Below are 288,358 nucleotides of genomic sequence, written 5' to 3'. Positions count from 1 at the left end.
ATGGTCAGCCAATATGCAGAAACAAAGATAGGTCCACCAAACTTTATTCGTCAGAAGGCCAACAATTTTCAGAGAACAGTAAGAGTAGCCTCTCCAAGACTATTCTGTTTTTCCATTTCCAAAATCAGTTTTACACATAAAAGTTAAAAGTAAGGGGCCAGGCTCAGTGGCTCAGGCCTGTAATCCCAGCACTCTGGGAGGCCGAGGCAGGTGGATTGCCCTGAGCTCACAGGCTCCAAATCAACCCGAGCAAGAGCAGGACCTCATCTTCTAAAAATAGCTGGGCATTGTGGCCGGTGCCTACAGTCCCAGCTACTCAGGAGGCTGAGGCAAGAGACTAGCTTGAGCCCAAGAATTGCTGTGAGGTAGGACACCACGGCACTCCACCCAGGGTGACAAAGTGAGACCGTCTCAAAAAAAAAAAGAGTTAGAAGTAAGAATCATACTAACCCTTATCTTAAACAATAGTAATCAACATTTTTTTTGAGACGGTCTCACTTTTTCCTGGATAGAGTGCAGTTGTGTCATAGCTCACAGCAACCTCAAACTCTTGGGCTCAAGCGATTCTCTTGCCTCAACCTCCAAGTAGCTCAGACTACAGGTGCCCACCATGATGCCTGGCTATTTTGTAGGGACTGGGTCTCACTCTGGCTCAGCCTAGTCTCTAATGTGTGAGCTCAAGCAATCCCACCTCCTCAACCTCCCAGAGTGCTAGGATTACAGGCATGAGCCACCGCCCTGGCTAATCAACACTTCCTAAACAACAGTAATAGCCATAACTCATGAGGCATAGTAAACAATTGACATAACCCATGATCTCTGTAACAACACTCTAATTCAAAAGTTAATCTTCTAAATCAGCTGTCTTAAACTACTCAAGATATACACCTGTAGGTTAAAGCCGAATTTACAAAACAAGGATGGAAGACAGGAGGTGAAGGTCACAGGATCTAAAGTGGCCACACCAGCCGTGCTGTCTCAGCCCTAGTCTGACCGACTCCATCTTAACTCTCACTACACGCGCTCTCGGGCCAACCTGGAACCTCTGCAAACTAAGATCAGGGGAACCTGGGGCAGCAGCGCTTGGTCTAGGGAGTTTGGAGCTGTGGGGTGGGGTCCCCGTGGGTGCCTGGAGTCTTGGGTCCGCGTGCACCCAGCAAGCGGGGAACGCCAGGACGCACGGGAAAGGAAAGGACAGAGGGGTCAGGTAGCGAGGAGGGGCTCGGTGGCCCTGGCGGTGGCTCGGCCACCAGGCAAAGTCCAGGCTGCCCCGCCTCTTCCGTGGAGCCCCCACCTCCTCCTTCCACAGACTGTTGCAGCCGTTTGTTGCTGGAAACTTCCGAAATCTATTCCCAAATCAGAAACCGTTTCCATAGCAGCCAGCTCGGAAGTGGGGCCTGCCTAGGAGGAGAAAAGCCAGAAGCAAACAAGTGTGTGGGGGCGGAGCAGACCCAGATGCAGTCTGCTCTGGAAACTGATTCTAAAGCGACGTTGGGATTTTGAGCCACAGGCAGTGAGCTGGGAATCAAATCCAGGCTATACAACCCACCCACTAGATGTGTGATGTAGAAACTGGTTGTCAGGTTTGCAAGAAGGAAAAATAAGACTTGCATCAAAGGGTTGTTTGATTGCCTGGGCTGGTGGGTGTGGAGTTGCTCTGCTAGAGCTGGTACACGGTTACTCATTCACTGAACAGTCAGTACACAACCCTGATGTCCTCCATGGAACCTGATACAGATGATAGCCCAGCAGAAGACCTGCCCTCAACCAATAGCTAAGAGATAAAGATGTAAAGGAAAAATAAAAATCTCAGAACCCCTCCCCCAAATTCATTATGCCAAAAGGCAGAAATAAGTCACACAGCACTGCTATCCTCTCCCCAGTGAAGTATGAAGTAGCTACGGAAATTTCACCCCAAAATATGACTCCTTGGTATAAATGAGAAAGGAAACCCGAGAAAGGTGAGGTCTAGGAGAACAGGTCTTCTTAAGGAAACCACAAGGATACACATGCAGGGTCCTCTCCCCGTGACTCAGCTCTTGGGAATTTGTAAACTTAACTTCCTGAAACTTGGAAATTTCCAAGTTCTGTGAAATCCTGTAGTTCTGTAGGGGTGGGAATAGCATCTCCCACTTGATTCAAACTGGCCAATGAGAAGGGTACCTGTGGGGTGGAACTTTTTGACTGTCAATAAAAAGGGAAAGACCAAGGCAGTCAGAGAGCGTGGCCATTTGGAATTCTTCTATGCCGTAAGCTCCCTGCTGGTGAATAAAGCCCTTCCTCTTATTTTTTTTCTTATACAATTATTAGAGAATATCATATGAAATCATATATAATCAAAACAGTGAAATCATACAGACAGTATCATATAAAATCAATACAATTACTGTTTTCTCATGGTTTAATTATTCTTTCTGAAGAAAGAGTCAATCTTGATCTGTCTCTTATTACAAATGTTAAGTGCACTCTCAACGCTGGCCACACCACTCACCATACCTGGGCATTTTTCTGCAGCAAATGACTTCAACTGCATTATCAGATGCCTGACATCCTCTTCCTTCACAAGAGCAATTAGCAATTTTTCCTTAACAAAGCAAGTACAATCTACAATGTCCTAAGGAAATGCAGGGAGGAGGACTTACAGGTGGGGTCATAAATAGCATGATCATACAAAGCGATAATCACCAGGGACATAATCCAAATGCAGTCAGTAATTTACAACACTAACAATTTTAGTTGAATGCATTTACAGTTATACAATGGGAGGGCAAATAAGAGGAACCAGTTTTGAAGGTAATGGAATGTAACAGAAAGGGAATGAACAGTAAAGAGAAGTCAAATTTGCTCATTTGACATTTCCATATCATATACAGATGGTCTGAAGACCACCTTAACATCTCTTTCGCCTTAACATCTCTTTTCTGGCTTCACAGATGCTCTTAATCTCTATTAGCTCTACTCAGCCTGGTTCCTTTTTTTTTTTTTTTTTGACAGAGAGTCTCACTGTGTCACCCTCAGTAGACTGCCATGTCATCACAGCTCACAGCAACCTCAAACTCTTGGGCTTAAGCATTTCTTTTCCCTCAGCCTACCAAATAGCTGGGACTACAGGCGCCCACCACAATGCCCGGCTATTTTGTGTATGTGTGTTGCAGTTGTCATTGTTTAGCAGGCCCTGGCAGGGTTTGAACCTGCTATCCTAGGTGTATGTGGCTGCCACCCTACCCACTGAGCTACAGATGCCGCCTGCAATACCTTTTGACTTTCGAAACCTAACACCTTGTAGTACCCAGCAGAAGGACCCCTAAAAGCCCCTAACTGTCTCAGCCTGAGTCCCGCACATGTCAACACCCCCCTTGGGTAATTCTGAGAACAGGTTTCAGGACAAGGAAGTTCCCTGAGTTCCCAAAGACTCCTAGCCTCAGGTAAAACAATGTTAGAACTTACCCTAACCCCCTAGCAATGGATAAACAGTGGTGGAAAGCTTACTCAAGCAGAATTTCCCAAGCTACTAAGTCTCCCAAGAGCTGTCCCAGTGCCAGCTGCCACGATGTAACCCCTAGAGCCAACTCATTGTAACCCTTCCACGTTGTAGCCCCCCTGACTATAACTCCACCCCTGAGCTAACCAACCGCCACATTCTGCTTTTGTTTTTGCTTGCTTGCTTGCATGGCAACAAAAATGGTATAAAAGTCAACCTGGAAGAGAGGCGGAGCAAGATGGCAGCTGAGTAACAGCTTCCTTGCATCTGGGCACCGTGAGTCTGGGGATATAGGACTCCAGGCATCTCTGGCTGCTGGGATCTGCCTATCATCACCCCTGAGAGGATACAGGGAGTCAGCGAGAGACTTCTGGACCCCAAGAGGAGGACTAAAACAGTGGAAAACCGGCAAGTGGTCGCGTGTGTTCAATCCGTCTAAACCCGCCCGCAACTGCACGAGAACTTAAAGAGCAAGAGGAAGAGAAAGGAAAATTAGGGCAAGGAAACAGATAAAAGAAATAACCCATGAGGAAGAATCAGCAGAAAACTCCAGGCAACATGAAGAACCAATCCAGAACAACCCCGCCAAGGGACCATGAGGTAGCTACTGCAGAGGATTCCACCTATACAGAAATGTTAGGAATGACAGAAAGGGAATTTAGAATACACATGTTGAAAACAATGAAAGAAATGATGGAAACAATGAAGGAAACTGCTAATAAAGTGGAAAATAACCAAAAGGAAATCCAAAAACAGAATCAAATAAGAGATGAACGATATGAAGAATATAAAAAGGATATAGCAGAGCTGAAGGAAATGAAACAGTCAATCAGGGAACTTAAAGATGCAATGGAAAGTATCAGCAACAGGTTAGACCATGCAGAAGAAAGAATTTCAGAGGTAGAAGACAAAGTTTTTGAGATAACTCAGATAGTAAAAGAGGCAGAAAAGAAGAGAGAGAAAGCAGAACGTTCACTGTCAGAATTATGGGACTTTATGAAGCATTCCAACATACGAGTTATAGGAATTCCAGAAGGGGAAGAAGAATGCCCCAGAGGAATGGAAGCCATACTAGAGAATATTATAAAAGAAAATTTCCCAAATATCACCAAAGATTCTGACACACTGCTTTCAGAGGGCTATCGGACCCCAGGTCGCCTCAACTCTAACTGAGCTTCTCCAAGACACATTGTGATGAACCTGTCCAAAGTCAAGACAAAAGAAAAGATTCTGCAAGCTGCCAGGAGTAAGCGCCAGTTGACCTACAGGGGCAAATCCATCAGAGTGACCGAAGACTCCTCTAAGGAAACTTTCCAAGCAAGAAGACAATGGTCATCTACCTTTAATCTACATAAACAGAACAATTTCCAGCCCAGAATTCTGTACCCTGCTAAGCTAAGCTTCAAAATTGACGGAGAAATCAAATCATTTATGGATATACAAACATTGAGGAAATTCGCCACAACCAGACCAGCTCTACAGGAAATACTTCAACCTGTTCTGCACACTGACCACCACAATGGATCAGCAGCAAAGTAAGAACTCAGAAATTAAAGGACAGAACCAAACTTCCACACTGATGCAAAAGATAAAACTAAGCAATGGACTCTCACCAAATAAGATGAATAGAATACTACCACATTTATCAATTATCTCAATAAATGTTAATGGCTTGAATTCCCCACTGAAGAGACATAGATTGGTTGACTGGATTAAAAAACACAAGCCATCCATTTGCTGTCTGCAAGAAACACACCTGGCTTCAAAAGACAAATTAAAGCTCCGAGTCAAGGGTTGGAAGACAATTTTTCAGGCAAATGGAATTCAGAAGAAAAGAGGAGTTGCAATCTTATTTTCAGATACATGTGGATTTAAAGCAACTAAAGTCAAAAAAGACAAAGATGGTCACTTTATATTGGTCAAGGGAAAAATACAACAAGAAGACATTTCAATTCTAAATATCTATGCACCCAATTTAAATGCTCCCAGATTCTTGAAACAGACCTTACTCAGTCTGAGCAATATGATATCTGATAATACCATAATAACAGGGGACCTTAACACTCCTCTTACAGAGCTGGACAGATCCTCTAAACAGAAATTAAACAAGGATATAAGAGACTTAAATGAGACCCTAGAACAACTGTGCTTGATAGACGCATATAGAACACTGCATCCCAAAGATAAAGAATATACATTCTTCTCATCACCCCATGGAACATTCTCCAAAATTGATCATATCCTGGGACACAAAACAAATATCAACAGAATCAAAAGAATTGAAATTTTACCTTGTATCGTCTCAGACCATAAGGCACTAAAGGTGGAACTCAATTCTAACAAAAATGCTCGACCCCACCCAAAGGCATGGAAACTAAACAATCTTCTGTTGAATAACAGATGGGTGAAGGAAGAAATAAAACAGGAAATCATTAACTTCCTTGAGCATAACAACAATGAAGACACAAGCCACCAAAACCTGTGGGATACTGCAAAAGTAGTTTTGAGAGGAAAATTCATCGCTTTAGATGCCTGCATTCGAAAAACAGAAAGAGAGCACATCAACAATCTCACAAGAGATCTTATGGAATTGGAAAAAGAAGAACAATCTAAGCCTAAACTCAGTAGAAGAAAAGAAATATCCAAAATCAAATCAGAGATCAATGAAATTGAAAACAAAGGAATCATTCAGAAAATTAATGAAACAAGGAGTTGGTTTTTTGAAAAAATAAATAAAATAGATAAACCGGGCGGCGCCTGTGGCTCAGTCGGTAAGGCGCTGGCCCCATATACCGAGGGTGGCGGGTTCAAACCCGGCCCCGGCCAAACTGCAACCAAAAAATAGCCGGGCGTTGTGGTGGACGCCTGTAGTCCCAGCTACTCGGGAGGCTGAGGCAAGAGAATCGCTTAAGCCCAGGAGTTAGAGGTTGCTGTGAGCTGTGTGAGGCCACGGCACTCTACCGAGGGCCATAAAGTGAGACTCTGTCTCTACAAAAAAAAAAATAAAATAAAATAGATAAACCATTGGCCAGACTAACGAGGAATAGAAAAGTAAAATCTCTAGTAACCTCAATCAGAAATGATAAAGGGGAAATAACAACTGATCCCATAGAGATACAAGAGATCATCTCTGAATACTACCAGAAACTCTATGCCCAGAAATTTGACAATGTGAAAGAAATGGATCAATATTTGGAATCACACCCTCTCCCTAGACTCAGCCAGGAAGAAATAGAGCTCCTGAACAGACCAATTTCAAGCACTGAGATCAAAGAAACAATAAAAAAGCTTCCAACCAAAAAATGCCCTGGTCCAGATGGCTTCACACCAGAATTCTATCAAATTTTCAAGGAAGAGCTTATTCCTGTACTGCAGAAATTATTCCAAAAAATTGAGGAAGAAGGAATCTTCCCCGACACATTCTATGAAGCAAACATCACCCTGATACCAAAACCAGGAGAAGACCCAAACAAAAAGGAGAATTTCAGACCAATCTCACTCATGAACATAGATGCAAAAATTCTCAACAAAATCCTAGCCAATAGATTACAGCTTATCATCAAAAAAGTCATTCATCGGGTGGCGCCTGTGGCTCAGTGAGTGGGGCACCGGCCCCATATGCCGAGGGTGGCGGGTTCAAACCCAGCCCCGGCCAAACTGCAACAAAAAAAATAGCCGGGCGTTGTGGCGGGCGCCTGTAGTCCCAGCTGCTTGGGAGGCTGAGGCAAGAGAATCCCGTAAGCCCAAGAGTTAGAGGTTGCTGTGAGCCGTGTGACGCCACGGCACTCTACCCGAGGGCAGTATAGTGAGACTCTGTCTCTACAAAAAAAAAAAAAAAAAAAAAAAAGTCATTCATCATGATCAAGTAGGCTTCATCCCAGGGATGCAAGGCTGGTTTAACATATGCAAGTCTATAAACATTATCCACCATATTAACAGAGGCAAAAATAAAGATCACATGATCCTCTCAATAGATGCAGAAAAAGCATTTGATAAAATCCAGCATCCTTTTCTAATTAGAACACTGAAGAGTATAGGCATAGGTGGCACATTTCTAAAACTGATTGAAGCTATCTATGACAAACCCACAGCCAATATTTTACTGAATGGAGTAAAACTGAAAGCTTTTCCTTTTAGAACTGGAACCAGAAAAGGTTGTCCTCTGTCACCTTTACTATTCAACATAGTGCTGGAAGTTCTAGCCAATACAATTAGGCAAGACAAGGAAATAAAGGGAATCCAAACGGGAGCAGGGGAGGTCAAACTCTCCCTCTTTGCTGACGACATTATCTTATACTTAGAGAACCCCAAAGACTCAACCACAAGACTCCTAGAAGTCATCAAAAAATACAGTAATGTTTCAGGATATAAAATCAATGTCCACAAGTCAGTAGCCTTTGTGTACACCAATAACAGTCAAGATGAGAAGCTAATTAAGGACACAACTCCCTTCACCATAGTCTCAAAGAAAATGAAATACCTAGGAATATACCTAACGAAGGAGGTGAAGGACCTCTATTAAGAAAACTATGAAATCCTCAGAAAGGAAATAGCAGAGGATATTAACAAATGGAAGAACATATCATGCTCATGGATGGGAAGAATCAACATTGTTAAAATGTCTATACTTCCCAAAACAATCTACCTATTCAATGCCATTCCTATCAAAATATCAACATCGTACTTTCAAGATTTGGAAAAAATGATTCTGCGTTTCGTAAGGAACTGGAAAAAACCCCGTATAGCTAAGGCAGTTCTCTGTAACAAAAATAAAGCTGGGGGCATCAGCATACCAGATTTTAGTCTGTACTACAAAGCCATAGCGCTCAAGACAGCATGGTACTGGCACAAAAACAGAGACATAGACACTTGGAATCGAATTGAAAACCAAGAAATGAAACTAACATTTTACAACCATCTAATCTTTGATAAACCAAACAAGAACATACCTTGGGGGAAAGACTCCCTATTCAATAAATGGTGTTGGGAGAACTGGATGTCTACATGTAAAAGACTGAAACTGGACCCACACCTTTCCCCACTCACAAAAATTGATTCAAGATGGATAAAGGACTTAAATCTAAGGCATGAAACAATAATAATCCTCCAAGAAAGCATAGGAAAAACACTGGAAGATATTGGCCTGGGGAAAGACTTCATGAAGAAGACTGCCATGGCAATTGCAACAACAACAAAAATAAACAAATGGGACTTCATTAAACTGAAGAGCTTCTGTACAGCTAAGGAGACAATAACCAAAGCAAAGAGACAACCTACACAATGGGAAAGGATATTTGCATATTTTCAATCAGACAAAAGCTTGATAACTAGGATCTATAGAGAACTCAAATTAATCCACATGAAAAAAGCCAACAATCCCATATATCAATGGGCAAGAGACATGAATAGAACTTTCTCTAAAGACGACAGACGAATGGCTAACAAACACATGAAAAAATGTTCATCATCTCTATATATTAGAGAAATGCAAATCAAAACAACCCTGAGATATCATCTAACCCCAGTGAGAATGGCCCACATCACAAAATCTCAAAACTGCAGATGCTGGCGTGGATGTGGAGAGAAGGGAACACTTTTACACTGCTGGTGGGACTGCAAACTAGTACAACCTTTCTGGAAGGAAGTATGGAGAAACCTCAAAGCACTCAAGCTACACCTCCCATTTGATCCGGCAATCCCATTACTGGGCATCTACCCAGAAGGAAAGAAATCCTTTTATCATAAGGACACTTGTACTAGACTGTTTATTGCAGCTCAATTTACAATCGCCAAAATGTGGAAAGAGCCTAAATGCCCACCAACCCAGGAATGGATTAACAAGCTGTGGTATATGTATACCATGGAATACTATTCAGCCATTAAAAAAAATGGAGACTTTACATCCTTCGTATTAACCTGGATGGACGTGGAAGACATTATTCTTAGTAAAGCATCACAAGAATGGAGAAGCATGAATCCTATGTACTCAATTTTGATATGAGGACAATTAATGACAATTATGGTTATGGGGGGGACAGAAAGAGGGAAGGAGGGAGGTGGGTGGGGCTTTGGTGTGTGTCACACTTTATGAGGGCAAGACATGATTGCAAGAGGGACTTTACCTAACAATTGCAATCAGTGTAACCTGGCTTATTGTACCCTCAATGAATCCCCAACAATAAAAAAAAAATAAAAAAGAATAAGAATCCAAAAAAAACAAAAAAAAAGTCAACCTGCTCCTCATTTTGAGGCCGTTTGCCCTTTGAGCAATGACCCACCTGCACAGGTGTAATAAATCACCATCTGATTTATACCTTGCCGCGGACCACCCTGTCGGTGGGCTCCAGTCCGAGGGAAAGCAGGGAGAAGGAACGAGGAAAGTTGAGAGGTCGGCGCAGGAATGACAGTCTGGCACACTACGGGTTAAAGTATGCAGCTGCAAATTTTACTGAGAGTATATGTTGGTATTTATACATTTTCTTTCCAAGGTTCAAACAATGCAATCTTCATTCTGCTTATGCTTGTAAATTATCTTTGTGTCTGCATATGCGGTTTATCATGCATTACATGTTTTCAAGGTTTTGCTCTCCGGAGGGAGGTGGTTTATCAGTAACACCTGCTTACTCCCTCTTTAGGAATGTCAAGGCTTACAACTCTTCTCAGTTCTGTAACTCTTTTCAGTTTCTTATGATCTTATTTTTAAAACAGCTGGACATATTCTTTTATGTATAATGCTTGACTACTTTTATATATATTTTCTATATATTTTTACTCTTATTAGTAACTATACTTTGATTCATAATTGATTGTTTGTCAAACATTAAAATTCCCTATTGATTTGTATTACATATGAAAATTAGTGAAGCAAGATGTTTTTCTAAGTAAAGTTTTACTGCAGGTGGTGATGGTGCATGTCGTGATGGAACATCTTGTTTAAACGTCTTGTTTGCTGTGCCTGCATTGTCTTAGCCCACTGACATTCATGGTGGGAACGTGCTGTTGTGCAGGCTTACTTGGAGCCACTGAGTCTGGCACAGTCATACTTCTTGTGCTGTTTCTGAATCAGCTATTATTGTGTTCATTCTGACAAGACTTATTGCTTACTTATCAGGACAAACAGACATTCAGCATAACATACACGTACACTGTAACAGAAAGCCATACCCTTAGGTTAATGCGATAGAAAACAGCATGCTGGGCAACATCTCTGTTGCTGCGCACACTGGGGGTGCTGGGGGCTTCGCTCCGGGGAGCACAGACCTCCTTTCCGTCGCTTTACAACGCGGACAGCGCCACCTCGCTGCGGCTTGGTGCCGAGGGTGCGGCAATACCTGAAGTGGGGTCCGAGTTGTTCTTCAGGTGGCACATGAGTACAACAACCTTTAAATGTGAAATCCTCAACCTCTTCTCCAGAATGTCCAGTCTACAACAAATACTTTGTGGGCTTTTCCCAGGCACTCCTTAAAACTTAAAATTTTAGCATAATAAACCTCAGTTGACTGTGACTCTTTTTTTTTTTTCAGTCACTTATTATTTAAATTAACAATGAAGGAGCTTGTTAGGTTGGCCAAGCTAACCCCATCTTGACTGAAAAGCCAATTTTTCCTTAACAAAGCAGGTACAATCTACAATGTCCTAAGGAAATGTAGGGAGGAGGGCTTACTATCTGATCAAAACTCAGATAAGAGAGACGAGAGACATGCTGCAGGCTCAGTCAAGTCTTTGCACCATGAGAAATATGCTGACACAGCAACCCTCTGATACCCTGATCAGAAGAGCCTGCTGGAGAGTCTCAATAATGAGAAGCATGTCTTGGGTCCCCTGATAAGACTTGTCTATAAAGCCAGCTACTTTTCATCCTGCCATAAAAAGATGTGCCTCCCTCCCTAGGGCTGCTGACATTCTTTAGATCTTAGCCCACTTGCACCCAAGTGTCAAAATAAACATTACTGCCTTTGTTAGACCTTGTGTTTTCTGATCCACTCTTTTCAGTTTTTACCTATCAGAGCTTAGGACATTTTACCCCAAAATGTGACTCCTTGGGATAAAGAGTATTTTAAATTGCAGGCCCCTAGAGCATTGGAAGAGACTTTCCCTCTATCTGCATAAACTGGACTGACTTGACCAAAAGATCAAAGGGGCAATTGACTTCCTGTCCCTGTTATCTCAGTAATCAGAGGGAAAAAGATCAAGAATACAAGCAGAGGCTCAGTGCCTGTACCTCAAGCAGCTAAGGAGCCAGCCACACTCACCAGAGGTGGTGGGTTCGAATCCAGCCCGGGCCCACCAAACAACAGTGACAACTTCAACCAAAAATAGTGGGTGTTATGGCAGGTGCCTGTAATCCCAGCTACTTGGGAGGCTGAGGCAAGAGAAATTGCTTAAGCCCAAGAGTTAGAGGTTGCTGTGAGCTGTGACACCACAGGCACGCTACCCAGGGAGACAGCTTGAGACTCTGTCTCAAAAAAAAAAAAAAAGAGAGAGAGAATACAAGCGAAAATGGCTCGCCGCCCGTAGCACAGTGATTACAGTGCTGGATACCTACACTGAAGGTGGCAGATTCAAACCACCCAGGGTCAGCTAAACAACACAACAACAACAACAACAAAAATAGCCAGGCATTGTGGCAGGCACCTGCAGTCCCAGCTACTTGGGAGGCTGATAAGAGAATCACTTAAGCCCAAGAGTTTGAGGTTCCTGTGAGCTGTGACACCAAGGCACTCTACTAGAGTGACATAGTGAGACTCTGTCTCAAAAAAAAAAAAAAATACAAATGGAAGGGAAAAAAAGAAAGAAAGAATACAAGCAGACCTGTCCCAAATTATTTTAAATTAACCTGCATCTCAGGTTAATTTAATTTGCAAAGAGAATCATTTGTAAGTTGATCTGTCTCCCCATCCATTTGTCCTTCCTAGCACCATTTGTCACCCCTAAGCATAATTACCTGTGCTCCATGCTAGGGGGCCTAATGCAGTCACACGTAAACCCTTTCCCCTTCTCTTCCTTCTCTCCTCTAAGACAAAGGCACGAAGGAACTGGCTAGTCCCCAACAGAAGTTCCCACCAAAGACCCTAAAGTTCCAGGCAAGCTGTGCACTGTGCCCACCCACTACGGCCCCATATAATAGGGAGTCTCTGCCAGCCCTCAGGGCACAGATGCCACCTTTGCACTGCCCAGGAAGATCACCCTCCCCTTTTAATAAACTTGACCTGACCATTTCCACTCTGATCTTCTCCCTGGGCACCACCACTTACACCTTTCGCTCCACATTTCCCCTGCCCTCCAAAAAGACAGGTATACAAATACACAAACTTCACTGGTATTTTGGGTAATCACTCTGTGATTGTCCCCATACACATGGTATAGGTAAACCTTTCTTTTATTAATCCACCTTAATTATGAGTAGATCTTTCAGTGAACTTAGGAGGAAAGGGCAAGATTCGTCTCACCCTTACCATGAGAAATATGCAAATAAATAAAGTTAAACATAAATATGACACACGAGGTCATTTCAGATACCACTAGATGCTTATAAGAAAAGAAAATTGGGCTTGGTGCCTATAGCTCAGCGGCTAGGGTGCCAGCCACATACACAGGGGCTGGCGGGTTGAAACTTAGCCCAGGCCTGCCAAACAATTACAACTACAACAAAAAAACAATAGCTGGACATTGTGGCCCCTGCCTGTAGTCCCAGCTACTTGGGAGGCTGAGGCAAGAGAATTGCTGAAGCCCAAGAGTTTGAGGTTGCTGTGAGCTGTGACACCAGGGACTCTACCCAGGGTGACATAGTGAGATTCTGTCTAAAAAAAAGGAAAAGAAAATTGGAGAGTATGATAGTTGGGGGAGGGATGCAGAACTTCAATTAGGATGCTGGGGAGGACCTTCCTGAAAAGGCAACTTTTGAGCCAGACCTTTGCCCACAGATATCCTTGTTGTTTATAGTATTGCTATGGGTCTGTGCCCTACAGACACAGAAACTTTGATAACTTCAATGTATCACTTTCCATATCTTTTCCTATCTCACTCAAATAATTATATACTGTACTTTTATACATATACATATATATATATATATATTTTTTTTTTTTTTTTTGGAGACAGAGTCTCACTATGTCACCCTGGGTAGAATGCCATGTTGTCACAGCTCACAGAAACCTCAAACTCCTGGACTTAAGCGATTCTCTTGCCTCAGCTTCCCAAGTAGCTGGGACTACAGGCACCAGCCACAAAGCCCAGCTATTTTTTTGTTGCAGTTGTCATTGTTGTTTAGTTGGCCTGGGCTGGGCTCAAACCCACCAGCCTCAGTGTATGTGGCTAGCACCATAACCATTGTGCTATGGGCCCTGAGCCTTTATTTTATTTTATTTTATTTTATTTTATTTTGGAGGCAGAGTCTCACTTTGTCACCCTTGGTAGAGTGCTGTGGTGTCATAGCTCACAGCAACCTCAGATTCTTGGGCTCAAGAGATCCTCTTGCCACAGCCTCCTGAGTAGCTAGGGCTACAGGTGCCTGCCACAATGCCAGGCTATTATTAGAGACGAGGTCTCATTCTGGCTCACACTGGTCTCAAACCTGTGAGCTCAGGCAATCCTCCCACTTTGGCCTCCAAGAGTGCTAGGATTACAGGCATGAGCCAACTCACCTGGCCTTACTGTACTTTTTATATACAAACAGTCTCTCCTTGAGCAGACTTTAGTCAGGCTCTTCTTTTTTTTTTTTTGCAGTTTTTGGCCAGGGCTGACTTTGAACCCGCCACCTCCGACATATGGGGCCTACACCCTACTCCGTTGAGCCACAGGCGCCACCCCTAGTCAGGCTCTTCTTAATCCTCTTCACAACGAGGCCTCACCTTTAGGACTTCCCTGGCCTCCTTTGAATTGCCCAATTTTAGCAAAAATCCTGCTCAGTCAGTTTAGCCAGAATTCTCTTCCCTCTATATCTGCTCACCCTGGATATCTGATGAAATTCCTCTCCTTCATTCCCCAGGTGATATCTGATCACCTCAGCCTACCTTCAGCAAGAGTCTTGTTAGGTCACTTTAGCAAGGAATTACCCTACCCCTTTAGTAATCTTGCATCAAGCAACCAGCCCCCTTCCAAGCCCCACTCTGTTCTTTGACTATAAGTTCCCAATTTTCCTTTGTTATATTCCAGGTTGAGCCAAAACTGTCTCCCCAGCTGCAAAATCCCATTGCAGTTGTCCTTATACCTAGCTGTAGAGGTAGTCCTGGGTAAGCCTGACTTACCATTTCTACCTTACCATTTAAATGTCACAGGGAAATTTTTTTTTAAAACACAGTGTTTTTTACTAATACAAACAGGATCAATCTTCAAAGATCTTGGTGCAGTGGCTCATGCCTGTAATCCTTGCACTCTTGAGAAGCTGAGGCAGAAGGATCACTTGCGTCCAGGAGTTTGAGGTTGCTGTGAGCTAGGCTGATGCCACAGAACTCTAGCCCACGCAACAGAGTGAGATGCTGTCTCAAAATAAATAAATACTTGGAAGATCTGTCCCCACACCTCTCCAACCTCTCTCAATCTGCCCCTGCCAGGTGGTCTCCTTACCAGACCTTAGGGCTTTTCTACTGGCTATTTCTCTACATGGGATGATCTTTCCCCATAGCACATGGCTAACTCCCTTCCCTCCTTCCCTCCTAACCCTAAACCCAAGCTTGACTCCAATCTTGCATTCTCAGTCAGGTCTACCTCTTCTAATATTTCAATATACCCCACTCCCATATCCCTGATCTCTACTCTGCCCTGATTGTTTTACTTTTTCTAATTTTTATGCATAAATCACTGATGCATCTCATGTGTCTAGAGAAGTCTCTGTCACATGATAGCACTAAATAAATTATTAAAAAACACATACATAATTTACATCATGGAAATCAGCAGCAACTTCTAGTTAAATATAGATTCTACATACACAATCATCTACATTCCCTCCAGAAATATTGCTAAGACATTCATAAAAGAATAGAGAAAGCACAGTCCCAGAAGAATAACGAGAATTGCAGATAAAACAAGACGTAGGAAATGTCAACAAAAATTTTGGAAGATGGAAAGCAGATGAATACAAGCTCTGCTTTAGCACAGCAGGGAAAGCTGAAACCCAAGCCTGCAGAGTTCCGGAAGAATCCCAATTGTCCTGCAGAACTCAGGAAAGAGTTGGGAATTAGACGTGTGTGGTCTCTCCTAAGTAGGTCTGGGGACACGGAAAGCAGCACGATTTGTTGAAAGTCTGTATTAGGAGCAGGTAGGAGGTATGCCCTGGACCTCTCCCACCCTTGCCAGCCCACAGAGCTATGCCAACATACCCCTGCAGAATGCTGAATGTTTGGTCTTTACAGAAGCTGAACCAGGCCGACTCCAGGTTCAGGAAAAGCAGCCACAAGTGAGGGAGCAAGAGAGGGGTATTGTGCTGTGTAGAGAGGGTTTAAAGAAGGTCTGTATCCTCCCAGTGAGAAACCCACACACTGGCACCCTTCCCTGACAGAATTTCAGGATGCTGGCAGCCAGCATTGTAACACCATCCTACTCCTTGGTGCTTACCTAAGAGAAATGAAAGCACATATCCTTACAAAAACTCATACACACGTGTTCATACAAACTTACTTTTAAAAGCCAGAAACTGGAAACAATCCATTAACAGGGAAATGTATAAACAATTGTGGTATACTCATAAGATGGAATACTACACAACAAGAAAAATGGACAAACTACTAATACGAATAACAGCATAAAAGAGTTTCAAAATAATTATGCTGAATTTTAAACGCATAAAGGGAAAAATAGGACCCACCATCTGATTTCATCTATATAAATCTAGAAAATGCAAACAAATCCAATTAATGGTGTCCAGCTAAAAAGAAAGGTAAAAAAATCTATAGATGGGCGTGGTGCCTGTAGCACAGTTGTTACGGTGCCAGCCACATACACCCAGGTTAGAGGGTTCAAACCCGGCCCAGGCCAGCTAAATAGCATAGACAACTGCAACAAAAAAAATAGTCAGGCATTGTGGCAGGCGCCTGTAGCCTCAGCTACGTGGGAAGCTGAGGCAAGAGAATTGCTTAAGCCCAAGAGTTTGAGGTTGCTATGAGCTGTGATGCCACAGCACTCTACTGAGGGTGACATAGTAAGACTCTGTCTTGAAGAAAAGAAAAAAAAAATCTATAGATGAGTGGTTGCCTGTGGGAGGGAGGAGGGGCTTGGAAGACCCCAAGAAGGGGGTATTCCAAAGAAACATGAGAAAATTGGGGAGAATAATGGAGATACTCACTATTGTGATTGTGGTAATGGTTTTACAGGTAAATGCACATGTCAAAATACAACATTTTGCATATTAAATTAGTATAGTTTATAATATGTAAATTATACTTTTTTTTCTTTTTTTTTTTTTTTTTATTGTTGGGGATTCATTGAGGGTACAATAAGCCAGATTACACTGATTGCAATTGTTAGGTAAAGTCCCTCTTACAATCATGTGTAAATTATACTTTTATAAAGCTATAAAATATCAGTGCAGGCAGGAAGTTATCCCATGCCTGAATGTTTCAAGCAATGAGAAGCTCATCATTACGATCTCTGAACCTCCCCCACCCCCCATTGATATACACCTGTTGAAAGTGATTCCCCAAGGTATACATTTACTGGTTATTTCTGGAGTATTTAAAAAATAACTCCAGGCGGTGCCTGTGGCTCAGTGAGTAGGGTGCCGGCCCCATATGCCGAGGGTGGCGGGTTCAAACCCAGCCCCGGCCAAACTGCAACAAAAAAATAGCCGGGCGTTGTGGCGGGCGCCTGTAGTCCCAGCTGCTCGGGAGGCTGAGGCAAGAGAATCGTGTAAGCCCAAGAGTTAGAGGTTGCTGTGAGCCGTGTGACGCCACGGCACTCTACCCGAGGGCGGTACAGTGAGACTCTGTCTCTACAAAAAAAAAAATAAAATAAAAAAAAAATAAAAAATAAAAAATAACTCCACACAAATATGCAAACAAAATGTATCGATACTCCTATATAGGAACTCACATACTTTTACATGATGTTTTTCACAAATAGTTCTTTTAACTTTAATATTTACACATCGCTAGCTTAAGTTATTTGCAACGTTGAAAGTATATTTTTAAAAAAGGAAGGATGTAAAAAAATAAACAGACTCCACAAGTTTTTTCTCATCATATTTACTAAAGTAATGTGCTTCAAACTGCAATGAAGGTTATTTAGTTTCTTTAGTTTGGAAATAGTCCCTGAGCCATAAATGGAAAGTTACTAGACCTCCATATCCTCCAAATATTTTCAACTATCCACCAGAACATTTCCTGAGACATTTCCCTTTGCTTTAGTAAATGAATACCTTTACTTTCTTTGTCCTCAAGTCAAGCACCTAAAAGAGAAATTTATTTTTATCATGATTTTATGTTTACCATGATTAAAACGTAAAAAATATGGAGTGCATACTCAATAATTACTGCTAGTATATCAGACATTATATAAATTGGTTCATGTGTAATGTTTATTTTTAGACAAACAGTAACCATGTTTCCCTGGATTTACAGAAAAAACTGAAAAAACTGACACTCTAAGAGCTTGATTAATAGGCTAAAGGTCACACAGGTGATTGCAGCCAGAAATTCAATCTGAATCAGCTCAACTCTAAAGTTCAAACTCAAGCTCATAATCACCGATCTCCTATCATTTGTGTACTCCATATTATTGGCTGCATACCAATGGGGGAATTCAGGGATCATGAACCACCATACCTAACATCCCGCATTGGTATGCACCTGTTGAAAGTGATTCCTTAAGTATACTTTTACAATATTTTGTTTTTTTCTGGATTATTTAAAAAATAATTAGCCAGGTGTTGTGTCAGGCACCTGTAGTCCCAGCTATTTGGGAGGCTGAGGCAAAAGGGTAGCCTGAGCCCAAGAGTTTGAGTTGCTATGACCTATGATGCCACACACTCTACCAAGGGTAACAAAGTGAGACTCTGCCTCAAAAATAATAATAATAATAATAATAATAATTGCAAACAAGTGTGCAAACATAATTTACTCATACTCATCCATGGAAACTCCTATACTTTTATATTATTTTCTTCAGAAATACATTTTTAGCATTAAAATTTACACATTGCTAGCTCAGGTTGATGCAAATTTGAAAATACATAGAACAACAAGAATTAGAGCATTTGGAGAAGGGATTACCCCCCAAAATGGTTCTAGAGCCTTAAGTTGCATCTCATTTTATTTGTAAAAGTAATGTGGTACAAAGTGCAGTGAAGTTTATTTACTTTGTCTGGTCTGGAAATAGTTCCTGAGGCATTGAAGGAAACTATATTAGACCTCCCTATTCTCCAAATTTTTTTTTTTTGAGACAGACTCATTTTATTGCCCTCAGTAGAGTGCTGTGCTGTCACAGCTCACAGCAATCTCCAACTCCAGGGCTTAGGCAATTCTCTTGCCTCAGCCTCCCAAGTAGCTGGGACTACAGGCACCTGCCACAATGCCTGGCTATTTTTTTGTTGCAGTTTGGCCTGGGCCGGGTTCAAACCCACGACCCTTGGTATAGGGGGTCGGTGCCCTACTCACTGTGCCACAGGTGCCGCCCTCTCCAAATATTTTCAACTATCCACCAAGGACATTTCCTGAGGCCTTTCTCTTTGGTTTAGGAAATCTATATGTTTGCTTTCTTTATCCTAGAGTCAAGTATCAAAATTGGTTCAGATCTTTGAGTATCATTTATTTTTCACCTATAAAGTCAGAGAAAATTCTTACCGTTTATCTAAAATGAAATTTTACACATGAATCAAATAGGAACAGTGATTATTAAGTATGCACTGTATATTTTTCATATTTTAATGATGGTTAACATAAAATCATTTTAATCACAAAATCATGGTAAAAATAAATCAAATTTCTCTTTTAGGTACTTGACTTGAGGACAAAGAAAGTAAAGGTATTGATTTACCAAACCAAAGGGAAGTGTCTCAGGAAATGTTCTGGTGGATAGTTGAAAATATCTGGAGGATAGGGAGGTCTAAAAATCTTTCCCTCTACGGCTCAGGAACTATTTCCAAACTAAAGACACTAAATAACCTTTATGGCAGTTTCATTCACATTATTTTAGTAAATGCAATGAGAATCATCTTAGGCCATAAAACCATTTATGAGGTCATTTCTTCTCTAAATAGATAGAGATATATTCAATCTGGATTTAATCTGGATCGGCTCAACTCTATAGCTCAAACTCAAGCTCATAACCACCCATCTACTATCATTCTTGTATTCCATGTTATTGGCTGCATACCAATGGGGGATTCAGGGATCATGAAAGTATATATGTATATACACTTTCAACATTGCAAAAAAACTGAGCTAGCAATGTGTAAATAGTAAAGTTAAAAAAATGATGTAAACTATATGAGTTCCTATATATGAGTAGCGATATTGTGTTTGCATACTTGTGTGCATTCATTTTTTTAATGTTCCAGAAATACCCTTTTTATTTTTATTTCTTTTTTTTTTTTATTTTTTTTGAGACAGAGCCTCAAGCTGTCACTCTGGGTAGAGTGCTGTGGCATCACAGCTTACAGCAACCTCCAACTCCTGGGCTCAAGCAATTCTCCTGCCTCCGCCTCCCAAGTAGCTGAGACTACAGGCACCTGCCACAACACCCAGCCATCTTTTTGGTTGTAGCCGTCATTGTTGTTTGGTGGCCCAGACTGGATTTGAACCGCCAGCTCAGGTGTATATGGCTGGTGCCTTAGCCGCTTGAGCCACTGGCGTTGAGCCAAACCATTTATTGGAACTATTTTTATTATTACAGAGTGGTATTGGGGTGCTATAGACTAGGATTTATTTATTTGTTTATTTACTTTTTGCAGTTTTTGGCTGGGGCCAGATTTGGACCCGCCACCTCCAATATATGGGGCCAGTGCCCTACTCCTTGAGCTACAGGCGCTGCCCTCAGAAATATCAAAATAAATAAGTAAAAGTAAAATTTGGTGAATCACTTTCAATAGGTGCATACCAATGATGAGGTTCAGAGATCATTACAATTGGTATACAGCTTATAACATAGAGTACAAATTGAATTTGACCTCTTGAGTCAAACTGATCCAGATTCAATTTCTGGCTACAGTCACCTATGTGACCTTCGGCAGATTAATGTACCCCTTAGAGTGTCAGGTTTTTCATCTGTAAAGTGGGGGGAAAATGCTTACTGTTTGTCTGAAATGAAGTATTACAAATGAACCTATTTATATAATGAATGAGGTTCCAACAGTAATTTTTTTAATTAAATCATAGCTATGTACATTAACACAATCATGGGGTACAATGTGCTGGTTTTATATACAATTTGAAATATTTTCATCAAACTGGTTAACACAGCCTTCATGGCATTTTCTTAGTTATTGTGTTAAAACATTTATATTCTTCATTTATTAAATTTCACATATACCCTTGTAAGATGCACCATAGGTGTGGTCCACCAATCACCCTCCCTTCACTTATCCTTCCCCCTCCCCTCCCCTCCTTCTCCCCTTTTCCCATATTCTTGGGCTATACTATTTCATAGTAGGACTGAGTACATTGGATACTTTTTCATAGCCTTAGGCTAATGTATTGCTGTGTTAAGCTATTTATACATTGCTGTATTAAGCAATACAGTATTGCTGTACAAGGCTAATGTATTTGAGATACTTTGCTAAGAAGAATATGTTCCAGCTCCATCCATGGAAACATGAAAGAGGTAAAGTCTTCATCTTTCTTTAAGGCTGCATAATATTCCATGGTGTACATATACCACAATTTATTAATCCATTCATAGGTTGATGGGCACTTGGGCTTCTTCCGTGACTTAGCAATTATGAATTTGGGCTGCAATAAACAATCTGGTACAAATACCTTTGTTATAATGTGATTTTTGGTCTTCTGGATATATACCTAGTAGAGGAATTGTAGGATTGAATGGCAGGTCTATTTTTAGGTCTCTAAGTGTTCTCCAAACATTTTTCCAAAAGTAACATATTAGTTTGCATTCCCACCAGCAGTATAGAAGTGTTCCCTTTTCTCCACATCCATGCCAACATCTCTGGTTTTGAGATTTTATGATGTGGGCTAATCTTACCAGAGTTAGATGATATCTCAAAGTACTTTTGATTTGTATGTCTCTGATGATTAAGGATGATGAGCATTTTTTCTTTTTTTTTTTTTGTAAAGACAGAGTCTCTCTTATTTCTTTTTTTTTTTTTTTTTTGTAGAGACAGAGTTTCACTTTATTGCCCTCGGTAGAGTGCTGTGGCGTCACACAGCTCACAGCAACCTCCAACTCCTGGGCTTAGGCGATTCTGCTGCCTCAGCCTCCCGAGTAGCTGGGACTACAGGCACCCACCACATCGCCCAGCTATTTTTTTTGTTGCAGTTTGGCCGGGGCTGGGTTTGAACCCGCCACCCTCGGTATATGGGACCGGCGCCCTACTCCTTGAGCCATAGGCGCCGCCCTGAGCATTTTTTCATGTGTCTGTAGACCTTGCATCTGTCTTCTTCAGAGAAGTTTCTCTTCAAGTCCCTTGCCCACCCTGAGATGGGATCACTTGTTCTTTTCTTGCTAATACGTTTGAGTTCTCTGTGGATTCTGGTTATTAAACCTTTGTCGGAGACATAACCTGCAAATATCTTCTCCCATTATGAGGGCTATCTGCTTGCTTTACTTACTGTGTCCTTGGTCCCAGTAATGTATTTTTGGTGTTGCTTCAATTGCCTGGGGGGACCTCCTCATAAAATATTCACCCAGGCCGATTTCTTCAAGTGTTCTCCCTGGACTACTTCTAGTATTTTTATAGTTTCATATCTTAAGTTTAAATCTTTAATCCAGTTAGAGTCTATCTTAGTTAATGGTGAAAGGTGTGGGTCCAGTTTCAGTCTTCTCCAGGTCGCCAGCCAGTTCACCCAGCACCATTTGTTAAATAGGGAATCTTTTCCCCACTGAATGTTTCTATTTGGCTTGTCAAAGATCAACGGTAAGTAGCTGGACCAACAGTGATTTTTAAGTACACACTCCATGTTTTCCATATTTTAATCATGGAAGTCCAGCTGAGCTTCATACATTGATCATGGTAAACATAAAAACATTTTAACCATAAAATCATGGTAAAAATAAATTAATTTTCTCTTTTAGCTACTTGATGTGAGAATAAAGAAAGTAAATGTATTGACTTTCTAAACCAAAGAGAAATGTCTCTGGAAGTGTTCTTGGTGGACAGTTGAAAATATTTGTAGTATAAGGAGGTCTAATATATTTTCCCACTATGGCTCAGGAACTATTTCCAAACTAAAGAAACTAAATAACCTTCATTGCAGTTTGAAACACATTACTTTAGTAAATGTGAGAATCAATTTAAGACCCTAGAACCATTTTTGTGGTAATTTTTTTCCACATCCTCCAATATTTTTGTTTTATAATCTTTCAACTTTGCAAATAATTTGAACTAACAATGTGTAAATATTAAAGCTAAACGTACTATTTCTGAAAAATATGACCTAAAAGTATCCGAGTTCCTTTATATGACTATCTTATAAATTGCGTGTTTACATACCTGTGTGAAACATTTTTTTTTTTTGAGAGTGTCTTTTTCTAGATACAGTGTTGTGGCGTCATAGCTCACAGTAACCTTGAACTCTTGAGCTTGAGCAATCCTCTTGCCTCAGGCCTCCTGACTAACTGGAATTACTGCAATTATTCTTTAAATAATCCAGAAATACCAAAAAAAAAAAAAAAAAAAAAGAACAGTGAAAATACACTTTACCATGTCCCTTTCAACAGGTGCATACCAGTGTGGGGTGGGGTTTCAGAGATCATAACGATTGGTATACAGGCTATAATGTGAAGGCAGCTTATCCTATCTCTGGGCAGCTTTGTCTTTGAATGTTCTGCTGCAAATAGAGCCCTGTCTTCTTTTTTCTTTGAGACAGAGTCTCAAGCTGTTGCCCTGGGTAGAGTGCTGTGGCATCACAGCTCACAGCAACCTCAAACTCTTGAGCTTAAACGATTCTCTTGCCTCAGCCTCCCGAGTAGCTGGGACTACAGGCACCCACCACAACACCCGGCTATTTTGTTGTTGTTGTCATTGTTGTTTGGCAGGCCCAGGCTGGATTCAAACCCACCAGCTCCGGTGTCTGTGGCTGGAGCCCTAGCCGCTGAACTACAGTCACCGAGCCAAGCCCTGTCTTCTTTTTGTGGGGTAGCTGTGTTGAACTACATGCACAATGATACCTTTATGCCAGCTCAGCAAAGCCCTGTGGATCAGATAACTTTAATCGTACATGCGATGCCTGACATGTTTTCTCAGCAGGCACACCCAGCAGCTGCAAAATGTCCTGGCAGCCAGATGCTGGTCTACCAGGGATAGAAGAACTCTGACTGTGCTGGAGGATTTTGTCCTGCAGTTGGGATGATTATACTGTTGAATTGCCCGGGGTTCAGTGATTCTTCTGGATTTCCAGCTGAGTTTCCTGCCTAGTTCCTCCATGTAACAGTGCTCTTCCTTATTTCTAGTTGCCCACAGTTCTAGTTATTATAGCTGAATAACAAAGCATCCTCAACTTTAGCTTAAACAATAATAAAATTTATTTTGTGTGACACTCCTCTTGGGGGCAAGACACAACTGTAAGAGGGACTTTACCCGACAAATGTGATCAGTGTAACCTGGTTTCTTGTGCCCTCAATGAATCCCCAACAATTAAAAAAATAAAATCGTCCAAAGTGCAGATGGAGTGAACAATGTGGGACTCATCCCACAGCAGTAGCATTGGTTGCCCCAAAATAAAGCTGCTGCTTTTGCACAGCGGGTAGTAAACACGTGAGACTTACTCCCCAAAAGACAGTATAGGCTGAAAGCATGGGACAGTTTTCAATAAACCCATGGATGCCAGCCCTGGGGTCCTGTAACTGAAAGAAGTTGAGGATATTTGGAGGGTATGCCCCAACCTTTCAATGTGATTCAGGGTAAAAGTCTAGTCTGTTTAGAGACATATATCTTGTGCCATGTTGGGACATAGACTCTTGATAGGCTGGGCCCTACCGAGTAGCTCAGATGTCTCTGGACTCCATCTTTCTCATAACTTACACTTCACACTTTTGGTGTTTGTTATGTTAAACAAAATGCAAACTTAACAGACAGAATTATTATATTTGTGGGCTCGGCACCCATAGCTCAGTGGTTAGGGCACTGGCCACATGCACCGGAGCTGGTGGGTTTGAACCCAGCCTGGGCCTGCTAAACAACAACAAAAACAAAAAATAGCTGGGCGTTGTGGCGTGTGCCTGTAGTCCTGGCTACTTAAGAGGCTGAGACAAGAAAATCGCTTAAGCCCAAGAGTTTGAGGTTGCTGTGAGCTGTGACACTGTAGCACTCTACTGAAGGTGACATAGTGAGACTCTGTCTCAAAAAAAAAAGAATTATTATATTTGTGGATTTCTTAAAAATAGAAGAGTTATATAGGATACTTCAAGCATATAATCACACTTTCTATTTTCTTTTTTTTTTTTTTTGTAGAGACAGAGTCTCACTTTATGGCCCTCGGTAGAGTGCCATGGCATCACACAGCTCACAGCAACCTCCAACTCCTGGCTTAAGTGAGTAGCTGGGACTACAGGTGCCCGCCACAATGCCCAGCTATTTTTTGGTTGCAGTTCAGCTGGGGCCTGGTTTGAACCCGCCACCCTTGGTATGTGGGGCCGGCACCTTACCAACTGAGCCACAGGCGCCGCCCATATAATCATACTGTCTTCTTCTTGACCTGCTTAATAAATAACTTCCCCAGCCTGAGAAACAGCAAGACCTCATGTCTACTAAAAATAAAAAACTAGCCAAGTGTCATGGTAGGTGCCTATAGTCCCAGCTACTCAGGAGGCTGAGGCAAGAAGATGGCTTGAGCCCAGGAGTTTGAGGTTGCTGTGAGATATGAATGATGTCATTCAATCCCAGAGTGAGATTCAGTCTCTAAATAAATAAATAAATAAATAATTTCTGACTTAAATGGTCTTTGCTTTTCATAGAATGTTTCAGGCATAAATACATAAGCATAATTTCAATGAAACAAAACTGACAAAGTGGCTTAATATTTAAAGGATTTCTACTGAAATAAAAGGTCAGTTTGTGAAGTAAATGCCTCTTTGCAAACTTGTTTTGCACATGTGGATAGGATTTTTTCATGATGCTCGAAGAACTAGATATCCATTTGTTTTTTATTTGTTTGGAGTTTTTTGTTTGTTTTGTTTTTTTGAGACAGAGTCTCACTTTGTCACCTCAGTGGAGTGCCATGGCATCACAGCTGGCAGTAACCTCAAACTCTTGGGCAAAAGTGATCGATCCTCTTGACTCAGCTTCCCGAGTGGCTGGAACTGCAGGTGCCCACCACAATGTCCAGCTATCTTTGTTGTTGTTGTTGTTTGGGATTCATTGAGGGTACAAGGAATTAGGTTACACTGATTGCCTTTGTTAGGTAAATTCCCTCTGGTAATGGTGTCCTGCTCCCATGTGGACTGGATTTTTGTTTATTGAGTAGCCTCAGAGTAGAACACAGTGATAAGGCACTACAGTTTTAAAAAAAAGTATTTAAGCTTTCTATGGACTGATGGAAGTGTTCTCCAAAACAGCAAAGTTTTGACTCAGTATTATACTCTATCCCTTCTATTAGTAACATAGACACAGAAGCTCAGACATGCACAGAATAACCCTCAAAGGATACACAAAGAATTGGTAATACTAGTGTCTGTCTTCACAAAGGGAAGCAAGGGACTGAAAGACCAAGTAGGAGACATTTTTTCACTGTCTACCCTTTTAGATGTTTTGACTTTTATACTAAAAGTATATATTATTTGGTCAAAAAATAAAATTTTTAACACAGCAAAAACATTTTTTTATTTTGCTCAGACACTGCACAGGCAGTTTGTCTCTGTTCTACTCAGTATTATTTGGAGGTCAAAAGCTGGGAGCCTAAGGCTGCTCCCTCACAAGTCTGATGGCTGATAGTGGCAGTGGGCTAAGACTGCTGGCCAGAACACCCGCATGGGCCTCCTTACAACATGATGGCTGGGCTCCAAGGGTGAACATCCCAAGAGAGAATCAGGTAGAAGCTGTGCCCTTTTATGACCTAACCTTGGAAGTCACATAGCGTCACTTCCACCACATTCTAATGGTCAGTACAATCACAGCTTCCTGCTCAGATTCACGAGAGGAATCTAGACCCCCCTCTTCAGTTGGCAGACGCTCATTCATTTTGTGTAAGAAAAACATGTAGGATGGGATACATATGTTGGTGCAGCCATCATTGGAAAACATAATGTTTCACATTCTTCAAACCTCTCACCTTTGTACATGAAACACCCTTTACCCTAGAAGTTCTTGGGCTGACAAGCAGGTTTGCCATCACCCACTTAGAAGAGAGGACTGCCCTTTACCTGGTTCTCTCCCCTGCTTCTTTGGTTCTCAGAAAACGTATGATCCTTCAGAACCTCTGATCAGAGATAATGGAAACACCTCTGTTTGTCTGGATTCGTGGGTAGGTCAGTAGAAGACAATCTAGGCCCCAGTGATGGAGCTGAGCACATCTCAGGGAGACCTCTGTGAGACAGTGAACCAGTTCATGACTGAACACAGGGCAGGCTCATTCACTCACATCAAGGTTCCTATGGTCAGATCACTATTCCCAGGAGGGCCCATCTAGGCCCAACTATGTATTTCATAGTTGCCATCAGTTCACCCTGGCCCAGTTTCTTGAAACAGTATGAAAAGCAAACATACCAGAGTGGGATCAGTGGGAAATGATGAAATAAAATAAAACACAAAAGACAAAGATGCGAGAGACAGAGGTGGAACTGGGAGGCAAAGATGGGATCAGGAGACTGGGATACTTTTCTCTATCACCAGCGCCCGAGAGCCCAAACAGCTTTATTATTATTATTATTATTTTTTTTTTTTTTGTAGAGACAGAGTCTCACTTTATTGCCCTCGGTAGAGTGCCGTGGCGTCACACAGCTCACAGCAACCTCCAACTCCTGGGCTTAGGTGATTCTCTTGCCTCAGCCTCCCAGCAGCTGGGACTACAGGCACCCGCCACAACGCCCGGCTATTTTTTTGTTGCAGTTTTGGCCGGGGCCGGGTTTGAACCCACCACCCTCGGCATATGGGGCCGGTGCCCTACCCGCTTAGCCACAGGCGCCACCCCGAACAGCTTTATTTTTAAGGAGGCAGTACAAAGTTGTTTTTCAAGGAAGTAAGACACATTTTCAACTTAACTAGAGAAACAGTTAAGAGAAACTGGCACAAATTCCCAAATAAACATAATCTATTATTACTGTGTGACCTCTGAAATATGAGCAATACTACATATCTACATGATTAGCTGGAAGATGTATACGACTGCTCTGAAGTGCGGCTGTGAAGTTAAAAGCTAAAGTTTTAAGGAAAACATGTTTTTGTTCTGCTGGGTTAGAAGTTGAAGCTTAGACAAAGTAAGTTGTTATCTGTTGAGAAGGGCTAGTAGAGGGGGGTTCATTCCCTGGACATTCTCCCAAGCTGCGGGGGCCCTGCCACCTCACAGCTTGCACTCTGCAGCCCCTCTTTCTGGCTCTTTCTGAACAGACAGTCACTGGCGACCAGGAACAAGTGGATGGTGACTTCCTCAGGATGGAGGTGGCAGTAGAGCAACACTTGGAGGTGATGACCATGAGAGGGGCAGCATGTACCATTCTCAACAGTGGTGAAAAATTGGGGGTCTTTCGGGACCATTGTGTTTGCATTAATCCACCCTAGAAAGAATTTTTTTCTCTTTAAATTGAGCTGCTTGGAACAGGGAGATGCCCACATGACCCCTGTCAAAGAATTCATTCAAGAGGCATGGACTTAATGCTTCCATTGGGCCGGACACTCTGCTGTGGTGCTGGGAACCTGGGCTGAACTCAGTGCCTTTCATGAAGGAATCGCTTCTGGGCAGAAGAAGGGTTTGCCAGAGCCCACAACCCTGCAAAGTATGCAGTCTCAAGGCAATACTTGTCTCAATGATGGGATAACTACAGAGTTAAACCTCCAGCCTTGTACCTGCTCTGTTCTAGGCCCTAATCCCAAAGAAGGGAAAGGAAGAGGGTGCAGTGGAGCCTGTGATCACCTGGGCTGTGTCTGGTTCTATGACTGAAGGCATCCATGGAGTGCTGCTGGCAGGTTAAGCCCAGGCAAGTAGGAACCTGGAGGGGAAGAACAGGAGAAGAAGAGGGATACCTAGACAGGAGCATGACACTGCTGAAGAGAACTTGAGGGAAAGAGACAGGCAACAGTATGGCGTTGCGCTACTAGTCAGGAATCCAGCTCCGTCCCTGGCTTCCTAGTAACTGCTATTGAGCTTGGTTGCTAGGCAATGGGAGGCCTTCCAGACAGTTGGGTAAGGATCTTAGTCTGCGTGGGCGCAGATCAGAACATCACTGGATATTGTTAATGCTGAAAATGGTTACTGGGTTCACTGTTTCAAATTTTTTCATCCATTTGTTGTACAAAATAACATAACAATTGAAGCACAAGGTCTGGAAAAAAGAGAAAGAAGTTACCCCGTGATGTCGTTATCCTAACAGTGTGAAAATTGCCATCTTTACTCTTTCCATTCTCTGCAGGAACACATTTTTATCTTGTTATCATCCTAGCACACGTAGCTTTAAATCTTGCTTTTTTGACTTTGATTTAGATCATTACAAGCATCCCTCGAGCTACTTCAGAGTTTTCAGAATAATCTTCTCTGATGACTACAGGGCTCCACACAATGGATGTAACATCTTTTCATTAACTATTCTCCTCTTGTTCTGACATTGAATTTGCTTTCAATTTTTTTGCCATGATAAACAGTACTGCAATATGCATCTTACCAGAGAGCTTCTCTTCATCCTTTAGATCATTGTCTTAAAGTCAATGCTAAGGGGTGGGCTGGTTACATCAAAGGACATGAGTATTCCCATTACTGTCTGTATCTTGGAAAATTGTTCCACTCAACACTGAAAATTAATCTCTGTAGTATTATAAGTTCTTCGCTTGTTAGATGGGATTCTCTAAAAGAGAAGGGATTGGCCCAATGTCCCACAGCCAGCACCAGGCCCAGTTCTAGGTCCCTTAGCTGACCCCACCCCCATCTAGGACATCAATACCAGATGATTCTATCACTGAGTTTGGTTGAATTAAAAAAGGGCTTATGCATCTCCTAATTTATCTTATAGTTCTTATTGACCAGTCCACAGGCTATGGCCCAATTCTTTTCTCACCCAAATATTTTGAGAGTATGTTTGTGTTGCAAGATGGAAAGATACTTGCAAAGTCCTGTCCAAAGGAGAGAATCTTTGGGGTAGCTGGGCATGTCACCACTGGCACAAAGCCCATATCCTTCTACCTGGATAGCTGGTCTCAGAAATATTCAGAACACCCCGTCTGTGGCAGAGTTTGGGGCCAGACCCTGTGTCCCTTCATTACATGAAATATATTGAATGCCAGAAGGTGGCAGACCATAGAGTTATAGATGATTCCACATGTCCCCAGGGTCATGAGGCTCATGGTCATGAATGGATAATTGACACAGTGTAAGACTTGTGCTCAGGAAGTCTGCTGGCTCTATCCTCTCTTCCCAGGAAATGCCCTGTTTTCCTTGGGTCACTCCTACTGTCACTGCCTGGGGACATGGGGGCTCTCTTCACCCTGCCTTTCCCGCAGGGAGGTCATTGGCACACTGTAGGCTCTGGTGAGCTTTGAAAGGACAGGTTTGATATCCTTTATTTCCAAGCATTGGAAATGCTTGGGACCAGAAATGTTTTGGATTTCAGACCTGTTTAGATTTTGGAATATTTGCATTATTATATTTATCAGCTCAGTATGCCTCATTTAAAAAGCCAAAATCCTAAATGCTCTAATGATCGTGTCTTTTGAGCATCCTGTCCACACTCAAAAAGTTTTGAATTTTGGAGTATTTTGGATTTTTGGATTAGGGATATTCAACCTCTACAAGACTCAAGAAGAAGTACAATGATCTACATCTTGAAAATTCTACTTGGTCATTAAATATGGCTTAGCACATTTGTGCAAACCTGTTTCACACTCAGTCCGGCTGACTCATCTTTCCCTGTAACCCACAGGGACTGGGGAGGGAACAGCACTAATGTCTGCCTAACGTGGTTTTTGCAGACCTGTTTGACGTGATATATATGCTGATCCAAAAGAGTTTCATGATTCTTTAGTGGCTTATTTTTGTTTTTCATTTCACAAGATCCTGGTTTAAATCTGTTACAGTTTAGAAGCAAACAAAATATTCTTACAGTTCTTTCTATAATATTGTGTTAAATTATATATAAAATAAAATTTAGCATTTAATCATTTTTAGGCATACATTTCTGTGGTATTAAGTCCATTCACATGGATATGCAACCATTGCCCCCACCCATCTCCAGAACTTCAACTTCCCCAACTGAAATTCTCTGCTCATTAAACACTAACTCCCCATTCCTCTCTCCCTTCAGCTCCTGCTAACTCTGCTAACCACTATTCTTCTTCTTCTTCTTTTTTTTTTTTTTTGAGACAGAGTCTCACTCTATCACCCAAGCTAGAGTGTCATGGTTCACCCTAGCTCACAGCAACCTCAAACTCCTGTGCCCAAGCAATCCTCCTGCCTCAGGCTCATGAGTAGCTGGGACTACAAATGGATACCACAGTGCTCAGCTAGTTTTTTCTATTTATTGTACAGACAGGGGTCTCACTCTCCCTTAGGCTGTTCTCAAACTCAACTCAAGCAATCTTCCTACCTCAGACTCCCAGAGTGCTAAGATTACAGGCCTGAGCCACGGTGCCCGGCCACTCTTCTACTTTCTGTCTTTTTGAATTTGGCTACTCTCTGAACTTCACGTAAGTGGAATAATACAATAATTGTCCTTTGTAAATGGCTTCTTTCACTTAGCAAGGTTCATCCATGTTGTAGCAAATGTCAGAATTTCCTTCCCTGTCAAGGCTAAAGAATGTTCCATTGTGTATGTCTGTACCACATTTTGATGATCTATCTGTTCATCTGGTGATGGGTCGCTTCCACCTTTGGCTATTGTGGATAATACTACCATGAACAAGAATGTATAAACATTTCCTTGAGACCCTATTTTCCATCCTTTGGGGTACATATGCAGAAGTGGACTTGGTGGGTCAGCCTTATGGTCCTTAACCACTCAGTTAGGGTCAGCTCCTGGGATGGGTAGGAGAATGAAGGGAGGGATGAAGTAGGATCTTGCTTGTTTATCCTTGTTCTGCAGGGGAAGAGGACAGAACAAAAGGGACCAAACTTATTTCCTCTGAGAAAGATCATATGTAGAGAATATGGATCTATTCACATTGAATAAAATGGAGAAGAGGGTAAGAATTCCCAGAGTGGTGAGTCTTGCCAGCCCTAGAATGAAGCTAAGGTGCTAAAAGCTCTAAGCTCTCTCCAGTGGGATAAAATCCAACATGGAAAATTAATAATTTGATGTAGAACCTCAGTGATGACTGTGAAGAGCCAGTCAATGACCAGTTAGGCTAAATTGGGCCTGGGGTAGTGTGTGAGTAGGGCCAGCTTCCTGGATGTGCAACCTGTGCAGCTGTGCATGGCCCCCACACTTGGGGTTTAATGCTTGGCAATCACTGCCTTGGAATTCCTTTTTTTTGGCCAAGCTGGGTTTGAACCCGCCACCTCCAATATATGGGGCCAGCGCCCTACTCCTTGAGCCACAGGCACAGCCCTGCAATTCTTAATGGTCTTATCTTTTAATTTGGGTTTTGTTAGTGAAGTCTAACAAAACTGGTGCCACGCAGTATGAATGGAGCAGGAAGGGAGAGTAGGAAGGCTTGGGGCCTCAGCTCAGGTGGAATCCTGCCTCCCAGGCGCCTCCTTACAGCCCCTGGACAGGTTGGTGACTCCTCACTCCCCACCTCCTGGAGCTCCAGGCTCCATTCAACTTCCCCTTCTCCACCCTGCTTAGTAACCACTGCTATCCCCACTCCCAGCAGGCTATTGGGTGTGGTCTGGGATTGGGCACAGGTTCCCTGAGGCATCTCAGGGTGCAGCAGGCCATGGCAGCAGCTGTCCCTGCATTGGGCCAGAAGTTCCATGGCATACTCAGCAGGTGATAAGGTTTTTCACCTACCCTTTCATCCAGTGCATCCTGGTGCAGAGGCTGCAGTGCACTTGGAGGTTTGGGTGGTGGGCCTGTCGGAAGGGGAGCTTGACTTCCCTCCCCCAGGCAGGGCATGATACATAGATCCAGAGGCTGGAATAGATTCAGCAGCCAGTTTCAAAGCAGCCATGGTTTTTCCAGGATGACAGTAGCTACAGCCCAGACAGCAGGGATTCCTAGAAAGCTTTTCCTGCCCACCTGCACTCACACACACACACACACACACATACACAGTATAACCACTGCCACCACCAAAGCTTGATTCCTCAGCTGGGCATGAGCGCTTAGAGCTAAAAGTGGCCTTTGTGCATTCTGCCTCTTGCTCAGTGTACACTTTTCCAAAGAAATGTCTAGCTGGCTGCATGGTGAGCCCCAGCATGTGGCCTGGGGAAGACTGGCAACACATGGTCTTGGGAGGTGGGCAGCTGGGGCTGGTAGGAGGTATATATAGCTCATAGTTGGGTGAGGGTATGTGGGTAAGAACCTCAGCCCTGCCAGTACTAGTGGTAGATTCTAGACATGTTCCTTCACCTCTCAGCTTCCATTTCCTCACTGCAATATTAGAGAAAATACTGGTACCTAGTTTATGGGGTCATGAAAATGTGTTGAGCGCAGGCCCCAGCACCTCAGCCCGTGCTCAGCAATCCAGTGCTGCTGCAGCAGTAGCAGCAGCTGTTATTACCTGTGTGTGTCCCAGGGTTCCTCACAGGGGGTGTCACTAGTGTGGTGAGCTGACCAGTACGCAGATCTGCCTTTTGGACTGCCAGACTCAGATTCATGATTCCTGTTGACTCAGTGTCTCCTTTGTCCCAAGAAATCCCCCTTTATGGATGAAAGAAACCTACCAAGGCATAGCTCTGGAGCAGACCTCCTCCTGGGAGAGGCCTCTCTTTCACATGCCCCAAGGAGAATGTGCTCTAGGCAAGTTTCAGAAGCAGGAGCTGAAGGCAGCCTTTGTCCATTCAAGGCCTTTTGGTGGATTCTGGCTCTTGGCCCTGAACTCATGAGGTTTTTCCTGGAATAATACTCTAGCACTGAGCAGGGAGTGAAGTTGTAGCTTGAGACCTTTAGGTATCTGTCTTGTCAGGGATGTCTGGGGGCCCCCAAGTTCCCCACCAGGGGCAGACTTAGCTTAGCATTTTGAAGCACAGACTAAGCTTGCCCCCTGGAGTTCAGCCAAATTCCCTAAATTCCAGACAGATAGAGTCCCCAGAGGTCACTGGGCTGGGACCAGAGTTGTTCTGTATGGGAAGAACCAGGTGGAAAATAATAGGGTGTCCTGGGGACACTGAATCTCTATTGTCTGAGCTCTGAATTTAGACTCATGCCTTTTTTTTTTTCTTTTCCAAGACAGAGTCTCAACCTGTCACCCTAGGTACAGTGTCGTGGTGTCACAGCTCACAGCAACCTCAAACTCTTGGGCTTAAATGATTTTCTTGCCTCAGCCTCCCAAGTAGTTGGGACCACAGGCACCCGCACAGCACCCATCTATTTTTTTGTTGTTGCAGTTATTATTTTTAGCAGGCCTAGGCCAGGTTCAAACTGCCAGCCCCAGCATATGTGGCCAGCGCCCTACCCACTGAGCTATGGATATCACCTGCCTCATGCCTTCTTAACATGCAACAGACCCCTGTAGTCACTAAAGCATTTTAACACCTTCACTCCTTACTTACTTTCAGCTCCTCTCTGCCAACCCTCTCACTGCCTGGCCCATCATCATTCCACCTCCTGATGAGAACAACAGTTCGGTGGTCCTTAATAGAAATCAGCTCCCCTCTGGCCAACTATATGAGACTGGCCTCCCTCCCTTACCTCATCCCCCAGTCCCCTAACATCCTTTAGATCTTAGCCCACTGGAACCCAAGTGCCATAATAAACAATGCCATCTTTGTTACATTTTGGTCCCAAGTGTTCTGATCCCATCCTTTCTTCAGTTTTTACCTATCAGGAAGACAAAGAAGCTCAGTTTTGGGATAAAGAATTCCTGGGAGTGGTCAACAGGGTCAAACTAAGCACAACAGTTAAAGAAGATCTGAACCAAGAAAATACTGTTTAGGGCGGCGCCTGTGGCTCAGCGAGTAGGGCGCCGGCCCCATATACCAAAGGGTGTTGGGTTCAAACCCAGCCCTGGCCAAACTGCAACAACAACAACAACAACAAAATAGCCAGGTGTTGTGGCGGGCACCTGTAATCCCAGCTACTCGGGAGGCTGAGACAAGAGAATCGCCTAAGCCCAACAGCTGGAGGTTGCTGTGAGCTGTGATGCCACAACACTCTAACTAGGGCAACAAAGTGAGACTCTGTCTCAAATAAAAAAAAAAAAAAAACTGTTTAATTTAGCAATCCAATCATCTGGAGACCTTTCCAGACCTTAGGGTTTGGGTGGTCATGGAGGTGGGAGATACAGTATGGAAGGCTGGGATGAGAACAGGGGCTGATACAGTATTCTTTGAAAAAGTAAGAATATGTTCTGGGTTTGGAAACAGAAAGTATGCTTTCCAGTTCCAGCTCTAATACTTTCTATCTGTGTGATATTTAATCAGTTAATCTCCACTGGTCTTATTTTTTTCCTCTGTAAAATTGGTTTAAGAATATAGTAACCTTTAGCCAGGCGTTGTGGCGGGCGCCTGTAGTCCCAGCTACTCGGGAGGCTGAGGCAAGAGAATCGCTTAAGCCCAGGAGTTGGAGGTTGCTGTGAGCTGTGTGAGGCCACAGCACTCTACCGAGGGCATAAAGTGAGACTCTGTCTCTACAAAAAAAAAAAATATATATATATATATATATATAGTAACCAGATTGTAGTAACAATCAATTATTCATTCTTTTCTAAGAGTAGTGTCGCACAGCCCTGTGGATAAATAAGATGATTTTAGGTAACACATGAAGAACATTAAAAAATAAAAGATTTGTACTTATTTTGCTGTATTTTAGAAAATAATATAATCAGTACGCTGAATTCACAGTTTCACGGATATTACTGCTTGGGACAAATCTAAACATTTTAAGAGTGAGTTAAAGTTAATTTAAAGAAAAAAAACTAAGGAATTAATCTGTCCAGATGGTCCACAGATACAGTGAAAATCCTTAAGCCAGATTAGGGAGGCCTGAAATTTGAGAAATGCCAAGACAATGCATATAAAAATGCTCTTAAATTGTATAGCAATTTATAAATAATGAGCTATTGTTGCTAGCAAATGTTCTCTCTTTCCTGAAGACAGTGGTGAGTCCAAGAGGAAAGGGAGAGGAGAGAAATTTAACTCTCCAATAATCCCCACCAGTCCCTGAATTCTTTGATATGGTCAATGGATATTTTTTCAGTTTGGTAAGAGGCCAACAGTTTTAAGTCTCCTCTGTCCCCTTCCAATCAGATTTACTACTTTGAAAGTCCTCTAGTGTTAGAAATACTGAAGACCTCTCTGGTGCATAACTCAGTATATGAACCTTTAGTTTCTTTGTCCAGCCTCAAGACCAAGGATTAAAAAAAAATTTAAGTTGCAGATTAGAAGAAAAGAATGACAGCATCGATACGTAGGGTAGAGGATATGTAGGCAAAGGAGTCTAGGGAGGAATGAGTGAACGGTGAGCGTATAGAGGACGATGGGAGAGTTTGTAGGATGAAAGGTGAGGGTGTCTTTCATACAATGGAAGTGTGTGTAGGGTGGAATGAAACTGTGGCTAGTGCAGAATGGAAGGTGTCTAGGGTTAAATGGGAGAGTATGTAGTGTGGAAGAAAATGGTGTATAGGGTAGAATGGAAGGCTGTATATATTAGGAAAGAAAGGTACGTGGGAGGCTGAGGCAAGAGAATCGGCTAAGCCCAAGAGTTAGAGGTTGCTGTGAGCTGTGATGCCACAGCACTCTACCGAGGGCGACAAAGTAAGACTCTGTCTCAAAAAAAAAAAAAAAAGAAAGAAAGAAAAAAAAACAAGAAAAGAGTAGGTGGACATTCAGATGGTTCTCAGTTTTTGCCTATTATCAATAATGCTGCTATGGACACTTACGTTCTAGTCTCTTTGCTGATTTATGTTTTCGTTTCTCTTGGGTAGAAGCCTAGGAATGGAATTGCTTTGTTATATGGTAAATGTATGCTTAACTTTGTATGCCAACTTTTTTTTTCACAGTAGCTGCAACCTTTTACATTCTTAACAGCACATATGAGCATTCCATATTCTCCTTATGCTAGTCAACTGGAAGCTCTTTTAAGCTGGAGTGGCTATACTGTGAGAATGTCAGTCTGTTGCTGGTAACGATCATTCATTCATCGCTTCATTCATTCAGCAAATATTATCTGAGCACCTACCACTACCTGGTTGGTCCTGGCCATGCCAGAAGACCCTGGCAACAAGGTTGGATGGAGAAAAACAGTACCCTAATAACATTGCTTCAGCACTCTGGTCTTGTAGTATGCAATGAATCTTCTTTTTTTTTTGTAGAGACAGTGTTTCACCTTATGGCCCTCGGGTAGAGTGCCCTGGCATCACACAGCTCACAGCAACCTCCAACTCCTGGGCCTAGTTGATTCTCCTGCCTCAGCCTCCCGAGTAGCTGGGACTACAGGCGCCCGCCACAACGCCCGGCTATTTTTTTGTTGCAGTTTGGCCGGGGCCGGGTTTGAACCCGCCACCCTCGGTATATGGGGCCGGGACCCTGCTCACAGGCGCCGCCCGGCAATGAATCTTCTAATGGTAGTTTGAGTTGGAGCTGCCGAACTGACAGGACCTTCCAGGGTACCCCTCCAACCCACGGGGACCCAAAAAAGTTCAGGTGATTTTTGTCCCCTCATTCTAAGCGGGAACCTCGACCAGCCTTGGAACCTCGGGTACAACAGAGGTACCAGGAGATGCTGATGTCCAGCGGCCTGTGTTTGTACCAGCTGAAAGGGGAGAGGGTCTGGTGAATGCTAAGAGAAGCCTAAGTAGATCAAGGGGACGGGGTGGGGGAGGTCTGAGACATAGGCTCAGATCAGAAGGGTCATTGAAAGGATTTGTTCCTAATCATATGAGAAATCCTCAAAAGGTTGAAATGCTGTTTTTGTGAGTGAAGAGCAAGAAGAGAAAACAGGAAGTACATGCAGATACGGATGGAGATGGAGTGAAAATGAGGAAGAAGGCAGAAGGATGCACCAACTCTTCGGCGATCCTGTCTCTGGACCTTGAGATTGTAAGAGGATTTGTTAACTGCTTCTGCTTACACTGCTAATTTTCAAGTTTTCCACAAAGAATATGTGCTAGTTTTGTCATGCATTAAAATTAAAAATTGTTGGCTCGGCCCCTGTGGCTCAAGCAGCTAAGGCGCCAGAGCCACATGCACCTGAGCTGATGGGTTCAAATCCAGCCTGGGCCCGCCAAACAACAATGACGGCTGGGCGTTATGGCGGGCGTCTGTAGTCCCAGCTACTTAGGAGGCAGAGGCAAGAGAATCGCTTGAGCCAAGGAGTTGGAGGTTGCTGTGAGCTGTGATGCTACAGCACTCTACCCAGGGCGACAGCTTGAGGCTCTGTCTCAAAAAAAAAAAAAAAAAATTAAAAATTGTTTTTAGAAAACCCTACAATATACATTTTTTTTTAAAAGGAAACATAAACCCCCATTTTTTTATGTTAAAGGCAACATAAAACCCCGGGGAAGCTCCCACACAGCTGGGAGACGGGTCGTTTGTCTGCATTTCAGCTTCCTGCGTGCCAATCAAGTGCCCTTTGGCTCGGCGGAGCCCCAGCCAACGGCTGGCGCTTACGCCCCCGCACGCCACCGGTCTCGTTGCCATGGAGACAAGCCTGGCTGCGCAGACTTTGGTGTGGAGGGCTGGGGAGCTGCATCTCGGAGATCCAACCTCTGCAGCAGGCTGGGGGTGGAAGGAGGAGCCAGCGGAAGCTGCGCCTAAACTAAGAGGCCTGACGGACCCCGCAGAGGCCCCCTGCCCCGCTGACTCCGCCCCCCGCCACCCCCACCTCGGGTGGTAGAAATACAGCCGCAGCCGCGGCTACCGCCTACAGCGCTCGGACCGACCGGCCTGGACTTGACTCAGACCCAACTGACCGACCTGCCCGTGTTCTACGCCAATGGCTGAGGGGTCTTTTCAGCGCAAACCGTGGGATCCCGAGCAGATTCGCCCGGACCCCGACCCCGAGTCCGAAGGCCTGTTTGACAGACCTCCCCCGGAAGAGCCCCCCGCCACCCGCGCGCCCAAGTCGGCGTCCGCGGGCAGGAAGGCCGGTCGGCGCGCGGGCGGGAGGGCGCAGGGTGCCCGCGCCTGGCAGACCCCGAAGGCCGCCGCGCGCCCCCTGCCCAGGGAGGAGGAGCCTCCGCTGGACGAGGGCTGCTATCTCGACCATTTTCCGCACCTCTCCATCTTCATCTACGCGGCCATCGCCTTCTCCCTCACCTCCTGCATCTTCACCTATATCCACTTGCAGCTTGCCTGAGTGGTTAGGGCGGACGGGGTGGGCGCAGGGCCGAGCGGGAAGGAAGGAAAATAAAGGGCTCAGTGTTTTGTGTTTTGGAGGAGCGCTGCACCCCGTTCATCTAGCTTTCAGTGCTTGTGTCTTTCCTTCCCTGTTGTCGCTGCCTCTTATATTCTACTGTCGCCTCGGTTGTCACTCTATTTGTCCAATTGTTTATCAGTAGGAAGGTCCAAACTAGCTGCCGGCAATGAAATAAGGGTGCTATTTGTACCTGCAGTTGGGGTCTGGGGCACTGTCAGCCCCCAACGTTTAGAATTCCCAGGTGCCATTGAACGTCGTTTATAATTAGGATAATGTCCGTGGACATTACTATTTTGTAACGTGGGGGCACTGGCAAGAAGCCCATGGTTTTGTGTTTGGGGGTCACAGAGCACGCCCAACCTTCTATTCTGTAAGTGATGAGCCAGACCTGGGCCGGTGGCCCTCCAGAGGGGGCCCAGTGGGGAGGGTTGGCGGCCAGGCCTGAGCTGAGTCGGAGGCCAGTGATGCTGCGTCGCTCCCAGGAAGAGCCGGCTGTGTCCCAGCGTTGGCGCTGGTCAAAGGATGAGGACCGAGCGCGCAGCTCCAGCACACAGTGAGTGGCGTTTGTCTGGGAATCATGCTGCGACGCCGCGGGCTTGGACTGACCCGGACTGTGCTTTTTTCCGCTTTAGACTTTGCTGCAGCTTCTGAGCAGAGCCGAGATCCATAGCCGGAGGAGCGGGACGTCGTGGGAGCTGTGGCTGCAGACCCTCCTGGATGCAAGTCCGGGGCTCGCCAGCTCCGCAGGATGAGACTCTGGGGACCCTGGCTGGAGTCCGCGAGACGGCTGTCCTTGGGGACTCTGGGAAGGCTTCATTTTGGCACGGGGCTTTTCTGGGACTGTGGGACCCAAGACTAAGGGGCTGAGGGATTTGTCATTGACTAGAGTTAGTGCTGGAAAGCCACCTGACCCCAGGGGGTTTGTCATCTCAGACTCTATACCAGAAATCCACCCTGGCAGGTCATTCGCTCACCTGCCATTTCTGTTTACTCATGAATGTTAAGTGTCAAAACGCAGCGCTGTCACACCGCATATTCTTTACTTGGAAATGTCTGTACTTGTGGTGCCTGTGATGGAATAAATCACCTTGTTTTCAGTCTCCTCTATATTCAGCTCTCCGTTAATCTCCAACTATGCAGTGGCCCCTGCCAAATTTCTTAGTCTGCTCCAAACGTAACTTCGTAATCCTCACTATATCCCTCCGCTTTACGATACAGCATTTTCCTCCACTGAACAGCTCTACAGACCCCTCAAGGGCTCCATCCACATCAGGTCCCTACAGCATGCCAGCATCCAATCCCACCATCCCACTGCAGCATTACCTATAGCCCCGCAGAGTTTGTCCCCTCCTACCTCCATTATCAAGATGCTTGTGGACCAGTATAGTTGCCTGACTAAGCTCTGAAATTCCCCCCTATTCACCAAGCCTGGATCTTCATAAATTCGGTGTTTTCCAATATCAGGGCCTTGACTTCCTATAATCCCACATCACCATGTGCCTTGATACCTTGCCCCTCTGCACTTTATTTTAGTGCCACAGTGTGATACACAACCCTTTTGTGCTTCCAAATCTGGGCCTCCATTTTCCACCCCAAATTCCAACATCGGATTTCTATGACTATATGGCTATCAGAAGCTATTGCCTCTGCAATCTTTTTTCTTAGACAGAATCTCAAGCTGTCACCCAGGGTAGAGTGCTGTCATCACAGGTCACCGCAACCTCAAACTCTTGGGCTTAAGTGATTCTCCTGCCCCAGCCTCCCAAGTAGTTAGGACTACAGGCGCCTGCCACAACGCCCAGCTATTTTTTGGTTGTAGTTGTCATTGTTGTCTGGCAGGCCCAGGCTGGATTCGAACCTGCCAGCTCCTGTTTATGTGGCTGGTGCCCTAGCCACTGAGCTACAGGTGACAAGCTGCCTCTGCAATCTTAATGTTGGCTTTGGTATTCTCTTAAATATCCAGCCCCAATTGAATCTCTTATTTCAGAAGTCATTGCATTGTTCCCTCAAAACTTGCTTACTATCTCCTTCAGAGGAGATAGTAAGATATCTTCATAGGAGGTAGACTGCATTAATGTTAATGCAGTCTTCATTAACATTAATCTCATCACTGCTATCCTCAATATTAGGCTCACTCTAGCCTCGAAATTCAATCACTTTCTTCCCTTATCCCCATATTCTCTACCAACCCATTACTTTTCCTCAGGCTTGCTACTCACTGTCCAGGACATTTCTAGTTCCATAGAGCTCCAAAGGTTTGGCCTACTTTTTTTTTTTTTTTTCAGTTTTTGGCCGGGGCTGGGTTTGAACCTGCCACCTCTGGCATATGGGGCCGGCGTCCTACCCATTTGAGCCACAGGCACCGCCTTTTTTTTTAGACAGAGTCTCCCTCTGTCACCTTGGGTAGAGTGCCATGGCATCATAGCTCACAGCAACCTCAAACTCTTGGTTTCAAGTGGTCCTCTTGCCTCAGCCTCCAGAGTAGCTGGGACAACAGGTGCCACCACAACACCCTACTATTTTGTTTTTATAGACAGGGGTCTCGCTCTTGCTCAGGCTGGTCTCAAACTCCTGAGCTCAAGCAATCTATCCACTTCCACCTCCCAGAGTGGTAGGATTGTAGGTGTGAGACACCACACCCAGCCTATACCAGCATTTTCTAACCAGTATTAAATTTTTACTACTTTCACATCAGCCTCATATGTCTCTTTAGCATCATGATGGGTCTGAGCTGCCCAATTTTCCTCATATAGTTTAAGTATCCCAGGATATAAGGGCATATGTTACCCCCACTGCCCACCTAAATTTCAGTTACTGCTTCCCTCCTTAACTTGTCTTCTAATTTCTGGGCTTCCATTAAGAAGTTCCCATGTCCAAAATATCAAGCCTTTACCTGTCCTGTCGGTATTAATGGACAGACTTTCAGGGTTTGACTGTAAAAACAAATGGACACATATTTTGGTCCTTGTACCATGTTGCTCAAGAATCAAATTCTAAAGAATCTTACTGGCCTGGTTGGGATCAAATGCCCATTTTTGGCCAAAAGACAGAAGAGATACTTTAATAGGCAATTACATGAAAATAGCATGCAATAGGAAAAAAAAAATTCAGTTTTCCCAAAGGAAAACTGAAGTGTCATAAATGCTAGACAGGTAAAAAATATCAGACATTTGCTAAACTGACTTTCAGCAGATAACAAAGGATGAAGGCAGAAGCAATTGTTTGGGTAATCAGCCTATTATGAATTGCATTGTCAATGGTGGTATAGGGACAGTGAAGTGGGTGGTGGTTTCTCAATATTATGGTAAGTAGTAAGTTTAAGTTGTGGGAGACAGTTGGAATTTAGCTATTTGGGGCAGTGGAACCTGATATTGAGAGAATAATGGATTAAGTTTTTAACTATGGCATTGTCTATAGGTTCCAAGCACTGTAGATAGTGATTAGCAAAACAGATACAACCCTTGACTTCACAGAGCTCACTTTGTTAATAATAGAACTTAATACACGGCAGGCTTAATGTTTTGTTTTTTAACTTTTTTTTTTGAGACAATGTCTTGTTCTGTCGCTGGGGCTAGAGTGCAGTGGCATCATCATAGCTAAGTACAACCTCAAAGTCCTGGGCTTGAGCAATCCTCCTAACTTAGGCTCCCAAATACCTGGGACTACGGGTGTGTGTCACCTTATCTGGCTATTTTTCTTTTTTTGTAGAGATGGAGTCTGGCTTTTGCTTAGCCTATTCTTAAACTCTTGACCTCCGATTGATTCTCCCACCTATGCTTCCCAAGATATTGAACATCTTTTCATATGCTTTTCAGCCATTTGTGTATCTTCTTTGGAGAAATGTCTATTCAGATTCCTCACCCATTTTAAAACTGGCCTCTGTCTTTGAATTCCAGTTCTTTATATTTTAGATACATTATTGGATAAATGATTACAAAACTTTTCTCCCATTCTATGAGTTGTCTTTCACATATTTGATGGTGTCTTTGATGGACAAAGTTTTTAATTTTGATGATATCCAGTTTATCTATCTTTGCCTTTGTTGCTTATGTTTTTGGTATATTTAAAAAACTATTGCCTAAGATTATAAAGATTTAAGCCTAATCTGTTTTCTTCTAGGAGGTTTTGTTTTTTGTGAGACAGGGACTTACTCTATTGCCCAGGCTGGTTGCTGTTTGTATTTTTGTGAGACAGGGTCTGTTTGCTGTGGCGTGATCACAGCTCACTGAAACCTCCAACTCCCAGGTTCAAGTGAACCTTCCTCTTGCCCCGGCCACCAAAGTACCTGAGATTATAGGTGAGCACCACCATGCCCGGTTAATTTTTAATAATTTTTTAAGAGACAAGGTCTCACCGTGTTGCCCTAACTAGTCTTGAACTCCTGGCCTTTCTAAGCATTGAGATTACAGGCATGAGCCATAGTGCCTGTGCTCTTCAAAGAGTTTTCTATAGTCTTAGCTCCTATGTTTAGATCTTTCATCCACTTTGAATTCATTTTAGTATATGGTGTGCAGGAAGGGTCTATCTTCATTCTTTTGCATGAGCACATCCAGTTGTCTCAGCACCATTTATTGAAAGAACTCTTCTTTCTTCATTGAATTGTCTTGATATCCTTATTCAAAATTATTTGACTATAAATTAGGGTTAATTTCTGGATTCTGAATTCTCTCCTATTTGTCTCTATTTCTATCCTTATTCCAGTAACACATTATCTTGGTTGTTGCAGCTTTGTGGTAAATTTTGAAATTGAGTAAGTATGAGCCTTCCAATTTTGTTCCTTTTCTTCAAGATTGCTTTGGCTATTCTGGGTCCTTTTTTTAATTTCCATAAACATTTTAGAATCAGTTTGTCAGTTTCTGCAAAAAAGCCAATTGGAATTTTAATAGAGATTATGTTGAATCTATAAATCAATTTGGTGAGTAGTACCATCTTAACAATATTAAATCTTCTGATCCATGAATATGAGATGTCTTTCCATCTAGGTCTTTTTAAATTTCTTTCAACAATTTTTCTAGTTCTCAAGAGTATACACTTTCTACTTCTGTTAAATATCCTTTTTTCCTTATTTTTTTCTCTTTGATGTTTTCATAAGTGGACTTGTTTGTTTTTTTTGGGGGGCTTGTTTTCTTAAATTCATTTTTGGTTTGCTCATTGTTAGTGCATAGAAAAACAATTGCTTTATGGGGGGGGAAGCAGAAAGAGGGATGGAGGGAGGGGGGTGGGGCCTTGGTGTGTCATGGGGGCAAGACGTGATTGCAAGAGGGACTTTACCTAACAATTGCAATCAGTGTAACCTGGCTTATTGTACCCTCAATGAATCCCCAACAATAAAAAAAAAAAAGAAAAACAATTGCTTTTTTTTTATTGGTATTTTATTCTGTACCCTTGAATTCATTTATTGGTTCTAATCATTATAACTTTAGTTCTAACAGTTTAACAGGACACTAACAGGGTGCTCTTATGCAAGAACATAACATTTGTAAATAGTTTTACTTCTTTTTTTCCAATCTGGATTCCTCTTATTCTTTTCCTTTCTTAACTTTCCTGCCTAAGACTTTCAGCAAAATGTTGAATAGGATGGCAAGAGCAGATATCCTTTTCTCATTCCCAATCTTAGGAAGAATAAATATTGACATTAGATGTGGGGTTTTTGTAGATGCCCTTTGGCAGGTTGAAGAAATTCCCTTCTGGAGTGGCTCACACCTATAATCCTAGCACTCTAGGAGGCCGAAGCGGGTGGATTGCTTGAGCTCACAGATTCAAGACCAGCCTGAGCAAGAGCAAGACACGATCTCTAAAAATAGTCGGGCATTGTGGCAGGTGCCTATAGTCCCAGCTACTTGAGAGGCTGAGGCAAAATAACTCTTGCTTGAGCCCAAGAGTTTGAGGTTGCTGTGAGCTATGTTGCCAAAGCACTCTACCAAGGGTGACAAAGTGAGACTCAAAAAAAAAAAATTCCCTTCTGCCCCTACTTTGTCATAAAGGGATGTTGAATGTTTTGTATCTATTGAGGTAATCATGAGATTTTTGTTCTTCAGGTAGCATAACACATGAATTCATTTTCAGGTGTTAAACCCATCTTGCATTCTTGGGATAAATCCTACTTTGCTGGCATGTATGATTATTTTTACATATTACTGGATATGATTTATTCATATTTTGTTGAGGATTTTTTGCATTTACATTCACAAAATATTTTGGTGTTTTCTTGTGCTATTTTTAAAGCACTTTTTCTAGGATGAGTTCGCAAACTTAATTGTCAGAGCTGATACATTGACAGCTCTTATGGCCATTCTCGAAAGAGTTCCAAAACTGGTTTGAAGAGTGGGCTAGGTGCTGGTGTCAGTGCATAGTTTCCCAAAGGCAGTTAAAAGTGACTGTAGTGATATTCAACAATGAGGTATATAGCACTTTTTCTAGGATGAGTTTGCAAACATAATTGTCCGACCTCATAGGCACCTAAGAAAATTAAAGGTTTAATATTACAAAATAGTAAGATCTAATATAGGAAGTTAAGAGTAAGAGATTGGATGAGATTGATATTGGATAGAAGATGGGGCAATTTTTATCCTTTATTGAGGTGGTATCTTGCATTGATTTTCAGATGTTAAACCAATCTTGCATTCCTAGGAAGCAGAATGAGTAACCAGTTGTTTATTATCCTAGTTTTTTCCTTTATTTTTGAGGGAGAAATTTAATTTAAAGGAAAATTAGACCAAGTTCTTTTTTTTGAGACAGAGTCTCACTTTGTCACCCTCAGTAGAATACTGTGACATCACAGCTCACAGTAACCTCAAACTCTTGGGCTTAAGCAATTCTCTTGCCTCAGCCTCCCAAGCAGCTGGGACTACAGGTGCCCACTACAACACCCGGCTACTTTTTTTGTTGCAGTGTCATTATTGCTTTACCTGGCCTAGGCCGGGTTCGAAACCACCAGCCTTGGTGTATGTGACTACCGCCCTACCCACTGAGCTACGGGCTGCTTAGACAAAGCATTTTGACTCATTTCTGCAGGGACACCACCATGAGCAATTGCAACAGTAATAATGTCCAAATTAAGCACTTATTCAATATAAAATGGACCTCTGAGTTCTAAACACTGGGGATTTCACCTTTCTATTCAAGTTATGACAATATTTATTTATTTATTTATTTTGAGGCAGTCTCACTTTGTTGCCCCCACTAGAGTGCCATGGTGTCATAGCTCACAGCAACCTCAGACTTCTGGGCTCAAGTGATTCTCTTGCTTTAGCCTCCTGAGTAGCTGGGATTACAGGCACCTGCCACAACGCCCAGCTATTTTTAGAGGCAGGGTCTCCCTCCAGCTCAGGCTGGTCTCCAACTTGTGAGCACAGGCGATCCTTCTGCCATGGCCTCCCACAGTACTCGTATTACAGGCATACGCCACCACACCCAGACAGCAATATTTAACGGTATTCAAAGGAACCTTATTATTATATGTATGAGGTCAATAAGACCTGCCTTTGTCTTGTAAGGTCATTTGTCATTGGATTTAGGGCCTACATAGATAATTGAGGATGATCTCCTTATCTCTAGATCCTTAATTATACCTGCAAAGACCCTTTTGCCAAATAAGGCAACATTCACATGTTCCAGGAATTAAGACATGGACATATCTTTTGAGGGATCACCATTCAACCCACTACAGTAGATTTTGAATATTCTACAAATGTGAAGAGAACATTTTCATCAGGGTAAAAAGTCAGACTGAGGAAAGAACACACCACGGCAACAGAAAATCAAAGCCTTTAAAACACATACATTTAAATTACAGGATTAGAAAAAGAATTTCTTGATGGTAAACATATTTTGGGTAAACATAAGCTTTCTAAATTTACAAGCATTTCATTGCAAATATTAATACTCTAAACTCCTCCTCTTTACATATAGGAGAAACTTCAAATCCTTTACTTTAGGAAGAAACGGAGGAAAAGCAATACCTTAAGAGCAACCATTCCTATTTCTCCACTTTCCTTGAGTGATCTAACATCTTATGTACACTAATTACAAAAAGAAATTTTAGAGTCCATTGAATTTAAGCACAAGATACAGCTAAAATTTCCCCAAGCGTTCTAAATATATGATGTTTATAAGTGTGAATAAATAATAGGTAGGTATAAGTCAGATTTTAAAACTAACTGAAGGATGAAAAGAAATTGACATGAATAGCGAACAGTCAGTAAATATAAATTTTACTATTGGGTTTGCTCCAACCTTCCTTTTCTATTCTGGATCCGCTTCTTTTGTGTCCAAGGTTTTTTCCTGCTAGACTCCAGGATAGCAAACAACATTACCATGGCCTTGGTCATGGGAAGCACTTATTTTAGAAACAAAAACACCTTCTTTCCTCTTCACCAGACATTGAGGTTGTCTTTTTTGCTATTTGCTTCTTTCAACAGTTACTAGCTCCCTCATGCAAGAAACAGGAGAGTGGACCAAAAAAGAGGAAGATGTGAACAAAGAAAATTAATAAACTTACAGTTTGCTTGAAAGTCATTGGTATAAATTCCTTATCATTCTTTTTATTATTTAAAAATTACGATGTTTTCAGTCTTTTGCTTTCCTTTTCCACATTGTCTGTAATGTTGTGTAGTTTTCTGGAGTTCTGAACCAGGGACACCAAACTCTCCCTAAAGTCACTAGTACCACAATCTCTGCCAACATTTTGAAGCTCATCGAATAAAGCCAATGTCTGTTTGAGTTTGGCCTGAACAATTTTTTGCTCTTCTAATTCTGCAAGAAGGGCCTGCTTAGTACATAATTCAGTCTTATACTTCTCCTGTAACTGGTCAATTTCTTTCTGGAGATGTTGAAATTCTTCCTCATTATAAGGATGTATCTCCTTACATTTATCTTCAGGAAGCAAGATGTTTGGGGGAATCCGCAAAATCAATTGCAAAAACAGCTGCTCCATTTTACCAAAAAGGTTATCGAAACGTCCTTTCATGAAGCTAAGAAACTTTTCTGTGCATTTGCGAACTTGGACTGGGCTGATCTCACAGTCTGGGATGCCATCCAACTTCTTCAGAATAACCTGTTCAACAGCCTGCATCACTTCGAATAGGTAGTCTTGAAATGCAATATAGATCCTGAGCATGCACGTCTGTGGGGTGAACCCAAAGAACTGGGCCTCATAGGTCATTGGATCAACAGACATCTTGGTTTATTTTGCTATGTTATTTTTTATTGTGAAAAATCTGCGAATGTAAAAAAGGAAAAAAAATTCATTTGGATAAAAAAATCTGAAGAAAGTAACAAATTACACATAGCAAACAAACAAGGAAGCAAATAAAGAAATAAGAATTTTGTATTACTTGATGCCACTTCCAACCTTACTGTCCACAATAGGATACAAACCCACGCTCCCCATGTCTCTCCTCATTGCTCAATTCCTTTACCTCTGTGACTCTGGCACGCAGCTCAATTTTCTGAATTCTTTTATCATCCTAAACATTTTGCAGTCTAGATAGTAACCTAATCAATTCCCCAGGGACTTTCAGTTTCTTGAGTTTTAATGACCTCTAACTTATCTTTTCCATCTTTTAGCTCCCTAGTTCTTTTTTCTTTCTTTCTTTCTGTGTTTTTTTTTTTTTTTTTTTTGAGACAGAGTCTCATTCTGTCACCCTTGGTAGAGTGCTGCAGCATCACTGCTCACAGCAACCTCAAACTCTTGGGCTTAAGCAATTCTCTAGTCTCAGCCTCCCAAGTAGCTGGGACAACAGGCGCCCACCACACACCCCACTATTTTTTTGTTGCAGTTGTCATTGTTGTTTTAGCTGGCCTGGACTGGGATCAAACCCACCAGCCTCAGTGCATGTGTCCGGCACCCTATCTACTGAGCTATGGGCACCACTCCCCAGTTCTTGATATTTGTAACTACTCTCCCAAACTGTTCCTACTTTTGGACCACAACCTCCTGTGCTATTCTTCTGATAACTTTTATTTGCATACTCACATTATACCTTCATCCTCAAGATTTACGGCTTCTAAGCCTCTCTTTCTTTTTCCTGTCTCTCTCACTTCACTCTTTCCCCATTCATTTTAAGTCCTATGACCCATCACTTTGATCACTCCCTTGCCAATGTTCTCACTCTTCCTATCTTTCAACCTAGCCATCTAAAAATATCCCAGTTAGAAAATGAACAAGCCTTTTGTCAGCTTTACAACCCTGAAATGTTTTGTCAAGGGAGTCATTGCTTCTAAAGGTAAATATTTAAGAAAATAGAACACCCATCTCCCTATCACTGTATGAGTTTAACCTAGGCATCTTTTTCTGAGATGTAATTATACACTTGCCATATAAAGAAGCTTTGGCTGAGTGCAGTGGCTCCACACCTATAATCCCAGCACTCTGGGAGGCCACAGCAGGGAGATTGCTTGAGCTCAGGAGTTCCAGAACAGCCTGAGCAAAACCTAGACCCCATCTCTACCAAAAATTGAAAAGCCAGCCAGGCATTGTGGAGAGTGCCTGTATTCCCAGCTACCAGAGAGGCTGAGGCAAGGGGATCACTTGAGCCCAAGAGGTTGAGGTTGCTGTGAGCTATGATGCCATAACACTCTACCCAGGGCACAAAGTGAGACTAAGAAGAGGTGAGTGGAGAAGGGAGAGAGGGGGGCGGGAGGGGAGGGGAGGGGAGAGACTTTCATTATTCCTTCAGATTAGCAAAACAAACTGCTATTTCAATTACCAGGTAAATTTAGGATAGACTTCATGAAAAATCTGCAACAAATGGTACAGTTAAATCTTATTAAGACAAGATGATATTAATCTGAAGAATTTATATATATAATGGCTAAAAATAGAGTGGTTATAATTGCTCAGCTGAATAAATAGGATAAAATTTCTTTCATAGATTACGATACATTGTAATCTGGATATGCTTATTAAATAATAAAGCTGCTCTCTTTTCTGCTTTGTGGAGAGGATTCTCTAGGTTGGAAGGATTTTTATTTCCTCAACAATTCCCCAACATAATCCTAGCACTCTGGGAGGCAGAGGCAGGTGGATTACCTGAGCTCAGGAGTTTCAGACCAACCTGAGCAAGAGCAGGACCCCGTCTCTAAAAATAGGCGGCTATTCCGGGTACCTGTAGCTCAATGGTTAGGGAGCCAGCCACAATCACCAAGGCTGGTGGGGTCAAACCCAGCCTTGGCCTGCTAAACAAACAAACAAACAAAAATAGCTAGGTGCTGTGGACCTGTAGTCCAGCTGCTTGGGAGGCTGAGACAAGAGAGTAGCCTGAGGCTTGGCGTCTGTGGCTCAAGCGGCTAAGGCGCCAGCCACATACGCCTGACCTGGCGGGTTCAAATCCAGCCCAGCCCGCCAAACAACAATGATGGCTGCAACCAGAAAATAGCCGGGCGTTGTAGCGGGCACCTGTGGTCCCAGCTACTTGGGAGGCTGAGGCAAGAGAATCGCTTGAGCCCAAGAGTTGGAGGTTGCTGTGAGCTGTGATGCCGTGGCACTCTACCCAGGGCGAAAGCTTGAGGCTCTTGTCTCAAAAAAACAAACAAACAAAAAAAAGAGAGTAGCCTGAGCCCAAGAGTTTGAGGTTGCTGTGAGCTATGACTCCACAGAACTCTACAAAGGGCAACAAAGTGAGACTCAGTGTCAATAAAAAAATAGCCAGACATTGTGGTGGGCACCTGTAGTCTCAGCTGCTCTGAGACAAGAGGATCACTTGAGCCCAAGACTTTGAGGTTGCTGTGAGCTATGACACTACAGCACTCTACCAGGGCGACAAAGTGAGACTTTGTCTCAAAAAACAAACAAACAAACAAAAAAAAACAAAAAGAAAATTCACTTCCCCTACACCTCCAAGGTCAAGTTCAAATTCTTTCACCATGGCTTAATTAAGGGCTCCAATCTCCTGACCCTTACTTACCAAACTCTGTTCTTAATTTTTTTTTTTTTTGCAGAGACAGAGTCTCACTTTTATGGCCCTCGGTAGAGTGCTGGGGCCTCACACAGCTCACAGCAACCTCCAACTCCTGGGCTTAAGCGATTCTCTTGCCTCAGCCTCCAGAGCAGCTGGGAACTCTGTTCTTAATTTTAAGTACTTTTCACATCCATAGTTGATCATCTTTTCTGTTTCATAGCATTCTATTTTTGATCCACAGTAGGTTCTCTTACTTTACTCTTATGCCTTTCATCTCTCATTCTTAGGAGTAACCTAATGTAGTGTTTCTAATGTATACCTTTTTTTTTTTAATACCTCAAACTCTTGGGCTCAAGCGATCCTCTTGTCTCAACCTCCCCAACAGCTGGGACTACAGGCGCCCACAATGCCCAGCTAGTTGTTTTTCAGTAGGGGATGGAGGTAGAGAGGTAGGATGGGGGGTGTATCTCACTCTTGCTAAGGCGATCCACCCGGCTCAGCCTCCCAGAGTGCTAGGTTTACCACCTTACCCTCTTATGTATACCTTTCCAATTCATCTATAATAGCTCTTAGGTATATATTCTTGAAAAACATGTCTTTTTGTTGTTTTTTGTTTTTTTTTAATTTTCAGATTAATATGAGGATACAAATGTTTAGGTTACATTGCTTTCATTTCTAAGGTAAAGTTCACCTTGCAGTTGAGCCCTTTACCCAAGGGGTGTGCTAAATATTGTGCGTATGAGGTGGGAATCTGTCAGTCACTCTCCCTCTTTCCCTCCCCCCCTTCCTTCACTAGAATACACTTGTGTTTTCTTTCATATGGTCATGTAGTTATTTATATATTGGTTTCACATTAGTATTGAGTACACTGGATACTTGTTTTTCTATTCTTTTTTTTTAGACAGTCTCACTCTCTCGCACTTGGCAGAGTGCCGTGGCATCACACAGCTCACAGCAACCTCCAACTCCTCTTGCCTCAGCCTCCCCAGTAGCTGTAGTAGGACTACAGGAGCCTGTCACAATGCCTGCTATTTTTTTGTTGCAGTTTGGTCAGGGCAGAGAGTGAACCCACCACCCTCGGTATATGGGGGGGTGCCCTATCCACTGAGGCACAGGCACCTCCCTTGTTTTCCCATTCTTGTGATACTTTACAAAGAACAATGTATTTTGTTTCAACCCCATCTTGGTAAACACAAAAGATGTAAAGTCTTCATTTTTTATGGCTGAATAGCACTACATCATATACACATACCACAGTTTGTTAATCCATCCATGGGTTGATGGGCACTTGGGTTGCTTCCAACTCTTGGCATTTATGAACTGAGTTGCAACAAACATTGTAGTGCAAATGTCATTGTATGTTCACATTTTTCTTTATGTTCCTGATAACTTCATGTTATTATACTCAAGTTTACTTCATTGGTTCTGAGGTATCCCATCAATTTTATCATTTGCATATCCCACACTTAATGTGTCCATTCTCCTTGTGACAGACACCTAATTTATTTCCAGTATCTCTCTACCAAAAAGGTTACAACTAGTATGTTTCCTATAATGTCTCCTTAGGGACTTGCAGGAAATATACACAGGAAAGTATTGCTGTGTAATTATGTGAGTCATAGTTAATTTCCCTAAATACTGCCAAAATAGTCTCCTGAACAGGTAGGCTCGTTTACACACTGACCTTGCAGTATATGGGAAATCCTTTCACATATTTGCCAACACTTGATACTATTCAATATTCTAATTTTTGCCAATTTTGTAGGTGTAAAATTGTTAGTCTTAAAATCCAAAACCATCTAGCCCCACACACAGATCAGACACAAGTGAAACCACCCTATAATCCCTCCCACTCTCACTTAATGTTCGTTATGTAAACACCTAATGTTTACATTAGCATGACCTTACAATTCTAGAAGACCAGAATAATATTGGCAGTGTTCAAATGGTTTAACTGTTCATTACAAATTCCCTAAAATATGTATCAACTCTTCAATGGAAAGCATCAATAATCTGCATGCTAAGTTTCTCTGAAATTTTTTTCTCAAAAATCCTCGCATTCCTGGCTTCCACCAATCTTGTACCGTTGTATCATGATCTGTACCCAATTTTAATCAAGCTTCCATAATGAAAGACCCATTTTAAACTTCCAGTTCTCAAAATATTCTAAATCATTTTATTTATTTTTTTTTTAGGCTTGTCAAGGGAAGCAGTGGGAGTGGAGAAGGAATAGTTCTCAAAATATTCTGATCTTGCTTTTCTTCCCTGAGACTACCAAAGCTCCGTTGAGGTAGTGTTCTCCCTTTCTAGAGTAAGCAATAAATCAGTAGTGTTTTAACAAGTTGTGAGGGTGATACTTTGGGGGAAATTTCTCTCTCTCTCTTTTTTTTTTTAGAGACAGAGTCTCACTTTGTCGCCCTCGGTAGAGTACCGTGGCGTCACAGCTCGCAGCAATTTGGGCTTAGCCGATTCTCTTGCCTCAGCCTCCCGAACAGCTGGGACTACAGGCAACCGCCACAACGCCCGGATATTTTTTGTGGCAATTTGGCCGGGGCCGACGCCCTACTCACAGAGCCACAGGCGCCGCCCCTATTTATATACTTTTTAAAAACCAACCTCTTCAGACTTTTACTTGGATCCTTCCTTAAATACTACCTGATGGGATGGTCACTCCCGTAGTCCAAAGATCTTTAGTACTTCCTTATAAGCCACCAAACAAAACATGATGTCATTAACTTCCCCTGCTAAGATCTGGCTATCCCGCTCCATCCAAACCTAGCTATTTCTTTTCTCTCAAGGACAAATATCTTTCAAGGGCTAGTTCCAGTACATTTCCCTGATAGATTCCCTCCTTTGAATTCCCTTCAGAACTTCTCTTCCGGCACTAAGTTCTACCGCCTCGTCACCTCTGCTAGACTTAGAATTCCTGAGGGCAGAATGAGTACCGCCTGATGAGTATTTGCAGATTTAACGCGTGTCGGCCAGTTTAGTTGTCTAAGAGCTAGCGACCATGCTGGACAGGACCCAGAAGATGCAGAGCAGGAACCGTTTCCGGCCGCCCCCCACCCCGCCCCGGCTCCCGTCGGGCCCTGAGGAGGCGCGGCGAGACCCGACGGGCAGGACCCAGACTGTGCGGCCACGTTTCTGCGGCCCGGTGATGATAACGATCAACCCTTCCCGCTCCTACAAGGAGAAAATGCAGTCCTGCGGCACTTACCGTAGCAACCATGAGGGTGATGAATTCGACCACACACCAACTTCCCGCCACTTCCTTTAAACCACTGCTAGCTGTTCGGGATAGGTGACGCCGCGTCCTCCAAATTCCGAATGATTAGTGCCTCAGCGAACGAAAGCATACGCGGGATACTATCACGTTCCAGATTGGTTGGCTATAGGGCCGGGAAGGGGAACTTCGACTGGTGACAGGAAGCTGCCAGGCGGGAAAGGTAGCTGTGTCCGGCGGGGATTGGCGGAAGCAAGCGATACTTCTTCTCCCCTGAAGTTGGTGGGTGGAGAAGCAAGGCTGGGGTGCTGCGGTAACGCAACTCGTGATTGGTGGGAGTGACTTTATTAGGGCTCTGGCGATTGGTGACTGGCCGGTTACGCGGCGATGATTGGACAGCAGCGGGTAGGCTAAAAGGGGCGGTGCTTCGAGTCCGCCCCACCGCCTTGGCCTACTGGCGGAAGAGGAAGTGGGGGGGCAGGCGGCGGTGGGGAAAATGGCGTACCAGAGCCTCCGGCTAGAGTACCTGCAAATCCCACCGGTCAGCCGCGCCTACACTACCGCCTGCGTCCTCACCACGGCTGCTGTGGTGAGCACCTGCAGCTCCAGCTTCTGATTATCTGAGCTGGATGTGACTGGGTCTTCAGGGAACTGGGGTTTGAACCTCCGGGAGGCCCAGAGGGGCTGGTCCCAAGGGTGGGTGGAGGCGTACAGGGCTTACTCTGGGGTTCAGGGTGGAGCTGAGAATTTTCATCCAGTGACCAGTGAAGGGAGGGCTGTTTCATGAAAGGTCAGGTCAGGTCAGTTTCTAAGAAATGAAGGCCACATCTGGAGCAGGTCAGGGCTTCGGGAACCGCCCATCTTAGTAAGAAATGTGCCCAAGAGCTCTTCAGTGCCAGGTTTTACTGTGTGGTGACTAGTGGGAGGAAGGTCGGCTAAATGAAGAAACTTAGGAGTTGAGGAAAGCAAGCCTGAAATTGTAGAGAAGAAAACGGCTTAAAAACAAAAGAGCATGTATATAATAAAGGGCTGGCTTGAGGCATCCTGCCCTAACGGTGGCAGGGTCTTGATTCTCCGTTAATTCAACTGAGTTGTGGTGTCTCGCACAGCTGTTTTGAGATGGTGCCCAAGTAATGGGCAGATTCGTAGCAGCTGTTCTTGTTCTGTGTCTGCAATCTCACCTTTTGCCCGCCTCCTATGTCTTCATGTGTGCCTCAACTATTGCAACATAAACTTATTTTGTGTTAGGTATGAGGATATAAAGAATTATACCAGTTCTGCAGAATTCTTTACCAACCTCTACCTCTGGCCTAAAAAGAAAGGCTTAAAGAAAATCAGACTGAGGTGGAAATTGCTAGACATACTAATCCTTTGTTGTAAATGTTTAAATTTGTTTCTTGATTGATGTGCTTTACAAAGATCTTTTTCTATTTCAGCAGTTGGAATTGATCACACCCTTTCAGTTGTACTTCAATCCTGAATTAATCTTTAAACACTTTCAAGTAAGTGGTTCATCACAGTTGTGGTTAATTCTTCCATTTTTTTCTTTTTCTTACTGTTTAGTACCAAATCCTACCACATACTATTCTAAAAAAGAATCCAGTGAGGTCCTTTGGTCACAAGTCTTTGACAAAGTGTAAAGCAGTGACTCTGCAGCCTAGTTGGACTGTGGAATCTCTTTCGGAATTTTTAAGAGATTCTCAAGCTCCTCTTCATATACCAAATCAGAATCTGCAAAGGTAGAAATTAAGAGTCAATGTTTTATTTTTAAAGTTTCCTGGTTTTGATGTGTCCAGGTCCTGTGTTTGAGTATTTAGGTAGTACAATGTTATAGCTTAAGAGGAGACTGACCAGATAGCTACTCAGGGTGGCCTAGTTTTGTCCATTTACCACCTGGGTGCACCCACCATGTTGGTGTTATCACCATGGTCCAACTCAGAAACTCAGTTTCATTAATGCTTTTAAATTGATCTGGGGTCTTCCAGGGATCAGATCATGCTAATAAAACTCCCAAGAGATCAGCATCTAAAACTACGTGCTAATTTATTACAGTGAGAGGTAGTCCTTTCCTTTGGTTAAAATGCTAAAAGAAAGGTATATTTTGCCATCTCAGGATGATTATTCAGGCTGTAGTTGGAATGGAGATACCCGAAAGCCAATTAACTCTGTCTCTACACATGTTGTTCTGTATTAAATGCGTTTCATTCACTTTACATCCATTGAACTCTAGTTTGCCTTTCAAAACGCAGCTTTGTAGGCCCAGTATAGTGGCTCACACCTGTAATCCTAGCACTCTAGGAGGCTGAGGCAGGTAGATCACCTGAGCTCAGGAGTTCAACACCAGCCTCAGCAAATTGAGACCCCCTCTCTACTGAAAATGGAAAACTAGCTGAGTGTTATGGGGGGGTGCCTGTAGTCCCAGCTACTTAGGGGGCTGAGGCAAGAGGATCACTTGAGCCCAAGAGTTTGAAGTTGCTATGAGCTATGACAGCACAGCGCTCAACCCAGGGTGACAGAATGAGACTCTCCCCCCTAACAAAAACTACCAAAAATGCAGCTTTGTGTATGTAGCCTTCTTGTATTCACCCTCCTTTGTTTTAAAATTTAGTGTCACTCTTGTACTTATTTATACATTTATCTCATTGGGATGAGGACTCTAAAATCCGAGTTGCAATTATTGTGAAGAACTGAATTGTTTCAACTTTAGTAGTTACTAGTTCTCAAGACTGAGGCATAAAACAGTCCTGTCATCTCTTGTTACTGTCTTCTTCCTTCGATACTCACATGGCCTGTGCAGGGAGCAGTAGCTCTAGCCAAGCCTTGCTTCCTTCTGGCTTGCTTGGTGTAACTTTGCCTGGGTTTAAACTATTGATGACACTGTGCATCTATCTTCCTGGAGTTAGGGGTTCTAGATTTGATATCAGAGTCTCCATCTATATGCTATGGGTCCTTGGCTAAGCCATCTTAAGGTTATTCAGTTTTTTTAGTACCACTCTGGTTGTCTCACAGGATTATTAAGATCACATGAGATAGTAGACTGTTTTAAAACACTTTAAAAGTTCTCTATCGGGCGGCGCCTGTGGCTCAAAAGAGTAAGGTGCCGGTCCCATATGCCGGCGGTTGTGGGTTCAAAAAAAAAGTTCTCTATCATTGTGAGTAGGTATTGTGGGTGTGGATGGATCATGTAGGGAAGAGATTATCAGAGTTTCCAACAAGAAAGTAAGTGTCCTTATATCTCCTAATTATTAGAGCATTAGTTCTTATAGGAAGTTGGCTATTTGTGCAGACTAGAACTTGAGTATTTGTATTAGGATTTTTTTTTTCCTCTGGATGTTTCTGATTGCCTAATGTAGAATTGTAGAGAGCAAGCTGTGAGGTGGCAGAGCCCCACAGCTTGGAGAACATCCAGAGGATGAACCCCCCTCTACTGACCCTCTTCCGCAGATAACGTTTTCTCTAAACTTCAACTTTTAACCCAGCAGAAGTAAAACATGTTTTCCTTAAGACTTTAGCTTTAAACTTCACAGCTGCACTTCAAAGCAGTCACATACATTTTCCAGCTAATCTTGTAGATATGTAGTATTGCCCATATTTTAGAGGTCACACAGTAATAATAGATTGTGTTTACCTGGGAATTTGTGCCTGTTTCTCTTCTCATAATTAAGTTAAAAATGTATCTTCTTGAAAAACAACTTTGTACTGCCTCCTTAAAAATAAAGCTGTTCAGGCACTCGGGTGCTGTTGATAGAGAAAAATATCCCAGTCCTTCTGATCCATCTTTGCCTCTCAGTTCCACCTCTGTCTCTCGCATCTTTGTCTTTCATGTTTTATTTCATTTATTTCATTTCATTATTTCCCACCAGTCTCACTCTGGTTCATTTACTTTTCACACTGGTTGGCAAGATAGAACCATTTCTTGGCAATTTATATTTAGGTCCCTGAAGTTTTTCCCTGGTGTCTCAAGACTTCATTAAACCATGCTACTCCTTACATGAAACTGCTGTTTTCTGCAAGTTAACCTAGTCTTTTTCATCAAACTTTTTCTGTAATTCACCTGATCATGTGATGTGGGCTTTTTAAAAGACAATCAGAATTTCAAAATTTCTGCCCTATTCCCATAAATTTCATGGTCCAAGTAATATCTTTCAGACTTTCAACTAAAAGCACAGAAATCCAATATCACATGGTGTGCCCCAGGTTTTGGTTCAAAACAAAATATCATTGCGTCCAAGGTCTTTCAACCATCATAGTGTCTTTTGTCTTAATATGGAAATGTTTCCTAGTAATATATTTTACTTAATCCATCTTTCTCTTAATTTTTTTTAACAGATATGGAGGCTAATCACCAATTTCTTATTTTTTGGGCCAGTTGGATTCAATTTTTTATTTAACATGATTTTTCTGTATCCTTTATTAAGTGGAGTCAGCATCAAAATTTTAGATGTACTTAGGAAGTTCAATAAAAATTAAAACTATTAATCCTGGTATTTATTTTTAGTACATTTTAGCTACAAGTTCTGGGTCAGTGGTATGTAGAGTAGTTGGTGAGAGGAGAATGTTCTGAAAGTGTTTATAGGTCACTGTTCACACAGGAAGTTTTAATGATAAAGACATCATTTCTGTCCTTAAGTTGTTTACAAATCTGACCAAGGGAGGGAAGAAGTGATTTAATTGAGACATACTTGCAAAATTATATCAGCAAGTTCAAAGTGGTAAAATGTAACTGGAATACAGTGATAATTCAGCTAACTGTTTTGGCATGGATTTGGGAGCCGGTTCATGGGTAATAGGGAACTTGAGATCACCTTGGTTCTTGGTTGCTGATTCTACTGGTTGAAAAGACAGTGCTGTGTCCAGTTGTCCAATTTATTAAAAGAGAGGAAGAGCCATGGTCTGGAAATTGAGGACACTGAGAAGGGTATTCCTCCACCCCCTACCCTCTGGATTAAGAGAGGAGTTGCAGTTCAGTTCATCTGCAGTGGACAGAGGGTCTTGTAGGGGTGACAGGATTCCTGCCCTAGGAAGGGATTCCTGTATCTACTGTATAGCATATCATTCTGGTAAGTTTCTGATAGTTTTTTTTACATAATCCCTTTTTATTGATGAAGTTATTAAAGTTAGGTCATGGAGAAACAAAGATGGTATAGATTAAACTTTGGCTGAACGTGGGACAGACAATAGAAATTTGAAAAGGTTTAATAGGTGACTGGAAGATGTTTATGCAGCATCTGAATTCATTCCCCAGCTACAAACAGTCTGTAAAATATGGTGCTGGTTTTGACCTTGCCTAAAATGCTTAGTAAAATAAGAGTAACCACATTATCACTCAAATGTACTCTTCTAGAAATGCTTGACTTCAAAAAAAAAGAAATGCTTGACTTCTTAATAATTTGGAGTCCAAGTGGACTTAAAGTGATAACATTAAATTTTACTTTCTTCATATTCGTGTGCTTAAAATTTTCTTAACTTGGAACTTAAGATATCGTTACTGTCGAATGCTAGAAGAAGGCTCTTTCCGAGGTCGGACAGCAGACTTTGTATTTATGTTCCTTTTTGGTGGATTCTTAATGACTGTATCCTTCAACAAATAGAAGAAATACAGGAAAATGTTAAAGAATACCCTGTCTCTTCCTAAAGCTTTTCCTCTGTCTCCCTTGACTCTAGATATTCTGAACATACAGATAAAAGTAGACCTCCAGATTTTAGCTTCAGGATAGTACCATTTATTTTACAACACACTTTCTGTGACAGCTTTTCAAGCCTAGAGGTCGGACAGGATGCTTTTCTACTGTGAGCAAGTCAGAGGAACTTTTAACCCAGGTGGGTTACTATTAAGTGTCTCAGTTGTATCATTGTGAGTGTACTTTTTAAAAAGTTGGTAAGACATTTATTTGATCGCTATCAAAACTGGTAAATTAAACATTTTTTGATCGAGCAGCGCCTGTAGCTCAGTGGGCAGGGCGCCAGCCCCATATACCGAGGGTGGCAGGTTCAAACCTGGCCCTGGCCAAACTGCAACAACAACAAAAAAAAAATAGCCAGGCGCTGTAGTCCCCGCTACTCTGGAGGCTGAGGCAAGGGAATCGCCTAAGCCCAGGAGTTGGAGGTTGCTGTGAGCTGTGTGACGCCACAGTGAAAGAAACTGTCTGGACCCAAAAAAAAAAAAAAAAAAAAAAAAGAATTTTTTTGATTTAAAAAAAAAAAAGAAATTTTGATCTATACAACATACTTGTGTGTAGTACTGAGAAATAGTTTTGTTTTAGCCGGCTTTTTTATACCTCTGTAAAGGTGCTAATGGTGAATGAATTTTAACGTAATTATTGATCAAGGAATTAAAACGTTTTCCAAAGAAAATGCTTTGTGAAAGCAGAATATTAGATTGAAGTTATTATAATCCAGATAATTTAGCCTATGCAGGTTTTTGCCTAATTTCTCTGGGTAATTATTTTTAGGCTTTTTCTGTCTACTCTAAAGATTCAACTTTTCCAGTTTACACTTTTGTTAGAACATAATCTTTAGTTCTATTGCTAAGATTTCCATATTATGCTTTTAATGTTGATGTTTTCCTTAATGCCATCTGTTAGCTTTTTGGTTTGTTTGTGAGCTTGGTTTTCTTGGGCCAGGCCTTTACGATAATGCTCGTCTACGTGTGGAGCCGAAGGAACCCATATGTCCGCATGAACTTCTTTGGCCTTCTCAACTTCCAGGCCCCCTTTCTGCCCTGGGTGCTCATGGGGTTTTCCTTATTGTTGGGGAACTCAATCATTGTGGACCTCTTGGGTAAGAGTCTTCTTGCTACTTTTCCTGTTATTTTACCTGTAAGTTTTTTTTTTTGTTACTATATTTCACATTTATTCTGTCTGACCTTCATACGTACCTATGGTAGGATTGTATGTTAGTAACATCACAAATGTTCACTAATATTAATTCAGTAATATTTAATAATTATACTGACATGTGTCCTAAACATAAGTAGTTTATGTTAGTAGGTCCACCTGCAATAGAAATCTTAATCCTTTCCTTCGTCCTTTCTTTCTGGTTGATGCTAGGTATTGCAGTTGGACACATATATTTTTTCTTGGAAGATGTGTTTCCTACTCAGCCTGGTGGAATAAGAATTCTGAAAACACCATCTATTTTGTGAGTATTAACAGTAGGTCGTGTGTTCCCTGTGGACAAACCAGCACAAGGTCCATGATCTGTGTTTTCTTGGTGCTCCGTAGCTCCTAGTACACACAGTTCAGATCAGTAAATATTTGCTCATTGAGCAGTCTGGCTGCAGCTGGAGGGCATTTGATTGGGTAAGAGCAGACAGTGCCAGGGTCGTGGCAAGAGCAAGGTTAATAGGCTCAGGATATCATGGGGCTGACTTGATAATTGTCCTGGCTAACTGCTAGAATTTCCTGTCCCAGGAGGAGCCTGCTGGTATTATAAAAGCTGCTGTCAAAGTTAAATTGATGAAAGTTTCTAATGGAATTTATGGCCTGCCAAGCAGGTGTTTGAGATAAGCAGTGAAGTAGAGTAGAAATAGCTTTGGAATGGAAACCAGGTGTAGCTGTTCCACTGACCAGTCATGTGATTTAAAATAAGTCCTTTCTCCTTTTTTTGCACTTCAGTTTCCTACGGTAGAGCTTTGAGTTATATGACCTTTTTTTTTCTTTTTTTTTGAGACAGAGCCTCAAGCTATCACCCTGGGTAGAGTGCCGTAGCATCACAGCTCACAGTAACCTCCAACTCCTGGGCTTAAGCGATTCTCTTGCCTCAGCCTCCCAAGTAGCTGGGACTACAAGCACCCACCACAACGTGGGGCTATTTTTTCATTGTTGTTGTTGTTGTTGTTTGGCAGGCCCTGGGCCAGATTCGAACCTGCCAGCTCTGGTGTATGTGGCTGGTGCCTTAGCCGCTTGAGCTACAGGTACCAAGCCTATAAGACCTTTTTTCAATTCCAGAATTTTATGTTATTGGGAAATACTACATTGCAAAGGGCTCACTTGAGGAATAAAATGTTTGTTGTAGAATAGTTAAGCAAGAAGAAGAAAGTAAAATTATCCACAGACCCACCACTTAGATGTAGCAGTGGCTACCGTCATAAACTCTTTGATGTATATTCTTCAGTCTTTTACTGTCTGTGTTCTTTTAAAAATACTGAGCCTGGCGGAGGTGGTGGCTCGTGTCTGTAATCCCAGCACTTTGAGAGGCCAAGGCAGGAGGATCACTTGAGGCCAGGAGTTTGAGACAAGTCCAGACAATACAGTGCGACGCCATCCCTACAAAAAATTTAAGAAATTTTTTAAGTGTGGTGGTACGGGTCTGGCCTGGGGTCCCAGCTGTTCAGGAGGCTGAGGCAGGAGGATTGCTTGATGCCGGGAGTTTGAGGGTATAATACATTATGAGTGCACCTATAAATAACCACTGCACGCTAGGCTGGGCAACATAGACCCTGTTTCTAAAAAAAAAAAAAAAATTATTTTATAACCTTTAAACTTCGTATGTCATAGAATTTTTTCATTATAAATGTCTTATAAAATTGTGACAGCTACATGATATTCCTTGGTGTGAGTCTGACATTTTACTATGTCAGTTGTCCCATGTTGATGAACACCGACATTTGTTCTTTTCTATAATAGGAGACATAAATATTCTTGTAGTTAAATCTCTGCGCATATCCATGACTATTTTCAAAGGATAAATTCCTATAAGTGAAGTGCTGGGATTTTTTTTTTTATTTGCACATTTATTTTTTTTCCCAAGGAAATTCATGCAGAGAGATAGGGAGAGAGATAAAGAGTAAGGAGAGAGAAAAGAGAAATTGCTGTTTTGTTTATTACCAAAACATCTTCTACAATGGAAGTTCAAGTTCACATTTCTGCCAGTAATGTGTAAATGTCATCTCCCCACGCCCTTAAATAAGGAAAATATTCTAGTTACTCTTTCGTAGTTTTATAGCTATAAGGTAGTGTCACATTGTTTTTTAAGTATTTTTTTTTAAATTTCTGAAATTATTTTGGACTTATAGGAAACTACAAATATAGTACAAAGGATTTTTTTTTTCTCTTCAGGTATTAGAAAATTGAGCAAGAGTGAGAGCCCAGACCAGGCATACCGACTCACGCCTGTAATCCGAACACCCCAGGGCACTCTACCAAGGGTGACTAAGTGAGACTCTCTCTCAAAAAAAAAAAAGAGAGAGCCGGCCTCTGGGAGGCTGAGGTGGGTGGATCACTTGAGCTCAAGACCAACCTGAGCAAGAGTGAGGCCTTTTCTTTTTTTTTTTTTTTTTGTAGAGACAGAGTCTCACTTAATGGCCCTCGGTAGAGTGCCATGGCATCACACAGCTCACAGTAGCCTCCAACTCCTGGGCTTAAGCGATTCTCTTGCCTCAGCCTCCCAAGTAGCTGGGACTACAGGCGCCCGCCACAACGCCCAGCTATTTTTTGGTTGCAGTTCAGCCGGGGCCGGGTTTGAACCCACCACCCTCGGTATATGGGGCCAGCGTCTTACCAACCGAGCCACAGGCGCCGCCCGAGTGAGGCCTTTTCTATACTAAAAATGAAAAACTGAACAAAAGGATCACTTGAGCCCAAGAGTTTGAGGTTGCTGTGAGCTACTGAGGGTGAAAAAGTGAAACTCTGTCTCAAAAAATAAATAAATAAATAAAAAGTGAGAGCCTGTCTCTACTAAAAATAGAAAAAAACTAGCTGGGAGTTGTGGCAAACGCCTATAGTGCCTATAGTCCTAGCTACTCAGGAGACTAAGGCAGGAGAGTCACTTGGACCCAGGAATCTGAGGTTGCTGTGAGATAGGCAGATGCCACAGCACAATAGGCCTGGGCAATAAAGTGAGATTCTGTCTAAAAAAAAAAAAAAAGAAAGCAAATTGTTAATTTGTTCGTGGATTATAATCCCTTATTCATATTATTTTGATGTTCATATTATCCCAGATTTAGCCAATGGGAATCCCTTCAAACTGTCTTCTAAGTCCTTTTCAGCATGTCCCCATGGTTTTTTGTTTTAAGCAATTTATTGTTTTCTGGCTCAACAAAATAAACTAGGCTCATCTTGTGCTCTCCCTGACCTAGTCCTAGAATCAGCTGTTTCTTCAAGGAGTCCTGGTTTCTTTCTAGTGGAGAATCATATTTAGAAGCCAAGATTTAGGTGTTCATTGCTATTAGAGTATTGATATTTACAGATCCTCTCAATAAAACAACAATAGAATTATAGGTATGTATAATAGTGTATATATACATATTTATAATTTTAGATCTGTCTATATATGTGTATGTGTATATACATATATATATTTTTTTTTTGAGACAGAGTCTCACTTGGTCACCCTTGGTAGAGTACCCTTGGGTCACAGCTCACAGCAACCTCAGATTCTTCGGTTCAAGCAATTCTCTTACCTCAGCCTCCCAAGTACCTGGAACTACAGGCTCCTACAACAAGACCTGGCTATTTTTAGAGACAAGGTCTCTCTCTGACTCAGGGTGGTCTCAAACTAGTGAGCTTAGGTGATCTGTCCACCTCATCCTCCCAGAGTACTAGGATTATAGGCATGAGCCACTGCACCCAGCCTAGATGTATATATATATATTTTTTTTTTTTTTTTGATGTATATATATATTTTTAAGTGGAACTTTGTCAGTTTTTTTTCTTTTCTGAGACAGAGTCTCACTATGTCATCCTTGGTAGAGTGCAGGGGTGTCACAGCTCACAGCAGTCTCAAATTCTTGGGCTTAAGTGATTCTCTTGCCTCAGCCTCCCAAGTAGCTGGGACTGCCGGCCGGCGCCCGAAGCACTGAGCTATGGGTCAAAATGTTTTTTAAAACATGGGTTAGGCCAGGCGCAGTGGCTCATACCTATAATCCTAGCACTCTGGGAAGCTAAGGCTGGTAGATTGCTTAAGCTCACAGGTTCAAGACCAGCCTGAGCAAGAGCGAGTATTGTGGCAGGAGCCTGTATTCCCGGCCACTTGGGAGACTGAGGCAAGAGAATTGCTTGAGTCCAAGGGTTTGAGGTTGCTGTGAGCTATGACACCACAACACTGTACTGAGGGTGACAAAATGAGACTCTACCTAAAAAAAAGGGGTGGGGGGTTTAATACTGATACTCCCAGTTCCAGTACAAGTCAGTGTGGCTCAATCTAGTTTTTTGCTTCATGTATTTTTCTTCCAGTGTTTTTATTTTTCTTTTTGAGACAGTTTCACCCCGTTGCCCAGACTGGAGTGATGTGGTGTCAGTCTAGCACTAGGATTATAGGCTTGAGCCACAGAGCCCAGCCCTCAGCCAGTGTTTATTATGAAAATTTCCAAACTTATAGATTCCAAACAGAAAAGATTGTACAGTGAATTTCATTTACCTACTACATAGATTCTACTATTCTTACTTTTTGCATACCTATCCTTCCATCCAGGTTTCTAATCCAACATTTATGTATACTTAATTCCCTGTGTACTTCAGCATGCATATGTTATTGGAGTTCAATATTTATTTATATACAAATCATAGGTATGTTGACTAATGAGTTTTTTTGTTTTTTAATTTATTGTGGGGGTTTCATTGAGGGTACAAGAAACCAGGTTACATTGATTGCATTTGTTAGGTAAAGTCCCTCTTATAATCGTGTCTTGCCCCCAGACTAATGAGTTTTTATAAATGCTCAAACTTGTGTAACTTTCAAGGCAAAGAAAATTATTATCAACCAGAAAGTTGCCAGGTGTCCCTTCCCTGTCAATCATTGTCCCTGTCCCCCAAAGAACAATTTTGTTCCTTCATAGATTAGTTTTGCATCTTCTACAGCTTTATAAGTGGAGTCATACAGTATGATCAAACTCTTTTGTATGAGGCTTTTTTCAATCAACATTTTTTGAAATTCATCTATTTTGGATATATCAGTAATTTGTTACTTTTTATTGCTGAGTAGTCATTGTTTGAATATATCACCTTTTCCCATTTGTCCTTTCCACTGACAGTAAAAAACCTGATTTCCAGTTTTTATTATATTTACTAAATGAGCTCCCATATCTCCTCCCCCATGTGGATGCCTTATTCTTCTCTGTCACCCTCAGATTTCCCAAACTAAGGGGGTTCCCTCCTTGTCCTGCTCAGGTTAGTCCACCTCCCTGTGTGAAGGACCCAATTGGGTCATTGACTGCTCCCCCCACTCTTTTCCTGCTCTGGGCCACCATGGCTCTACCGCCCTGCATTGACACCTACTTTGTTCTGCCCCTTTGAATGGGCAGTAAAGATACCTTGGTTTTTTTATACTTTATTGTGAAAGCAAACAGTTTCACATTTACTCACCACTTGGATTTTCTTTTTGAATTGTGTATTCAGCCCTTTGCTCATTTTTCTGTTGGTAGGTTTTCTTTTATTGTTAATTTGTAAGAATTTTAAAAGCTCGTTTTTTAAATACTTTTTCTGACTCCAGTATATATCAGAAGTTTTCAAATACATGTCTTTTCTTTAGAGACAGTTTCACTTTATTGCCCTTGGTAGAATGCCATGGTGTCACAGCTCACAGCAACCTCCAACTCCTGGGCTTAGGCGATTCTCTTCTTGCCTCAGGCTCTAAGTAGCTGGGACTACAGGCGCCTGTCACAACGCCTGGCTATTTTTTTGTTGTAGTTTGGCCGGGATCGGTTTCGAACCCACCACCCTCAGTATATGGGGCTGGTGCCCTACCCACTGAGCCACAGGCGCCGTTCTTCAAGTACATTTCTAATTCTATCAACTGTAGGCAGTTACAGTTAGAAATACAGGAGCAAATAGAGGTTGCTGCTTTAATGCTTCATTCTTCAATGAGATTTTGAATTACTATAATGGTATTTATAAAGTCTTTTGGACATTTACTCTTTCTATGTTTGCAGTATTTTTTCTTGGGAAATCTGGTTAAATTTCATTTTAATTGGGGTAAAATAATACCTCACATAAATTTGCCATCTTCACCTTTTTAAAATATGCACTTCAGTGGCACTAAACACATTCATATCATTGTGCTGTCATCACCACCATCTGTGGAACTCTTCATCTTGCAAAACTGAAACTCCGTTTTCATTAAACAACTCCTCATTCCCCTGACCCCCGATCCCTGGCAATTACCATTCTACTTTGTGACTATGAATTTGACAACTCCACATACCTTGTATAAGTGGAATCATAGTGTATGTCCTTTTGTTAATAGGAGTGTTTCAGTTAGCATAATGTCCTCAAGGTTAATCTGTGTTGTAGCATGTATCTAAATTTCCTCCCTTTTTAAGGCTGAATAATATTCCATTATGTGTATATACCATATTTTTTTTTTTTTTTTTTTTTGTGGTTTTTGGCCGGGGCTGGGTTTGAACCCGCCACCTCCGGCATATGGGACCGGCACCCTACTCACTGAGCCACAGGCGCCGCCCTATACCATATTTTATTTATGCATTCATCTGTCAACAGATACTTGGGTGAAACCTTGGTTGTGGGGAAACAATTCATAATAGATTAAGTGAAATATTACAAAATAGAAGTATTGTGAAATTACAAAAGTCACCATTAAAAGTAAAAGTTCCAAAAAAATAATTAAAACATCAACAGTGTTATCTCTGGAGACTTAGGATAATTTGCTCATCTATATTTCCTTTTTGCTCTACAATTAACATGGATTGCTTTTGTAGTAGAAATTAGTAAAGGAGGGCAGCGCCTGTGGCTGAGTAGGGCGCTGGCCCCATATTCCGAGGGTGGCGGGTTCAAACCCAGTCCCAGCCAAACTGCAACAACAAAAAAAAATAGCCGGGTGTTGTGGCAGGTACCTGTAGTCCCAGCTACTCAGGAGGCTGAAGCAAGAGAACTGCTTAAGCCCAAGGGTTAAAGGCTGCTGTGAGCTGTGACGCCACGGCCCTCTACTGAGGGCAACAAAGTAAGACTCTGTCTCTTAAAAAGAAAGAAAAAGAAAAGAAAAAGCAATTAGTAAAGGAGGTAAAAGATGATGGATATTAGCTTTTTAAGATGTAACTTTAGGCTTGGCCCCTGTAGCTCAAGCGGCTAAGGTGCCAGCCACATACACCAGAGCTGGTGGGTTCGAATCCACCCCAGGGCCGCCAAACAATGACAAATACAACCAAAAAGTAGCCGGGTGTGTGGTGGGTGCCTGTAGTCCCAGCTACTTGGGAGGCTGAGGCAGGAGAATCACCTAAGCCCAAGAGTTGGAGGTTGCTATGAGCTGTGATGCCACGGTACTCTACCCAGGGCAACAGCTTGAGGCTCTGTCTCAAAAAAAAGATGTAACTTTAATTGGCAGGAAAATGTAATGTTTGCTTATTGCTGGAGACCCTCTAGGAACTGAACTGACCTTGCAGTACATAGGTCCTAAGCTGCCTCTGGAACTGAATTATATCTGTCACCTGTCTTTTAGGAAAGCTATTTTTGATACACCAGATGAGGATCCAAATTACAATCCACTACCTGAAGAGCGGCCAGGAGGCTTTGCCTGGGGTGAGGGCCAGCGCCTCGGAGGTTAAAGCAGCAGTGCCAATAATGAGACCCCACTGGGAAGGACTCCATGAAATACCCATTGGGATTCATTTATCCTTTGTTGCAAAAGTGTGGACACTTTTGATGGCTTGACAGATTTTAACTCCAGAAGCACTTTATGAAATGGTACACTGACTAATCCAGAAGACATTTCCAGCAGTTTGTCAGTGGTTCCTCACTACACTGGTACTAAAGTGTAATCTCTTGGAGCCAAAAACATGGAAAGACAAATATCCTGCCGCCTCTAGCAAGTACACAAGTACTTGCAATCTACGGTGTAAGGCAGGGCTTTTTCCTCCTCTTTTTTTGATAGATGAGGCCATGGTGTAAATGGAAGTTTCGGAGAGGACAAAATAAAACAATTCCATCTCTCTCTCATTGTATTAAAGCTTTTGTGTGTGATCTTTTAAATTATGATAGTGTATTCTAGCTCTCCTGCATAGGTTTTGAGCGCAGCAGTTTACAGAATGTGAGCTCCACTAAGAAGACAGTATTCTGTCATCCAGATGGTTGGTTCTCCATCTGGGTTTGGCAGAACTTTAAGTTGTCAGTCACTGTTGGGGGCGGAAAGAGAGGGTGGTTCTTGTAACAACAGGAATTCAGTCATAACAAAGTCAGCTATAAGCAAAAAGCTAGTATGGTATCTTATTTACTCTGCTTAAATTTCTCCATTAAGAAGATATTAAGAAATATCCAGGGAAAGAATGGTAAAGGCCACATTTTTTTTTTTTGAAAACTAGAGGAAGATTTTCATTAGACCTGGAAAACAAGTTACAATGTTGACTCTAGAGCTTGATGAACAGGTATCAGACATGTGGTCTCCTGTATCTGTGGTTAACATTTGTCTTTTGTTTCATGAAAAGCTGAGACCCTTTTCAGAGCCAAGTACTTGGATTACCTTTGCAATCAAGTAGAAATTAGGGTCCACGAAAGTGGGCACTTAACTGCCTGTGGTTGAATAAATACTGCCCAAAACATTCAGGCTATCTTGGGTCTTAGCAGGTTTGTGCTCATAGCGCTTAAGTAACTCAGAAACCCTAGAAGAGGAAAAAGGGCACCCTAGGAAATAGGTGATTTCAAAATAGCTTTCAGAAACAGTGTGCAGGCATAAGATCACTTCCCAAAACTGGATTGTCATTTGTAGTTCAGCCTTGTTAAAGTAATAGCTTTCTAGAGGATGAGGTTTTCCTCAGATCAACATAGGCTTAGGAAACAAAAAGATTCTAAAAGGAATTTTCAGATTGTTTTTGAGATGAAAAATATTTTAATGTCTGTAGATCTAAATGGAATTACATACAGCTGGAATTTAAGTATTTTACGTGTTACTAGTAACTTCAAGTATGTATGTTGCCATTTTATGAAACTTGGGTCAATGGGACTACTGTTTTTTTCCTAAGTGATATAAGGACTCTTTTTAAAGTTTAAATGCCAGTCTTAGAATGTATAATCCTTATGGGATTCTTAAGTTTTATCATATCTTGTTTTCTTCAAGAAAGCTTTTATCAGTGACTTTTACTATTTTTAAAAAATAGCAAAAAAGTAAAAAAAAAGTACAATTTTTTTTTTTCTAATTGGGGGGCTAGAAGTGAATTTCTTTCTTTTTTTTTTTTTTTTGCAGTTTTTGGCTGGGGCCAGGTTTGAACCTGCCACCTCCAGTATACGGGGCCAGTGCCCTACTCCTTGAGCCACAGGTGCTGCCCTGGAAGTGAATTTCTGTAATTTTATTTGTTCTCCTTGAGTGAACATTTTTCCCCATGCAATCTGGTGCTGAGAATCCCTGAGTTAACTTTGAGTTACCCAGTTAATGGAATTTTTTGTGGTAAAATTTTAATCCTAAATTCTATTAACGGACTATTTTAGTAGGGAATATCTGTACATATTAATGACTGGGTAGAACAGATAAATATTTTGAATGTATAACGTAAAGTCAGTAATTGGATTTTGATTTCTGATTTTATAGCATGTAAATTCCTAGTGCCATGAGTGTCCTGGGCAGTGGTAATGTCAATCACTGACCTCTTACCAGTTTGGCCAGTCCCACTACCACCATCCCTAACCCCATGTTGCTTTACAGGGTACCTGTGCTTGCCTGGACATAAGGAAAAGTCCTTTCCCAATTCACCTCTCAGTCTTGATTATTCCAGAACATACTTTCTTTTCATAATGCAAAAAGCCAAGATTTGATATGTGAAATATTATAACCAACTAACCTTACCTACATATAATTTAAGGGTTCCTGGATTCTACCAGTAATATTGAAAAGCACACCTGACTAAGGCATAGGTTTTTTGGTATAGAAATATGTTCATTTAAAAATAAATGGATGTGCAAATTGCATCTCCCTGGGAGATACATTTTATGTACATTTTGGTGTGTTTTTTTTTCCACTAATGGATTTTTATCTGTTTCTTTTTCTGTGTCACTCTTGTACATCCTAGTATCTTTCATACTTCTTGTATAGTCTCTGAAAGCAGGGCACCCAAGTCCTGGACCTTAGTAATGAAACTCTCATTCTGTCCCTGGGGCCCCTGAAAATTAGGAAATAGGAAACATAGCTATTGCTATGTTGGGTTATGGGCTTTCTAGAATTGTTATCTATCCCGCCAGTGTTTTTTATGTTACAGCTGTGTTTTCCTTTGGCAGATGAGTTCCACCAGTATTGTTAGTCTTGCTCCTGCCATTATTTTCTATGTTCTGCAGGGTGTCCCAAAGGTGCTTACATATTTTATGAGTTTGTATTAAAACTGTTGAACCTCATTTGATCAAGTCACTTCTCTGCTCAGAAATCCACTGTGACTTCTTGGTAAGCCCCCATACCAAATATATACTTTTTGTCTTTTTCTGAACCTACCTACTTCTACCTAACAGGGACCTTAATTTAAGTCTCTTCCGTCCTTCAAGGCCTGACCTTGTTCCTGATGCCTCAAGAAATCTTGACTCTAAGGTCTCTTTCATTGTCTGTCCTCTTTGAACCCCTATAAACCTTTAAGTCTGTATGACATACTCTCACACCGAATTATATATTGTCTTGTACTGTTCCTAGCTGGTACCTGTATATTAGTGTTGTCTCTCACATGAGAATGTAAGCTCCTTAAGGGCAGGGACTATGTCTTAATTTTTGTATCCACCACAGTGCCTAGCACAGTGCTTGGCACATGGGTGCTGAATAAATCACTTTGTTTATTGATCAGCAAACTATTATCTGGTATTTTTAATTATAGAGGGATTAGTGTGTATGCATGCAACTTCGTGTCTAGTTGCTGAAGCTTATGATTGTTTCCAAAAGTGGGGTAGAGCAAAACTGAACATACCAAAGGTGGTGGTTTGGTGGTCAGAAGCCAAGGTGACCACCACTTGGGGAATGGTCATGCTCCAACTACATAGTTAAGTCCACAGACCATCCCAGACAATGAAATGTGTCCAATGCTTCACTTTTTGGAAGAAAGGCCAGGGTATTCTTTGAACATTCATTAGCTTGTCAACATCTGCATATGAAAGCCACTGAACCACAAGAGGCTTTTCTTTTGCAGATACAGCAGATTTCAGACTATTGATGGGAGAAATGTGGGCGACATAGCTTGATGCTTCTATAGGATCTAATTTTTCAATTCTGGTTCTCTTAGCCTTAAGGCTGCAGAACAGCTGGGTCTTTAGGCCAGAGATTATGGATGAGTTACCTACAGCTAGATTACCTACTGCCCACAGAAAAGAAGCCATACTCTGTAAAATAATTTAAAGAGGTTTATTATGAGCCAAATTTGAGGAACACAACCTGCAGCCACATTCAAGCAAGTCAACTGTCAGAGGTGGGGTTACAATTTGGTTTTATACATTTTAGGGAGACAGGAATTACAGGTAAAGTCATAAATCAATACATAGAAGGTGTACACTGGCTTGGCCCAAAAAGGTGGGACATCTCAAAGCGGAGTCTTTGGCTGACAATTGGCTGAAACAGTTAGGCTCTGTCTAAGAGACCAGGAGTCAATGAAAAGGAATGCTGAGTTAAGATAAGGATCTGTTAATCAGAGACAAACTACAGGACATATGTTCAGCCTCAAGTGGTTTGTTGTGTATACTGAGGACCTGCAGGTATGTCTTCCATAGCCTTAGGCCTATTAGAGTCAAAGAGGACCTGTCTGAGAAGGGGAGGAGGCATGATGAGGCATGCACATTTGATCTTTCTCTTTACCAGCGCTCAGTTTTAGGGATCCCCTTGGTCAAAAGGGGGTCCAATCAGTCTCTGGGTGGGGTAGCCTTAAGATTTTATTTTAGTTCACACTGTTAGGTTGGCCAAACTAACTCCATCTTGAAAAGGCTTTCTGTAAGACTCTGTTACAGGTGGACATAACTCAGATAAGAGAGAGAGATGCTGCAGGCTTGTATTTGCATGTGCAAGCACTGCCCCAATTACAACCCACCCAAAAGAAATATGCTGACACCCTGATAAGAACCTGCCAGGACAGGCGTTGTGGCAGGCGCCTGTCGTCCCAGCTACTCGGGAGGCTGAGGCAAGAGAATCACTTAAGCCCAGGAGTTGGAGGTTGCTGTGAGCTGTATGATGCCATGGCACTCTACCAAGGGCCATAAAGTGAAACTCTGTCTCTACAAAAAAATAAATAAATAAATAAAATAAAAAGGGCGGCGCCTGTGGCTCAGTGAGTAGGGCGCCGGCCCCATATGCTGAGGGTGGCGGGTTCAAACCCAGCCCTGGCCAAACTGCAACAAAAAAATAGCCGGGTGTTGTGGCGGGCGCCTGTAGTCCCAGCTGCTCAGGAGGCTGAGGCAAGAGAATCGCGTAAGCCCAAGAGTTAGAGGTTGCTGTGAACTGTGTGACATCATGGCACTCTACCCAAGGGCGGTATAGTGAGACTCTGTCTCTACAAAAAAAAGAAAAAAAGAACCTGCCAGGAGAGTCCCTGTGGTGAGATAACATCTTTGATCTTGATGAGAACAATATTTTGGTGGTCCTTGACAAAAAACAGTTCCCCCGCAATCAGTGATACAAGACTGGCTTCTCCTCCCTACACTCCCCCCGTCCCCCATAACATCTTCAGATCTTAGCCCACTTATACCTAAGTGTCAAAATAAACATTACCGCTTTTGTTACACTTTGGTCTTGAGTGTTTTGATCCACTCCTTTCTTTAGTTTTTATCTATCACACACTACCTATGTGTTTTGTTTTACCTATATCATTTTTTTAATTGAGCCAATTTTTTTTTGTTTTAATTTTTCTTTTAGAGATAGAGCCTTGCTGTGTCACCCAGGCTGGAGTGCAGTGGTGCTATCATAGCTCACTGCAGCCTTGAATTCCTGGGATCAATTGATCTCCCCCCTCAGCCTCCTAAGTAGCTAGAACTATAGACATGCACCACCATATCTGGCTAATTTTTTAATTTTTGTAGAGATGAGGGTCTTGCTATATCACCTAGACTAGTCTCAAACTCCTGACCTCAAGTGATCCTCTTGCTTTAGCTTCCCAAATTGCTGAGATTACAGGTGTGAGCCATCATGCCCAGCTGAGCGAATTTCAAAATTTGCAGATTACACATGACAATCTTCATTCCTGGCTCTTTGAAAAAATTGAAATAGCAGGCCTATATGACAGCCATTGCCCAGAAGTGATTATTGGTTCTATCTAGAGATAGGGCCTGTGATCTGTTGAGAGATGGTCTTGCCCATTTACATTATTTACCTAAATTCTTGTAATCATTTGGGATAAATGACTCCCATATTAGGTTATTCCAGAAAGCACACTGGGGAAAAGGGCTGAGATCCATCTTTTACATACTCAAGGTCCATAGTTTGAGAGTTAACATAACTAGATAACCTTGTAGTTTTGGGTGACTTTTCTAAATTAACATTTAGGTGTAGGAAGCAAAAATTTATAATTATTTTTTTGTTTTTTGAGACAGAGTCTCAAGCTGTCGCCCTGGGTAGAGTGCCATGGCGACATCATACCTCACAGCAACCTCCAACTCTTGGGCTCAAGTGATCCTCTTGCCTCAGTTTTTTATATTTTTAGTAGAGATGGGGGTCTCCAGCTCAGGCTGGTCTCCAACCCCTGAGTTCAAGCAATCCACCCACCTGGGCCTCCAGAGTGCCAGGATTACAAGCTGGAGCCACTGCTCAGGTCTTGTAAATTTATTCTTAAACCTGTACCTGCTGTTGGTTCAACATGCATTTTCTTTTTTTTTTTTTTTTTTTTTTTTAATTTGGCCGGGGCTGGGTTAGAACCCACCACCTCCGGCATATGGGACCGGCACCCTACCCGCTGAGCCACAGGCGCCGCCCTCAACATGCATTTTCAGTAACCCTCTGGTCACTACACTGTCAACAATTAAAGGAAAGTTGCCTCTAACCTGGAGGAAAAGGGAAGTTGGATTTTTAACAGGTTCACACAGACGGTGGGTTTCAAAGAAATGAACTTAAGAAGATGGATGTCTGTCACAAAGTTGAAGCTTAAAGGGTATTCTCTGGATATCACATTTCCTGTATGCAGAACAACAGCTGCTTGCCAGTCTTTCTGTGGCGAATTAGCTAATTATCTAAGAGCTTTTAATTTAGGAGGGAAAGGAGAAACTCGTTATATGAGTCTTCATTGTTTGGAGTGTGTAATGGGGCTAAAAAGCTGTGAACTAAAAATAAAATCCTAAGCCCTCTGCTAACTGAATGGACCCCTCTTTGCCAAGGGGATCCCTGAAACACCTTAAAATTGAGTTTTGAGCGTGAGTTGATAGGAGAAAGCACAATTACACGTGCATGATTTCCCATTATAAATATTCATGACTCCCTCTATAGCTTGATGAATATGTATATTTGACCACGCCTCTCAGCTTAAAATACTGTCTTCTAAACTCGTGTGCCTGGCTCTGGCAGGCTGGAATGGACGCCCACCAGGTTGCTACCCTTTATGAAAAATAAAACTCGTTTTTCCAAAGTATAAACCTTGTTAATTTAAATTTTCTTTTAAGTTAACAGAACCATGTAGAATACTTGAGAACCTGGCAGGGATAGTTGGGGAAACAGAAAGGTAAAGACAATTTTTTTTTTTTTTTATAGAGACAGAGTCTCACTGTACCGCCCTCGGGTAGAGTGTCGTGGCGTCACACGGCTCACAGCAACCTCTAACTCTTGGGCTTATGCGATTCTCTTGCCTCAGCCTCCCGAGCAGCTGGGACTACAGGCGCCCGCCACAACGCCCAGCTATTTTTCTGTTGCAGTTTGGCCGAGGCTGGGTTTGAACCCGCCACCCTCGGCATATGGGGCCGGCGCCCTACTCATTGAGCCACGGGCGCCGCCCAGGTAAAGACAATTTTAGGTTGGGCGCGGTGGCTCAGGCCTTTAATCCCAGCACTGTGGGAGGCGGAGACCTGCGGACTGCTTGGGTCCCTGAGTAGGAGCGAGACCTGCCTCTACTAAAAATAAAAAACTAGCCGGGTATTGTGGCTGGCGCCCATAGTCCCAGCCACTCGGAGGCTAAGGCGTGAGGATCGCTTGAACCCAAGAGTTTGAGGTTGCCGTGAGCTGTAATGCTACGGCACTCAATCCATGGGCGACAGAATGAGACTGTGTCTCAAAAAGAAAAAAAAAACACATTTTTTTTTTTTAGCTCCATTTAACTCCCTTTTTGCTTGTTTTAGTGGAGAGACTCCATCCGTCTGAGTAGCAGCTGAGGAAAACACGTGATTGTCATAGAATCATAAAATTCGCTTTCCTCTTTTGTAAAGATCACCAATATCCTTTTCAAACTTACGGTTTTGTGACATCCAAATGACTTCAAGTAATCTCAGATGACTTGGTTTCTTTACTGTAAATTTGCAATAATGTCAGTAACAACCATATAGTTTATAAGTTGTGTTGAGCATTAAATGATGAAAATATTTGTGCTTTTCTCACTGATTTTACAGAATTCAGTACTTTCCTTAAAGAGTATGATTGTCCTCAGTGAAGGGGAAAACGCGTTTACTGTAAAGAAGTAGTGCTGGCTCAGCGGCCTTAGCACAGTGGTTACGGTGCCCGCCACATACAGCGAGGGTGGCGGGTTCGAACCCGGCCCGGGCCAGCTAAACAACAATGACAACTGCAACAACAAAAATAGCCGGGCATTGTGGCGGGAGTCTGTAGCCCCAGCTACTCAGGAGGCTGAGGCAAGAGAGTTGATGGTTGCTGTGAGCTGTGACGCCACAGCACTCTACCGAGGGCGATGAAGTGAGACTGTCTCAAAAAAAAAGTAGTGCTGCCATAAGAATCAATGAGCCGAACGTCGTCTTCCGAGGCTACGGAACCACATACGCCGTCGTCCGCAGTTGTACCTCCGGCCCTTTTCCTGGTTGTACATCGGACCCTGCTTTTCCGTCCCCAGGAAATGAAAGCCTTCCTACCCCGAATGCATGTTGGAAGTTGCAGTCCCTTCCCTAAAGGCTGCAGGCGGCCGCGCAGTCGTCGGTGGTCGCCTGAAGCCGCGAGCACGTGGCAAGGAAGGGGCGGAGCGCGCCAGCGGTCCGCACCCGCGAGGGGCCGGAGAGGCTGGAGCTCGCGCCCCCCGCCGCGGCGCCCTCCCGACATGCCAGAGGAGGCGGGCTTCCCGCCGGCCAAGAGATTCCGGCCCGGCGCTGGGCCTCCGAGCCGCGCCGGGTCCTTCCCTGCCAGGGGGCGAGTGGTGATGCTGCTGACTCCGGGCAGCGGCGGCAAAGGAGGAGGAGGCCGTAGGCAGCAGCCGCCACTGGCTCAGCCCTCGGTCAGTCCCTACCCTGAGGCCGTGGAGCTGCAGCGCCGGAGTCTGCCCATCTTCCAGGCGCGCGGCCAACTGCTGGCCCAGCTCCGAAACCTGGACAGCGCTGTCCTTATCGGTGAGTGTCCGCTTCAGCGGGCCCTTCTTTGCTTTACTGACTTTTCGAGAACAGTTGTTTCTTAAGTGCCTCTCACACCCTTTCGTTCATTCCTTCAACAAACCTGAATGTTTTTCTGCCGCATCTAGAGAAGGGCATCGGAGCAGAGTGCACAGCCCTGCCCTGGAGGCGCTGAGAGCCCTCTGAGAGTGACCGACTTGTGTAGGCAAAGGTTCACCTCCTGTGTGGAAGAGTCAAGGGGCCTACCGGGGACTTTCGGTAGAAGAGTGGATTTGACCTAGTCTGCGGGGAGGCGGCTGGGGACGTGGTCCTAGACTGTGCGTTGAGGGGTGGGAAGCAGTAGGTGAAGCAATCTAGGCTGAGGGCAGAGCCCGCCTGAGAGACTGGAGACTGGAAACAATCCCTCGAGTGGGAAATAGTAGCTTCTGATGCATGTAAAAAGGCAGCGTTGTGGGCAAGGACTGATTTCAATGGCCTTTGAGCCTTCACATTTAAGTAAGGAGGAGCTAGTGAAGAATGAGCCACCAAAGAGGGAAAGGAGTCCCAGGAGAGCTAGTAGGCAAAGGAATAGAGAGTTGTTAAAAGGAAGTGAGCACATGCAACAGGGAGGTCCGATAATATGTGGACTATGTGCCCCCTCCCCCCCAAAAAAAAGATGTCCACTGGACTTGGATATGAGGTGTTGATTGTGGATCCCATTGAGAACACTCTCAGCAGAGTGGTGGGTGTAACGTCTGATTTGTTATTGGGCAGAAAAGAAAGTAGGAGGTGAAAGAATGAAGGCATTGCAAGCAGGCTTCTGTTTTGAGAGAAAGGAGGGAAACTGAGAGAAACGTCCAAGTTACCATGGGGTTATGTCCCAATAAACCCATTACAGTAAGTTGAAAATATCATGTTATCAGCTACTTGGAAGGCTGAGGCAAGAGAATCGCCTAATCCCAAGAACTGGAGGTTGCTGTGAGCTGTGACGCTACGGCACTCTACTGAGGGCGACAAAGTGACACTCTTGTCTCTTAAAAAAAAAAAAGAAAAGAAAATATGTCACAGGGCCGAGTGCAGTGGCTCATGCCTATAATCTTAGCACTTTACAAGGCCACGGCAGGCAGATTACTTGAGTTCATAAGTTCAAGACCAGACTGAGCAAGAGTGAGACCCCCGTCTCTACTAAAAATTGAAAGGAAAAAAAATAGCCCAACATTGTGGTGGGCACCTGTAGTCCCAGCTATTCAGGAAGCTGAGGCAAGAGGATTGCTTGAGCCCAAGAGTTTGAAGTTGCTGTGAGCTGTGACGACACTGCACTCTAATGAGGGTAAAAAAGTGAGACTGCTGCAAAAAAAAAAAAAAAATCATGTCAAAAATTTATTTAATACAACTAACCTAATGAACATTGTAGCCTGGCCTGCCTTAAAAGTGCTCAGAACACTTACATTTGCCTACAGTTGGGCCATAACTCATTGCCTGTTGTATAAAAAAATCTTGACTATTTCGCGTAATTTATTGAATATTATGTGGAAAGTGAAAAACAGAATGGCTGTATGAGTACTCAAACTACAGTTTCTACTGAATGCGTATTGCTTTTGCACCATCTTAATGTCAAAGACTTAAGTTGGGGGCCACCTGTATTCAAAAGTTGAGGGGAAGAACTCAGTACAGAGGGAGGTTGAAGATAGAATCAAACTAACAGCAAAGATCAGGAAGCATGGGGGAGGGATGCACTTGGCAACAAGGGCTAGATGCAGTGCTGGGCAGGAAGAGTAGTACTCCTGTCTAAGATGCTGTGGGTCTGTAGAAAGAAGGTAAGAATGATGTGATTGCAGAAAAGTTTGTAGGAAAAGCAGAAGATCACATTTGAGAACCTCACTTTTCCTGTGCGACAGGTGCAGGAGCTCTTCTGAGAATGGGAATCACAGGGTGGCGCCTGTGGCTCAGTGAGTAGGGCGCCGGCCCCATATGCCGAGGGTGGCGGGTTCAAACCCAGCCCCGGCCAAACTGCAACAACAAAAAAATAGCCGGGCGTTGTGTTGGGCGCCTGTAGTCCCAGCTGCTCCGGAGGCTGAGGCAAGAGAATTGCGTAAGCCCAAGAGTAGAGGTTGCTGTGAGCCGTGTGACGCCACGGCACTCTACCTGAGGGCAGTACAGTGACACTCTGTCTCTACAAAAAAAATAAAATAAAATAAAAGAGAATGGGAATCACATGGCCTCAAATAGGGCCTTGGGGAGGATGGAGACAGAGGACAGGCTGGTAAAAAAAAAAAAGAAAGAAAAAGATCAGTGAAAGTGTTGGTGCCTAGGTGCATTTTGGCCCTACTACAAACTCTGGTTTGCCCCTATACAGCCAAATTACAAGTTCAGCAAACCAAATCTGAAAATCTAAAATCTGAAATGGGCTCATCGCCTGTAGCTCAGCTGCTAGGGCGTCAGCCACAAACACTGGAGCTGGCGGGTTCGAATCCAGCCTGGGCCTACCAAACAACAATGACAACTACAATAAAAAAAAAAAAAAATGGCTGGACGTGTGGCAGGTGCCTGTAGTCCCAGCTACTTGGGAGGCTGAGGCAAGAAAATTGCTTAAGCCCAAGGAGTTTGAGGTTGCTTTGAGCTGTGATGCCATGGCACTCTACCCAGGGCAACATAATGAGTCTCTGTCTCAAAAAATAAATAAATACAAATACAATAAAATCTGAAATAGTCCAGTGAGCATTTCCTTTGAATATTATGTTGGGCACTCAAAAAGTTTTGGACTTTGGAGCATCTTGGATTTCAAATGTTTCAGGTTTGGGGTGCTGGACCAGTAAGAATAATGCAAGTATTCCAAAATTCAAAAAAAGAAAAATCCAGAACATTTCCAGTCACAAGCATTTCAGATAAGGGGTACTCAACTTGTATTTTACTTTAGCAATGCTCAGTTCCTTGGCATAAAAGTATGAAAGATTGGCGGCACCTGTGGCTCAAGGAGTAGGGCGCCGGTTCCATATGCCGGAGGTGGTGGGTTCAAACCCAGCCCCGGCCAAAAAAAAAAAAAAGTATGAAAGATTGACAGAGACATTGATCCAGGTTTGGTGGATTCAGCAGGAAGACTGCAGAATAATCAAATTCTTAGTCTACGACTCTCGACTGGGTCAGGAAGGATGAGCAGTCAGGGTAGGGAGTGCTGATGAACGGAGAGAAAATGCATGAATAGTGGGACAGCAGGACTCTGGGGTCAGAAAGGTGTGGTGATAGCAAGGGAGAACAATGCACAGCTTTATTGCGTATTTGTTCTTTTTTTTTTTTTTTTTTTTTTTTTTTGTAGAGACAGAGTCTCACTGTACCGCCCTTGGTAGAGTGCCGTGGCGTCACACGGCTCACAGCAACCTCTAACTCTTGGGCTTACGCAATTCTCTTGCCTCAGCCTCCCAAGCAGCTGGGACTACAGGCGCCCGCCACAACGCCCGGCTATTTTTTTTTTTGTTCTTGCGGTTTGGCCGGGGCTGGGTTTGAACCCGCCACCCTCAGCATATGGGGCCAGCGCCCTACTCATTGAGCCACAGGCGCCGCCCGCGTATTTGTTCTAATTAGGTACTGCTAAGGGAGCACACAGTGGATAGAAAATAACATTTACTGATGCTTACTGTATGCAGGATGTTCAACTATTCATGAGAGACATTCAGACCTTATATGCCCTCGAGGAGCTTCTGGTATTGGAGGAGGACAGACACATTAAACACTTCTGTACAATGTAGGATGGTCAGTGCTAGAAGAGAGAGATAAGCAGGCACCAAGGACCCCAGAGGAGGGCCACCTGAGCACCCCCATGGGAGTGAGTTTGAGGCCTGACTCATCCTGTAGTTTGCCAGGTGGTCCCTGTGAGGGCAGGTATTCGGTAATAGCAGGCAAAGGCAGGGGATTTAGAACAAACCGGCAGGCTGTGGCATGGCCAAGACTTTATGAAGGCTGCACTGCATGAGTAGAGGTATCTACATCCAGCAGTCTTTTTTTTTTTTTTTTTGTAGAGACAGAGTCTCACTGTACCGCCCTCGGGTAGAGTGCCGTGGCGTCACACGGCTCACAGCAACCTCTAACTCTCAGGCTTACGCGATTCTCTTGCCTCAGCCTCCCGAGCAGCTGGGACTACAGGCACCCGCCACAACGCCCGGCTATTTTTTGGTTGCAGTTTGGCCGGGGCTGGGTTTGAACCTGCCACCCTCGGCATATGGGGCCGGCGCCCTACTCACTGAGCCACAGGCGCCGCCCCCAGCAGTCTTATTTTATTTAATTTTTCTTTTTCTTTTTTTTTGGTTAAGACAAGAGTCTTGTTCTGTTGCCCTGGCTAGGGTGCGGTGACATCATCACTGCAACCTTCAACTCCTAAGCTCAGGGGATCCTCCTGCCTGAGCCCTCTTAGTAGATGGGACAACAGCTAGTTTTTCTATTTTTTGCAGAGACCTCGGTGGGAGATGTCTTCCTCAGGCTGGTCTTGAACTCCTGGCCTCCAACAGTCCTCCTGACTTGGCCTCCCAGAGTGTTAGGATTGCAGGAGTGAGCCACTGCACCTGCCCTATTTAACTGTTTAACTGTATCAGATTCCCGTTGAATATTCATATTGTTTCAATTTTTTTCTGTCATGAGCAAAGTTGAATAAAACATGTTTGAAGCTATATCTTTATGTATATATCTTTAATTATTTCTTTAGAATCAATTTCTGCAAGTAAAAGTGTGAGTTAAAGGATATACACATTTTAAAGATTTTAAAAATACAGTTTGGCCTCCAGAGGAACTACACCAATTAACACTACCAGCGGTGTACACGAGCACCCGTTCTCCTGAGGCTTTTCCAGGTCACAGTATTTTCTTTTTTTTTTTTTTTTTATTGTTGGGGATTCATTGAGGGTACAATAAGCCAGGTTACAGTATTTTCTTTTATCTTTTTCTTCTGACTTTGAACTATGTGGTGAAATCTGTGTCACATGACATTTCAATGAGACTGTTTTTTTCTTTCTTAGGGGAAACTGGCTCAGGGAAAACAACTCAGATTCCTCAGTACCTCTACGAAGGAGGGATCAGCCGCCAGGGCATCATTGCTGTGACCCAGCCTCGCCGGGTGGCTGCCATCTCTCTTGCTACTAGAGTCTCAGATGAGAAGAGAACTGTACTTGGGAAGCTGGTACCTGATTTCCTTCTTTACTATCAGTACTTTTGACTAAACGTTCTCCCACTATGCCCCCTTCCTTTTATTTTTCTGAATAAGACTTTTTTTCCCATAGTGAGCATCTTTCTTGCCTGTTCTTCTAATTATTCTTACCACTTCCTGAGGAATCAGAGGCTCAAACAGGCGATCAGGCCCATGTGCTTTGTTTTTAAAATCTGTTGTTGAGCTAGGTAAATTAGTTGTTTTCTTTGAACATCTTTAAGTCTTCACTACCCTCTGTTAAATCTCTTTATCTATCTTTCTAGAAAAATTGTACACATTACTCTAGTGGGTATTGTTAGTATTGAGAATGAGCCTCAAAACTGCCTACTACGGATTTGGGTTTTTATGTGTGCACTCATTTCACTTAAAAACATCCTGAACATCTTTTCTGTACATAGTTTTACATGAAACCATTATATAGCTTGAGTAGGAGGTTAATTTTAAATTCTTTGTAATACTTACTATAATTGCAGTTGAAAGAATATGTCCATTGTCTGTGTACCCAGCTAGGACCAGGTTGGTGTTGGTCATGTTCACTGCAGATAGTGTAAGTGCCTACTCCAGTGCTGGCCACAGTGTGCGCTCCACAAGTGTTTTGTGAATGAATAATCGTTTCTTCCCACAGGTTGGCTACACAGTGCGCTTTGATGACGTCACCTCAGAAGACACCAGGATCAAGTTTCTTACAGATGGCATGCTTCTGCGTGAAGCAATTTCGGACTCCCTGCTTCGAAAGTACAGCTGTGTCATTTTGGATGAAGCCCACGAACGGACTATTCACACAGATGTGCTCTTTGGAGTGGTGAAAGCTGCACAGAAGAAGCGAAAGGAACTGGGGAAACTGCCCCTCAAGGTGTGTACAGCACACTGAAGGAAATAGGCCTGTGTTGCTTCCTCATAGTGTTTCTTCTCCCCTTTCTAACCACAATGGGGGCCTCAGTCACTGACTTTTGAGGCTTGGGAAGGACACAGAAAGGCTGTCCTAATGCTTGTTTCCCATCCTCCTCTTTGTTCTCTTTCATAGGTGATTGTGATGTCAGCTACCATGGATGTGGACCTATTCTCTCAGTATTTCAATGGCGCCCCTGTCCTCTACCTGGAGGGACGGCAGCATCCAATCCAGGTTTTTTATACCAAACAGCCTCAGCATGATTACCTGCATGCAGCGCTTGTTTCAGTCTTCCAGATCCACCAGGTATGGAGTTGGGTACAGATTCAAAAAGCTGTTTTAACTCGCAATTAGAAGTGAGAGCATTCAGCCTTGAAAAGTAAAGCTACTAAATAAAACAGTTTTGTGAGATGTGTCAGCAAGATGAATAAGGATTTTGTTGATTGCATCCAGCATTTTTTTTTTTTTGAGACAGAACTTCAAGCTGTCACCCTCACAGCAACCTCCAGCTCCTGGGCTTAAACGATTCTCTTGCCTGGGCCTCCCAAGTAGCTGGGACTACAGGCGCCCACCACAGTGCCTGGCTATTTTTTTTTTTCGTTGTAGTTGTCATTGTTTGGCAGGCCCGGGCTGGGTTTGAACCTGCCACCTCTGGTGTATGTGGCTGGCGACTTAGCCGCTTGAGCTATAGGTGCCAAGCCTGTGTCCAGCTTTTTATCTTTTATTTATGTTATCTTTTCTGTGAAAAGAAAAATAATCCTTTTCTGAACAGCATGTATCCTCTGCTGAGCCAGAAAACCTGCATATGTTAGAACAGTGGCTTACCAACTTTTTAAATCATAATTCCCAGAAAGAAGCATGTTTTATGTTACAACCAGTACATGATATATTTAACTGAAATAAGTCTCTGAAACGCTACCTCTTTTTTACTATAGGTGATGTACTGAAATTTTCAATCTTATTAAAAAAAAGTTGATATTGACTCAATAAGGGGTTGCAACTTAGCATTTTTTCTTTTTTTCTAAACTATATCGGAAATATTTCAAAATCACTTCTCATTTTATTAAATATTTTCTTAAAAAATTTGAGTGACTGAATCACTCCATTTTTGTTTAATTTGTATAAAATATGACTGGTTTTACCTTCCAATTAATGTTCTGAGAAAATCTAGAGACAAACTTTTAAAATTAAATTTTAAAAAAAAATTTTAGAGACGGGGGTTTCTTTGTTTTTGTTTTGAGACAGAGTCTCACTGTGTCACCCTGGGTAGAGTGCCGTGGCGTCACAACTCACTGCAACCTCAAATTCTTGGGCTTAATCAACCTTCTTGCCTCAGGCTCCCAAGTAGCTGGGACTATAGGCGCCTGGGATTTGAACCTGCCAGCCCAGGGGTATGTGGCCGGCGCCATAACCACTGAGCTACGGGTGCTGAACCATTTTGTTTTTGTTTTTGAGACAGAGTCTCACTGTGTCGCCCTTGGTAGAGCTACGGGTGCTGAACCTTTTTGTTTTTGTTTTTGAGACAGAGTCTCACTATGTTGCCCTGTGGTGTCATAGCTCACAGCAACCTCAAACTCTTGGGCTCATGCCATTCTCTTGCCTCAGCCTCCCGAGTAGCTGGAACTATGTCTGGCTATTTCTTGTTGCAGTTGTCGTTATTATTTAGCTGGCCTGGGCTGGGTGTGAACCCACCAGCCTGAGTGTATGTGGGCCGGTGCTATAACTACTGTGCCATGAGTGCTGAGCCTGTTTTTGTTTTTTGAGACAGAGTTTCACTCTGTCATCCTGAGTAGAGTGCTATGGCATCATCATAGCTCATAGCAACCTCAATCTCTGGGGCTCAAGCAATCCTCATGTCTCACCCTTCCCAGTAGCTGGGACTACAGGCACCTATCATGTTACCTGACTAGTTTTTTTTTTTTTCTTTCTTTTTTTAGCAGAGACCAGATCTTGCTGTTGCTCAGGTTGGTCTTGAACTCCTGAGCTCAACCAATCCACTTGCCTCAGCTTCCTAGAGTGCTAGGATTATAGGTGTGAGGCACCACATCTGGCTAAGAGACAGGGTCTTGCTTGCTACATTGCCCAGGTTGGTCTCAAACTCCTGTCCTTTAAACCTATCCTTCTGCCTTGTCTTCCCAAATACTGCAATTAGAGGCATGAGCCACTAGGCTTGGCCATTTTTATTTTAAACTAAGTTATGTATATGGAGTTTAAATTTTTAAAAAGTCAAGTAGTTAATATTAAAGGCTATAATAAAAGAATAGCAGTTGCTTTCCCTTCCCCATCATAGATTCTGCTTTTTAGGGTACCTACTTTCAATCCCTTAGCTGTTTCCTCTGGGTATTAACTTTTATATTTCTAAAATACCCTGCTTATACCACTACTTCATGAGTTACCGATATCAGGCATTATATGATAATTTCTTACCATGGTGATGAGGATGTTTTTTGTTTTGCTCACTTCATTTCTTTTATTGTCTAACATACTGTATCATTGAGTATAAGTGGTGAAGATTTAGAAATGACCCTTTCTAGTCCCTCTTTCCTCTGTCCTCTGTGACATAGTTCTATCTATCTACATACATATATATACATACACATAATTTATTTATTTATTTATTTTTTTTTGAGACAGAGTCTTACTTTGTCACCTTTGATAGAGTGCTATAGTGTCATAGCTCACAGCAACCTCAGACTCTCTTGCCTCAGCCTCCCAAGTAGCTGGGACTACAGGCACCTGCCACATTGCCTACCTATTTTTTAGAGACAGGGTCTTGCTCTTGCTCAGGCTGGTCTCGAAGCTGTGAGCTAAGGGCAATCCACCCACCTCAGCCTCCCAGAGTGCTAGGATTACAGGTGTGAGCCACTGGGCCCAGCCCTACAATATTTATTGTTTGTTTGTTTGTTTCGAGTTGGGGGTCTCTCTGTGTTGCTTAGGCTGGTCTTGATCTTTTGGAATCAAGCCATTCACCCACCCTGGCCTCTTGAGTAGCTGGGACTACAACTTGCACCACACAATATGTTTAAAATCCAGTATTAGGGGCTCGTCTCCCGTAGCACGGTGGTTACGGCGCTGGCCACATGCACCGAGGCTGGTGGGTTCTAACCCAGCCCAGGCCAGCTAAACAACAATGACAACTGCAACAAAAAAATAGCTGGGCATTGTGGTGGGTGCCTGTAGTCCCTGCTACTTGGGAGGCTGAGGCAAGAGAATCGCTTAAGCCCAAGAGTTTAAGGTTGCTGTGAGCTATGACACTACAGCACTCTACCAAGGGCAACATAATGACACTCTGTCTCAAAAAATAAATAAATAAATAAAATCCAGTGTTATGACCAGCTGCAGGGCCTCACAGCTGTAACCCTAGCACACGATCTAGGAGACCGAGGCAGGGGGATCACTTGAGTTCAAGACGAGACCCTGCCTCTACTGAAAATAGAAAAATTAGCCAGGCATCTTGGTAGGTGTCTATAGTCACAGCTACTCAGGAGGCTGAGGCAGGAGGATCGCTTGAACCAAGGAGTTTGAAGTTGCTATGAGCTAGGCTGATCCATGACATTAGCCTGGGCAGCAGAGTGAGACTCTGTTTCAAAATAAATAATTAAATACAGTGTCATATTAACAATATTATGATCATACATTACTAGCAGTATACCATCCCTATACCTTATTTCTTAGATAACACTATTATGTAAGTTTCCCATGTAGCTATGGCTAATTTTTCCCCAAATGTGTTAGCATCTCTCATATTTCAATAAATATTTTCTGTGTTCAAACATAGTCCATCTTTTCCCTTAGTTTGTTGTGCTGCTCTTCCAGTTGGAACAGGTGGGTTCTGTGTGGCCTCTGTGCAGCTGTCACATTGAGTCTTCCCTTTGCCATTCTCTTGTGGTAAAGCCCATTATGGCACCCCATGACTTCCTAGCCTCCTGGCTTTATTGCATAGAAGGAACCTGGGAATTTAATCTCACCGTACTCAGACTTTGAGCCAAAGCCCAGGTATTCACTCTCCCACAACACACCTTGCTCCCCCAAATTCTGAGCTTTTCTTGCTTCTCCAGGGAAATTGACTCATTATTTGTAGTTTCCCCTACCCAGCCAAAGCATTCAGCCCATCTTTTAAAAACAGATTGAACCCTCTCAATTGCCCATTCTCTTTGTCTTTCTGGGACAATGACCTTTACTATCATTTTGATAGTATTTGGGGAAGAATAAAGGTCAGTCATAAAGGTCATAAAGCAAACTTGAGAATGTTTTACAAATGATGGCTGCTGGTGCATTCAGGTTACATGATAGCTTTGACAAATTCTCCCACCAATGAAGTTTTAACTTTTAGATTTTGTCCTGTCTGTATATATCTCTGATCACTTGACCTGTTAATACTGAGCTAAAAACAAAATCCCAACATACAAATATATATATTTTTACATATATACATATAAACACACACATAATTATTATTAAACTTTAAAAAATTATTTTGCCATCAAGTACTTTACATCAAGCAGATTAATATATCTGAACAGACATCAAGGAAGAGTCAGATAAATAGGTATGTCTTTAATTCTTGAATGTTATTCCCTCTGAAGATGAAGAACCCAGTTAACCTTGGTGTTCTTAAGCAGATATACAAGTATAGTATTTCTTTTTTTTAATATGTTACTGTTTTGAATGTATGAATGCTTTTGATGGCTTTAAGTAAAGGCCCCTTTTCTAGTAGAAGTGACTACTTCTGGTAGCCTTCTGTTTTGTCAGCTTCATCTGTCAAGATGCTATGTAAGGAAGGATGCTTCATGCATATTTTATCTGCTTTTCTGATTGTGCTTTTCATGGTATTCTTATTACAAAAGCAATCTAGTGATTTTCCTTTAGAATTTCCTTAATGCTTTTTAAGCCTAGCTAGCTAACTTACACATGTTAATAGTTTCATACTTTGCTGTCAGGGTGTCAGGGAGACAATATCATTTAGACTCCTTTTATCTCCACAGTTACAAAAAATAACTCTGGGAAGCATCATTAATGGTCATTGTATTTTTCTGTGCAACCTGTACTTCTATCAATTCCTAGTAATCCCACTCTTTCTTTCTCATAGGAAGCCCCTTCTTCTCAGGACATCCTGGTGTTCCTGACAGGTCAGGAGGAGATTGAAGCAATGAACAAGACCTGCCGAGACATTGCAAAGCACCTTCCAGATGGTTGCCCCTCAATGGTGGTCCTTCCTTTGTATGCCTCTCTGCCCTATGCACAGCAGCTCCGTGTCTTCCAAGGGGCCCCAAAGGTGAGTGCACCATCTTTCCTATCCAGTCCCATCCCTGGACACCCAGAAGGACCCACCAGTGGGGCCTGTGTGCTTGTCACCAGGCTCCAGATAAGGTATATGAGATGAGATGCTCAGATACCAGATCAACTAGATGAGAAGGTGCTGGAATATAGTGCTCTCCTTTGCTAAAAACTGAAACAGTTGGGCTCAGTGGTTCACACCTGTAATCCCAGTGGCTCAGGAGGCTCAGATGGGGAAGGTCATTTGAGGCCAATAGCTCAAGACCAACCTACACAACATAGTGAAATGCTGTCTCTACAAGAAAAAAATAGAATTAGTAAGAAGTGGTGGTACATGCCTGCAGTCCCAGGTACTCGAGAGTCTGAGGCAGGAGCCCAGAAGCTTGAGGATGCGGTGAACTATGATTGTGCTACTGCGCGCCAGCTGGGTGGTAGAGTAATAACCTAATCTCTTGGAAAAACAAAATAAAACATCCCAGAGAAATAGTTACCAAGTTGCCTGGTGAGGGAGGTGCAAAGGCAAAAGCTGAAAGGTAAACAGGTGACTGTTCTGAGGGCCAACATAAACCACATTTGTCCATTGTGCTGTTATTGTGGGCCTCGGCTGCTGGCACTGTACTAAAGCTTACAGTGTCTCTCATCCCTATGGGAACCAGCAAGGTAGCTTATGACCCCATGGGGATACTGAGGCCCCAAGAGGGAAGTAACAATTGCCATATGGGCACTCAGTAAGTAACTGGCAGGGCTGGGTTTTCAACCCATATTTGCTTGTTTTTGAGTTTTGTGTTTGTTCCACTGCATCTCATCACCTGAAATTAATCTTTAGGACTGCAGCTTTCTTTCTGCCCCTGCCCAGTTAATGGCCCACCATTAATGTTAATGACTGCCATTAATAATAGAATCTTCTTTTCTTGATCATGAGTGAACTTGGAAATTAATGGTGAGAATATGTTTTAACACTGCTGAATCATACATGTGTCATACAGCTGTCTGGTTTTCTTCCTCCCTTTAGGGCTATCGCAAAGTGATCATTTCAACCAACATCGCTGAAACCTCCATAACCATTACAGGAATAAAATATGTAGTTGACACTGGCATGGTTAAAGCAAAGAAGTATAACCCTGGTGAGAATTTGTAGCTCATGAATGTCTCTCATATGTATAGCGAGCAACCACTGACACTAGTCCCACAGTTGTCCACTAAGTGAGCATTTCATATTTATGACCAAGTGAAATTTGGGTGGCAGGCACCATGGGTGAGACAGTACACAAGTTAAGTCCAGAAAGGAGTCTTGAGGCAGCTATATGGATGAGAAGTCAAGGCAGGAAAGAAGAGCCCAGGTTTAGTAAACTTGGGAACAGAGGGTCAGAGATCTGGGCAGAGATCTGGAAGCCACCCCCCCACACACACCAGAAGTTACACAGACTGATGGCTCTGAGGTCAGGGACAGCCTGACCCAAACAAAGGCTGTCATCAGAAATTGTGTTTCAGTGTGGCTGATTTGAGTGCCCAAATTTCCTAGAATGAACCAGTTCCCCTGGGATGGAGTGAGAGATGGAAGTGAAATACTAGCTGTCTCCTAAGGAGGTACAGTGGGAAGCTGAGTCACAGTCCTTTTCACTTGTGTGTTTTATACTTTGCTTTATTCCACAGAGGATTTGAGGCTGATGAAATGATTATTCCATGGCCAGGTGCAGTGGCTCTTGTTTGTAATCTTAGCACTCGAGGCGGGTGGATTGCCTGAGCTCACAGGTTTGAGAGTAGCCTGAGCAAGAGCGAGACCCCACCGCTAAAAATAGCCGGGCATTGTGGTGGGTGCCGATAGATGGGTGGATTGCCTGGGCCCAGGAGTTAGTGAGAACCTGTCTCTACTAAAAATAGAAAAACTAGGGGCACACACAGGCATAGGGGCACACACCTGTAGTCCCAGCTACTGGGAGGCTGAGGCAGGAGGATCGTTTGAGCACAAGAGTTTGAGGTTGATGTAAGCTATGACACCACGGTACTCTACTCAGGGCGAAAGAGTGAGACTCTGTCTCAAAAAAAGGAAATGAGTATCATTTATTCCTAGAAAACAAACATCCCATTATATTTGCTTTATAATAGAACTGGGAGGGGAGATAAAGCAAACGAATGACTTGAGGCATTCAATGTCTGATTTGTTGATTAGCGGTATGAGCAACCGTCCTAGCATCTGGAAGCTGTCCCAGGTTTAGCACTGAAAGTTCTGCATCCTGGGCAACTCTCAGTTCTAGGCACACTGGGGTTGTTGACCATCCTGTGATCTCAGCCCAAACCACTGATGCTACTCTTCTGGCCCTTGGTATATGCATGAGATTTTTTCGATGTTTTTCTGACAGATTTCACACAGGGCTCATTGCAAAGCCTTGTTTCACTCTAGGGCTAACCCTGTGCAGAGCAACCTGGTTTTGTGCTTTCTAATTTAGCTTTAAGTTTTTTTAGACCCCTGTATTGCAGAAAGAATCACTGGTGTTCTGAAGAATGCTTCTTTTTGTCAACGTTATAAAAACAATTTGTTTATGTGACAAGCAAAGCACTAATGGGGGCCATTCTCCTTCCAGACAGTGGTCTTGAGGTGTTAGCAGTGCAGAGGGTGTCAAAGACCCAAGCCTGGCAGCGCACAGGGAGGGCTGGCAGAGAAGACAGTGGCATCTGCTACCGACTGTATACTGAGGAGGAGTTTGAGAAGTTTGAGAAGACGACCGTGCCAGAGATCCAGAGGTAGGCCCCAGTGGCTTCTGCATGCCTGCCATTTGCTCCCATGTCTTTCCTGTCTGTTTGTGCTTGCCCAGAGCTGCAGGATTCACTCTCTCTCCTCACAGAGAGGCTCTGACTCACTGGCCAGGTAATTGTGAACAGCCCTCATCTCTCACTCTTCCTAGGTGTAACTTGGCCAGTGTGATGCTTCAGCTCCTAGCAATGAAAGTCCCAGATGTGCTCACCTTTGACTTCATGTCCAAACCGTCTCCAGGTAAGCAGAATCCTCAGTGTAGTGTATGGTAGATGAGTAGATAAACAACAACAAATGGACTCTTCCAAAAAATTATATTTTAGTTATCTCCTTTTGTCTATATAATTTTATAGATAACAATATTAGCTATCAGAGAAGCATCTCAAAATCACAAAATGATTTGTTTGCTTAGAGACAAGGTTTATTTAGAGTCAGGGTCTCACAATGTTGCCCAAGCTGGAGTGCAGTGGCTATTCACAGGCACAGTTAGTGTATGCCACGGCGCCTGGCTGTGAAATGCTGGATTCTGTGCTGTTAGCATCATCACAATCAGGTTCCTTACCCTCTGGAACCAGCAAAGGTCATGAGGCGGCTCCATGGGATGCTACAGAAACCTGATGAAATTTTATCAGTGCAAAGGCTGCAAAAATCAAATTTCTTTGCTTTTATCTAGAACTTGATCAGTCCCTGCTCTTCATTAATAATCTCTTGCTGGGCATGGTGGCTCACACCTGTAATCCTATCACTTTGGGAGACTGTAGTGGGAGGATCCCTTGTGGCCAGGAGTTTAAGGCTGCAGTGAACTGTGATCAGTCTGCTGTACTCCAGCCTGGGCAATAGAGCAAGACCCTCTCAAAAAAAAGTAATCTCTCTATGAAGGAAGATAACAACAATTGGGATTCTTAAAGATAGTATCTTTGGCATCAGGACCACTCATCAATACATCATTTTCCTCTTTTTTTTTTTTCTTTTAAAGAAATATAATTGGTTAAGAAAAAGTAGAAAGAGGGCAGCGCCTGTGGCTCAGTGGGTAGGGCACCGGTCCCATATACCGAGGGTGGTGGGTTCAAACCCGGCCCAGGCCAAACTGTAACAACAACAACAACAAAAAAATAGCCAGGCATTGAGGCGGGCGCCTATAGTCCCAGCTACTCGGGAGGCTGAGGCATGAGAATCGTGTAAGCCCAAGAGCTGGAGGTTGCTGTGAGCCTTGTGATGCCACGGCACTCTACTGAGGGCGGTAAAGTGAGACTCTGTCTCTACAAAAAAAGAAAAAGCGAACAATTGATGGGTATGCAAGAGTCCCATCTTTAGATTCATAGTTTTCCTTCCATAGAGCAGATACTGAGACCATTTTTCTAGTTGTCTTGTTTGGAAAAGTTTGTACATACGTGAGTGTCTCTTTTTGTTTTTTTGAGACAGAGTCTCAATGCTGGGGTTGAGTGCCATGGCATCATAACACAGTAACTTCAAATTCTTCGGCTCAAGAGATCCTCTTGTCACAGCCTCCTAAGTAGCTAGGACTAGAGGCACCCACCACAACGTCCAGCTATTTTTTTTTCTTTTTTTTGCAGTTTTTGGCCAGGGTCAGGTTTGAACCCACTACCTACAGTGTACGGAGCCAGTGCCCTACTCCTTGAGCCACAGGTGCCGCCCAGCTTTTTTTTTTTTTTTTTTAAGAGACAGGGTCCTGCTCTTGCTCAGGCTGGTTTCAATCTTCTGAGCTCAAGCAATCCACCTGCCTCGGCCTCTCAGAGTGCTAGGATTACAGGTGTGAGCCACCATGCCTGGCTTTATCTCTTTTTAAACACAAATAGCAACAACACACTTTGTACACTGTTCTGTGTTTGATAGTTTTTCTTTTTAGTGCTAAATCCCTACAGAGTAATAACATATGTAAGGTATAAGAGTTAATAAAATCAACACTGCGCACCTATTACCACTGCCATTGAAGCTTCTGGGATCCCTCCCTGGCTGCCCTCACCTCCTTCCCACTCCCTTACGGTAACCCCTCCTCCACCTTTTGTTTATAATTCCCTCATTTTTCTTTATGGTTTTACTATATGTGTATATATCCCTAAAGAATTTGTTGTTTTAGTTTGCAATTTATGTATTAATTCTTTAATAACGTTCATCATTCAACATGTTCTATAAGGTTTATTTGTGTTGAAGCTTTTTCACCACTAAATGCTGTTCCATTCTGTGAATAAACCAAAGTGCATTTATCCATCTTCTATTGATAAACACTGCTTTAGAAAAGCAATGAAAAGCACCATTTTTCTCTTTTTTTTTTTAAACAGAGCCTCACTTTGTCACCCCCAGTAGAGTGCTGTGGCACCATAGCTCACAGCAACCTCAAACTTTTGGGTTCAAGCAATTCTCTTGCCTCAGTCACCCAAGTAGCTGGGACTACAGGTGCCTGCCACAACGCCCAGATATTTGTTGTTGTTGTAGTTATTGTAGTTGTCATTGTTATTTAGCAGGCCCGGGCCAGGTTTGAACCCGAAAGCCCCAATGTATGTGGCCAGAGCCCTAACACTGAGCTATAGGTGCTGAGCCCACCTTGCTTTTTTCACTTATATTGTATAAATCATTCCCTGCTAGTATGTACGTATTTACTACATCCTTAGAAATTCTTTTTTATTCTTTCGTAGGTAATGCATTTACATGGTTCAAAATTTTAAAAATATAAGAGAGTAAATACAAATAGTAAATAGCATCTTTCTCACCCCTTGTCTCCTAGCCTCCCAGTGGCCTCTGAGGAAACTGGTATTTCCATTGTTATGTATTTGCTTCTGGAGATGTGGTCTCTGTACAAAGTATGAGTGTATCTGCAGATGAAATTTATAAGTGTTTTAAGCATTGCTGGGTCAAAAAGTATGTTCATTCAAAATTTACTTAGACATTGCCAAATTATAGGTCATTTTAAAGGGGAATTGAAATGAACACAGTGATGTCATTAACAGCTTTGACAAGTATGTTGAGGGGCAGTGGTGATTGTGATCTTTGCTGATGTTTGATAATAGAGTTATGAAAAGCTCCTAGAAATACTGAACTAGCTGTAACTTCATCCTTTTTTTGGATTTTTGGCTCCTCTGTTTCTTTAGATCACATTCAGGCGGCCATTGCCCAACTGGACCTGTTAGGTGCTCTTGAACATAAGGATGACCAGCTTACCCTGACGCCAATTGGAAGAAAGATGGCAGCATTTCCTTTAGAACCCAAATTTGCCAAAGTAAATTGATACCCTCTCCTCAGTCCCTTTTCTGTACATTGCAGGTTAGCAATCCCAAAGTTGACTACTGAACCCAGTGCTTCTAGATTAATATCACTTTTTCTCTTAAATAATTATCAGCCCCTTCTTTGTATATAACCCTGATTTATGTTCTGTGTGGGATTCAAAGACATATTAAGTGACAAGGAATTTGGAATCCTGTGGGAAGGTATTCATCTGTTTTATAATAAAGCAAAGTAACATTAATGTATATAGGCATTATTTTGGAAACAGTTGCCCTTAAACTCCTTAGAGGGAAGCTCCAAAAGCAATATACAGAAATACTGTGTTCAGGAATTAGGGAAAAGCTGGGTTTATACAGTTTGTAACTTTGATTTGCAGACCATCCTCCTGTCCCCCAAATTCCACTGTACAGAGGAGATTCTGACCATTGTCTCCCTGCTGTCCGTGGACAGTGTCCTCCACAACCCTCCTTCCCGGCGGGAGGAAGTGCAGGGTGTCCGAAAGAAGTTCATATCCAGCGAGGGAGACCACATTACCCTGCTCAACATCTATCGAACCTTCAAAAACACAGGCGGAAATAAGGTCAGCCTTCTTGTGTTCTTCTCAAATAATTCCTGCTGCTTTTAGGCATTTGAAATGTACTTTACCTTTTTGGCTGAATCACCTAAAAAGCTACCAAAAGAAAGCCAGATGTCATTTCAGAAATGTCTGAATACTGGGAGATCACCATGGAAAAAATGTCATTCCGGCCTTTGTTCTCCTTGTATTTAACTCGTACTTAATAGCTAAAACTTTGGTGATGCAGTTTCCTAGCCACAGATATTTTTTTTTCCCCATCTATCCCTAACTAGTAGTTTTTGTTGTTATGGTATTTGAGTTCCTTGAACTAAGATGGAAAACGGCAGTATATTCTGTCCTCTAGTAATAAAATCACTACTCATGCCATAGTGTGCATACTTTCACTTAAAAAGTGAAAGTGCCTGTGGCTCAGTGGGTAAGGCGCTAGCCCCATATACCAAGGATGGCGGGTTCAAACCCAGCCCCGGCCAAACTGCAACAAAAAAAATAGCCGGGTGTTGTGACGGGTGCCTGTAGTCCCAGCTACTTGGGAGGCTGAGGCAAGAAAATCGCCTAAGCCCAAGGATTTGGAGGTTGCTGTGAGCTGTGACGCCATGGCACTCTACCAAGGGCTATAAAGTGAGACTCTGTCTCAAAAAAAAAAAAAAAATAGCTACCACATAGTTTTAGTACTTATAACCAGGAGTATCCAGCTTTCTTTCTTTTCTGCCGCACATTGGAAGAATAAGAGTTGTGTTGAGCCTCACATTAAATACAAAAACCCTAATGATAGCTTATGAGTATAAAAAAAGGTCTGTGGCAATATCTGGCATCACAGATAAGCAAAATAGTCCTCCAATAATCTGCATGTGGCCGCAGGTTGGACACCCCTGCATACAATTTTTGCTATATGTATGCTTCAACTTATTTTTAAGGAAATTAAATGATGTGGATATAATAAAAGCCCTGTTCTGCCTGTCTCTCATTCCTTTCTTCTATATTGTAAGTACTGGCCTGAAGTTGGTGTGCATTCTCCATGGGTGAAAATATATTTCATATCTGTCAACATAATATACTATAAATATAAGTATTTTCTTACCCTGTCCTTTTGCAGCTTCTTTCTATTTCCTGGAGCTGCAGTGACCATCCTGTGTAGTTTTCCTTGTGCACATGGGGCAGAATTTCTCTAAGGCCAGTCCCTATGAGTAGACCTGCCAGGGCTTCATGCAGCTGACAAGTGGCTCCCCAAAGTTGGCAACATCTCTTTATATCCCTCAGGGTACTATGAGTTTCCATTTCCACCATCTTAGCTGAAATGACTTTAATTTTTGCCAAGTTGATGGATGTAAAATAGTATGTCAGTTTATTAAACTACAGTGCCATGATTTCTCAAGAGACTACGATTCCTTACCTAAGTTCATTGGGCCTTTATATTTCCTCTTCTGGGAGTTGTTCTTACCTTTGCCCATTTTTCTAGTGGGTTCTTGGTCTTAATGATTTGTAGGACTTTTTTAGTATTCTGGAGGTACTGATTCTTTACTGGGTGTGGTGATGCAAATACTCCAATCTATTTTTTTTCTTGGTCTCTTAACATAAGGAAATTTTTAGTTTTACTTTAGTTTAAATTATTAATATTTTTCTTTATAGTTCACGGGTTTTGGCACCTGAAGTTTTTCCGCTGAATTCAACTGTTCTAAAGTTTTTATATATTTTTTTTCTTTATAGAGATGAGAGGATTGTAATATCTCTTTTTCTCCTATTCAGGAATGGTGCAAAGAGAATTTTGTCAACAGTAAGAATATGACACTAGTCACTGAAGTCAGAGCACAGCTGAGGGACATCTGCTTAAAGGTATTATCTCTTCCTGGTGTTCTTTGGGTGACTAAACTGTCACTTTTCTAGTGAAAAGTTTTATTTTATTTTATCTTATTTTATTTACTCATTTTGTTTTTTAAGGAGACAGAGTTTCACTGTGTCGACCTCTGTAGAGTGATATTATATCACAGCTCATAGCAACCTCCAAATCTTGGGCTTAAGCGATTCTCTTGCCTCAGCCTCCCAAGTAGCTGGGACTACAGGTGCCCACCACAATGCCTAGCTATTTTTTTTGTTGCACTTGTCATTGTTTATTTAGCTGCCTGGGCTGGGTGTGAACCCGCCAGCCTCAGTGTATGTGGCTGGCACCATAACCATATGCTATGGGCACCGAGCCATCTAGTGAAAAATTTTAGATTGCTTATTGGTAGTGATTATAAAAAGAATTCTCAAAGTAGAAAATTTCACAAATAAGGAAGAAAATAAAAATTACCCAGTTTTACTTCTCAGTATTTTGGTTTATTTTCTAATAGTCTGGTTTTTTATTGCATTTTTCATATAGCTAAATTGTATGTGTAATTTATATTCAGTTTTATAAACTTTACATCTTCCAGTGTTACTGGAATTCTTTCTAAGGATTTTTTTAGTGGATTTATCTTTATTTTTTCACATCACAAAAGTAGTGCATAGTAATTAAATACTGTTACAATGGAGAAAATTGTGATTTGTAATGCAGAAATTTTAAATTTCCCATAATCCTGCCCATCCAGAGATAACCACTGTTAACATTTTGGGGTAGAGACTCAGCGCCCATAGCTCAGCGGTTAAGGTGCCAGCCACATAACACCAAGGCTGGTGGGTTCCATCCTAGCCCAGGCCTGCCAAAGAACAATGACAACTAGAACAAAAAAATAGCTGGGCATTGCGGCGGGCACCTGTAGTTCCAGCTACTTGGGAGGCTGAGGCAAGAGAATCACTTGAGCCCAAAAGTTTGAGGTTGCTGTGAGCTGTGATGCTACAGCACTCTACCAAGGGCGACATAGTGAGACTCTGTCTCAAAACAAACAAACAAAAAACCCCCAACATTTTGGGGTAGATTCTTCTAGAATTTGTCTCTGTGTGTATGTACACTCATACATATGAATATATCAAATTTTTCTTTTATAACAAATACAACATACATGTTCTGTAACTTTTTTCCAAGTAGTATACTTTTTTCAAGTAATACACTTTTTTTTTTCATAGTATACTTCTTGAATATTTACTGTGTCTAGGCTGTCTTTCAGTAACTGCACATATATATATCTCCTTCCTTTTAGTGACTTCTCAGCATTTCATTGTACTGTCAATGGAAAGTAACCCAAACTCTGTAAAAGAATTTAAAGAGATTTATTCTGAGCCAAGTTTGGGGACCATAGCACAGAGCCATGCCCAAGAAGCCTTGAGCAAGTTGACTTACTGTGATTGGGTTACAGGTTTTTTTGTTGTTGTTGTTTGTTTGTTTGTTTGAGACAGAATCTCACTTTGTTGCCCTCATAGCTTACAGCAACTTCAAACTCTTGGATTCAACGGGTTCTTTTGCCTCAGCCTCCCACGTAGCTGGGACTGTAGGCACCTGCCACAACACCTGGCTATTTTTAGAGACGGGGTCTCCCTCTTGCTCAGGCTGGTCTTGAACCTGTGAGCTCAGGCAGTCTACCCACCTTGGCCTCCCAGAGTGCTAGGATTACAGGCATGAGCCACCACACCTGGCCTACAGTTTGGTTTTATACATTTCAGGGAAACAGGAATTACATGTAAAGTCATAAGTCAGTATGGAAAGTGGAAAGTACAGAAAGCATACATTGGTTTGGCCCATAAAGGTGGGACATCTTGAAGTGGGATTAGGGCGGGAGTGAGGAGGCCAGCACTCTGGGAAGCCAAGGCAGGTGGATTTTACAGGTTATAGGTGGATTTAAAGATTCTTTGATTTGTAATTGGTTGAAGAAATTAAGCTTTCTCTAAGGCTTGGAACGTTTTTAAATTAAGGAAGTGTGCTAATCAGAGACTAGCCACCACATATATACCCAAACTCAGGTGATCTGTTAAGGAAATTGAGGACCTGGTGGTTTAAGCTTTGACTTGGCCTGTTAATGAGTTACAAACTCTATCTCTAAGAGGGGAGAGAGGGGCATATCTGACTTCCCTTCTCATGGCTAGCAACTCAGCTTTAGGATATTTCTGTCATCCCCTTAGTCAGGAGGGGGTCCATTCAGTCAGCTGGGAGGCTTAAGTTTTTGTTTTATTTTAGTATTTACTAAATACTAAATAGTATTTTAGTATCACAGTATTCACTTAAATGTATTAACAATGCCTCTAATAGTGGTCATTTGCATTGTGGTATAATTATTTTCCTACATTTATCTTTGTGCTCTGGTGCACATAGTATGAATTTCTAGATGGGGCCTCTAGATAGATAGATAGATAGATAGATAGATAGATAGATAGATAGATAGATAGATAGATAGATAGATAGATAGTCAGTCTTTAGGGTTTTTTTTTTTTTCTATTTTTAGTAGAAACATGGCTTTACACTTGATCAGGCTAGTCTTAGACTCCTGAGCTCAAGTGATCCTCCTGCCCACACTTCCCAGAGTACTAGGATTACATGTGTGAACCACTTCACCCAGCCGGGGGCTTTAGATTGTGATAGATATTGCCAAAGTATCCACCAGCAAGTTTTCATTTAGCTTATATGCCCTCTTAGAGGACATGACATTTAGAGACCTGCGTGGTGTTTAATGACCATATGACCTCCATGTTTACATCGGAGAAGGGTAGTTTATGTAAGTGTTCTTCTGTTGTTCCACACTGGGATAGTGTCTGTGCTTTTGCTGCCATAAACAACTCCATAGAGCAGCGGTTCTCAACCTGTGGGTCGCGACCCCTTTGGAGTTCGAACAGCCCTTTCACAGAGGTTGTCTAAATACATCCTACATATTAGATATTTATATTACAATTCATAACAGTAGCAGAATTTTAGTTATGAAGGAGCAACTAAAATAGTTTTAAGGTTGGGGGTTAACACAAAATGAGGAACTGTATTAAAGGGTCACAGCATTAGGAAGGTTGAAAACCACTGCTATAGAGAAGTGTGTGTATTACGCCTGTAATCCCAGCCCTGTGGGAGGCTGAGGAGGGAGGATTGCTTGAGCTCAGGAGTTCGAGGCTTGTCTGAGCGAGAGTGAGACCCCGACTCATGGAAAAAAATAGAAAAAACCCAGCCGGGCACCACAGCGAGCACCTGTAAGCCCAGCAGCTTCGGAGGCTGAGGCAGCAGGATGCCCACAGCCGGAGTCTGAGGTTGCAGTGAGCTACGATGCCATTGCCCTCTGCTCAGGGCATAGGGTAGAACTCTGTCTCGACAAAAAAAAAAAACAAGAAGTGTGTGTAAAGTGTCCTCTAAGATGGCCCCCTCTGTGCAGATTGTGTGCATGCTCCTGGAGACATTGTAGCCAGTACCCAGGCCTGTGTCCGATGGCAGCAGCCAATTGTTAGCACTACAGCTATTTCTTCTCCTTGTTTTTTTTTGGAGCCATAGTCTTACTTTGTCGCCCTTCGTAGAGTGCCATGGTATCATAGCTCACAGCAACCTAAAACTCTTGGGCTTAAGCGATGTTGCCTCAGCCTCCCAAGTAACTGGGACTACAGGCACCTGCCATAACACCTGGCTATTTTTAGAGATGAGGTGTTTCTCTGGCTCAGGCTGGTCTCGAACCTGTGAGCTTAGGTGATTCACCTACCTCAGCTCCCAGAGTGCTAGGATTACAGGCATCAGCCAGCATGCCCAGCTATTTCTTCTCTTAGTTGCCTGTTGTAGTCTGTATTTTACGCATCTTACCAAACACTTGTACATGAATGGTTTTTCTGCCAGTTTATCTATTGGCTTCATGACTCAATTAAATGATTGACAGTAGAAATGGTTCTTTTCTATTAATTCTGAACTTAGGACCTTTCAGTGGCCAAGGGTGCCTCTCTTTGCATGTCAGGCACTGGTCAAGAGGTGTGAGGTTGTATAAACCATTCAGCAAGGGCAGTAAGAGCAAGAACATCAACTGATGACTGACATTTCCCTTGCAGGGACAGGGGCAGCATGGCTAACCCATAGCACAGTGGTTATGGTGCCAGCCACATACACTGAGGGTGGGGGATTTGAACCCAGCCCCAGCCAGCTAAACAATGACAACTGCAATAAAAAATAGCCGGGCATTGTGGCGACCTGCAGTCCCAGCTACTTGGGAGGCTGAGGCAAGATTCTCGCTTAAGCCCAAGAGTTTGAGGTTGCTGTGAGCTGTGACGCGACGGCACTCTACCAAGGGTGACATAGTAAGACTCTGTCTCAAAAAAAAATAGAAGCAGCAAATGTGAAGGCGCAGATAGAAGTTGTGATACAGGGCTAGGGGAGAGAAGGCAGCTAACTATGGAAGATGTCTAAAGAAGAGGGATGAGAGAAAGACAGGCAAGGCGGGATCAGCATGGCTTGTTCAAGGCTTCACCACAAGAAGTTGGTTTTTTATTTGCCAGGAGCAATAGAGATGTTGAAGGTTTTTGAGTGGATGAGGATGATTGGAGTTGTGCTTAGGAAGATAAATTTGGCAGCATTGTGTAACATGAGTTGGAGTGAGGAGATGATGTCCTAGCACAGCAGGGAAGGGCCTTTCCTTACTAGCACGTCTTGATGGATCTTTAGGGGATGGGAGTGGGTCACCCAACCTACCTGTGGCTTATCTGAATGTCTCCCTCTTGGCCCTTCTGCTCCTGCATAGTGGTTTCCCTGTTTTAGGTCTGTTGATCCTGAAGGCATCTGAGGCAACCACCTCTGAGTGTCCATACCCACTCTGTTAGACTTGCAGTATAGGCTTCATTTCAGGTCCAGTTGTTTCAATACACCATGCAGTGCTGAGCAGTAGTTATGTGTGGGGTCTTCTTCATTTCTCATTTTCTCCTGAAACAGATGTCAATGCCAATCTTGTCATCCCGAGGAGACATGGAGAGCATCCGCCGCTGTCTGGCTCACAGCCTCTTCATGAGCACTGCTGAGCTTCAGCCAGATGGTACTTATGCCACCACGGACACCCACCAGCCGGTGGCCATCCACCCCTCGTCTGTCCTTTTCCACTGCAAGCCAGCCTGTGTAGTATACACCGAGCTCCTTCACACCAACAAGTGCTACATGCGGGACCTCTGCGTTGTGGATGCTGAGTGGCTGTATGAGGCTGCCCCTGAGTACTTCAGGAGGAAGCTGAGAACCGCCAGAAGCTGAGAACTGCCAGAAACTGAGCTGTTCCAGGAGGATGCTGCCAAAATTACTGGTGCCTGGGAACGTGGCCCACAGCTGTCCTTATAGCAGACTTCCAGGTTGGCTCCTAGAGAAGTAGCAGCTTTTAATGCAGCTAAACATGCCCAACTTCCAGGAGTTTGAAAGCATCTTTGCTTAAACACTGTATATTTGTACATTTATAGATTTGTAGATTTACATTCTGGAAACTTTAAAATCATGTTTCTGGTTTCTCGTGGCTGACCTTGAGTGACTTAGTTAACTTCTGAGCCTCAGTTTTCTCACATGGGAATAATAATAATAATAATAATTGCTTAGAGGATTGGGGTTATGAAGTTTAGAGAAAGTGAATAGAAAGTACCCAGAGCTATTTCTGGTGCATGACAGACATATAGTGAGCTGTGAGCCATTACGCTTACTGTTACTGCTTTCTGCATGACATGGATTAAGTACAACAAAATTTCAAGTTCTGTGACTGAGGGGACTTTTCTAGAATGAGAGCATAAGAGGTTGCAGAGCCTGGGTGTTTGTTGTCCTTGTTTCTATTTTAATGTCTAGCTGTATGAAGCTTTAAAATGGAAAAAATAGTGTGTGGTTCATGCCTGTGATGCTAGCACTCTGGGAGGCCGAGGCAGGTGGATTGCTCAAGCTCAGGAGTTCAAGACCAGCCTGAGCAAAGGCCAGACCTGTCTCTACTAAAAATAGAAAAACTAGCTGGGCATAGTGGTGCACACTTATAGACCCAGCTACTCAGGCTCAGGCAAAAGAATTGCTCAAGCCCCCAAATTTGAGGTTGCTGTGAGCTCTGATGCCACAGCATTCTACACAGGGCAACAGAGTAGGACTATGTCTCAAAAATAATATATAAATAAATTGGAAAACATAAGCAACTGACACCGGTAGGAGTTTACAGAGGGGGAGGTGCTGTTGTTTCTTACCTCTGGGATGGTCATCCCTATTGCTCTATGTCTGTCTCTAAGCAGAGCTCAGCGGAGGTGTCTTTTGGTCCTTCCTGCCTCTGTTGTACATGTCCCTGTCAGTGCTTTTAGGAGACATGTTTCTTGGGCAAAGGTTGATTTGTCCCTTCTGAATAGTGTCAAGTATAGACATGGAAAATTGACCTTTTAGTGTGCTCCCAAATACCCAATTGTCATTTTTCTCACTGAGTACCTGTGATCATGTGAATAAGGAATGACTCTGTGCTCCATTCTAGCTGTTTCTCATCACGCAGGGCCCCTGGTCAGAACTCTTGGGGGTGGGAGGGTAGAGGTGCATGGTCAGCGAGAGCCCAGAGAGCATTGGTTCATTCCCACCACCACATCTCTCATATTTTGCATCATATTGATTTTCTATGATTTTTTTCGTTTTTTTGTAGGGACTTAGGGACAGTTTGGCTTTGCTACTTCCTCACTGACAGGCTTCTCTCTAACATTCTCTACATTTGTCAGAGGGAATGAGAGGATCTCCACAGTCTCTTCCTATTCTGATTTTTTTTTTTTTTTTTTGGAGACAGAGTCTCAAGCTATTGCCCTGGGTAGAGTGCTGTGGCATCATAGCTCACAGCAACCTCCAACTCTTGGGTTCAAGCGATCCTCTTGCCTCAGTTTTTCTATTTTTAGTAGAGACAGGGTCTTGCTTTTGCTCAGGCTGGTCTCAAATTCGTGAGCTCCACCCTCCTTGACCTCCCAGAGTGCTAGAATTACAGGTGTGAGCCACCGCACCCAGCTCCTATTTTGATATTTTGAGAGGGGAAAAGACACTAATAGTTCTTCATAGCCATTTAATTATCAAAAGCAGATAATCTTTCTCCAGAGAGTATTGCCCTAGAAGAAGCCAAGATTCAACCATTTTATTATGCTTAATTGGTCCAAACACATCTGTACAGTATTTTGTCATTTCTTATAGGATCAATCAGTTTATAAGCAGGGGACCAAACTGTCTAAGACATTCTTTCAAATACCATGGACAGTCTCTTCATTCTGGATCCAGTGAGCACTTTTCAGAGACCGGGGCCTGCTAGAGCACCCCCATGCCAGGGTCTCAACTGTACACAGTTGTGCACATCTGGCTCAGTCTTTATAGCACTAGCCATGGTCCTGAACTTTTAGCCAGTGTTCAGGGATGCCTGATCACGCATGATTTATTTGTGTTAGAAATGGTTATATTTAGGGGCGGCGCCTGTGGCTCAGTCGGTAAGGCGCCGGCCTCATATACCGAGGGTGGCGGGTTCAAACCCGGCCCCGGCCAAACTGCAACCAAAAAATAGCTGGGCGTTGTGGCAGGCGCCTGTAGTCCCAGCTGCTTGGGAGGCTGAGGCAAGAGAATTGCTTAAGCCCAGGAGTTGGAGGTTGCTGTGAGCTGTGTGAGGCCACGGCACTCTACCAAGGGCCATAAAGTGAGACTCTGTCTCTACAAAAAGAAAAAAAAAAGAAACGGTTATATTTAGGTCAAATAAGATCGACAGATCCTAGATACCTTATCTTACTGAATTCTTTTTTTTTTTTTTTGCAGTTTTTGGCCGGGGCTGGGTTTGAACCCTCCATCTCCGGCATATGGGGCCGGCGCCCTACCCCTTTGAGCCACAGGCGCCACCTTGAATTCTTAAGCTTTCTGTTCTTTCACAGATTAACTTATTCTTACCATTGCTGACTTTCTGAAAAGTTTTCTATAAAGTTGGGTTTTGGTTTTATTAGTGTTTTTTTTCCTCATTCACTCAATAGGAGGCTAGGATATTTAGCCTTCTATTTACATGATAAAAGAAAATATTGTATTTTTATTTTATTTTATTTTTTTCAGTTTTTGGCCAGGGCTGGGTTTGAACCCACCACCTCCGGCATATGGGGCCAGCACCCTACTCCTTTGAGCCACAGGCACCACCCGAAAATATTGTATTTTTCATACAACATTCATTGTGTTGGTAAAGTATTAGGGATGTGGGATAGTTTATCATGTTCCTCAGCAAATTATTTCTCTAGCTAGAGTTGGTCTCTGGAACAAGTAAAACTTGGAGTTATTTCTGTCCAGCTTAAGTACCTGAACAGTTTCCAGAAATGTATATTTTTTTTCTGAGGGGTAAAGGATTTTAAAAGCTTCTTTGTAGCTTTAATGTTTCTGTACAGAAATATGTTTATCTCTGTAACACTGTGGTAGAGTTTTAATACAGTATTTAGTTTTTTATTGAGCTTTGTAAAAGGTTAAATTTTAGCATAGCTGCTCAGGGATTAAATCAGATTGGAAAATCCATTCTGACTCCACATGTTACTACAAAGAAATAAATGGTTATTTATATTGAGCTACAGGGGATAGTACACTTTAATTTTAAACTTTTGTAGGAAAGTTAAATGTTTCACAATGATATTGGGATATAATCTTCAATTACTTTTTCAATTGGTGGAATCTCTGATGGTGTTCACCTCTTTTCCAACCTGTGAAATCTATATTTGGACAAATCACCAGCTCCCATGAGTAGCTTCATGTAAATAGATGCCCTCCAAGCAGATCGCATGCCTCAGGTATTTGTCTTTTAGAAATCACAGAGTGCGAAACATCCAGATAAACACATTTCTTTCATGGGGAAAGACTGCAAACACCAGGTCCTTGATTAAAAACCCTTAATGCTGCATCTCTGCTAGTTGTAAAGAGATATCAGAATGGAGGCGAGTTTTGCTCTATGGGGAAACCAATTGTGTACTGTATTTTTTTTTTTTTTTTTTTTTGGCCGGGGCTGGGTTTGAACCCACCACCTCCAGCATATGGGACCGGCACCCTACCCCTTGAGCCACAGGCGCCGCCCTGTGTACTGTATTATTGATAAGTAAATCTGCCTAATTCAGTTACCAGAAACTGCTTGGCACTGGGCCATGCATCTAAGATGTCATTCCTTGAACATACAAGGAAACACTTGCAGCTATAGGAACTGTATTTGATCATAATATTGTAGTTTGTAGAAAAAACTAGAGGAAGAAAAAATAACCAGTTCAGGCTTAAGTTGTATTTTCAGAGTCTGCTCTTATTCACACAGAAGTAACTATAGAAACATCAGCTTTTGTATATAATGCTCAGATGTGCACTTGAGTATCAAATTCATTAAATACCAATCTTGTACATGGATGTGTATGGCTGGTTTCTTGAGTCTATTTTCCTATCACAGAAAAACTGCTTAGAAAATATTAAGTATTAGTCTTTCATTGTCACTAATTTGGTAAGACATAACCTTCTTAAATATATACTGTGTACCCTAGGAAGGTAGGATGGTTGGTTTTTAACCTAAATCTGATGTAAGTCAGATTTTTTTTTTTTTTGTAAGTCAGATTTTAACCTAAATGTGATATAAGTCACATACCTTCTTTTCTTCAGAAAAATGGTGCTCCATTTAGAACTTGGACACAAGATTGGAGGATACAGAGAGGGAAGGTCACAGAAATTGAAAACAGATCTGCCTTCGGATCTCACAGTCTGGCAGGAGTGAGGGAACACCGCCTGGTAAGCGAGCAATGGCAGGAGGTTTCTGCTGACCGACAGTGAAGCATAGAGGCTGGGTGCGCACAAGCAGGAGCTCCTATCAGGCCGAAGCCGCACTTGTCCCTCAGGCCACATTAAAAGAACCAGGACAATTAGTTTGAGGAGAAGAAAAGGAGGTTTAATTTGCAGGCAAATGAGAAAGGATGGAGTTCATCTTCCTATCTAAGGGCAGAAATTTAGAGCTTTTGAAAGGGAGGGTATAACTGCAGTTGATGGTTCTCATCCCATTTTCAGAGAAACAATTTCCTGACTTCTACCTGGACAGATCCCTTGAGCCATCGCCTGTGGTACAAAGAACAAAGGACACTTCCCGGCCTCTGATCACTGGCTCTGAGGAGGGATGCAGGTTTCAGTTCCCGAAATTCGTGTGCGGAGTTGGATAAAATATTTTTACCCTTTTTCAGGCCACTCCGTTTCCGGAAGAGGTCCGAGGAAGACCTCCTACGGGAAGTGACCTTGGAGTCGGGTCTGGGGGGCTTCTGCACTCCGCGCGGTCACAAGGCCTGGCGAGCTTTGAGAACAGTAGGACGAATTTAGAAAGGATAAATTTGCCACAGCAGGGAATTAAACAGAAAGCCTCAGAGACTACACTCGGGCCGACTCCGCGAGACAGCGCAGGAAACGGGACTCGAGGCTGCACCGGAGGCCCCCGGCAGAGGGCGCGATCCCGCCCACCGGCCTTAAGTCTCAGAGCGCCGGGGAGGGCAGCGCTTCCGGGGAGGGCGGGGCTTCCGGCTGCGCGCTAGGTCAGGGGGCGCCTGGGCCAGATTCGTCCTTCGCATTTGCACGTGTTGAGACTGCAGCCTCTGGCGCGATGCTCCCTCTGCTCCGCTGTGTGCCCCGTGTCCTGGGCCCCGCTGCTGCCGGCCTCCGCGCCGCCGCGCCCGCCCCGCCGCTTCGGCAGCTACTGCAGCTGGCGCCCCGCCCGTGCGCCCGGCCCTTCGGATTGCTCTGCGTGCGCGCGGGGTCGGAGCGGCGGCCCGGCCTCCTGCGGCCTCCCGGGCCCTGCGCCTGTGGCTGCGGCTGCGGCGCGCTGCACACCGAGGGTGAGTTTCGCGCACGCGGGTTCCGGGCGTTTTGGCTAAGGGTCGGGGTCTGGAGAGGGAAAGCGTAGACTGCCACGACAAGATCACCTGGACCCGACTCCCGAGGTCCGGTACATTTGGCATCCAGCAGATAAAACCCACGTGTGATCACGTTCCTCTTCCTCTCCCATCCACCAAATGTTTCTCGAAAACGGAGGTTTTAGGAAGTGTGTGGTTATGTTTGCTAGCAGGTGGAAGGTAATTTGGAATTATTTTGGTTTATAGCGAAAGGTGGTAATGAGTGTATTAATTGGAAATCACTTTGCCAGAATACGGTATTTTTACAGATGAGAAAACAGGCTTAATAGTGTGATTTGGTTCTCTGAGCAACCATAATAACAGAGATATCAGAAACTGTCCAAATCCAGATTCCTGGCAGCAGTAACCTGGGTAATCGTTTTATGTGAAATCACTTGGCTTTCCTTTTTTGTATCACTTGGATTCTTTCTAGGGGACAAAGCTTTTGTTGAATTTCTGAGTGATGAAATTAAGGAGGAAAAGAAAATCCAGAAGCATACGTCTCTCCCCAAGATGTCTGGAGGTTGGGAGTTGGAATTGAATGGGACAGAAGCAAAATTAGTGCGGAAAGTTGCTGGGGAACAGTAAGTACTGCGCTGGGGACTCCAGGGGAACAAATCTGTGACCCTACAAGACCTGTCCTGGGTCATCTCCAGAGTAGCCTTGAGTTAAGGTGGACATTTTGATGTGAAAAATGGTTTTCAAAAGACAGTATTCATTTGAACAATTTCATAAGTTCCTGATGGCTCATCAAAGGAACACAGATTTGCTGTGGGTTGGTTACTAAAGAGACTTAATACTGGATAGGTAAGAGGCACACAAAAGTATGTTGCTGGAAATCTACTGGTTGGTAGAGATTCAGTGAATCTTTACTATTGAGGTAAGCCACACCCAGCCTAAATTTAGGCCTGCAGATTCAGAAGTTCGTATGGTATTGAAAGGATTAGTTTGATCTCTAGCTTACAGTCTTGATAAAAACTGGCCTAGCCCTGCCCCCTAATCTTTACAGCTACCGAAAATGCAAGATTACCAGGTGCGGTGGCTCACGCCTGTAATCCTAGCGCTCTGGGAAGCCAAGGCAGGTGGATTGCCTGAGACCAGCTTTAGTAAGAGTGAGACACATCTCTAAAAATAGCCAGGCCAGGGTTGTGGTGGGTGCCTGTAGTCCCAGCTATTCAAGAGCTGACAAAGCAACTTCAGGAGAATTGCTTGAGTCCAAGAGTTTGAGGTTGCTGTGAGCTATGATGCAGGAGTACTCTACTGGTGGTAGACTTAAGTGTTTATACTTTCCTGTATTATACAGTCACCCCTAATCCCATTACACAGATAAACTTTTAGAATCTTCCAGTTTTTCTTGAAATGTTTTTATAATTGGCCTCATGATAATACAAGCAATTCTCTTATCTTTTTCTATGATAGCTTTGAGATTTAATTTATATACCATAAAATTCACCCTTTTATTAAAGTATACAATGAGGTGGTTCTTTGTATTCACAAAATTACGTATCAGTCGCACTAATTCTAGAACATTGTCATCACCTCAAAGCCCCATCAGCAGTCACTCTCTTTCTTCCTTCCTCAAGCTCTGGCATACAGCAGAGCTACTTTCTCTGTAATCACCTGGTTTGGGAAATGGAATCATACACATTGGGGCTTTTTGTGTCTGCCTTCTTTCACTCAACATTGTTTTCAAAGTTTATCCTTGTTGCCAGGCGCAGTGGCTCATTCCTATAATCCTAGCAGTCTGGTAAGGCAAAGTGGGCAGATCACTTGAACTCAAGAGTTTGAGACCAGGCTGAGCAAGAGCAAAACCCCTGTCTCTACTAAAATAGAAAAAATTATGTGGGCACTCTGGTGAGCACCTATGGTCCCAAGAGGGCTGAGGGATGAGGATTGCTTAAGTCCAAGAATATGACACCAGGGCACTCAACCCTAGGGCAACAGAGTGAGAATCTGTCTCCAAAAAAAAAGTTCATCCTGTTGGTAGTAGCACATATCAGTACTTAGCTTCTTTTTATGGCCAAAGAATATTTCATTGTATAGATATACCACAATTATTTAGTCATCAATTAATAGACATTTGACTTATTGCCACCTTAGTTATATGAATAGTACCGTGAACATTTGTATGTAAGTTTTTCTGTCAACGTGATTTCTTTTCTCATGAATATGAAGAGTGGATTTGCTGAGTCTTGTAACAACCATTGATCATTGTAGCCATCCTAGTAGTGGATATGAAGTAGTGTCTCATTGTGGTTTTTGATTTAACTCCTCTGATGACTAATGATGTTGAGCATCTTTGTGTGTTTATTGTCCATTTGTATCTCTTCTTTGGCGAAGTGTCTGTTCAGATTCTTCACCCATTTTTCACCTATTTGTCTATTTATTATTGTTAGAGCTGTTTATATTTTCCAGGTAGTATTTTCTCCCATCCTTTGGGCTTTTCAATTTCTTTTTTTTTTTTTTTTTTAAGTTGATGACTACTTTTATTTTGATCACATACCATACTTTTACTTCCCCTCCTCCCATGTTTTATGTTTTTGATGTCATACTTCAATTTCTTGGTTGTACCCTTTGACACGGGTTTTTTATTTTGATGAAGTTTACCTGTTTTTCCTTTTGTTAGTTGTGCTTTTTAGCGCCACGTCTAAGAAAGCACTGCAAGACCCAGAGTTGTAAAGATTTATACCTATGTTGTCATCTAACAGTTTTATAGTTTTAACTCATGTTTAGGTCTGTGATCCATTTTGAGTTAGGTTTTGTGTATGGTTTTTAGCAGGGTTCTGATTCTTTTTTGCTAGTATATGATGTGTTTCTTTTTCCCCATATATAGGTCAGTATGTATTCTGCAACCTCACCTAAACCAGTTTTGGGTCATTGTAAATAATGCTCTGATTAACATCACTGCATTTCTGTGCCCCAGAGCTCAGCTTGGTCAGTGCTACTGCAATTTTGACAAATTTGTGGCTGAATCTCAAACTGCTCTAGTACCTGTGGGGAGACAGCCAGTGAGCATGATTCCAGAGGGCAGTGACTAGCATGCTCTCGTCTTAAAATTGTCATTAGTTGATGATTCTGGCATACTTTGAGATTATAAAACTTCGCAAGAGTACTCAAGAATCCATCTGTCCTGTAGCATACTGTCTTTGTGAGGGCAGCCCTCCAGTGCTTTTGCTTCCCTTCCTCCCAGGGGCAGATTTTGTTATGGAGAAAAGCTCCTAGAAAGGCTTCTCTTCCATCCCACTCGCTTTGCCTTTACCAAGAGTTCTATGGAAAGACCAGGGCCAACAGTGTCAGGGGCTATGGCTGTGAGCTCTGGGATGCTGGCCCATGGAAGTAGCCCACACATGATGGTTTGGCTGAGATAAACTAGGGCCTCTTCCGGCAGCTGGCACATAGTCGGCATACTTTGGACTTGCTGAATCAGACTCAGGGCTAGATATAGGCTCCCAGCCTTTTTGAAATTCTGCAAATAATTCACATGCACAATTAGGATGAAGGCATTGTTTCAATAAGGCTTTTTAACTATAGCATGTTTCCATGTGTTAATCTACTCAGTTAAAACTGCCTTGTTTTGGGCAGCGCCTGTGGCTCAGTCAGTAAGGCGCTGGCCCCATATACCAAGGGTGGCGGGTTCAAACCCGGCCCCCGCTGAACTGCAACCAAAAAAAAAAAAAAACTGCCTTGTTTTTGTGTTCTGCTTTGCTAGGATCACTGTCACTTTCAACATTAACAACAGCATCCCACCAACATATGATGGTGAAGAGGAGCCCTCACAAGGGCAGAAGGTTGAGGAACAGGAGGTAAGCTCTTCTTAGCTTTTAATCTCAGTTCTGATAGCTGTCCCAGGGGCTTAAAAGAACACTACTTTCTTCTTTTTTTTAATTCCTTCTAATGTTAGAAGAGAGAAGGCAAAGGACTCCCATCCTTGGGACTTGCAGAGTTGCAGAATCAATAGTTGGCCAGCTTTAGCCTTGAGGCTGTGGCCCCTTTTCTTTTTCAGGGGTTGAATAAATTGCCATCTGCAGGCTCAGGCTTTGCAGTTTGGCCTGTATTGACAGAAAGGTATTGAAAGCCAAGTGTGATAGCTTACAGCTATAATCCTAACCCTCTGGGAGGCCAAGGCTGGAGGATCTCTTGAGCTCAAGATTTCAAGACCACCCTGAGCCAGTGTGAGATCCCAGTCTCTTCTAAAAATAGATTAGCCAGGCACCATGGCTCATGCCTGTAGTCCCAGCTACTCGGAAGGCTAAGACAGGAGGACCATTTTAACCCAGGAGTTTAAGGTTGCTGTGAGCTAGGCTGACAGCATGGTACTCTAACCCAGGAGACAGAATAAGACTCTGTCTCAAAAAAGAAAGGAATTGAAACTATCTCAAACCCTCCCATGATGGGGATGTGTTTAATACTAGAGATTATTTGGTATGTTTCCATGTGAGGAAACATGTCACAAGCTGGTAACAAGCACTCAACTCAGATAAGAAAGCCAGGGGCAAGGGAGATTTTAACTGTTGAGTAGTCAAGCTGTTAAGAGATCTTAGAACTTCAGGCAAACTTTGCAGTGTATGGATAGAGAAATAGGCCCAAGAAGCTTAAGGGACTGATCTAAATGGCACAGAGCTAGGACTGGAATGCACATTTCTTGATTCTAAACTCAGTGTGTTCTTTAAACAAGGTGCTAACAAAAGTGTTACACTGTATTAAGATTCCAAGCTGCGTATTTGGGAATGCTATAGCAAAAGACTATTAAAGTGGCTACATAAAGTGGTCATCAGATACTCTGAACTAAGACCTTTGTTCAGGCATTCAGCCCTGTTCTACAAAGGCATCTACTGACTTTCTTGTTTCAACAGCCTGAACTGACGTCAACTCCTAATTTCGTGGTTGAGGTTATGAAGAATGATGGCAAGAAGGCCCTTGTGCTGGACTGCCACTATCCAGAGGATGAGGTATGCAGGATGGAATGCCAGCCCCTTGGGAACAAGGAGTTTCTGGGACCTTCCTGGTCCTTTTTAGTAGACACTTAAAGACTTTGTACCTTAAACCAGCAAAGCAGGGAAAGAGAGAGAACAAGAGTAAAACATGGTACATTTCAAGCTGTAAATAGTCCTTTAGCTTTGCTTGAGTATGGCTTGTCCTGGAAAACTTCAGTTTCTCCTAAATATGTTTCCTCTCAGGTTGGACAAGAAGAAGAGGCTGAAAGTGACATTTTCTCTATCAGGGAAGTTAGCTTTCAGTCCACCCGTGATTCTGAATGGAAGGACACTAATTACACACTCAACACAGATTCCCTTGACTGGGTGAGTAGTTGAAAAGAGGAGAGATGTTTTTGGGCTTTGCACATGGGAGGGTCCTAGCTGAAGAACAGAAATAAGTATCTTTTTTTTTTTTGAGACAGTCTCACTATGTTGCCCTGGGTAGAGTGCGTCACAGCTCATAGCAATCTCCAACTCCTGGGCTTAAGTGATTCTCTTGCCTCAGCCTCCTAAATAGCTGGGACTACAGTCATCCACCATAACGCCCAGCTAATTTTTTGGTTATAGTTGTCATTGTTGTTTGGCAGGCCTAGGCTGGATTCGAACCTGCCAGCTCTAGTATATTTGGCTGGCGCCTTAGCCACTTGAGCTACAGGTGCCAAGCCAGAAAGAACTATTTTTTTTTTTTTTTTTTTGTAGAGACAGAGTCTCACTGTACCGCCCTCAGGTAGAGTGCCATGGCGTCACACGGCTCACAGCAACCTCTAACTCTTGGGCTTATGTGATTCTCTTGCCTCAGCCTCCCGAGCAGCTGGGACTACAGGCGCCTGCCACAACGCCCGGCTATTTTTTGTTGTTGCAGTTTGGCCGGGGCTGGGTTTGAACCCGCCACCCTCTCACTGAGCCACAGGCGCCGCCCCCGGGAAAGAAGTATCTTAATTAAGCATTACAGATTATCCTTTTTTTTTTTTTTTAATTAGTAAATGTTGTTCCTTGTAGGCCTTGTATGACCATCTAATGGATTTCCTTGCGGACCGAGGGGTGGACAACACTTTTGCAGATGAGTTGGTAGAACTCAGCACAGCCCTGGAACACCAGGAGTACATTACTTTTCTCGAAGACCTCAGAAGTTTTGTCAAGAGCCAGTAGAGCACACAGAGACACTGAAAGCCTTACTTTTATGGCAGGCTTTGGCCAGTGAATGAATCCCAGTCTACAGCCAGACACCTGTGCTTTGAAAATGGTTATCATCCTCCTATCATGGATATAAAAACAGCAAATGTAAATTATTTCTTTTGCACTCACTCACTATTCATTTGGCTTTTTTCTGTACAAATCTAGATTTTTGTATAACATAATAATAGACAATAAAATTGGTTTATCTCCTCCAAGGTAGTTTATCGTTTCCATTTCTATTTCTTCCCCTCCAACCTTGCTCTTTGCATCACAAAACACCAAGAGCAGAGATGTTTGGAAAGTTTTAATACAAAAATGTTATCAATAAAAGGTTTGTATACACAAGGCTCCTTCTCAGAGGGAGTAGAGTTGTTTAAAGGATCACAGCCCAAGTATCACAAGCCTGGATTTAAATTAAAAAAAAAAAAAAAATAGTTTAAGTTATATTCTGGTCATGAAAATCATCCTAACATTTGGTTAAAAGTTATAATCAATAATTTGAATTCCTACACATTAGAAGATGCCAATTGAGTCCAATTACAATTATAAATTAGTTCGGTGGTATAGTTTGTCAAGGAGGCCACTGATGAGCCTCCCCTCATAGGCTTTGTCCTGCAACCTTCAAACAGCTCTGGAAACCAGTAGCAGCATAGTTTTCAAGCTAAGATCAAATCCTGGAGCTTGAACTAATCAAATGTCCTCACCCTTAGGAAACCAGTGACCAGAGGATTATTCAAACTCTTCACAGCTTAGAGCTCTGAGCCCAGCAAGGAGGTGAGACTTCAACTTACAAGATTGACATGGGCATGTATTAGAGGTGAGGTGCAAACTGCATGCTTATTGCAGACAGAGACAACTCTTGAGCCCCACTGATTGTCAGTAAGCACCTGAGTATTAAACTGGCTCCTGACTCCATGCTCAGGGATCTATTAACCTTGACTCCTTCCACTTTATTGGTATGATACAGGTATTTGGCTTTCTAAGGAAGGCACTATAACTCTCCTGATAGGTTTAACACATTCCATCCCCATGGCCACCATCAAATCTCAAATATTCCAAGTCCTTGAAATATATTACCACCTTCAACATGAATGCTAAATTACCCTACAGCCTGACCTCCCAGGATCTTAACCCTTCTGTCAACTAAAAGTCCAGTGGCAAACTGGAACTCTAAAGCATTTCAAATGTCTACCTTTCAGAATGTTGAATTTTGGGAGTCTACTGAATATAATTTTTTTTTTTAAGACAAAGAGTCTCACTTTTGTCATCCTTGGTGGAGTGCCATGGTATCACAGCTCACAACAACCTCCAGCTCTTCAGCTTAAGCGATTCTCTTGCCTCAGCCTCCTGAGTAGCTGGGACTACAGGCGCCCACCACAATGCCCGACTATTTTTTTATTTTTTCGTTGCAGTTTGGCCAAGGCTGAACCCACCACCCTCGGTATATGAGGCCAGTGCCCTACTCACTGAGCCATAGGCACCACCCATAATTTTCTCTTTCTCTTGTTTCCCATCTTTGCTGTGATATCCCCTTTCCCAACAATGTTCTCCCTGTCCCTGGAGCCAGCATTGCAATCATATTCTCTCTAAGACCGCTGTGCTGAGCTGCAGGGCATTGGTGCAGGTGAGTGGAATGCCTAGGGTTCCTGACAAACGCTGAGCTGCAGCTGTCCACTCAGCAGTTAGGCAGTCTGAATTGCCCTCACCATCTCCTGCAGCACTTGGTCTGAGATTTTCACACTGAAGGACCTCCACACTTCAGCTCTGCTATCATTACAGTCTGGATGACTCCTCTGTGTACTTGGCTAAGGCAGAAGCCAAAACCATCTGACTTGTACCTCTTCAACTTCTTCCACTTTAACTCTTTTGCACAAATATATTTAGCACCTACTTATGTGCCAAGCACTGGGAGTAAAAGAGTCTGGCCTCAAGGACAAAGACATGAACAGGAAACTGCAACTCACAGGTGACATGGCTTTAGGTAGTCAGGCTAGGCACTAAACCTGGGACCTCTATGAAGACTCTTGAGGGACAAGCCTGATGTTCCTGTCCTATATCTTCTGCAAAACTGGTGCCAGGATGGCCTATCTGGGTGTTAGGAAATGACCAGCTGGACAGAAGACCTCTGCTGCTGACCTAACAAACAGACAGTGCAGCCTGGATTCTTGATTCCCAGACCAATGCTCCCACCACAATCCTATGCTGATTCTTCCTCCCCCTTCAGGGAATGATTGGCCTTTTTGCTGACATGATTTGTGACTTCACTTTTCCACACAAGTGAATTCCTTGGAGAATAAACACCACTAAACATTTACCTGTTTCTAAGCCATTATTTCTACCAAGGTGGGAATAAAACTGACCACCGATCCCCCCACTTCCCACAAACTGGGTCCCATGAGAAGCTTACCAGACAGCTCATGAGAAGATTGGACGTATCTTCTGTTCCTTCAATGACTGAAAATTCAGGGGTGTGAAGACAACGTGCACTGTGCTCCTTGACACTACCCTCTAAACAGGCACGAAACTTCTGCTCTGTCAACTCTGGACACTGAAAAAATACATTCAACCTGATAACAATTTGAAAACCCTGACTGCTCCTGCCAACCAATACATGTACACTCTGGCTTACTGTGATGGCTTGATTTCTTGAATCTTTCAAGACACTCTCAGTCCATCACTTCTTAATATCTCAATTTAACTGCCTCTTCAGATTACCAATGACCTCCAGGACTGCTATAACAAAGAACATTTATTGAAACAGAGCCTGAACCTGTCACCCTGGGTAGAGTGCCGTAGCATCACAGCTCACAGCAACCTCCACCTCATGGGCTCAAGCGATTCTCCTGCCTCTGCCTCCCAAGTAGCTGGGACTACAGGCGCCCACCACAACACCCAGCTATTTTTTGGTTGCAGCTGTCATTGTTGTTTGGTGGGCCCGGGCTAGATTTGAACCCACCAGCTCAGGTGTATGTGGCTGGCGCCTCAGCCACTTGAGCCACAGGCGCCGAGCCTAAAGTCTTGTTTTTATAATAAGCTTAAAAGTTTAGGAAACACTCAAAAAAGATAAGTGGCTAAAAGAAAGGGGGGGGGTTGCGTGATGGCTCATGCCTGTAATCCTAGCACTCTGGGAGGCCAAGGCAGGTGGATTGCCTGAGCTCAGGTGTTTGAGACCATCCCAAGCAAGAGCCAGACCCCGTTTCTAAAAATAGCCATGCATTATAGTGACTGCCTGTAGTCCCAGCTACTTGAGGCAAGACGATCTCTTGAGCCCAAGAGTTTGAGGTTGCTGTGAGCTGCAACGCTATGGCACTCCACCCAGTGTAACAAGAGACTTTCCTCCCTCCCCCGGCCCCCCCGAAAAAAAAGAACAGGCTGGGGCAGCGCCTGTGGCTCAAAGGAGTAGGGCACCGACCCCATATGCCAGAGGTGGCGGGTTCAAACCCAGCCCCAACCAAAAAAAACTGCAAAAAAAAAAAAAAAAAAGAACAGGCTGATGGGAGGCTCACTTGAGGCCAGGAGATTAAGACCAGCCTGGGTAATGTAGTAAGATCCTGTCTCTTTAAATTGCAGGGACAAAAATTAGCCAGATGTAGTGGTGAGTGCCTGTAGTCCTAGCTGCTCAGGAGGCTGAGGTAGGAGGATGCTTGAGCCTAGAAGATCAAGGCTGCAGTGAGTTATGTTCATGCCACTGCACTCCAGCCTGGGTGACAGACCTTGTCTCAAAAAATTAAAAAGAGCCATTGTAGAAAATGGTGTATACTCAGCTTCTAGATCTACTTCATAGAAGCAACACTAGAAAGCAGAACTATGTATTACAGGGTTGTTTATGTAAAAAAGATGGCTCAGCTCACCAGTCAGCAGAGCCCCACTCAAAGACTGGCAAATAAGTCTGTATGTTTGAAACTTATCATAAAATGTGTCATTTTTATAATGTGCCATTTTAAACAATTGCTCAGTTAACTGGCAAACTTGCAGTTCCCATGATGGCAAGTGAGAGGGCTCCTGCATTTTAAGGTCGTGGAAGCTTAACTTCTGAATTAGGTTTGTCTTCACATATGGAAAATTATAATGGAAGATCAGATATGGGCATTTCCAATCCTAAACTGGGATGTCTATAAAGATCTTAAGCAGCAGTGGCTGTTTGCAAGTGTTTACCTATTTCATGTTGTGTATATTCTCATTATAGTTGACTTGAAGCTACCAATGTGACATCACTGAACATGAAATTGGGACGTGATGTGCACAGTCAGTCCTGGAGGTTCAAGAAAGTAGATGTAAGGCGAGAAAAGGTGGTACGAAATCTGTGTTGGAACACTCACATGAGATGGGATGGACAGGCCACACTGACACATGACCACACCGCCTGTGATTCTCAGGTTGTACCTAGAAGCAGAATTAGGATCCCAGAGCATCATGGCCACCAGATCTGGATCACCAAACCTCTTCAGGCAACAAATTTGGGGGGAAATTCCACTCACCCTGGAGTGGGGGATGGGAACCAGTAATGCTGAAAAGTTTTATAAACTCTTACTTTTTACACAGAGGACAGATGAGGGGGTTTGCTTCCCACTCAGCCAGCAGGACGCTGAGACACTTCTCATCAAACTGCAAGCTCTTCTCATATTCACTGATGATGGACTGTTCTGCAAGGCAAAGGCAGCAGGGTGCTTCACTGGGTTTCACTCAGATTGAATTTAATGTATTTAACGCTAAGCTTCACCTTCAAAGGCTTCCTCCAAACAAGGGAAAGATTGGGTAAAACCACACTACCACTCACTGGTATTTACTGTTCTCCCTGGTTAGCTTCATCATGCATCTCTTCCCCTGCTCTCTATCCCATCCTTGTGAGTACAAGAGATGAAGCCCACTAAGGGACAAGGAGGCAACTTTCACGTACATCTCTGGAGGCCACAGGAGCAGAGATGTGGAATGTCAGGGTCCCAGTGACAACTGGGGAAAGCTGACATTTAACAAAGCAATAACTTCTGACACCAGGCCCAACTAGCTGAGCCTAAAGTGATATGCTTCCCAGTGTCTGCATACCCGGAACCTGTGTTGTTCAGAATCTGTATGCTCATTCATTCAGAAAACATGCAACAGTACCTGGGATGTGCTAGTCATAGGGGTACATGGATGAAAATGATGCCTGCCCTTATGAGTTCACAGTCTAGAGGCAGGGGTCACCAAACTATACACACTCTTGTTTACACAGGGTCTATAACTGCTTTTCCACTACAACAGCAGAGCTGAGTAGTTGTGCCAGAGACCACAAAGACTGCAAAGTCTAAAATATTTACAATCTGGCTCTTCCCCAAAAGTTTGCCAACACCTTCTTTAGAATGTTCATTATGGCAATATAGTACAACATAGTGAATCCTTATCACTTCAGAGTTTTTAGTTAAATATATCCAAAAAGAAATATTTAGTGAGTCTTATGTTTCAGCACTAAGGTAAGTTTTATAAGTGGGGGGAAGGGCAAATCAATTTAAAAAGACTGGCAAGGTGCAGTGGCTCAGAGTGCTGGCCTTTAATCCCAACACTCTGAGAGGCTGAGATGGGAGGATTGCTTGAGGTCAGGAGTCAGCAACATAGCAATACCTCATCCTACCAAAAAAGAAAAAAAAAAAAAGAGATGATAACTAAACTTAAGGAATTTACTGTCTAACTGGAGTCAATAATAACAATCATAACAACACCTAACACTTATTATGTGTCAAGTACTATTTAAGTTTTATATATATATTACTTATTCACTGTTATTATCCTTATTCCAAAGATAAAGAAACTGAGAAACAGGGGAATTAAGGGCTTTGCTCAGGGCCACACCAGTTTAAAGTGGTAAAGCTGAGAAGTGAATCTTAGCATGTGGCCCGAGAGGATGTGCTTCTGCCTCCCCATAATAATGGCTATCAATGACTGAAAGCTTTCTATATGCCAGTCACTGCTCTAAGTCTTCTACATGTATTATTTATGCCTTCCAACAAATTTACAGTGTAGTCTATGGTCTCTACTTTACAGGTAATAAAAATGAACCCTAGTCAAGACAAGACCAGGTAGAATAAATGACTTGCTAAGTTATACACCCTGCTCCCTACCCAGTGCTATGGTCACCTCAAGGAGTGGTTGCAAAACCCTGGGGAATCCCTAAAGAATGGATGGGAGTGGGTGCTTAAATTGGGTAGAGCAAGGGATCTGACCATGCCCTGTATCCTGTAAAGTGGCAGGTTTACTATTAACCTATTAAGTGAGATGCAGGATAGTAAAATAAATAAGAACTGGACTCACACAATTGATTTTGCTTCCCAACTTCACCACTTACTGGCTATGTGATCTGCATGAGAATACCACCTTCCAATCTAAGAATACTATCTTATAGAGTAGTCACAAGCAGAAAACAGTATCATGAAATGAGAATTTCTTAGCACAAAGCCTCATATCCTGAAGACCTTTATTACTGGTAAGACAGACAGCTAAGACTTCAGAGTTCAGAGCCTTCTGGCCAACTGACTGAAAATGGAAATAGGAGGGGAATTCAGAACTAATCCTGATTGAAGGAAAGGTCTACCTTGATCAATCAGCTCCTGCTGGATTTCCTCCAGCACAGCCAGGTCCATTGGCTCCTCCAACTGCAAGAGAAAGTGAAATCATAAGACGTTTGAAGTAATAATCAGCCACCAAGTCCCACAGTGATTCATACATGGAAGCTCGTTCCAAGAACCCAGATTTATCTGACAAAATGAGTCCAGTCCTCCTGACCACTGGGTAATGTGATCATACTAAGTCATCAACAAATGATCAAACTATCCATGACAAGACAATGACATCAATTTGGGGAGGGATAGTATAGGGTAGCCGTTAAGATATGTTCTTGTAAGGCAGCGGGTCTCAACCTGTGGGTCGCAACCTCTTTGTAACAATGAAAATACATCCTGCATATCAGATATTTACATTATGCTTTATAACAGTAGCAAAATACAGTTATGAAGTAGCAATGAAAATAATTTTATGGTTGGGGGTCACCACAACATGAGGAACTGTATTAAAGGGTCATGGCATACAGCAAGTTCCTAATCTCTATAAAACTCAGTCTCAGCCTTTGTGAAGTGAGAATAAAACCTAGCTGAGAGGATTATTGTGAACACTAATTGTGATGATGGAAAGGCAAACACTGGCATATTGCAGGACACAAATAAGCCACTGAATAATGCATCATTATTATGTCAGACCTTGATGGCTTCAATGCAGTTTCCCACGTTTCCTTAATAGTACTCAAATTTGGGTGGCACGTGCAGCTCAGTGGGCAGGGCGCTCACCCCATATACCGAGGGTGATGGGTTCAAACCCGACCCGGGTCAAACTGCAACAAAAAAATAGCCGGGTATTGTGGCAGGCACCTGTAGTCTCAGCTACTCGGGAGGCTGAGGCAAGAGAATCACCTGGGTCCAGGAGTTGGAGGTTGCTGTGAGCTGTGACACCACAGCACATAATGGAGAAGCACATACCAAGGGCGACAAAGTAAGACTCTGTCTTTAAAAAAATAAATAAATAGAATTTGTAATTCCTGACTTCTAATCCAGTGCTCTTTTTGATGCTATAAATGGTATAATTATGGTATATATTTATAAACTATAAATGGTTTCCTATCCATACCCAGTTCCTAGCTCTGGTTGAAATTAGAATCAGAAAGTTCCTAGAGACCTTTTCAAAGAGAGATTTCTAGCTCATATTTACTGAATAATTTCCAAAGGTGGAGGCAAGAAACATAATTTCTTTCTTTTAAGAACTTCCATAAGTGATAATGTTGCAATGATGCAGCAGGTCTACATTATCTAAGGAAGTATTGATCTAGAAGAATCTAACACTAAAGGTAGATGAGCCTGAGTTAAAGGCTGTTAGAATTTGAATTGGGAGGCTGGGCCCAGTGGTGCAACCCTGTGATCCCAGTACTCTGGAAGGCCAAGATGAGAGCATCACTTGAGTTCAGGAGTTGGAGACTAGCCAGAGCAAGAGCAAGACCCTATCTCTACTAAAAATAGAAATATTAGGAGGGCATTGTGGCAGGCACCTGTAGTCCCTGCTACTCAGTAGGCGGAGGCAGAAGGATGGCTTGAACCCAGGAGTTAGAGCTTTGCTGTGAGCCATACGATCTAGCCTGGGGCAACAGAGTGAGACTCTGTCTCAAAAAATAAAAAGGAATTCTAATTGGGAGCTAGGGGGTGGATGGGCTTAGAGGACTTACATAAACAGGTATAGAGGACACTAGTTCTTGGCAGTTAGTCCCCCTCCCTGAAAACACACAGCCCAGACTGACCTGAGCCAAACTCTCTGGACAGGTATCTGTTGACCGCAAAGCGTTCCACTCTTCTTCCATCACCTCTTGCACTAAGAAGGTGTTCTGAGCTCTCCCTGGCATACTGCCTCCAGCCTGGCGGTACTTGTTTAGGAGTTTGACCCGACTGTTCTTCATTCTCTCCAGGCATCTCTTGGAAAAAGAAAAGATGGGATGGGGGCAACTCCATTAAAACACACACACACATACATAAAAAGTCTTCGATTAGCTAGTAAAACATTAAAGGAAACTTATAGCCACAAAATATCAACTATCATCCTAATTACTATTATTTTTGCATATTCCCCTCCCATCCTTATCTACTTAGAGATACATAAAATTACACTACCTTGTTTACATATTCCTATATTTCTAGATCACCATATTTCATATTAAATCTTTGATAAGGAGATACTTAAAATTACAACGCTTTGTACTTGTATTTTTAGGTCACCATATTTTATATCTTCTATACCAGCTTCCTCAATGGCTGGGTTCATAATGTCTCAGCATCCACTGTCTTATTACAGAACATTTATATTGCTTCCAAATTCTAGCTACTCCAGATACAGCTGTGGTAACGGCCTTCCTATACTTCCTGTACAACAGTGTTTCTCAACTCAGGGTGATTTTGTCCACAGGAGACACTTGACAATCCTTGGGAGACATTTTGGTTGTCACATCTCTGGATATAGAACTATTGGCATCTAGTGGGTAGAGACCAGGGATGCTGATAAACCTCCTACAATGTATAGAACAGCCATGTAGCACAAAGAACGATTGCCCTCTAATGCCAATAGCCAAGATTGAGAAACTTTGTACGTCGGTATAATCTTTCTAGTGTCAAGGTTTCTGAGATATATCCACTACTTTATAGATGCCTGGAGAAATAGGCATCATTACTTACTATCAACCATCTGTATTCAAAAGAGTCCAGGACTCACGCCTATAATCCCAGCACTCTGGGAGGCTGGGGTGGGTAAACCCCTTGCGCTCAGGAGTTGGAGACCAGCCTGAGCAAAACTGGACACCTGTCGCTACTAAAAATAGCGGGGGGAGCGCGCTCTTTTTTTTTTTTTTTTTTAATTAGAGCGCACTCTTTCTTTCCAACTCCAGCAGAATGGCTTCCGCAAACAAGAGGTGGCGACAAGAAGGGCCGTTCTCCCATAAAGGAGGTGGTGACTCGAGAATACACCACCAACATTCACAAGCCCATCATCCATGCAGTCGGTTTCAAGAAGCGTGCCCTCCGGCACTCAAAGAGATCTGGAAATTTGCCACGAAAGAGATGGGGACTACACATGTGCGCATTGATACCAGTTTCAACAAAGGAATATTGAATGTCCCATACTGTATCCGTCCGTATGCGATTGTCCAGAAAACGTAACGAAGATGAAGACTCATCAAACGAGCTTTATACTTTAGTACCTGTTACCACTTTCAAAATCCTACAGACAGTGAACGTGGATGAGAAATAACTGGTGATTGTCAGAAACATCAAATAAAGTTATAAAACCAAACAAAAAAAAAATAGCTGGGGGTTGTGGAGGAAGCCTGTAGCCCCAGCTACTCGGGAGACTGAGGCTAGAGGAAGGCTTGAGCTCTAAAGTTTTGAGGTTGCTGTGAGTCATGACGCCAGGACACTCGACCCAGGGCGACAAGGAAAAAAAAAAAAGAGGCCATAACTTAAATAAGAGCACAACCCTCCTAAGACTTATTAACTAAGGCTCTTTTGAGCCTCAGCGAATTACTCTCTAGGATAGAAATAATTTCTATCTCACAAGTGTCTCTCCTGGTGCCCACCTACCCAACAACAGTAGGTGGTGTTACTGTAAAAGTGTAAAAGATACAATCATGTCCACACTTCAAACTTAAAATACAGCCAAATCCAAAAAACAAGGCTTCCTGGGACCGAGTCCACTCGGGCTAATCCTTCACCTAGGGGACCAAACACTCCGGGAGACGGCAGGGCAGTGGCCAAGACTTACACTTTCAAGCAAGAGCCCTGGGTTCGAGGTCCACCTACGCTGTCCAGGCGCTCCCCGCACCTGCTTCACGGAGCAGGGCTGAGGAGAAAGCAGAGGACAGCGGTCCCTGGGAGTAGTCTAGGGAAGAGAACATGACCCACACCCCAAACTCACCTGCCTGAAAGCCTCTTTCCATGACGGCGAGCCCCTCAGCTTGTACAACATGCGGTGCCCAGATCCCGACGCCTCTGCCATCGCCTCTGGGCGGGAGTAGCCAGCAAAAGCTCCGCCCCCTGGGGGCGCGCAAGGATCTCCGGGGATTGTAGTTTCTGGGCCCTAGCGCGTTAGATCGCAGGGAATTCCGGGAAGTGTGGTTTTATTAACTGGCTCCACGCGGAGACAGACGCGGGCAACCCAAGGATGGGTGGCTGAAGTAGTGACATTTGAGAGGTCGACCCAACCTGCACTGAGGGAGATAAGTCGTGGGGGAAATTTCTGGATGCGTGGAGGTGTCCAGTAGGCAATTAGATACACAGGTCTCAGACTCCTCAGGTGTTAACTGTTAAGCAGCACCAAAGCTTCCTCTCCCCGTGTCCTGTTGACTTCTCGTCCCGCCCCCTGACAATGCAACTGCTTGATGGGCTGGCCTCTCCTTCGTCCCGCCCCCAGCTCGAGCCTCTCGTTCCATAATTGGTCGGGGTCGTGGACGGTTGCCCGCGGATTGGCTGCGCTCTACGGCGGGCTGAGCAACTGGAATGAAGAGAGCAGTTGGGCCAAGATGGCGGCTGCCGAGGGACCCGTGGGCGATGGGGAGCTGTGGCAGACCTGGCTTCCCAGCCACGTCGTGTTCTTGCGGCTCCGGGAGGGACTGAAAAACCAGAGCCCAGCCGAGCCTGAGAAACCAGCTTCTTCATCACTACCTTCCTCGCCGCCGCTGCCGTTGCTGACAAGAAATTTGGTGTTCGGCCTCGGCGGAGAGCTCTTCCTGTGGGACGCAGAAGGCAGCTCCTTCTTAGTCATTCGCCTTCGGGGTGTCAGCGGGGACGGGGAGGAGTCCCCCCTCTCCCAGTACCAGGTACGGCCAGGCTGGTCCGGAAAGCGACCCTCAGCCGGGATCTGAACTCGTTTTTTAGTTCCCTTCCCGTCTTGGCTGGCTCTCATCTTCTGCTAGGGCTGCTGTTGAAGCCTAAACTGACGTCTTTCCGGGGACGTCCCACTTCAAGCGGTAAAGTCCTTCTTCCCTCTTATTTTTATTCCGCTCCAGCATAGCGGTATAACCATTTGGAGCCTGTGATTCCTGATTTCCTTCCTTGGACAAATGTTTATTGTCTCCGACATTCCCAGACACTATTGTAGGAACGCATGTTCTGCGGATGTTTAAGTTCTGGAGGCCTGGGAGGCAGGGAAGGGCCATGGAACAACATCAGTGATGGTTAAGTGCTGTGAAGAGAAACAAAGCAGGGTAAAGGGTTAGACATGTGCGAGCGGAGTTGCTACATTTAGTTAGGTGAGTGACGAGAAACCTATTCCATTACGTGACACTCGAAGTAATAGGTATAATCATAACTTTCTCTTGGGGTTCTTGTGAGCATCAAGTCAGGTAGTAGATTTGAAAGCAGCAGATTTTGCTGTTGACATGGAGGAGGAAGCCTCTATTAATTCTTCTTCTTTTTCTTCTTCTTTTTTAATCTTTAGAAAATTAGAGAGAGAAAAAAAAAAAGAAAATTAGGCCATCTCCAAAGTGGGAAAGAATTTTTGTTTCTGATAAACCAACAGCATGTGAAAGTAGGTGTGACTAGAAAGTATTCCAGAGTATCTGTGATCAAATATTGGTCTTATGGAAATGTTTATTTGTAAAAAGAAAAAAAAAGAAAGAAGGAAAAGAATGATTCTCTTTTTCTAAAAATTAAAAAATAATAGGCTGGGCGCCCATAGCCCAGTGGTTAGGGCGCCTGCCACATGCACCGGGGCTGGTGGGTTTGAACCTGACCCGGGACTGCTAAACATTGCAACAACAAAAAAAAATAGCCCAGCGTTGTGGCTGGTGCCTGTAGTTGCAGCTCCTTGGGACGCTGAGGCAAGAGAATCGCTTAAGCCCAAGAATTTGAGGTTGCTATGAGCTGTGATGCCACCACACTCTACTGAAGGCGACATAGTAAGACTCTGTCTCAATAAATAAATAAATAAATATAAATAAAAGTCTGGTACTCATTCTAAAGCATGACATCTCTTGCGTGCTACTGTCTAATTCTTTGTTTGGTTTTGTTTTTTGAGACAGAGTTTTTCTTTGTTCCCTGGGTAGAGAGCCGTGGAGTCATATCTCCCAGCAAACTCAAACTCTTAGGGTCAAGCAATTCTCTTGCCTCAGCCTCCCGAGTAGCAGGGACCAAAGGCACCTGCCACAACGCCCGGCTCTTTTTTATTTATTTATTTTTTTTGAGACAGAGCCTCAAGCTGTCGCCCTAGGTAGAGTGTTGTAGCATCACAGCTCAAAGCAACCTCCAACTCCTGGGCTAAGGCGATTCTGTTGCCTCAGCCTCCCAAATAGCTGGGACTACAGGCACCCGCCACAACGCCCGGCTAGTTTTTGGTTGTAGCTGTCATTGTTTGGCAGGCCCGGGCTGAATTCGAACCACCAACTCAGGTGTATGTGGCTGGTGCCTTAGCCGCTTGAGCCACAGGTGTGGAGCCAACCCATCTCTTTTTTAGAGATGGGAGTCGGGGTGTGGTGGGTCTCATTCTTGCTCAGGCTGGTCTCGAACCCGTGAGCACAGGCAGTCTGTGTGCTCCCAGACTGCTAGGATTACAGACGTGAGCCACCGTTCCTGGCCTACTGTATAATTCTTGTTGCCAAGAATTTGATTTTAGCAAGTTACTAGGAATGCTTCTGTAGTTTTGAAAATAGGTCAAGAGTCTACAGTCTACTTACTGTAAAGTTTTAGTTAAGAATAATCATTAAATGTTCAGCACATAGCATTCTGATAGTACTGTACTGCTGGAGTGATAGCCTGGAGCTGGATTATAAGAAGGAAAATTTATGTCTAGTAGCCTCTGTTTATCATGATAAAAATCTGATGCATTTTATGTAATATCCCAACCTAAATGATTGAAAATATTTCACCAATTAATGATCCAAGTGTTAGTACTTATTCAGAATGCTTCATAATAATGTGATTATAGAAAACTAAAGCATTAATGTTCACATATATACATTCACATAATTGTTGCGTACATTTAAATCAAAATTAACTTATTTTGATTGGTTTGCTTTAATTTCCAGAGATTGCTTTGCATAAATCCACCCCTGTTTGAAATCTATCAAGTCTTATTAAGTCCAACACAACATCATGTAGCACTTATAGGAATAAAAGGACTTATGGTATTAGAATTACCTAAAAGATGGGGGAAAAATTCTGAATTTGAAGGTGGAAAATCAACAGTGAATTGTAGGTAAGTTCTATTTCCATTTGTGTATATATATATAATTTGTAATACATACAGAAAATTGTTTAAGATCAGTGGGGGGGTTTTGTGTGTGGTTTTTTTGTTTTTTTGAGACAGAGTCTCCCTTGGTAGAATGCTGTGGCATCATAGCTCACAGCATCCTCAAACTCTTGGGCTCAAGTGATTCTCTTGCATCAGCCTCCCAAGTAGCTGGGACTACAGGCGCATGCCACAACGCCCAGCTATTTCTTTTCTTTTTTTTTAGAGACAGGGTCTCACTCTGACTCAGGCTGGTCTCAAACCCGTGAGCTCAGGCGGTCCCCCTGCCTTGGCCTTCCAATTTCTGGGATTACAGGTGTGAGCCATTGCACCCAGCCCTAAGATCAGTGGTTCTTAAAGTGTGTTTATTATACTACTCTTGAAACATTAGAGCACTCCATGTGGTCTACAGACTAGTATCTTGTGATATTAGTGTTTATAGTATATGTGGGGTTGTACTTTTATTCTGCCTGAATTATCACATTGCTGTCTCACTGGAAGTTAGGCCATTTTTTCAATTAAGCAGAAATAAGATTTTCTTGTCTGTAAGCCACAAATTTGCTCAGAAGTTTATCTAGGTCTTATTTCTATATAATTTCTTTTTCAATAAATCCAGAAAACTGGTTCTGAATTATCTATTAAAAAGGATATAGTCAAGATTGGGCATGTTCAGGGTGGTATGGCCATAGTGAAAAGAATACAAATGCTTCTTGACTTATGATGGGGTTATGTCCTGATAAAATGAATGTAAGTCAAAATTTTTTTAAGTTGGAATGCATTTAATGCTGGCAGCACAGCAGATGGTCTCTGGCTTATGATGGTTCAACTTAGGATTTTTTGATGGATAACACTGCTGTAAGTCATAAGGAGCTCTTTGACTTAAGATGGATAAGCCCGTCATAAAGTTAAAAAAGCCTAAGTCAATCCATAGTAAGTTGGAGACCATCTGTATAAGGTAGAGACCTACCTTTAGTTCCACAACTTATAAATTGAAGCCCTAAACTCTCTCCTCACCTCCCCTTACTTCCTCTTCTCTTTTCTTTCTCCTCTCCCTTTCCCCTCTTCCCTTTTCTCCTTTCCTCTTTCTTTTTTTCCCCTTTCTCCTTTCCTTTCCTTTTCTCTCTGTTGCCCGGGCTAGAGAGCAATGGTGTTATCACAGCTCAGCAATCCTCCTCCTACCTCAGCTTCCCAAATAGTTGAGACTACATGCTTGCACCACCATCCTCAGCTAATTTTTCTATTTTTTTGTAGAGACATCTTGCTGTTATGCTCAGGCTGGTCTCAAAATCCTGGGCTTAAGGAATCCTCCCAACTTGGCCTCCCAAATGCTAGGATTATAGGCATGAGCCCCTGCACCTAACCATACTGTTTATTTTCTAAATCTGTTTCTTCATTTTCAAAACAGGAATGATAGTATCTACCCTTGTATTTTCCTTAGAAGGTTAGTAAAAGGATCAAATAGGATACTATATATGAAAACACTTGTAAATTACTATATAAAATATGCTACAGTTTCCAAAATATTTTTATTTTGATTCTTCAATACTGATTTAATAGGTGCTTCTTTGAATGCTTTTCCAGCAAGATTTAAAGGAAGGAAATTTGAAGAAAAGAAAAGAAAAGGATATTAAAATAGATTTTTTTCAAAGGTTTTTTATCCAAGTTCTACAAAATGTTTTAGAAAATTTTTATCTTCATTTTAGTACCACTCCAATTGCCGAGAGATTTTTCACCAGTTCTACCTCGCTGACTCTAAAGCATGCTGCCTGGTATCCGAGTGAAATGCTAGATCCCCACATAGTGCTGTTAACATCAGACAATGTAATAAGGTAAATTTTATTTTTATCTTTCTTGTAGTTTTGTGAGTGAGAAGTATGTTTTCCTTCCCAAGATAGCACCAAATGTGAGATGAATATTAGAATGTTTTTATCTAATGGCTATTGTGACCCCTTCTCAACATAACAACACTTAACCGCCTTAATTACTCCTATCCACCAGTCATCCTGCTTCCATGACTTATAAATACTGTTCAAATAATTTTCCCCCAAACTCTTCATCATACATGGGTCATTATGAAAGTTTTAGGATACAGAAAAACCAACAAACATGAAATCCGCAGAGACAGACACAAATGAAACCCTCGTAGCCACACCGATAAGCCTAGCATTAGGTGAATCAGAAAGCCATGCTGAAGAGAAATAATGGGCCATAACATAGTCTGTCTCAGACTTTCATAGTGACCTACATATGTCATTCTTTTGGTGAGAATGTAGCATAGAGGAAAGAGAATATAAGTAGAAATTGAAAGATTAGAATTCTTTTTTTTTTTTTGCAGGTTTTTTTTTCTTGGCTGGGGCTGGGTTTGAACCTACCACCTCTGGTATATGGGACCAGGGCCCTAGTCCTTTGAGCCACAGGCGCCACCCGAAAGATTAGAATTATTTTCCCAATGCCATTTCTGTTATCTTTAACATTTTGAACTTCTTTTTGGGGGAGTGAGGTGGTCAACTTCCAATCTGCAAATTGAGCAGGTTTGTTTTGATAATCTGTAAAGCCCCTTTTAAGGTTTGCAGTATATGATTAAATGCCTTGATCTTACTTAGGTATCTGCTATATTATCAATGAACTTTCTGGATCTGCCTTATATAAAAAGTTTATTGGAAGAGATGGTGGGGAGATAGTATAGGTACAATTCTTCCTCAAATAAAGCCTTGAAGGAAGTATCTGGCCTCAAATATTGAAGGGTTTTTTAAAAATTATTTTTATTCATTTATTTATTTATTTATTTTAAATGTGGTATGCTTTAACACTTCTCTCCTCCTAAGCTTTGAACTCTGCTGACAGTTGCAAGGAAAAAGGAGATTTTGACCAAATGCCCTGTTGCTCTTAAACATTTCCCCCAAACTGTTCCTCAACATAATATTATTGTCTTATTTGTGTATTAAATACATATGTGGTATTTTATTGATAATGGAACAAACCAGGTTCAAAAATTTTAATTTGGCAAAGACTTTATAAGGAATATTTTAACCCCTTTTTTTCTTAAACAGTCTGACTCTATTACCCCAGGCTATAGTGCTGTGGCATCATAGCTCACAACAACCTCAAACTCTTGAGCTAAAGTGACATAGCCTCCCAAGTAGCTGGGACTACAGGAGCCTACCACAACACCTGGCTATTTTTTCTATTTTTAACAGAAATGGGGTCTCTTGCTCAGGCTGGTATCAAACTCCCAAGCTCAAGGGATCCTCCTGCCTCAGCCTCTCAGAGTGCTAGAATTATAGGCACGAGCCACTGCAACTGGCCATTTTAACTCTGTCATTAACTTAATGACAGCCTTTTGAAAATTCTTTCTCTCTTTAACAGTAATCATATATGAGGACTACCTGGAAAGTATCTAGCCATGTAATATAGAAAATAGAGACATACATAGCTGAATGTTTTCTGTGAAGCCCTCGTATGCTATGAAATATAAGTTGCTTAAAATTAATATGATTTGGTTTAGAAAAAATTCTGTTTTATACTTTGCCTTGAAAAAAGAGGGATGACATAATGTTGGATCCTTTTTTTTTAGGAATTGATGTCTTGCTATGTTGCCCAGACTGGATCTGAATATCTGAATCCCTGGGCATAAAGCATCCTCCTGCCTTCCGAATAGATGGGACTATGGGTATATACCACCCTGCTGGCATTTTGAGTCTTTATATAACAAAAACTTAAATACATTGCAGGGTAAATGTCATTTGGTATATAAAGAAGAATAAGAGCTACTCAGGAGGCAGAGGTGGAAGAATTGCTTGAGCCAGGAGTTTGAGACCAGCCTGGGCAATATAGCAAGACCCCCATCTCTAAAAAAAATTTAAATATTAGCCAGGCATGGAGGTGTGCCCCTGTAGTCCCAGCTACTTGGTAGGGGAACTAAGAAGAAAAAGTCACTTGAGCACAGGAATTTGAGGCTGCATTGAGCTATAATTGTGCCACTGCACTCCAGCTTGGGCAACAGAGGGGGATTCCCATCTCTAACAATAAATAATAAATAAATAAGATATTGTCCATGAGACTCAACACAAAATAATAACTCCTACTCAGTCTATTTGCATTGAACTGAGGGACCCAGAGAAGCCAAGACCAGCAAGTGTTCTGCACAGAGAGACAAAGGTGTGGTGCCCTCAAACATTCCTCACTGGCTTATATCAAAGTCTCAGGCATGAAAAAATACAGGATAGCAGAAAGCTTCAAAGAGAGAATAAAGGTTAAAAAACAAGGAGTTTATCTTTAAGTGGATGATTGAACTCTTAACACATTCTGTTTACTTCACTTCTGCTTTGCCTTAGGGCTGAGATAATGTGCTGTGTCTAAAGAGTGGTGTTTTTAGTACTCAGGCCAGCAATGATGCTTGGCTTTTTCCCAGATTACTCTGTTCTTAGCGCCTAGCACTTTTAACCTTGTGCTCTATTCTACAAGTTTCCTTCTCTGGTGGGATTTGGTGTTTAATAGGCAGAGACTGTTAAAGGAAAACTGGCAAGCTTAGGGTTAGTAGTGAGATGACTAGACAAGTTGAGTATGCATAAAGGCTCAGGACAGAAAAGACAGAGTTGTAATGGTATGAATTGGCTGTTAAAGAATTTTGGTAAGGACAGAGAACATTTCAGATTCTAAAGAAACCTCCCTCTTGTATAGTTAATGAACAAATGAAATATGGTACTTTGTCAATAACAGCAAGATTTTTGGCAAAGAAATGATTGTGGTAACTGGTAGAAAAATTCTCAAGAACTAACTAGATGAAGAAGGAAGTGCAATTTTGGGAAATAAAAGAGAATTTTAACTGCTGATTTATTCTCTTTTGATTGCTAGAATTTACTCTCTTCGCGAGCCCCAAATACCCACTAAGGTGATTGTACTTTCAGAAACAGAAGAGGAAAATCTAATACTCAACAAAGGGTAAGTTTTTCTTTTTCCTTTTTTTTTTTTTCTTTTTCTTTTTCTTAAAGGGTAAATTTTTATTTGTGTCATGAAATGTTTTTTAAAATTAGTTTCTTAGTATTATAAATGGAATTTTAACAGAGTTTGCAAGGTTTTCTAGAGGTGACTTTAGTGTGTTTTTGGTAATATGGAAAGTAAGAAAAAATAGGCAATATGAGTAAATAACAAGAAAGTAAAGGTTCAGCACCTATAACTCAAGTGGCTAAGGCACCAGCCACATACACCAGAGCTGGCAGGTTCGAATCCAGCCCAGGCCTTCCAAACAACAATGACAACTACTACCAAAAAATAGCCAGGCATTGTGGTGGATGCCTGTAGTCCCAGCTACTTGAGAGGCTGAGGCAAGAGAATCAGTTAAGCCAGGGAGTTGGAATTTGCTGTGAGCTGTGATGCCATGGCACTGTACCCTGGACGACAGCTTGAGGCTCTGTCTCCAAAAAAAAGTACAAGTCTGAATGACACTGCTAACTTCATCTTTTTTTAAATAAGCTTCTGAAATGTGAGTGGCAGAAATTGATTCCTTTTTGTAACCTGGATAAGAGAATACATTATAAAATTACAAAATTATAGAAAAGGTAAAAGGTGAGAATATTGAGCTGGATGCCTACCAGCTGTTCATTCAGTGTAGATTAAGCAGATCGCTGAATTCCCAGACCAGCATCTGGTATCCCAGAACTTACCCTGGAATATATTAGGTCATTAAATCTGAAATGCCCAATTTCCAATCAAAGTTTACTTTATTATATCTCAAACTGGAAGCAGTACAATTAGTCAAGGTATGCACCTGAACAGTTTTGCAATCTGTCAGCAGCGAAAAAGCATAGAGAGCAAGTGGGCAATGAAATCACAAAAGGCATTTTCCATAGCTTGTTGAGAATTGAATATTTTACCTTGCAATGAGTAGTCCAAAGCTTGGAAGAAGTTATAGTCAGTTGGTGCAATGTCTAGATGAATAGGTAGATGTCAGAGAGTTTCTAAGTCCAGCTTCTCTGCAGTTTGAACAGTATTGTTTGTGCATCAGTATTCTCTTGCAAGAGATTGGCCTGTCACTACTGACCTTTTTTTTGAGACAGAATCTCACTATGTTGCCTTCTTGCCTTCGGTAGAGTGCTGTGGTGTCATAGCTCACAGCAACCTCAAACTCTTGGTCTTAAGTAATTCTCTTGCCTCAGCCTCCCAAGTAGCTGGGACTACAGGCACCTGCCACAATGCCCAGCTATTTTTTTGTTGCAGTTGTCATTGTTGATTTTAGCTGGCCCAGGCTGGATTTGAACCCACCAGCTTTGGTGTATGTGGCAGGCTCCCTATTCACTGAGCTACAGGTGCCGCCCCAGTCACTGCTTCTTTTTTTTTTTTTTTTTTTTTTTTTTATTTTGGCCGGGGCTAGGTTTGAACCCACCACCTCCGACATATGGGACCGGCGCCCTACTCCTTGAGCCACAGGCGCCGCCCCCAGTCACTGCTTCTTAATCACAAGTATCCTCATTATGTCGTCTACTTGGTTGCAGCAAACATCCACTATAATTGATTGATCGGGTTTCATGAAGCTATAGTTGATAATGCCATCTCTGGACCACCAAACAGACACAATAGCTTTTTTTGATGAATATTCACTTTTGGACTGTTTTTAGGAGTGTCATCTTTTTTTTTTTTTTTTGAGACAGAGAGTTTCACTATGTTGTCTTCGGTAGAGTGCTGTGGTGTCATAGCTTACAGCCACCTCAAACTCATGGGCTTAAGCGATTCTCTTGCCTCAGCCTCGCAAGTAGCTGAGACTACAGGTGCCTGCCACAACACCTAGCTATTTTTAGAGATGAGATCTCGCTCTGGCTCAAGCTGGTCTCAAACTCATGAGCTCAGGCAATCCACCCGTCTCAGCCTCCCAGAGTGCTAGGATTATAGGCATGAGCCACTGTGCCCAGTGGGAGCTTCATTTTTATCCAACCATTGTGTTGATCACTTGGAATTATCAAAAATAATTCATTTTTCATCACATGTAACAGTAAAGTGTAGAAATGTCTTGCCTTTATATCATGACTGCAAAGAAAGGCAAACTTCAAGACGATTTCTCTTCTGGTGCTCTTTTAATTCATGTGGAACTCACTTCTATAGCTTCTTTACCTTGCTGATTTGTTTCAAATGGTCCAATATTGTTGGAATAGTAACGTCAAACTTTGGTACTAATTTATGTGTAGGTTGAGGTGGATTCACTTCCACTACAGCTTTCCAGCTCATCCTTATCCACCCATGGTCTGAGGTTGCCCACATGGCTTATTTTCAAGATTAAAATCACCAGAGTGGAACTTGTTAAACCAATGACATGCTATGTATTCTTTCTTTTTTATTTATTTATTTATTTTTTTTTTTTTAAGGAATTGTATTATATTTTTGGCCAGGGCTGGGTTTGAACCCACCACCTCTGGCATATGGGGCCAGTGCCCTACCCCTCTGAGCCACAGGCACTGCCCTATGTATTTATTTATTTATTTATTTTTGAGACAGAGTCTCACTATGTTGCCCTCGGTAGAGTGCTGTGGCGTCTTAGCTCACAGCAACCTCAAACCCTTGGGCTTAAGTGATTCTTTTGCCTCAGCCTCCCAAGTAGCTCCCAGGTGCCTGTCACAAAGCCCGTCTATTTTTGTTGTTGTCGTCGTTTAGAAGGCCTGGGCTGGGTTCGAACCCACCAGCCCCCGGTTTATGTGGCTGGCACCCTAACCACTGAGCTACAGGCACCAAGCCATATACTATGTATTCTTTAACCACATCTTTCCCAAACACTTCATTGATATTTTGATATGGCTTTGCTGCATTGGTTCCACAACAGAACTCATTTCACAATAGCATGAATGTTTGAGTTATCCATGGTTTCACAAAAAGCTCTAAAAACAATTTGAAAGATAATCACAAACTAAAAAGAATGAGGATATACCTTCATGATTAAAAAAGAAGTGTCAAAGTGAGATGTCGGGGCGGCGCCTTTGGCTCAAGGAGTAGGGCGCCAGTCCCATATGCCGGAGGTGGCGGGTTCAAACCCAGCCCTGGCCAAAAATCACAAAAAAAAAAAAAAAAAAAAAAAGTGAGATGTCGGAAATATCAACTGTCAAACTTAGTACTTAAGTAAATTGGACATTTCATACTTAATAACCTAATAGATAACCCTTCTGATTCTCCAATGACTATTGCTTCTTTTTATATTTTCTTACTTATGATAGGGGTAAGTTTCGGCTACTTACACCACTAACAGAATTACCCTTTGAACTCAAACCCATTCCTCTGGCCTTCTGATAAGTCTTTCTGGTATTACTATACATAATTATCCACCATGTGGGCATATGAAGAAAACTGTTAGTAGCAACATTTTTTGAAGTTCCGTTTAGTGTTTCTCATGTCTCTGTAGTGGACATACCTAATAGTCTTGTTTATTTTTTTATTCTAATTTTTCATTACCTGATTATTTTATACTTAGCTATTCTGTATTTGACAGTTGTACTATCTGAAATCATGGTGGCTTCCTTGTGATTGCTATTTGCTTACTGTGAACTTATATTGACTTGATCTTAATGTTTGGGAATACTGGGAGCTGAAATTGGAGATATGTTCCTCTGGAGAGGATTTGCATCTGTTTCTGCTAGGAGCCAAGGGCTGCTACTGACCTGAAACCACTGAAGGTTTCTTTTGACACCCCCAGAATGGAAAGTTTCAGTTAAATGATGTGAATGTCTCATACCACCTTCTTCTTAAATTCCAGTGAATTCATCTCTATAATGGTGAAATACCTGCCTCTGGGATAGGTCCTGTTCTTTTTGTTTTGCAACAGAGTCTCACTATGTCGTCCTCAGTAGAGTGCTGTAGTGTCACAGCTCACAGCAACCTCAAACTCTTAGGCCTCCATGCATGTGGCCAGCCCCATAACCACTGCACTACAGGCCCCGAGCCAATAGGTCCTGTTCTTGAATCAGAGCATTTCCTCACCTGCAACAGGTTTCCAGAGTTCACTAACTTTCTTTGATAGGCTTAAGGTCCTGGTCGGGGCAGGAGAGCAAATGCAGTTGTTGAGAGCTTTGGCTCTGGTGTTAGCACACCTGGGTTTTAATCTCCGCTCTGCCACTTGCCAGTTGTGATATCTGGGCACGTTTTTCAGTTGCATTAAGCTTCATTTCCATGACTACGTTTCATGAATATAAAAAATAATAGTACTTGTTTCTTAGGATTATTGTAGAGAATAATGAGATCAAATTAAAAAGTGCTTAGCCATGGGGCTTGGCACAGAGTAATGCTAATTAATGAATTAATATGTACCATTACAAATTTTTTAAGTATCATTACTATATTTATTACTATGTTTATTAAGCTTCAGTTAAGTTTTGATGGCTTGGGAGTCACTTAAATCTCATTAAATTAACTTCTATTTGTTTCCATTCATTTTCTTGAATTTTTAGTTTAACTCAGGTAGTTCTGTTATTCCAGTATTTGAGATTTGTCATTTTTTACCTCCTGGTACTATATATACCTTTCCCTTATGATTGGAACTAAGATACTGAATTTATAATACTTTGCAAAGATGTTGACTGTCTCAGCTGTATGAACTTGTGTGATTTTTTTTAACTATGTTCATTAACCTTGTATTGAATTGGAGTTTTTTTGGATAACCAATTGTACTAAATTTTAAAATATATCAACAGTGTGGTTTTATACTTTGTTCTTCCTGATTATATGGGTATATATTTTATAAAATTGAAAAATATAGATAAAAGTATTAAGAAGAAAATGAAAATCTTTTATAATCTCATATAGCCTATTACAGCAAAGTGGCAGCCAAAGTGACACTTCCAGTTTAATAGATCATTCTACTCTCCTCTCCACACTCCTTCATTTCCCAGAGTCTTTGCCCTGGCCTATAAGGACTCACAGGTCTGCCATCTGACTCCTTCTCCAGCTTCATTTCTTTCTTTGGGCCACCATGGCCTCCTTGCCATTCTTCAGACATCAAGTACTTTTCACCTTATATCCTCAAGTACTTTTCACCTTATATCCTCAAGTACTTTTCACCTTATATCCTCAAGTACTTTTCACCTTATATCCTCAAGTACTTTTCACCTTATATCCTTTGCATGTGTTTTCCTTCTACCTCAACTTCTTCTCCCCAGCTAACCACACACTTGCTTCTTTACTTCCTTCAGATCTTTGTTCAAAGATCATCTTACCAGAGTCCTTCCTACCAACTAAAATAGCAGCTCCATCAGTACCCTCCTACCCTACTTTATTTTTCTTTCTAACATTTTCTCAAATTATATGTTTATTTCTTCTCTATTTGTGGTATGTCTGCCTCTGAGAACCTATATCAGTGCCTGGCACAGAGTAGGTGCTTAATAAGTATTTGTAGAACCAATGAATTCTGCTCAAAGATAACTATTAATGTTTTTATGTGTTTTCTTCCTGTTTCTCTTTTGCATCTATGCATGTATATATTTTTGCTCTTTGTGTATTTGTATACTTAAACTGTTCAAAATGAAAGGAACACCAAATGATTTTTTTTTTTTTTTTTTGAGACAGAGTCTCACTTTGTTGCCCTCAGTAGAGTGTTGTGGCATCATAGCTCACAACAACCTCAAACTCTTGGGCTCAAGTGATCCTCTTGCCTCAATTTTTCATTTTTAGTAGAGATGGGGGGTCCCACTCTTACTGAGCCTGGTCTCAAACTCCTGAGCTCAAGCAATCCACCCACCTCAGCCTCTCAGAGTGCTAAAATTACAGGTATGAGCCACCACGCCTGGCCCCTGCACCAAATAATTTTATGGCCTGATTTTTTTCCCTTACTATTATTAATTTTTTATTGTTTGGGGTTCATCGAGGGTACAAAGAATTAGGTTACACTGATTGCATTTGTTAAATAAAGTTCCTCTTATAATTGTGTCCCGCCCCTAAGAGGTGTGCCATACATTGTGAAACCCCCATCCCCCTCCCTCTTCCTTCATTGCCCTACCCCACCTCTTGTATTAGCTCATCTACTGCCTTCATACTAGAATTGAGTACATTGGATTCTTGCTTCCCCATTCTTGTGATGCTTTACTAAGAAGAATGTGTTCCACCTCCATTCAGGTTAATACAAAATATGTAAAGTCTCCATCTTTTTTAATGGCTGAATAGTATTCCATGGTATACATATACCACAGCTTGTTAATCCATTCCTGGGTTGGTGGGCATTTGGATTGTTTCCACATTTTGGTGATTGTAAATTGAGCTGTGATAAAGTGTCCTTATGATAAAAGGATTTTTTTCTTCTTCTGGGTACATGCCTGGTAATGGGATTGCAGGATCAAATGGGAGGTCTAATTTGATTTCTTGAGGATTCTCCATACTTCCTTCTGAAAAGGTTGTATTAGTTTGCAGTCCCACCAGCAATGTAAAAGTGTTCCCTTCTGTCCACATCCATGCCAGCATCTGTAGCTTTGAGACTTTGTGATGTGGGCCATTGTCCCTAGGGTTAGATGACATCTCAGGGTGGTTTTGATTTGCATTTCTCTCATAATTATGGATGCTAAGCATTTTTTCATGTTTGTTAGCCCTTCTACTGTCTTCTTTAGAGAAGTTTGTTAGCTTTTTTTTTTTTTTTTTTTGTAGAGACAGAGTCTCACTTTACTGCCCTCGGTAAAGTGCTGTGGCGTCACACGGCTCACAGCAACCTCCATCTCTTGGGCTTACGTGATTCTCTTGCCTCAGCCTCCCGAGCAGCTGGGACTACAGGTGCCTGCCACAACGCTCGGCTATTTTTTTTTTGTTGCAGTTTGGCCGGGACTGAGTTTGAACCCGCCACCCTCGGTATATGGGGCCAGCACCCTACTCACTGAGCCACAGGCGCCGCCCTATTAGCCCTTCTTCATGTCTTTTAACCAGTGATACATGCGATTGTTGACTTTTTATGTATTAATTTGAGTTCTCTGTAGAACCTAGTTATCAAGCTTTTGTCCTATTCTTAATATGTAAATATTCTTTCCCAGTCTGAAGGTTATCTATTTGCTTTTGTTGTTGGTTCCTTAGCTGTACAGAAGCTTGTTAGTGTAATTAAATCCCATTTGTTTATTTTTGTTGTTGCAATTGCCAGGAAGTCTTCTTCATAAAAATCTTTCCCCAGGCTGATATCTTCAAGTGTTTTCCCCACACTTTCTTCAAGGATTTTCATTGTTTCATGCCTTAGATTTAAATCTTTTATACATCTTGCATCAATTTTTGTAAGAGAAGTATGGGTCCAGTTTTAGTCTTTTACATGTGGTCATCCAGTTCTCCCAACACCATTTATTTATAGAATAGGGATTCTTTTCCCCAGCATATGTTCTTGTTTGGTTTATCAAAAATCAGGTGGCTGTAAGATGTTAGTTTCAGCTCATGGTTTTCTATTGGGTTCCAATGTCAGTGTCTCTGTTTTTGTACCAGTATCATGCTGTTTTGATCATTATGGCCTTGTAGTACAGCCTAAAGTTTGGTAGGGTGATACCCCTGGCTTCCTTTTTTTTACTAAGAATTGCCTTGGCTATACAGGTTTTTTTATGGTTCCATTTTTACTTAATTTTATGATAATTTTCCAGTGTTAACATTCTTTATAATTTTTTTTTTGTCTTACTCCATTGAATAGAAATTCCATACATAACCCACCTTCTGTTCTTAGACATTTTGATTTTAGTTTTGTTTTCAACACGTTCATATTTAAAATCTCTTTGCAGAAGGGCATATACCGCATCTCTAGGAGAGACAGCAGTTGCATTTGACTTTGGGCCATTGACAGCAGTCCCAAAGAATATTTTTGGACAAAAAGGCAAAGATGAAGTAGTGGCATACCCACTCTATATCTTGTATGAGAATGGGGAGACTTTCCTGACATACATTGGTCTGCTACACAGGTAAGTTGGGGGGGGCACCCCACCTAAAATGAAAATTCAGTTTGTCCTCCAGTAGAGATTGTCATGGTTGGACTTGGTATCTCTGTTTTTGACTTGGTGGAAGTGTCGTAGCCTTTAGCTGATGGGCTTGCATATGTTGGAGAAAGAGTTGGTATCAATCACTTGGCCTTTCATTTCTTCATATTTGGGTAAGTTGTATAGAATTGGTGGATGATCACTTGAGATAGGACTGGATTTGTGTTTATAAAGTCTAGTTAGCTGAAAAAATACTTCTTGTTTATTTTAGATGAGCAAGGCACCATAAGGATGATTAGACATGGTAATCTGATTAATATTATATCCCAATAGTAGGGAAAAAGCCATCTGCACATGGGAAGATAATTACCTATAACACAGTATTGGTACAAAGAAAGTAAGAACCCAGAGGAAGGACAGAGAGAATGCTGACTGGAGAAGTTAAGAAAAATTTCATAAAGAAAGATTGATATCTTATGGGACTTAGAGGTCTCATGCAGTATCAAATGAAGCATCAAGGAAGTGACAGACCATTTCAGTCACAAGGGCAGAATAGAGTATAAAAACAGGCAAGTGCAAGTATCATTCAGAGTTCAATGACTAGACATTTTGGGCTAGAGCAAAGGATTCCTGTGGGGAGCATTTAAATGATAAGGCTAGAGCTGAGTAGAGTTGATCGTGGCTGTAATTCCCACACTTTGGAAGGCAGGACAATCAGTCAAGGCCAGGAATTTGAGACCAGCCTGAATAATATAGCAAAACCTTATTTTTAAAAATATTTTTTTTCTAAATTAGCCAGGCATGGTGGTATATGCCAGTAATCCAAGCTACTTGGGAGGCAAGCCAGGAAGATCACTTGAGTTCAGGAGTTAGAGGTTACAGTGAGCTATGATTGTGCCACTGCACTATATCCTAAATGACAGAGTTGAGACCTTGCTTCTTAAAAAATAAAGCTATTGTTGGGCACGGCGGCTCATGCCTATAATCTCAGCACTATGGGAGGCTTAGGCAGGTAGATCATCTAAGCCAGTGGTTCTCAACCTGTGGGTCACGACCCACAGAAATTATATTAAAAGGCTGCGCATTAGGAAGGTTGAGAACCACTGATCTAAGCTCACGAGTTCGAGACCAGCCTGAGCTAGAGCGAGACCCTGTCTCTAAAAATAGCCAGGGATTGTGGTGGGCACTTGTAATCCCAGCTCCCTGGGATGCTGAGGCAAGAGAATCCCTTGAACCCAGGAGTCTGAGGTTGCTGTGAGCTATGACACCATGGCACTCATTGGGGGAGTTGGGGAGGACAAAGCGAGACTGTGTTTCTAAATAAATAAATAAAATAAAATAAAAAATTAAGCTATTACAAAATAAAGCTTATAGGCTATGAAAGTCTGCACTTGAGTCGTGGTAGTACAAGGTAGAAATGAAATACAGTAGATAACTACAAAGGAAGGATCAAGAGGACTTCATTACTGTTTGGATAAGAGTGCATCATTTGCAGAAATATTGAGGTCTGGAAAGGAAGTTTTTTTTGTTTGTTTTTTACAAACATTCAGTGTTTGACAGTATTGGACCAATAAAGTAGAAATTTTCCATGAATAGTTGGAGATACAGGACAATGAAGGAAGATAAAAACAGAGATAGGAGAATCTGCCATAGTTAGACAGTCAATAGAGAATAAGGATTTTGGAGAAATTTGTGTAACTACAGAGGCATAAAGCCAAGGATCGAACTTTAGAGTGTATTCACTTACATATCGACCTGGCAGATACTTAATTCAGAGCCCCCTGTGTGGCAGAAGAAAGAAGATTGAAGGCAAGGTCTCTGCTATGTGGTTCCCTGTCCATCACAACACCATACAACTAAATCAGTAACTACAGTACAGTGTAACATGCTCAGGGTGCTATGGGAGTCGGATGGAGTTAATGATTAGACCTGCCAATCTTGGAAGACCTTGAGGAAATGACTTGAGGAATTCACTAGACAGAATCAGAAGCAGAAGTGTCCCGAGAGAGAGAACAGAGTATACAAAGTGACAAAGATTAGAAATATGAAAGAGCTTGCCATTGCAGAATGGTTAGGATTAAATGCATTCTCTTTGCTTTTCATACATCACCTCTCTTTGGAGGATTTTGTGGAAGATTTTGTGGTATAGTTATTACCCCACCCCCTTTACCCTTCCTTCTTTTACTGCTGGGCCTTCATTTGTCCACAGCATGATCTTCCTAATAAACTGAGAGCAAACCCAAAAGTCATATCTTTTTATATATGATCAGTCCCAAATTTCTACTGAAATGATAAAGAAAAAAAATTTATTTTAAGAGATGGGTTCTTGCATTGTCGTCCAGGCTGCAGTGCAGTGGCACAATCACAGCTCACTGTAGCCTCCAACTCCTGGACTCACATGATCCTCCTGCCTCAGTCTTCCAAGTAGCTATGTGTGTGTCCCTATGCCTGGCTCATTTTTTATTTTTTTAAAAATTTTTTTGTAGAAATGGGGTCTTGTGATGTTAACCAGGCTGATCTTGAACTCCTGGACTCAAGTGATCCTCCCACCTTGGCCTCCCAAAGTGCTAGGATTACAGGCATGAGCCATCTAGCCTAAATTTCTTGAATGTATATACTCTTCTCTCCTTTCCTTTGTCCCTGTTTCAGAACCTCATCATTTTCTGCCTACATCATTCTTTGAATAGTTCCCTGAATCTCATTTTGGACCCTTGTGTGTCATGCACCTCACTAACACCAGATTTATTCTTGCAAAGTGAAGCTCTTGTCACTTGATTTAAACCTATAGTGATACACTCCCCAGCAGATAGACTCCGAATACTTTAACATGGCACACAAGACTATCTGCTTCATAAGCCAGTCCTGGATATCTGTCTAGCTATTTTTTTGTTGTCTTAGACCTTGCACTTTGCCCCTCATCATACTAAGTAAGTTTTCTTCTTCTTAGTTCCGTTTCTTTTATGCTTCCAGGACTTTTGCATAAGCTGCTTCCCAGTTTGGAATATTCAGTTCCCCTCTTCAGATATCATTGTTTCCTTATTTATCTTACGTATTTTTGATACCTTTATTACTTACCTCAGTGTTCTTATGCCTTTTGTTGTTAACACTTACCACATGATATAGTAATTCTGGTTAAATGTCTGCCTCACAAAAAAACTGTCAGTTCATTGGGAGGTATCATCTAGCACTCAATAAATGTTTCTGCCTAATCAAATTAACTGTGTTGGTCCAAAGCCCTGAAGAAAGGCTACATTTCAAAAGAAAAGGTTTGGGAGTCATCATCAGAACACAGGATAGTTAAAACCAGGCATAGTGTAAGGCACTCTCATTGAAGTGTATATATAACAGACCCATGGAAGACAGCAATATTTAAGAAACTAATTAGAAAAGAACATTAGAAAAGTAGTATATTCAGAGAGGAAGGAGGGAAAATTACAAGAAAGAATTTTTTACAGGTGTTAAGGATGTCAAGCAGCAGTAATTGTTACTTAATGATAAATGCAGTAAAAATTCAAATTAAGTGCTTTTTGGACTTAACTGATCTCATGGGAGACCTTTGCCAGAGTAGCTTCAGTGGCGTAGTGAAAGCATGATGCATTTAGGTCTGAATAATTCTTTGCTGTAGGGACCATCCTGTGGGGGAATGTTTAGCAGCATCTATGGCCTCTGCCCATTAGATGCCAGTAACCTCCCCCAACCCTCAGTTGTGACAACCCAGAATGTCTTCAGACACTACCAGTGTCCTCTCAAGGACAAAATTATTTCTAGTTGAAAACCACCACAGTGGTGGAATATGAGTGGGAAGGGAAAAAGTGGAGACATTGGGAATATACAACATTTTAAATGGGAGTATGATAGCTAGAGGCAGACCACAAGAATGGTTTTCAGGGATGAGCATGGTTATCTTCTGTTGATATTTCCCAAATATGTTTTCACCCTTTCATTAGTCCTGGGAATATTGGAAAGCTGTTGGGCCCGTTGCCCATGCATCCCGCTGCTGAAGATAACTATGGTTATGATGCTTGTGCTATACTCTGCTTATCCTGTGTCCCCAACATCTTAGTGATTGCTACCGAGTCAGGAATGCTGTATCACTGTGTTGTGCTAGAAGGGGAAGCAGAAGATGATGACCAAACAGTAAGTACAGGCTAGAGTCAGGATATTTTGTATCTTTAACACCTAGTATAGTAATATAAATGCTTAATGTATCGGGAATTTTTAGCTTGTATCTAGCACTTCTGATATTTTGGCAATTTAGCATTTAAAAGTAATTAAAGCAGGGCAGCGCCTGTGGCTCAGTGAGTAGGGCGCTGGCCCCATATACCGAGGGTGGTGGGTTCGGGCCCAGCCCCGGCCAAACTGCAACAAAAAAAGTAGCCGGGCGTTGTGGTGGGCGCCTGTAGTCCCAGCTGCTCGGGAGGCTAAGGCAGGAGAATCGCGTAAGCCCAAGAGCTGGAGGTTGCTGTGAGTCCTGTGACGTCACGGCACTCAACCGAAGGCGGTAAAGTGAGACTCTGTCTCTACAAAAAAAAAAAAGTAATTAAAGCATACTTAATAATCTAAATGTAAAAGAAGGTTGCCCAACTTACTTAATCCACCAACCTACATATTTCTTTCTCATCTTTGTATTTTAGTCTTTGGTGATATATATAAAGAAACTTTGAATCCCACAATTGCTTTTTTTCCAAACTCACTTACTAACATCTTCCCTAAAAGAGGAGAGACTTTGTTTCTCTTTTAAGCATAACAATGCACCATTAGGATAGGAGTGGAATTAAGAATTTGAAAGCAGTGTTTGACTCACCTTTTTGCTTCTGTTTTCAATTGTGTACCTTTTCAAATAAACATGCAAAACCAGAATTACAGCACTTTTTAAAATTTTTTAATTATGAGTACATAATACTTGTTATCTTTATAGGCTACATGTGATGTTTTGACACAGGCACATAACATGAATTTATCCAATTGGGGCAACAGGGACATATAGCACCCCAGTCTCCTCCATATCTTCCTTACGACACTTTCTTGTTCAATAGTCAGAAAAGTCCTGGGACTCCAGGACCGACCTCATCCCTTCTCTGTATGTGTTTGAATGCGTCGAGCTAGAGCTTGCCTTGAAACTGGCGTCTGGGGAGGAAGATCCCTTTGATTCTGACTTCTCTTGTCCAATAAAACTTCACAGAGGTAAGGGATTCAGTAAATTTAGTACTTTTTTAATCCTATAATATTTATACTAAGACCACAGACTTTCCCACATAATTTATTTTTCTGTGATTCAAGCATTTAAAAAGTTGTCTTGGTTCTTTTGCCTTTCATTCACTGCAGTATACTGTCAAATTTCCCAAGTTTTAAAATAATGGTCTTCAGTCTGGATTCACCCAGATTTATAATAGTGAATTTTTCTTGGTGCTGTCAGAAGTAGAACTGCCATCTGATCCCTCTGTCCTACTCCTGGGTACGTGTCCTGAGGAAAGGAAACCAGTATGTGCCCACGGGTATATCTGCACTTCTGGGTACAGAATCAACCCAGTGTCCACCAGCAGACAGATGGAAAAGAAAACATGATATATACACACAATGGAATACGAGTTGGCCATTTAAAAAAAAGAGTAAAATTCTACTCTTATTCACAGCAACATAGAATGATTTCAATCTGGGACCAGTTTGACCTAATCTGCTTATACTTCTCATTACCCAGGTTTGGTAGTAATGACTCAACTCTGTGCTAAACTATAGCCAAAACATTTAAGGAGGTTTATTCCTACATGATAAAACAGTAAAGAGACCACTCGTATGGGACATGTCTAATTAAAGTGTTTTGAGAGATAGTCTCTATATTAAGTCTAAGAACTTGATGGATGAAGAAGTAGACCTCGTCAGGTAAAGTGACATACAGTAGTTGGTTTCCTTATATAGATACATACATTTTCAGGGAATCTTAAGTGTGGACGTTTTTTTCCCCTTGGTTTCCTAATAAGAGTAACATTTTCTTTTCTGAAGCTAAGAAATTTTTGACTCACTCACATTTATGCTTAAGGCATATTACAAACACGGAAGCATACATACCCAGATTTCTTAGGTGACAAAAGTAAAATTATAATGTATCTAACAGAGTGGTATCTAACAAATTTCCTATCTCATTAATTAAATGTTGGCTCTTTTTCATTAGAAAGTTTCTTTTACATCCCAATATTAAGACTTTTCTATTGATTCAGTACTATACTATAGTATAAACAAACTTGTATATGGAAGACCAAAAAACTTGTGTGGCTTGCTTTATTGCAATATTAGCTTCACTGCCATGGTATAGATCTCTGAGGTATGCCTTAAAATATATTTGAAAACTGACTTCAAATTAAAAAATGTTTAGGCTCCGCACCAGTTGCTCAGTGGTTAAGGTGTCGGCCACATACACCAGGGCTGGTGGGTTGGAACCCCGCCCAGGCCTCCTAAACAGTGGTGACAACAATAACAACAACAAAATAGCCGGTGTTGTGCCAGGCGCCTGTAGTCCCAGTTACTTGGGAGGCTGAAGCAAGAGACTTGCTTAAGCCCAAGAGTTTGAGGTTGCTGTGAGCTTTGACGCCATGGCACTCTACCAAGGGCAACATAGTGAGATTCTGATTCAAAAAAAATAAATAAATAAATAAAAAATTTTTAGGCTGCAGTGAGCTATGATTATGCCACTGCATTCCAGCCTGGCAACAGAGCGAGACCCTGTCTTTATAAAAAAAAAAAAAAATTAATTTCACACCCCCTAACAGTGCCATAGTGTGGAAGTCCTGTAAGTCTTCCATCAACAAATGTGTTCGTAGGGGCGGTGCCTGTGGCTCAGTGAGTAGGACACTGGCTCCATATATTGAGGGTGGCGGATTCAAACCTGGCCCTGGCCAAACTGCAAACAAAAAATAGCCAGGTGTTGTGGCAGGTGCCTGTAGTCCCAGCTACTCAGGAGGCTGAGGCAAGAGAATCACTTAAGCCCAAGAGCTGGAGTTTGCTGTGAGCTGTGATGCCACAGCACTCTACCGAGGGTGACAAAATAAGACTGTCTCTAAAAATAAAATTTAAAAAAAACAAGTGTGTTTGTAGGCTACTGATGTAAATTGTTTTAGTTTTAATGGCTACCTTTACTATCATTAATGATTTCATTTTTAGATCCCAAGTGCTCTTCAAGGTATCACTGTACTCATGAAGCTGGGGTACATAGTGTTGGGGTGACATGGATTCATAAACTTCACAAATTTCTTGCATCAGGTGAGTTTACTAACTTTCTGTAATTTTAAGTAGGTTTCAGAGCCTCCACAGAAAAGTAGTTTGGAATAGAGAAAATGAGTGAAACTAACTGAGTGAAACTAGAAGTTTCTTTGAAAAGATCAACAAAATTGACATTTAGCTAGACCAAAAAATGCAGAAGACTCAAATTACTACAATCAGGAATAAAAGAAGGGCTATCCCTACCAACCTTACAGAAATAAGATTTTAAGAGAATACTATTAACAACTCTATGCCGAGGCAGCCCCTGTGGCTCAAGGAGTAGGGTGCCGGTCCCATATGCCGGAGGTGGTGGGTTCAAACCTAGCCCCGGCCAAAAAAAAAAAACAAAACAACTCTATGCCAGTTACATAACTGAGATGAAATGGACAAATTCCAAGAAAGAAACAAACTCTCAAAACTGACTCAAGAATAGAAAACTTGACTAGACCTATTGATTAGTAATCAAAAAAACTGACCAAAAAGAAAAGCCCAGGATGAGATACATTCACATTTCAAGAATTAATATCAGCTCTTCACGAGCTTTTCCAAAAAAGTAGAAGAGAAGGGAACACTTGCCAGATCATTCTTAGAGGTCAGTATTACCCTAATACCCAAACCAAACAAAGATATCCCAAGATTAAGTACATTATTTCTTTTCTTTTTTTTTGAGATAGAGTCTCACTATGTTGCCCTTGGTAGAGTGCCATGGCATCACAGCTCACAAAAGCCAGGCACCAGCTACAATGCCTGGCTATTTTTTTGTTGTCATTTGTTGTTTAGCAGGCCCAAGCTGGGTTGGAACCCACCAGCCCTGGTGCATGTAGCTGGCACCCTAACCACTGAGCTACTGGCACCGAGCCATAAACAGATTATTTCTTAAGAATATAGGCTGGGCGCGGTGACTCATCCCTGTAATCCTAGCACTCTGGGAGGTTAAGGTGGGTAGACTGCTTGAGCTCAGGAGTTCAAGAGCAGCCTGAGCAAGAGCAAGACCCCATCTCTAAAAGTAGCCGGGAGTTGTAGTGGGCATCTGTAGTCCCAGCTGCTTGGGAGGCTGAGGCAAGAGAATCTCTTGAGCCCAAGAGTTTGAGGTTGCTGTGAGCTGTGATACCACAACACTCTACTGAGGGCAACAAAGTGAGACTCGGTCTCAAAAAAAAAAGCCAGGCATGGTGGCTCACACTTATAATCCTAGCAATTTGGGAGGGTGAGGCAGGTAGATTGCCTTAGCTCACAGGTTCGAAACCAGCCTGAGCCAGAGCAAGACCCTGTCTCTAAAAAACCAACCGAACATTGTGGTGTGCACCTGTAGTCCCAGCTACTTGGGAAGCTGAGGCAAAAGGATCGCTTAAACCCCAAAATTTAAGGTTGCTGTGAACTAAGACACCACACCACTCTACCAAGGGTGACCAAGTGAGATTCTGTCTCAATAAAAATAAAAATAAAAAAAAAAAAAAAACACAAAAATTAGAATCGTTTTTTTAAAAAAAAGGTTATATAAAAAGAATTTTTAAAAAGGTTATGTAAAAAAATAATATAGATGCAAAAAATTCTCAACAAATTACTAGCAGACCAAATCTAGGAACATACAAAAAGGATTATACACTGACCAAGTGGGATATACCCCAAGAATGCAAGGTTAGATTAGCATCAAAAAATAAATTTATGTACTGTACCATACCAGTAGAAAAAAGGACAAAACCATATGATCATCTCAATAGGCAGAGAAAATATTTTCAAGAGTTTCACTCTTAAGTAAAGAAAAGAAACACATTCCACATTCATGCATGAGAGAATATAATATTGTTAAATGGCACTACTCCCCAAATATCCAAGAGAAATAAAAAACCAGTGTCCATACAAATATTGGCACATGGGGGGTAACAAGATGGCGGCGGAGACGGTGGAGCTCCATAAGCTGAAGCTTGCTGAACTAAAGCAGGAATGTCTTGCTCGTGGTTTGGAGACCAAGGGAATAAAACAAGATCTTATCAACAGGCTCCAGGCATATCTTGAGGAGCACGCTGAAGAGGAGGCGAATGAAGAAGATGTACTGGGAGATGAAACAGAGGAAGAAGAACCAAAGCCCATAGAACTTCCTGTCAAAGAGGAAGAACCCCCTGAAAAAACTGTTGATGTGGCAGCAGAGAAGAAAGTGGTAAAAATTACATCTGAAATACCACAGACTGAGAGAATGCAGAAGAGGGCTGAACGATTCAATGTACCTGTGAGCTTGGAGAGTAAAAAAGCTGCAAGGGCAGCTAGATTTGGGATTTCTTCAGTTCCAACAAAAGGTCTGTCATCTGAAACCAATATGGTTAACCTGGATAAGCTAAAGGAAAGAGCCCAAAGATTTGGTTTGAATGTCTCTTCAATCTCCAGAAAGTCGGAAGATGATGAGAAACTGAAAAAGAGGAAGGAACGATTTGGGATTGTCACAAGTTCAGCAGGAACTGGAACCACAGAGGATACAGAGGCAAAGAAGAGGAAAAGAGCAGAACGCTTTGGGATTGCCTGATGAAAAATTCTTGATGTTTTCTGTTCTCCAGTGGTTTCAATTTCTCCGATTCTTCCTAGTCACATATATCTAAATGCACAGTCATGTGCCTACATCTTGCCTCGCATTGAGGAAGCATGTACCCCAGGTACATCTGTGAACTCCAGCAGCAGTTTGACTTATTGCTGTTCCAACTTTAAGGTTGTTGTGTTTTTGTTTTTGATTAGTTTGCTTGTTAATAAAAAAATAGAAAACAAAAAAAAAAAAAAAAAAAACAAATATTGGCACATGGATGTTCATAACATTATTCACGATACCTCAAAAATCTATGCATCTATCAACTGATTAACAGATAAATAAAATGTAGTATATCCATACAATAGATTATTCAACAGTAAAAAGGAACAAAATATTGATTTATGCAATAACATGGATGAGTCTTGGAAACATGCTAAGTGAAAGTGAAAGAAACCAGTCATAAACAACTACTTATTACATGATTCCATTTATATGGAATATCCAGAATAGCCGGCAAATCTGCAGATACAGAAAGTAGATAGTGGTTGCCTAGGGGAGGCTGATGGAAGTTGGGGAGTGACTCCTAATAGGTATCGGGGTATTTCATTTTTGGGAAATGAAAACATTCTAGATTGTTAGTGGTAATGCTTGTATAATTCTTGTAATACACCAGAAAACCCCATTGAATTGTACACTTTAAATGGGTGATTTGTTTGATTATAAGTTGTTTCCAAAAATGGTTACAGGTTGAATATCTATAATCTCAAATTTTGAAATCCAAAATGCTCCATAAATTTGATAATCAGCATGATGCTTTAGGATTTTGGATTTTCAAGATTAGGGATGTTCATTATGCTTAGTAAAGTATAATGCAAATATTCCAAAACACAAAAAGATATGAAATTTGGAACATTTCTGGTCCTAATTCAATTTGGATAAAGGAACATACAGCCTGTATAAAAATAAAATCAGGAATAAGGAAGAAACTATAGAAGGAGTGATTTCTGGGATTTCTCTCTTCAGTGAAATACTTCTGCACTTAAAAACCTAACTAGGGAAAATCTTACTTGCCTTATTGAGGAAGAAATCTAGACCCCTGGGGAAAGGGTATTCCCATGTTAGAAAGGCATAGTCTTTGAGAAGCAGTGTACTGAGAGAAGAATTTAATCACATTTAACCAATATTGTTAGCATTATAATTTGCAGACTTGTCTAAGTATCACTTAATTTATATAATGTGTTCTTTTGTAGATGAAGAAGATAAGGATAGTTTACAGGAACTTGGTACAGAACAGAAATGCTTTGTTGAACACATCCTTTGTACAAAGCCATTGCCATGCAGGTAAAGACCTTTCTCTTGTATATACACAAAACAGTTTTTCATTTCAGTAATTCAGATGCATATATACACATTACACTCACATACACAGAATGTAAAGTTAGTTGCAGACATGATTCTTCTCCCTTAAGAGTATCCTGTTTATCAGAAGCTTTCTCCTGTTGTAGCACCACTGCAAATACTGTTTCCTGTGTCTGAAAAGTATTTCCCCAGCTCTACCCCTAGTTTGCTGTCTTCTCCTGGCTAACTCTTGCTCTTCTTTCTTATCTTAATGTCACTTCTGAGATAGTGCCTATTTTTTTTTTTTTTTTGTAGAGACAGAGTCTCTCTGTACCACCCTCGGTAGAGTGCCGTGGCGTCACACGGCTCACAGCAACCTCTAACTCTTGCACTTATGCGATTCTCTTGCCTCAGCCTCCCGAGCAGCTGGGACTACAGGCGCCCGCCACATCGCCCGGCTATTTTTTTGTTGCAGTTTGGCTGGGGCTGGGTTTGAACCCGCCACCCTCGGCATATGGGGCCGGCGCCCTACTCACTGAGCCACAGGCACTGCCCGAGATAGTGCCTTTGATTCACAATCTCAGGATTCTTCTGTTTTCTTTTTCTTTGTAGCTCATATTATAATTTGTCTTTGTGTTGTGTCATCACTGCTAGAATATGTTTCATTGGAGCAGAGACTGTGTCTGTCCTTCACTGAGTTGCTGGGCTTATTTGATGCTCTTGCTCACCTCTCCTCTTTGAAATGGTCTCCTCCTTGGCATCCTTGACTTCCCTCCCTGCAACTTCTCCTTCAGTTTCTCTGGCAGTCCTTTTCTCAAGTTTCTTTGCTAAGCCAGGCTCCTCTACTCATTCTGGGCTCTTTCCTGAGTAACACTTGCCATGATCAGTTGCAGTGCTGACATTTCCACATCCAAACCATCCTCACCCAGACCACTCCAGACTCTAGACCTACATATCCAACTGCCCATTAAGCTTCTGCACTTAAATGTTCTGTAGAACAGCAAATGCCAGATGTCTCCATTGACTTATCTGTCTTCCCCCAAATCTGCTCTTTCTACTACGTCACATTTTTCCGAAGAGCACCACATCTATCCAGTTATCCCCAGAAGAAACCTGGCAGTCATTTTAGAAACCTCCTTCATTCTCTTCATCGCTTACTGAAAGTCTGTGGAGCACTGTGTTAGATACTGCACAGACAGTAGGCCAACAGTACACACTAAGGAACAGACACAGCCACAAGGGAAATATCCGTGGTGGTGGTGGGGAACAGCAAACTGTAACAGGTGAAAAAGTGAGCAGGGAAAATATATACTAAAATTCCATTTGTATCGATTTCAAAAAGAGGAAAAATTAAAGTCTTGCTTAGAAATGAATATATTGACAGGAAGACTGTAGAGCAAAGCAAGGACATGCTGTCATAAAGGTCAGAGTAGTGATTACTTCTATGGGGAGTGAAAGACTGTGATCAACAATGGGAAGCCTGAGGCCACTAGTGTCCTCCTCCTTGACCTGGGTAATCCTGGCTACGTAGTGTACATACACGGTAGTGTATAGATTTCACACTAATAATGAAAACAAAAATGTTAGTACCTCCCAGATCCCTCTGCCTTCAAAGGAAAAATGTATGGGAAGTATAGAAGGGTACTACCCTGTTTCCCGAAAATAAGACATCCTCCGAAAATAAGACCTACTTATAGGAAAGATAAGACATCCCCTGAAAATAAGACCTAGCGCATCTTTGGGAGCACACCTTAAAATAAGACACTGTCTTGTTTTCTGGGAAACAGGGTAGTATTGTTGCCTACTGTTTACAGACTAATGCTTCTAAAGGGACTAAGAACCGATTAGGAGAACTGGCCTTTATACTGAGACATGAACTTCTTTGTAAGATGAGGGGAAATAGACAATAAATGACACAGTTGATGGCACAGCCTTCAGGTGGTGTGAGGGGGCGACATTCAAGGGTAGAAAAGTGCTGTGGGTGTGGAGATGGGATGGGCACAGGGCCCTCTAGGGGAACACATTGGGAAGATAGTTGTCATCTGAGAGCCACAGTTTTCATTTTCTCCAGTGAAGTATGAAGGAAGATTGAGAGGGAGATTATGGGAGTTTTGTTCATTTAATAGCTGCTGAGCACTATTACACACTGGGCTAGGCACACAAAGATAGCTAGAGCTTATGTGTGTGTTGGGAAGAGACACATAAAGAATGGCCTTCAATGTTGACATGTAACTGTTCACACTGCAGCGAGTACCCCTGTGGTCATAAATTCCTGAGTGACTTAATCACATGCAGAGCTGCATTACGGTTTCCAAGTCACTTCTGGAGTTACTGCACTGGTCAATAGCATGTCCCAGGCAACCTGAGAAGACCACAGACCTCAGTCATGTCTTTGCTCTTGGTTTCAACACATTTGCTGCTTTATTGTTCACTCTGTGTGTTTTTCCAGGCAGCCAGCTCCAATTCGAGGATTCTGGATTGTCCCTGACATTCTGGGGCCCACAATGATCTGCATCACCAGTACCTACGAATGCCTTATAAGGCCTTTATTGTAAGTCTCATTTTGTTTTCTCTACATAGCTCTCATTAATTCTGTAGAATTTAGAGTGAGACCCTGTCTTTATTAAAATTGAAAAACTAGCAAGACATTGTGGCAAGTGCCTGTAGTCCCAGCTACTCAGGAAGGTGAGGCAACTGGATCACTTGAGTCCAACAGTTTGAACTTGCTGTGAGCAATGATGATGCCATGGCACTCTACCTAGGGTGACAGAGTGAAACTCTGTCTCAAACAAAAAAAATTCTGTAGAATTTAAGCTAGAAAAATGCCCTTGGTACATACCAAATTCCATTTTTAATATGTGAATTAGATTTAACGATCATCAAGCTCTGTGTGCCAGACTCAGAAACTCCTTGATTCATCACAGCCCTGTAAGGAAAGCACATTATCCCTGTTTTATGGAAGAGAAAACACCGTTCACAGAGGTTAAGTAAATGCTGAAGTCACACAGCTGAGATGCATGTCTGACTAACTCAAAAGTCCATATTCACACTTTTTAATTTCTCCATCTCTGCCAACTTCAAGGGACATCATAAAATATATAAACTCTGAAAGAAAAGTAGTATAAAGCTGAACTCCTAGTCCTTGTTCCCCTTAAAGAACTCATACTAAGTGGGCGGTGCCTGTGGCTCAAAGAACTCATACTAAGTTATAATCACCATTTTCCTTTTTTAACAGCTCTGGGAGGCCATTCTAAGTTACGTAAATTTAAGAATGGACATACCAAAACCAGGACCATCAAACCCTAGAACCTCCAGGCAAACTATGCAGTTATCAGTTTTGTGTTATTTATACTAAAAGACTAAGAGCTCTAGCAAGATTAAAGAAAAATAAAATCACGGGGAAGCAGGGTACAGTGGCTGTGTAATTGTAGCACTCTTAAGAGGCTGAGGCAGGTGGATTGCCTGAGGTCAAGAGTTCAAGGACACCCTAAGCAAAAGTGAGGCCCCGTCTCTACTAAAAATAGAAAAACACTAGCCAGGCGTGGTGGCACATGCCATAGTCCCACCTCATAAGACTGAGGCAAGAGTATCGCTTGAACCCAGGAGTTTGAAGTTGCTGTCAGCTACAACAAGATCATAGCACTTTACCCAGGGCAACAGAGTGAGACTTAGTCTCCCTCCCCCCCACAAAAAAATCACGGGACAAAACTTACTTGCTGGTTGCCTCAGCATATTTTAAAAACCCACACTACCTTTAGTAAAATAAAACCTAGTTACACTACATTACTTCAGAATAAAAATATGAATTCCAAGGGGGGAAAAAAACCCTTAATTACATGGATACTTTGAAATCATCTATTTCTGCCCAACTCCCTGAAATACAAGTTGTCTACAAAGTAATTTACTTTTTAACCCTTCCAAATTTGAATCATTGCATTCAAAGTAAGTCACTTACCAATGCTGCCAAGTTTAGGAGATCTTTCAAGCTCTTTCTAAAACTGCCTTTTTGAATATTTGCATGTGCATGGATGAAATTTTTGGAAATCAATTTACAAAGAACCAAATATGACAGTACTTATATTAATATTGGTTTTGATCAAATATAAACTATACCTAGAAAAGAAATGATTTACTTAGATTTGTGATTCTGGGTTATAAACTCACTCTCAACTCCTTTTGCAAAAAGTCTATGATGGATTTATATTTAAAATTTTGAAGTGTCCAGGGGCAGTGCCTGTGGCTCAACGAGTAGGACGCTGGCCCCATATGCCGGAGGTGGTGGGTTCAAACCCAGCCCCGGCCAAAAACTGCAACAAAACAAACAAAAATTTTTTTTTGAAGTGTCCAAATCCAGAATGTTTTGACAAATGGGAACATTGGTAGAATAGCTTATAGCTTCCCAAAGTGACCTTTTCAAGGTAGAAAACAGGCATTGTACTTCTCTATAAAAGTAAAAAGGCTCGGTGCCTGTAGCTCAGCTGTTAGGGTGCCAGCTGGCGGATTCAAACCCAGCCCAGACCTGCCAAAGAACAATGACAACTACAAACAAAAAATAACCGGCACTGTGGCAGGCGCCTGTAGTCCCAACTACTTGGGAGGCTGAGGCAAAAGAATCGTTTAAGCCCAAGAGTTTGAGGTTGTTGTGAGGTGTGGTGCCCTGGCAATCTACTGAGGGCAACATAGGGAAATTCTGTCTCCAAAAAAAAAAAAAAAAAAAAATGTGAAAATAAAATAAAAGTAACACTTTATTATAGGTTCTTATGTTCTCAAAGTTTTAGATTAATGTGGTTTATGCCTTCCTATAATACAATAAATCATTTTATGGCAGGCTTTGATTTATCTATTTATTTTACAGAAGTACAGTCCATCCAGCATCTCCTCCCCTGCTCTGTACCCAAGAAGATGTTGAAGTAACAGAGTCACCCCTCCGCATTCTGGCTGAAACCCCAGATTCCTTTGAAAAGCATATTAGAAGCATTTTGCAACGGAGTGTTGCCAATCCAGCATTTCTGAAGTACAAGATCTGGGGGATGGAGGCTTTGAGATGGACTTCTCTTGTCATTCATAATTACTGTGTGTCTTTTTTGTCCTTAGCTGTGTCCTATGCTTTTTACTGTGGTGGAGTTGGGAGAAAAACAGGGCATTTTGAATCAGCTAGTGAATAGAGGGAGAAAAGTGGCACCTAAGAATGATAAACAAGAAGAGTTAAAAAGAAGACCAAAAAGCAGCTATGATTTGTGTATTTTCGTTGTTTTACTCAGCTAAGGAAAATGATGTTAGAAATTTTGTTTTTAAGATCATCTGAAAAGGATACAGCCCCTCCTCCTGAAGAACGTCTTCAGCTCATCAGCAGAGCCACCCAGGTGTTCAGAGAACAGTACATTCTTAAACAGGACCTGGCAAAGGAGGAGATTCAGCGAAGGTAAGATGCCCTGTGTTCACAAACGTAACCTAGACCTAGTTTCTGATTAAATTCCATTTCTGTTTTTTTCTTAAAGAGTCAAATTATTATGTGACCAAAAAAAGAAACAACTAGAAGATCTCAGTTATTGTCGAGAGGAGAGGTAAGTGTGAAAATCAGAAAGAAGAAACCAATGGGTCAGTAAGACTGAATTACATCTTACCATAAGGTGCTGAGTCACATCAGTTGGCTTCAACATCTAGGTAGACCCCAAAAGTCTGTTGTTTCTTATGCCATTAGGAAAAGTCTGCGGGAAATGGCTGAGCGCTTAGCTGATAAATATGAGGAAGCCAAGGAAAAACAAGAAGATATCACCAACAGGTCAGTGATGACATTTAGTTCCGTACTCAGGTACTGTCAATGTTATTAAGTACTTAGGTACTAGCAGTTTTTAAGAAAATGGGATTTGTGGTGTACAGTGGCTCATGCCTGTAATCCTAGTTTTCTAGGACACTGAGGTGGGTGGATCCCTTGAGCTCAAGAGTTTGAGACCAACCTAAGCAAGAGTGAGACCCCAATCTCTACTAAAAATAAAGAAACTAGCCATCCACAGTGATACATGCCTATAGTCCCAGCTACTCAGGAGGCTGAAACAAGAGGATCTCTTGAGCCCAAGAGTTTGAGGTTGCTGTGAGCTATGATGCTACAGCACTCTACCCAGGGCAACAGAGTGAGACTCTGTCTCAAAGGGGAAGGGTGGGGGGGGGCCTTAACAGGTGCTCACATTAATTTAATTGATCCCTCTCCTTCTCCTCTGAAAGTGTTAGGGAAGACACGATGCTCTCTCCTAACCCTTCCTAATGGGGGCTCCTTATGTTATAACATTTGTGGTTGTTTCTCCTAATAGATCTTAGTTAAGCTGTTTGCTTACCTTTTCTTAAGGATGAAAAAAGTACTTCACAGTTTTCACTCTCAGCTCCCAGTTCTCTCTGATAGTGAACGAGACATGAAGAAAGAATTACAGTTGATACCTGATCAACTTCGACGTTTGAGCACTGCAATCAAACAGGTAGGAAGGGATGCAAGGTGGCAAAATTTATACTTATTTTAAAGTATTTTTCTACAGAAAATTATTTTATAGATTGTAAAAAGAATATACTAAAATAGATACTATGAAAATGTGTGGCAAACCATAAAATATCTATGACATCTATGTTTTTGTTGGTACTTTAGGTTACTATGAAAAAAGACTATCAACAGCGAAAGATGGAAAAAGTGCTGAGTCTTCAAAAACCCACCATTACTCTCAGTGCTTACCAGCGAAAGTGCATTCAGTCCATCCTAAAGGAGGAGTAAGTAAATATTCATAGCCAGCATATTATTGTGATAGCTCTTCCTTTGCAGTTATGCCCAAATCAACTTCTGTCTTATTAGAAATAAGTCTTGGAATTTGCAAGTCAAATAATTATTGGGACGAGTCACATGATAGATAGGGCCCTAAGGAATGAGTATGGTGGGAGGATTGAAAATGATGACTTTCCTGAAATACGATTTTGTTGTGTGGTCAAAGGTTTATCACAATGAATATGTTTACAAGTATTACCAGTATCTGCACCAGTGTTTGTCACTTTAAATAGTGAATACCTTTGCTATTCACCTGAAACCTGGACCTGTTAATTTCAGCAAAGCCGTTCTTAAGATATTTCAACATTACTAGTTTAAAGTTTTAGAGTCCACACTAATGGCTTATTCATTGTATTTCCAAACTTGAACACAACTTTCTGATTTTACAGGGGTGAACACATAAGGGAAATGGTGAAGCAAATCAATGATATCCGCCATCATGTAAACTTCTGACACCACCAGGAGGAACAGATTCACAACTGAAGTTACCACCACAAATGCTTAACCCATGTTGTAAAACAAACAGGTGGCATTATTTAATTTATAAAGAGGCATTTAGGAAGACCTTTGATGTGGTGGTTCATCTTTTAAAATATATTATCTGTTTTATAATTATTGAATAAATACATTTATTTAAAAATGGGAGTGTGCTTTGTAACTCAGGTCTATGGGTATAATTATCAAGGGCTCAGGATTGTTTTTTAATCTGATATAGACTTTCAGCTGTATACCGCCAAATCTCCATGCACCCTGAGTTTTCTCCATATATGAGCAAAAATAAGAGCTAAGTTTTATTATAAAGCAGTAGCACCAGAACTGTGATTCTGGAAAACAACCCTAGAATTCAAAGGAAAAGACCGCACAATATACTCGGCAGCAGCTCTTTTAATTTGAACACTTTTCTTCTTAAGGACACACTTTCAGTACAGTTAACAAATGGTTACATCTCTGCTGAGAGCAGAGCTCAAGATCCACATTTGCAAAAGGCCACCTCTGGCCCACTTCTTCACAGGCAGTATTACCTTTCAGAGCTGAGTCTGGCTATTGTCTATGTCCTATTACAAATTGTTTCTGAGTGGGTACAGTGTGCAAGTTGGCACCTCAAAGGAAGAAAGAAGGAAATCGCTTGGTATGTAGTATGTGGTTTTGTCCTCAGCTTTAATCATCATTTTATATCTGCCAATATGGATTCTGAAAGGTAATACTATACCTGCTTAGAAATGGCTGAGTGACTGCCAATTAAAAGCCATGTGGTAAGGTACATTACAGATAAGAGGTAAATCAGGTTAGACATGCTTGAGAACGTGTGTACAGACTGAATATAAGCACAGGGACACTCGCGAAACCCAACTGATCTTTTCTTTTTTCTAAAAGAGCTATGTCACTCCTACATTAGTTCCCATTGATGCAGAAAATCCAACTTAAAAGAATTGTTTCTAGCCTGGATAGTGTCACAGTTGGTTTCATACCAGAAACAGTATTAAACAAAACCTAGAGTATCAGTTTGGGTTTTTCTATATTTTCCTCAATAACTCAGATTCCAACAGTTTGTATGTGCCACAGCAGGGACCATTCACAGTTCCCTAATCATGATGATTTCATTGCCTCCATATGTACCATTTTCTGGAGGAAAATATCTATAAGGTGCTCAGTTTCAGCAGAATACTTCACTGGAAGCTACAGTTCAGCAGGTTCAGAGAGATTATGAATTGCTCATCCTGATTTATAGTGCTAATCATAATAATCTGAAATTAGTTTGGGGCCTATCCAAGGGACTAGTCTTAAACCTACATAGTTTAAATTGATTGCCTTTTGTAATTAGTAAAATTCCCCGAAACTGAATGAGGATGTGTGTTTCCTTTATCTAAACCACATAGCACTTTATACAAAGGGACTTTAAACCAATTAGAATTATGTTTCATGCATGGCAGGCCTTTAGCACTATTCCCATAATTAGCATTTACTTTTAAATTCATAATCGTGAATGCAAAGACTTCAATAAGAACCCAAGAAATAAGGTATGTATGTAGTCATTATCATTTGTCCTATGGAAGACAGAAATAAAGATCTTTACGGCAAGTCCATTAGTGACTTCACTTAGAACAAAGACAATTCACTTTAAACTGTAAATTGATGGTGGCTTTTAAGTGAACCAGACTATCTACTTAGTTCACTAATTCCCGTAAGTTTCCTTCAGATAACCCACTATTAAACAACCAATCACAAAAATTATTTGAAAACAACAATTTTACTTTTGAACTATCTGGATGATGACTTAAACAAAGTGTCGCCTTCCCCTGGGACAGCACTGCAGCAAGTAAATAGTAGATACAAACCCATTCTTTGTGCTTTCTGCAACACTTCATAAAGCTATAGCAAAGATCTGTTTCACTGAAGGTTTCTCCACAAAGGAAAGGAATTTAACCGCTTAGAAAATGACAAAGCAGACTTCCAAAATGATCAGTAGACTGTTATTTCCTCCAACTTTACCATAAGCATTATAACATTCCATTCCAGATCTAAATTATAAATGAAAAATACAAAGTATCTTTCAATCTAGTTACCACCATTTTCGTATTTGCCACACTTGAAACAAACAGTACTCAAGCTCTTTGATCCAAGTTGAAAATAAGCAGCAAACTTATAAATGTATACTAGAGGTTGTAAGACAAAGCTAGTTTTATTAATTTTCTTTCACTGATCCAGTAACTAAAACACTTCAAAAGATTAGATTGTGCCAGTTCAGCTTCCCTGGTACCTGTGGGCCCACAAAGATCATCTAAGTATGCAGAAAAGTGCTTCTGAACAGTTTCTTGTGCTTTTCCTTTAACTTCAACTTCCAACATATATATAACCCCAGCCAAATTTTCCAATCTTCATAATTAATTCAGTTCTTGAATTGGTTATGTTTGCCACAGCCCTGTGGTTCTCAGGTAAGTTTCAGTAGCATTTAAGGTCCTCCAATGCAAAATAAAATGGTAAAAGGAAAAAAAATGCACTGAGCAAGGGAAATACAGTCAGTAGCCAATGGCCTGCTCTCAAAACTTCATATTTTAATATAAAATATTCATACAGCATACTACACCTCTGTCTGCTAACTGAATACTGTTATTGATGAGCTCTAGACAACAGAAAAGAAAATTCTTGCTTCCAACATCTGAACAGAAAATGTAATTCCAAATGCTATTGGGATGTTGCTTTAGGGTAGGGAAATGTGTTCCAAAAATCTATATTGGAGAGAGTAGGCAAGGAAACAGCACTTCTTCCATCACCTGACTGATCCCACACCTGTTGGAATCAAGTCTGCAGTCTCGTTAGTGTTCCCATTTGAAAGGTTTCTGCTGCGAATCGCCCTGGCTGTTTGCTGTTCCTATGCTGCGTCTTCTCCCACTAGAATTAAGCATTTCTCCAGTCTTCCTTTTGCTGTGACTTCTGTTTCTTCAGTTAAGAGTTAAATAATAATTAATGTTGCTCTAAAGATGAGTTAAAAATCCAAAATGCAGGCTAGAATCCTGCTATCAGGGTGTCATGTCTCAGGGAGCTGGTTAATGTCTGTCAGTTTGGTATCATTCAGAATTGCCCGGATTCTCTCCAAGGAGTCTGCTTGCCGGATCCGCTCTAACTGCACCTGGAGAAACAACGGTGAGATAAGTGCAGGTGGCTTCTGTCTAGATTTTCTGAACTTTACTTTGATTTGCTGACATGTAGCCAATTAACTGCCCAGAGAAGCAGTCACTTCAAAAAAGGCAGGCAACAAGAACTAGTACATTCAAAATGTATTTCCCACAAGCTGCTATGTTAATAGACTGGGACTGCAAAATGTAAAGTGCTGGGAGTATGGAGACAAATGAAACCTGAATCTCAACCCCTAAGAATCCACAGCTCAGTTGGAAAAAAGATGTTTACAGAGAGTTTTAACACAATGTACCAATGTCCCTACTTTCAGAGTGTGGCCGAGGGAGGGAGGCACTTTAGCTCAGCTCAGGGACCTAGAGGCCTCCAAAACAGCAAAACAAACCTAAACTGGGCCTTGAAAGGAAAAGTCAGGAAGGGATGAGACAGGGATGCTTAGCAGAAAGAACGCCATGCTGTGGGCAAAGAACTATAGTAGTTATAAAACATTAGAACATAAAATATAAGGCAAAGAGATAAGCAAAATGTAGGGGTAGGCCTGGTTGGAAAGAGTGTTACATGATGTGCCTTATACTTGAGTATTCCTAAGGAGGCAAAATTGGCAAGGTATAGAGGAAAATAAAAAGGGGGCTCAGTCTGAAGAACCAGGTTTCTGGCTTGAATGACAAGGCAGACATGTGGAATGGACATGGGGGCAGCTACTGCCCATGTCAAGTCAGACTGGCAAGGTTCACTCCTCCAAACTTCCTCCATGCTCTGTGCAGTAGTTTCCCAAATGCCTCACCTGAAGGGTCTGTGAAAGCTTTACAAAATCTCTCTGGACTTGTTCACTGACATCTAATTCTGTCTGTAATCTCTGAGCTTTATTCTTCTCTTCAAACATTAGTTGTTCAACGGTAACCTAAAAGATAAAAGTTTTGAATGAGGATTAGTGCAAAAGACCCAAAGGTCAGAATTATTTAGGAAATCTAGGAACATGTAGTTACCTAACTACTAAAGCAGGAAGGTGGGAATCCATCCTATATCCTACTGCTCTCTATCTATAGGGCAAGGGTGCCAGCTGGCTAGGCTACTTGCTCTAGGTTCTAAAATGAACTGAGTAGGGAAACCAGAAGAAATGGATTAAAGTCTTGTCCTCCACCCCTTCCACCCCAAGCAGCTGGGCACAGTGATTAATCTTCAAAATACAGCTGCTAAGATCAGTAGCTGTCACAGCAACAGGGATAGAAACTTCAGAGATTTCCTTTGACCACAACAGTTAAGCATCCACCAGGAAATGCTCAGTGAATATGCTCCAGGCAGTCCCAGCTAACTCCAGTCTTCCTTACAGAAAACCACTTCAGCAGAATGTGTTGGAGCATTTCTAAAAACAAAGGACCATTTGAACAACAATAACAGTGTTTCTGCACTTAAAGTTCTGAACACATAGCTCACTATGACATTTCTATGGAACATAACCCACAACTAGCCACATGCACTTTTATTCCAACTGAACTAATCAAACTTTAGGCAGCAAATCTGATTCAATGCCATCTTTCTTAGGATTTTATACATCAATCAAATGGAATGACACATTCAAAGCAGCACTTCTAACTGGGCAGTGCCCTATAGACCACCACCTAAAGCTGGGAAGGCCTATGACACAGGCCTCTCAGAGCTGACAGTTTGGATTTAACACAATTCTAACACATCAATTCATTTGATTGGGGGAGGGGCAGAAGGGGTAGGGAGAAGCTTACAGTCTTGCCAACTTTTCAAAAAGTGACACTTCAAAGCAGGAATGTGTGTTTTTTTTTTTAAAGCAAATAATAATGAAAGCCCTATTTTTAACTAAATGACAAAAAAAAAAAAAAATCACCTTAGTAGCAGTTTCTTTCTTTAACTGTTCTTCCAATGTGATTTTTATTTCCTGAAGACTCTCAAGCTGTTGAGACTTCTCTTTTAATGTGGACTCCAACTGGGAATTAAAAATGAAAATGCTGAAATTCTCAGCTTAATTCTGAACTAGTGTATTTCCTAAAAAACAGTAGATTATATAAGAATAAGAAAGGCCAAAAACTGGTCACTGTGAGGGACAGATATAGGGCAGGAGGGAACAAGGTCCTTCCAAAAAAATGTAGGTATCTAAAAGGAATTTTTGATTATTTACTATATCAGTTATCTACTGTTGTATAATAAATTACCCCAAACTCAATAGTGAAACAAAGAGAGAGAGAGAAAAAGAGAGAGAAAGAAAAAGAAAGGAGAGAGAAGAGGGAAGGGGAGGGGAGGGAAGGAGAGGAGAGGAGAAGAGAAAGAGAGAGAGGGGAAGGGGAAGGAGAGGAAAGGAAGAAAATGCCAAAACTCACAGCAACTCCCTGCAGGCCACAGCACACTGCCTGGAAGAGCCTTGCAGCCTGGAGAATTAGGCCCAGATTCTTCAGGTCCTCACAGGCATGGACCTTGGCTACATGTGGAATGCTTTACTCACCCCGTGATCTCCACGGACCCTGTACTTTTTCTTCCAGACCTATTCTTTCATTAGCTATTTATTAGCCACCTATTATATTCTAAGTTCTCAAGATGGAGAAATCAGGAGATATAGACATAAATGATTATGGCATGTAGGCATGGTGGGAAAAGCATTTAATTCTGCCAGAGAAGTTATAAAGAGCTTCCTCTAAGAGAAGACATTTGATTCTTAAAAGATGAAAAATTTTACAGGGGAGGGCGGCGCCTGTGGCTCAAGGGAGTAGGGCACCGGCCCCATATGCTGGAAGTGGCGGGTTCAAACCCAGCCCGGGCCAAAAACTGCCAAAAGAAAAATTTTACAGGGGAAGAAGGAAAAAGGTAGTAAGGGGAAAATGGAAGGAGTATTCCAAAAAGGGGAATGGATGGCACACATAAAAATGCATTCAGGAACAGTGCTGAGTTCTGCTTGCCTACAGCACAGAGTCCTAGGCCCTGGAGGGCTGGAAAGGCAGGCAGTGAGGCAGGAGATCTCCAGCTGGGCTAAGAAACAGGGACTGGATCCTGCAGATAAACGGAACCACTGCAGGGTCTTCAAACAGTCAAGTCTATTATTTTTAAAGATCACTTTGATTCAATATGGAGATAAATTAGAAGGGGATAAATTTCAGAGGCAGGGAAATGGGTTAGGCTATTTAAAAAGCCATTTGAGAAGTGAAGTCTGAACCCAAACAGGGGCAATTGGAGTGGACAGGATGAAGCCCCCGTAATTCCTGCTGGTGCAATCTCAGTAGCAGAGTTGAGGCAAGAGGCAGAATGCAGCGGAGTGAGGAGTGACTGGGGGGTCAGGCAGTGCAGACTACTATTCCAAGACCCTAGCAATGAAGGGGGGAAGGAAGATTGGTAGCTTGAGAGAGAAGTGCCATCCAAAGAGAAACTTACTCTCTCTGAATGGGAGACACTCAGGCATGTTCATGCATAAGGAAAAGAGTGATCAAGAGGTAGAAGTTCAAGACCCAGGACCCGCAAGCAGGTGAATGAGGGGACACCTGGAAAAGATGGGAGGGACTCAATCACAGCATTTGTGACACACTGTGGTCAGAGTAGTTCATAATTTTCTCGGAAGAAAAAACTGAGAAGGCTGGGAGTAAAGGTAGGAGAACATGTGACCAAGAAGCCCAGAAGCTGATGAGTGAGAGGGAAGGGCTGAGGTAAGGTGATTCTGAAGCCCCCACACAGAACAAGCAAAGGTACCTGAGGAGCACTGGAGCCTGATCTGACAGTCTGAGTCACCAATTCTGGTGGCATCAGCAGGACTAGGCCAGGGTGGGCATTAGTCAAGGGAGGTCAGCAGAAGGAAGAGTCAGCCCTGAGGGTCGGGTGAGAGGAGGTAGAGAGGCAGCCGCTTAAGAGGCAGCTTAAGGAAGGCCAGCAGGCCAGCAGGAAGCTGCTACCACCAGGAGGAAAGTAAAAGTTCAGGGAATTGAAGGTCTGAATGAGGATTAAGAGCTGGGCAGATGGCAGACTGCGATCAAGAAATGTAAAGCTGGGCGGATGCAGCAGCTCACACCCATGCACTCTACCCGGGGCAACAGAATGAGGCTCTGTCTCAAAAAAGAAAAAAAAAATGTAAAGCTGGAGTGAGATACCAGAGTGGGGCAAGGTGCAGTCCAGAATGTGGAAAAGGAGGGCAGAATGGAGGTGAGGACTTTGACTCAAGGAACAATGAGCTCAGGGAATTAAATGCCATCATCACCAAAGGTGCTGATGTTGCCTGAGATAAAACAACTAAGCCAGCTAGAAAACATCTCCATTTGTAAAAGTGTTTGTACATATCTCCACTGCAGCTTTAAAAATGCATCATGCCAGGCCTTGCCTGTCCTCCCACTACACTGCGAACTCCAAGCTACAGCCTTTTCTATCCCTCTCCCAGTTAACTCACGGCCTGACACACAGCAGATTCTCAAAAAATGTTCTCTGTCACCACCGCATCTTTATCCCACTATATTTTTCCCACTACATGGAAATTCCTTAGAGACAGGGATCATGCCTTAACCACCTTTTATTCCTTGAGTCTAACATAGTCAATAAATAAGGTTGTTGGTTGCTCACAGAATTAATTTGAAACTCATGACTCACCTGTCCTTTTTCTACTTTTATTCTTTCTAATTCAGCTTTTAGGCTAGAAATGGAAGCTATAAGGAAAAAGAAAGAAGTATTAGCATTAATTTATTATACATTTTGCATTTTTTTTTCTTCAAACTCAAATGGAACCCAAATGGTTCAAATATATACTGAGCATGGGGTGGGGAGCTTTCTCAAAATTATCCCCAACCAATAAGCATCATAATCAAGCTCAGGTAAAGGCAGAGTCCTGTTGCTGTCCACCAGCCCAATCAACGACACAGGTATCACTGCAGACGGAATGATTTATTAAGGGAAGACTGAGGCTCGCTCAGGCCTACAGCCATTGTACATCTTTATTCACTGTATTATATATCCAAACTCATCAGATAAGAATAAGTAAGAATAATAGCCGGGCGTTGTGGTGGGCGCCTGTAGTCCCAGCTACTCGGGAGGCTGAGGCAAGAGAATCACTTAAGCCCAGGAGTTGGAGGTTGCTGTGAGCTGTGTGAGGCCACGGCACTCTACCGAGGGCCATAAAGTGAGACTCTGTCTCTACAAAAAGTAAATAAATAAATAAATAAATAAATAAATAAATAAATAAAAATAAATAAATAATAAAATTACAAAAGAGGAACTTTTAAAAAAAAGAATAAGTAAGAATAAAAAACAAAAGCATTAATTGAGACCGCTATAAAAAAAGTTCTCTTCAGCATAAATGTTTGAAAGCACATACACGTCATTTCTAAGTCTGGATTATATAACTTAAAGATTAACTACAAGGACACCAGGCTGTCTGTTTCTGTTCATCCACCTCCCTAACAGGTTAAATGAAACTTTTGTGTAATTTGAAGTTAGGGAATGAAGAGTAACAGTTTAGCTCCAGACAGGTGCTAAAATCTCCAGCTCCGACTTGGCGGGGATCTCAGGGAAACATTTCTCAAGGCCTTTTCAGCAAGCAGGGAAGAATTAATAACCCCTGCATCTCTGCTGTTTTAGCAAGCAGGGAGGAATTAACCCCCAAGTCTTGCTTATAGCCGAGAATGGAATTTTCCTGTCTTAGGTTCTCATACTTCAAGGAGCACATATGAGACAAAGCCACCTTTCTGGGGTGCAGAGAACCGTGCACCTTCAGAGTCCAAGCAAATGGACACTGGGTCATAACTACCTCTAGGTCAAGTATCCACATCCCACTCTAGCAGGGGGGAAAGCTATTTCCAGCTGTTAACACATCCACGCTCAGCGGGGAAATGTCACCCATAGATCATGTTCCCTAGGTTCTGAGTTCAAGTACTGAGTTTCCTATCTGTGGGTAACTGCCAAAGAGAGGTCACAGAGCTCCTAAAAAGACAATGAGTTTTTTGTTGTCGTTTTTAAACACTCCCAATTACTGCATATATCAGAGTATCTAGAAAAATGGACTGAGTCCTTACTAAATTCTTTCCTGGACCTTTTTTGTCATCTATATTCCATAGTCACATAATACTTTTTTTGTAGCTCCCAGCAACTTCAACCTCTTGGGCTGAGATGATCCTCTTTGCCTCAGGCACCCACCATGAATCCCAGCTACTTTTTTTCTATTTTTAGTACAGACAGGGTCTCACTCCAGCTCAGGCTGGTCTCCAACTCCTGAGCTCAAGCAATTCTCCCGCCTCAGCCTCCCAGAGAGCTGGGATTATGGGCATGAGCCACCACACTCAGCCCTCACAATCACTTCTATAATCAGAAAAGTTTCATTTAGTGTCTCTGATTCCAAACGACATCAATTTTATCCTCACCTATTTCTTCCTTGCAGTTTTCTATTTCTAGCTGCAGAGTTTCTTCAAGGTTTTCTTTTAAACACTGTTCTGCTTGAATCTGCTCTTTTAGGAAAAGTATCTCTGCCTTCAGCTTCTCCTCTACGTGGTCTGCTGCCGTCCGCACGCTGACGATGTTCTCTCGATACTTCAGCACCAACTCCCGCAGGGCCTAGATTCAAGAGACAAACGATTACGGGGCTTGTGAGAGTGAAAGGAAATAAAGAAAAGACGCTAAATAATTTCTGCAACCAGAATTTTAGATGTTATTTAGAAAGGTTCGAAAATTAAGACTTAGAACTTTAACCCACTCAGGGCTTCAAGGGCAGATGCCATGTCAAGTTAACATTCACCATGTTACAGAAGTAAGACATTTCCAGGCAAAATGTGTGTTGTAGACCCCACAGTTCTTCCTCAAAACTGTTTCATAAGGAGAAAATAAAGAGATAAAGTGACTTACGATATGAGATTAGGAACCTCTACTATTATTTGCATAAATTTGGGAGTACTAAGGAATGAAGACAAAAAAGACTGAAACTCAGAAGCAAGCGTAAATGCTAAGGGAATAAATTTTATTTACGTATTCATGCATTCACACACTTACTGAACATCTATCACAAGGAAAGTACTGTTAGGCTAGAGAAAAGCAATGGCCGAGAATGGCTTTCGAAGATGATCAGCTGTTTTTCTATTCTAAATTCAGTTTAAGTCTTATTTTATTTTTTCCCCTAAATTTTATTTCTATCTTCTTTTAGAAAGCCTTCCAATTATATAAGCAACTCTAAAAACTAGATTCTCAGGTAACTACTAAATATATATAAATCAAAGGACAATAGTTAAAACACTGCAATTTAAGAAAAATTTCATAAGGTTTATTACTGAGGCAGGTCTAAAAATCAAGGCTTACAAGCTAGATTACATCCTTCAAGAATTCTTGAACTTTTTTTAAATCTAGGAATAAAAAGTCTCTAGAGGACATAAAAGAGAAGATTCTTTCCTGCCAAAAGAGAAAAGGCTAACAGAGGTGGAAAGTGGTAGAATAGTGATTTTAAAGCTGATAGCAAAAGTAGATAGGTTCCCAACACCTTCTTTTGATGAAAGCAGCCACCACTTCAAAGAGGACAAAGTGTTCTCCCAAGTGTACCAGTAACCTGAGCAGAGACAAGTGGGGGAAGGTAGAGACAGCCAGGAGCTAATGATAAGACAGGTAATCGAGTCTTTATAGAGGTTGAATGTGCATAGTAGGATTAGGGGAAACTTTTACTGAGAAAATTATAAATTTCTGTATTTATAATGTTTGATTTTAAAATAATTTTAAAAAATTATAATTTCATTTTTTTAAATAAAAGAAACTTATAAGTAACATTTTTCTATTTGTTTTGAAAATTACTCTAAGAAAGCTCATCTTTACCTATACTGTTATAGGGTTTTCATAGGTTTAGGCTAAGAAGACATTTTTTTATATGTAGAAAAGTTTATAAAGATACAGGTATAAAGGTTAGATAAAATTGAACAGATAGTTATGAATGTCTCCGGGACACCAGTTTATAACCTATATTCACTCAACTACAAAAGAATGAAAGTAACCAAAAGTGTCATCTTTATGAACAGAAAAATGGTAAGTTTAAGTGCTACATACAAAAACAAATCATAAGGGGCCAGCTTAATGAACACTTCAGCATTTAATTTCTGGAATGTTCTCAATCAGATCACACAAGAATAATTTTTGGATGTTGATAACATTATGCTAAATGAAAGAAGCCAGACACAAAGACCACAGATTGAATGATTCCATTCATATGAAGTCCAAAATAGGGAAATCTATACAGATGGGAAGTAGGTTAAAAGTTACTTAAGGCTGGGAGGGAGAAGGAAGAGAGGTGACAGCTAAAGGATAAAGGGTTCTTTTTGAGGTGATAAAAATGACTATGATGCCTAATGGGTGAACACAGCAGTGAATATAGGAAGAACCACTGTACACTTTTAATGTACACTGGATGGTACGTTGAATTATTTGGTATGTGAAGTATATCGTTTTGTTGTTGTTGTTGTTAACAGGCCCGGGCCAGGGGTTCGAACCCACCAGCCCCGGTGCATGTGGCCAGCGCCCTAACCATTGAGCCACGGGCGCTCAGCCTGAAGTATATCTTAATAAAGTTATTTTAAAAGAACTTACAGCCATTTCAGAAAATGCACTTGTTTACATTTTTGATCATGTGGAAAGTAAGTTACCTCTATAGTGTCTGGGAGGATGAAGTCTTCTGCTTGCTGTAGTGACACATGTAAGCTGTGCTTTCCCTGGAGACTGTCATTATCTTTCTGTAACCTCACCAGCTCTTCTGAAACTTGTTCCCGCGACTGCATCAGCACTGCCTAAAATAGAAACAGATAGTAATCTCAGCCAGAAAGGTAAATCCACTCTGGTGATAGCTGGACCGGAGAAAAACAAAGGCAAACTGAATAAGAGCTAAGGATGGAGCTAAGGTATTTAACAAAGTTCTGCTAGACTTACAAAAAGCAGCTCAGAGACATTTCCATCTGCAGCTTTACACATACTCAACAGGGGAACAGACAAAGAAGCAACTATCTCAGCTCACTGTCCATTGTTTCTACCAACAAGTTAAAAATAATGAATCCCTTTCCTCCATATACCTGCACTACAGAAGGGCCAGGATCTGTAGCTCAGTGGAAGTGGCTGATACAATCAAGATGTGTATCAGACAGAGCACGTATCCCACACAATTCCTGTTTCCTCATGCAAGGTATTCAACAGGAACTATGGAGAAATGAAAAGCAGTATCTTCCTCTTCCGTTACATACACAGCTGCTCACGCTCAGGATCAATGTGAATGGCACTGTAGCTCCAAATACTGGAAGTCAGCTAGAGGATCTATGCTCAGGAAATAAGAAGCTTATTCTTACACTGGGATATGTGCCTACTTCTGCTGGCCGATGTGTAATTGCAGGTATTTCATACTAATGTGTATCAATATAAAAATCATTTCAGCTAATTTGAGTATAAGATGAAGTTCTGCAAATGTATTAATTTCTGCTTTTTAATTTTTACTTGCTTTCAGACAAGAGTCTCACTCTATTGCCCAGGCTAGAATACCATGGTGTCGGCCTAGCTCACAGCAACCTCTAACTCCTGGGTTCAAGCAATCCTCCTGCCTCAGCCTCCTGAGTAGCTGGGACTACAGGTATGCACTACCACGCCTGGCTAATTTTTTTTTATTTTTAGTAGAGATGGGGTCTAACTCTTGCTCAGGCTAGTCTGGGACTCCTGAGCTCAGGGGATCATCCCGCCTCAGCCTCCCAGAGTGTTAGGATTACAGGGGTGAGCCATTACTCCTGGCCCTAATTTTTACTAATTTTTAATACTAAGTCATGTAAATATAGCTTACTTACTTGCCCATAATTTATTTTGCAGCTACTGCTCTGTGCTAGGTGTTTTGCTGCCCATAGGAGATACTGAGATAAAAGACAGACTCTGCCCTGGAGAAGCTCATGGTCTAATAGAGGAGAAAGATGTAACCAACAGCTGCCCTAAGTACCGTAAAGCTCTGTGACAGAGAGCGGGTATCGCAGGGATAAGGAGACAAAGGAGTACCTAATTAGAGAAAAGAAATCAGGGAGAGGGTTGAAGAACATTTCCTAAAGGAGGTGATGACTGAGCTGTAGGACAAACATGCTCCAGGCAGGCAGACAAGGTCATGTATGAACATTAGTTAAACTCTACTGGCTTTTATTTTCTTCAGACTAGAATCAGTTGTATTTCACGATCACTTTCAACCCCACTGCAACAAAACATTAGCATTCCACTGCTTTCTAGATAGGAAAGAACAGAAAGAAGAACATGTATATATATAAGCCAAAAATAAAATGATTATGTATGGGAATGGTAGAAGGGGTGACAGGGAGTGGGCGTCGATCTGAGTGTTTATATATTTGTATAGTTTTGACTTATAAACCATGTTACATAGTGAAAAAAAAAAATCCTAGCACTCTGGGAGGCCCAGGCAGGTGGATCGCCTAGCTCAGGAGTTCGAGACCATTCTGAGCCAGAGCAAGACCTCATCTCTAAAAGTAGCCAGGCATTGTGGTGGATGCTTGTAGTCCCAGCTACTTGGGAAGCTGAGGCAAGAGAAGCTTCAGCCTAAGAGTTTGAGTTTGCTGTGAGCTGTGACTCCACCACACTCTAACAAGGGCAACAAAATGAAACTCAAAAAAATAAAAATAAAAATAAAAAAATTTTAAAAATCAAGAAGAAAGCAAATCTAAAAATGTAATACAACAGAAACAAATGGAGCTAACTATACATCAAGTTGATAATATAACCATAAGACAAAATAAATTCAAGCGACTTTTGAACACAGTACCCAAATTGTAAACTCTTACAATTGGATACTGTGTGGATACATTCCAAGGGCAAAAATAACTACAAAGTAATGTTGAACTTTACTCAGCAGGCTTGCTGTTGGTAGCAATGTCTATGTCATTCTGAAACTATTTTGTCCCAACCTTAACCAAGAATTTAAACTTCACCCATAATACAACCACCCATCATTAATGTGCCACATGAATACCCATTGAATCATTTCATCTATATAGTATTCTGTTCAAAATGTGTAACCTAAATCGAATCCTAAGGAAATAGCCAGACAAATGTACTCTACAAGACAACTAGCCTAAAACATTCTATATAAGAGTCTCACCACTCTGTCACCCTGGGTAGAGTGCCAGGGCATTGTCATAGCTCACAGCAACCCCAAGCTCTTGGGTTCAAGAATCCTCATGCCTCAGCTTCCCAAGTAGCTAGGACTATAGGTAGCTGCCATGAAGCCCAGCTTATTTTTCTATTTTTAGTAGATATGCTATTTTTAATAGAGATGGGGTCTCACTCCTGCTCAATCTGGTCTTAAACTCCTGAGCTCAAGCAATCCACCAACCTCAGCCTCCTAGAGTGGTAAGATTACAGGCGTGAGCCACCACCTTCTTTAAAAATATTAATGTCATAAAAGCAAAAAATAAAAATAAAAAACTGGGGGACTGTTGCAGATTAAAGAAGACTGAAGAGACATGACAATAAGATACAATATGTGATCCTTGACTGATTCCTATATCAAAAAGTAAGAATAATAAAATAAAAACCACCACTAAAAAAGAACCAAGGACATCTGGAGCCAACTGGTTAAATTTTAAGGATGTAATAAAGGTATTGATTGTAGTCATATAAAATGACTTATTTGTTCTTAGGAAATAACTTAATAAAATATTTATAGGTGTCATGATGTCTACAACATATTTCCAAATAGTCCAGCAAGCACAAACCAAAACACACATCCATGCAGTACACCTACCTGTACACACAGGGAGAGGACAGAGTAAGTGCGAGTATGCACTTACGTGGCAAAATACTGACAACTGGTGAATCTAAGTGAAGGTCTTAAAGTGTTGATTCCACATACTCTCTATAATTTTGAAATTTTTCAAAATAAAAAGAAGAGGGCGGCACCTGTGGCTCAGTCGGTAGGGTGCCGGCCCCATATACCGAGGGTGGCGGGTTCAAACTCAGCCCCGGCCAAACTGCAACCAAAAAATAGCCGGGCGTTGTGGCGGGCGCCTGTAGTCCCAGCTACTCGGGAGGCTGAGGCAAGAGAATCGCTTAAGCCCAGGAGTTGGAGGTTGCTGTGAGCTGTGTGAGGCCACGGCACTCTACCGAGGGCCATAAAGTGAGACTCTGTCTCTACAAAAAAAAAAAATAAAAAGAAGAAAATATTAAGATCCCAACTTCTGCCATAAACATTTTTCACTGAAGGGGCCAAGAATTCTTCTGGTCAGCATAAAAACCCGTTCATAGTAATTTCAACAAAATGATAAAGTATTAAAGTTCACAGGACCTCAACCTTAATTTCAACAATTCTCCAATGACACACACATTCACTTTAAGTGGAATCAACTTGAAGTATTTGCTAAGGCAAATAGGTTTTAAAAGAGAAGAAAAGATTCAAGGAGAAAAAGGCATGTAGGAAGGTCAACACTATGAAACTTTGTCAGCCTCCAACAGTGACTTTTAGGTCACTGTTATTTTGTACTCTCTAACTAGAGAAAAGACATGAAAGCCTCTAGTCAATGACTGGGAGAAGAGGCTTCTCAACAGATCAAGTCTAGGATTCAAGGATCAGCTCAAAGGCCATTCAGATAACATCAATGCCATCAAATACCAGTACCATCAAAAATGAGCCATCACGGTTCTACCTGAGGCTTTTTTTTTTTTAAACTGTCATTCCAGAAGAGCTGGGTGAGAGGCAGCTTTGTAGGATCATCCCAGCAGGACCAATTCTGCTATAATGTACACAAGTCCATCAAATGCAGGGCTCCAACTTTGAGAAAAAGGAAGAACAAAGCAAACACAAGCAGACTGGTGAGGAGGGAGGCCCACGTCTAGCAAACAGCTCTGCAAAGGGTCCAGCCAGTCCTTGCTCAAGATGTTCTCTACCCACAACCCTCTCAGAATTGATGACCTTTTGGAAGTTCCATAGTACCACAACAGTCACACGGTGAACTAACCCCTGTGAAACTAATAAGGTTATTCTAAGTAAATTAGCTCTCCAGGAAAAGTATAATGCTGTTTATAGGCTGCATCAGCTAAGGCTCTCAGAGACTGCAATTTTTTAACTCATGTTTAAAACTGGAAGTCAAATGTTGGTACACAGTTTATTGTTTAGGCTTCCAAAATCAGAAAAAGATAATGAAATGAAAGATGAAAAAAACTGTTTATTGGTTAGGACGGAGGTTTATAAAAGGAATAATGTCTTTACAATATTTTGTCCATTACTAATATTCTTACAGGCTCTGGAGAACATAACAGTAACCACACTTTGGACAGGGTGATAAAGTCCTATCAAAGAAGATGCCAAGATAGAACAAAAGGGAATATACATAACATAGAAATCATTTATTTATAATGTTAACTTACCATCTGTTCCTGAACATCCCTCTTTGCCTGGGAAAATGCTTGTTGCAACTCTTCAAGTAAGATCTCAGATGCTTGGGTTCTTAGAACAAGTGCAGAGATCTTTTAAAAAATGCATACATAGAAAATACACAGTTAGGAAATTGGTAATTCTGAAATGAACCTTTCCATCTCCTGATTATTTAGTATCCAGAATTGATGTTCACTCAACTGATACGTGCACATCTGCTGTGTGCAAACACCTCAGCCTTTCAGACAACACAAGGCAGTACCAAACCCCCAAGTCACGTGCTGCCACACATGAGCAAACAGCATGATATGGGTCCCTAGGCAGATATTAAACATGTGACCAGGCTGGGTGCAGTGGCTCACTCTATAATCTAGCACTCTAGGAGGCCGAGGTGGGCAGACTGTCTGAGCCATGGCACTCTATCAAGGGAGACAAAGTGAGACTCTGTCTTAAATAAACAAAAAAAAACATGTGATCTAGTTATACATTAAATTTTTAATTTCCTGAGACAATTTCCTCTGTTGCCCAGGCTACTGTGCAATAGCATCACCATAGCTCATGGCAACCTCAAACTCCTCTCTTGCCTCAGGTGCCCAAGTAGCTGGAACTACAAGCATCTGCATGACTAATTTTTCCTATTTTTTGTAGAGACGGGGCCTTCCTATGTTGCTGATCTCTAATTCCTGGACTCCAGTGATCCTCCTGCCTCAGCCTCCCAAAGTTCTGGGATTACAGGCATAAGCCATGGCACTTACAGATTTCTTTAAAGAGGAAGAAAAAAGTCAATACAAAATTCAAATTCTCTTGGCTCAGCACCCATAGCTCAGTGGTTAAGGCACCGGCCACATACACGGGGGCTGGCGGGTTTGAACTCAGCCCAGGCCTGCTAACCAACAATGACAACTGCAACCAAAAAACTGTCAGGCATTATGGTGGGTGCCTATAGTCCCAGCTACTTGGGAGGCTAAGACAAGAGGATCACTTGAGCCCAAGAATTTGAGGTTGCTGTGAGCTATGAGGCCATCGTACTCTACCCAGGGCAACAGAGTGAGACTCTGTCTCAAAAAAAAAAAAAAAAAAATCAAACTCTGGCCACAAAAAACCCCCACATATTTAAAAGATAAATAAGTCTTTTCTGAACTAACTGCTATCTTCTAAAAAGGTTTACTTAAGAACAATATACACATGAATAACATCATTGAACTCTAAACTCCCTTGAATTAGTTTTAGTGTTCCTGAGCTGGAGTTTATGTGAAAATTGATGATTCATACAAAACAATTATAATACATCTATAAATAAAAATAATTTTGTTTAGATATTTAAAAAGTAGTCATAATTCTGCTTCCAATAGTAACAAATTAATGTGAATCAACTCTGCTATTGAGAATTAGAAAACTGTATAGAAATATAAAATACATCTATCTACTAGAAGGCATTGGAGAAGTGACAAAGCAAAAATGAACTACAGGGGAAAGGACCAGGATGGAGATGCGTGGAGAATAGACTGCAGCATCTGGAACAATCTTCTACCCACATGTGTCAAAAGGAACAGATGTGACAGTGAGAAGCTGAGCAGTGTTTGAGAGCCCCACAATAAAGTGGGGGAAAAGTCTGAGAACCACCAAGCAAAAGGACCCTTAGCAAACATCTTGTACTTTGAATTGAGTCCTCAAAAGTCTACAACAGCCTAGAGAAAGAAAAGAATTCTAAATAATCCAACCTTCATAATTTTATATAATCTCAATTCCTACAACTATATTAAAGTGATTGAGAATTATTAGTACCACTACTTGACTACCTCTTATAAGGGTAATGGCCTTATCTTAAGCTTTATGTTATTTCACAACTTTTAACATGCAATGTCTGGCACTTAAATATGAACAGGCTGGGTGCAGGGCTCACACCTGTAATCCTATCACTTTGAGAGGCCAAGGTGGGTAGAATGTTTGAAGTCAGGAGTTGAAGACCAGCCTGAGCAAGAAGAGATCCCCTCTCCACTAAAAATAGAAGAATTAGGTACTCGCTTCAGCAGCACATACACTAAAATTGGAAGGATACAGAGAAAATTAGCATGGCCCCTATGCAAGGATGACATGCAAATTCATAAAGTGTTCCATATTAAAAAAAGAAAAAAAAATAGAAGAATTAGCCAGGCATTGTGATGGGCACATGTAGTCCCAGCTACGTGGGAGGCCGAGGCAAATGGATTTCTTGACCCCAAGAGTTTAAGGTTGCTGTGAACTATGATGAACCAACAGCACTCTAGCTAAAAGGCAACAGAATAAGACTCTGTCTCTTAAAAAAAGAAAAGAAAAAGAAAAAAGAGAGTGGTTAAAAGGCACATAGATGAAATAAGGTTTAACATGAATAAATGTTAGAAGAAATAATGGCCAATGGAAATATCTAGTAGTTGAAAATTACTTCTATTACCTCTTATTTTCACTCCTATGTATTTTCAAGAGCAGTTAGTACACATGTCCATCAAAAAACACGTATAAGAATGTTCATAGAAAATTTATACTAGCCAAAGACAAGACACAACCCAAATGTTCTTGAACTGCAGTGTAGATAATAGTGGTGTATCCAAGTAAGAGAATATTCAAAGCATTAAAAAGTAACTACTGGCTGGAACTGCACTCTTTTCCAATGGACAACTGCACCTCAGCCTGGCATTGTATGCTACCTACAGCCCCTTTCCTTCTAGGAGATTTGAATCCCAGACTCCTAAAGGGACGTGAACTTAAGACTTGTATATTTAAGGTCATGTAAGACATTCTGGAGAGCAAAAAGAGAGGGACAGAAGAAGAATTAAGTATCCCAACAACAAAAACCAAATGCTGATTCAAAAATCCTGTGACTTAGAGCAGCGGCTATGATGGGTAAAGAACTAGTACCCTCCCAGAGATTCCACGGGAAGAAGCTGCAAAGCAGAACATGAAGGAGCAGATACTGGCAGAGATCAAACTCTGAGAGGCCTGGAGTCCAGCAAGGAGGGGAAGGGGAGGGGTTTACTCCTCCCTCCCACACATGTCTGGCAGTCAGTGGGCTCCTGAGCTGCTAGAGAGCTCTTCTACCCTCACAAGCCCGAAAGATGCTGCCGCCGCCGGTAAACTGGAGTTTCTTAAGGATGAAGTGCCAGGTTGCCAATGCTCTCAGGGTCATTTCCTGACACCAAAGACATGAGCCTAAAGGGCAGGCGCCATTTTGCTTCTCCCCCAACCGCACACCTTTGTTCTCAGGAGGGGACTTCAGCCTCTCAGTTTTCATCTCAATCGTTCCCAAACATTTCCCAAGGCCAGTTTTGTTTTTGTTTTTGTTTTGAGATAAAGTTTGACTCTGTTCCCCAGGTTAGAGTGCCCTGGCATCAGCCTAGCTCACAGCAACGTCAAACTCCTAGGTTCAAGTGATCCTCCTGCCTCACCCTCCCAAGTAGCTGGGATTAAAAGTACTCAGCAGAGTGCCAGGCTAATTTTTCTATTTTTAGTAGAGATAGGAGTCTTGCTCTTGCTCAGGTTGGTCTCTAACTCCTGAGCTCCAGGGATCCTCTCACTTTGGCTTCTCAAAGGACTAGAATTACCGGCGTCGGCCACTGTGCCAGGCCTCTGGCCCAGTTTTCATTTCACTTGTTCCCGCACAAACATTTCCCAAGTCTGGCCCAGTCTTGGGAGCCAGAGGGGGCCAGTGGGTCCCTGGGAACCTGGGGGTTCTGCATGACCCCAGAGCCTGGACATTCTAGTTTGGCTGCCTTATGGAAAGGGGGACAGAGACAACCAAAGTGCTATCTTCTTCCCATCCAGATTCTTTTCCTCCCCATTTCCCATACCCCACCAGAGGCTGTTGAGATATGGCTTGTAGGAATTGCTCTTCCTCTGGTTGGTGCATCCATCATGGGGCTTCTACAGAGTGTGAGGCCCAATCCTTTCTGAACTCTTTTTCTCTCTTTCCCCTCTCCTACCTGCCAGTGACAAAGAACAGGAATTTTTCAAAAAAAGACAGACTAAGGACCAACAAACATATGAAAACATGCTCAATATCTCTAATCATCAGGAAAATGCAAATCAAAACCATAATGAGTTAACACCTAACTCCAACGAGAATGGATTTTAACAAAAAATCCCCAAACCACAAATGTTAGCACGGAAGCAGTCAGTTGTGACGACTTATACACTGGTGGTGGGACTGCAAACTAGAACAAGCTCTATGGAAAGTAGTACAGAGATATTTCAAAGAACTAAAAGAAGACCTACCATTTGATCTAGCAATCCCACTACTTGGTATTTACCCAAAGTAAAAAAGACATTTTGTTAAAAAAAAAAAAAAAAAAGACACTTGTACTTGAATGTTGACAGCAGCAAACTTCACAGTTGTGAAGATGTGGAAACAACCCAAGTGTCCGTCAATATATGAGTGGATTAATGATATATGTATACTGTAGCCATTAAAAAAAAGTCAATTAATACCTCCTATATTAACCTGAATGGAACTGGAGACCATCCTTCTAAGTGAAGTAACACAAGAATGGAAAAACAAATACCACGTGTACTCACTATTAAATTGGAACTATCTGATCAACACTTACATGGACATATGGAAATAACATTCATCAGAAATTAACCAGGAGGGAGGGAGAGAAGGGGATTGGTAAATTCACACCCAACAGGTACAATGAACACTATAGGGTAATGGACACACTTTTGACACAAACTGTACAAAAGCAATTTATGTAACCAAAACCTTTGTATCCCCATAATATTCTAGGAAAACAAAGAAATCCTACTGCTTTGTCAAATAATATGGATAAATAATGTTGATCAAATAAACAAACACAAAAGGCTACATATTTTATGATTCCTTTTAATCATAAACAGTGTTACAAGGCAGAAAAGTAGTTATATTTATGTATAGTTAGGGTATTTATTGACTAGGAAAGGGCATGAGTGTATCAGAAATGTCCTCTTAATCTAACTGAAGATTACCCTGGTAAAATTTTCACATGTGAAAAATTCATCAAATTATACACCTGAGATATGTATACTTACCTGTTTGTAAATTTTAATAAATACAAGTTTTTAAAAGACTCATAATGAATGAGAATGAGAATTGTCCCATTATGGTGCAAGAATCCTTGTGAAGCCCTAACAGAAAAAATACGAAGAAAAATACACCTAAACATTATACAGTATAACTACTAAAAACAAAAGACAAAAAAAAAAAATCTTTAAAACAGCCAGGGGTGCCGGGCGCAGTGGCTCACACATGTAATCCGAGCACTCTAGGAGAGCAAGGAGGGTGGATTGCCTGACCTCACAGGTTTGAGACCAGTGTGAGCCAGAGTGAGACCTCCATCTCTAAAAATAGCCAGGTGTTGTGTTGGTGCCTGTAGTCCCAGCTACTCAGGAGGCTGAGGCAAGAAAATCACTTAAGCCCCAGAGTTTGAGGTTGCTGTGAGCTGTGACACCACAGCACTCTACCAAGGGCAACATGGTGAGACTCAGTCTCCAAAAAGGAAAAAAAAAAAAAAAACCAGCCGGGGAAAAAAATAACTTTCTTGCCTTCAAAGGAGCAAGAATTAGACTAACATTCCAAGCAAGAAGCAATGGAATAATAACTTCAAAGTGGTAAAATAAAATAGTGTACATTCTGAGAATTCTACACCTGGTAAAAGTATCCTTCTTGTATGAAGCAGAAAAAAAAAGATATGTCTGATAAGCAAAAACATAAGAGAATTGAGACTTCGGTTCTGTCCAAGATAGACTCAGCCTGCTATGGCACCTCTCTCTCATTACAACTAAATATTCTGGACAAAATACAAAAAGCAACTACCTGAGGACTCTGAAAAATAAACAAAAGCAGGGAAAGGGAAGGGAAATCAAAACCAGAAGCAGCAATTTATCTAGGAGTTAGTTTCCTGTTTGTTTTTTCTTCTTTCCTACTGTCTGAATAGCACTGACCTGAAGGCAGGCCCAGCTGTGAAGCTGTACAATTGCAGCAACACAGGAAGTAAAACTTTCTGGCGACAAGCCCAGAAACAGGGTCCCTGGGAGCCCTTTAATAATAGGGATAACCTCAGAGAGCAGAGAGTGAGAAAATGTTCTCCTATACTGTGTCTGAATCAGCACAAGCCCCACACCTACCTCTGAGATACATATACATAGCAAACACTTTTTTTTGAGACAGAGTCTCTGTCACCATGGCATCATCACTGCTCACAGCAACCTCAAACTCTTGAGCTCAAGTGATCCTCTTGCCTCAGCCTCCAGAGTAGCTGGGACTACAAGCACTCACCATGATACCCAGCTAGTTTTTCTATTCTTTGTGTGTGTGTGTAGAGACAGAGTCTCACTTTATTACCGTGGGTAGTGTGCAGTGGTGTCACAGCTCAAAGCAACCTCCAACTACTGGGCTTAAGTGATTCTCTTGCCTCAGCCTCCCAAGCAGCTGGGACTACAGGCACCTGCCACAACGTCTGGCTATTTTTTGGTTCTAGTTGTCATTTTGTTTAGCACATCCAGACCAGGTTCAATTATGGGGTACAATGTGCTGGTTTCACGTAACAGTTTGAAATACTTCCTTTGTTTTCTTTTGAGACAGAGTCTCACTTTATTGCCCTCAAGTAGAGGGCTGTGGCATCATAGCTCACAGCAACCTTCAACTCCTGGGCTTAGGTGATTCTCTTGCGTCAGCCTCCTGAGTAGCTGTGACTATAGGCGCCTGCCACAACGTCCAGCTATTTTTTTGGTGCAGTTTGGCCAGGGCTGGGTTTGAACTCGCCACCCTCGGTATATGGGGCTGGTGCCCTACCCACTGAGCCTTAAGCACCACCCTAGTTTTTCTATTTTTAATAGAGACAGAGTCTCACTCTTGCTCAGGATGGTTGCAAACTCATGAGCTCAAGCATCCTGCTCATCTCAGTCTCCCAGAGTGCTAGCATTACAGGCATGAGCAACCAGGCCCTACCAAGGTAAATGCTTTTGAAACAAATAAAAAGATAGCTCTCAACAGAGAAATAAAAACATGAAAAAAAGAACCAAGTGAAAATTTTATTTCACATAAATAACGGTGTAGAATCTGGCACAAAAATAGACAAATAGACCAATCAAATAGAATACAATCCTAAAACTAACCCGCACAAATATAGGGTGGTCATAAAGTTTGTGTGCAATTTGACACAGAATTTCTGGTGACCCTGTCTATTCACTTGACAAATGACAAATATGACACTGCAGAGCAATAGAAGGAAGACAACCTTTTTCATTAACAGTACAGAAACTGGTTATCCTCTATGAAGAAAATAAAGTTTGACCCTTATCTTTATCATGTGTGCCTATATGTGTATAGACCACTTCTACATGGATTTTAGATACATGTAAAAATGTAAATTATAAACAATAAAGCTTTTTTTTTTTATTTTGAGACATTGTCTTACTATGTCGCCCTTGGTAGAGTGCCATGGCGTCACAGGTCACAGCAATCTCAAGTTCTTGGGCTTAAGCAATTCTCTTGCCTCAGCCTCCCAAGTAGTTGGGACTACAGGTGCCTGCCACAACGCCCGGCTAATTTTTGTTGTTGTTGCTGTTGCTGCAGTTGTCATTGTTATTTAGCTGGCCTGGGCTGGGTTCGAACCCACCACCCTCAGTGCATGTGGCTAGCACTGTAACCACTATGCTACGCTATGCCTAGACATAAACAATAATGCTTTTATAAGATAATATATAAGAATATCTTCACAACCCCAGGGTAAAAAAACATTCTTTTGAAAATAGGAGAAAATGTATTGACCATAAAGAAAAGATCAATAAATTTAACTCAAAAGATCAATAAATTTAACTCACTAAAATTAAGAACTTCTGTTCAGCAAGAGACACTATTAATAAAAACATAAGCTACTGAGTACAGCGTATTTGCAACACAAATTTACCAAAGACTCTAACAAGATTATACAAAGAATACTACAAATCAATTTGTAAAAAGTAGAATGAATACAACCTTTTTGGAAGGAAGTATGGAGAATCCTCAAAGAAATCAATTTAGACCTCCCATTTGAACCTGCAATCCCATTACTGGGCATCTACCCAGAAGAAAAAAAAAAAACTCTTTTATCATAAGGACATTTGCACTAGACTGTTTATCGCAGCTTAATTTACAATTGCCAAAATGCGGACACAGCCTAAATTCCCACCAACCCAGGAATGGATTAACAAGCTATAGTATATGTACACCAGGGAATACCATACAGTTGGTAAAAAAAATATGGAAATTTTACGTTTTTGTATTAACCTGGATGGAGGTGGAACACATTCTTCTTAGTAAAGCATCACAAGAATGGAAAAGCAAGAATCCAATGTACTCAGTGGAGAGCAAGATGGGGGCCAAGTAACAGCTTCCTTGCATCTGGGCACCGTGAGTCTGAGGAGATAAGACTCCAGGCATCTCTGGCTGCCGGGATCTGCCTATAATCATCCCCTTTGAAGATACAGGGAGTCAGTGGGAAACGACTTCTGGACCCCAAGAGGAGGACAAAAACAGTGGAATACTGGCAAGTAATCGCGTGTGTTCGATTGGTCTAATCCCGCCGACAGCTGTAAGTTTCAGTAGACTGAAAACCGGAAAGGCCTTACCTGTGAACTGTTTTGGTTTTTTTGGACTTGGCACTCAGTAGAACTGCCTTGGGGAGAGCTTGAGCGGGAGTGCGGAGAACTTTAGGCGTTGTCTGGGACCCCAGACTGAGCCGCTGAGCCGGATGGACAGAGCTAATAGTGTTTGGCTGAGGGCTGCAGGGAGCCATCGTGAGAAAACTGCCCCAACAAGGTCCGCCCTAGGGGTTGACTGAGCAGCCTAAAGGCAGGGTCCGAGCCGCCTTACAGCCCTAACCCTCAGGGGCAGAGTGAGACCGGTTTTGCCACACTGGGTAAGTGGATAGCCACTTCAGCAGTGATTCCAGCGACAAACACTTTCCTGGGAAAGCTTCTGCTTAGCAAGTTTAGAAGCTTCAAGTGCCTTTTAAGAGGGCTGAAGAGAGACTTAGGTTGTATACCCTGTGGGGTTTGAGAAATCAGCGGAGGCCTCCAGTCGTATCAACATTGCAATTAACATCTCATACCCCAGAAGACCACCTGTTGCCAAGACAATATTCAACAAGATATATATACTGCTTTGTTTTTGGTTGTTTTTTATTTTGTTTATTTGTTTGTTTTTGTTTATTTTGATGTTGCTGTTGTTTTTTTTGTTTTTTAATTTCAACCTTTTCCATACTGATTTTTTCTTTTCTTTCTCCAGTTTTCTAGTATAAATACAATTTCCCATTGCTGCCTTTTCCAATAACTAGAACTTCATTTTTGGTAGTGTTTCTACCCCGATTATTTGGGTTTTTTACCCAATTTTATCCTGTAAAGTTTTCTGTTTGCTTGTTTTGGTTTGATTTATAGCATTTTTGTCTTTCCTCTCTACTTGGTGGAGGTGGGATACTGTGTCCAATCAGGTTAGCAAAGAGCTGCTGACCTCAAGGGAACCACCCAACTGGGCACCCCCAAAAGTTGGGGTTTTTTAAGGTTGTGGCAAAGTACCCTATTGCACACCTATATTGCTCTGTCTCCCTCTTTCTGTGCCTCTCTTCTATTTGTCAATACTCCTTTTACACACACACTCTCCTTTCTCTACTTTCTTTTTGTTCTTTCCTTCTTTCTTTCATCCCTTCTTGCTTTTCAACCTTCTCATCCTTCTGGTCCTGTACCAAAAGGACTCATCGAAACCTTAGTCCACAGGCACAGGAACTTAAAGAGCAAGAGGAAGTGAAAGGAAAATTCGGGCAAGGAAACAGATAAAATAAATAACGCATGAGGAAGAATCAGCAGAAAACTCCAGGCAACATGAAGAACCAGTCCAGAACAACACCTCCAAGGGACCACGAGGTAGCTACTGCAGAGGATTCTACCAATAAAGAAATGTTAGAAATGACAGAAAAGGAATTTAGAATACACATGATGAAAACAATGAAGGAAACTGCTAATAAAGTGGAAAATAACCAAAAGGAAAACCAAAAACAGAATCAAATAAGAGATGAACGATATGAAGAATATAGAAAGGATACAGCAGAGCTGAAGGAACTGAAGCAGTCAATTAAGGAACTTAAAGATGCAATGGAAAGTATCAGCAATAGATTAGACCATGCAGAAGAAAGAATTTCAGAGGTAGAAGACAAAGTTCTTGAGACAACTCAGATAGTAAAAGAGGCAGAAAAGAAGAGAGAACGCAGAACGTTCACTGTCAGAATTATGGGATTTTATGAAGCATTCCAACATACGAGTTATAGGAATCCCAGAAGGGGAAGAAAAATGCCCCAGAGGAATGGAAGCCATACTACAGAATATTATAAAAGAAACTTTCCCAAATATCACCAAAGATTCTGACACACTGCTTTCAGAGGGCTATCGGACCCCAGGTCACCTCAACTCTAACCGAGCTTCTCCAAGACACATTGTGATGAACCTGTCCAAAGTCAAGACAAAAGAAAAGATTCTGCAAGCTGCCAGGAGTAAGCGCCAGTTGACCTACAGGGGGAAATCCATCAGAGTGACCGCAGACTTCTCTAATGAAACTTTCCAAGCAACAAGACAAGGGTCATCTACCTTTAATCTACTTAAACAGAACAATTTCCAGCCCAGAATTCTGTACCCTACTAAGCTAAGCTTTAAAACTGACGGAGAAATCAAATCATTTACAGATATACAAACATTGAGGAAACTCGCCACAACAAGTCCAGCTCTACAGGAAATACTTCAACCTGTTCTACACACTGACCATCACAATGGATGAGCAGCAAAGTAAAAACTCAGAAATTAAAGGACAGAACATAACCTCCACATTGATGCAAAAGATAAAACTAAGCAATGGACTCTCACAAAATAAGACGAATAGAACACTACCACACTTATTAATTATCTCAATAAATGTTAACGGCTTGAATTCCCCACTGAAGAGACATAGATTGGCTGACTAGATTAAAAAACACAAGCCATCCATTTGCTGTCTGCAAGAAACACACCTGGCTTCAAAAGACAAATTAAAGCTCTGAGTCAAGGGTTGGAAGACAATTTTTCAGGCAAATGGAACTCAGAAGAAAAGAGGAGTTACGATCTTATTTTCAGATACATGTGAATTTAAAGCAACTAAAGTCAAAAAAGACAAAGATGGTCACTTCATATTGCTCAAGGGAAAAATACAACAAGAAAACGTTTCAATTCTAAATATTTATGCACCCAATTTAAATGCTCCCAGATTCTTGAAACAGACCTTACTCAGTCTGAGCAATACGATATCCGATAATACCAGAATAACAGGGGACTTTAACATTCCTCTTACAGAGATGGACAGATCCTCTAAACAGAAATTAAACAAAGATATAAAAGATTTAAATGAGACCCTAGAACAACTGTGCTTAATAGATGCATATAGAATACTCCATCACAAAGATAAAGAATATACATTCTTCTCATCACCCCATGGAACATTCTCCAAAATTGATAATATACTGGAACACAAAACAAATATCAACAGAATCAAAACAAATATCAACAGAATCAAAAGAATTGAAATTTTACCTTGTATCTTCTCAGACCATAAGGCACTAAGGGTGGAACTCAACTCGAACAAAAATGTTCGACCCCACACAAAGACATGGAAATTAAACAATCTTCTTTTGAATAACAGATGGGTGCAGGAAGAAATAAAACAGAAAATCATTAACTTCCTTGAGCATAACAACAATGAAGACACAAGCTACCAAAACCTGTGGGATACTGCAAAAGCAGTTTTGAGAGGAAAATTTATCACTTTAGATGCCTACATTCAAAAAACAGAGAGAGCATCAACAAACTCACAAGCCATCTTATGGAGTTGGAAAAAGAAGAACAATCTAAGCCTAACGTCAGGAGAAGAAAAGAAATCTCCAAAATCAAATCACAGATCAATGAAATTGAAAACAAAGAATCATTCAGAAAATTAATGAAACAAGGAGTTGGTTTTTTGAAAAAATTACTAAAATAGATAAACCATTGGCCAGACTAACGAGAAATAGAAAAGTAAAATCTCTAGTAACCTCAATCACAAATGATAAAGGGAAAATAACAACTGATCACACAGAGATACAAGACATCATCTCTGAATACTACCAGAAACTCTATGCCCAGAAATTTGACAATGTAAAGGAAATGGATCAATATTTGGAATCACACCCTCTCCCTAGACTTAGCCAGGAAGAAATAGAGCTCCTGAACAGACCAATATCAAGCACTGAGATTAAAGAAACAATAAAGAAGCTTCTAACCAAAAAATGCCCTGGTCCAGATGGCTTCACACCAGAATTCTATCAAACCTTCAAGGAAGAGCTTATTCCTGTATTACAGAAATTATTCCAAAAAACTGAGGAAGAAGGAATCTTCCCCAACACATTCTATGGAGCAAACATCACCCTGATACCAAAACCAGGAAGAGACCCAAGCAAAAAGGAGAATTTCAGACCAATGTCACTCATGAATACAGATGCAAAAATTCTCAACAAAATCCTAACCAATAGATTACAGCTTATCATCAAAAAAGTCATACATCATGATCAAGTAGGTTTCATCCCAGGGATGCAAGGCTGGTTTAACATAGGCAAGTCCATAAACATTATCCACCATATTAACAGAGGCAAAAATAAAGATCATATGATCCTCTCAATAGATGCAGAAAAAGCATTTGATAAAATCCAGCATCCTTTTCTAATTAGAACACTGAAGAGTATAGGCATAGGTGGCACATTTCTAAAACTGATTGAAGCTATCTATGACAAACCCACAGCCAGTATTTTACTGAATGGAGTAAAATTGAAAGCTTTTCCTGTTAAAACTGGAACCAGACAAGGTTGTCCTCTGTCATCTTTACTTTTTAACATAGTGCTGGAAGTTAATACAATTGGGCAAGACAAGGAAATAAAGGGAATCCAAATGGGAGCAGAGGAGGTCAAACTCTCCCTCTTTGCTCATGACATGATCTTATACTTAGAGAATCCCAAAGACTCAACCATAAGACTCCTAGAAGTCATCAAAAAATACACTAATGTTTCAGGATATAAAATCAATGTCCACAAGTCAGTAGCCTTTGTATATGCCAATAACAGTCAAGATGAGAAGCTAATTAAGGACACAACTCCCTTCACCATAGTTTCAAAGAAAATGAAATACCTAGGAATATACCTAACAAAGGAGGTGAAAGACCTCTATCAAGAAAATTATGAAATCCTCAAGAAAGGAAATAGCAGAGGATTTTAACAAATGGAAGAACACACCATGCTCGTGGATGGGCAGAATCAACATTGTTAAAATGTCTATACTTCCCAAAGCAATCCACCTATTCAATGCCATTCCTATCAAAATACCAACATCATACTTTCAAGATTTGGAAAAAATGATTCTGCGTTTTTTATGGAACCGGAAAAGAACCCGTATAGCTAAGGGAGTTCTTAGTAATAAAAATAAAGCGGGGGGTATCAGCATACCAGATTTTAGTCTGTACTACAAAGTCACAGTAGTCAAGACAGCATGGTACTGGCACAAAAATAGAGACATAGATGCTTGGAATCGAATAGAAAACCAAGAAATGAAACTAACATCTTAGAACCATCCAAACTTCGATAAACCAAAACAAGAACATACTTTGGGGGAAAGACTCCCTATTCAATAAATGGTGTTCGGAGAACTGGATATCCACATGTAAAAGACTGAAACTGGACCCACACCTTTCCCCATTCACAAAAATTGATTCAAGATGGAAAAAGGACTGAAATTTAACGCATGAAACAATAAAAATCCTCAAAGAAAGCATAACAGAAACACTGGAAGATACTGGCCTGGGGAAAGACTTCATGAAGACTGCCATGGCAATTGCAACAACAACAAAAATAAACAAATGGGACTTCATTAAACTGAAAAGCTTCTGTACAGCTAAGGAGACAACAAGCAAAGAGACAACCTACACAATGGGAAAGGATATTTGCCTATTTTGAATCAGACAAAAGCTTGAGAACTAGGATCTATAGAGAACTCAAATTAATCCACATGAAAAAAGCCAACAATCCCATATATCAATGGGCAAGAGACATGAATAAAACCTTCTCTAACGAAGACAGATGAATGGCTAACAAACATATGAAAAAAATGTTCATCATTCCTATATATTAGAGAAATGCAAATCAAAACCACCCTGTATACCATCTAACCCCAGTGCGAATGGCCCACATCAGAAAATCTCAAAACTGCAGATGCTGGCGTGGATGTGGAGAGAAGGGAACACTTTTACACTGCTGGTGGGACTGCAAACTAGTACAACCTTTCTGGAAGGAAGTATGGAGAAACCTCAAAGCGCTCAAGCTAGACCTCCCATTTGATCCTGCAATCCCATTACTGGGCATCTATCCAGAAGGAAAAAAATCCTTTTATCTTAAGGACACTTGTACTAGACTGTTTATTGCAGCTCAATTTACAATCGCCAAAATGTGGAAACAGCCTAAATGCCCACCAACCCAGGAATGGATTAACAAGCTGTAGTATATGAACACCATGGAATACTATTCAGCTATTAAAAAAAATGGAGACTTTACATCCTTCATATTAACCTGGATGGAAGTGGAAGACATTATTCTTAGTAAAGCATCACAAGAATGGAGAAGCATGAATCCTATGTACTCAATTTTGATATGAGGACAATTCATGACAATTAAGTTCATGTGGGGGAAGGAAAAGCAGAGAGAGGGAAGGAGGGAGGAGGGTGGGGCCTTGGTGTTGCCACACCTTCTGGGGGCAAGACATGATTGCAAGAGTGGCTTTACCTAACAAATGCAATCAGTGTAACCTGGCTTATTGTACCCTCAATGAATCCCCAACAATAAAAAAAAAAAAAATCTAGCCGGGCGTTGTGGCGGACACCTGTAGTCCCAGCTGCTCGGGAGGCTGAGGCAAGAGAATTGCGTAAGCCCAAGAGTTAGAGGTTGCTGTGAGCCGTGTGACGCCATGGCACTCTATCGAGGGCGGTAAAGTGAGACTCTGTCTCTACAAAAAAAAAAAAAAAATCCAATGTACTCAATTCTAATGTGAAGGCAGTAGATGAGCTAATACAAGGGGTGGGTAGGAGAATGAATAAGTGGGGAGAGAATTGGAAGGTGGGGGATGGGGGTCATGGTGTATGGCACACCTCTTGGGGGTGGAGCACATTTATAAGCAGGAAGTTATCTAACAAATGCAATCTGTACTAATTTTTTTAAAGTACTCATTCTTTGTACCCTCAATAAATCCCCCCTAAAAAAGGTAGACTGAAAAAGACAATCCAATAGATAAATGAGTATAAGATGGAGCAGGAATCTCACTTGGAAAAACTGTTTGGAGGGGGGGGATGGAGTGGGGGGGTGGAGACAAGATGGCTGACTGCAGCCAGCTTTCCACAGAGACTCCCGTCCAGAAGCAGAGTTAAAGGACAGAAATTTAACAAGTAACCTGGTGGATTAGAGCTGTGCCAAGAGAGAAGGTTGAAGAACGCACACCAACCCTGCTGAGGCGAGCTGCAACCCCAAGGATACAAACAAAACGTACAAAATCCATTGCCAAGCAGATGAGAGTCCCCTTCCCTATGAGAACGGCTCACAGTACTCCATACAAACAAGCAAGCAGAGTTCAAAAGTCCGCCCATTATATCCCACGGGAGAGACCCTCTAAAAACGGGACCCTATTAGGGTGCCACAGCGCTATCCTGCCAGGCATAAAACTGTATATATTCTCTACATGCAATTCTGACCTCCCAGCACTCCCCTCCACTCTCACTCTGAGGTCTGGAAACCTGTCCCCCAGGAGTCCAGATTCTTGAGTATTTTCAGGAGAGGTATGGACAGGGCATGCATTGCTGCTGGTCAAGTGCTGATTCTGTGGCACGGGAGTAAGAAGAGGACGGTCGGCTGACAGGGAACCATACAGGAGCAGGGGTGCCCTGAGGCACAGAGCAGCAGCCACTTCGGCAACAACACGGCTCACCCCTGGATATTCTAGAGTCATGCCCCCTGTCTCTCTGGGCATGCCAGGCATCTTCTCTGGTGGCAGTCACTGGCAGAACAGATATGGGATGAAAATGCAGGCCCTGTGAGTAAAGGGTTTGCCTGAGGTGGTACTGGCCTGGGCAGAGCATGGGGACTAGAATACACAAGCACCCAGCGTGGAGCTGACCCAGAGAACCGCTATACTGAGCCTAAGACACACCCGGCCCTCAGGGGATCATTAGCCGATACAAAGGAGGGCAGGCAGAGGCTGGAACTGACAGCTAACCATGCCACTCCAATACCAAACTGCATTTGACCAGGCAGCAGCACAGAAAGGGCCTGAGGCGCAGGTTCTGTGAACTCTAACAGCCTCTCTTCTGCAGGGGAAGACAGCGGGACAGAAACAAATTCTGTGAAGTTGTTCTGTTCTGTCAGTTAAAATCTATCAGGGACAGGGCTGGAACTGAGTAAACAGACCCAGCCTCCATTAAGCACCCGAGGTTGTCAGGCCTCACCTCCCCCTGCCAGACAGTGGCAGAGAGCAGCGGCCTGGCTGAGGAGACATAGATATCCCTGTGATTCAGGCAGGTGCAAACCCCCGGAGGATCTGCTCATTGGAGGCAACTGGGTCACAGCCCTGCGGGGTTATCAGTGACTGGGTGTGACAGAAGTGCAAGGTGGGGAATGAGGCATCAAACTTCCCAGACTAATCTATTTGCTGGGTAGGTCCACCTTACCTCATGGAGTACCAGAGCGAGTCATATTTGAGTTGTCAGCAGACCCCTGAGATCCAGTTGCCAGAGACCTTTTAAACTCTCCCACCTGAGAGAGGTGCTGACTGAGACAATTGATTTGGACCTCTTGAACGGGGCCAATCATCTGAGGACTATCCAAGTGGTACCCTGGGTGTGTGGTTGTAGAAAGGTTTGATTTTCCTTTTCCACTTGTTGCCTGTGGGGGGCAGGGTGACATAATTGCTGCTATTTCGCCACAGCTGAGACTTCAACCCAGAGTAACTGATTTACTAGGGTAGGACAGAGACCAGCTGAAAACAAGACAGAGCCACTTAGCCCCACCACACTAAGCAGGTCCCCAGTTTCTCAGGCCATAGCACTGTATGGGTCCTTGGCAAAGCTCCAGAAGAAAAAGAACAGACACTAGTCCCAACTTTTGGGCAAAGGGCTGGTTAATCACTACTCCTGGAGCCCCCAACCCAACTTCTCTTTATCTGCTCATCTAGTCAAACGGTGTAAAATAATCATGGGGTGGAATCAGCAGAAAAAACTCCAGTAACATGAATAACTAGAGTAGATCAACCCCCCCAAGGAAAGATATGGCAGATGCAACTAAAGATCCCATTCATAAACAGATGGCCGAGATGTCAGAAATCAAATTCTGGATTTGGATTGCAAACAAGATTAACAGAATGGAGGAAAAGTTTGAATTAGAAATTCCACAAGCAATTCAAAAGTGTCTCAAGAATTCAACAAATTTTAAGACAAAATCACCAAAGATTTTGACACATTGAGGCAAGAATTTGCAGGCCTCAAAGATCTGAAAAATACAGTAGAATCCCTCAGTAACAGAGTGGAACAAGCAGAAGAAAGGATTTCTGACACTAAAGACAAAGCTTTTGAATGCTCCCAAACTCTCAAAGAGGAACAGAAATGGAGAGCAAAAATGGATCATTCTCTCAGAGAGCTCTGGGATAATTCAAAGAAAGCTAATATTTGCCTCATAGGAATCCCTGCAAGTGATGAAGTGGCTTTGCAAGGCACAGAGGCTCTTCTCCATGAAATTATGAAAGAGAATTTTCCAGACATGGCAAGAGATTCTGAAATTCAGATAGCAGTTTCAGAACTCCAGCATGACTCAACCCAAATAAGACATCCCCCAGGCACATCATAACGAACTTCACTAAAGTTAATATGAAGGAGAAAATTCTGAAAGCAGCCAGACATAAGATAACCATAAACTACAAAGGGAAGAATATTAGAATGACTGCAGATCTCTCTGCTAAAACCTTTCAAGCTAGAAGAGGGTGGTCATCGACATTTAATCTCCTAAAACAAAATAACTTTCAACCCGGGACGCTGTATCCATCTAACCTGAGTTTCATCTATGATGAAGAAATTAAATACTTTAATGACATTCAGATGTTGAAGAAATTTGCCATAATTAAACCAGCTCTTCAGGATATTCTCAGACCTATCCTCCATAAAGACCAGCACAATCCTCCACCACAAAAGAAAACTCACTCAGAAACTTTTGATCAAACTCCAACTTCCACAGTGGCGAAAGGATTCAAAATGTCCACTGGACTTTCAAAAAACTCGATACCCAAAATTTTACCAGGCTTATCAATATTCTTCATTAATGTGAATGCTTAAACTGTCCTTTAATGAGGCACAGGTTGGCTGACTGGATACAAAAACTCAGGCCAGATACCTGCTGCATATAAGAATCTCATCTTACCTTAAAAGATAAATATAAGCTCAGGGTGAAGGGATGGTCATCTACATTTCAGGCAAATGGAAATCAGAAAAAAGTAGGTGTTACAATTCTATTTGCAGCTACCAAGGCTTTAAACCAGCAAAAGTAAGGAAGGATAAGAATGGTCACTTCATATTTGTTAAGGATAATACTCAATATGATGAGATTTCAATCATTAATATTTATGCATCCAACCAGAATGCACCTCAATTTATAAGAGAAACTCTAACAGACAAACAAACATGAGCAACTTGATTTCCTCCAGCTCCATAATAGTCGGAGATTTTAACACTCCTTTGGCAGTGTTGGACAGATCCTCCAATAAGAAGCTGAGCAAAGAAATTTTAGATTTAAACCTAACCATCCAACATTGGGATTTAACAGACATCTACAGAACATTTCATCCCAACAAACCTGAATACACATTATTCTCATGAGCCCATGGAACATACTCCAAAATTGATCACATCTTACGTCACAACTCTAACTTCTGTAAATTTAAAGGAATAGAAATTACTCCTTGCATCTTCTCAGACCACCATGGAACAAAGTTGAACTCAGTAACAACAGGAATCTGCATTCTCATACAAAAACATGGAAGTTAAATAACCTTATGCTGAATGATAGCTGGCTCATAGACAAGATTAAAAAGGAAATTACCAAATTCTTGGAACAAAACGACAATGAAGACATACATTATCAGAACCTCTGGGATACTGCAAAGGCAGTCCTAAGAGGGAAATTTATAGCACTGCAAGCCTTCCTCAAAAAAATGAAAAGAGAGGAAGTTAACAACTTAATGGGACATCTCAAGCAACTGGAAAAGGAAGAACATTCCAACCCCAAACCCAGTAGAAGAAAAGAAATAACCAAAATTAGAGCAGAATTAAATGAAATTGAAAACAAAAGGATTATACAACAGATCAATAAATCAAAAAGTTGGTTTTTTGAAAAGGTCAATAAAATAGTTAAACTTTGGCTAACCTAACCAGGAAAAAAAGAGTAAAATCTCTGATTTCATCAATCAGAAATGACAAAGACGAAATAACAACAGACCCCTCAGAAATTCAAAAAATCCTTAATGAATATTACAAGAAACTTTATTCTCAGAAATATGAAAATCTGAAGGAAACTGACCAATACTTGTAAACATGTCACCTTCCAAGACTTAGCTAGGATCAAGTGGAAATGTTGAGCAGGCCTGTATCAAGTTCTGAAATAGCATAATTCATACAAAATCTCCCCAAAAATAAAAGCCCGGGACCAGATGGCTTCATGTCAGAATTCTACCAAACCTTTAAAGAGGAACTAGTACCTATTTTACTCAACCTGTTTCAAAATAAGGAAAAAGAAGGAAGCAATATGTTCTATGAAGCAAACATCACCTTGATCCCCAAACCAGGAAAAGACCCAACAAGAAAAGAAAATTATAGACCAATATCACTAATGAGTATTGATGTAAAAATATTCAACAAGATCCTAACAAACAGAATCCAGCAACACATCAAACAAATTATACATCATGACCAAGTGGGTTGACCAGGGTCTCAAGGCTGGTTCGATATATGTAAATCTATAAATATAATTCAGCACATAAACAAATTAAAAAACAAAGACCATATGATTCTCTCAATTGATGCAGAAAAAGCTTTTGATAATATCCATCATCCCTATATGATTACAACACTTAAGAAAATTGGTATAGAAGGGACATTTCTTAAACCGATGGAGGCCATCTACAACAAACCCACAGCCAGTATCGTATTGAATGGAGTTAAACTGAAGTCATTTCCACTCAGATCAGGAACCAGGCAAGGTTGCCCATTGTCTCCATTGCTCTTTAACATTGTAATGGAAGTTTTAGCCATCACAATTACGGAAGAAAAGGTGATTAAGGGTATCCATATGGGGTCAGAATGAGATCAAACTTTCACTCTTTGCAGATGATGTGATTGTATATCTGGAAAACACCAGGGATTCTACTACAAAACTCTTAGAAGTGATCAAGGAATACAGCAGTGTCTCAGGTTACAAAATCAACATTCATAAATCCATAGCCTTTAAATATACAAATAATAGTCAAGCTGAAAAAACAGTCAAGGGCTCCAATCCATTCACAGTAGTGTCAAAGAAGATGAAATATTTGTGAGTTTATCTAACAAAGGACATGAAAGATCTCTATAAAGAGAAATATGAAACTCTAAGAAAAAAAATAGCTGAAAATGTTAACAAATGGAAAAACATACCATGCTCATGGCTGGGAAGAATCAACATTGTTAAAATGCCCAAAGCAATATACAATTTTAATGCAATCCCTATAAAGATTAAAGATCTTGAAAAAATACTTCGTTTTATATGGAATCAGAAAAACCTCGAATAGCCAAGACATTACACAGAAATAAAAACAAAGCAGGAGGAATCACGCTATCAGATCTCAGAGTATACTATAAATCGTAATGATCAAAACAGCATGGTACTGGCACAAAAACAGAGAGGTAGATGTCTGGAACAGAATAGAGAACCAAGAGATGAACCCAGCTACTTACCGTTATTTGATCTTTGACAAGCCAATTAAAAACATTCAGTGGGGAAAAGATTCCTTATTTAACAAATGGTGCTGGGTGAACTGGCTGGTGACCTGTAGAAGACTGAAACTGGACCCACACCTTTCACCATTAACTAAGATAGACTCTCACTGGATTAAAGATTTAAACTTAAGACATGAAACTATAAAAATACTAGAAGAGAGTGCAGGGAAAAGTCTTGAAGTAATCGGCCTGGGCAAATGTTTTATGAGGAGGCCTCCCCTCCCCCCAGGAAATTGAAGCAGCATCAAAAATACACTACTGGGACCTGATCAAACTAAAAAGCTTCTGCACAACCAAGAACACAGTAAGTAAAGCAAGCAGACAGCCCTCAGAATGGGAGAAGATATTTGTAGGTTATGTCTCCAACAAAGGTTTAATAACCAGAATCCACAGAGAACTCAAACGTATAAGCAAGAAAAGAACACATGATCCCATCGCAGGCTGGGCAAGAGACTTGAAGAGAAACTTCTGTGAAGAAGACAGGTGCAGGGCCTACAGACATACGAAAAAATGCTCATCAACCTTAATCATCAGAGAAATGCAAATCAAAACTATTTTGAGATATCATCTAACTCCAGTAAGATTAGCCCATATCACAAAATCCCAAGACCAGAGATGTTGGCGTGGATGTGGAGAAAAGGGAACACTTCTACACTGCTGGTGGGAATGCAAACTAATACGTTCCTTTTGGAAAGATGTTTGGAGAACACTCAGAGATCTAAAAATAGACCTGCCATTCGATCCTACAATTCCTCTAGTAGGTATGTACCCAGAAGACCAAAAATCACATTATAACAAAGATATTTGTACCAGAATGTTTTTTTTTTTTTTGGTAGAGACAGAGTCTCACTTTATGGCCCTCAGTAGAGTGCCATGGCATCACACAGCTCACAGCAACCTCCAACTCTTGGGCTTAAGCAATTCTCGTCTCAGCCTCCCGAGTAGCTGGGACTACAGGTGCCCGCCACAACACCCAGCTATTTTTTTTGGTTTGCAGTTCAGCCGGGGCCGGGTTTGAACCCGCCACCCTCCATATATGGAGCCGGCGCCTTACGGACTGAGCCACAGGCGCCGCTCTGTACCAGAATGTTTATTGCAGCCCAATTCATAATTGCTAAGTCATGGAAAAAGGCCAAGTGCCCACTGATCCACGAATGGATTCATAAATTGTGGTATATGTACACCATGGAATATTATGCAGCCTTAAAGAAAGATGGAGACTTTACCTCTTTCATGTTTACATGGATGGAGCTGGAACATATTCTTCTTAGTAAAGTATCTCAAGAATGGAAGAAAAAGTATCCAATGTACTCAGCCCTACTATGAAATTGATTTATAGCTTTCATATGAAAGATATAGCCCAATTATAACCTAAGAATATGGGGAAGGGGGAAGGAGGGGTAGATGGATGGAGGGAGGGTGATCAGTGGGACCACACCTACGGTGCATGTTACAAGGGTACATATGAAACTTACTAAATGTAGAATGAAAATGCCTCAACACAATAAATAGAAAATGCCAGGAAGGCTATATTAACCAGTGTGATTCAAATATGTCAAATGGGGCGGCGCCTGTAGCTCAAGGAGTAGGGCGCCAGTCCCATATGCCAGAGGTGGCGGGTTCAAACCCAGCCCCGGCCAAAAAATAAAATAAAATAAAATAAAAAAAATAATAAAATATGTCAAATGTTATATAAAACAAGTGTATGGTGCCCCATGATTGCACTAATGTATACATAAAGAAAAATAAAAACTGTTTGGCATTTTGAATATAAGTTTTGAACATTTTCACTCCAGTATTCTACTCCTACAAATATACCCAACACAAGTATGTCCACCAAACCCTATACACAAATTTCAAAGTAGTATCACTCAAAATATCCCAGGACTGACAACTAAACATCCATCAACATTAGGATGAACAAACTGTACCACAGTACGACTATACGACAATAAAAATGAAAAAATTACATCAGGAATAGGAATCTTAACACTACTGAATGGAGGAAGACACACACCAAAGAATACCTATTACATGGCTTCACTTTTCCAAATTAAGAAACAGACTAAAGGTGTTAGAAGTTAGGACAGTGGTTACCTTTCAGAAGAGGGTTACATGTGCAGAGAGTGAGGGCTTCGGAGGGTACTGCCTAATGTTCTATTGCCTGATCTCAATAGTGCTTGCACAGATGCTAGCTCGGGTATGTCTGGTATATCTGTGTATGTTTTCTTTCTTCTATGTATTCTAAACTTTTAAAAAGTTTAAAAGAAAATAACTCTATCTTCCTTATCAGGTTTCTTATGCAACAGAAAAACATAATAACAATAAAAAGGGAAAAAGAAAATCAGAGCCTCCTGACATTCACTGACCAAAAGAAAACCCCCCAAACCCTATAAAATACACACTAAAGAAAGATCAGAAAGAGATCTTTTTATCTGAGAGAAAATCCATATCTTTAGGGCAAAAGAAACATGATATTTATTTATTTATTTATTTTTGAGGAAACAGTCTCACTATGTTGCCCAGGCAAGAGTGCACTAGCTGTTCATAGGCATAAGCACCGCAGCCTTGAACTCTTAGGCTCAAATAATCCCCCCACTTCAGCCTCCCAAGTAGCTGAGACTACAGGCCCACAACACCATACCTGGTCAGTTTTTCAAATTTTTTATTTCCAAGACTTAGTCATTCCCACGGGACACATTGTGAAAATCCTCATTTACCTGATGACTCGAATCTTCACTGCTCTGCTTTATGAAGTCTTCCAGCTCCTGTTTCTCTTTCATTGTCTTCTCTAATTGGTCATTAGCTTGCCTCAGCATCACCTGTAGTTTTTTCACCTATATCATTTAAAAAGTCAGTAAGAAAGAAAAGCAAGAATTCCTATATAAATTTTCAAACAATTGCTAACTCTACCATTTACAAAAATCTCTAATCTTTGTTTCTGAGAAACATACAGATTTATCAATTCAGGAAGAAATGAGACACATGACAACTGTACTGTGCTTTTTACATTTAACAAATCACTTTTCACATACATTATCTCATCTGAAAATATCTGTTTTTCCCTGTGGGTCCTCTAGGCTATGGCTCTGGCCTCCGATCTACATATAATCCACATTAACACTACAAATTTTATGAAAACGAAATCACATAATTTCCCTTCTTAAAAGCCCTAAATGCCTCTGAAAGTCTTCAGGGTAAAATTTAAACCCCTTCAATCATCACCCCTCCCTCAATGGTCTCGTGCCTTCCTTTATAACTTCCCCTCCCATTATTTTGCAAGACACACTCTCTATGCCCAGCCACAGAAACTACTCATAGTTCCTAGAACACATCATTTTCTCTCATTATTCTTTTTTTTTGTACATCTTTCTCTCCATCCATTTCCTATTTATTTTCCTAATTTTTACCAAGGCTCTAAAACACAGGTGTTCAACCTTCAAGCTGCAGGCCACATGCTGATTTTGTGAGGGCTTTTTTGATTATCTTTGGTGTCGGATATCATGCAAAGTATGTATAGACTTTTTTTGCTTATCAGCTTTCATTAGTGTTTGTGTATTTAATGTGTGACCCAAGACAATTTTTACCTTTTTTTCTTTTTGAGACAGAGCCTCAAGCTGTCACCCTGGGTAGAGTGCCATGGCATCACAGCTCACAGCAACCTCAAACTCCTGGGCTTAAGCATTTCTGTTGCCTCAGCCTCCCAAGTAGCTGGGACTACAGGCGCCCACTACAATGCCCGGTTATTTTTTGGTTGTAGTTGTCATTGTTGTTTGGCAGCCCAGGCTGGATTCGAACCTGCCTTGAACCCGCCAGCTCTGGTGTATATGGCCGGTGCCTTAGCCGCTTGAGCTACAGGTGCTGAGCCAATTTTTACTCTTCTAATGTGCAGCAGAGGAAAAAAAAGATTGGACATTCCTGCTAAAACAAACTCAGCTCAAGTGTTACCTTTCCTGAGACCAAAGTTAAATGCCCATCCTCTAGTTCAATGTGTGTATCTCCAGTAACAAACTATAACTGATCAGCAACACCAAAAGCTCCTTGTAGGCAGTAACTGCGTTCTAGTGGCACCTAAATCCCCAGGACTCAGCAAAATGCCAGGTACCGGTAAGTATTATACCGGAATGTCTATAGAATCCAACATAGCCCATTTCCACGCTACTCTATCAGAGGCTAGTGATACTAGTTTTGCAAATATAAGCAGTCTTCAAGTTACGAATACATACAAATTACATACAACTTGTGCTTACAAACAGAGGCTATTACAGGTCATAGGTAAATATACCCATTTCACCTTACATACAAATTCAACTTAAGAACAAACTTATAGAACCTAACTCATCTGTAACTTGGAGACTATCTGTAGCTTTAGAAATTTAACTTTAAGCGATCTGTGAAAAAAACTCACAGTAAATGAAGGAACTGAATGCCAATGACATTTGAAAATATTAAATCATCGGGGGAGGTTTTGGTGGAGGGATGGGTGGGGCCACATCTACAGTGCATCTTAGAATGGGTACAGGCGAAACTTACTAAATACAGAATACAAATGCCTGAATACAGTAACTAAGAAAATGCCATGAAGGCGACGTTGAACAGTTTGATGAAGAATATTTCAGATTGTACATGAAACCCGCACATTGTACCCCTTGATTGTACTAATGTACACAGCTATGATTTAACAATAAAAAGAAAGAAAGAAAGAAAGAAAGAAAATTGAAAAAAAATAAAATAAAAATGGAACCAGAAAAAAAAAAAAAAAGAAAATATTAAACCATCATTTTAATCTACTTAAAAGACTTTTGAAGACTAAGGGAACACTTCATAACAGCCAAAGAACAATATTAAAAATACATACATTTAAAAAAAAACATACATTTTTTTCTTATATATACTTTCACAAGCCTACTCTAATGAAATTCTACATTATTTCCTAAATGTTATCAAGGTATCCATTATTAAACACTATTTGAAAGGTACTTCAAACTTAATGATCTCAGCATATTAAATCCACCAAAGCTTAACTTTTGTGACCTGATAAATTAACCCTAACTTGACAATCTTTTAACAAGAAGTGGGCAATAAACTATGACGATCCCAAATACTGATTAATATAACATTCAATTGAGCTTTTTTCTTTTTGTAGAGACTGAGTCTCACTTTATGGCCCTCGGTAGAGTGCCATGGCCTCACACAGCTCACAGTAACCTCCAACTCCTGGGCTTAAGCAATTCTCTTGCCTCGGCCTCCCAAGTAGCTGGGACTACAGGCGCCTGCCACAACGCCTGGCTATTTTTTGGTTGCAGTTTGGCCAGGGCCGGGTTTGAACCCGCCACCCTCGGTATACGGGGCTGGCGCCTTACCGACTGAGCCACAGGCGCCACCCTCAATTGAGCTTTTATTCTATTAGAGGCCAACAGGTCAACCTCTTATCTCCCTAAATCTCCATATCATAAAATACTTTCCGTGTGTATAAAGTCATGACAACTTCACTTTTCTTTTTTTTCAAAGACAGAGTCCACTCTGTTGCTTAGAGTGCCATGGCAAACATCATAGCTCACAGCAACCTCAGTCTCTTGAACTCAAGAGATCCCCTTGCCTCAGCCTCCTGACAAGCTGGGACTACAGCCACCTACCATGACACGGGGCTAGTTTTTCTATTTTTAGTAGAGATGGGGTCTTGCTCTTGCTCAGACTGGTCTTGAACTCATGCAATCCACCTGCCTCGGCCTCCCAGAGTACTAGGATTACAGGCATGAGACATCACGCCTAGCGGACAACTTCACTTTTAGACTTTGGGCAGAAGGGGCAGGCAGGGAGAGATAAAACAGTACTCTGTTTTATTATAGTCCAGTCCGCCACGCCCTGGACTGCCCTATGTGGTAATGCAAGTTAATGGAGCACAGACATGCAAAGCAGAGTCCCTAGTGAGCACCTACTGGAAATGAAACTGCCATTGCATGTACCAGATTATTTCATAACTTTTTGTTTTCACAAGAAAATTCAGAAGAAAAGATTAGTTTATAACTTAACAAAATGGTTCATAACACAAAAGGGGATGGAGAAGCCAATTAATTCTGCATCGCCAATGAAAAGTACAAGAGATCACTTATTTGGCATATCCAAAAGAAACTCACCTGGTCTCTTGTTTCAGCCTCCTGAATCTGAATTCCTTGTAACTGTTTTTCATAATTGGAACACATATCACAACGTCTACCAAGTTTATTTCCAGCATTATGCACCTAAAGGGCACCAAATTACCTCTTATCAGGCAGAACTAAATATTTCTACATCACATATTAGAGGTACACACACACAGTCTTACTGATGTTACTCAGAGTAAATAAGTAGGAAACAATTTCTTCAGGGACTTAAGGCAAAAAGTTACAATATAGGGTCAGTTAAAGTCATAATCTCTAGTGTAAGTATGATAGGAAAACAAGGGACACAACTTATTACCAAGAGGCTAACAGTCACAAAACACCACAGTTAGGGAAAACACAGAGCAAGCAAAGGGTTCCACACCATGGTGCACACAATTTATTTTAACACTACGTGACCAATGGGAAGGAAAAACAAAACAAGTGCCAATTCAAAATTAAACAGTTCCTATTACAAAATAGGTATAAACTATTAAATATCACCTCATATACATTGTTCATGATACTAATAAGTAGACTTCTGTGGGGGGGGGGGGTGTTTTTGTTTTAATAGTTTAGTTTTTTTCTAGCTTCCACTTACTGACCAAACAGCTTCTTTAAAGAGAAGCAGCCCTAAGGAAAAGAAAGCACTAGAAGTCAGGTTTTGCTATACTAAGTCCAAGAGAACATTCAACTCACTTGATCTTTCTGAGCCAGTTTCATCATCTGTCAATTGTGTATAATCATGCCCTGATTGCCTCTTATGATCTTGAAGCTCAAAGAGATCAGGTATGTAAAAGGGTTTTAATCTGTAAAGTATTATGCGAACACATATATTTAAGTTTTTGTCTCCTGATCTTACTTCTGAGTTTACAAGTTCTACAAGAAGAAAAATTAATGTCATTAAAGATTGCCTCTTCTCTTCAATATTTTCTAACTTCCTTAAACTCCCAGGATGAATATCTGACAAGCATTGGCACTTTAGATCTAAAGGAAAGATGAAAGGGTGTGAATGCTGGAATACACTGAGATTATAGAAAACTGCAAAACAAACCAAATTCAGGTTACTCTAAAACTCAGCAAGCTGGTTAGGCAGGCTGCTTCAACTTCAGAGGCATGACTTTGGTGAAGTTCACACTCTTAGTTCCCTTCTCTAACGCAATCACTTGGAATAACCAAAGCAGACTATGACAAGGGTCAGATGACATAGGTTAACACCTACTTGCTGGCAAGAGGTATTTGCACTGACTCCAAGGACCATTTGCTGAATGAACAACAAATCCCAGAGCTACCCAGTATCCCACATAGTGAACAAGAGGAAAAAAGAAAGATAACTCACCTCTTTCTGCAGGAGATTCCACTCAGTCTCACTAACTAAGCGGTAACCACTGGGGGACACGTAGGCACTCTCCATGCCCTGGGTGACACTAGAGAGGAGAGATGCTGTCTCTTCTTGTTCTGGTGTCATTGCCTTGATTGCTCTTTCCTGATCTTTGGTTAACATAAACCCACTTGGCATCTGGAGTGACCCAAGGGATGCAGTATCAAAGTTCTCAGACACTGAATCTGCTCCCACCAGGGGTCCAAACTCTGACTCATCCAGGTTTCCAGCAGATTTTGCTTTGTAGTTATAGCCTAAAGCTTTGGATTGCAATGAGCCCGAGGTTCCCAAGCTGTCTGTAGACTGTGCTCTCCTGAGTCCATCTTTAAACATGTCATTGTCCGATTTACTGAATGGATCTCCAGATGGTAACAATAAATCTGCATCTAAGGAATGGACTGAACCATGGGTGCTATCTAAATGCTCCTGAAAAATGAAAATATATATTGCCAAGTTAGAAAAGTCTCTGTATCTTCAAAGTTAAAAAGCTGTCATATAATAAATATATTTTGCCACTCATTATACATGATAATCACTAATATGCTATCTTCATATAATTACTGGACAAACGTCTATTGAGTATCCTCTATATGCTGAAAACTAAAACAGGCACTCATGATACAACTGTGAGGAAGACAGTTCCTGACCTCAAGATGCATATGCTTTCATAAAAAAAAAAAAAAAAACAAGTAAGTAGGCTATATTTAATAAAATGATAAGCTAAATGTAGTGAATGTTCTAGGAGCTCAAGGAGAGAAATCTAACTCAGACATAAGGGGTTGGGACAGGTCACCTGCAATTCAGTGTTCGGTGTGTCAAGCATAAGGTGCCTGTTATGTATTATATGGAAATGTCAAGGTGATAGAGCAGGTGTCCTCAAACTTTTTAAACAGCGGGCCAATTCACTGTCCCTCAGAGCATTGAAGGGCCGGACTATAGTTTAAAAAAAAAACCTATGAACAAATTCCTATGCACACTGCACATATTTTGAAGTAAAAAACAAAATGGGAACAAATACAATTCACACGGCTTCATGTGGCCTGCGGGCCGCAGTTTGAGGACACCTGTGATAGACTTGGGAGTAACCATCACATATTGATAATTATAGTCACAGCAGTAAATCAGATCATCTAGCATGAGTGTGTAGGATAAGAGGGCTGAGAGTGGAACCCTGAAAAATACTAACATTTGGGGACAGGCAAAGGAATAGCCAAAGTAGCAGAAGGAAAATGAGAAGAACTTGATATTATGGAAAACAAGTTTCAAGCAATCAACAGATTAAATATCATACCAAGTGAAAGAAAACAAAAGGATCACATATCATAAGATTCTATCCCTATGAAATGTCCAAAATAGATAAATCCACAGACACAATAAAACCAAGCAATAACTGTCAGGGGATAGGAGAATATGGGAAGCGAATATTTAATGAATATGGGATCTCCTTTGGGAGTAATGAAATGTTTGCAGACTAGACAGAGGTGATGGTTGTATCACATTGTGCATATATATACTATAATACAGCCACTGAATTGTACACTTTAAGTGGTTAATTTTTATCATGTAAATTTCATCTCAATTTTTTAAAAACATGTAGTATAGCACATTCCCAAAGGCAAAAAAAGCAAACAAGTGCCATTATATGGTGCAGCTGCATAGTTAGTAAAGAAAGAAGAATAAGGGAAATGTAACAAGTTTTTCTTGAAATTAAATTTATTCAATTAAAAGGATTATCTTGGCTTGGCACCTGTAGCACAGCGGTTACAGCGCCAGCCACATACACTGAAGTTGGCAGGTTCGAACCCAGCCCAGGCCAGCTAAAACCACAATGACAACCGCAACAAAAAATAGCTGGGTGTTGTGGCAGGCGCCTGTAGTCCCAGCTACTTGGGAGGCTGAGGCAAGAGAATCACTTAAGTCCAAGAGTTTGAGGTTGCTGTGAGCTTTGATGCCACAGCACTCTACCAAGGGCAACATAGTGGGACTCTATCTCAAAACAACAATAACACAATAACAACGAAAAAGGATTATCCTTTAAGATACCATCCTTTCCACTTTTTGTTGGTAAATGCCCTTTCTTTTATAAACCAGGAGACTGTGGAACACAGCCAGCTTTTAAAAAACGTTTTATAAATATTCTTTGGGCTGTGTGCAGTGACTCATGCCTGTAATCCTAGGAATCCTAGCAATCTGAGAGGCCAACAGGGGAGGACTACTTGAGTTCAGGAGTTCAAGACCAGCTTGAACAAGAGCAAGACCCCATCTCTACTAAAAATAGAAAAATTAGCTGGTCATTGTGATGGGCGCCTGTAGTCCCAGCTACTCAGGAGGCTGAAGCAGGAGGATCACTTAAACCCAGGAGTTTGAGGTTGCTGTGAGCTCGGCTGATGCCATGACAGTCTAGCCCAGTCACTGAAGTGAGACTCTGCCCCTCCCCCAAAAGTTCTTTATATCATAAAAAGTTAACAACTTTTATGTTAATTCCTCCACTTTTTTCCCTTTTAAAGATTTTTCATTCAGATAGTTGAGAATACATATCTAGTATACAAATACAAATCTAGTATTAGGCTTATACTATGCCAAAGGTCCCAAGTAAGTATCCTAACAAAAACTGGAGTAAGAACCCATTCAGTAGGCTTACAAATAAACTTCTGCTATCGCATGCAGTGCTGCTGTGAAATCAAAGAAGGGACAGAAAAGTTGTGAGAGCCATTTAAAACCAAGACCACCTTATTTGGCAACAGGGCAACAACCATATCTCTGGGGGGAGTATAAACTATTATGATGTTTCTGAAATATGACAACAATATATCCTAATACATTTCAAATGTTTATGTTCTTGAATTTAGAAGTTCTTTTCCTAAGAACTTATACCAAAAAAATAATCAGATTCATTCATAATTTTTGCACAGGCAAAATTATATGTAATAGCATTATGACATATAATAACAAAAAAAAATTTAACATACAGCAAATATTGTTTATTACAGACTTTCCAGCTGACTCATGTGAAAAAAGGTACTACGAAAATTAATGAATTTTAATTAATGAACCTCTCTAAATGGATTTATGTTATAATATACAACAATCTTACGTAACATCTGTTTTATATATGTGAAATAATATAACATTTAATGACCAAAATTGTGTTTTCCAAAAATAACGTTATGTTGAAGGTTAAGTATCTTTCTTTTCTCTATATCTTTCATAGGATTAAAATATGTGTAAATTAAGCATTTCTTATTACCAGAAAGACTTGACACTGATACACACATAAAATGGCCCCAATTTCCTTTAAACTACTTATCTCCCTATTAATAACTGAGGTCTTCATTAAGCAAAATACCATAATGCACACCAATGCAGGAAATAATGAAAAATTTTATAAATGAAAAATGAAGGGCGGCACCTGTGGCTCAAAGAACTAGGGTGCCAGCCCCATATACCGGAGGTGGTGGGTTCAAACTCAGCCCTGACCAAAAACTGAAAAAAAAAAAAGAAACCAACTTCACTATCAATGTGTTAATCATGCTCTTTATTTTCTTTCAGAATGTTTGGACATACTGGGGGCCTGGCTAGTTGGAAAGAAACTGTGCCTAGCAAGACTAATTTCTAGACCTAATAAACAACTGACCTGCCTATAAACATACCTTTCATATGCAAACCAACCAATCTCAAACCCATGTCCTGACCACTTCCCTCTCCCTATCTCTCATACTCTAAGCCAGTATTTCCCCTTCCTTAAACAACACCAGGGCCAAGTGCCAAACAACTAAGGATGGTCCCTACATCCCCAAACCTGCCAATACTAGTCATTCCTAAACTGTTTTCTCTGTCCTGTCTTACTTTTCCCAATAACAGGCATGGCCCATGCCCTCCCTGGATCCTGCTTCTCCTTCCTGCCCAGCTCTGGAGCTTCCCTACATGTCCCTGTGTGGCATGTGCTTCTGCTTCTAGGGGAACTCCAAGAAACATGCAACTTTTTTCTTTCTTTCTTTTTTTTTTTTTTACGTATACATGTGTTTATTAGGTTTCCAATTTTTGCCTTCACAAAATTAAAGAGGCTTAAAATTTAATAACAATAACAATGTTTAAGATAAGGACTAGAAACAAAAACCTCGTAAAGAATGAACGAACATAAATACATTCAGAAAAGAAATCAGAGAATTGCTGCATCAAAATATTAAGCAATAATAATAATAATGCAAAGAAAGTAACATTCACATTGTCAAATAAGAGTATGCCTATTATAGAATGCTTTGACTCTGAGATTCAGTATGGAGTCATCAGTTAACTTATCATTTTTTTTAAGCCTCAAAAAATAGACAACTAATATGTATGAATAAAAGTAAAAGATAATTTCAAAAAACAGATCATGCCAAATCTTACAGACAATAGAAAAAGAAGAAATACTTCAAAATCATTCTGCTTGATTGATTCCAAATAACTTTTTTCAATGGCATTGACTTCTCTGTGTCATCAGTCACTTTTATAAATTAAAACGTGGCACAAGGGATTATGCCTACGGTGCATCTTACAAGGGTATGTGTGAAACTTAGTAAATGTAGAATGTAAATGTCTTAACACAATAACTAAGAAAATGCCAGGAAGGCTAGGTTAACCAGTGTGATGAAAAGGTGTCAAACGGTCTATAAAACCAGTGTATGGTGCCCCATGATTGCATTAATGTACACAGCTATGATTTAATAAAATAAAATGTGGCACAAATCAAATAGCAAGGAAATAGCTAAAGGAATTATAATATATTTATATGCAGAAATTCTGCCAGCTATTACATGTCACTGGGGGAAGAACATTTAATGATGTGCCAAAACCTTAATGTAGATTGAAGAGGTGGGAAAGTGTACATAATATTATGTAGTGAAAATGTGGATTATATCTAAAAAGTGCAAATAGAAACACATATACGTTATCTTTGGAAAAGAAAATGGAAAAAGAGGGGGGAAGAAAGAGACATACTAATATGTTAGTGGTGGCTGGGTGGTAGATCTACCAGTCATTTTTATTTTTATATGACCATTCCTATACTTTCCCAATTTTCCATAATGAACATATTACTACACCTTTGTAGTGAGAAAAGAGTATTTTAAACATCAGGTTAAAGAAGATACAAGGTCCTACAACAAATTTCAATCTAAGTCTCCAAAGCATTCCATATTAACTTCAAACCAATAGCTAAAACAAAGTTTCATGATTTTCAACACAAAATAATTATATTCAACCTTAAAACTGTAAAATATCAGATATTAAAGTCCTCAGACTGTTAAGACAGAATCAAAAATAAAAATACTTCACTATAAATCACAACAAATCTATCTTTCCTGTTTTTCTGCTTTTCAAACACTCTTTCTTTTTTTTTTGTGGTTTTTTGGCCAGGGCTGGGTTTGAACCCGCCACCTCTGGCATATGGGACCGGTGCCCTACTCCTTGAGCCACAGGCACCACCCTTCAAACATTCTTAAATAGATGATTGCATGATGCAAAAACCACATAATAGTTGGCCTTACCCCAAAATTGAGGCATTCTCCTGAAAGTCTAATGATTTTAAAAAATGCATGGCAGAATTAGGCCAAGTGGTCATCACTATATGTCCCAAAACGAACAATACACAAAAACAACTATAACATATAGTACTTTCCAGTGTCTGCTAAAAAATTTTTAAAGCTTTTTCTGATGTGAAATAATCCATAAACAGGGGGAATACAAAACACACATAAATATGGGCAGAAATTCTAAGCAGCATGGACAGTACACAAGGCACATCAATATGGACAGTCAATAGACAGGTCTGGCTGTACAGAAGTAGAGAGCAGTGAGTTAGATCAAAAGGGCCATTCAACTGTGAAAGCTATACCAAGGTAGGGACCTTAATTTCTACCCTACAGACAATAAAAGAACTATCTCCTTCATTGAAAACAAGATAAGAACATGAGCTCTGAAGCACAAGTAGAATGATTTCAATACTCAGAAAGGCAGTGGAGGCTGGGCACCCATAGCACAGTGGTTATGGCACCAGCCACATATACCAAAGTTGGCGGGTTCGTACCTGGCCCAAGCCAGCTAACAACATTGACAAGTGTAACAAAAAATAGCTGGGCACTGTGGCAGGTCCCTGTAGTCCCAGCTACTTGGGAGGCGAAGGAAAGAGAATTACTTGAGCCCAAGAGTTTGAGGTTGCTGTGAGCTTTGACACCACAGCACTCTACCAAGGGTGATGTAGTGAGACTCTGTCTCAAAAAAAAAAAAAAAAAAATGCAGTGGCAAATAAACAAATAAGCATTCCAAATGAAGGGACCAACAAACATAGCAGAGAATAATGAAAAATGATGACCAATGTGGCCAAAATGGAATCCACATAATGAAGGGCTTCAACTGTCTAAGGAATTTATACTTAATTATGTAGGTAGTAGAAGTCAGTCGTGGTTTTGAATAAAGGAGGGCCTTACTGCAGTTGCACGTAAGGACATGAATGGTGCCAGTGCCTATAATCCTGGCACACTGGGAGGCCAAGGCAAGAGGATCCCTTGTGCTCAAGGAGTTCTAGACCAGCCTGAGCAAACGTGAGAGCAAGACCCCAACTATTTCTACTAAAAACAGAAAAATTATGTAATACTAGCACTCTGGGAGGCCAAGGCGAATGGATTGCTTAAACTCACGGATTCAAGACCACCCTGAGCAAAAGCGAGACCTGCCTCTAAAAATAGCCGGTTGTTGTGGCAGATACCTATAGTCCCAGCTACTTGAGAGGCTGAGGCAAGAGAATTGCTTGAGCCCAAGAGTTTGAGGTTGCTGTGAGCTGTAATGCCACAGCACTCTACCAAGGATGACAAAGCAAGACTCTGTCTCAAAAAAAAAAAGGAAAAGAAAAGAAAAATTAGCCAGGTGTTGTAGTGGGTGACTATAGTCTCAACTACTTGGGAGGCTGATACAGGAGAATCACTTCATCCCAGGAGTTTGAGGTTGCTGTGAGCTAGGTTGATATCATAGCACTGTAGCCTAGGCAAGGAGACTGCTGTCTCAAAAAAATAAATAAATAAAATAAAATAAGAGAAAAGAAAGAAAATGAATGTGACAATAATGCTGAGAGTGCAACAAAGCAGGACAGGCTGAAGACAGGAAACCAAACGAGGAGGCCCTGGCCACATTATAGGCGAGTGGTGAAAAGGCCACAGGAATCCCACTTTATACTTCTGGGTCTCTCTACCTATTCCCAATACCTGAAATGTTTTACACTGCCTTATCACAATCTGCAGACCCTCACTCATAGGTTCTCAGGGATTAAAACCTAATACCAGTTACTATTCATATATATGCTATAAGAAGTAAAATGTTTCAACTCTTTAGATAATCTCTTTTAAACAAAAAGCTCAAAGTGGGTGGTGCCTGTGGCTCAAGGAGTAGGGCGCCAGTCCCATATGCCGGAGGTGGAAAGCTCAAAGTATTAGCAACATGCATCGTTCACATCAAAAAAGATTTTGCAACTTTAAAGATTTACTTTCTTTTAATATATTAAATTTTGACATTACTTTAAAAAGAACATCTAATTATTTCAGGCAAGGAAGGAATCATGTTTCGAACAGTGCTACCTAGAATGTTATGAAAACAACTGAAAATAAATATTGTCATTTTATCTAATTTTCAGCTAGTAGTTATGCACTTCCCAGGTGAACAATTAACTGATGTAAAAGTAAGCCAGAAATGCACATACAAGCATCTTAATTATAGATTCACTATACCTCTTCATTTGATAACTGGGCTGAAGATTCTTCTTGAGTTAAAGCACACACTACTGGTATTTTTACCTCTTCCTCGACATCTGTTTTTTTATGATCTTTTCTCTTATTGAGTCTTTGTTGTTCATCATTCTCCTAAAGGTTAAGAAGAAAAAACATATATTATGCAGGTAATCTACTTAATAAATCATATAGTCCTTTAACCACTCAAAACAAAACTGTTTTTAGTTTTATGATTAGAGAAAACTGGACACTTAAGCTTATTTGTTTTGTAATCACATCAAAGGGTCTCTAGTTACAAAAACATATTTTAATACCATGAGCGCAAAGTAACAACCCTGGTATTATAAAGAAGAAAATTAGGAAACAGCTTACAAGTATACTATGTGAAAGCAACAAAAGAAAGCAAAATTCCCTCTTCAAATGAGCCAAGAAAGAAAATTTTACATAGAACATTCCTTTTGTTTAATGAAGAAAAAAATTAAGAAAAGGTTGTAACATTATATATCCATTAGAAAATCAGGCCAGGCACATAGCTCATGCCTGTAATTCTAGTACTCTGGGAGGCCAAGTTGGGAGGACTGCTTGAAACCAGGAGTTTGACACAAGACTGAGCAAGAGCAAGACCCCGTATCTCTAAAAAATAAAAAAATTAGCCAGGCTTGTTGGCACATGCTTGTAGTCCTCGCTACTTGAGAGGCTGAGGTGGGGAGATTGCTTAAGCCCAGAAGTTTGAGATTACAGTGAGCTATAATGATGTTACTGCACTCTAGCCTAAGCAACAGAATGAGACCCTGTCTCTAAGAAAAGGAAAAGAAAAAAATAAGTACAACATAATATGAAATACAAAAAGAATGATTAAAGTTGATGTAATAATTCACTCAAAGATAAAGTACCTTCAATCCCCCCAACCCCAGTCTAGTGAGTAGACAAATACACAAACAATCACTATACAAGTATGTACAAGGTTCTATATAAGGAGAAAAACAATGATTGATTTCATCCAAAGGAGGTAAAACACTTGAGCTATATCTTTAAAGACCAGCAAGATAAACTTGCCCTTTGCATGAGAGGAGACAGGCAAGGGTTCCAGGGAGAAAGAAAGCACATACAAAAGACAAACGCCTGGGAAAGCAAGCCAGTGGAGAATACTGAGTAATCTGGTATGAGTGAAAATGGGCAGGCCCAGGAGATGTGAGGGACTTGGAGAACAGGGTGGTAATTCAGTGCTTAGGCTCTGGAATCAGAGATTGGCTCAAACCTCAGATCTGCCATTCCCTGCCCCCCAGCATGTTCCCCAATCTGTAACACAGTAACTGTGTAACTGTAGTCCTTACTTCACATAGAGTTTTGTTTTGTGAAAACCATCTCAGATAAAGCCTGGGCACAATGCTAGCACACAAGAGCTCAATAAATGTTCAAAAAAGGCCTTAAACGGCCATCATAGTAAAGTTCAGACTGTTTTAATGGGCAGCAGAGGAGGACCTTAAGGAGGACCTATACTTAAAATATGAACCCTTATGTTGATTGTGTGTACACACAGGACGAGTGAGTCAGAATTAAGAGACAAAAAAGAAATTAAAAAAGAAACTTTAAAAAAAAATCTAACATTAAGTCATATAAGGCAATTTGAAATATTGCTTAAAATACCTAGAAAGGCACAAAGGCACTGAACACTCTTCTGTATCTGTCCTAGAGTAGTAGGTGTCCACATATGCTGCATGGTCAAGGATATTAGTTGTAATACTATTTGAGATGACCCCAAAAAGAGTGGGCGGACCACCCAGACACCCATTGCAAGGATTAAGTCAATTATGGCACCTCTATGCTACCAGTTAACAAGAATGAGATAGAACTCTGATATAAAAATAAATCCAGGATAATCCTGTGGGAAAAATAAATTATAGAATAAATACTTTAAGTATGATTGCAAGAGTTGTATGGGGTTAGGGGATAACCACCTAAACACACACTCATAAACACACAGAACTGGTCTGGAAGCTTCCCAACCAAACTGGTAAAAGTGATTACTTCTGGGAAGGGAAGGTATAAAAGATGTCATGGGGATTTTTTTACTTGATCGCTTTCTATTTACTTTAATGTTCCACTTTGTGTTTAAAACAAAAAAATTAACATGATAATGTATTTGTGAATTATTCATGTAATTTAAATAATTTTTTAAAGATAGGAGAAAACAGGACCTTGGGTATGCAGCACTCTGAGCACCTGCCTTTTCTATCACTCAGCCTCTCTATCTGTATCATGTCACCTTCTAATAAGGCTTTTAAAGCAATGTCACCAAACACTCAGCCTGGGCTGACGGAAGTCAGGAGCCCAAGGAATACCAGATTACAGTGCAGAGAAAGATTTTCTCACAAATTTGTATTGCGGCAACTCGCAGTTTCTGAAGAAGATCATTTTTAAACCAGTTTTCCCTCCAAACTAAGCTATTCCTAAAGTTAAAAAAACAAAACTCCTCAAATGCAGCTACTGTGTTTTTTAAAGTGGCACACATTAGGCCGGGAGTGGATGCTCAAAGCTGTACTCCTAGTACTTTGGGAGACTGAGGGGGTGAATTGCTTGAGTTCAGAAGTTGGAGACCAGCCTGAGCAAGAGCCAGACCCTGTCTCTAAAAATAGCCGGGCATTGTGACAGGTGCCTGTAGTCCTAGCTACTTGGAGGCTGAGGCAGGAGGATCACTTGAGCCCAAGAGTTTGAGGTTGCTATGAGCTATGACACCACAGAACTCTACCCAAGGTGACCATGTGAGACTCTGTCTCAAAAAATTAAAAAATAAAAAATAAAATAAAGAGGCACACATCACTTTGTTTCAGTTTGTCAATCTCTAACATATAAGAGGTAATGTAATCACATGTGGAGGGAAGACATTTTTTAACAAATCAAACAAGTCTTACAAAACTACTATTCACCTGATCTTTCTTCTTCAGTTCTTCAACTTGTCGGAGCTGTTCTGAGGTTAGCACAATCTCCATTCGCTGCATATCTCTCATCAGTAAACGCTGAGATTCCAGAAATTGGTCATTGGCCTTCTGCCATGTATGTTTTAACTGGTTGTGTTGCTGTCGCTCTTGCTCCAAGAGATGGCAAACTGTTTAGGAATCGCCCCCCCCACCGATCAAAAACACTGAATTTTAACGGCAGGCAATTTCTTTAGCATAGGGCTACTAGCCCAGGTCTGGCCACTGGTCCATGTATCTGGGATTCTGTCCTTGACTGGCACCAAGGAGCAACCTATAGTTGAAAACGGCAGCTATGGGCCAGGCACAGTAGCTCACGCCTGTATTCCTAACACTTGGGAGGCCAAGGCAGGTAGATTGCTTGAGCTCAGGAGTTTGAGACCAGCCTGAGCAAGAGTGAGACCCTGTATCCCCTAAAAAAAAAAATAGAAAAAACTGGCTCAGTGCCCGTAGCTCAGTAGTTACAGCACCGGCCACATATACTGGGGCTGGCAGGTTCAAATTCAGCCTGGTCCTGCTAAACAATGACAACTACAACAAAAAAATAGCCAGGCATTATGACAGGCGCCTGTAGTCCCAGCTACTTGGGAGGCTGAGGCAAGACAATTGCTTAAGCCCAAGAGTTTGAGGTTCTACTGAGGGTGACATAGTGAGACTCTGTCCAAAAAAATAAATAAATAAATAAATAAATATATATATATATATATATATATATATATATAAAACAAGCCGGGTGTTGTGTCAGGCTCCTATACTCCCAGCTACTCAGGAGGCTGAGGCAAGAGGATCGCTTGAGCCCAAGAGTTTGAAGTTGCTGTGAGCTATGATGCTACGGTACTCTACCCAGGGCATGAAGAGATTCTGTCTCAAAAAAAAAAAAAAAGAAAATGGCAGCTATCCCCACATCACATCTCTACAGCAATGTCTCCCAAAATGTGTTCATAGGAACCTATAAAATAAAAATTTCCGTGCTCAGTAAGTTTTAGAAACCCCAAGTTAAACAAATTTTTAAAGAGTTCTTTACTGCAGGACTTTGAGCTGAGAGTCTTAAATATGTATTTGTTTTCTTGGAAGGTGATATAAATTTCCCAAATCCGACAGAACAAAACAAACACACCCTTTTTCACAATGCAATGCAAATAATACGTGTTCTTAGGGACTATACTTTGGGAAACATTGCTCTAAAGGCTGTTAATTGTAGTAACCATACCTAATTATATTCAATACATTCTGATAAATCTATCATCCAGGAATACTCCTTGTGTCCATTTAGTTTAGACCCCTCATGCATGATAAGTCAAAGAATCTTTATAAAGTATCTATATTGTTAATACTCATCAGCTTAGCCATCTGCTAAAAAAAAGAATAGGTAGCATGAGGGATCTATCTACCTATCCACCTAGCCACCCAAGTTAAAAACTTAAGACCCATACTTCTGACTTTTCCTCATCCCAACACAATTCAACTATGACAGAAACCTACTAATTCTGCCTCCTTTGCAGTATGAAACATCTATCTTCAGATGTCTGCCTTGGATCAGCCTTTATAACAACTACAATAGCCCCTTTTTAATCCTTCCTGCCCTCAGTCTTGCCCTCTATATTCTATTCTCCACATTGCTATTAGACTCAACTTTATAAAAATGTAAAACTGATATCACTGTCCAGCCAGATATGAAAGGGCATATATTGCAAAATCCCATTCACCTGAAAGTCCAGAACAGGCAAGTCTATAGAGACAGAAAGTAGATTAGTGGTTGCCAAGGGCTAGAGAAGAGATAGGGAGTGACTTGCAAATGGGTACAGGATTTCTTTTGGAGGTAATGAAAACATTTTGAAATTAGTGATAATGGACTACACGGTGGCTCATGCCTGTAATCCCAGCATTCTGGGAGGCCAAGGCGGGTAGATTGCCTGAGCTCATGGGTTCAACACCAGCTTGAGCCAGAGCCAGAGCAAGACCTCATTTCTATAAATAGCTGGGCATTGTGGCAGGTGCCTGTAGTCCCAGCTACTTGGAAAGCTGAGGCAAGAGGATTGCTTAAGCCCAGGAGTTTGAAGTTGTTGTGAGTTGTGATGCCACAGCACTCTACTGAGAGCAACAAAGTGAGACTCTGTCTCAAAAAAAAAAAAAAAAAAAGATAATGGGGTACAATTTTGTGACTATATTAAAAAACACTGAATTATATACTTCAAGAGTGAATTTCATGGTATGTGAATTACAGCTCAATAATTTACTGTATTAATAAAATAGCATAAGTGATATATTAACAAAATAGCACATTACCATATGCTTATTATGATTACATAAGTAGTATATTATTTACTTACTATACAAGTTTGATTTTGGTAACTGTTTTATAATATAACCAGTTTCTCTTGTAATCTTATGTATTTTATGTATTAAAAACATTATTCTGAGGGAGTGCCAAAGGAATCCATGACACAAAAAGGTTAAGAATCCCAGGTATATTGAAATCACTAGAAAGAACTAAAGATAAAAGTATATTTTTATTTTCATGGGGGAAAAAGTAAGCCTTCTTCCCCTGTCTGTAGAAAAATAATTCTGTGCATCTCTGCTACCAGACTGGTGACACCAAAACTGTCCCTTAAAAACAGGAATGCTTCTTAAGGCCTCAGAATACATTACTTGTTTGCCCTCTCTTTTCCATTCTCACCTTTACTAATATACTTCCATCAAAATAGGTATGGGGAAAAAAAGTAGTTTAAACAAAACTGGTTAAATACCTCTATTATCTTTCTGCCCAGAGCTTATGCTTTTTTAGTGATTACTGAGGTTATGCAGACAAGAGAAGCCATTAATCCAAGTTCCTTTAAGAGTCGTCACAATTCCAGCTCTTCATGAGAATATTCAAACCAACTACAAAGCTTAAATTGAATCACCAACACACCACATTGGTACTTTAGGATTTGTTATCACTAATAGTCAATATCAATTTTATTTACATAGTTTTTTTTAGAGACTAAGATAAAATATATACAGAACATACATTTACCTTCATGCAATTCTTTTCGCAGTTTCTCAGCATCTTCCTGTAGAACAGATTTCTGAGTATTCAAAACAGCTACATACATTTCTAGATCAGTCCTACAAGATTTTTCAGCTTCCAAATAATGATTCAATTCTTTAACCTGAAAGAAGATCCAATTCTATTAAATTGAAATTTACAACATTTTCCATCTTAGGTATTATGGTAAACTCTGGCTACACCTTGACAGTTTTTATATTTACTTTAACATAAACTTATATCTACAAAAATTAACATTTGTAACTTTTAATTATAAACAAACATATACTTACTATAGAAATCTAGGAAAATAACACAATAGTAGATGCTACCCATAATCATACCATCAGAGTAAATACACAACTGAGATTATAGATGATTGTTTTGCACCTTTTCAAAAAGGTAGTTGCAATTTGCACTACCAGAGCAACATATGCATATGTTCAGGTACATTTTGCTTTTTTAAAACAGTAGTTAATGTCTAAGGATAAAATTATACCATATTCTCATAAGTTCACTTTTCTTTGATTTTTGGCAAAGTAATTCCAAATGCCTTAAATTTATACAAAGGAGATATTTTCAAAGATCGTATGTTCAAGGGAGTAAAGAAGAGGAAGTCATGATGGAAAAAATAGTCTCACACTGTAATGACACAAACTCGAAGGCAAGTAAAATAGACAATATTATATATTTTTTAAATAACATCTTTTTAAAAAATGCTTTCTGTTGAATAACTATAATACTCAAAATATTAACAATACAGCCTAATATTTAAAAGTTATAACCAAAATATAATATAATCTTGCCCCAGAACACCTAGGATTATGTCACTAATTTACCCTATTTTATATCATAAATTGTCCCTCCTATATACTAACCTGTAAGTTAACTTTCAACTTTTTCAACTGGTTATGTCTAATTTCACATCGAAGCCCATGCCTTTTATCTAAACTGCTTCAAACCGCAAATAGCTGGCTTACCTATTTTCAATTATCTTTACTCCCATACCATCATAAAATACTAGTCAGCAACTAAAATGAATATTTAAGCCACCATTTGAACTTCACTGAAAGCTGTCAGCAAACCACAAGAGATTAACCAAGAAGGGCCAGATGCTGACTATTGTGAGGCACGTTCCCTAACACCTGAAGAGGGCGGTTATTCAGCTGATGGTAATACAGTCAATAGGGCAGACATAAAATGGTGGTACATAACCACTAATGCTGCCAGCTATTACTGTAATAAACATGACTTAATTAATAATGAATTTCTAATAGGGTTTTGCATACTCCAATAGTGGGTGAATGTGCCAAATTTATTCTAAAAGACTTACAAATTTCGTTAGTATAAAATGGCATCCCACTGTGACTTGCATTTCCTTAATTTCTAGTGTGGATGAACATCATTTCACATTCCTTGTCTATTTTGTTTCCTCTTTTATGAACTGATCACTCACATACTTCACCTGTTTTTCTATTGAACCACTTGTCCCTTATAGACTTGGCAATTTTTTATTATTCTGGATATTAATGTTTTGTCAGGTATAATATGAGGTACAGATACCTTCTTACAGTCTACAGCTTCTCTTTTCAACTTTTCCTAGTATCTTGTAACATGGAAGTTTATATTCTAATGTAGTTAAATTTGTCAACTTTTGTTTCACAGTAAATATTTCTGTTTTATTTAAGTAATCTTTTTTTGGGCTGGGTACAATGGATCACGCCTATAATCCTAGCACTCTAGGACAGGTGTCCTCAAACTTTTTAAACAAGGGGTCAATTCACTGTCCCTCAGACCGTGGGAGGGCCAGACTATAGTTTAAAAAAAAAAAACTATGAACAAATTCCTATGCACACTGCACATATCTTATTTTGAAGTAAGAAACAAAACGGGAACAAATACAATTCACACTGCCCCACGTGGCCCATGTGCCGCAGTTTGAGGACCCCTGCTCTAGGAGACTGAGGCAAGTGATTCAGACCAGCCTGAGCAAGAGCGAGACCCCATCTCTACTAAAAATAGAAAAACTGAAGGAAGAGGATCGTTTGAGCCCAAGAGCTTGAGGTTGCTGTGAGCTATGATGCCACAGCAGTCTACCAAGAGCAAAAGAGTGAGGTTCTGTCTCAAAAAAAAAAAAAAAAACTCTTTTGAGTCCCAAGAATACATTCTTTTTGAACATCTACTTGTTTTAAAGATTTACTTTTCACTTAGGCTTTTAATTCACTGAAATAAATTTTTGTAAAGTATGCAGCAGAAAGGTCATTACACTTTATTCTGTAGTTACAACAAATTATTTGAAAAGCATTTTTTGAACAATCCATTCTCCTCACCCCCAACTGAGTTGTAATGTCACCTGTCATATATCAAAATTCCACATATATATGGATTTATTTCTAAGTTTCCTATTGTGTTTTGTTGGTGCATACTACCTTTTTGTTGTTGCGACAGAGTCTTATTCTGTCTCCTGGGCTAGAGTGATGGGGCATCATCATAGCTCACTGCAACCTCAAGCAATCCTCCCACCTCAAGCTAGCACCAACACATCTGGTCAGTACTATCTTACTAGTTTATTTATCTTACTTATTTATTATAGTCTTAATATCTAAAAGATATAGGAAGTCTTCCCACCTTGAAATCTTCAAAATTTTGCTAGGTGTATTTCTAATCCTTCTCCTTATGAAGTCTAGTTCTAGAAGTGAATCAAGTTCTTTATTAAACCCTGTTGATTTTGAGTATAATTCTGAATTTACAGATTAATTTGGGGATACACTGCCTGCTTTATAATGCTCTCTCTATCTTTTCATTCAGGAAAACACAAGCATTCAGGTCTTCATTTATAATGTATTCTATAAAGACCTTGTCCATCTCTGAATACATTCTTAGGAAACTTATGGTTCCTTGCTGTTGTGAATGGGATATTTTTTCCCATTACATTCCTTAAATGGATATTACTGGGGTCTAGAAACATATATATATATGTGTGTGTGTGTGTGTGTGTGTGTGTGTGTGTGTGTGTGTGTTAGTTATCTTGGTGGAACAACTTCCAATTTGTTAAACTTTTACTGTGCCTAATAATCTACTGTGCATTGTCTGGCTTTTTTATATAGAGAATCAAGTCAGTTTCACTGCTTTCTTTCTGGTTGCTATGCCTCATTTTTTAATAAAATTACTGAGCATGAGTCTTCACATAATGTTCCCATCATTAATGCTGAGGCTGCTAAACATTCATCTTTGCTGAAGGTTTGACAAGTAGCCTCTTACTATAAATTTATCATATGTTTTTCTCAATCTAAGATGAATATATTGCCCCTCTCCTACAATTGTTTTATGTGGTATACCATAACGAAGGGTTTTCTGGTGATATACCATCCTTAAACTCTTGAGAATATATCTACATGGTCACGACGCATTTCTGCACCCCCTCCTTTTTTTCCAGCTACAATGTTGAAAATTTCCTTCTACATTTGTGACACAGATCTATAATTTTCTTTGCTTATACTACCTTCCCACGTGTTTGTTCATTTGTAGTGAAGATCTACTAGTCTCAGAAGAGGAACTGAAAAGATTTCTTTTTCTTATGACACAGTTTATAAAACATAAGAATCATCCCTTTCCAGAAGGTTTGAACAATCTCGCCTACAAAATCAACTGAGTCTAATGTCATCTCAGCAGAAAAGATAGGAGAGAGTAAAGTTTTGACACTAGATCCACTTTCTTGAATAATTGCTGACTGAGCCAGACACAGTGGCTTATGCTTAAGATCTCAGAATCTGGAATGGCCTAGGCAAGAGGATCACTTGAACTCAGGAGTTCAAAACCAGCCTGAACAGAACAAGACCCCATCTTTAGTAAAAATAGAAAAATTAGCACCTATAGTCCCAGCTACTCGGGAGTCAGGATTCCTGGAACCTAGGAGGTTAGAGGTTGCTGTGAGCTAAGCTGACACCACAGCACTCTAGCCTGGGCAACAGAGTGAGACTCTCACAAAATAGAAAAATTGCTGACTGGTTTAGCTTTCCTATTTTACCTTTTGGTTAATTATCTTTTTTGGCTAATTATCTTTATTAGAACTTTTTCATTTCATCTATTTTCAAATGTATTGATATGACATTGTTCACAATGTTTGTTATTTTTAAATCTCTATTGATTTGTATTATATTCCCTATTTCACTTCTAATGAATCTTTGAGTCTTTATTTTTTCATTTTTCCTGATTAGTCTGACATCATTTAACACTCTAAATTACAGTTTTTTTTCCTTCTTACTGATTTTAATTTTGTCCACAGCAATAAGGCAGAATCTTGGGTTTTAAGCAAATGGACTATAATGTTTCACAACCTTTGAGGCCTCCAGCTCTTTAATCTTGTCTTCAGCCTCTGTCAGTTTATCTTTCAAAGCTGCAATTTCCTTCTCCATGGGCATCACAACAGACCGAAGTTTTTCAGCATCTTCTTGGGCCTATAGGTTAAAAAGAATTAAATGCTACAACTTATTTATTGGTTTTCTGAGAAACTCCGACTCATCCGTTTGTTGAAAATTAGTATAAGAAGTAATTTCTACCAGACACCATATTAACATTCATAAAATTAAACCACATCTAAATTGTAAATACTACATTGCTTTGAATGTGAAGTCATAATCCAAGCTTTCTCAAGTATTCCATTTAGAATTAAGGAATAAGCAGGAAAATTGATTCACTCTGATAAATTTGATTTTTCAATTAAGAAAGTATCCCATATAGAAAAGAAAATACAAATAATAAATAATTTTTACAATTCCTAGTTACTATGTTAATGAAGCCATGATTTCTTATGAAACCGAAAGGGCTGATGATTATTATAAACACTTGAACTAGAACAATGTTTTCTAAAGTATTAGAAAACAATGTTGCTACAAGAAGACTTCCACCAATTATTTAAAAAGTAGTTTAAATTTTACTTTTAATATCTAAATGAAAGAAAATAGCCTTTAAAATTGTCACCTTATTTTCCAAACTCCATTCTCAAAAACATGGATTAACAAAGAAACTTCCCCAAACTACCAAACTAGTAAAAAAACTAAATTTTCATTTTTTATATATACACACACAGACTAGAGTAACAAAGATAAACTCAAAACCTTGCGAAAATAAAAGTTAATCTAATTTGCTAAATTTAAGTAAGCTCAAGCTTATCCTAAAATGTTCAGGACAGGGAAAATAGGAGGCAAAAGGAGGAGGATGATTTGAAGCCAGGAGTTAAGAGACCAGCCTGGGCAACATAGCAAGACCCCATCTCTAAAAAGAAAAAAAAAATTTTATTAGCCAAGCTTGATGGTACAGCACACCTGTAGTCCCAACTTCTAGGAGGCTGAGGTGGGAAGATCACAGGAGCCCAGGAATTTAAAGCTGCAGTGAACTACAACTGGGCCACTGCTCTCCAAGCTGGGTGACAGAGTGAGACTATGTCTCTCAAAAAAAAAAATAAATAAATAAATAAATACCCACATGCGAAGGGGATCCCCCCACCAAAACACATCTCTCAGGAAGTAAGGGTTCAGATTCCCTTTGTTTTCAGGTCCTTACAAAGTTATTATTTATTCAGTCAAGGCTAGTTTGGGATGCTTATAAAGATTACAATAAAATTCAGCAGGAAAAAAAGGAGGAAGGAAGCAAAGATTTATCACAGATTGAGTTATTTATTAATGTAAAAATGACTTCACAATTTCAATTACTAGACGTCACTGTAAACAAAGCTTTAGAAAAAGCACTTTTTAACATGATTGCAAGAGGGACTTTACCTAACAATTGCAATCAGTGTAACCTGGCTTATTGTACCCTCAATGAATCCCCAACAATAAAAAAAAAAAAAAAGCACTTTTTAAAAGTGACAGAAAGATCATTAAAACCAAGGAAAATCCAAGACACTGTCACAGCCAAGGGGAGCCTAAGGAGACATGACTAAATGCTAGGTGGTATTCTGGATAGGTTCCTGGAACAGAAAAAAGGGACATGAGAGGTAAAAACTAATGCACTCTGAATACAAAAATAGACTTTTACTTAATGATAATGAATTAATATTGGTTTATTAACTGTGACAAATATACCATATAATGTAAAATATTGGCAATAGAGGAAACTGAACCTGAAGTATATGGGAACTCTTTACCATCTTCTCGATTTTTCTGTCAATCAAAAACTGTTGTAAAAAATAATGCTTAATTTAAAGATTAAAATTGTAAGAATATTTAAAAAGTAGAAGATTGGCTTGGGGCCTGTAGCTCAGCGGCTAGGGCCCCAGCCACATATACCAAAGCTGGCGGGTTCAAATCCAGCCCCGGCCTGCCAAACAACAATGACAACTACAACCAAAAATTAGCCAGGCTTTCTGGTAGGCCCCTGTGCTCCCAGCTACTTCGGAGGCAGAGGCAGGAGAATCACTTAAGCCCAAGAGTTAGAGGTTGCTGTGAGCTGTGATGCCACAGCACTCTACCCAGGGTGACAGCTTGCAACAGTCTCAAAAAAAAATAAAATAAAATATAAAAATTTTTACAAAGGAGATTATAGAAATCATGAACACATATACATTTAAAAATGGACCAAAGATTATAATAAATCCACCTGAAAAAAAATCAACTTCTAATTATTATTTTACATAATATATAATTTTATTTTATTTATTTATTTTTAAGACAGAGTCTCACTATGTCACCTCGGTAGAGTACGTGGCGTCACAGCTCACAGCAACCTCAAACTCTAGGCCTCCAGCGATTCTCTTGCCTCAGCCTCCAAGTAGCTGGGACTACAGGTGCCCACCACAGCATCCAGCTATTTTTTGGTTGTAGTTGTCATTGTTGTCTGGCAGGCATGGGCTGGATTCAAACCCACCAGCTCCAGCATATGTGGCTGGCGCCCTAGCCTTTAAGCTACAGGCACTGAGCCATAATGTATAATTTTAAATATATGTATGTATGTATAAAAATAATTTAAAAAGTTCATATAATCAAACTGGCTAAAAAAATTTTTAAATTTTCTCAATGATAGAATGTCTCACTTTATATTTAGTTGCCCATTTTGAGGCATTATGTTCAGGTATAATATGTGGTATATTTATCACATAGGAACCAAGGGACACTGAGAAAGAATGAAAACTAACATCTGTTTTAAAACTTTAGTTTAGACACAATCATTAAGCAACAACATTCATTCCACAAAAATTTCTTAAGCACTACTAGGCACTATTGTAGGCATTTGGAACACACACAAGACTCCTGCCCTAATGGAGCTTACATTCTAGCAAGGAGAAAAAGGCAATACAATAAATACCATAAGTAGGTAAACTTTGTATACTATAAGGAAATACATGTCTTGGAAAGAGAAACAGGATAAGGGAGATCAGCAGAGTAGTGGCAGGTAGGGGAGAGAGGTGGGTAGGTTGTAAATGGGGTGGATGGTCATGAGGTTTTGACATTTCATCAAAGATCTGAAGAAGGTGAGGGAGTTAGCCATGTAATTATGTGGGGAAAGTGAATCCATTATTTATTACTAAATAATTTAGTAATAAATTATTTAAGTCTGTGTATAAATAACTCCTCTAAAAGAAAATACAAAAGTACTTCTATTACCACAATAACATTAAAGCATTTTGCATTTGGATTCAAGTATTTCTACATATGAACACATTTCTTCGTACCTTTTTCATTTCATTTTCTAAATTTTCCTCCTCTTGACCTTCAGACAGCCTTCTTCTTAAATCAGCTATTTCCCTCTCTGCAGATTCTCTATACTGTGCCCACTGCGTTCGCTCCTGCTCCAGCCTAAGGTGGAACTGGTGCTCATAGTCACGAACTGTTTCTATAAAACATCACCACATATTTCACATCAAAGCATTATGAAAAAAAATTTTCTGCCACACTAAAAATTTTAAAGTTATATAAAAAGCTTTTGCCTAATTTCTGGAAAATGGTTAATTCACTTTAAAAAAAGAATCAAAGCTAACATTTCTAGTTCTTAATATGTGTAGAAATAAGAGCTTTAAATGATCAACTCTAATCTTCACAATAAATCTGTACCATGTTTTATGAATGAATAAACCTTAGCAAAGGTTAAACAGTCTGGCCAGTATTTCATAACAGTAAGAAGGAAAGCTAGAATTCAAACATAAGACCACCTCCAAAACCTACAATCTTGGACACTACAGTACGGCTCCCAATGCAAATATAACATATCACCCAATCCAACTGCCTGCAAGTTAGAGAAAAAGGACAATATTTTGGTAATATTCTACTATAACCCAAGATTCCAAATTGAAACAAATTCTATAAAGACTTTATAAAATGGCTTTATCTTTAATATAATCTTAAAACATTATATAACAGACATTGCTAGCTGCCCATTCATTTGCGCTCTTTCTTCCTTGCTTTTAAGACTCCAATTTTATTGAGTAAGTCAATATGCCCAATTTAAAAAAAAAACAAAACACATATTTTCCAGTTACCATGGTAGCTACAGGTGATTACACACCTACTTGGTCAACAAAGTATGAAGGGGATATATGCTGGAGATTTCTAGAAATTTTTTGCTTTTCTGATACAGACTAGAGAAGGAACAACTATTTATAAAAATATCAGACATGAGGCATATAAGAGGTTGAAAAGAGGGTAAAGGAACAGAAGGACTGAAAGAGCTGATGCTGGTAACATCATGGAACCACTGTAACCAGTCCTAGATTACCTATCTCTGGACTTCGTGTTCCATCAGGAAAAAAGAGCTCCTATTTTGGTAGGCCATTTATGGTCAGGTTTGTTACACGAGGCCGAGAGTAATACCTAGGTGATAGCAAAATACTCAGATATAGGGCTAGCTTACCTGCCTTTTTACAACAAACATTAAGGCAAAAAACATACAAATGCAAACACAGGTAGTCATTAATATTTAGAATATTAATTACAGCCAGGCAGGGTGGCTCACACCTATAAATCCTAGCACTTTGGGAAGCTGAGGTAGGAGGACAGCCTCAGGACAGGAGTTTAAGAGCAGCCTGACCAAGAATGAGACCTCATCTCTACTAAAAATTGAAAAATTAGCCAGGTATTATGGTGCACACCTGTAGTCCCAGATACTCAGGAGGCTAAAACAGGAGGATGGCTTGAGCCTAGGAGTTTGAGGTTTGCAGTGAGCTATGACACCACTGCACTCTACCCAAGGCAACAAAATGGGACTCTGTTCATGCCATCATCACCATCATCTCAGAAATGTGGAAGGCAATTAAGAATTAGTACCTAAAAAAGATTAAACTATTTCTAAATTAGTTTAGAAACTAAACTATTCCCCTTCCTTTAGACCAGGAGTCACAAACTGGCAACACATAAGCCTATTCTAGCTCATAGGCCATTCTATTCCACAGACTGCAGTGACAATTTCACATTCAAATTTTTCCTAAAAATCTAAACAATGTGGCAACACTAGCCTGGAAGGGCAATAATGACCTGAAGCTAACCAGTGTGAACAGCCACTTTACCCTTTGCACAGCAGCTGTCTCCAGCCCAGGACATTCTATGCTCAATAACTTTGTTCGTTGACATTACTAGCCTGACTATCACAAATTCACTTGAACTATAATTCCTCATTTAATGTATTATAACACTCTTACTATAATCTCCATTATTAAATCTTTTAAAGATACAGATGATATACTTGTATATCCACTTACAAGACTTGACCTTCTTTTTATCTGACAGCACATCTTGATAATGATAGTACATAAAGCCACAAATGCATACAGATGATATACGCATATACCAATGTATAAGACTTGACTTTCTTTTTATCTTGATACGATAGTACATAAAGCCACAAATGCAACTCAAGATGTATTTTAAGATCCTCTGAAAATATTCCCAATCATCAGCATCAGGTATCTCAGAAAATCATAAATCTGATCTTTGCCTTTACCTTTCATAACAGCCTGAAGTGAAGCTACTTCTTCTCTCCACTGTCTTTTCACTTCATCTATAGCTTCTTGCTTGGTATTCTCAGAGACTGTGGCAATAGCCTTAATATTCTCCATCTCTGCTTGAGCTTCCCACAGCTGTGTCCGAAGGTGCCCCAAATCATCTTGTGCAGCTTGTAACACTGCATTTTGCCTCTTCAGATCCTCTGGGGGAAAAGTAAAAGACTTGCCATTAATGAAGGGTTTATTTTTATCAAGCTGATAGACCAATAAAGATTCAGGCACTAAATTTTTAAAATGTTAACATATAAAACGACACCTTTTTAATAAAGGTGTAATTTAAGGTATGCTGAGTATCACCAATCAATTCTTGCTATCAACAATACAGCAGTTAATGTCATTGTTTTAGAGCTAAATTTAGGTTCTTCCACGCACTGGCTAAATGAATTTGGTCAAGTTGCTTAAGCTCTCTGACCTAAATTTCCCCATCTACAAAATGGAGATTAAAACTGCCACCTCAACCGGGCATGGTGGCTCACACCTGTAATCCTAGCACTCGGGGAGGCCGAGGCAGATGGACTGCCTGAGCTCAGAAGTTCAAGACCAGCCTGAGACAAAATGAGACCCCGTCTTTACAAAAAAACACTGGGCATTATGGCAGGTGCCCGTAGTCCCAGCTACTTGGGAAGCTGAGGCAAGAGAATTGCTTGAGCCCAGGAGTTTGAGGTTGCTGTGAGCTGTGATGCCACAGCACTCTACCAAGGGTGACAAAGTGAGCTTCTGTCTAAAAAGAAAAAAAAAGAAAACATGATTGCCTGAGGGTGTGTTTTTTACTCTAGTTCACCAAACTGATTATATATTAACAGAAGACCTTCTTAAAAATGTTTATAAATCTCTTTTCTTTTTAAATACTGGAAGAAAAAAATATTCTGTTGTCTTACATATTTTTTAGGGTATCCTTCACACCTTCACAAAACATTAAACAGATAAATGCTAAAAACCCCATTATAGAACATACACATGTGACAGAATTTAACTTATACCCCTGAAATAAATTAAAATTTAAGAAAAAAATAAAGCACAGGAAAAAAAGTTAGAAAATCATACTTTTTGTAGTACAGCATTTCAAACATTATGTTTGCCAACAGTAGAAACTATAACATTTACTTATTCCTTTTACTTCTTTATATGTAAGTATAAAGTATAAAGCAAGGTAGCTCATGCCTGTAAACCTAGCATTCAGGGAGGCCAAGGCAGGTGGAGCACCTGAGGTCAGGAGTTCCAGACCAGCCTGAGCTACAGCGAGACCCTTTCTCTAAAAACACGCCCAGTATTGTAGCAAGTGCCTGTACTTCCCAGCTACTCAGAAGGCCAAGGCAAGAGGACTGCTTGATTCCAAGAGTTTGAGGTTGCTGGGAGCTTTATCACCACAGCACTCAACTCCAGGACGACAGAGTGAGACACTGTTCATGTGACTTTATTTGTTGACATTACTATTCTGACTCAAAAAAGTTGGGGTGGGGGGGAATGGTGGCTCACACCTGTAATGCTAGCTCTCTAGGAGGCCAAGGCAGGTGGATAACTTGAGCTCACGAGTTCAAGACCAGTCTGAGCAAAACCAAGACCTGCTAAAAAGCAGAAAAACTGAGGCAAGAGGCTCACTTGAGTCCAAGAGTTGGAGGTTGCTGTGAGCTATGACGCCACGGCAATCTACCCAGAGCAAAAGCTTGAGACTCTGTGTCTCAAAAAAAAAATTTTTTTAAAGATTTTCAAACATACTCAAAAGTTGAGTATAAATAACAATCCTTCATATCTTTGACTAAGATTCACCAGTTACCAAGATTTTGCCAAGTTTATTTCAACTATACTTTTTCTTCACTGAGTATTTTAAAGTAAGTGCCAGAAATATTACATCAACTAACACCTTGCGTGTGCATCTCTAAAACTGTATTTCCTCATATAAACACAGTGCCATTGTCACACAAGACAAAATTAACAATAGCTGATACCTAATACCAAATCTCTGATAAAAAGTTTTTTAAAAGTCTTCCCTGAAGATTTGAATTAGCATCAAAATAAGATTCAAACAACACACTTGGTTGTAACTAAATGCTTTATAAACCATTTTGAACACAGAAACAACTATAAATCATTAATGGATACATATTACCTAGATTCATCAGGGTTTAATGTTTCCCTACCTCGCTTTCAATTCTGTTTCAGCTGTAGGAAATAAAACATTACAAGTACACTACCTTCCTCTGAGGTCACAACTATCAGAAGTTTAGGTTTATCATTTCAGTGCAGATTTTCCACCTTTACACCATAGTGCAAGTTGTACAGTCTTAACGTTATCACACCATAATATTTTTCTGCAATCACTTCTTATCCCTCAACATTATTGTCTGTTAATGTATGAGTGACAATTAAGTTTGCAAACTCATCCCAGATAAAGTGCTACATATCTCACTGCTAAGTATCACTACAGTCACCTTCAAAGTAGGCCCCTTAGAAAGCTACACTCTAATACCAGTGCCCAGTCCACCCTTCAAAGCAATTTTGGAACTCTTTCTCTGTAATAACTATCAGAGCTGTCATCATAGGAGGTCTGACGACTAAGTTCGTGGACTTGCCACCACGCACATATATCAGCAGCACTACTAAACACACGACTCAGTAAGATTTCACCACCTGGTTATACCAGCATCTCACAGCTATGTTCATATCCATGTGTGGTGGTGCGTGAGTGATGGTCATTATGGTTGCAGGTTTCTGTGTGCAATATAATGTTGAAGTTGAAATCCACTTTTCTATGTAAACATTCTCCTTGTTCTGTGCCTATTATCTCCAATCTGTCCCATTTTGATGATGCTATCTTTGTCATCTACCAAATTTCCACATTTCTGAGGGTCTGATTCTGGGAACTTTATTCTGTAAAAATGACCTATTTATTTTCATGCCAAAACTATATATACTAAATTAACACAGTATTACTTATACTACTTTGTTTACTCTTGCTTCAAATATTACATAGTAAATTTAACAAAAGGCCATGACCATCTTGAATAAGGTAGGAAAACTTGCCCTAGAAGATATTAGAAGTTATTATAAGCTTTATGTATCTACTAGCCAGCTCCAGCAACTAGTGGAGTTCCCCATCCATCTGTATGCACTCCACATATATTATTCTGAGACAAGTCTCAGACATAGACACATGCACTGTCTATTGACACTTCAGTCAACAAAATATACAACAGTGGTCTCATAAGGTTATAACAGAACTAAAAACTTCCTATCACTAGGTGTAGTCAAATCTAGCAACACAGTATCTTCCTATGTTTAGACATGTTAAGATATACAAATACTTATCATTAAGTTACAACAGCCTGCAATATTCAGTACAGTAACACGCTGTCCAGATTTGCCGCCTAGGAGAAGAGCACTACATCATATAGCCTAGGTGTGTGGTAGGCTCTACCACCTATGTTTGTGTCAGTATACTCCTACTAGACATCCACACAAGCACAAAATCACCTAATGATGCCTTTCTCAGAATATATCCCCATCATTAAATGATTGCATGACTATTATTTTTTTATTAATAAACTTTATTTTTAAGCAATTTTAGATTCACAGCAAAATTCAGCAGAAAATACAGAGATTTCCCCATATGTCCCATGCTCCCACACACCCACAAACTCCCCAATGACAGACATCCTGCACCACAGTGCTACAATGTTACACCTAATACGCCTTCATTGGCACACTATCATCACCCACTGGCCATAGTTAACATTGGGGTTCATTTTTGGTGGTGCACATTCCATGGATTTGACCCATGTATAATGACACGTTTCCACCACTGTAGTACTGTGTATCAAAAAGCACAGTTTCACTGCCCTAAAGTTCTCTGTGCTCTGTATATTCATCTCTCTTCCTCCTTTCCCTGGCAACCACTGGATCTTTTTATAGTTTTGCCCTTTCCAGAATGTCATATACAGTAGAACCTCTGTAAGTTGATCACTCAAGGGACTCTAACAAACTGGTCAACATACAGAGGTTAGTTCCAACATAAGGAACTAGGCCTACTATACTGATGTGTACATATGCTGCATGTCTATCTATGAAAATTAGGTCAACTTAAGGAGGTGGTCAATGTAGGCAGGTGGTCTAAGGTGGAGATTCTACTGTAGATGGAAAAAAATGATATGTGGCCTTTTCAAATAGTCTTCTTTCACTTAGTAGTACACGTTTAAAGATCCTCCATGTCTATTACTGTTTTGATAGTTCATTTATTTATAACATAGAATATCCAACTGTACAGACACACTGTTTATTTATCCATTTACCTTCTAAAAGACATCTTGGTTGCTTCCAAGTTGTGACAATTAATGAATAAAACTGCTATAAACATCTTTGTGCAGGTTTCTGTGTATACATAGGTTTGCAGGTCATTTAAGTAAATACCAAAGAGCATCACTGCTAAGTTAAATGTAAGAGTGTTAGTCTTGTAAGAAATTACCAAACTCTCAAAGGGAATATATCATTTTGCATTCCCATTAGCAATGAATGAGTATTCCTGTTGTTCAACATCCTCATCAACATTTCCTGTTTTCAATGTTTTGGATTTTTAGACATTCTAATAGGTGTTTGGTAGTATCTCTTTAATTTGCAACTCCCTAAGGACACATGATACTGAACATCTTTTCATAAGTTTACTTGCAATCTGTATATATCCTTTGCTGAGTTGTTTGCCCAGGTCTTTTGCATTTTTTTTTTTTTTTTTGAGACAGAGTCTCACTATGTCACCCTGGTAGAGAGCCATAGAGTCATAGCTCACCTCAAACTCTTGGGCTCGAGCAATCCTCTTGCCTCAACCTCCCAAGTAGCTGGGACTACAGATGCACATACTACACTCAGGTAATTTTTCAATTTTTTTGTCAAGATAGGGTCTCAGTCTTTCTCAGACTGGTCTCAAACTCCTGAGCTCAAGCAATCCACCTGTCATCATCCACCTTGGCCTCCCAGAGTGCTAGGATTACAGGCATGAGCCACCAGGCCCGGCTGGTAGAATGCTTTTTTGGTATCTATTGAAATAATTATATGGTTTTTATGCTTGGTCCTGTTAATGTGATTTACCATGCTTATTGATTTGTGTGTGTAGAATAATTCTTGCATTTCTGGGATAAACCTCACTTCATCATGGTGTATGATCTTTTTAATGTGTTTTAATTTGCTTTGCTAGTGTTTTACTGAGAATTTTTAAATTTATGTTTGCGAGTGATACTGACCTGTAGTTTTAGTGGAAGATTTTAAATTATAGCTTCATTCTCATTATTCATTACTGGTTTATTGAGGTTTTCTACTTCTTCATGGTTTCATCTCAGCAGGTTGTATGTGTCTAAAAATTTGTCAGTTTGTTCTAGGGTTTCTTAAGAGATAGGGTCTCACTATGTTGCCCAGGCTGAACTTGTTGAACACCTGGCCTCAAGCAATCCTCTCACCTCAGCGTCTTAAGTAGCCAAGATTACAGGGATGTGTCACTGCACCAGGATTTTTAGATTTTCCAATTTTTTGATGTATACTAGTTCATAATAGTACTTAATGATTCTTTTATTTCTGTGGTCTCTGTTACCATGCCTCCTTCTTTGTTTCTAATGTTATTTGGATCTTTTCTCCTTTTTTTTTTTTTTCCCAATCTAGCCAGAGGCTTGATTTTATCTTTTCAGGAAACCCACCTTTTTTTTTTGAGACAGAGCCTCAAGCTGTTGCCCTGAGTAGAGTGCTGTAGCATCACAGCTCACAGCAACTTCCAATTCCTGGGCTCAAGCTATTCTCCTGACTCTGCCTCCCAAGCAGCTAGGACTACAGGCACCCACCCCAACGCCTGGCTACTTTTTGGTTGCAGCTGTCATGGTTGTTTGGCGGGCCCGGGCTGGATTAGAACCCACCAGCTCAGGTGTATGTGGCTGGCGCCTTAGCCGCTTGAGCCATAGGCACTGAGCCAAGAAACCCACTTTTTGTTTGTTGATCTTCTGTTTGTTATTTTAAGTCTCAATTTTCATTTATTTCTGCTCTCATCTTTATTCTTTTTCTCCTACTAATTTTGGGTTTGGTTTGTTCTTGCTCTTTTAGTTCCTGAAGGTGCATCATTAGGTTGTTTCTTTGAAGTCTTTCTACTTTTCTGATATGTGTTTATTCCTATAAACTTCCCTGTTAGTGCTGCTTTTACTTTACCCCATAGTTTTTGATATTTTATATTTCTATTTTCACTTACTTCTTAATTCTTCATTGATCCATTGGTTACTCAGGAACACATTATTTACATTTTGTAGATTTCTAAAGTTTCCAAAATTCATTATTGATTTCTAGTTTTAGTCTATTGTCAAAAAATATACTTAATATTTTTATTTTTTTCAATTCAGACTTGTTTTGTGGCCTAAGATATGGTCTATTCTGGAAAATGTTGTGATTCAAAGAATGTGTATTCTGCAGCAGTTGGGTGCAATGTTCTAGAAATGTTAGGCCTATAACTTTAGTGTGTAGTTTAACTCCTACAAGTCTTTGGTGATATTTTGTCTGGATAGTCTGTCCTTTACTGAAAGTGGGGTGCTTAAGCCTCCCATTATCATACTGCTGTTTAGATCTATTAAAGGCTTAAGGCCGGGCGTGGTGGCTCACGCCTGTTATCCCAGCGCTGTGGGAGGCCGAGGCGGGTGGATTGCCTGAGCTCAGAGGTTCAAGACCCATATGAGCAGCAGTGAGCCAGAGTAAGACCCCGTCTCTACCAACAACATCAAAAACAGCCAGCACCGCCAGAGGAAGAAGAAAATCAACAAAAAAAGGAGTACTTCAAACAAAGAAAAATGAACAAGCACACTGAAATTAAAAATTAAAAAAAAAAAAAAATTAAAGGCTTAAGCCTCCCGTTATCGTACTCCCTTTAGATCTATTAAGGTTTGCTTTATATACTGTACTTAGAACTCCAGTGGTGGGTGCATAGATATTTTTAACTGTTATATCCACTTGCTGAACTGACCCCTTTGTCATTATATATAATAACCTCCTTTGACTTTTTTTACAATCTTTGATTTCTGGTCTATTTTATCTGATAAAAGTATAGTTACTCTTGCTCTTTTTTGGTTTCTAATTGCATACCTTTTTCCACCCTTTCAGTCTACATATATCTTTTTAGCTTAAGTGGGTTTCTTGTAGACAGCATATATTGGTTTTCTGTATCCATTCAGCCACTTTATGCCTTTTTTTGTTTTTGTTTTGAGACAGAGTCTCACTTGGTCACCCTCGGTAGAATGCTGTGACATCTTAGCTCACAGCAACCTCAAACTTTTGGCTTCAAGGGATCCTCTTGCCCCAGCCTCCTGAGTAGCTGGAACTAGGGGCCCCGACACAACGCCTGGCTATTTTTTAGACAGGGTCTTGCTCTTGCTCAGGCTGGTCTTGAACTCATGAGCTTAGGCAATCCACCCACCTCAGCCTCCCAAGTGCTGAGATTACAGGTGTGAGCCACCATGTCTGGACCGCCTTTTATGCCTTTTTCTTTTTTGACACAGTCTCACTATGTCACCCTCAGTAGAGTGCCATGGCATCATAGCTCACAGCAACCTCCAACTCTTGGGCTTAAATGATTCTCTTGCCTCAGCCTCCCCAAGTAGCTGGGACTTCAGGCGCCTGACACAACACCCAGCTATTTTTTGTTGTTGTTGCAGTCTGGCCAGGGCCCAGTTAGAACCCACCACCCTTGGTATATGGGGCTAGCGCCCTACTCACTGAGCCACAGGCACCGAGATGACAACTTACTTTAGCTCTCAAAGAATAGAAACATAAAAAAACCTTCTATGAAAAACAAAAAAAAAAACCTTCTATGGGCAGCACCTGTGGCTCAAGGACTATGGCACTGGCCCCACATACCGGAGGTGCTGGGTTCAAACTCAGTCCCGGCCAAAAAAAACTGCAAAAAAAAAAAAAAAAAAGCCTTCTACATTTTAACTCTCCATCCCCCATTCTTTTAGTCTCAATTTGTATATTTTTATATTATCTGTATCTTAATAAGTTGCTATAGCTATTACTGTTTTTGATAGATTTGTCTTGTGGGCTTCATATTAGAATTATGAGTAGATTGCACACCACAATTATAGTATTAGAGTAATCTGAGCTTGTCCATATATTTAATTCTACCAGTGGGTGATATGCCTTCAAATATCTGGGGGTAGGAAATATGTTAGATTTTTTTTCAGATTAAAAAACTCCTTTAGTATTTCTTATAAAGCCAGGTCTAGTGGTGGTGATTTCTCTCAGCTTTTGTTTATCTGGAAAAGACATTACTTCTCCTTCATATATGAAAGATAATTTTACAGCATATACTATTCTTCTAAAGCAGGATTTTTTTTTTTTCTTTCAGAATGATGCTCCTATCATTCCACTGGTGAACCGGAGCTCCTTTAAAATTATTTGCCTGTTTTCTGGCTGCTTTTAGGATTCTTTCTTTTTTTTTTTTTTTGGTAGTGACAGAGTCTCACTTTATGGCCCTCGGTAGAGTGCCATGGCATCACACAGCTCACAGCAACCTCCAACTCCTGGGCTTAAGCAATTCTCTTGCCTCAGCCTCCCGAGTAGCTGGGACTACAGGCGCCCGCCACCACGCCCAGCTATTTTTTGGTTGCAGTTCAGCCGGGGCCGGGTTTGAACCCGCCACCCTTGGTATATGGGGCTGGCGCCCTACCGATTGAGCCACAGGCGCCGCCCAGGATTCTTTCTTTATAAGTGACCTTTAAGAGTTTGACTGTTATATGCTTTGGGTAGCCTTATTTGGGCTGAACACTAAACTGTGGTGGTCTCCAACTTTCCTGTACCTGGATATTTATATCTTTCTCAAGCCTTGGAAAGTTTTGTTTTTTTTTCTTTTTTTTTTTTTGTAGAGACAGAGTCTCACTTTATGGCCTCGGTAGAGTGCCGTGGCCTCACACAGCTCACAGCAACCTCCAACTCCTGGGCTTAAGCGATTCCCTTGCCTCAGCCTCCCAAGCAGCTGGGACTACAGGCGCCCGCCACAACGCCCGGCTATTTTTTGGTGGCAGTTTGGCCGGGGCCGGGTTTGAACCCGCCACCCTCGGTATATGGGGCCAGTGCCTTACCGACTGAGCCACAGGCGCCGCCCCGTTTTTTAAGTTTTCTAACCCTTGCTCTTGCTCATTTATCTCTTGAACACCAATAATTCTTAGGCCTTTTGAAGTAATTTTCTGTATCTTGTAGGTAATTTTTTGCTTTTCATTCTTTTTTCTCCTCTATATATTTTCAAATTTCCTATCATTGAACTTACTATTTCCTTAGCTTCAGAACTATTCTGCTCGAGAGCCTCGAATGAATTTTTTCAATTCAGCAAATACATTTCTCAGTTCTAAGATTTCTGTTCAAATTTATTATTTCAACCTTTTTGTTAAATTTCTGATAAATGTCTACACTGTTTTTCTGTGTTACCTTAGAGATCACTGAGTTTCCATAAAACTGCTGTTTTGAATTCTTAGAGAACTCATAAATCATCATTTCATTAGGGCCAGTCACTAGATTTTTGCATACCCCTTTGGAGAAGTAATGGTTCCCTGTTTGCTGGTGTTTCTTAGGGTATGCATCTATGCCTCTGCACTGAAGGATTTGTTAGTCATTCCCATTTTCTTCATCTGGCTTTTATTGAAAACATTTGTTCAGCAAATCTTCACTAATAGATCACTGCCTTCTTTTTGACTCTTGGGGCTATCTTAAGTTCAGGTTTGCCTTGGCTCTATTAATACATTTGTCCATTTGTTTGAGCACAGTATGGAAAGGCTGGCTAGGGGTTTGTGACCCCCACCCCTACCCTACCCACCCCAACCTGTGAGATAAAACTCCTGAAGTACAGTGTTGCTGAGCAACATTACGACTTATTTGACTAAGTTTCAGAGCAGTTTCCAGGACTGAGGATGGTAAACCTGCCATCACCCTCTGTCTTCAGGGTTATTTCTCCTTTAGGGACTTATAATGCTTCCTATGGGTTAAGGCAGGGACGGTCTCCTGCTAAGGAACTCAAGATGGTTTGGAAGCTGGTTGTCCACCTTTTTCTTTTTTTTTTTTTGAGACAGAGACTTACTATGTCACCCTCAGTAGAGTGCAAGGCGTCATACCTCACAGCAACCTCCAACTCTTGGGCTTAAGCAATTCTCTTGCCTCAGCCTCACAAGTAGCTGGGACTACAGATGTCCGCCACAACACCTGGATATTCCACCTTAATTTTTTTTTTAATTTTGCTTTCAATTTCAGCTGGCTTTCACTCATCTTAGTTTGAAGTTGTTTTCTTTTTTTTTTTTCCTTTCTATCTTCAGCGATTCTCTTGTCCTTTGCCTCCCAAGTAGCTGGGACTACAGGCGCACGCCAGCTTTTTTTGGTAGAGATGGGGTCTCACTCTGGCTCATGCTGGTCTCAAACCTCTGGGCTCAGGCAATCCACCTGCCTCGGCCTCCCACAGTGCTAGGACTACCGGCATGAGCCACCACGCCCGGCCTCCACCTTAATTCCTTAATTTCACTTTTTCCAGTGTAAAAACAGTGAGTTAAGGGAAAATTTTCCATGCACTTGGTGCTGGGCAGAAGGGAGAGGAGTATCACAGATGTGAAAGTCTCTTACTATCTGCTCAAGAGGTTTTTTTACTTCTCTGTGGCCATAAAAACTATCTTATCTTCATATTTGAGTTTTGGGATATTTTTGGTGACAAACTTAGCATGTGTCTAGCTCTGGTTTTTTGCAAGGGAGAGTAAACTAGCTTCCTTCTTATACTGCCACTCCAGAAGCAGAAGTCCTCCAGGGTAAATTACTGGTACATTTTAAGAGTTCTTTGTATATTTTGGGTAACAAAGTCCCAGGGAAGGGAAAGAACCATTTGAACAAATTAGAAAGAACAGTGCCTAGAACTTATACAAGGCTGGTTATAGTGCATGTATATTTTGGATTTTTTTAAGACTTTAATCTTTATTTACAGGACACTGCAAGATATGAAATTCCACATAGAAATAAGAAACCCTTTCAGAGGACAGGCTCCATACAGTATGTATGTACAGTTTAGAACTGTTCAAGTATAGTTTTGTTGTAAAAAGTGCTACAATAACAAACCATATTTAATGCAGTTTATATGTGTCTTTTTCAAATATTTTCTCCCAATCTGGGGCTTATCATCTCATTCTCTTGACAGCATTTCTCACAGGGCAGAAAATTTTCATTTTAGTGAAGTCCAGCTATTGCTTCTTTCATGGATTGTGCCGTCGGTTTTATATCTACGAAGTCACTCCCATATTCAAGGTCACCTAGTTTTTCTGCTGTTATATTCTACATTTATAGTTCTGTATTTTTATTTAGGTCTGTGATTTTCATTTATTTTTTTAAAACAATGTAGTTTGTCTAGAGTCACCACTCTGATTATGGATGGTCCAGTTATTCCAGCATCACTTGTTGAAAGACTTTTTATTTTATTGGATTGCCTTTGTTCCCTTGTCAAAGAGCAGGTGATCATATTTATGTGGGTGTATTTCTGCGCTATTCTTTCTGTTCCTTTAATCTATCTCTATTCTTCATTAACATCACACTATCTTAATGTAGCTTTATATTTAAAGTCAGGTAATGTCATGTCAGTCCTTAGATTTTGTTCTTTTCCTTCAATATTTAGTCAGCTACTCTAGGTCTTTTGCCTCTACAAACTTTTCTTTTAACCTCGTGTTTTTAATAAATTAACTTTAATAAATTCTACAAAATTACAAAGTATCATTTTTCTGCATCCCATAAGTATTTCTACTGTATTCCCAATATTTTGCAATATAAAGTATGATTTCCTCTTTAACTCAACAGGTATTTAGGAATGCATTCTTAGTTTCCAAACTATTAAAATATATACTCACATTATTGCCTAAAATCTTTCTAACTGCATTGAAGAAGGCAACATGGTAGATAGCTTGACTTTTGAAATATGGTGAGCCTTCCTTTGAGATGTATAGATAAATTCGGTAGTTTTTTTAAGTATTCTGTATGAACATAAAAGGAATACACAGTTTCTTAGATGCAGATTTCCTAGGAAATTAGGTTTTTTAATTCTGTTATTTAAAGCTACTCTACCTTGGCCTTGCTTAATCTTGATCTAGCAATTGATGGACTATTAAGTATCTCCCTTTTGTTTCATATGACATGTAAAGGCTATTTTGTCAGGTAAATAAAAGTTTATGATTCTAACATTTCTTTGGTAGATGTTTATTATAAAGTAGCCTTCTATATATCTTCAATGCATTTTACCTAAAACATTGAAGCATTGTTATTAGTGTTTCGTTGTTTTTTTTCTTTTAAAAAGAAAAGTGAATTGGAAAGTTTGTTTTTTAAATAGATTATCAGTTTCTGTCCCTTGTCTTGTTTCTTATATCCTTCCTCTATGTTTACTTTTCTTCTTGTAAATGTTCTTTCGGTGATAAATGCTCTTAGTTTTTGGATGGCTAGAGTACCTATTTTTTGTCCTCACAAATAATTTGGCTGCACATACAATTTTAAGTTGATAATTATTCTATTCTCTGCACTCTGATGATCTTAATTCATTGTCTTCTGGCATCTGTTCTGTTTATGAGGTGTCTCCTGTCAGTGTAATTGTTTCTTCTCTCTGGAAGCTTTTCTTTTCATTCTTTTTTCATTTTTTTTTTTGTTGTTGTTTGTTTACTTGTTTTATTTATTCACCTCTTAGAGAGTCTCACTCTTGTCACCCTGGGTAGAGTGCTATGGCATTACTGCCACTCACACCACCCTCAAACTTTTGGGCTCGAGTAATCCTCCTGCCTCAGTGTCCCAAGTAGCTGGGTTACAGGTACCCAGCACTATGCACAGCTGGTTTGTCTATTTTTAGCAGAGATGGGGTCCCACTCTTGCTCAGGCTGGTCTTGAACTCCTGAGCTCATGCAATCTACCCACCTCGGCCTCCCAAAGTAGTAGGATTACAGGCATGAGCCACCACACCCAGCTTCTTTTCATTCTTGATGTTCTACAGCAGCAGTTCTCAACCTGTGGGTCGCGACCCCTTTGGGGGTTGAACAACTCTTTCACAGAGATCACCTAAATACATCCTGCATATCAGATATTTACATTACGATTCATAACACTAGCAAAACTACAGTTATGAAGTAGCAACAAAAATAATTTCATGGTTGGGGTCACCACAACATGAGGAACTGTATTTAAAGGGTCTCGGCATTAGGAAGGTTGAGAACCACTGTTCTACAGTTTAAGAAGTTTGTCAAGGTATAAACTTACCATTATTTACCCTGCTTGGTACTCAGTATTGGTAAGGAATCACATTTTCTTTGGTGCTTGTAAAATCTCAGTCTTTAGCTCCTCAAATGTTGTCTACTATTCCCTTCATGTTCTCCTGATATTCTTTTTATTATTATTTTTTCCAAGATATGGTCTCACTTTGTCACCCTCGGTGGAGTGCCAGGGTGTCATAGATCACAGCAACCTCAAACTCTTGAGTTCAAGTGATCCTCTTGCCTCACTCTCCCAAATACCTGGGACCCCAGGCACCTGCCACAGCACCTGGCTATTTTTTAGAGACAGGGTTGCTCAGGCTGGTCTTGAACTCCTGAGCTCAGGTGATCCACCTGCTTTGGCCTCCCAAGAGTGCTAGGAGTAAAGGTGTGAGCCACCTCACCAGGCCTCTAATACTTTTTTTTTGCAGTTTTTGGCTGGGGCTGGGTTTGAACCCTCCACCTCTGGCATCTGGGGCCAGTGCCCTACTCCTTTGAGCCAAGGTGCTGCCCCCTCTGATACTCTTTTTAGATGTGTGTTAGAGGTTCCAAATTTACCCTCTATGTCTTTGATAGATTCTTTGACAGTTCCCTCTCTTTGTCTCATGAGAAGGGATAAATCCACAACACTATTTTCTAATTTATTAAAATCGGTGCCTTGTCTACAATTTACATCATTTATTAAGATTAAGTTATGGGCGGCGCCTGTGGCTCAGTTGGTAGGGCGCCGGCCCCATATACCGAGGGTGGCAGGTTCAAACCCAGCCCCGGCCAAACTGCAACCAAAAAATAGCCGGGCGTTGTGGCGGGCGCCTGTAGTCCCAGCTACTTGGGAGGCTGAGGCAAGAGAATTGCTTAAGCCCAGGAGTTGGAGGTTGCTGTGAGCTGTGTGAGGCCACGGCACTCTACCGAGGGCCATAAAGTGAGACTCTGTCTCTACAAAAAAAAAAAAAAAAAAAAGGGTGGCGCCTGTGGCTCAAGGAGTAGGGCGCCGGTCCCATATGCCGGAGGTGGCGGGTTCAAACCCAGCCCCGGCCAAAAAAATCACAAAAAAAAAAAAAAAAAAAAGATTAAGTTCTAATCTTTTATTTCCAAGATTTTTTAATAAAATATTTTCACTGATTTTTATATAATCTTAGTTCATTTCCATATCTAAGTATAAGCTCATGGCACCTAAACCACAAATAGCTTCCTAAACCTAGCTTTTCACTATTGAAATTCTGATTAGTCAGCATTAGATCTTTATATAAATTATGACCATGTATAAAGTCCTGTTGAACACCACTAGAAAATTTCAGTGTCTTCTGGTGATTAGCCATAGTCTCTATTTTTCTTCAAATTGAGCACTCAATGGTCTTTTGGTTCGTTGTTTCATGTAATAGGCTCATCCAAAACACAAACACTGCTGTAGTACTAAGCTTTATACTAAAGTTAGTTAAGAGAAGAAAGCTAAAGAAGATACTTTTTTCAAGTTCAAAGAAAAGCAACAAAACTTTCAGAAGTATTTATAACATTTCCAGTTGAAGTCAGCTGGAAAAATAACGGGTAGTAAAGCAAAAATAGGCAGAAAGAGGAGTAAAAGATAGTAATCTCTTTTATTAACATTCCTCATTACTGTTTGCACTTATATTTTAAGGGTTCTCCAAATACTGTAAATGCAAGCACAACTATTACAACACCAAAGCAAAAGCTGCCACTACTGAGGAAAAGCAATGTTTAGACTCTTCAGGTTTATTTTGACCAGGTTTGCAGAACAATACAGATTAGCAAGCACATCAAAATCATGGTTTACACTATTAACACCTGTGACAATCATTAAAAAAACTACATTTAGAGTTCATAGTAGATGGCAATAATATAAACTGTTCCTTTAGAGAAAATCTTTACATTTGATTTTTATTATGACATAAGGTAGCATCAAACAGTATGAGCTATGCATTTTCTTTAGGAATGGCACCAAAAAGATCACAGTATTTGTTTTCAATTTTTTTTTTCTCTTTGAGACAGAGTCCTACTATGTAGCTCTCGGTAGAGTGCTGTGGTGTCACAGCTCACAGCAACCTCAAACTCTTGGGCTTAAGCGATTCTCTTGCCTCAGCCTCCCAAGTAGCTGGGACTACAGGCACCCACCACAATACTGGGCTATTTTTCGGTTGTAATTGTCATTGTTGTTTGGCAGGCCCAGGCTGGATTCGAACCCGCCAGCTATGGTGTATGTGGCTGGCGCCCTAGCCGCTGAGCTACAGGCGCCGAGCCTTGTTTTCAAATTTTTGTAAAAAGTTATCTCAACTGTGCTCTATGGCTAGCTTGAGAACTTCTGATAGGAAAGATACACAGTACACAAAAGATTATTTATTGGGTATAGATATTACCAAAGCAATTTTAACATACCAGGTATGTTTTTGAACATATAAGCTCTTTATGTCAAAGATATAAAATCCAATTGATAATGCATTTCAGAAATGAGATGTTCTTTGTCATTTTCATTCAGAATTTTAGAGAAAAGTCAATTTTATAACCTCAAAGAAAACAAGAAAACATGGTAAACTCTAACAACTTTATTTGGAGACAGAGAAAAACAGAAAAAAAAAAAGTATTGGACAATATTAGCTTCAAATTACAGAATAAAGAGACTTAAAGAAAAAGCTATAGAAAAGATAGCCAACCTACAGAGGTATTGGAGTGAGAGATAAAGGGGTTAAAAAAACAAACAACAACAAAAAAAAAACGGATGTCACTGGCTAGTATTACATTGGGTTTGAACTGGTTATCAGAGGAAACATTAGTGACCTTATACATTAAATGTGTAACAGGTCTTCTAGACAAGGACATATATGACTGCTTTGTCAATTCTTAAGTGGAAACAAATTTAAAGAGAGAGAGGAAAATAAATTCACATGAACATACTGAAAAGCACAGAAAACTTATTTCCCATGACACTTAACATATATTCAATGACAATACAGTGCAAAAATGTATTATGCACCATAGTAGACTATATTTCCTTGAAAATAAAAACCATCTCATGCATCTCAGCCTCCACGGTAAGTCTTGCACAGTGCTATCGTGCCTACACATGAACATAAGCTTTCCCAGGTCTTTATCAGCCTATGAAGAACAAAATTAAATAGGAAAAGAGCTCTCCTGCCATGAGAAAACAGAACCTCATTCCATACTGAAGTCAGTAAGTCTTTCCAAGCCAAGGTTAAATTCTCTGAGGTCTAAGAACCTTCCATTCTATACCATAATGGCTTTCAAAATTCTTTGAAGACAATAACAGCAAGAAATGTTTTATATATATTTTATATCACAACCCTATATATACATGTATACATATAACAAAACAAAAATTGTGTGCAGCTGTATTTACTTAACCTTACCAAGTATAATGTACTCTGTTTTGGGGTTTTTGTTTTGTTTGTTTTTTTTTGAGACAGAGTATCATTTTGTCACCCTTGGTAAAGTGCTGTGACATCATAGCTCACAACAATCTCAAACTCTTGGGCTCAAGCGATTCTCCTGCCTCAGCCTCCCGAGTAGTTGGGACTACAGGCACCTGCCACAACACCTGGCTATTTTTTAGAGACAAGGTCTCGCTGTGGCTCAGGCTGGTCTCCAACCTGTGAGTTCAGGCAATCCACCCACCTCAGCATACCAGAGTGCTAGGATTACAGGCATGATCCACTGCACCCAGCTAATGTACTCTGTTATTTTCCATTTTATTCCATCTTAAATTGCTGATCATAACCCACTCAGTTTGGGGGTTTTTTTGGCCAAGGCTGGGTTTGAACCCGCCACCTCCAGCATATAGGGCCAGCACCCTACTCCTTTGAGCCACAGGCGCCACCCTGTGCTATAGTCCAAATAACACCACTATATGCATACAGTCCAAATAACACCACTATATGCATACCGTCCAAATAACACCACTATATGCATACCGTCCAAATAACACCACTCTAGAGCAATGGTCTTCAAAGTAGGGTACTGTAGTCCTGGGAGTATTCAAAGGTGTCTATCTATAACCACTATCTATAGTCCACTCTAGAGCAATGGTCTTCAAAGTAGGGTACTGTAGTCCTGGGAATATTCAAAGGTTTCATGAGAGATACATAGGCATATGTTGTACTAAAGGAATTAACTTCTAGATCAGTGGTTCTCAACCTTCCTAAATGCCACAATATATTTTCATTGTTAAAAAGGGGTCACGACCTACGGGTTGAGAACTGCTGTTCTAGATCCCCAACTCTCATAAATATTCTTTCTCAAAATGCAGATGTTTAAGCTCAGATTCTCATTCTTTACCTCCCCTTTCATAATCACTCTTCTCCTATGTAGCAAGAGAAAGGCTTTTTAGTCATCCTGAATTTTACTATGGTCCATTATCCTATTGTGTTAAAATCTCCCCTATGTATCAAATGAGAGGGACAATTTAAAATATCAGTATCAATAATAAAAAGCAAATTACTGTGTGAGTCAGGTGGGTGCGAAGTCTTCCAACAGAACTGAAGGAATATTTAACTGAGCTGTTAGCTAATAGAAAAGAAATATTTTTGAAGCTAAAGCACTGCATAATATAACATATAATTCAGAAAGACTAGGCCAGGCACAGTGGCTCATGCCTGTAATCCTAGCACTCTAGGAAGTTGAGGAGGGTGGACTGCCTGAGCTCATGGGTCCGAGACCAGCCTGAGCAAGAGCAAGACCTCATCTCTCAAAAATAGCCAGGTACTGTGGCAGGCGCCTATAGTCCTAGTGACTTTGGAGGCTGAGGCAGGAGAATCGCTTGAGCCCAAGAGTTTGAGATTGCTGTGAGCTATGATGCCACAGCACTCTACCAAGGGTGACAAAATGAGACTCTTGTCTCAAAAAAAAAAAAAAAAAGAAAGAAAGAAAAAGAAAGAGAAGAATTGAGTAACCATTGCTAAAATAAAAATATCTACTTTTTATGAAACTGAGGTTTCTTAGCATTTATATCTCAAGAAACAAAAACAAAAAAATAGAATACAATAGAACTGATGCTCAAACCTATCTTTTACCAGCAATAAATAATATTCAACCAGAGACTAATAATGTAATTAATTTAGAGATGTCTCATAAGAGCTACATTTCCAATAATTTTTTAATTTGAATAACTAATTTTATAATATATTAATTATCTGTAGTGTGGTTGTATATTCCTAATAATTTTAATAATAGCTGCAATACAGAAGAAATTGACATGTATACGTTTGCTGGAGAGAACTCTATTTTTAAAAGGACTTTCAAACATAAGACATTACTTTAGTCCACTGGCTCTCTAAACTGTGGTCTCTGAACCAATAATATCAGCCAGCCATCACCTGATAACTTACTAGAAATACAAATTCTAGGATCCCACTGACCTAGTGAATCAGAAACTCTGAGCAATCTTTCTTTTAACAATTCTATGAGTACTTATGCTGTAATAGTCAAGTTTCAGAACCACTTTTAAGAATAAAATTCTAAGAGAGATATAAAGAAAACCAAAGTAAAGGAGGAAAACAATGTAAAATTTCTCTCCTGAAAAGCTTATTCATGTACTTGTCTGTTAAACGTGGATAGTGATAGATATTAAATCACTATATTTGGATTACAGTGGATATGTTTAAAAGCATGAAGTTTTAAATTGTTAAGAATTGACAATATCATGAAATTTATATCCTTTACATCTTTTTTTTTTTTTTTTTTTTTGCAGTGTTTGGCCGGGGCTGGGTTTGAACCCACCACCTCCGGCATATGGGGCCAGCGCCCTACTCCTTTGAGCCACAGGTGCCACCTTTTTTTTTTTTTTTTGAGACAAGAGTCTGGCTCCATCACCCTGGGTACACTGCCATGGCATCATCATTGCTCACGGCAACCTCAAACTCTTCATCTCAACCAATCTTCCTGCCTCAGCTTCCTGAGTAGCTGAACTACAGGCGCCTACTACAACACCCAGCTGGTTTCTTCTATTTTTAGTAGAGATGTGGTCTCACTTGTGTTCTAGTCTCAAACTCCTGAGCTCAAGTAATCTACCTGCCCCAGCCTCCAACAGTGTTGGGATTACAGGTGTGAGCCACGGTGCCCAGCCCTTTACATTTTTTTAAACTTAAAAATTTTTAAACATCTGGGCGGCGCCTATAGCTCAAGGAGTAGGACGCCGGTCCCATATGCCGGAGGTGGCGGGTTCAAACCCAGCCCCAGCCAAAAAAAAAAAAAAAAAAATTTTAAACATCAACTTAAAAATGTGTGGAATATATCTAAGTATATAAATATTTTCTGGAGTGCATAAATTAAAAAATTGGATGATCACTAGTCTAGAACAGGAGTTCCAAAATTGTGGTCGTTGGACTAGAAGTAATTGTAATCACCTGTAAGCTTATTATAAATGCATATCTTAGGGTCTCACTCAAACATACTATGGTTTAACAAGATCTCCAGATGACTTTAGCCACGTTGAAGTTTGAGAGTCACTGCTCTAAATAGTAGTTTTAAAAATTTAGCATGTCAAAAATCAAGAAAAAATCTGGATAACCCATTTTTCTACCTGTTTTTCTATTCCATTGTTAACTCTAGCCTCTAAATAGTACTCTTTTATTATGCAATATAAGAACAAATAAAATAAAGGTATATAATGATAAAATTAACACCGTATATTCATTGGTTGTTGAGTTAGATTAAAAAAAAAAAAAAATTAACACTTTATGACTAAGAAACTTAATATTTTAAGGTAGCTTTAGTATGGGGGTTGTGGTAGACTTAGAAACTTACCCTCTTTAGCCAAATATAACTCCTTAAATTTTGCTCTCTTTTGATTAAATTCTTGCTCAAGCTGCTGCTGTGCCCGTAAAAATTCTGCATTAATTTTTTCCAATTCTGCTACCCGTTGCTGAAGAGAAACTGGAAAAAAAACACTAGTTAATAAGTTACCACCTTTATCTATAAATCACAAGAATAAATTAGTATTCCAGCTACACATTACTATACATTAAGCAAGTAGTCAAGCTTCTTCCAAAGATCCATTATATTCTAGGAAATCCTAATTTTAAAAAGACACTTCTGTTAGACTTAATACACAAAATGTGAATGAGTCACATAAAAGTGAAAGACCAAGAGAGAGAATCAAATAAAGCCAATTCAAAAAAAATTTTTTTCTAAAGTTCCTTTGTACAACTATCACAATCTACTTTTGGACTGTTAAATATTGGACCTATTTATCCTACAAATGAACCCACTGCCAATCTTGCTAATTTCCTGCTTCTCTCAAGTGTTATAAGCAAACTCTAATAAGTTCCCTAAATAGGGTAGTCATACCAGACTGAACTATTGTTCCAGTTTCAAAATGCTATTACCATTATACTGAAATCATAATCAAAACCCACTCCCATGTAAAGGATACAGAACTACACATTCTGCATGAATGCTCAATTACTAGGAAATTACCTGGCTTTCAGATTAATGTTGATCATGGTGTGGCAGAGACTAGGACATATTTTTTACTTTTCAGGTTCTATAAAATTGCCACAGATGATTAAATGACTGCTTTTCCAGACTAAGCCTTAGGGCTCCTTTGGTTGAAGCCCAGGGTAAGAGGACAAGCTATCCAAATCTTTGACCTCTTCCTTTGCTGCAACAGCATCCCAGCCTTAAAGCTATGACCATAATCCTTTCAGGGGATATCTATGAGTACAAATCAGCCACAGTCTAGTTACCTAGGCCAGCAGAGATCCCATTTCCTGCTACAAGAGACTCCTGACACTGATGATCTGCCTACAATTTTAACCAAGATCTGTGATATATTTATTCGAAGGCCAACCCCTCCCCCAACCTATCATTCAATTTAATTGAGAGCTGACTTTATAATGCATAGAAAAAAGACTGGAAAAAATGCACCAATGATTTATCTCTAAGTAACAAATTTATGGCTCATTACTTTCTTCCACATGTTTTTAGAAGTTCTCTACAGTGAGGATATATACTACTTTGACAATAAATAACGAACTAAAACCAATACAGACACTCCCTGACTTATAAGGGTTCAACTTAGGAACCATGATTCTGTTTTTCACTTTCAGTATTCAATAAATTACATAACATACTCAACACTTTATTATAAAACAGGCCAGATGTTAGATGATTTCACTCAGCTCTGACTCACATTTAAGGTAGGCTAGGCTAAACTACATTAGGTGTGTTAAATTCATTTTAACTATTTGTATTTGTTCAGTCCTACGACATCTCTAGGCTAGGTCACTACAAATTTAACAGTTATCACTACAATTGATGACAGAAAAAGAAAACGACTACTGCTATGAGTTCCACGTCATCAAAGATAAGAAGTCATTTTGAGGAACAAACATCAAAGCAATGATATCTTGTCATCTGAAGGCTTGACATATAGATAGTCCCTTGATAACCATGAGAAAAAGAAGGATGAGGAATCCATCAGAAAGGGAAAATGTGCAATTATCTCATATTTACCATTTGAAATCATGAAGAAAAATTTTTCCCTGTTTATTTCTATTTATTTCTGCTGGCATTTTTATTGCTAACTCCCAATTGTTAAATAAATTAAACAACTTTCCCACTTAACACTTGAATATTACCAGTAGCTACCAATTAGTACCGAAGTAGAGAAAGGTTCTGGGCAATCGAGAAAGGAGAAAAAACAAGATCCCTCTGTTCTTAGTCTTCCCTAACAACTGTGCCCCGACCAGACCCCTACCAAAATGTATATATTCATACACATATTATTATACTTATATTTAGGAACTGAGGCTAATGAATTCACAAAAACAAAAATGCAGCCTTTTAAAACTGTAGCCAAGAATAAATGTGTTTGCCATTAATTTCCACCCCACCATGGTTCTGAACCACAGCTCAAACCCAGTCTGACTGGCTCTCTCCAGGCTTCAGGAAAGTTTTCAATCCCAGGGATCCTGATCCCTCTGATGGCATACAGAGTCACTCACTCATTCTCTTTTTTAAAATAAAAAAAAAAATTATGTGCTTTTCCAGGAAAAATGGCTAAAAAAAAAACTTCTAACATAATGCAAATGCTATGATACAAAAAGGCCAAAATAACATTTTATAAAATGCCTTTACTGCTTCATCTAGAAAATCAATTCACTCTGGGTAAGATAACAGAAAAGTTTACAAATAGGCATATCCTAAGTATATTAGCAACCAACCACAAATCAGACTGAAAATAGCTCTCATCTCACAAAATGCTGTATTATTTTTCTAAAATAGTTAATAGTTCTATAAAAAGTATAGTGTGACATATAGAAAAATACTGATAAATGTCAGTTATTATTATTACACTGAAGTATTTTTAATGAATAAAGAAAAAAAGCAGAATGATCAAGTGACTTTGTATAGCCAGAAAAGACCAGAAATCACTTCCAACCTCATGATTCTGACTCAGTTCCAAGCTTAGACTTCCAGCTCACACAATTCCCTATTCCCATGTACACTGATAGTATCATGGACAAATTAATTAGTGTTAATGCTAGCCTTCAACAATACTGAGCCTTCTAAAATATGGCAGCTGAGAGTATGAATATGCCAGTCTTCATTAACCATTCCACACATTATATATTTGTTACCTTCATTTGAGTAATAAGAAAAAGGGGGAAACTAATAACAACTACTTTTCTTCTATTTTTAGTAGAGACCAGGGTCTTGCTCTTGCTCAGGCTGGCTCAAGCAATCCACCTGCCCTGGCCTCCCAAAGTGCTAGGATTACAGGCATGAGACACCTCGCCTAGGCGACAACAGCTAGTTTTAATACCTGACATTCAAAGAAAAAAATTATTATGACATCACTTATTGAAAATATCTGACTTAATGCCGGGTGAGGTGGCTCACACCTACAATCCTAGCTCTCTGGGAAGCCAGAGCAGCTGGATTGCCTGAGCTCAGGAATTCAAGACAAGGCTGAGCAAGAGTGAGACCCCTTCTCTAAAAATAGCCAGGCTAGGCATTGTGGTGGGCTTTGTGGCAGGCATAGTCCCAGCTACTTGGGAGGCAGAAGCAAGAGGACTACTTGAGCCCAAGAGTTTGAGAATGCTGTGAGCTATGACACAACAGCACTCTACTGAGGGCGACAAAGTGAGACTTTGTCTCATATTAAAAAAAAAAAAAAACTTACTTAACCACCAACATACAAAGAAAGGAAAACGGAAAAAAAAAGTAAATAAATGGAGGAAAGACCCAGTAATTCTTAGATAGATCTCCTTCTCTAATTTTGGTAAAAATGAGGAAACATGCAATAACTTAACACATTCTTTTAAGTCTCAAGCTATGTCCTGCTACATTTCTTTAACAAGGAAAACATCGTACTAAATAAATTTAATAAGACATAATGGAAGAAGAAATAAAAGCAGTCTAGGTCAAATTTTACTACATCCAAAATCTTTTTTTTTTTTTTTAAATAGAGTCTCACTCTGCTGCCCTGGGTAGAGTGCCCTGGCATCAGCCTCACTCACTGCAACCTCAAATTCCAGAACTCAAGCAATTCTCTTGCCTTAGCCTCCCAAGTAACTGGGACTACAAGTGCCTGCCACAACACCCACCTATTTTTAGAGGCAGGGTCTTGCTCTAGCTCAAGATGGTCTCAAACTCATGAGCTCAGGCATCTGCTCACCTCAGTCTCCCAGAGTGCTGGGATTACGGGCATGAGTCACCACGCCCAGCCCCTAAATCTTTTTGTTTAATGATGTTCAAGATCCAAGAAAATGCCAATTTCAAGTAACATAGAACGGAACATAACTACAATGGAAGAAAAGAATGTGACAGTTCCAAACTCAGAAGTCTTAATTTGTGTATCATGGGATTTTAAAATGAAACTATTAAGTGCAGTAGGTACATCTATTCAATAAAATGATACCAAGGCAGAAAAAGTACATTAAGTAAAAATAATAAGATACAAAATTATATACAGCACAATATGATCTATGCAAAAAATACATTAAAAAAGACTGGAAAGAATATGCCTACTGATATTCAGAGTAGATGTCTTTCTGATAATGAAAAGGATAAATTGTGTTGATTAGATTTAAATTAAAAGTTAATGAAATGCTTTATCTTTTTTTGTCTTAATTATAATTTTACCTTATTTCTCCATATAAGTCTCTTTACTCATAAAAAAAGTGTACATAGTTTAATGGTCTTAAAATATTTTGATTTTTTTTTTTTTTTTTTGGCCGGGGCTGGCTTTGAACTTGCCACCCTTGGTATATGAGGCTGGCACCCTACTCCTTGAGCCACAGGTGCCACCCGGTCTTAAAATATTTTAACATACAAAATTATTTTTAACTATAATTAGATTTTCCCAGAATGAAAAATTTGCTGAAATAAATTTTCAAATAAACCATAATCTCTTTTTCTGTTTCAGAATTGGCCTTCCACCTAGCAAGCCACCTCGTGTCTTCTAAGTTATCACCTTCAGCCTTTTCTAGGAATTACTAAAAGTGATTCTTATTTGCTATAAATCTACCCACTATTTTATACTTTGCTTGGGCTCATATTTCAATACAGTTGTATACCACATTAAGGATGTTTCAGTCAACAAGGAACCACACATGGTGGCTCCATAAGGTTGTAATGAAGTCAGAAAAAACACCTAGTGACTTCGTAGCCATCATGTCATACAGCAACACATTAATCATATTTGTGATGACCATGGTGTAAACCAGCAGTTCTCAACCCGGGGGTCGCAACCCCTTTGGGGGTCGACCGACCCTTTCACAGGGGTCACCTAAGACCATCCTGCATATCAGGTATTTACATTACAATTCATAACAGTAGCAAAATTACAGTTATGAAGTAGCATCAAAAATAATTTATGGTTGGGGGTCATCACAACATGAGGAATTGTATTAAAGGGTCACAGCATTAGAAAGGTTGAGAACCACTGCAAATCCTATAAAAAGTACGGCACATACGTTATGTTCAGTACATAATACTTAAAAGCAATAATAAACAACTACGTTACTGGCTTATGTATTTACTATATTATACTTTTTCGATATAATGCACACCTTTTACTTTTGAAAAAAAGTTAATTGTAGAACAGCCTCAGACAGGTGTTTCAGGAGGTATTCCAGAAGGTGGCATTGTTATCCTAGGAGATGACAGCTCCATGCAAGTTACAGCCCCTGAAGACATTCCAGAGGGACAAAATGTGAAGGTGGAAAACAGTGGTATTGACGACTTTAACTCCATAAGCCCAAGCTAATGTGTGTGTTTCTTAATTTTTAACAAAAAAGTTTAAAAAGTAAAAAAAAAAATTAAATAGAAAAAACCTTATAAGAAAAATATTTTAATACAGCTAGCTGTGTACTGTTTGTGTTTTACACTATTATTATAAGAGTCAAAAGTTTTAGAAAATCAAAAAGTATATAAAAGAAAACAGTTACAGTAAACTAAGATTACTTTATAGAAGAAAGAAAAGAGAATCTCCTGAGCCCAAGAGTTCGAGGTAGCTGTAAGCTATGACACCAGAGCACTCTACCCAGGGTAGAGTAAGACTGTCTCAAAAAATAAAATAAAAATAAAGAAAGAGGGGTTTTTTTTTTTTGTTTTTCTGAAGACAGAATCTCACTGTTACCCAGGTTTGAGTGCCATGGTGTCAACCTACCCCAGAGCAACCTCAAGTAATCCTCCTGCCTTAGCCTCCCAAGTAGCTGGGACTAACAGGGTCTGCTACAACACCAAGCTAATTTTTCTATTTTTAGTAGAGATGGGGCTGGTCTCAAACTCCTAAGCTCAAGGGATCCTCCTGCCTTCCTCTCCCAGCCTGCTAGGATTAAAGGCAGGATCTACCATCCTGGTCAACTTTTTTTTTCTTTTAAAAGACACTTTTCCGGGCAGCGCCTGTGGCTCAGTCGGTAAGGCGCCGGCCCCATATACCGAGGGTGGCGGGTTCAAACCTGGCCCGGGCTGAACTGCAACCAAAAAATAGCCAGGCGCTGTGGCAGGCGCCTGTAGTCCCAGCTACTCGGGAGGCTGAGGCAAGAGAATCGCTGAAGCCCAGGAGTTGGAGGTTGCTGTGAGCTGTGTGATGCCACAGCACTCTACCCAGGGCCATAAAGTGAAACTCTGTCTCTACAAAAAAAAAAAAAAAAAAAAAGACACTTTTCCAGGCAGCACCTGTGGCTCAGTGAGCAGGGCGCCGGCCCCATATGCCGAGGGTGGCGGGTTCAAACCCAGCCCTGGCCAAACTGCAACAAAAAAATAGCCGGGCGTTGTGGCGGGCGCCTGTAGTCCCAGCTACTGGGGAGGCTGGGGCAGGAGAATCGCCTAAGCCCAGGAGTTGGAGGTTACTGTGAGCTATGTGACACCACAGTACTCTACCGAGGGCAATAAAGTGAAACTCTGTCTCTACAAAAAAAATAATAATAATAATAAATAAATAAGACACTTTTCCCCCTCTTTTTAAAGACATAGGATCTGGGCGGCGCCTGTGGCTCAGTCAGTAGGGCGCCGGCCCCATATACCGAGGGTGGCGGGTTCAAACCCGGCCCCGGCCAAACTGCAACCAAAAAATAGCCGGGCGTTGTGGCGGGCGCCTGTAGTCCCAGCTACTCGGGGAGGCTGAGGCAAGAGAATCGCTTAAGCCCAGGAGTTGGAGGTTGCTGTGAGCTGGGTGAGGCCACGGCACTCTACCGAGGGCCATAAAGTGAGACTCTGTCTCTACAAAAAAAAAATAAATAAATAAAGACATAGGATCTTACTCTGTCATTCAGGCTGGAGTGCAATGAATGGTAAGTGAGATCAAAGCTCACTGCAGCCTTGAACTCCTGGGATCAAGTGATCTTCCCGCCTCACACTCCCAGGTTGCTAAGGCTACAAGCACATGTTGTCATAACCAGCTAATTTTTTAAGAAAATTTTTGTAGCCTGACTGGGGGAGGGAAGAGGAGAAGAGATGGCAGAGCTGGCAAGGATGGCAGTGGAAAAATGAAAGGGCAGAAGATTATTTTGTTATTTACATCCTCCCAGGGGTTTAATTATCAAAATAGCTTCTAAGCATCTGAATTTTCTGGGTCTAATTTTTAGTATTCTATTAGCTGAATATGAACAATCATAGGATCATAGTGTTTTTAGAGATTTATTCTAGTCCAGTGTATTTCAAACTGAGTCACAATCCATTAGAGAATTATTTAATCAATTTAGTGATTAACAAGCTGCCTTTTAAAAATAATAAGACAAAACAGAAAACATTGGCACTTTTAATATAAGTACAAGTTGTTTCATGAAATCTCTATTTCAGATATTCATACATTTACACTGGTTTGCAATGAAAAATGTTTCTTATTGTAGATAGAGGTCAAAATAGTTTGAAAGCCACCAATTCCTAATTCATGCAGGAATCCATTCTTACAATATCACAGACAAGTGATCATGTGGAGTCAACATGAACGTAAATCTGATGATTGAGTTCACTGCCTCACAGGGCAGCCAATTCCACTGTTCAGTTTTACATTATCCTTCTCCCCTTTCCTCAGATAATTGATCATCTTAAACTATTAGAAATATCTGCTGTTAGTAAATGATCCTAAATCTGCTTCCTTTAGAGATTTTAGTTCTGCCCTCTTGAATGAGAGGAAAACTTCTAATATCTGACATTTCCTATCCACTCTCTTTTATTCTACAGATAAATACCTCCTAACCCTTCAAAAATTTCTAAGTGCTTCATTTATCCCAGCTATTCTCTCATAATACAGTCAAAATTCTACACAAAATAAGACACTTTGATCTAAATACAATGCCAGCCTACAGTCTAGGACAGTGGTTCTCAACATGTGGGTCACAACCCCTTGGTGGTCGAACAACCCTTTCACAGGGGTTGCCTAAATACATCCCGCATATCAGATATTTACATTACAATTCATTTTTGGTTGGAGTTGTCATTGTTGCTTAGCAGACCTGGGCTGGGTTCGAACCTGCCACCGTAGGTGTATATGGGCAGCACCCTTGCCGACTGAGGTACAGGCACTGCCATTATCTCCTTTTTTCAGGGGACTATACTCTTTTTCATAATGTACCACAAGTTTACCCTACTTTTTTTGGCCACAATCCCACATGGTTAATGTTAGCCCAAAAGATTGTTAATCTACCTTACTAAAAAGAGAAAACACTAGGTGGGTGTGGTGGCAGGTGCCTGAATTCCCAGCTACTCCGGAAGCTGAGGCAGGAGAATTGCTTGATCCTGAGAGTTTGAGGTTGCTGTTAGCTAAGATGCCACAGCACTCCACCCAGGGTGAAAGAGTAAGACTCTATCTCAAAAAAATAAAGAAATAAAAATAGAAAAACGAGCCAGGCATCGTGACATGAACCTGTAATTCCAGCTACCCAGGAGGCTGAGGTGGGAGGCTGAGGCAGGAGGATCCCTTGAACCCAGGATTTGAGGCTGCTGTGAGCTATGACAACAGTACACACTCTACCCAGGTGACACTGAGACTCTGTCTCAAAAAAAAAAAAAAAAGGCTCTCTCTGCCCTAAACCTAGCACAGTTTTAGCCATGGTGCAGGTTGTTAATTTTTTTTTTTCCCCACAAAGTTATCCTGTAGGACTAACGATAGGGCCCTTCGGCACATCACTTAAAATTTTAGTAGACGTTAATATCAGACTGTTCTATTATTACAAATTCTTTCCAATTAACCTTAGTATCAAATCACTTTTTCATATTATCTATGATTTCATGAACAGCATAGTCAAAGGCCTTATTAAAATTCAAAAGTAAGCTATCTATGGTTTTGGATTCAGAGAAACTTGTGCCTCGAACCAAACCCAAACATTCATTGTATGAATTAGGGCAAATCATTTAACCTTTCCAATTTTTCATTATTAAAGTAATGATTGCCATTTTGCAGGGTATCATATGCTATTAGAATTACAAACATAAGGCGGCGCCTGTGGCTCAGTGAGTAGGGCGCCGGCCCCATATGCCGAGGGTGGCGGGTTCAAACCCAGCCCCGGCCAAACTGCAACAAAAAAATAGCCGGGCGTTGTGGCGGGCGCCTGTAGTCCCAGCTGCTCGGGAGGCTGAGGCAAGAGAATCGCGTAAGCCCAAGAGTTAGAGGTTGTTGTGAGCCGTGTGACGCCACGGCACTCTACCAAGGGCGGTACAGTGAGACTCTGTCTCTACGGAAAAAAAAAAAAAAAGAATTACAAACATAAAAACAACTCACTTGAAATAGGTACTCAAAATGCACTCAGTGCCCATAGCTCAGTGAGTAGGGCACTGGCCACATGCACTGAAGCTGGTGGGTTCGAGACTGGCCTGGGACTACTAAACAACAATGACAACTGCAACCAAAAAACAGCAGGGCATTGTGGTGGGAACCTGTAGTCCCAGCTACTTAGGAGGCTGAGCCAAGAGAATCGGTTAATTTAAGCCCAAGAGTTTGAGATTGCTGTGAGATGTGATGCCATGGCACTCTACCAAGGGCAACATACTTAGACTGTCTCAAAAAAAAAAAAAAATAAATAAGTACTCAAATGATAGTTACTATTAACGGTTTCAGTATGTGATAGTTTCAAGTTCATAATTCTGTTAGAAAAAGTTAAGATGTTCATTTGATCCAACTTGTTTCAGAAATATTTCCTAGTGATAACTAAATCAACTGATTTTCTAAAATGTTAAGTCATTTGTTTAATGTTTTATCTTTTAAATGTTCTTGAAATTGTATTCAAGCGAAGTTATAAATTAAGACAAGCAGGTAAGGGCAGCGCCTGTGGCTCAAGGAGTAGGGCACCAGTCCCATATGCCGGAGGTGGTGGGTTCAAACCCAGCCCTGGCCAAAAAAAAAAAGACAAGCAGGTAAACAAAACTTTGAAAATAAAGGCAAAAATACAACACAGAAGAGAAGTAGTATGCACAAAAGAAAGGAGATTTCTGATAGTATAATGGAAAAGGTTAGAAGGGAAATGAGAGCAAAATGAGAGTCTTGGCCCAGGAAAGGGCAGAAATGAAAACAAAAAGGACAGGACAGCAAGGAAGAGAGGCTATAACCAGGGCACGTATGCATGTATTTTGGGATCTGAATGGATGTGAGTGAATGTTCAACAGATTGACAATGCAGTATAAACTACATTCCAGAATCTATTACTATGTCTTTACATTTTAGAATTATTCCACCATGTATTCCCAAATGGAACAGTGACAATGAGAACCATGAAAATAGTCTCACATGGTTGCCAACTAAGATTACTTAACAAGCAACTATACAGGTGAAATAAAGCACAGATTTTTTTTAATACAGCACAGTGGTTCACCCCTCTAATGCTAGCACACTGGGAAGTCGAGGCAGGAGGCCTGCTTAAGGCTAGAAGTTCCAGACCAGCTTGACCAAGAGCGAGACCCTGTCTCCACAGAAAATTAAAAAATTAGGCTTGGCTAAGGGCGCCAGCTACATATACCGGGCTGGTGGGTTTGAACCTGGCCCAGGCCTGCTAAACAATGACAACTTCAACAACAACAAAATAGCCGGGTGTTGTGGTGGCTACCGGTAGTCCCAGCTACTTGGGAGGTTGAGGCAAGGTAATCGCTTAAAGAGTTTGAGGTTGTTGTGAGCTGTGATGCCACATCACTCTACCGAGGATGACATAATGAGAGTCTCAAAAAAAAAAAAGAAAAATTAGCCAGGCACAGTGGCATGTCCCCAATAGTCCCAGCTACTCGGAGGCTAAAGCAAGAGGATTCCTTCAACCCAAGAGTTTGAAGTTGCAGTGAGCTATGATGAACCCAGTGCACGCTAGCCCAGGCAACAGTGGGAGAACTTGTGGCAAAAAAAAAAAAATGCTGGGCATGGTGGCTCATGCCTGTAATCCTAACACTCTGGGAGGCTGAGGCAGGCGAATTGTCTGAGCTCCTGGGGTTTGAGACCAGCCTGAGCAAGAGCAAGATGAATTTCTAAAAAAAATAATCAGGTGTTGTGGCAGGCACCTGTAATCCCAGCTACTCAGGAGCCTGAAGCAAGAGAATCGCTTGAGCCCAAGAGTCTGAGGCTGCTATGACACTCGACTGAGGGTGACAAAGTAGGACTTTGTCTTAAAAAAAAAAAAAAAAAGCACAACAACAACAAAAATACTATCAATGGAAAAGAATCCATACTCAGTCAAATAATTTAAGGAGGTTTATTGTGAGCCGAATTTGAGGACCTGGAGCCACAGCCAAGAAGCCTTCAGCATGTGGACTTGAGGTGGTGGGGTTACAGCTTGGTTTTATATATTTTAGGGAGACAGGAATTAGAAGTGAGGTCATAAACCAATATGTGGAAAACACATTGGTTTGGCCAAAAAGAATAGGACATCTGGAAGTGGGAGCTTACAGGTTATAGGTGAGTTTAAAGATTCTTTAGCTGACAATTGGCTGAAAGTTAGGCTCTGTCTAAAAGACTAGGAGTCAGTGAAAAGAAATGCTTAAGAGACAAAGTACCAGACAGATTCAAGTGGCTTGTTATGTATGTTGAGGACTGCAGGTAGGTCTTGTATAGCCTTAGCCACAAAGTACATCTCTAAGGAGAGGGGGCATGATGAGGCATGTCCGAACTCCTTTCTCATGGCTAGCAACTCAGTTTTAGGGATCCTCTCAACCAGTTAGTCAGTCACTGGGGGAGGGGGATCCTTAAGATTTTATTTTAGTTCACAATACAATTCAACTGCCATTACCTGAATTTTGCCAGGTAACTTTCAAATCACCTTAATTTCTGATTAAATATTTTAGTTCCCAACTAACAGGACAAAGACACCTATTCAAAACTTACTTAAGGATCAGGCTTACTTAAGGAAACAAGCCAAAAGAATTCAGTTTCTTGCTTTGACTCCACTGGCGTTCATAAGAGAACTGTATCACGCTACTTCAAGACCTGGCTTGGGACTCTTAGAATTAATTCACCATCAGTGAATTTAAACTTAAACCATACTTTTGTCCTTGAATTTCAGCACTTAAAATGTGCAAAGCTCTTATGCTATTAAGTTAATTTCATGTTTACAACAACAAAATTGTCCAAGACATTGTTAATATGCTGATCTGTATGACAATTACCTTGGATAAAAAGTTAATAGAAAAAGTACAGTAGTTTCAATAACTGTAAGTTCTTTACCATTCATTTTTAACTTAAAAAATACATTATAATATAGTTTATTAGGAAAAGCACAACACTGCTTAGAGATCAATTCTCTCCAAGTTGACTTATAAATTCAATGCAACCCTAATCAAAATCCCAGCATTCACTTTTTGTAGAAACTGACGAACTGATTCTAAAATTTATTTACAATGCAAACTTAAAATAGCTGGAACATTTTGAAAAATAACAGTCAGAAAGATTTATATTATCTAAGTTCAAAATTTACAATAAATCTTAAGATAATCAAGATAATGCAGTTTTGGCTGGGCGCCTGTAGCTCAGTGGTTAGGGTGCCAGCCATACTTTGGGGCTGGTGGGTTCAAACCTGGCCCAGGCCTGCTAAACAAACAAACAGAAACAATAGCAGGGTGTTGTGGCAGGAGCCTGTAGTCCCAGCTACTAGGGAGGCTGAGGCAAAAGAATCACTTGAGCCCAAGAGTTTGAAGTTGCTATGAGCTATATGATGCCACGGTATTCTACCAAGGGTGAAAAAGTGAGACTCTGTCTCAATAAAAAAAAAAAAAAAAAAATGCAATTTTGATAAAACAGCATATCCCTACATTGACCACCTCTTTAAGTTGACCTAATTTTCATAGACTTGAACATGCACCACCGGTACTCAATGAAAAAGCAACCTTTAGATACTGATCAATTCTGTAAGATGCATAAAAGAAAATAAAGATCTCAGGACCCCCACCCTACCCCACACCTCCTTATGCAAAAGGGAAGGTCAAGGCTAAAAGTTGAGTCATACAACACTTCCTTTCTTCCAACATTTCCTTCCTTCCAAACACCAATTCAAGATATTCCAATGAATATCTGTTATTAAAGTTATGCATTAGTCAGATCTCCAGGTAAAGGTAAAAGGCCTCAGCCATCTATAAGGAGTACCCCCACAGATCATTCATAAGGAAATTCTTTGCTGACCTCCCATGAACAAGAATATGCAAATTGTAACTTTAGGTCTACAGGCTACGCCTAGCTCCCAAAACTAAAGTCTGCTTAATTCTACAATAATGTTGATTAGAAGTTTACCTACTAGGTACAGAACAGAGACAAGAGAAGATCAATCATTCTTTTATATACACAAGAACATCTTTAATTAATTCTTCCTTATTCTCTTTTTCTCTTCAAATATTCACCTTATCTTATCTAAAATGTAGATTTCCTGAGAATTAACTAAAGTCTCACAGAATGTAATCATCTGCCTCACTGTCCATCCCCTTCCTCCTTTTTACTTACCTATTCCCTTTCCCCTTAAATCCTGAATTCCCAAATCCCTCTTGGAAGAGCACAGGTCACAGATGTTTCTGTACCTTTCCTGGGTATGTCCTCAAACTTTGACTTAATAAATCTCCATTTATTGAGATCTTTACCTAAATTACTTTGAGTTGTCAATCAAAAGCCAGTACGGTACCAAAATGGAAAAACCATAAGTCAATCTCACTTATGAATATAATTTTTAAATCCTCTAACATTATCACATCAGTTCTAGCTATAAACTAGAACAATCTATCACAACCAAGTTGAGTTCATCTCAGGTATACAATAACCAACTAATATTAGGAGACCCATTAATAGAATTCATTTTGCTAAACAAATCAAAAAGACCAGAGATAATCTCCAAAATTTACAAAGAAAAGTAAAGCAATTAGAACGGAAATGCTATAGGAACCAAAGAATATCCAACACAAGGATGGATCATTCTGAAGTAAAGAATCCAATACATGTAACTAAGAAAGTACTAATGAGAGGGTATACCTGAGAAGGGTGAGGTCTAGGAGAACAGGTCTTTTCAAGGAGACCAAAAGGATAAATGGTGACTCAGCTCTTGGGAATTTGTAAACTTAACTTCCTGGAACTTGGAAATTTCCAAGTTCCATGAAGTCTGTAGGGGCTGGAATAGCATTGCCTGCTTGATTCAAACTGGCCAATGAGAAGAGTACCTATAGGTTGGAACTTTTTGACTGTCGATAAAAAAAGGGAAGGAAAAGACCAAGCCAGTCGGGGAGCACGGCCATTTTATATGCGGTAAGCTCCCGGCCAGTAAATAAAGCCCTTCCTCTTATAAACATGGTTTTTGGGTGCTCTTTCTCTCCATTGGGCCTTGTCTTCCTGCAACACTAAAAGCCAGGTGGCATGGCTCACGCCTGTATCCTAACACTTTGGAAGGCTAAGGCAGGTGGATTGCTTGAGCTCAGGAGTTTGAGATCAGCCTGAGCAAGAGTTAGACTCCAATCTCTACTAAAAATAGAAAAACCAGCGGGGCATTATGGTGGGCACCTCTAGTCCCAGCTATATGGGAAGATGAGGCAACAGGATTGCTCAAGCCCAAGAGTTTGAGGTTGCTGTGAGCTATGATGCCAGGGCACTCTATCCAGAATTACAAAGTGAGACTCTGCCTCAAAAAAAAAAAAAAAGAAAGAAAATGCTGAAAGGCTTGAGAAAATGTATATTCTCAAACAGAACTGAATCTACAAGGAAAAATAAAGAACTAAGCAAACAGGTGCACTCAGAAGGAAAGTAAAAAATTAAAGAAACCCAGATCCTTGACATCCTTCAGCAACAGAACCAGCCTTCAAATACTCTATTTGTAAACATGTTACACACAAAAATCAGAATCCTTTACTTTTCTTTTTTTTTTTTTTGAGACAGTCTTCTTTGTCACCCTGGGTAGAGTGCTGTTGCGTCACAGCTCACAGCAATCTCAAACTCTTGGGCTCAAGCGATCCTCTTGCCTCAGCCTCCCAAGTAGCTGGGACTACAGGCACCCCCCACAACATCCAACTATTTTTCAGAGACGAACTCTCATTCTTGCTCAGGCTGGTCTCAAATCCATGAGACAATCCACCCACCTTAGCCTCCCATAGTGCTAGGATCACCACGATCGACTTAAACCCTTTACTTTTTAAAGCCATTAAGTGTCAGATAAAGGCATTCCTAAAAGATTTAAAAAACTACATCAAAATTTAAACATAGAACAGTATCAAATTTTAAATGTATATAACCTTTGAAACAACAAGGACTGTTGTCTCTCATTAGAGGGAATTTGGACAACTATTTAGAGACATACATCAGTATGTTTACTACAGAGTAATTTGAAATAGGAAAAAAACATAAAACTTAAATATTTACCAATTAAGGATTAATTAAACATTGCAGAATCATGTACAATAGAGCATGATTAGGGCGGCGCCTGTGGCTCAGTCGGTAAGGCGCCGGCCCCATATACTGAGGGTGACGGGTTCAAACCCAGCCCCAGCCAAACTGCACCCAAAAAATAGCCGGGCGTTGTGGCGGGCGCCTGTAGTCCCAGCTACTCGGGAGGCTGAGGCAAGAGAATCACTTAAGCCCTGGAGTTGGAGGTTGCTGTGAGCTGTGTGAGGCCACGGCACTCTACCGAGGGCCATAAAGTGAGACTCTGTCTCTACAAAAAAAAAAAAAAAATAGAGCATGATTAACTGTTAAATACCATTAAAATAGTATTCATTATTTATTTATTTTTTTTTTTGGTAGAGACAGAATCTCACTTCATGGCCCTCAGTAGAGTGCCATGGCATCACACAGCTCACAGCAACCTCCAACTCCTGAGCTTAAGCGATTCTCTTGCCTCAGCCTCCCGAGTAGCTGGGACTACAGGCGCCCGCCACAACACCCAGCTATTTTTTTGGTTGCAGTTTGGCCGGGGCTGGGTTTGAACCCGCCACCCTCAGTATATGGGGCCGGCGCCTTACCGACTGGGCCACAGGCGCCGCCCAGATTCATTATTTAATAATACATTATGACATCTCTTCATTTGACTACAGGAAAAAACATGCTATAAAAGTCTTACAATTTTTAGATTTAAGAGTTTTTTTCATATATTTTATATACATAGGAAAACCCCAGAAATTATTATAGTCATCCACTGGTACTTGAGAGAAACTGATTTCAGATCCCTTTGGATACTAAGATCTGAGGATGCTCAAGTCCCTCATATAAAATGGCTCAGTGTTTGCACATAACCTATGCACATCCTCCCTATATATACTTTAAATCATCTCCAAAAGACTTAGAATACCTAATACAATGTAGCTATATAGTTGTTATATTGTATCTTTAAATTATTTTTGTTACTCTTTATTGGATTTGTTGTTTTTGTCTTTGAGACAGAGTCTCTGTTACCCAGGATGGAGGGCAGTACCACAGTCACAGCTCACCGTATCCTCAAATTCCTAACTCAAGTGATCCTTCTGCCTCACCCTCTCATACTGTTTTTTGTTTAAATATTTTCAATTATTTGGTTGGTTGAATCCATGATTGGGAAGGGCTGATTATATACCAAAATATTAATGGAGACTGTCTTTGTATGGTCACTATCTATTCTTTTGTGCATTTTCTGAATTGTTTGCAATGGGCAAGATAAATTTTATCTAAAATTATAATTATTCATAGACAGAAAATTAAGGACAAGTGCAAAATGTAGAAACTTGACAAACAGGTCATACAGAAACAATTAAAATCATATTGAAGGCTGGGCTCAGTGGCTTACTCCTGTAATCCTAGCACTTTGGGAGGCCAAAGAAGGACTACTTGAGGTCAGGAGTATTGAGACCAATAGGACAGTCTTCTGCATCCTTGAGTGCAGCCTTATGAATGAATTCAAATTTTACAAAATAAATACTTTTAATAAAGAGATTTGTTCTGTGAAGTTTAAATTAGGTACAGGGGCCCCACTTGGAGATCTGAAGGGCCACATGTGGCCTTGAGGCCACAGATCCCCACCGCAGCCAGGAGGCTAAGGCAGAAGAATTGCTTGAGAGTGCAGTGAGCTATGATGATGCTACTGCATTCTAGCCCAGGTGATAGACTGAGATCCTGTATGAAAAAAAAAAAAAATTGGCCATTATTTAGAAAAAGAATTTTTTTTTCCCCAGAGTCTCACTGTCGCCCTAGGTAGAGTTCTGTGCCATCATAACTCACAGCAACCTCAAGCTCTTGTATTCAAGTGATTCTCTTGCCTCAGCCTTCTGAGTAGATGAGACCACAGGCACTTATCACAATTTCAGCTAGTTTTTTCTATTTTTTAGTAGAGACGCGGGTCTCACTCTTGCTCATTCTTGTTCGAGCTGGTCTTGAACTCCTGATCTTAGGTGATTCATTGGCCTCTGCCTTCCAAAGTGCTAGGCTTATAGGTGTGAGCCACCAGACCCGGCCCCAAGAGATCACTTTTTATTGTTATACACAATTCACATGGAGATGATCATCCCACCACACAATGTTTTAAGCAGACACTCCCGAAACTTGCACATACCACAATAACAATAGGAGGTGGCTACAAAATTATTATAACAGTATAGTATGTACTACAGTGAGTTTTATGCTGGTATGATTTAATGCTGCATCTTTATGTCTGTTTACATTTCAGTATCCCTGTTTGTATTGTTTTGATAAATTTTAACTTTTTATTATAGACTTGCATGTATTTTATAGCAATAAATGATAAAATAGACTAATATCTGTAAATGATAAAATAGACTAATATCTACATATACAAGAGCTGTCTGGAAAGTATCCACCCATGAGGTAAGAAAAATAAGAGTCATACATGGCTAGATACTTTCCAACAGCCCTTATATTTCATGGAACTATACCATGCTTAACTTTTTCTTCATTTTTTCAATACTTCTAGGCTATATAGTTCATCTGTGAGCTTTTTCAAAATGTTGCACATCTCCAAAAAATTTTCAAATATATATTCACTAAAAAAAAAAAATCCACATGCCAGTGGATCCACATAGTTAAAGCCCATGTTGCTCAAGGGTCAACTGTAATTTCTAAGTTGGACTTTATTAAAAACTTCTGCTGTGCAAAAGATACAGTCAAGAGAATGAGAAGGCAAGCCATAAGGCTGGGCACAGGGCTTCAAACCTGTAATACTAGCACTCCGAGGCTGAGGGGGATGAACTGCTTGAGCTAAGGAGTTTGAGACCAGCCTAAGCAAGAGTAAGATCCCATCTCTATTAAAAATAAAAAATTACCTGGTAGTTCATGCCCATAGTCCCAGTTACTCAGGAGGCTGAGGTAAGAGTTTGAGGTCACTATGAACTATGTCGCAGCACTCTACCCTGAGGTGACAGTGAAAAAAAAAAAAAAAAAAGGCAAGACATAAAATGGGAAAAAAAATTGTAAACAGCTTATCTCATAAAGGACTTATTCACAACAAACACTTAAAACTCAACAATAAAAAAATTAAAAAGCCAATTTAAAAATTGGGCAGAAGACTACAACAGATACCTCAACAAAGATATACAGATGGCAAATAAGAACATGAAAAGATTTTCAATATTATATGTCATCAGCAAATTGCTATTTTTATTATCAACTAATATGACACAGTGGATCAAAACATAAATTAAAAAAGCATTAACCTACATTAAAGAGAGTTTAGAGTCCTGACCAAAAGAGAATGTTTTTGTTGTTCTTTGTACAAATCACATAGATTCCATGTCTGAAATATTTTCACCAATTTTAGGTGCATCACTTTAAGAAAAGCACTAACAAACTACATGGTATTAGAACATATGGCTAGCCTAGAAGAGAAGGCAACACAAAATGGTGAGGGTAGAGAACCATGAGAACTACCAATATGGAAGAACACTCTTTAAAAATATTAATATCTTTCATGTCGAAGAGAAAATACCCTAATTCTGACTCATTCAAGAGGTCAGAACCAAAGCATAAAAGGGAAATAATTTTGGCCCAACAAAATTAAAAATTTTCAGCTGGGCATGATGGCTCACACCTGTAATTCTAGCACTCTGGGAAGTCGAGGTGGGTGGATTACTTGAGTTCATGAGTTCAAACCCAGCCTAAGCAAAAGTAAGACTCCCCTCTCCCCCGTCTCTAGTAAAAAAATAGAAAAATGGAGGCAAGAGGATCTCTTGAGCCCAAGAGTTTGAAGTTGCTGTGAGCTATGATGCCATGCACTCTACCCAGAGTGACACCTTGAGACTCTGTCTCAAAAAAATAAATAAATAAAAATAAAAAATAAAAGTTTTCTCATACTTAAATGGCTCCCACAAAAACTAGTATGTTCTAAGGAGACTGTATGTCCTTCAATAGGAATAAATGCAGAACAAATTTTTGCAATAGAGAGGGATGTAAATTGTTACTGCCCTTCCATTACTCTCTACAGAGCCCCTACTAGGTTCACAAAAGGAAACACAGCAGTAGTTGCAAAAAGATTCTGCTCTTTCCACAGTACAATCATACTGCTCTATAGTTTTGAATTCTGGCCTAAAGCAATGCTCTTGCCTCAACCTCCCAAGTAGCTGGGACTATAGGTGTGCACCACCATGCCCAGCTAAAAACATTCTGCTTCTGAGTAGCTAAGAAAGCTGGGGAATTAAGATCTAGATAGGGGCAACAATTTATTTATAGACAATAAATGTAGCAAGAATTTACATAAAGTAGGTAACAGCTAAGGATTGAAAAGCAAAAGGGCTGGAGTGATGGCTCACGCCTATAATCTTAGCACTCTGGGAGGCCAAGGCGGTGGATTGCCTGAGCTCAGGGTTCGAGATCATGTCTCTAAAATTAGCTGGGCTTTAGGGCGGGCACCTGTAGTCCCAGTTACTTGGGAGGCCAAAGCAAGAGAATCACTGATACCTGAAAGTCTGAGGTTGTTGTGAGCTGTGACAGCACAGCACTCTTCAGAGGGCCACAAAGTAAGACTCTATCTTTAAAAAAAAAAAAAGCAAAAAAAGTTTGTCTTCATATATATATATATATATTTTTTTTTTTTTTGTAGAGACAGAGTTTCACTTTATTGCCCTCCGGTAGAGTGCCGTGGCGTCACACGGCTCACAGCAACCTCCAACTCCTGGGCTCAGGCGATTCTCCTGCCTCAGCCTCCTGAGTAGCTGGGACCACAGGCGCCCGCCACAACGCCCGGCTATTTTTTTGTTGCAGTTTGGCCGGGGCTGGGTTTGAGCCCGCCATCCTCGGCATATGGGGCCAGCGCCCTACTCACTGAGCCACAGGCGCCGCCCTGTCTTCATATTTTTTTAAGATACAGTGTCTTGCTCTAATGCCCAAGCTAGAGAGTACAGGGGCATGACCACGGCTTGTTATAATTTTGAACCCCTGGGCTCAAGTGATTCCCCCTAACTCAGTCTCCCAAGTAACTGGAACTACAGGTGTATACCAACACACCCAGATAATTTCTTTTTGGTAGAGATGAGGTCTTACTACATTGCCAGGCCTCAGCTATCTATCCTCCTGCTTCAGACCACCCAAAATATTGTGATTACAAGCCAGAGCCACCAAGCCCAGCAGCCTACCTTGATTTTTTTATAGTCTTAAAAAATGACAATCCCTCCCCCAAAACGACAACCCACATCATGGTTTGTTCTCCCTGATCCATTAAATTCCTGCAAAAAGCCTTTCTCAACCCAGAGTCCATGAGAAAATTAAGCCCTAAAGCTCAAGGTATTCGGTGTTTATAATGAATTAACTTCTTTCCTGTGTACACAGAATGATACTTATTGTATCACCTTTAGGACAATTGGGAAAAGAGCCAAATTATTTTCTGTGTTCTTTGGTTAAGATAACCCAGGAGAACCCAGGGAAGTATACATACTCTAATCTACTTGACTGTGATAAAGATCTAAAAACTATAACCTCACCCAGGCAGGGTGGCTCCCATCTGTAATCCTGGGCACTCTGGGAGGCAAGGCAGAGGATCCCTTGAACTCAGGAGTTCAAGAACAGACTGAACAAGAGTAAGACCCCATGTCTACTAAGAGTAGACAATTAGCTGGTATTGTGGTAGGCTCTTGTCTTGAGGCAAGAGGACTGCTTGAAACCAGGAGTTTGAGTTTGAGGTTGCTGTGAGCTAGGCTGACACCACAGCACTCTAGCCTGGGAAACAAAATGAGACTGTCTCAAAAAACAAAACAGCCCAGGCATAGTGACTCATGTCTATAACCTCAGCATTCTGGGAGGCCAAGGAGCGTGTATTGCTTGAGCTCAGGAGTTCAAGACCAGCCTAAGAGTAACATCCTGTCTCTAGAAAGATCAGCCAGGTGCTGTGGCAGGCACCTGTATCCCCGCTACTCCAGAGGCTGAGGAAGGGGATCATTTGAGCCCAGGAGTTTGAGGCTACTGTGAGATAGGCTGGCTGCCACCAAGGCATCCTAGCCTGGAGAAACAGAATGAGATTCTGTCTCAAAAAAAACTATAACTTTGATGAGCAAAGATACCTTGTCTACCTTGTTCAAAGTACATACTCAAATTATATATATTTGAATAAATGAATAAAGGCTAAATATATTTAGTCAGCTTCTCTCTTCTACCTCAAAGTCTTCTCTACCTTTCTCTCTCACTCATCTTTTTTCCCTTCTCTTTTGGAGGACGAGGTCCCTGTGTCTCCTATTGACACCCATGCTCTTGTTCCATCTCATTTGCTCTCAGTTCCCCTGAAACCCAGCCCTACTTATTATCTCCTTGATTTTACATATCCAGGCAGTTTCTCACTTTTCGCTGGCACTTCCTCCAGTATGTACAATTCTTAATCATTTAAATCTTTACTCTTAAAACACACACACACCTTGCCACAACCATACTAATCCCTCAAGTGACGGCCTCATTTGTATGTCTATCACCATACCTTTAAAAATTTACAGTGCCTCATGCCTGTAATTTCAATTACTCTGGAGGCCAAAATAGGAGAATAGCTTTAGCTCAGGAGTTCAAGACCAGGCTGGACAATGTAGTAACATCCCATCTATTAAAAAAAAAAAAAAAGAAAAGAAAGAAAGAAAAAGAAAACATATATCCAGACATCATCACACACATACCTGTAGTCCTACCCACTCAGTAGACAGACAGGAGGAGCCTGGGAAACAGACCCCACCTCTTAAAAATGTAGTCTATATATGCTGCCTCTATCTATTTACTTCTGCCTTATTGATACTCTGAAGAGGCTCTGATGACCACTTGATTTCTGATTTCAGTGACCACTCTGTCTTCATCTTACTTCTCTTTCAGTACTGGTAAACTTTCTCCCTCTCCTTCAAATTTTCTCCAATACAGAATTCTAATACTAATCATCTTCCTCTTTTTTATGACGTTCACTGGTTTCTCCTTCCTTATCCAGTCCCTTCATTTTATCTATGCCTTTCCTCATAGCCTACACTTTTCTCCTTGAGCAGTGATTCCTAATCATTTGACTCCCAAAAGTACATCTACATCCCTGATGTCTTTCCTAAGCGTGGCCCTATTTCTAGTTATCTACTAGACATTTCTACCTAGCTGCCCCACCAGTATTCCAGATCAACACATCTAAAACCAAATTTTCCACTTTCTAGTTACTACTAATTGTGTTCTTCAGCTGGCTGTTCTTTAGCTAGCCTGGGTCCCCAATGCCCAGGCTGTGGAACTGTGTTGTACAAGATCACTGCCTGAGATCTTTCTCCTGCTCCATACCCCTCCCCTATCTGTAGAAAAATTGTCGTCCATGAAACCAGTCCCTGGTGCCAAAAAGATTCTGATCTGTGGCCTGTAAGGAACTGGACTGCACAGTAGGAGGTGAGTAGCACACTAGCAAGCAAAGCTTCACCTGTATTTACAGCCCTTTCCCACTGCCTGCATCACTGCCTGACCTCTGCCTCCTTACCTTCCCCATCCCCCACACCCAACCCCATCTCCTGTCTGTGGAAAAACTGTCGTCTTTGAAACCATTCCCTGGTGCCAAAAAGGTTGCAGACCACAGACTGGCTCAGAGGATAAACCACATCTACAGTTTCAGAATCTTTTTCAATTTCTTTCCTGCTGGCACCCTAAATCGTATGTTCAGCAAGTTACTATTTTACCACCACAGTATTCTCACATCTATTATTTTCTTCTCTCAATTCCCACTGACATTTATTATGACCCCATCATCTCCCTTCAAGAAGAGAAACAGCCTAATCCTATGGTCTCCAACCAGTAGGCTCACGAACCAGTACCAGTCCATGGCCTATTAAGAACTGGGTCTCACAGCATCACTGCCTGACCTCCTGCTGTCCCACCTCCCACTCCCATCCATGGAAAAATTATATTCCATGAAGCCAGTCCTGGGTGCCAAAATGGTAAGGGAATGTTGGTATTTCATCCCCTTAACCAACCATCTGCTTCATGGCCAATCTACCTTCTATAAGGTAGCACATACCTACAGCACAGCATGGATCACAGTATTACACCATCAAAAACACACAGTTCTAGCCACATCATCTAGAAAAATCCAAACTCCTTGGCTGGCAGCAAAGCTTTCCATCATCCAAGCTCAATCTCCTTTTCCAAATCTGTCTCTAAGCAGGACCCTCACACTCCCCTGACACTCAACTGTTCACACATCTCACCTTATAGTCCACATTCTCTATCCCTACCCTGCAAAAATTATTCACCTACTCTAACATCCTTCTCCAAGGAACTATTTCCATCTGTTAAAAATTCTACACAACTCTCAAGGATCTATTCAAATGCCACTTTCTCCAATATAACTTGGGGTGCAGTAGGGGTAAAGTGGAGGAAGGGTCCCATGTTAACTAACTTTCTGAATAAGATGTCTCTGCTACCTGTCATCAAAATAGCATGAGTGGGGAAGAGGTACCACATTATTGCAACACCATGTTATTATCTGACTTGCGTTCAACAATTATCTACTGTTCATTTACCCTATGACAAGCATTGTGCTGGGATACCATTATCAGTCAGACAAACTGCCCTTTCCTCATGGCATTTGTCTGTGTTAGGTGCTAGACTGCTAAGACCTGTAAGGAGGCTGGGCACGGTGGTTCATGCCTATAATCCTGGGAGGCCAAGGCAGATGGACTGCTTGAGCTCAGGAGTTTGAGACCAACCTAAGTGAGAGTGAGACCCCCATCTCTACTAAAAATAGAAAAACTAGCCAGGCATTATGGTAGTTGCCTGTAGTCTCAGCTACTCGGGAGGCTGAGATAAGAGGACTGCCTGAGCCCAGGGGTTTGAGGTTGCTGTGAGCTCTGATGAAACCACAGCACTCTACCCAGAGTAAAAAAAAAAGATCCATAAGGAAAGGAACATTTCTTTTTTTTCTTTTTGCTCTAACATAATCTTCAAGGTTGATTTTGCCTAAATCTCCCTCAGGATCATAAGGAAAGTTTCTATTTTGCTACAATATTTCTAACAAAATGCCTATCCTCAATAAGCATAAACAATAAATGTTGAAGGAATAAACAGAGAAAGGACTTATTATCCAGAAAGTCTTATGTATTCTAACTGACTAAACAATCTATACCAATTCTATGATTCTTTTCATGCAACATCATGAGGCTTCTAGAGAAAACTCATTCTATATAAAAAGTAGGTACTAGATGAGAGATAACAGCCCCACTCTACCTGAGTTCTAGTATTGACTCTGCTACCATGCAAAGCACTTCCCCTTTAGTCCTTAGTTTTCTGATCTTTAAAATGAGAGAAAACAGTCTCTATGGTTCTTTTCTGTCCTGTGAACCTTTATCTACTACTACATTTTCTAGATGTTAAATATATCTAGAAAGTCCAATGGTTAGATTTACCAAGTAACAATTAACAAACCAAATGCATGGATTATCAAATAAATGTGAAGACAACTGGCTATCCACTTGGGAAAAAAATAAAGTTAGATTCCCTATGTCAAACCAAAAATAAATTCCAGATGTAGGCAGCCTCCTCCAGCAACCTAGAAAGTAATAGCAGCCCTTCAATGAACTGTGCCCTTCAGAGAGTCATAGCTGTACCTTCTCCAACAAGGTCTGGATCACAGTTCTGAGAGGGGTCTCTTCCAGATTTATTCCTTACTTGGGCACTCCGCCTCAGCCCTGGAAGTTGTGGCTGCTCCTTTTGTCTGTTTGTTTCTATACTCTTCAGGGTTCTATTTTCTCTTAGTGAGTAAAGTTAGTAATTCTTTATATTAAACTTCCCTGTTTAAATTTAAAAATAAATAAATTCCTGATGGATTAAACTACTAAACATAAAAGACAACTATAAAAGCATTGAAAATGAAAGTTTTGTTTTTTTTATTACAAACACGTGGGGTGGGAAGCTCTTCAGTAAGACAAGAAACCCAGAATAATTGTAACCTAATCATTTGTACCCTCACAGTAATCTGAAATCTTAAAAAAAAATGAAGATTAGAAAAAAGAAACTCAGAATGAAAAAGAGTTTATATAAAAGATCTATATAAACATTAAAGTTTTCTGCACAACAAAAGAAAAAATAGAGGTAAATGAAAAACTGGGAGACCAAAATTTGCAATACATACCAAAGGAATAATATAACTTACTAAGAGCTTCTCTGTAATAACAAAAGGACAACCTAAAGGAAAAATGGGAAACAAATATAAAAGTGCCACTTCACAAAAGAAATGAAGGTGGCCAATAAACAAAAGATATCCTAATTAACAGTATAATTCCTAAAAGTCATAAAGTTATCTACTTGCTTAAAACCCTTCAAATTCTTTCCCTACAGCTCCAAGTATAAAGCCCACACAGGCCACCCCATACCTACCTTCACGGTCTCTCACCAATCTTTCTCTACTTATTTTACTCATACTGCTTCCTCCAAAAATAAGACTCCTGCTCATCTATCAGATGTCAGCTCCAAGACCACTTCCTCAGAAATCTTTCCTGATCTCCCTAAATGGGTCAGATACCTCAATTTCAGGCTTTCCTAGCATTGTCTATGTATGCCTCTCACAGGTGCTCAGGCCAAAAACTTTAAATAATTCTTGAGTTCTCCTTTTGAATTCCATATTTAATCCATCAGCTAATTCTATTGACCACACCTTCAAATTATGACCTCCACTGATATACCCTGGTCCAAGTCCCATCAGCTTCCTCTTAAATTCATGCTTCTTCCCTTTCCTCTTATTATTCTACTGCCAATCCAGCAATCAGAGTTATTTCTCAAAACACAAATCAAATCACATCATTTCTCTGATCAAAACATTTCAATAGTTCCCCATAGTGAAGACCAATACTTATAATGTTTCTAGGGCCCTATGAGATCTACTAATCTGTCCCCACCCCATTTCTTGTCCCCCTAACATCACCCCAGCCACACTGACCTTCACGCCATTCCTCAAACATGCAAAACATGCTCCCTCAAGGCATCTGCAAAAACTGATTCCTTCGTCTAGAACAGTCTTCCACCAGCTATCCTCATGGCTGTCTTTGCACAAATGTCATCTTCTCTATAAAGCTACTCTGACCATGCTATTTAAAAACAGCCCCACCTACCTCCTTTACCCTGTTCTTTTTCTTTTTTCCATAGCACTTAATTACCTAACAATCCATATCTTTTGCTGTTTGTTGTTTATTATCTGCTTCTCCCACACCAGGGCAAGGATTACTATCTGAGTTGCCCACTGATAAATTCCAAACACCAAGAATTGTACCTGCAAGTAGTACACATTCATATTAGTTAAGTAAATAAATAATTCTGTACTTGTCTGTAGGTTTATCTAATTAAAGGCTAAGTGATTTTCTGTTCCTAAGAACAGGAACTGGGTCTGGTTTTTGAACCAAACTTGTTCACCATTTTTATTTCCTATGTCCTAGCATTGGGTTTGGCATAGATTAGGCACAGAAATATTTGTTAGTTGAAGAAAACAACTTTAGTAGAAAAAAGCTATGAGAAAACACAAATTTAAAACTTGACATCATCCACAGCTTATAAAATTGTAGGAAAAATCCACCTTCTCACATATTGTTGGCAGGTAAGTAAATTGATGCCTTTTTGAAAGTAAGCTAGCAATAGCTATTAAAATTTAAACCACTCAGAACTCATGTCCTTTAATTCAGTAGTCTTACAAAAGTAAAAGAGTACCTGAAAAATATGGTGCCACAAGGACATTCATTACAGCATTGCTTACAATAATGAAAAAATTGAAAGCAATCTACTTGCTCCTCAATAGGGAAATCGGAAATCATGCCTAATACATGCATGTGAAGAAACAGTCTTTTAACGAAAATGAGACAGACCTCTAACACTGACCTAGAAAGTGGTCCATGATCTACCGAACAGGTCAGAAGGCCCTGACATCAGGCAGATGCCCGATTTGAATTCTATTCCCTGACTTAAGGCTGTATAACTCCAGGCACATTTCTTTAAATTCTCTGTGCCTGAGTTTCCTCACCAATGAAACTGGAGCAGTAATATTACAGTAGTGCCCCTCTCACTAAGATGAAGATTTACTGAGATAACACCTACAGTGCTTATATCATGTTACCTGGCCACATAACCACTTATAAGTATGTAATAATGAGAGGTAACATTTATCAAGCAAAATAGGCAAATTACAGAACTGTATATGCACAGCAAATCTATCTCAGGAGTGAAAGGTAGCATGTCCACATAGAAGGACAGAAAACTTCGTAGTGATTACCTCTGAGAGATGGGGGAAGATATACTTTTTAAAATACTGTACATATTTTTTAATGACGGAATTATGAATGACAATATTTTTGAATAAAAAAGTAATGAAGTAAAAACAGCAAAAGCTTCTAAAATATAGTTTAACTTACATTAAAATAAATAGTAAAATTTGAAAATTTTTACACGTTTGAGTTCTCAAGGGAAAACAAACTAATCAACTGAAATCTAACTCTAAGATGCGCTACTGAAAAAAACAAACTTTCTAAACAATTTACAAGATAAGGAATTAAAGTGAATTAATAAAAAGAAAATTATGACATTTCATCCTGCCAAGTTACACACAAATCTATTCTTTATCATACCTCCATGCGAATCAGAACAAGATAAGTCAAAAAAGAAAACAATATGGTAAAAGACAATTGCTTCCAAAATTGCATAAAAATAAGATTAAGTCAAAGACAATGCAGTTCTTTTACTGCCTGTTTGAAGCAAAAGAATTTGTTTGTTTTTCTTTTTTTAATCAGCTGGACTAGGAAATTCATGAATGCCTAAAGCCAAAGTGATATGTGAATTCAGCTTACAAGAACTAAATCCCCAGGATAACTTCTAAGATGGTACTGACACAAAGCACTTAAATACACCAAATTCTCTCTCCTGTTGTAAACAGTAACTGTGACTGCCCATTTACATTAATTTAAAATAAAAATTGCAATCTAGGCAACCTAAATATCATGATAGTCACAAGATTTTTAAAACAGGAAATAACCTGCACTAAGAATAGTAAGAGTACAAGATTTCCTAAAGCTAATCTTTCCTAGCCTCTTTCAAATGCTTAGTCATTTTTGCCTATTTACAAGGAAGACCATTTCACATCTAGAAAGAGGCAGGGAATTTTGATTCCAGACTCTCATGTCACCTGAGCTGCCCTAGATGTTTGTTTCCATGCAACTCAAGAGAAGGCAGCAGCCAGGCAGGCAGGCAGGCAGGCATACCTACCACCCCAGATCAGAACCAGAAGTTACTGAGCTCTCTGTGTATCCTGTCAGTCTGTTGTAACAAAGAGGGTCTGTAGAAGAACAAAGTTTTCTTCCCTAACTCCAATGCAAAAGGTGAGAATTAAAATGTAGCCAGAAAATGCAGCAGAAACAGTTAACTGGGCTTACACATCTCCCCTTAGGCAACTAACAAAACCCAAAACTAGAAGCTAACAGACTTGGGAACAAACAGCTCAGAGAGAGGCCAGAGCCTTAAAATCTGATAACATTGTTTCAAGTTCCCCAAAGGCAGACAACCAAAGGCAAAGGCAAGTTTGTAAGTACCCACTCTGGGCCAAGCACGGTTTTCCAACATTCTGCTCACACTTGAAGATGCCTAAGCATACGTGCTCAACAGAAATACACCTGAAATAACTTTCACGATTAGATACTGGAGATCTTGCAAAAGGTCAGGCACACACTTTCCAAACATAGTAAAACCTGGAACGATGTGAAGCTGAGATCAGTCCACTTCCCAAAAGGCCATGAAGGGTTCTGATAACCAACTTAGATTATTTAAGATGGGATCCTTTTTTTCCTCCCAAGAATTTAAATGTTATACATAACACTTTCTCAACTTTAGCATCCTCAAACATCATCCTCATCAATAGTCCTAATACTCCCATAATAACACAAACTTATCATTTTGCATTCGTATGAGTTGCCATCTTTACGGGTAAAATACAGCCAAGTGTTAGTTCATCGGTGAGACTACTGAGGCTCAAAGAGGCTAAGAAATACGTCCAGAGCTTGTTAGTGAAGGAACCAGGTCCTTTGCACTCCCAGGCCTCAGCATTTACCATTCAGACACACTGACACTCAAGGAATGCTACTTAACCCAGTCACTGATCCCAACTAGTTTTACAGATTAAGTCAAAGACAGTGTTATCTTTTACTGCCTACTGCCTGTCTGAGACCAGAGGGAGAAGAGCACACTACCACTACCTAAGATGTTTTTTCTTTAACGAATATAGCACACGTTCTGCATTTCCACCCTCCCTGCTGGCAGAACCCACGTGCCAGTCCCACCGCTACCCAACCCAGATCCCTCTCTACACTCTCCCACTCCCACCAGCCTCCCCACGCCTTTCCCTCCGCCCTCCAGCCAACGCTGCCGCCGGCGCCTCCCGCCCCCTCCCCAGCGACGGCCGCTGCGGCTCCCGCGCCGCCCTCGCGCGCCGCCCGCGCCGGAGCCCGCGCGCTCCCGTCTCCGCCCAGCTGGGTCACCCCCGGAGCCTGCGCGCGCCCTTCCCGCCGCTCGCCCGCCTGCCTGCCCGCCCCGAGGTCCCCCCGCGACGAAGGCGCCGGGCAGGCCGCGCCCGCCGCGCCTGCCATGGTGGGCGCCTCACCGTCAGGCTGGGGAGCCGGGCCCGGCTGCGCCATGGCCAGACGGCCGGCTTGGGGGAGCGGGAATGGGCGGGGAAGCAGCGTCCCGGGCTCCCTCGGGCTCAGCTGGCGGAAGAGGCGTCGACCGAGCCGCCGCCGCCGCCGCCCAGGGAGGAACCGCTAAGGCTGGAGCCGCCGGCGCCGCCACAGCCGCGGGCAGAGACGGACCCGAGCGCCGACCTCCGCCTCCTCATCCTGACAGCGGGAAATAAGCAGTGCGCAGGCGCGGGGGGATGGGGCGGCACGTGACGTTGGCCTGAGGGGAGGGGCGGGGCTTCGCGCAGCTCCAGGAGCTCTGCGAGTGCCAGTTGGGTTCCCTAGCTTGAGCGAGGCTGAATGCAGGGAGCGAGGCGAGCCAGAAGAGCCGCGGGAAAGGGGCCCCTTCTCTGAGGGGCCGTTCCCGGTTCTTTCCCACTGCACAGATGAGAAAAAAAAAGATGAGAGAGGAGGCCGGTCGGTGGACTGCCAGTCCAGCTTCTACCTCTTCTAGCTGTGTGACCTTGGGAGAGTCACTTAACCTCTTGGAACCTTTATCAATATAATAGCTAGGAAAAGTTTAAATGAGCTCATAAGGTGTGAAGAATGGTTTCCGACAATAATAGGTCTAGATCCTAGGTCTTCTGATGCTTAGGCCGGTATTCTTTCCATTAAGCAAATAAATCTGACTTTCCTGTGGTGATTAATATGGGGATACAGCCAAGTACAGTCCCAGCACTCATGAACTAAGAGAAACAAGATACACAAAGAACGGCCTTTAACCTGGGCGGAGAACCTACCCTGGGCTCCACACTGTACACTTCTCTGTGACCTCCCCTACACAGGCCTATGGCCAGTCTCCTCCCCCAAGGTGAGGAGTCCACAGAGTTTGGAATTTCTGGATCAAGTTCTGGACACCTGTGACTCCAGAATTTCCTCCCTAGATGGCTATAGCTGTGCCCTCTCCCCGGGTTCATCCTCTCCAGGGCAGAGTGTAGGCATCCCTTCAAGTGGCTAATGGGCAGCTGTGTTTTGAGGAGGTGGCACACACAGCACTTGAACAATTGAGATGCTATGTCTACAGATTCCTAATGGTGCAGGATAGAGGTGAAAAAAGAAGGCAAGTGGGTTATGGACCAACAGTTGAGCCAGGGCCTGTATACTCCTCACTGTGTGATTTAAGTGCCTAAATGTCAAGAGTCCAAGAATTCTAAATTTGAACCTGTTCTTTCCGGTCATTGAAGTTTTATATTTATACAAAATGTATGTGTGTGCGTTATTTGTCAAAATAGAAGAATAAGGCTTGGTATGGTGGCTCATGACTGTGATCCCAGTGCTTTAGGAGATCAAGGCAGGAGGATGGATTGAGCCCGGAATTGCGGCTGCAATGGGCTATGGATAATGCCACTGCACTCCTGTCTGGGTGACAGCAAGACCCCAGCTCTGAAAAAATAAAAAATAAAAGTATAAGAATAGACAATATTAAAGTTAGCAGCTAGTTGGAGTGATTTACAATTTTAGATAATTTAGGTCCACATGTGTTATCTACTTGTTCTTTTGCCCCAAATCCTGCTAACTTTAGGGGAGGGCTTCTATGTAGACTTGAGGTTTTTGAGTAATTAATACCCCAAGATAGCTGGTAGGCCTTCAAGAGTGTTTGCAGAGTCCCTTTGCCCACCCCCCACCCCCAATAAATGAGTTGCCTGCATAAGCAAATCCACGCTCTCAGCAGGGAGACCTTTGGCCAGGATTGGGCCGGAGGACAGAGTGCATCCTCTGTCTTGTAGTGATGACTCACATGAGCCAGGGCCTTAAAGATAGCAGATGCCGATGCCCTCTACATAAGGGGGTCCTTCCAGTGAGTGAGGGGCACATTTATTACCATTGCTAATCAAGCTTGAAGCCACGCCCTCAAGATCAAGGTCACTCAAGAAATCGTCAAGATCTGGTTTAGACATCCAGAGCTCCCAGTAACAAGGAGGTGGTTGAAAAAGCAATTTTGAAATCAGATGGGAGCATTAAGAACTATGCACATTTTTTGGCTCGGCGCCTGTAGCACAGTGGTTATGGTGCTGGCGACATACACCAAGGGTGGCTGGTTCCAACCCGGCCTGGGCCAGCTAAACAACAATGACAACTGCAACAACAACAAAAATAGCCAAGTGTTTGGGCAAGTGCCCATAGTCCCAGCTACTTGGGAGGCTGAAGCAAGAGAATCACTTAAGTCCAAGAGTTTGAGGTTGCTATGAGCTGTGACACCACAGCACTCTACCGAGGGCAACATAGTGAGACTCATCCCAAAAAAAAAAAAAAAAAAGATGGGCGGCACCTGTGGCTCAAGGAGTAGGGCGCCGGTCCCATATGCCGGAGGTGGCGGGTTCAAACCCAGCCCCGGCCAAAAAAAAAAAAAAAAAAAACTTGTAAAAAAAAAAAAAAAAGAATTATGCACATTTTTCATATTTTCAGGTAAACCCTAAGACCTAGCATTTCTACCCCTACATGTATATTCTAGAAAAAAACTAGTGTGTGTTCAAAGCTTTTGTTAAGTGTGAAAAATGTGGTCCTTGTATTCTGAAGGAAACTGGAAGATAAGATAAACACATGAAATAGTTACTTACCAATTACATCACATATATGCCCCAGGGCCCACATACAGGAATATTCATAGTGGCATAGTTCATAATACAACAAATAAAAGATACAAATATTTATCAACAGTAGACTGAATTTAATTTTTCTAATATTTATGTAATAGAAACAGCGATGAAAATGAACAAACTACAGCTACATATTCAATGTAGAATCTCAAAACCATAATTCTGAGATAAAGAAGAAAATTATAAATAATATATACCCTGGGCTCAGTGCCTGTAGCACAGTGGCTACAGTGTCAGCCACATACACCAAGGGTGGCGGGTTTGAACCCAGCCCGGGCCAGCTAAATAATTGCAACAAAAAAATAGCCTGGCATTGGGGTGGGTGCCTGTAGTCCCAGCTACTTGGGAGTCTGAGGCAAGAGAATCGCTTAAGCCCAAGAGTTTGAGGTTGCTGTGAGCTGTGATGCCACGGTACTCTACTGAGGGTGACATAGTAAGACTCTGTCTCAAAAAAAAAAATAATAATATCTATATATATATATACACCCTGATTTCACTTACATAAAATTCCAAAACAGCCAAAACTAAATGTTATGCATACATCATTGGTAAATTGTAAAGACAGGAAGAAAACAAGTATCACAGAAGTCTTGACAGTGGTTTCTGGACCAGAAAGGGACACTCTGATTAAAGAGTGTGCTTAAAAATGTACCAGGTGGGGTGCTGGCAATGGGATAGTTCATAACCTGGGTCCATTTAAACTAATCTATAATTCTAGGAAGCACAAACTTTGACATAGTTTAGGTAAGAAATATTTGGGTATATTCTTTCCAATTATAAATTTTAAATGACACAATTATAAGAGGGACTTTACCTAACAAATGCAATCAGTGTAAACTGGTTTCTTACCCTCAATGAATCCCCAACAATTAAAAAAAATAAATTTAAAATGAGCAAATTCTATAGAACTGCTGGGAAAATAACTCACTTTCTGCTTCATGAATAGAATCACACTACAGATTCTAGGTGGTACATTTGCACTTTGCCCTGACTGAGTCACATCATTGGCTAGCGTTTGCTGTGTTTGTTCTGGACATCATTATTTTCAAGAAGTTAATGACACAGCTGCAATGGATGGAGCACCAGAGCATGAAGAATCAGAAAATTATTCTGTGCAAAATACGTGAAGATTCAAACAAAGTTACACTGGGGAGTGGGGAGAACTGAAGTCACGAATAGTGTATTCAGATCCCTGGAGTATAAAAGAGGATACAAATGCCCAGGAATTGTAGCAAGGGAGACTTCTTTTTTTTTTTTTTGGCCAGGGCTGGGTTTGAACCCGCCACCTCCGGCATATGGGACCGGCACCCTACTCCTTGAGCCACAGGCGCCGCCCCAAGGGAGACTTCTAGTGTACTCAAGGAAGTACTTTCCCTCAGAGCTGACTAGAGAATAAAGGGGTTGCCTATCAGGGATTGAGCTCCCTGTCACTGCAAGTATGCAACCAGAGCTGGCTGGCAAGTGGTCACGTGCTAGAGAAGGGATTTCTGCTATGGTTAGGGTATTTGACTAAGCTACCCTAATAGTCCTTTTCAGCCCCAAGATTCCATAATACCAATAACAATAATAAATTTGTTGCATTTAAAATCTCACCAGGCATGGTGACTCGTGCCTGTGATCTTAGCTACTCCGAGAGGCTGAGGCAGATGGATTGCTTAAGCTCAGGAGTTCAAGACCACCCTGAGCAACAGTGACACCCTGTCTCTACTAAAATAGCAAAACTAGCCCTGCATCATGGTGGGCACCTCTAGTCCCAGCTACATAGCAGGCTGACACAAGAAGATTGCTTGAGCCTAGAGTTTAAGGTTGCTGTGAGCTGTGATGCCATAGCACTCTACTGAGATCAGAGTGACACTCTGTCTCAAAAAGGTTTATTAGGTGTTTCCCATAAATATTATTTAATTTTATTCCTCACAACCCAAAATAAGGACAACAAACAGGGAGTAGATAAACTAAATTTTCGTGGATACATTCCATTTCAAAAATTCTATGTTGTGGTTTCTGATAAATACAAATAACAGGCAGACCAGGTATCCCAATACAGAGTTCAGCTCATAGTACTCACTCCTGTTGGTTTTCCTCTCCCTCTGGGACCCAGATTCTCAAGGGTAGGAAGGGATCAGAGAGTGGTGGGATACTTCCCAGGCCCTCAATAAGGGACAGCTTCAGTGCGTGTTATAGGTGACCAAAATCAGGACTTCTGCTTCTAGGGCACTTACCTAATTCCAGGCAAGTGGAAGCCCTGGAAGAGTCACAAATTAGGTGCTGGCTTCCTCTTTGAGGCTTCTCAGGAAGTACCCACCAGATACTTATAGACACCTGTGATATCCTCAGCTAGGGTGATTGATTCCCCACGGTGGTTCCTCACTTTCCAATTACCCCTGATCCATCTGGCTACAAGTGGCTACCCTCTTCTCCTGTGACCCAGAGAAGGAAAATGGCAGTCAATGATCATTGCTCCAATTTATCCTTGCCCTATCCTCTACCAAGTGAGGAATATGTGGAAGAGTAGAAGGCTGACTTCTAGAAGCTCATATTTTCACCAGATGTAAGATGATACTACATATTGAGGGAAGAGCTCCAAGCTTAGAATCAAAAAACCTGGAAACTCTGGTACAGATTAGCTGTTGATGCAAACATATTTTTTAACTTCTTTGAGCCACTATTACCTCCAAAATGGGAATAATGCATCAGCCTCATGGTGTGTTAGAAGACTAAAGAGATCAAGTACCTAACCCCAAACACATGGTAGTTGCTCTACAAATATCTACATCCTCCCCTCTTTCTCTCCTTCTTTACCTCCTTTTTTCCCTAAATAAGTAGTTTCTATCATAAGGAAATAGGGTCCTGGACCATGAAGTCAGTCTGTGAAGATATCTCCAGGGATACAAGGCAGAAATTGTCAATATTTACAAAAGCCTAACAAAACTGTCTCGTTTACTCTAGATAAAGTTCTAAGGCTCAAATGTCAAGTTTCTTTGCTTTGGACAGAAATTATTTGATATTGCTTATCTCATGTTGATTAGAAGTTCTTATTCCAGTTCTAATTGACCATTGATTAATAAGACAAAGAGGAATTCACTATTACTTGAATATATGTAGTTTGCTAGATAGACAAGTATCTTCAGAGTGGAAGGGTAGTCCCTTCTCTCAAAATTCCTCTCTCTCTCTCTCTTTTTTTTTTTTATGAGACATAGTCTCACTATGTTGCCCTCAGTAGAGTAGAGTGTAGTGGCATCAAAGCTCACAGCAACCTCAAATTCTTAGGCTTAAGCGATTCTCTTGCCTCAGCCTCCCAAGTAGCTGGGACTATAGGCACCCGCCACAACGCCCAGCTATTTTATTGTTGCAGTTGTCATTGTTGTTTAGAAGGCTCAGGTTAGGTTCAAACCCGCCAGCCCCAGTGTATGTGGCCGGTGCCCTAAACACTTAGCTACGAGAGCCGAGCCTCAAAATTCCTCTCTTGTAACATCAGCCACACAGTGGCATAATTGCCTGGAAATAAAAATGACTGACATTTACTAGTGTATACTACGTGCCAGGGACTAGGCAAAGTGCTTTATCCTTGTATTGACTTATTATTAATCCTGTTAAGAATCTTATGGGCTGGGCACCCGTAGCACAGTGGTTATGGAGCCAGCCACATACTCCAAGGGTGGCAGGTTTGAACCCCGCCCTGGCCAGCTAAACTGCAACAGAAAAAGTAGCCAGGCTTTGTGGCAGGTGCCTGTAGTCCCAGCTACTCGGGAGGCTGAGGCAAGAGAATCGCTTAAGCCCAAGAGTTTGAGGTTGCTGTGAGCTGTAACACTACGGCACCTTACCAAGGGCAACATAGTGAACTCTGTCTCAAAAAAAAAAAAAAAATATATATATATAGAACCTTATGATGGAGATATTGGTTGAGGGGACCTGTCGTGAATGCTGTTTTATATAGATGATGGGAACAAAGTGCTTAAGTAACTTATCCAAGATCATAGAACAAGTAATATAGAGTCAGGTTGCCTGGGTCCAATCCCCATACGCATAACCACCATTCTACATTGCCAGCTATGTGTGGCTCATTGGAGGAAGGTGTCAACTCCAGCAAAAAGGAACATGGTTTATTTCTAATATTGTATGTATAGTACCTAACAGAAGAAACTTTTTTTTTTTTTTTGAGACAGAGCCTCAAGCTGTCGCCCTGGGTAGAGTACTGTGGCGTCATAGCTCACAGCAACCTCCAACTCCTGGGCTCAAGCAAGTCTTTTGCCTCCACCTCCCAAGTAGCTGGGACTACAGGCGCCTGCCACAACGCCCAGCTATTTTTTGGTTGCGGGCCCAGGCTGGATTCAAACCCAGCTCAGGTGTATGTGCCTGGTGCCTTAGCTGCTTGAGCCACAGGCGCCGAGCCAAGAAACGTTTTTAATGAATATTTATTGAGCATTTGTTATTCATAAACAAATGAATTAAACAGTAGAAGTATATGTAACAAATAATACTAATCCTGAGTGGTGAGATCTACAGTCTGTATATTTAATCTGTGCAATTCAGTTCTTTTCAGTCGCTATTCATTCACTTCTCACTTCTCATTGGGTTACAGACCATAATTTTAACCAACACTTACTGAGCACCTACTATACACTAAAAATGTTTGTACCTGCTTAATCCATAGCCTTTTGTAGTGGATTCCATTGTTATCTTGGGGCTCAGAGAAGTTAAATGACTTGGCCAAGTCACACAGTGGGTAGAAGAACCAGAATTCCGATCCAAGTCTGTATGACTCCGAAGTGTATAATTTTTGTCTTGGTACTGGCTAACCATGTCTATCAGATATTAGCAAAGACCCTTGAACTCCTAGGCTATTATCAACTGAATTAATTTTTGGAGTTTTCAAAGATAGTTTCAAAAACTACCTTCCCTTATATTTTGTGTTTATTTTTTAATACTCTAGTAAAATTTTAGTTCCAATTTCTTTAAAAAATACAAATTTTTTAAATTAAATCATAGCTGTGTACATTAATGCAATTATGGGGTACAATGTGCTGGTTTTACATACAGTTTGAAATACTACCTTTTTTTTCTTTTGAGACAGAGTCTCACTTTATTGCCCTCAAGTAGAGTACTGTGGCATCATAGCTCACAGCAACCTTCAACTCCTGGGCTTAGGTGATTCTCTTGCCTCAGCCTCCCGAGCAGCTGAGACTACAGGTGCCTGCTACAATGCCCAGTTATTTTTGTTGCAGTTTGGCAGGGCTGGGTTCGAACCCGCCACCCTCAGTATATGGGGACGGTGCCCTACTCACTGCCATAGTCTCTGGTTTTTGCCCTATTGATATAGTGTATTAAACTAATTGATATTCAGGTGTTGAGCATTGCATTCCTAGGATAGGTTTCACTTAGTCATACTTTATGATTTCATTTCACATGGTGATGAATTTGGTTTGCTTGTACTTTGTGGAGGATTTTTGCACTTGTATTCAAAAAGGAATATCAGTCTACAGTTTTCTGTCTTGTATCATCTTTTTTGGTTTTGGTATCAGGATATTACTAGCCTGATAGAATGAGTGGAGGAAGTGTTCTGTCCACTTTTTGGAAGTTGGTTAAGTATTGTTTTTAATTATTTAAACATTTTGTAGAATTTACCAGCAAAACCATTTGGTTCCGGGTTTATACTTGTGGGTTGTTTTCTGATTATTTGTTCAATCTCATTTATTTGTATATTCATATTCTCTCTTCTATTATCTATTTATTTATTGAGGCAAGGTTTCACTCTGTCACCCAGGCTAGACTGCAGTACTGTCATCATACTTGTGCTGTCATGATAGCTCCCTGCAACCTCAAACTTGCAGGCTCAGGAGATCCTTCTACTTCAGCCTCCTGAGTAGATGGCACTTCAGATGCCCACCAACACAGACAGATAATTTATTTATTTATTTATTTATTTGTAGAGACAGGATATTTCTCTTGCTTGGGCTGGTCTAGAACTCCTGGCCTTCAGCAGTCCTCCTGTCTTGGCCTCCCAAAAGTGCTAGGATTACAGGTATGAGCCACCATGACTTGCTTCTATTTTCTTAATGAGTCAGTTTCAGCAGTTTATATTTTCCTAGGAATTTGTTCATTTTATCTAAGTTATCTAATTTGTTGGCATACAGTTGTTCATATTTTTTTTAATTTCGGATTAATATAAGGGTACATAAATCAGGTTACATCATTTGCGTTTGTTAGAGAAAGTCTGAGCTGCAGGTGAGCCCTTCATGGGGGGGTGCTATTTACTAATACATTGCTAATAGGTGAGCGCTTACCACATCCCCTCTCACCTGCCCTCCTCCCCAGTCCCTAGTTGTTCATATCTTTTTTTTTTTTTTTTTTTTTAATAGAGGGTCTTGCTCTGGTACTGAGGCTGGAGTAGTAAGATCATAGCTCACTGCAGCCTCAGGTTGTGCTGAAGGTTTCTCTCCTAGGCTATGCACTAAGGACTTGTTCTTTATTCTTCTATCTCTCTTTTAAATACTGTTTACATGAACTATCTTTTTCATCCTTTCAGTGTCTTTTAATTTAAAGTGTAGCTCTTAAGATAACATATAGCTAATGATATTTTATCCACTGCCAATTTTTGCCTTTACTTTGGAACATTCAGTCCATTCACCTTTAAATGTACCATAGCTCACAGCAACCTCAAATTCTTGGACTTGAGCAATTCTCTTGCCTCAGCCTCCCGAGTAGCTGCCACTGTTTCTGGCTACTTCTTCTATTTTTAGTAGAGACACTTTTGCTCAGGCTGGTCTCAAACTCCTGAGCTCAGGCAATCCACCTGTCTCGGCCTCTCAGAGTACTAGCATTACAGGCATGAGCCACCATGCCCAGCTATAAATATAGCTTTGTAATTACTGCTTTATATAGTTGTCTTTAAATCAGATAGGAAAGAAAAAGAATTTTGCACAAAAATAAATTTATACCTTATAATTTAATGCCTTATAATTACCTGTGTGCTTACCTTTGTTATTGTTCTTTATTTCTTTGTATGGATTTTAATTTCTGCCTTTGTCCTGTCATTTCAACTTGAAGAACTCCCTT

The 288,358-nt window shown here is 41.0% G+C and overlaps 9 protein-coding genes and 1 non-coding gene across 15 annotated transcripts; 7 read left to right on the top strand and 3 right to left on the bottom strand.

The window, feature by feature from the left end:
- The first annotated feature begins 38,491 nt into the window (after positions 1-38,491).
- Positions 38,492-40,284, top strand: LOC128570334 (uncharacterized). The gene is made up of 2 exons (XM_053569333.1): positions 38,492-39,737; positions 39,817-40,284. The coding sequence occupies exon 1, from the start codon at positions 38,762-38,764 to the stop codon at positions 39,122-39,124; it is 363 nt and encodes a 120-aa protein (XP_053425308.1). The 5' UTR covers positions 38,492-38,761; the 3' UTR covers positions 39,125-39,737; positions 39,817-40,284.
- A 6,653-nt stretch (positions 40,285-46,937) lies between these two features.
- On the bottom strand, positions 46,938-54,688 carry MIS12 (MIS12 kinetochore complex component). Its single transcript, XM_053569331.1, has 2 exons — positions 54,302-54,688; positions 46,938-48,402 (listed from the first exon to the last, which is right to left on the bottom strand). Exon 2 carries the CDS (start codon positions 48,360-48,362, stop codon positions 47,742-47,744), a length of 621 nt encoding a protein of 206 aa, XP_053425306.1. The 5' UTR covers positions 48,363-48,402; positions 54,302-54,688; the 3' UTR covers positions 46,938-47,741.
- Positions 54,689-54,743: 55 nt separating this feature from the next.
- Positions 54,744-69,200, top strand: DERL2 (derlin 2). Of its 3 annotated transcripts, none has more exons than XM_053569325.1 (7): positions 54,745-54,896; positions 55,744-55,809; positions 58,637-58,710; positions 59,787-59,880; positions 60,892-61,087; positions 61,357-61,447; positions 68,699-69,200. In XM_053569325.1, exons 1-7 carry the CDS (start codon positions 54,804-54,806, stop codon positions 68,802-68,804), a joined length of 720 nt encoding a protein of 239 aa, XP_053425300.1. In that variant the 5' UTR covers positions 54,745-54,803; the 3' UTR covers positions 68,805-69,200. The 3 variants fall into 3 exon arrangements, with proteins under 3 accessions (XP_053425302.1, XP_053425300.1, XP_053425301.1); XM_053569326.1 differs by having other exon boundaries at positions 54,771-54,896; positions 55,747-55,809; XM_053569327.1 differs by lacking the exons at positions 58,637-58,710; positions 59,787-59,880; positions 60,892-61,087; positions 68,699-69,200 and having other exon boundaries at positions 54,744-54,896; positions 61,357-61,422.
- Positions 69,201-77,178: 7,978 nt separating this feature from the next.
- DHX33 (DEAH-box helicase 33) lies at positions 77,179-103,557 on the top strand. Its single transcript, XM_053569324.1, has 12 exons — positions 77,179-77,667; positions 82,650-82,810; positions 83,463-83,690; positions 83,862-84,032; positions 88,816-89,001; positions 90,016-90,127; positions 91,586-91,745; positions 91,907-91,995; positions 94,863-94,990; positions 95,372-95,575; positions 97,316-97,402; positions 102,360-103,557. Exons 1-12 carry the CDS (start codon positions 77,184-77,186, stop codon positions 102,666-102,668), a joined length of 2,319 nt encoding a protein of 772 aa, XP_053425299.1. The 5' UTR covers positions 77,179-77,183; the 3' UTR covers positions 102,669-103,557.
- Positions 103,558-107,911: 4,354 nt separating this feature from the next.
- Positions 107,912-114,674, top strand: LOC128570333 (complement component 1 Q subcomponent-binding protein, mitochondrial). Its single transcript, XM_053569332.1, has 5 exons — positions 107,912-108,250; positions 108,741-108,891; positions 112,017-113,256; positions 113,485-113,607; positions 114,283-114,674. Exons 1-3 carry the CDS (start codon positions 108,019-108,021, stop codon positions 112,123-112,125), a joined length of 492 nt encoding a protein of 163 aa, XP_053425307.1. The 5' UTR covers positions 107,912-108,018; the 3' UTR covers positions 112,126-113,256; positions 113,485-113,607; positions 114,283-114,674.
- A 20-nt stretch (positions 114,675-114,694) lies between these two features.
- Positions 114,695-125,128, bottom strand: RPAIN (RPA interacting protein). Its single transcript, XM_053569329.1, has 7 exons — positions 124,930-125,128; positions 122,771-122,941; positions 121,025-121,085; positions 118,991-119,102; positions 118,779-118,842; positions 116,867-117,007; positions 114,695-114,862 (listed from the first exon to the last, which is right to left on the bottom strand). The coding sequence occupies exons 1-7, from the start codon at positions 125,008-125,010 to the stop codon at positions 114,833-114,835; spliced, it is 660 nt and encodes a 219-aa protein (XP_053425304.1). The 5' UTR covers positions 125,011-125,128; the 3' UTR covers positions 114,695-114,832.
- A 126-nt stretch (positions 125,129-125,254) lies between these two features.
- On the top strand, positions 125,255-159,688 carry NUP88 (nucleoporin 88). 2 transcript variants are annotated; one of them, XM_053569321.1, is made up of 17 exons: positions 125,255-125,830; positions 128,036-128,205; positions 129,942-130,067; positions 133,093-133,179; positions 140,940-141,116; positions 145,079-145,268; positions 146,168-146,315; positions 148,287-148,385; positions 152,151-152,241; positions 154,688-154,789; positions 157,094-157,252; positions 157,535-157,660; positions 157,737-157,802; positions 157,940-158,020; positions 158,582-158,708; positions 158,873-158,991; positions 159,433-159,688. In XM_053569321.1, the coding sequence occupies exons 1-17, from the start codon at positions 125,393-125,395 to the stop codon at positions 159,494-159,496; spliced, it is 2,370 nt and encodes a 789-aa protein (XP_053425296.1). In that variant the 5' UTR covers positions 125,255-125,392; the 3' UTR covers positions 159,497-159,688. The 2 variants fall into 2 exon arrangements, with proteins under 2 accessions (XP_053425296.1, XP_053425298.1); XM_053569323.1 differs by lacking the exon at positions 140,940-141,116.
- On the top strand, positions 150,246-151,136 carry LOC128570330 (SAP domain-containing ribonucleoprotein-like). Its single transcript, XM_053569328.1, has one exon. It carries the CDS (start codon positions 150,259-150,261, stop codon positions 150,901-150,903), a length of 645 nt encoding a protein of 214 aa, XP_053425303.1. The 5' UTR covers positions 150,246-150,258; the 3' UTR covers positions 150,904-151,136.
- Positions 159,689-162,073: 2,385 nt separating the features above from the next.
- RABEP1 (rabaptin, RAB GTPase binding effector protein 1) lies at positions 162,074-278,893 on the bottom strand. 3 transcript variants are annotated; one of them, XM_053569318.1, is made up of 18 exons: positions 278,636-278,893; positions 248,466-248,594; positions 228,381-228,584; positions 226,120-226,280; positions 222,788-222,907; positions 218,439-218,574; positions 215,375-215,553; positions 212,448-212,579; positions 204,649-205,116; positions 203,307-203,411; positions 199,890-200,006; positions 176,024-176,122; positions 171,277-171,417; positions 169,027-169,216; positions 167,264-167,319; positions 164,535-164,633; positions 163,461-163,577; positions 162,074-162,671 (listed from the first exon to the last, which is right to left on the bottom strand). In XM_053569318.1, the coding sequence occupies exons 1-18, from the start codon at positions 278,667-278,669 to the stop codon at positions 162,570-162,572; spliced, it is 2,589 nt and encodes an 862-aa protein (XP_053425293.1). In that variant the 5' UTR covers positions 278,670-278,893; the 3' UTR covers positions 162,074-162,569. The 3 variants fall into 3 exon arrangements, with proteins under 3 accessions (XP_053425293.1, XP_053425294.1, XP_053425295.1); XM_053569319.1 differs by having other exon boundaries at positions 215,375-215,532; positions 278,636-278,885; XM_053569320.1 differs by lacking the exon at positions 164,535-164,633 and having other exon boundaries at positions 278,636-278,885.
- On the top strand, positions 178,048-178,154 carry LOC128571359 (U6 spliceosomal RNA). The gene has a single exon (XR_008375789.1). It is a non-coding gene; the product is annotated as a U6 spliceosomal RNA (small nuclear RNA).
- Positions 278,894-288,358: the final 9,465 nt, after the last annotated feature.

The sequence above is a fragment of the Nycticebus coucang genome, chromosome 18, assembly GCF_027406575.1.
Source record: "Nycticebus coucang isolate mNycCou1 chromosome 18, mNycCou1.pri, whole genome shotgun sequence".
NCBI lineage: Eukaryota > Metazoa > Chordata > Mammalia > Primates > Lorisidae > Nycticebus > Nycticebus coucang.
This window is presented reverse-complemented; position numbering and strand designations above follow the sequence as displayed.

What these genes read in the sequence shown, in the direction of transcription:
- LOC128570334 (XM_053569333.1), top strand. Translation starts at nt 38,762, where the DNA reads ATGGCTGAGGGGTCTTTTCAGCGCAAACCGTGGGATCCCGAGCAGATT.
- MIS12 (XM_053569331.1), bottom strand. Translation starts at nt 48,362, where the DNA reads ATGTCTGTTGATCCAATGACCTATGAGGCCCAGTTCTTTGGGTTCACC.
- DERL2 (XM_053569325.1), top strand. Translation starts at nt 54,804, where the DNA reads ATGGCGTACCAGAGCCTCCGGCTAGAGTACCTGCAAATCCCACCGGTC. An exon ending in TTATTTAACATGATTTTTCT is followed by an intron (nt 58,711 to 59,786) that starts GTATCCTTTATT and finishes TTGGAACTTAAG; the next exon opens with ATATCGTTACTGTCGAATGC. An exon ending in CTGAAAACACCATCTATTTT is followed by an intron (nt 61,448 to 68,698) that starts GTGAGTATTAAC and finishes CCTGTCTTTTAG; the next exon opens with GAAAGCTATTTTTGATACAC.
- DHX33 (XM_053569324.1), top strand. Translation starts at nt 77,184, where the DNA reads ATGAAAGCCTTCCTACCCCGAATGCATGTTGGAAGTTGCAGTCCCTTC. An exon ending in CATGTCCAAACCGTCTCCAG is followed by an intron (nt 91,996 to 94,862) that starts GTAAGCAGAATC and finishes CTGTTTCTTTAG; the next exon opens with ATCACATTCAGGCGGCCATT. An exon ending in AAAACACAGGCGGAAATAAG is followed by an intron (nt 95,576 to 97,315) that starts GTCAGCCTTCTT and finishes TCTCCTATTCAG; the next exon opens with GAATGGTGCAAAGAGAATTT.
- LOC128570333 (XM_053569332.1), top strand. Translation starts at nt 108,019, where the DNA reads ATGCTCCCTCTGCTCCGCTGTGTGCCCCGTGTCCTGGGCCCCGCTGCT. An exon ending in CGGCGCGCTGCACACCGAGG is followed by an intron (nt 108,251 to 108,740) that starts GTGAGTTTCGCG and finishes GATTCTTTCTAG; the next exon opens with GGGACAAAGCTTTTGTTGAA. An exon ending in CGGAAAGTTGCTGGGGAACA is followed by an intron (nt 108,892 to 112,016) that starts GTAAGTACTGCG and finishes CTGCTTTGCTAG; the next exon opens with GATCACTGTCACTTTCAACA.
- RPAIN (XM_053569329.1), bottom strand. Translation starts at nt 125,010, where the DNA reads ATGGCAGAGGCGTCGGGATCTGGGCACCGCATGTTGTACAAGCTGAGG. An exon ending in ATCTGTCCTCTGTGTAAAAA is followed by an intron (nt 118,843 to 118,990) that starts GTAAGAGTTTAT and finishes TTCTGCTTCTAG; the next exon opens with GTACAACCTGAGAATCACAG. An exon ending in GCCTGTCCATCCCATCTCAT is followed by an intron (nt 117,008 to 118,778) that starts GTGAGTGTTCCA and finishes GTATTTTTTCAG; the next exon opens with TGTCCAGAGTTGACAGAGCA.
- NUP88 (XM_053569321.1), top strand. Translation starts at nt 125,393, where the DNA reads ATGGGCTGGCCTCTCCTTCGTCCCGCCCCCAGCTCGAGCCTCTCGTTC. An exon ending in TCACAAATTTCTTGCATCAG is followed by an intron (nt 148,386 to 152,150) that starts GTGAGTTTACTA and finishes GTTCTTTTGTAG; the next exon opens with ATGAAGAAGATAAGGATAGT. An exon ending in AAGGAGGAGATTCAGCGAAG is followed by an intron (nt 157,661 to 157,736) that starts GTAAGATGCCCT and finishes TTTTTCTTAAAG; the next exon opens with AGTCAAATTATTATGTGACC.
- LOC128570330 (XM_053569328.1), top strand. Translation starts at nt 150,259, where the DNA reads ATGGGGGGTAACAAGATGGCGGCGGAGACGGTGGAGCTCCATAAGCTG.
- RABEP1 (XM_053569318.1), bottom strand. Translation starts at nt 278,669, where the DNA reads ATGGCGCAGCCGGGCCCGGCTCCCCAGCCTGACG. An exon ending in AACTGAAGAAGAAAGATCAG is followed by an intron (nt 212,580 to 215,374) that starts GTGAATAGTAGT and finishes CTTAACCTTTAG; the next exon opens with GAGAATGATGAACAACAAAG. An exon ending in AGAAAGAAACTGCTACTAAG is followed by an intron (nt 163,578 to 164,534) that starts GTGATTTTTTTT and finishes TTTATCTTTTAG; the next exon opens with GTTACCGTTGAACAACTAAT.